The 241,165-nt window shown below is 40.7% G+C and overlaps 4 protein-coding genes across 11 annotated transcripts; all 4 read right to left on the bottom strand.

Annotated features, from left to right (window-relative positions):
- Positions 1–1,654: 1,654 nt before the first annotated feature.
- Positions 1,655–24,452, bottom strand: soul4 (heme-binding protein soul4). 2 transcript variants are annotated; one of them, XM_052122133.1, is made up of 6 exons: positions 19,741–19,856; positions 7,413–7,616; positions 7,195–7,280; positions 6,707–6,848; positions 5,459–5,642; positions 1,655–4,600 (listed from the first exon to the last, which is right to left on the bottom strand). In XM_052122133.1, exons 2-6 carry the CDS (start codon positions 7,570–7,572, stop codon positions 4,426–4,428), a joined length of 747 nt encoding a protein of 248 aa, XP_051978093.1. In that variant the 5' UTR covers positions 7,573–7,616; positions 19,741–19,856; the 3' UTR covers positions 1,655–4,425. The 2 variants fall into 2 exon arrangements, with proteins under 2 accessions (XP_051978093.1, XP_051978091.1); XM_052122131.1 differs by lacking the exon at positions 19,741–19,856 and adding an exon at positions 24,403–24,452 and having other exon boundaries at positions 1,656–4,600.
- Positions 24,453–25,111: 659 nt separating this feature from the next.
- On the bottom strand, positions 25,112–63,062 carry LOC127639842 (kinesin light chain 1-like). Of its 2 annotated transcripts, XM_052122124.1 has the most exons (16): positions 62,913–63,062; positions 56,782–57,052; positions 55,199–55,429; positions 54,513–54,582; positions 52,321–52,549; positions 49,147–49,234; positions 48,043–48,144; positions 46,805–46,978; positions 46,497–46,596; positions 43,874–43,923; positions 40,830–40,897; positions 39,584–39,692; positions 38,780–38,899; positions 30,346–30,464; positions 26,997–27,057; positions 25,112–26,899 (listed from the first exon to the last, which is right to left on the bottom strand). In XM_052122124.1, the coding sequence occupies exons 2-16, from the start codon at positions 57,028–57,030 to the stop codon at positions 26,816–26,818; spliced, it is 1,854 nt and encodes a 617-aa protein (XP_051978084.1). In that variant the 5' UTR covers positions 57,031–57,052; positions 62,913–63,062; the 3' UTR covers positions 25,112–26,815. The 2 variants fall into 2 exon arrangements, with proteins under 2 accessions (XP_051978084.1, XP_051978085.1); XM_052122125.1 differs by lacking the exons at positions 25,112–26,899; positions 26,997–27,057; positions 30,346–30,464 and adding an exon at positions 33,077–33,848.
- Positions 63,063–64,122: 1,060 nt separating this feature from the next.
- Positions 64,123–158,948, bottom strand: LOC127639840 (phosphofurin acidic cluster sorting protein 2-like). 4 transcript variants are annotated; one of them, XM_052122113.1, is made up of 25 exons: positions 158,572–158,948; positions 120,749–120,836; positions 116,283–116,372; positions 115,777–115,902; positions 112,520–112,682; positions 98,017–98,108; positions 97,540–97,623; positions 96,437–96,496; positions 93,361–93,509; positions 92,303–92,396; positions 92,125–92,211; positions 90,902–91,038; positions 84,607–84,745; positions 83,102–83,206; positions 82,793–82,899; positions 82,484–82,638; positions 82,118–82,228; positions 79,584–79,686; positions 78,726–78,758; positions 72,984–73,026; positions 72,271–72,313; positions 71,986–72,127; positions 68,864–69,087; positions 68,475–68,588; positions 64,123–66,264 (listed from the first exon to the last, which is right to left on the bottom strand). In XM_052122113.1, exons 1-25 carry the CDS (start codon positions 158,793–158,795, stop codon positions 66,149–66,151), a joined length of 2,829 nt encoding a protein of 942 aa, XP_051978073.1. In that variant the 5' UTR covers positions 158,796–158,948; the 3' UTR covers positions 64,123–66,148. The 4 variants fall into 4 exon arrangements, with proteins under 4 accessions (XP_051978073.1, XP_051978074.1, XP_051978075.1 ...); XM_052122114.1 differs by having other exon boundaries at positions 84,613–84,745; XM_052122115.1 differs by lacking the exon at positions 78,726–78,758.
- Positions 158,949–163,128: 4,180 nt separating this feature from the next.
- LOC127639863 (aminoacylase-1A-like) lies at positions 163,129–187,908 on the bottom strand. 3 transcript variants are annotated; one of them, XM_052122160.1, is made up of 15 exons: positions 187,744–187,908; positions 180,010–180,153; positions 175,375–175,439; positions 175,145–175,249; positions 174,474–174,568; positions 174,255–174,331; positions 172,715–172,804; positions 172,478–172,534; positions 171,864–171,937; positions 168,842–168,891; positions 168,595–168,739; positions 167,384–167,452; positions 167,041–167,120; positions 166,885–166,945; positions 163,129–163,986 (listed from the first exon to the last, which is right to left on the bottom strand). In XM_052122160.1, exons 2-15 carry the CDS (start codon positions 180,137–180,139, stop codon positions 163,822–163,824), a joined length of 1,263 nt encoding a protein of 420 aa, XP_051978120.1. In that variant the 5' UTR covers positions 180,140–180,153; positions 187,744–187,908; the 3' UTR covers positions 163,129–163,821. The 3 variants fall into 3 exon arrangements, with proteins under 3 accessions (XP_051978120.1, XP_051978122.1, XP_051978121.1); XM_052122162.1 differs by having other exon boundaries at positions 180,010–180,164; positions 187,744–187,885; XM_052122161.1 differs by having other exon boundaries at positions 187,636–187,749.
- Positions 187,909–241,165: the final 53,257 nt, after the last annotated feature.

Raw genomic sequence — 241,165 nt, 5'->3', positions numbered from 1 at the left:
GTCTTTCGCTAAAATACAAAAATTTTCAGGCGAGGATAGCTAATGCGCATGCGCATTACCGAGTTGGTTGACGGGCGATGTCTCTCTCTAGAAAGTATTTGGCTCTGACTTCCTTTCTACATCCGTAGACAGGCACTTGGGCGTTCCAATTTATTTCATTCATTTAAACAGAAGTGGCCCATATCTGCTAAATAGTCTTTGACTCATATAGAATCACAACTTTGGAATCGCATCTTTGGAAACAACTTAGAATTCTAAGTTGTTTCCACACTTAAGTGTACTTTTGCGTCCATAGCTTTTTCTTTTTTAATTAAAAAAATGAAAAACTAAAAATGTGTTTTTTTTTCTTTATTGGTTTTTAAAACTGATGAATAGAATAAGCAGATACAAACTCGTTTCCTGTTGACCATTTTATTTGATATGTTAAGAAGACTAAACGAGATTGGGGGGAAAGGCTCGAATTTCATTTTCCTTCAGTGTTTAAAAAAATTATTTACACCTTGAATATTTGATACGGACATGTGAGCGGCACTGAAACGCCCCTTTCATCTGATTGGTCAACTTGCCCTGTCTTCTGTATCCTAATGCCTTCAGCTAGAATTTAGAGTTGGGATTGCTCTGCAAATTTGTCTCAGTTTTCAACCCCAATCCTGATCCAAATTTTGGAATGACACATCTGGAATCACAACTTTGGAATTAGAATCCTAATTTTGGAACGACACATTTGGAATCACACCTCTGGAACTGGGCTCCTCTAGAATGAAACATTGAAAATGTTTCATTCTTAATCAGCCTACCATTGAAATATGTTAGACCATGCCTTCTCATGAAGAATAATAATGCAAGCTGCTAAACTCTGATGATGAAATACTATGTCTTGATTATATCCAATGACCTACACAAATTATTGATTCTTAAAGTCTAAAAAAACCCCACACAAAATGACATTAAAGAAATCCCTCTATATATCAATTAAAATGTATTTTTGTGTTTCATGAACCCTTAAGTGCTTTTTATTATTTCAATCAATACTCAAACATATAAATATTATTTTGATTCATTAAGTGTTCTTAAATGCATTTAAGCAGCATTATGTCCAATGGTACAGATTATCCCCCTCAAATGTATGTGGTATCAAATAAAGGTCAGAGTTTAAGGTAATCCAAAAATAATCAGATTATATAACCTAAAATGTAATCAAAGAGATTACAATACTGATTGCAATTTTAGTCATGTAATTTGTAATCAATACCAGATTACAATTCAGATGTAATCTACCCACTGCTTAAGATAAATTCAAAACACTGAACGAATGAAATGCCATTAGTTCAAAAACAGACATACTGTAAATGCAGAGTTGCTGCATGCTTTAGCTTCTTTTGGCTGGCAGAAAAATCTGATATGATTTTGGTTCATTTTGTTATAATGTCAATTTTGCTTCCATTAGAGATTCTGTCTTAGCTTTCATGCTGTAATTATACAGTGAACCCCCAAAATTGTTACATTATGAAATAATGTGAATTTATTTTAATGAAATATTTTCTATCTCAGCATAATATGCAGAGACAACTGGAAGTAAGGGAGTATTCGGGAAGCCTGTTTGAATTTCTTTTTTTTTGCAATTCATTCTTCAATTTATTGCTAAATTCATCCTTTAACTTTAACCTTTATTTTTATTTCTGTAAAGCAAGCTATTCTACTTCTATGCAGATTGCTCTCAAATAAAGCATATTTTTTATTAACAGCAGTACTGTTATTTTAGAAAGCGGGAGTACGTTTAAAATGATCAACGTACTCGTGCAAATGAATACACAATTACAATCTAAACTTTTAATTTGACAAAAAACCAGAAGAAACATGTGAAACTATATTAATATCAATGCTTTCAATAGTTATGCTGTTTAAAAAAAATACTTTCCTCAGATGTTTCACAATCTTATCAGACAATATCAGGTAAAACACAACAACAAAATACATTGATAATTGTTAATGCAGTTGCGTCCAATAGACCAATATTGTAGTTATTAAATCAGATAAAATATTACTGCAAAGAGAAGTTTATCCTGATCAACTGAAGACAGGAACAAGGGCTTTTTCATCTCCCAGATAAAATCAAGTGGTCCCAATCATTTGAAAATGTCTAAATACAATTAAACGTGTAAATGCAAAATCAACAGCATACCCGTGAGAAACCATGCTGCGTTAATATTGTCCACACTGCTTTAAACTTTAATACTTTACCAAAATAATAACTTAACTGGCCCATATGATAAAAACATTTTAGTTTCTGCATTTGAGAATCTACAAAAATCTATACAGTATGAGTTACAAATGGCTTGATGGCCTATTAAATACAGCAAAAATATATTTCACAAGACTTCCAAATCACAATTTAAATGAGTAACTTTAAAATATATATCAAATATGGAGACATTTGTCCATGTTACCAACTGCAAAACATACAATGCAAAATAAAAGTATTATCGTACTCAGTATTTCTGACTTTAACAATGTGTAAGATAAATGTACTCAAAACAAAACTGCGAAAGATATTAAATCCTTGTATTCAGAGAATGTCTAGAATTAAGTTAATTTACCCCATTTGCAAATAGATTTTTCTTTTTTAGGTGTAAATCCAGATCTTAGTCTGTCAATACGCATCAGCTTTTTCATGTTTATGGCCTAATAAAATAATTAAGCCATAAACAATTATATTACTGGAGACTAATGGGGCTTTTCCATTGCACGGCACAACTTGACTCTGCTCGCTTTTTGGGGGTTTTCCACTGTGGTTAGTACCTGATACTTTTTTTTTGTACAACCTCGGTCGAGGTTCCAAGCGAGCCGAGACGATACTAAATGAGATGTAAAAATCCTGCAAACCACTGATTGGTCAGGGAGAATTGTCACTACCAGCATCACTGGATTTCCAACATGCAACATCAAACTGCTAGTTTTAAAGTTTTAGTAACAGTGATAACAGTATCATTTGTTCACGTGACTTTCAAATTGTGAAAAAATAAATGGCTGTGCGCAAAACTACACCATGGTCAATAAACGAGGTGCAGAGCGTAAACTCGTTAGCGACGAGCAAAACAAAAAAGTCTCTCAGGAAGTGTATCAGCTGTTGGCCACACACGGCTACCACCGGACCTACCAACAGTGCAGGGAAAATTTAAATAAACTTAAGTGTCTACAGAACCATCAAGGAAAAGTGGAAGTGGTTTGACCAAATGGATGCTATCTAAACCAGCGAGCAATGGGAGGGAGAGTGCCCTGGACTGGAGGATGGTTTGTTACGTTAACTCTATACTCTGCTTGACCAGCTACTGGAAAGCTTCTAAAACAACCAGGCCAATTTAACTGTGTAACATCACCATGCAACAACTGCTTTATGCAGCACAATGAGCTAGTAGCTAACAGCTAGCGGTCGTGTTATTGTTTTGGTCAGTTTATGTCATGTTTAAAATGATATCACGGCAGTAGAGGTGACACAAATATGACGATCAGCCTATAATCACACCCACGTTGAGGGGCACTAAACTGCAGTGGAAATGAAGCTCAGAAAAGTAAAACGAGTCGAGTTGAGGTGAGTCGAACCGTAAGGTACAGTGGAAAAGTGGCATGAGAGCCTTGGATGCATTTCCCCCATAAATAAAAACTATTTTCCAATTGCATAAGAAAAATTTATGTAATTCAACGAGATCTCTGGAAACAAGGCAATTTTGTTTCTCAAGCAAATATTTCTAGTTTTAAGTTCGTTTAGATATTTTAACAGAAAAACAATACAATAATCTGATAAAGAAAATGTGATTTTGTTGAAATGGCACAAATATCTGTTTTCACACTTAAATTCGAGCCATTTTCATCAACATATACTGCAAATATCATGCTATAATGGACAATGTGGGATTTGTACAGTTCAATCGTGCAAATAGTACATGGAATAATTTGACAATGCCATATTAGAAGACTATGGAAAACCCAGATATGGCATTATCTAAAAAAAAAAAGAAAAGAAAGAAAATAACAGGCAATTCAAGTAGTGTACATAGATCCCATTTAAATCAAGAATAAAACATCAACCCCACTAGCGCAAATCTTCCTTTTTTTTTTACTATCCTTGCTAAAAACATTTCCAGACCGAAGTTAATTCACTGATATTTCTTATGAAAACCTGTCAGTCCACATGTTCACTTTGATATCAACAGAAGGCTATATACAGTGTGTATTTAAATGGTATAATCTATATATATATTCTATTTCGAAATGAAGTTTCTCTATTCATTGATCAAAACAAAAGCTTTGCATAACAGTACACACACAACGATAAAAAGGATAAAGTGGGGTTTGATTGTGACTGGCCCCTCCCCTTCATTTGGAGGCATTAAGCAAACTCGTAAACAGGCGTGTTCTGAAACGTTCTTACGGGCCGCGACGAATGAACCAGATCTCATTTCGACGTTGGGGCACGCTAGGGTTCTCATAAGTGGCCACCATGTAGCGGTCGTGGTGAACATCCTCAGAGTTCCCAATAAGCTCTGAAAGGATGCTAATCTGGCGAGAAATGGTCTCCTCCGTTGTGGTTCCATAAAAAACCCTAGAAAGAAACAAAGAAGTGGTTAATTATAACCAACATTTAGAATGTGTATAGGTCTATAAATTACAGGAATAGAAAAATATTTGATTTAGGGGCCACATATGTCACCTGGAATTAATTTTCAGGTGCAATTTATCAACCTTTTTGCACATTTCCCAGTAAAACGAACCCTAGAGGAGCTACAACAAGGACTTTTAATCACTTTTGCACATATCACGAATTCAACGGCAGATTATCAGATCTTGAACACTTTCTTTTCGCCTTGTTGTTTTTATTATTGTTGTTGATATTTCTCCCCAATTTGGAATTCCCAATTCGCTCTTAAGTCCTCGTGGTGGCGTAGTGATTCACCTCAATCCGGGTGGCGGAGGCGAATCTCAGTTGCCTCCCCGTCTGAGACGTCAATCCTTGCATCTTATCTTGTGGCTTGTTGAGCGTGTTACATAGCGTGTGTGGAGGCTTCACGCTATTCTCCGAGGCATCCATGCACAACTCACCACGCACCCCATCGAGAGCGAGAACCACATTATACCGACCACAAGGAGGTTAACCCAACGTGACTCTACCCTTCCTAGTAACCGGGCCAATTTGGTTGCATAGGAAGCTTGACTGGAATCACTCAGCACGCCCTGGATTCAAACTATAACACCGTAACTCCATGTGTGATAGTCAGCGTCAATACTCGTTGAGCTACCCAGGACCCTCTCGCCATGTTCGTTTTGCAGTGCTATCATTTTAACATGTGTACATCACTGACTACATTTATAATCTAATTCAATTAATTGAAATATATTCAAATTTTTAATAATTATATGAAATCAACTACTAGGAGTCTTGACAGGTGGGGTGCTTGTATACCTGGCAATGACTCTGATGGTGTCCCAGTGGATGATGGTGATATCTGGATCGGTGGGTTCTGGTGGACTGGTTTGGAACTCAGCAGGCAGATAATATGCTGTCACCACATCCTTCATAAATTTACTGCCATCCTCTGAGATCTTAATCTCATTCACAATGGGCACAGACATGCCCAAGTACCGTCCTGCAGAAACAGAGCCAGAAAAAGGACAAAACAATCATATTGTAATTACAAAAACATTTTTAACATTTAAATGCTCACTGTTTCAAAAGTATAACCACAAGACATAAACAATGTGTGTAAACATGATTTCAGTGTGATAAAATCACTAACTAACATTTTCAGTGTAAAGTTCTAGCTAATTACCATAAATTGACTGTAAAAATGCCATTTAAACAACTTTACAGCTCAAATAATACTTGAGATTTAACAGAAGAATTCATGAAAGTGCTTTTATAAAATTATATGCTTCACATTTCTGCCTTCAAACCCTCCAAAAAGTGGCCCCATTCACTTCCATTGTAAGTGACTCAGTGTAACCTCAATTTTAGATTTTTTTGAAGGATGAACCAGTCGAAATTAATGTTTGTGGTAATCACTATTATTCCAAAAATGCTGTCGATTGAGCTTAACTTGTACTGAACCTGGAATATTCCTTTAATATGTGCTCATTTACAGAACTGCCAGTTTTCTTAAAGAGACAGTATCGGTTTTTAGCATGTGTTCATCAAATTAATGTCAATATTTATAAATAGTATAATGTATGCATTACACAATAAGCATGTAACATATGATATATACAATATAATATCAGATTAATGGAAAATAAGGATTTTTACATTTTTAATAATCTAAAATGTGACCAAAAGGATGAAAAACAAATAAAATATAATTTGTAAAATGTATTTTTATAATGTACCTAGTTAGAAGGTCCTTGTATTAACAGCATTAGCTGGGTGAGAATTTCTTTCAAATGTAAGCAAAATTTATATTATAATATGAAATACCCTCATATGAACCAATAATGAATCCAAATCTGAGTCAAATCTATAAAATCTGTATCAATACCCAGTCCTAGTGTTACGGTAATGAGAATCATCATTGATAACAACTAAAGCACTCCAGCCTAGTCCAAACCACAACAAAATGTCAAACAACTTGATTATTAATTTAACATCTAGAATTTGTAAAAACGGGTTTGACATGTCTTGCAAGCGAGCTGTAGGTATGCATGTATGTGCGTTTACCTGTTGAATTCTCTTTGCAGATGAAGCGCATGAGTTTCATGAAGCTATTAGAGATGCTTTGCTCATACAGCTCCTCGCATTTACTGATACATGCCCATTTTCCTGGAGGATACATTCGCTCCTCATACAACACCTCACCGAGCTACACAAACACACACTCATTTTTAAACTTGCAAAACGGTAACTCAAATGTAAGCTGGTTGTAATTTGTACATTCAGGGACCACAATTGAGATCGAGGAAATTTGCTGACCAAAAATATTTCGTATTGGCCATGAAACATGTATTTCATACAGTACATGTCCCACCAAAAATATATTTGTCCATATAACTGATATTATGTATAGTATTATCACAGTTTTTGTCTTTCTGTACATAAAGACCCACTGTGATTTTGTTCCTAAAATATTAATTTGAGTAGCTTAATGTGAGGTTTAATTCACCTGCACATTAGTGTTCATTTTGGACCCAGGCGTGGACTGAGTGTACCTTCTCATGTTTGGAGACCGTGACGGAGGGCACTTGTTCTCGTTCGGTGTTCCTTCTCGTCATCTCCTGAATTGGTCCACTCATCTCTTCAATGTACAACAACAAAAATCAATTCACTACTGATCTGAAATTGGCTGTTTACAGACATTGTCTGTGCATTTATTTTAGTAGTGATGTGAAACGTGCATTGAACATGGATTATGCATTTACAGGTATACCTCTTGGGACAGACACGTGATGTGTCCGTCCGACCACCTGCCAATGGGCAAAAATTCTGTCCTGCTCCTCTTCATCCATTGGCTCAGTGCTGTCGGTGATGTCATCATCCACCTGCTCATCACTCAAGCCATCAAGATCCTCAATAGAGATGAGAGCCATTGTGCCAGATGTCACCGTGACCAGCAGCAGTCAATCAAAAATCTCTTAAAGTCAACAATACAGATTTTAAAATTAAACCATAAATCATAAACTGATCATTCCTACTTATGCAGTACATTCATGTCCCCATTAAATCTTAATATATTAGTGGTAGGGCTGGTGATTTGACTCATTCATTTGGTGCCATTAATTATATGAAGAAAAAAATAAATGCAATTAATTATGCCCCCGACCCTTAAGTAAATTCCAAATAATGAACATTCCTACCATTGGAGCAATTCAAGCATGATTTACTACATTGATGTTGTCACAAATATGTGGCAGTAGGGGGCAGTCAGTGCAACTCCAGCTGTGAAGGCAACATGCCTCGTCAAACCAAGCCCATCAAAGGTGCCCTAACCCTGCCCCCATTCCTAATCCTAACCATATGTAGCCTGTAATGTTGAGTAGCCCTGCCACAAACAATTTCAGGCACCTTTTGCCATGGTGTAAACCCAACAAGAGCAGCACAGTCTTCCACAGATGATGCACTCTTGCACTCAAAAGACGGCCGGACAGAGCACAATAGAATCCATATATGTGCAGTTGAAGTCCGAAGTTTACATAAACCTTAGCCAAATACATTTAAACTTTCACAATTCCTGACATTTAAATAGCAGAAAACAGTCCCTGTCTTAGGTCAGTTAGGATCACTACTTCGTTTTAGGAATATTAAATAACAGAATATTAGTAGAGAATTAGTTATTTCAGCTTTTATCTCTTTCATCACATTCCAGTGGATTAGAAGTTTACATAAACTTTGTTATTATTTGGCAGCATTGCCTTTAAATTATTTAACTTGAGTCAAACATTTTCAGTACCCTTGTACAAGCTTCTCACAATAAATTGCTGGAATTTTGGCTCGTTCCTCCAGACAGAACTGGTGTAACTGAATCAGGTTCGTAGGCCTCCTTGCTCACACACGCTTTTTCAGTTCTGCCCACACATTTTCTATTGGACTGAGGTCAGGACTTTGTGATGGCCACTCCAATACCTTGACTTTGTTGTGCTTAAGCCATTTTGCCACAACTTTGGAGTTATGTTTGGGATCATTGTCCTTTCGGAAGTCCCATTTGCGACCGAGCTTTAACTTCCTGGCTGATGTTGAGATGATGCTTCAATGTAACCACATCATTTTCCTTCCTCATGATGGCATCTATTTTGTGAAGTGCACCAGTCCCTCCTGCAGAAAAGCACCCCCACAACATGATGCTGCCACCCCCATGCTTCACCATTGGGATGGTGTTCTTCGGCTTGCAAGCTTCACCCTTTTTCCTCCAAACATAAAGATGGTAATTATGGCAAACAGTTAATAACCATTTTTCAAAATAGTAAGATCTTTGTCCCCATGTGCACTTGCTAACTGTAGTCTGGCCTAGTTTTGGAGCAGTGACTTCTTCCTTGCGGAGTAGCCTTTCAGGTTATGTCGATATAGGACTTGTTTTACTGTGGATGATGGATGGATGGATGGATGGATGGATGGATGGATGGATGGATGGATGGATGGATGGATGGATGGATGGATGGATGGATGGATGGATGGATGGATGGATGGATGGATGGATGGATGGATGGATGGATGGATGGATAATGTAGATATACCAAACTACGTTCACCACTAGGAGACAGAATGCATCTCCTTCCTGAGCATATGATGGCTGTGTGGTCCCATGGTGTTTATACTTGCGTACTATTGTTTGTAGATGAACGTTGTACCTTAAGGCGTGTGGAAATTGCTCCCAAGTATGAACCAGTCTTGTGGATGTATTTTAAGGTCCAGTGCCTCTTTGCTTGACATCATGTGAAAATCAAAAGAAATCACCAAAGACCTCAGGAAAAAAATTGTGGACCTCCACAGGTACACTTCCAATTCAGTACACCTCCTATCAGAAGCTAATTGCCTAAAGGCGTGACATCATTTTCTGGAATTTTCCAAGCTGCTTAAAGGCACAGTTAACTTAGTGTATGTAAACTTCTGACCCACTGGAATTGTGATATAGTCAATTAAAAGTGTAACAATCTGTCTGTAAACAATTGTTGGAAAAATTACTCGTGTCATGCACAAAGTATGTCCTAAACGACTTGCCAAAACTATAGTTTGCTATGAAATGGAATGTGGTCTTAATGATTCAACCGAAGTGTATGTAAACTTCTGACTTAAACTGTACGTACAATAATAATAATAAAATAGAAATCATAGTAGTTATCATACATGGGGCAGTTAGCCCCAGTTGGAAAATGGCATAACACCCAATACATAGATGTAAAAAAGACTAAGCTTAAACGAAAAAAAAAACAAACTAAATAAACAGCCATCGTGAGCCATTAAGGCCCAAGCATACAGTACTCTATGCAAGCACATTAACTTTTTGCTACGCAAGATCGATTTCACGCATCGTTGCATTGTGAAATGTGTCAGTGCTCAATTCATAATACAATGCATTTCAGCTCACATCTGCTTTTGCGTGAAGTGTGCAAACATTTCAAGCATATAACTCCTATAACTCGCCTATAACTCATGATCAGAACAATCCAAATAAGCGAAAACTGGTCAGTTTCCTTAATAAAAAAAATAAACAACACATCTAGTGCCAGGGCAACAATCAACTGCTTAAACCAATATAATAATATTATATATATAGTAGTGATGCACCGAAATGAAAATTCTGGGCCGAAACCGAAAATTCAGGATGCATGCTTGGCCAAAAACCGAAAAATAATTTTTTTTTAATACCTATTTTAAAATAGTTTTTTTTTTTTTTTTTTTTAAATATAATTGTATTAATATTATACTTTTTAATTAACTTAATGAATTTAATTCATCCGAATTGAAAAACTACAAACACAAATCCAATAAAATGATCACACTTTTATTGAAAGTAGCACAAAAATTGGACAGAAAATATATTATAACAATATTAAATATACTATTATTTATTCAGTTCTTTAACAATCAAATTTAACAGATTGTTTTTAATTTTTTTTACCAATTATCCTATAAATGTAACGTTCTAGAAAACTCTAATGATATGCAAAACAGCAGTCAAGTAATGAACTTAGCAGCTCTAGGCTAGCGCCTTCAAATACAAAAAGTTTAAATATGCTACACAGTCATTTTAATGATAACAACAGACAGAACACAGAACGGCAGAGGGCCTCTAAACGACAGATGTAGCCTCAAGTGAAGAACAAAGTTTTGCAGGGCTAAACAAATTTTAATGTAATTGCTAAGTACAGCAAATTGGACTGCTTTCTCTTTAAGTAAAAGTGTCAGGTTTCTTTTGAAGAACGCTTTCTGGCAACTCAAGAACATGAGTATGGAGGACTAAACATGCAAAAATAATAAATAAATACATAAATAAATAAATGTAATAATAAGAAAATAAATAAAGGATAAATGTCTTGATAAAACAAATATAATTTGTTTTTAATGAAAGTTATTCCTGAATTTATTTTTGTATGATTTTTTTTTCCTTTATTTATTATTTTCTCTTTTTATTTTTATTCTTTAAAAAAAATTTATTATTTATTTATGCATTCATTTATTTTTATATTTATTTATTCCCACATGTATTTATTTCTATATTTAAATATTCCCACATGTATTTATTTTTGTATTTATTCTTACATTTCTGTCTCTTGTATGATAATGATGTGGGTGGCTCCAGCTTACCATTGGCTTATTATATGAAGCGTGTGCTCGATTACTCTTGACTTGTTTTGATGTGACACTAGGTCATAGCTATATCGCGTGTAAACTATAGCTATTTGTGGGGCTATAAACATAAGAGCTTCAGTCAAGCCAAGATTTATTGGTTATACTAAAATCACAAAATAAATGGGGAGCTGTTTCTTCAACAAATCCACAAAATGAGCAAGTTTCATAAATTATATGATTTAACCTTGTCCTTTTCTTTTTGTTTTCTGTGTATATAACTTCATATTTTGATATCTGCAAATCCCTAATATTGTTTTCTGTTGTTATGATTGTTCATTGTAAAAGATACAACCATGCTTCATTTCCCTGATCGTTTATGTATGTATATAAATCTATAGCTGACGCTTCATATCTAGAGAGTGGCGCGACATGCGAATGAAGTGGATAATCACGCATCAAATGACTGTTTCATTTAGAGTAGAGGTGCTGATTGATGTTTTAGGAGAGCTGTATACCGGTATGAATGTAGAAGCACATCCTGGATTGTTAAACTCTCTGCAAAACGTTGCCCTGCATATTCTAAATCTGGGCGAGTCAGGGTGTGTTAAGGTGGGACATCCATCTGCTTCCGATAATACTATTGAGCTCTTAACCAATGATGCACTGGAGCTCCGCAAGGACCGCCTCCCTCATTTACATGTTGCACACAGAAAAGTAAAAATAAATACACGGATAAATAAATAAATATATATGGGAATATATAAATATGGAAATAAATATATGTGGGAATAAATAAATATAAAAAATAAATTAACACATAAATAAAAAAATATGCAAAATAAATGAATAAATAATTAAAAGCTAAAAAGAATAAAAATAAATATAGAAAATAATAAAGGAATAAAGTCATACAATAATAAATTCAGGAATAAATTTAATTAAAAACTAATTATATTTGTTTTATCAAGACATTTATTCCTTTATTATTTTTGGATTATTACATTTATTCATTTATTATTTATGCAGGTTTAGTCCTCCATACATGATATGCTGCACTGAATAGTCTCTCTCTCTCTCTCTGTGCTGGTGCATACCTGCGTGCAATCCACGAAAGCAATGGAAAGCGATCTTCGTTCATGCCCCAGTAGTCAAGAGGATTGTTGCGTTTGCGTGATATGAGCGTGAAGCGATCGACTGTTCCGCAACTGCTTTCGGGTCCTTGAATAACGTATAACGTGCGAGGAAGGGCACCCGGTGGACTTTCTGGTGCCCTCCTAGGGAGTTGGTTACCTATGCAGACTGTGTAGTATATGTACAGGTTGCGGCGGTACTGCTTATTAGTATTATATAGCATTTCCACACCGCTGATATGGCCTTTGCTTGGCAGCGCCTTGATTATGATTAGATCGATCGAGAGTGAAACCTGAGCACTGAGGGGCGGGGAGGTATATATATCGGAGGCCAAAATTTCGGTGCATCCCTAAAATATAGCAAATATTACAATATATACGTTTTTTTTTTGTTTTCAGTTTTATTCATACATTTACATAATATTAAACTATTTTATATTGCATTTCTATTAAATCCAGTCCCCACCACGCAATTAAAAAATAAGAGATAATTCTGACTTCTATCTCACAATTGTGAGATACAGTGTAATCATAAAGTTTTTTTTTATGTTGCAGCATAAATTATAATGCTAAACTATAATGCTTTTAAATTATTTTTTTCACATCAACCTACATTCCATACCCCATAATGACAAAGCAACAAACAGATTTTTGATAACTTACGTAACCTCGGTTCCCTGAGAGGAGGGAACGAGTATTGTGTAAGTAGCTTACGCTATGGAAAACTCTGTTTCTCGAGAAATATTGAAGTCTTTATGTAAAACGCATTGCAGCTGCACAGCAGACAGCAATGAGCGAGGCAGCTCGGTCATTGGCTGTGCTGCAGCAACTTGCTTGAACCAATGACGGAGCGACTCTGAGCCCGCCAAGATGGGCGTGGCTTAGGGCTATATATTAGGCACCCGTCATGAGAGTTCTTTAGGTTCAATCGACTGAAGCGAACTGACCAAGCACCAGCACGGCAGCTTACGCAATACTCGGTCCCTCCTCTCAGGGAACCGAGGTTACGTTAGTAACTGAGTTGTTCCCTATCGAGAGGTCTCTCCTATTGCGTAAGTAGCTTACGCTATGGGAACACCATGCAAAACGGCGTGCGTGCTGACTTCGCTCTATATAGCCAGAGGCAGATGCCTGAGCCTTAAAGCAAAGTGATTATTCCACGAGCCGGCCAACGGCGAGCTACATAATGGGATAGTATAGAGCGCCTTCCAAGGTGGTCCATGGTGGGGTGCTCATAGTACAAACACAAGCACATATCTTATGTACTGAGTTTTTTATGTACTGATATGCATAAAAAATCCTTTAAGTCAGTCAGAGACGGACCTTGTAAGGGAGGAGATAATGCTCAGCGTATACATACTCCAGTCCATTCTACAGTCAGGCTGATAGAATGTTGGAATGCATTTTTTCTATGTACTGATATGCATAAAAAATCCTCTAAGTCGGTCAGAGACGGACCTCATAAGGGAGGAGATAATGCTCAGCATATACATACTCCAGTCCATTCTACAGTCAGGCTGATAGAACGTTGGAATGCAATGAGGGGACCTGTAGGTTATAAAACCTGATAAATGTCGAAGGCGAGGCCCAGCCCGCCGACGCACAAATATCTTCAATGGGTATCCCACTCGACCAAGCCCACGAGGAGGCCATGCTGCTCGTAGAGTGAGCTCTGACGCCTAAGGGGCATTGAAGGCCCTTGGCTTCATAAGCTAGCGCTATAGCATCCAATATCCAGCGCGATATTCTTTGCTTTGAGACTGCGAGACATTTAGTGCGGCCGCCAAAGCATACGAATAATTGTTCCGTCTGTCTGAACAGGGCAGAACGCTCCAAATATACTCTGAGCTCTGACCGGCAGAGTAAATTAGCGTCGCTTGCCTGCTGGGAACGATAGCACTGCCAGAGATATCACCTGTGCTCTGAAGGGTGTGGAGAGCACTTTAGGAATATACCCGTGCTTTGGCCTAAGGACAACTCTGCAGTCGTTAGGTCCAAATTCCAGGCAAGCAGCTTGATGACAGCGCGTACAGGTCGCCCACTCTCTTGACTGAGGCGAAGCCAGCAAGAGCGCAGTTTTGAGCGAGAGCTGTTTAAGGTGCACGGTTCGGAGAGGTTCGAACGGGCACTCTTGAGTGCGCCCAGGACCGTGGGCCAGGTCCCAGACCGAGGGGGCGAGGAGGGTTCATCCTCCTAGCCTCTTAGGAAACGAATGATTAGGTCGCTTTTCCCTAATGAACGTCCTTTATCAGGATTGTGTGACGCGCTATGGCAGCCACATAGACTTTGAGCGTGGAGGGCGTGCGGCCCGCCTCCAGCAGCTCTTGCAAAAAGGCGAGTACACTTGGTATCTCGCGACGATTTGGGGTTCAAGCTCTTGGTATCACACCAATCACTGAACACTTTCCACTTTTGGGCATATAAGCCTCGTAGAGGGTGCTCGCGCCTCAGTGATGGTTCTCAAAACTCCACTGGGGAGGTTCTCGGGAACCCGCTGAGGGGCCATGCATGGAGGGGCCACAGATCGGGCGGGATGAAGAATCATCCCGTTGGCCTGCCTGAGGAGGTCTAGCCTTAACGGAATCGGCCATGGGGCAGATTGCATTATCTGCATCAGTTCTGGAAACCACGTTTGGTTGTTCCAGAGTGGGGCTACCAGGAGCACTGCACATCTCACTTCCCTGATCCGACTGAAGACCTGAGGTAGCATCGTGATCGGGGAAAAGCATACAAGGGGCGGCTCGACCAGACTTGGGCGAAGCGTCCGCGCTCTTTGAGAAGAAAAGGGGCATTGCGCTGCTTTCCCTGGAGGTGAAGAGGTCGACCTCTGCCTCGCCAAAGTTTTGCCATAACCACTGAACTGTCAGGGGTGGAGAGACCATTCTCCTGGGAGAACCTTGTCTCTGGACAGCATGTCTGCTCCCTGGTTCAGGGCCTGGCACATGCGCTGCACTCAGCGAGCGCAGGTGTTGTTGTGACCATAAGATGAGCTCCTGGCCATAGAGTGCAGGGAGCTCGACCTGAGTCCACCCTGGCGATTTATATACTGAAACTACCAGTCATGTTGTCCGCTCGGACCAGGACGTGTTCGCTTTTCAGGTATGGAAGCAGGGCTCTGAGAGCCAAGGCGACCGCTTCATTTCCAGACAGTTTATATGTAGGCGCTTTTCGGGTTTGACCAAAAGCCGGATACAGGCCTGCCCTCGTAAAGGGCCCCCATCCTATTTTGGAGGCATCTGTCGTGATAATTTTTCTCCGCGTATTTACGCCCAGACTCACGCCGGTTTGATACCAGTTGACGGCTTTCCAGGGCGTCAGGGCTTTTATACAGCCGTGATTCGCTCTGATCAAAAAGTGGCCCGAGCGCCACGCTGCGGAGTGGGGACACGGCTCTTGAGCCAGCGCTGGAGAGGACGCATGTGCAACAATCCTAGCTGGAGTACCGCTGATGCCGAGGCCATGAGACCGAGCATTCTTTGAAATCGTTTGACGGGGCGCAGCGCTCGCTCTGAATGATGTTGCAAGGCGCCGAATAGAGAGCGCAGCTCTGATGAGAGGCGGCTGTCATCTGCACTGAGTCTAGCACTATTCCCAGAAAAGAGATATTCTGGCTGGGGATAGCACGCTTTTGCAAAATTGATTCTCAGACCCAGGCATTCTAGATGGCTGATAATCCAAGATCTGTGCGTCGTTAACTGACCCTCTGATTGTGCTATGATTAGCCAATCGTCGAGGTAATTCAGTATTCGCACTCCCGCTGTCTCAGGGGAAAGTGCCACGTCCATACATTTCGTGGAATGTACGGGGACCAATGATAGGTCGAATGGTAGTACTGTGTACTGGTATGACTGTCCTCTAAAGCTGAATCTCAGAAAAAGCGCTATTGGAATGTGAAAGTAAGCGTCTTTCAAATCCACTGATAGAAACCAATCCCCGGCGTAACTTGCGCAAGGATATGTTTGGTTGTTAACATTCTGAACGAGCTAATCATTAAAGCTTTGTTCAGATGTCTGAGATCTAGGATGGGGCGGAGGCCACCGCCCTTTTCGGACGAGAAAATAGCAGCTGTAAAAACCCGCCTCGCTCATACAGGGAGGAACAGTTTCTATAGCGCCCTTCTCTATCAGTTTGAGCACCTCCGTGCGTAGAACATGTGACACATCTTTCCTCACTTTCGTCTCGACCACCGCTGAAAAGCGGGGTGGTCTGCGAGCGAATTGAAGTGAGTAACCGTGTTTTATTATGTTCAAAACCCATTTCGAAATGTCGGGGATTTTTTCTCAGGCTTTTGCTCGCACAGATATGGGCTGAATGCTGGCTGGGGGCATGTCGCTGTGACGTATGGGCCCCACCGGCAGATTGCCTTGTGCTAACACTGAGTTTACAGCTCTCAGAGGCGCAGGTGCGCGCTGAGCAGCCGTATTGAGTGCCGAGTGCAGAGGTGCGTGTGAGAGTACAGGCATGTGCGCTATCTCCGAAATGCTTGCACCATGAGTCGGAGAAATGCTTGAAACTGTATGAACAGAGTTTTCGGGTGGGGGTGCATACATCGTAATAGGCACGCGCGCCACATTCATAAAGCTTCCCGCTTTTAGCGGGGCGTCTCTTGGCTCGCGCATCGCATCTGTGATGTTTGCGGCATGAGACAGAGAACTGTTTGAAACTGTATGGGCAGCACTTATGGGTGGGGGTGCATATACTGCAGTAGGCACGCGCACCACTTTCATAAAGTCTTCCGCTCGCGGCGGGGGTTTTTTGGCTATGCATACAGTGTGTGTAGGGGTGCATGCAGGACAGCAGGCACACGCGCTACCTTTATAGTATTTCCTGCTTTTACTGGGGAAGTGTTTATAACTGTGGGAACAGTGCTTGTGTGTAGTGGTGCATACATGACAATAGGCACACGATCTACATTTATTGGATGTCCAGCCTGAGCTTGGGAAGTATTTGGCACTGTTTGGACAGTATTGGTATGTGGGAATGCGCACTTTAGTGTGGACATGTGAACCCTTAGTGACACAGGCAGAAAATGACTCTTTTCGTGATTTCTGTGTGTCGCCGTTAAAACGGGCGCTTGATTGCAGGTGAGCGAAGTTCTGTGACTGGCCCATTGACTGCTGTACAGACATTTCCAACCGCCTGTAAGGGGACTGGGTAATGTTTTACATGTTTTAGAGAGAGTGGTCCGCCTTTGCGAGACACGTACTCTCTTTTTCTTCCTATTGCTAGGAAGACTTAAGAGGCTCCGGTTCAGCACGATCTTGGGCCGAGGACCTCGTTGCTCAGGCGGCTTTCTTCGCCAGCGAACGCGAGCGGCGCCGAGCGTCCGCTTCAGGTCTGCTCTTCGGCTTTTGGGAGACGGGAGGGGCCGCCCTGGCTCACTGCTGCTGCTGAGGCGGTCTCTGGTGAGACGAGCTGGAGCGCTTGGGCAGGAAGTGACGATAGCTTGCGTAATCCTTCCGGCCTCAGTGAAGCGCTCAGCTGAATTCTTTACCGCTGATCCGAACAGGCCGCTTGGAGCGATAGGCGCGTCAAGGAATGGCGCCTTATCCACGCCCTTCATCTCCGTTAAGCGCCAGCCACAGATGGCGCTCAAGGACAGTCAAATTAGCCATGGCCCGGCCGATGGATTGGGCGGTGGCCTTCGTGGCTCGCAGGGCTACGCCAGTGGCGCTCGCGCAGGTCCTTGAAAGCTTCAGGTTCAGGTCCAGACTCGCCCATGGTGCGGAGAAGTTTGGCCTGGTAAACTTGTAAAACCGCCATTGAATGAAGCGCTGATGCAGCTTGGCGGGCGGCGTATGCGCCGACCGGCGAGAGCTGAGGTGGATCTGCAGGGCTTCGAGGGATGAGAAGCTTTGGCTTTCCATCCGGGCGTGGAGGGTGGGCACAGATGGTTGGCCACAGCCTCCTCGAGGGGCGGAGTTCCTCGTAGCCTCTTTCTCTTGCGCCGGCCCACTGAGGAGAGCGAGGAAGAAAAAGAAGGCTTCAGGCGAGCAGAGTGTGGGGCTTTCCACGACTTTGGAGTTCGTTGTGCACTTCGGGAAGAAAGGAGGGGTCTCTGTCGAGGGCCTGCCGGCGCTCTGCAGGAACCACTCGCCCAGCCGGCTGCTGGCGGAGTTCTTCCGGAGAAGACCAGTCGAGCCCGAGGTCTTCTACGGCTTTGGACAGGATGCGGACGATCTCAGAGTCCATGCTGGTGCCCGTGCCCGTGTCCGCTGATGTCGATGTCGCGGGGTCGAAACTCGAGCCCGGCCAGTCGTCGGATGCAGCATCAATAGAGAGGCTGTCATCCTTTTCATCGTTGTCCCCTGACGCGCCGAACGAGACGAGACCCACCGCTCTGCTGGAGGGGTGCTGGTCCGTCTTCATAAAATGGACTGGCGGCGGGGAGATCTCAGGCAGCAGTGAAGCATGCGGGGACTGGGCCGGCGTGGACGTCACCGAAGTCTACGTGCTCTGGCAGCCTCTGTGAGCGGCGCTTTTCCTTGCGCAGCTCGAACGGAGGGGCGGCAGCACGGTGGAAGCAGGCTCGATTGCGGCGAAAGCGGCAAAGCGAAGCGCGCTCGGCGAGGCCCAGGGAGTCACATTCGGGCATCCGCCCTGAATGAGAGCAGCTTCTGCGTGGTCCGGTCCCAGGCAGCGAGTGCAAATGATGTGACGATCCCCATCAGGAAGAGGGCCTCTGCACGAGGCGCAGGCTGAAGGCATTTGCAACAACGCCTTGAAAAAAATTGCTCTTTTACTAATCAAAAGCGTCACAGGGGCGAGCGCTTGCAGTAAATGATATAGCGCTGCGCGCCGGATGGCGTAGCAGAAGGCTTCGAAGGCGGCTGAAGATGCCGGCGTCCTCTTAGCGGTCCTGCTGTAGGCTTTTCGACGGCGGGCGAAAGACTCCAACAATCCGGAGAATCCAGCGAAGACAAGGTCTTTGCTGAAGGAGATTAAATCTAAAGAACTCTCATGACGGGGCCCCTAATATATAGCCCTTAGCCACGCCCATCTTGGCGGGCTCTGAGCGCGCGAGCGCGAAGCACGCGCCCATTGGTCGCGCGTTCAGAGTCGCCCCCGTCATTGGTTCGAGCAAGTTGCTGCAGCACAGCCAATGACCGAGCTGCCTCGCTCATTGCTGTCTGCTGTGCCGCTGCAATGCGTTTTACATAAAGACTTCAATATTTCTCGAGATACTGAGTTTTCCCATAGCGTAAGCTACTTCCGCAATAGGAGAGACCTCTCGATAGGGAACTGAAATATCACATTGTGACGTAAGACTCTGTACTTAGTTGAAGCACCTTTGGCAGCGATTGCAGCCTTTTGGGGTATGATGCCACAAGCTTTGCACACCTGGATTTAGGGATTTTCTGCAGATCCTCTCAAACTCTGCCGGGTTGGATGGTGACCATCTGTAGACAGCCATTTTCATGTCTCTGCAGAGCATGCTCCACTGTGCTCTTGGGAACCTTCAATGCAGCCAAAAAAATTTTTTAGCCTTCTCCACATATGTGCCTCAACACAATCATGTCTCTGTGCTCTGCAGGCCATTTCTTTGGTTTTTGCTCTGATATGCATTTTCAGCTATGAGACCTTATATAGGCAGGTGTGCCTTTCCAACTCATGTCCAATCAAATAAATTTGCCACTGGTGGACTCCAATAAAAGGGAATGGGATGATCCTGAGCTAAATTTAAAGTGTCATAGCAAAGGGTCTGAATACATATGTCAATGTTATATTTCAGTTTTTTCTTTTTATTGCATTTGTAAGGTTATCACGTTTTTTTTTTTTTTTTTGCTTTGTCATTGAGGGTTATGGATTGTAGGTTTTTGTGAACAAAATAAAGCATTTTAGCATGAGCTGCAATATACCAAAATGTGAAAGAAAATGAAGGGATCTGAATGCACTGTATAAAGTCACAATTTCGAGAAATAAACTCGAAATTGCAAGATATATAGTAGCAATTGCGTGATATAAACTGGCAACTGTGTGATAAAAACTCAGAATTGCAACTACTTCTCACAATTTTGACTTTATAACTTGCAATAGCCGGATAAACTCGCAAGTGATCATTTATAAAGTTGAAATTATAAAGTCAAAACTATTTTTCTATTTCTACTTCAGAATTTGCAATATAAAATCACAGTTATGAGTTTGTCAGGCAATTGCGAGATTATTTGTTATCATTAGTTGACTTTTGTTGTGGCATTTCTCGTCATTGTGCCATGTTCTCTCGATGCGACAATCTTACAAATATATCATTAGAACAATGAAGGTAAAGAGTAAGGCAAGGCAAGTTTATTTATATAGCACATTTCATACACAATGGTAATTCAAAGTGCTTTACATAGAAGAGATTAAAATAAGAATAAAAAAATAAGAATAATTGAAACAGTTTAGAATATAAAATAAAATAAAATACAGTACAAACAGTCGGACACACAGTGGCACAGTGCTCATTCAGTAAATGCACAGCTAAACAGATGTGTTTTGAGTCTGGATTTGAATGTGACTATTGTAGGAGCACATCTGATCTCTTCTGGAAGCTGGTTCCAGCTGCGGCTGGCATAATAGCTAAAGCAGACTCTCCTTGCTTAGAGTGAACCCTTGCTATTTCTAGCTGATGTGATCCTAATGATCTGAGTGATCTGTTGGGTTTATATTCAGTGAGCATATCTGCAATATATTGAGGTCCTAGCCCATTGAGTGATTTATATACCAGTAATAATACTTTAAAATCAATCCTAAATGTAACTGGGAGCCAGTGTAAAGACCTGAGGACTGGTGTGATATGTTCATATTTTCTGGTTCTGCTCAGAATCCTGGCAGCAGCGTTCTGTATGAGCTGCAACTGTCTTATGGTCTTTTGGGAAGGCCAGTGAGGAGTCCATTACAATAATCCACCCTGCTGGTGATGAAAGCATGCACAAGTTTCTCTAGGTCTTGACTGGAAACAAAGCATCTAATTCTTGCAATATTTTTCAGATGATAGTATGCTGATTTAGTTATTGTTTTGACATGACTACTGAAACTAAGGTCTGACTCTAGAGACACACCAAGATTCCTGACTTGATTTTAGTTGTTTGACCCCTAGCGTCAAGGTATACATTCACCTTGAGAACTTAATCTTTGTTTCCAAACGCAATGACTTCAGTTTTGTCTTTGTTTAACTGAAGAACGTTTTGGCACATCCAACTGTTTACTTCATCAATGCATTGGCACAGGGAGTCAATGGGGCTGTAATCGTTAGGTGATAGGGCTAAGTAGATCTGTGTGTCGTCTGCATAGCTGTGGTAAGCAATTTGGTTCTTTCTCATTATTTGGCTCATTGGGAGCATATACAGGTTGAACAGGAGTGGCGCAAGAATTGAGCCTTGAGGGACTCTGCATGTCATGGACGTCCACTCAGATTTATGGTCTCCTATACTCACATAATAACCTCTCCCTTCTAAGTATGACTTGAACCATTTTAGGACCATCCCAGAAAGCCCCACCCAGTTTTCCAGCCTGTCAAGAAGTATGTTGTGATCGACAGTGTCAAATGCAGCACTGAGGTCGAGTAGTACCAGTACTGATAAGTTGCCTGTATCAGTATTTAAGCGAATATCGTTTATTATCTTTATGAGCGCTGTCTCTGTGCTGTGATGCGATCGGAAACCAAATTGAAAATTGTCAAAGTATCCATTTGAGTTCAATAATTTGTTCAGCTGATTGAAGACAACTTTTTCAATGATCTTGCCTATGAAAGGAAGATTTGAGATCGGTCTATAGTTGCTTAATATGGTCTTATCCAGATTGCTCTTTTTCAAGAGGGGCTTGACAACTGCAGTTTTTAGGGAGTTTGGAAAACTCCCAGAGAGAAGTGAAGAGTTTATCACTTCTAGGAGATCTGCTTCTAAACAGTTGAACACACTTTTGAAAAAAGATGTGGGAAGTGTATCAAGGGCGCAGGTTGATGTTTTAAGGTGCTGTACGGTTTCTTCCAAAATTTTGCCATCAATTTCTTTGAAATCAGACATAGTAACTGAGAGCATTTCTCTGGGAATCTGGCTTGGAGGGTTTGTCAGCCTCTCTACAGTCGCAAAAAGAGTGCGTGTGTTGTTTAAGTTGCTGTTTATAATATTCGAGAAGAAAGTCTGTCTAGCTTTGCCTAGTTCCATATTAAAAGCATGGATGCTGTCTTTGTAGATGTTATAATGGACTACAAGTTTTGTTTTCTATATAACCATGGGCATACTATACTATATGGGCATAAAACATCTGAATTAAAACAGTCAACTTTTTTGTAGCTACACAATTAGGGGTGAAAACATTTCAAAACACTTCATACATTTCCTATTAAGGAATTTTCCCACAATCGGAGCAATTCTAGCTTGAATAAATTTTTTGCCAATGTTTTTGCGAGTAGCAGTCAGCACAGGGCAGTCAGCGCAACTGTGCAGACTTATGCCTCCTATACACTGCATGACATTCAAAGATGTCGGATTGTGGTACCGTTCATATTACACAACTGTCTGTCATGTCATGGAAGTCGTAGAGTTTTCAAATTACACAAGGAATTGGCGACAGGGGTGAAAACATTTCAAAACATTTCACTATTGACGAATCTCCAACGACTCTGCCTGGACTCCAAATTATGTTTCACAACAGATTAAATGCGAGAAGTCATACGAGATAAGAAAACAAAAGCATGATCATATTTTATGCATTTCAGAATATGATATGTATGTTTTTAATCATATCTTTTATTGGTTACAATAAGAAAAAGTACCTCCAACTGAAAAATCGACCTATTTGCTGACCTGATTGTGTAAGAGAATTGTCAACTTCTCTCCAACTCTTCTCTTTCTCCACCCGGTTGTGCTACAGTTCAGATGAAACATAAAATAGTCACTGGTGCTCCTGCCAATGTTCCACTAATCTTTCCTTCATTTCTTCGGTCCAATGAGACTCTTGATACAGCAGTCATGCTAGTTGATGTTCTGTTGCAGGTGCATCAGGACTCCTCCCACTGAAACTTCCAGTGCCCCGTTTCTTGCTCTCTCATTGGCTGTAGGTCAACGCTGCAGTTGAATTCAGTCATACATATTTTACATTGCACGAATTGGAATCGCAGACACGTCCAGATATAAAAACATACACATCATATTCTGAAATGCACAACATATAATCATGCACTTGTTTTCGTATCACTTCTCGCGTGTACTCTGTAGTGAAACAACATTTGGAGTCCAGGCAGAGTCATCAGGGATTCGTCAATAGTGAAATGTTTTCACCCCTGTCGCCGATTCATCATGTCATTTGAAAACGTTACGACTTCAATGACAAGACAGACACAGTAGCACAGAGAACGGTACCACAATCCGACATCTTTGAATGTCGTGTTGAGTATAGAAGGCATTACAGGCCAAATTCGGTGCCGCGGACCAGAACAACAATATCCCGTAGGAAACACTGAGACAGTTTCACCTGTGCCAACTAGGTTTGTGTTGCGTTGACTGAGTATATACACACAGTGTGCAAGTTCACCTCCCTGAATATATGAGATCTGGTTCACTCGACCAGTATGAAGTACATTGTACATTAACATGCATGCAATGTTTTACAAACACAAACAATCCAGAACCAGGAAGCATATGAAAACATTGACCTAGATTCAATACAAACGCCAGCCACAACTGCCATTGCATGTACTAACATGTACAAAAAGCACAAATGTCAAGAATACATCAGGACTGTATTAGTCAAATCGTGGCGAGGAGCAAGCAACACAGACAGACAGACAGACTGGTGGTGGTTGCACGCGACCCCATCAATACAACCACATACAGTTATTATAATACTTTAATGGTTTCCACTTACCACTAAAAGTAAACTGAAGTAAATATTTTGCATTCAGCCGCAAATTATATCACTTACAGCCTTCGCACGCTAACATTATATCAAACCGACAGTTCGTGCGAAATAACATGAATAAATACAAAGTTTGATGAATATAAACGATGACCTACTTACCTCGCAGAGTCTCGAAGACACAACAGAAGCAGACTCAATTGGGATTTGAGTCACACTGCGCATGCTCGGAGGAGGGATCGGTCACGTGCTGCTCCACATGTTTACAAACACCATTTCACAGAGGCAGTTTTACAAGTGTCGTCAATAAAGAACTGCTTCGATTTTCTTTTAAATACTGAATGCAATTCATGACTCACTTTAAGTTAATGGTCCTTACTAGAATAGAGTATAGCCTACAAGCAGAAAGCTGCCTAAAACATATCTTCTACCTGGCAAATTAATTTAATACAAGGATGACAATGTACAGTTCCCAGCTAGCACATCTCCAAGATGTCTGTTTAAGAGGTTTTCAACTGGAAAGCATCGCTTCATAAACCCATAAACCCCTCAAAGACATCTGCAGAATGTCTTATTGACATCTCATAGAGGTTTTGGAGATGAGCAACCAATGTGGTCTTCCAGATGTAAACACACATCAAATAGACATCTGCAAACAAAGAAATTGACCTGTCCCATATGGAATTTATGAATTATTGGAGACCTACTGCAGCTCCTTCAGTGAATGAATGAGCTGAATCTTTTAATCGATCAAAAGACTAACTCAAGTAATTTGTTAAGTGATTTCACTAAACAATTGTAATGATTTTGAATCAGACAACCAAGTGTCCGAGATAGCACATATACATTTCTGAGATGTCAGTTTCAAAGTTTCAGTTTAATCTGGAAAGCACCACATTCTAATTAACATCAGGTAAACATCTTCAAACGATCAGACTTACAACCCTGATGACACACGTACATCACCCAGACTGGAAGACATATTTCTTTAGTTTGTTTGCTCATCTGCAATCTGTAAGACGTTTCCTTTCTGTTGTCTATAAGACATACTTATAGACAACATGTTTTTGCTTGTTTTGATTATTGGGGGTGGGTTACCTACCCCCATCCCCCATGGAATCTACGCCCCTGGACGCATTACAGATAAGCAAACAACCTAAAAAATATGTCTTCCAGATGTAAACACACACATCAAATAGGGGTACAGCTTTTGCGCAGCAAGTGATTTTAATTTGCCAAAAAGTTGCTCTCATATTCAGAAACAAACATATATATATTTGAGCAGTCTATGGACACTGGAGCATGAGATGATTCCTAAAAACTCTAGACAGGATCATTAGTTTTTTTCTTGAACATAAATCAAGTTCTTTTTAACAATGAAACTGGTTCTCAATCATTATACAAAAACAAATCATTGAAATCATGCACTGTGACACATGTGCATTCCATATATTCAGATTCCATATTCCAAACTGTGATGTGTAATATGCTGTAAATCTGCAATGAAAAATTACAAGAAAAAAAAAGGCTTGCACAGAGTATCTGCAGTTACAGATGAGCTATCTTGGGGGCAACTATCTATAAAATAGGTCAATTGTAACAAAATAAGTAAGCAACTGAAAAAAAAAAAAAGATTTCCCAAAGACTGGCATTAAAATGACACCTCTCTAACACTTCTCTGCTTGCTTTCTTTTGGTTTGTAGGTCATATGAGGTCAAATTTCACTGCTAAGCATGTGTCAATGGGATATTTAATACCTGAGAGAATGAGGCAGGTGTATCTCTGATCTTTCTTCTACTTAAATGGGTTAGTTTAGGTCTGTGGTGTGGGCTAGGGGGTAGAGTTAATAAAATAATTTTTGTTCAATGCATTAAATAATTAATCATATAACATAATTTACAGCTAGCTTTTGGCAGCACCCTGTGAATGTTTCACCTCAACAACACTTCCAGCTTTGGCCACTGGGGGCAGTGATTCAAATTTCACTAAGCACAGGTAGATTTTAGAAGCACTGTCGCCAAATTCACAGCGTGATTAATCTGACAGTCATCGCAACTTTAGTTCCAGCTTCAGCCACTACATTGGTTGCGTTGAATGTTTTGTGGTGTAGATTCAAAAGAACCGACTCATAAGACTCATTAATTCGGGAATCAGACTAGACGGGTCGTGCTGTGTTTCAAAAGAACTGGTTTCATAATAGTCATTCGTTCGAGAATCTCAACCCTAATGAGGACCAATGGTGTTGGAGCATTGTGTAGCACACAAGTCATAAAGACTACTTCAATGATACTTTTCGTCCAGTTGGAGTTGTATGGAGTGGAACAATGTGAACATTCTGCTCAATTTCTTCTGTGTTCCATAGAAGAAAGAAAGACGTATGTGTTTGGAACAACTTAATGGTGAAAAAATTATGACAGAATATTCATTTCTGTCTAAACTTATTAAGAAAGAGAAAAATGCATGATTTATATGAGTGAGACAGAATGCATAACTGTGTAAATCACACAAACGAAAGCTTCCAATATGTTCAACTCTGTTAAAGTTTCCACAAGGAAATGTGTTTGCTGTGTTGTTTTCATTGGTCTGTGCTCTTGTAAAGCTCCACTGTGCTTGAGCTAAGAGGTCTGCTGTTTCTCAAAGTCCTGTTTATCGCAAAATCCTGTGACGAGACAAGCAAAGCCATATTAATCAATCCTCTTTAAAACAAATTGAATTAATTCCAGAACTCATAAGTCAATTCCCCCAGATCAGCTCACCTGAAAAGAGTCGTTATCTCCATTACTGTTCAGGTATCCGAGTGATGCTGCTCGCTTCATGCTGTGAGGAATTAATAATAAACAGGTCATCACATTTGCATAAAACAACAAACCTTTATGAGCTTCAGGTCACTCAGACAGTGAGTGCTCAGTGCGCTTAAAGACCCCATAAAATCTAAAGTTTTGGATTTTGTGGCTTTTAGGCCATGACTGTTAGCACTGTGGTCAGCTACATGCTAGTGCTAAAGCTGACAAAACCAACTTTAAACAGATATACACATAAATTCTACAGTCTTCAGGGGAAAAAATCACATCTAACGTGTTTGTGCACCTTAGAGGACAGGGAGGAAATGTATTTTCTGAATTAAAAAAGTTTTGTGATACTTTGCAATAGTTTAGTGTTCCCACACAATAAATGAACTATGGTTTACCACAGCACTACAGTATTGTAGTAAAACCATTGTAACCTCAAAATTCAGGGGTGTCGCTAGGCCTCAGTGTCATCCTGGGCTTAGCTCACAGGTCATATTATAATATAAAAATAAAAGAATCCTTCCTTCCATGACTTAAAAATGACCTGCCTACCTGTCGAATAAGAATTATATTAAGCAACACTGACACAGGTTCAGAACTTTATAAACGCAACTCAATAAACGGATCAAATAAGTTTGAATTTACATTGTGGAGAATCAAAGCGAGAATTACAAGTTGTCGGCTCATTGTTCATAGTGCAGAAATGAACGCTAACAATAAAATCAAAGTAATTTAACAATTTAAACGTGCAATTGTCATTTAAAGTAAAAATAACGAGTCAAAGAATTGTGAGTTTAAAGTCGTAACATTTTGAGAATAAATCGATAGAAAAGTGATGTGGTGGACAACAGCAAAGTGGAGCGTCTGGGTCTTTACATACATCATCACTATCCAGGGAGATAACTTGGCTATGGGAAGTTTTTGCAAGCTCTCTATTCATGAATGAGCTGTGCATTAGTACATGAGTTTTCAACATGTGGGCGCCTGTCAAGGGAGGCGTGAGATATAGGCTCACATTCAAGTGAAGTGAAAAATAATTGAAACTGCATATCAGGATCTTGTATGAGGTAACATCCCCTCAGATACAGTATTGTTTAGAGAGGAAAGCCCAACAACAACAACACCGAGCGGGACTGTTTGAACCTGTATGGTTCTTACACTTCCTACATAACCGCTGCAATGTCCAAATGCTAATAACTCTGTGATGATGTGGCAAAAGTCCAAGTTTTTTTCTAAAGCTAAATCCTATCATAAAGTATGATTTAACTACATCCTCCGCATCTATCTCTTGCATTAACAAAGCTGCTGGTTTAGTGTCTGTTCTATCATTATGATACTTTATTGACACAATACACTACTTTATTCTCACAATGCTAAGACGTTATTCTGATCATTTTGAATTTATTCTCAAAATATTACAACTTTATAATAGAAATCTTAAAAAAATGAAAATTCATTGCCTGGTCCAGGGCATGCTGAGTGACTCCAGCCAGGTCTCCTAAGCAACCAAAGTGGCTTGGTTGCTAGGGAGGGTAAAGTCACATAGGGCAACCTCTTTGAGGCTATAATATGGTTCTCGCTCTCAGTGGGGCGGGTGGTGAGTTGTGCGTGGATGCCACGGAGAATAGCATGAAGCCTCCACATGTGCTATGTCTCCACGGTAACATTAACATAAAGCCTTACTTTCTCTTTTTTCTCATCACAAAAAACATTCGGAGCTATTAACAAAAGATCCAGGGCTTCACCCTTATCAGCCAGGGTCTAGCTACACCACTAGTTCAAAGACGTGCAGCTAGAAAAATCAGGCTGCAAGAGTTTAATGCTTGCGTACGCTGCTGATGACGAAATTTGCATCACATGTCCTGTATGTGGACGCTCAGCATTCATGTCTGACCGAAGTATACTTTGGGCTTTAGTGAAACCACAGTAGTACAGTAAAATTCAAAGTATGGCAATTAATATAACAGTTTTGTGTTTACTATGGTTTTACTACAAATGCCATTCGGCTATTATTATAGCAGTAAAACCATGGTTAAGTCTTTAATTTAGTTATATATAAGTTATATGTTAAGTTTGATCATAGCATCTGTAGTAAAACCATGGTAATCACAAACATTGTTACTACAGTCATGGTAGAAATAATATTACTATAGTACAACTATAGTTACTATATGGATACTACAGTATTACAGTATTAAAACCAAGGTTAACTGTATCCAAACCATGTTATTCACCAAAAAATGTCTAAGTTACTCTCATAAACTTGGTTACCTGAAAGCAGGGAAAGAAACATGTATCAGAAGCTGATGCTTTGGGAGCACCTGATGAATATATAGGCTTTAAAAAGCTTGACTTTGTAAATGCTTTAATATAGAGCACTGTAACGCAGCCAAGTCTCCATCATTTTATAATAAATCACTGGTGTGTTTCTGGCTTTTTTTATAGTTAATAGTCCCTCATAATGCAGCAAACATTCTCTAAATATAGTTTTAAAATTATCAGCCGATTAATCGGTTATCGCCCTTGTCCACCACCTTAGTTATCATATAAGCAAAATCCACTATTGGTCGACCTCAAGTATACAGCGCTCGTTCTGAACAGGCAAACCACTTAGTACAGAGAAAAAAAGAGGCATGCAAGGCTTGAGCCTGCAACAACCCCTCCAAAAATCGCCACACTCTATATTCCATTCCAAGCGTCTCAAGCCAATCCAAATGCCATGATGGTATAGGGTTTCAAGTTGCTCCCATAGTGACAGCTTCTGACGCAGGGTTGAAGTTACCTTCTTGAAAGGTAACAATGGTTACTACAGTCATGGTTTCTACTACATAACTATATTAAATCCATGGTTAATTTATTGTAAGGGGAACCAACATAATCGCAAGGGAATGTAAAACTTATTTTGAGGGAATGCAATTTACTATTTCATAAAATAAATGCCCTCCTTTTACCTTAAGGGATTACGTTTGTGTGTGTGTGTGTGTGTGTGTGTGTGTGTGTGTGAGCGTGTATTTATCACTTTGTGGGGACCAAATGTCCCCATATGGATAGTAAAACCCGAAATTTTTGACCTTGTGGGGACATTTTGTCGGTCCCCATGAGGAAAACAGCTTATAAATCATACTAAATTATGTTTTTTGAAAATGTAAAAATGCAGAATGTTTTCTGTGAGGTTTAGGTTTAGGGGTAGGGTTAGGTTTAGGGGATAGAATATAAAGTTTGTACAGTATAAAAACCATTATGTCTATGGAAAGTCCCCATAAAACATGGAAACACAACATGTGTGTGTGTGTGTGTGTGTGTGTGTGTGTCTCACTTGGTGTTGCAAGGTTCTGGTGGCATCGTTCCTTGGATTTTCTTCACCAGCAACTCACTGCTTCTGCGCAGAACTTCCCTGAGTTTTCCAAAAGAGCCGCTTCTCCTGAGAGTTCCATCCTGAACACAAACACACCCTGCATTAAAACGGAAGTATCATGGGCTAAACTGCTGTTGTACAGTATGTTGTACGGAAACTATTGGTTGTCCAATACGGGGTTTTCAACAGCAGGGTGGCCGATATTGAATATAATGCTGATATACGATACCAGTCAAAAGTTTGGACCCACTTGACTGAATTTACATACTTTACACAAGCATGCGAACACAGACCCATGAACCTAGATAACGCATTACCAATGTACGTTCCGGTTGAAAATACTAAAAGCCAATGCATTCTCACACAAGTCTTACAAAGACGCTTTCAGCCACTCAAGCACAATTTCGTGCATTGTTGCGCACAAACGTGTCAAACAGCAATTCATAACGCAATTCCAAGTTGCATTCTCAATGTAGCCACAAGGGGCACTATGAGGACATTAGCTTGAACTGTCTGCTTCTACAGTGAGTTGTCTCTTTTAACGGTTTGTAAGCAATTTTGCTGAGAAATCAAATTAAAGTCAAAATATTAATAGCAAATTCCCTGAATAATTACACATCTGGTTTTATGGCACACATTTTTGAAGGCAATTTTATCATCCCCTTGAATACTGAGGTTTGTTACTGCCAACGTTGAGAATGTAACACATTGATTCTTGACGGGCAGAACATGACTTACATACAAAAGTCATCTTTATTTTGAAAATCAAAACGTTCATAACAATAAAAATACTGGAAAAGTTCAATTAAAGGAAATGTGTATACTCAGGGCATTTCATATTCTAAAATGATGAAAATAGTAATAATAAAGAATGAGTAGGTGTGTCCAAACATTTGACTAGTGGTGCATATAATCATTTAATGTCAGCAAATGAGGCGTACATAAAATTGCATGAAAACCTTTTACACAATACTTACAGTTCTCACAATCTAACAGTTGAAAAATGTAAAATAAAGCAATAAGCCTCTTTTGGCATATAATAAAATGGCAACAACGGCGTAAGTGAGGTGACTAATAATCAGAATAAACAATTCTTCTTCAAAGTAATACAGTTAAATATTTTATTATTCTACTAATTATTCTAACCAATATGGAAGAATAATCATAACAAAAGTTCAAAGACAAAAAGTACATTGAATTAATGCTTGAACTGTCTGGGGCTGCAACATAACATGCAATTTAATATTCATCAAAATGCTATCTTTTAAATTCACCCTCATGTCATTTGATAATCATATGGAACAATACAGGAGATTAAGGACAAACAGACTCAGTCCGCAAAAAGATGCAACGATAAATGACAGAATAAAAAGTAAATGTTAGAATGGGTGAACAATCACTTTAAACAACGCTTGTGCCAAAGAGCACCTTATATCAAAACACAATAACTTGAGTACTGCAGTGTCGCTGTGTGCCAGTAGAGGGCAGTATGTGATTGCAGACACATCACGTCATGCTCCACTCTTCGGGTGCGTACAAGATTGATTCATTGTTTATCTGCTGAACAAATATGCCAAGTTCCCTTTACTTTACTGTCATGCATGAGATGTTTACTAAGGTAACTAGCAAAATCTAAAGCAAATCCAATACATTATATTAGATCCATCTATCAGTTACATCAGTTTTCCAGTTGAACCATGTAAAAAATAAAAAGTTAATAACTGGTAGTGTTATTGTTGTTATTGTACAACAAATTATTGACAACTGGGTATTTATGAACAAAAACAATATTTGCTAAATTAAAGGAAATGAAAGGTGTCATGTGTTAATAATCTCTTAATTGCACAGATTTCATCTGAACGTATTTTAATTTAAATAGTGCGGTAATATATTTGATATAATATTCTCGTGCTTTGTGTTCACTGTTGAAACTCCAACAAAACTACATCTGGTAAGAAACCTCATTACATTTTTACACTGAAACCTGAATCAAAAGATTCTCTTGTACCATATAATACCATATGCCATTTTGACAATTTGAGATATTTAGTGCAAAACGGCACTCTGTTAAACACAATGACCACTACAGTGGACAATAGCACTAGCGTTTCAATAGAAATCCTTTTTATTTGAAATTTACTGTGCGTTATCACATAGAGAATCAATGGGTTCATCCAAAAGCTGGAAATGTTGTTTTTAGAGGCTTTATACAGAGTTAGGATGAAAATAAGGTGCATTTCAAACTGTTCTGAGACCAGTGCAGACAGACAGCAGACTGGAGGTTAAGTCATTCACTAAATAGGGAGCAAGGGCGCATCCTATAGCTTTCATATGCAGTGCAAGTGCATTCACTTCTAAAATCCGACCAAAAGTTCAGTTTCATGTTGCAGATGATGTTTGGATCACTCAACATGTTTGGCAGACATGGGACAATGATCATCAGTTCATAGATTCACAATTTATGATGTTAAATTTAATTTGAACATGGTTGGCAGTGATTGGATGATGAAGGCCATTACTTGTATCAGAATTATGTATGCTAATTTCTGATTGGTAAAAAGCTTCAGCACTGGCTATCACTTGTTTGTTTGACAGTGCATTTTGTTACAAAAGTAGAAATAAAAACATTGCAACATTAAAGTCAAAGAATTTTTTATTTGTATAGTTTTTTCTTTGTTCTTTTCCCAATACACCCAATACACATTGATCCAAAGCAGCTTTATAGAAAATCAGCTGTAATGTCTGTAACGTCTCAAAATCATGAATGGCCAATACTCCTGGACACATAATAAACATTTTGACCAAAAACAAATCTGACAATTTAGTCCCGCTGTTTTAATAGATTAATATATCAATAAAATAAAAATAATTCTTATTATTGTAATTCAAAATAAAATCTTATTTAAATGATAAAGAATGTTTAAAACATGGTATCACGGAAGAAAGAAAACATCGGGGTTTGGAACGAGACGAGGGCAGCGGATTACAGGTTACTGACGTTCATCAGTCATTTCTGTTGCATAAATAAATATGGAATAAGTCACCAAATTTATTCATTGATGTTCCCTAAAATAGTGTTGGATAGGAGGCTAGCTAAAATATGAGTTGTGATGAAAATACGTTGAATACTCGCTAGGTTTGCATATTGCAGATCATTTATGTTATCTTTGATCTGTGACTATACTTTTATGATTTCAGTATATACACAATTTATACAGTGAATATGTAGACAAACACAGATAATGCAGCGGACAAGAAGGAATGAGAAAACGAGTACAGCGAGTCCATCGAAGAATCATAAACAAGACAGATATACAGGAAATGTAAGATGATATCCCATCATTAAAGCTCCTTCTCTCTCCTCATTCCACACAGCAGAGGAATCTACACAGCATCCATTCGATCAGACATAATTTGATTTGTTGTAGAAGCAGAGAGAAGTGGAAGATGACGAAAGCTTAAGCCTAATGCAGAGAGATAGATAGAGAGAGAGAGAGAGAGAGAGAGAGAGAGAGACAGAAAGAAAGACAGAGAGAGACAGGACACAAAAGCACAAATGAGACAGCCACATCAAGTGCAAATCAATGAAATGCTTCACAAGTAAAGCCACAGCGTCTGTCGATAAAGGCATATGAAGATAATCAGATTTAATAGTATCTTGAAGAGGAGTGAGCTAGCAATACAATAATGCAATAAGGTGTGCTACAGTGATTTTACCACTGTGAAGGGGTGCTCTTAGGTATGACACAAAGCACAGTACCGAAAAACGTTATAAGTCTGATATAGTTTGAATACTTTGTACAGATATGAGACAGATGGAAAGACAGATAGATAATGGATGGATGGACAGACGGACAGACAGATGGATGGACGACGGACAGACAGATGATGGAGACAGATAGAGGATGGACGGTTCAACGGATGGTCGGATGGATGGCTGGGCGACGGACAGACGGACAGATGATGGATGGATGGACAGACAGATGATGGATGGACAGACGGACAGACAGATGATGGATGGACAGACAGATAGATGATGGATGGACAGACAGATGATGGATGGATGGACAGACAGATAGATGATGGATGGACAGACAGGATGGACAGACAGATGATGGATGGACAGACGGACAGACAGATGATGGATGGACAGACAAAGAGACAGATGGATGGACGGACAGACGGACGGACAGACAGATAGAGGATGGATGGTTGAATGGATGGTCAGATGGATGGACGGACAGAAGGACAGACAGACAGACAGAGGATGGATGGATGAATGAATGGATGGATGGACGGACAGACAAACAAACAGACAGATGATGGATGGATGGACAGACAAACAGACAGACAGACGATGGATGGATAGACAGATGGATAGACTGATCAAGGGACTGAGAGACAGACAATGGATTGATAGATTGACTAGCGGATGGACGGACAGCCAGACAGACAGACAGACAGATGATGAATAGATGGATGGATGGACAGAGGGACAGACAAAAAGACAGATGATGAATAGATGGATGGACGGACAGACAGACAGACAGACAGAGGACGGACGGACAAACAGACAGAAGATGGATGGACAGACAGAGAGACGATAGATGGATGGATAGATAAATGGACAGACGGATAGACAGACAGAGGGATGGAGAGACAGACAAACAGATGGATGGACAGACAGACAGAAAAAGGATGGATGGATGGACAAACAAATAGAGACAAACAGATAGAGACAGACAGATAGAGACAGACAGATGTACAGAAAGAGGATGGATGGATGGAACGAAGGACAGATGATGGATGGATGGACAGATGGAAGGACAGACAGATGATGGATGGACAAACAGATGGAAGGACAGACAGACAGATTATGGTTGGATGGATGATTGGTGAGGTTAATTTGAAAGATGCCATCTACACTTGATGCAATCTTTGCACTGTGTCCTGTTCTATATCTGACAAGGCACATGTGCTTAGCCCTACAGCTGATTTTCTGTGCACCTCATCTTTTTAGAGCATTTGCTTCTACAAGCTGTCTGTCTATTCTATTCTATGATATTGTTGCTAATACTGCATATATATTTGATTATGAACAGAGTTATTTAAAGGGCACCTATTATGGAATTTTGAAAATTGACCTTTCATGTAGTGTGTAACATAGATTTAAGTGAACAAAAACATCCTGCAAAGTTTTATATATGAAAGTTCACCGAAAGTTATTTTCTCTCAAAAGTAGGAGTCGACTCTGAGTCAATTTAATGAATCGTATTTCCAGTGAGTCATTTTCCTTTTCGTTGTGACGTCAAGACGAAAAGTTATCAAATTGGCCGCGCCCACTCATTGCGCGCGCAGACACCAGGGAAAACTTGAAAACATCATGTCGACAACAAGACGCTGTGTTCTGAAGTGCATATCAAAAGCGACCTTTTTTTCACTGCCCAGGGACGAGCATGTGAAGAATCAGTGGCTAGAGTTTATATTTACAACTATATCACACAAGTATAGCCCGAACCTTGTGCTGTGTTTGCATCATTTTAATGATGATTGCTTTACGAATATGAATGCTTTCAAGTGTGGATTCGTGAGCCGGTTGATACTGAAGGAAGGTTCAGTACCAAGTTTATTTGGATCAGCTTCCTCCTCCTCCGAATCACAACCTGTAAGTATTATTAATAATTGTTGCTTTTATGTGTTTTTTAGCATGCTTAATAAGTATTTGTGTGTGTTGTGTACGTTACGCTCAGCGCAGCTTCTAGGTCTCCAATGTCAGTTTTTTTGGAAATATGTGAAATGTTTGTCGATGTTATTGGAGTTGTCATAAAGAATAGAGCAATAACTTGTAGTAATGCAGTGCTTTACCAATATGTTTATGCGTTGGGCTAACGCAAACAATAACTGATTGGGTGTTTACCACCGAACTTTGGGCTATGATCGCTAACATAAATCAACTCAAATTCCTTCTCTGATTTTGATTGTTTTACTACAAAGCGGTGATGGGCGTTCCGTTTCCGACAATCTCTGCACAGAGTATACCAATCACAACTGACTGGGTCATCTGACCAATCACCGCAGATTAGCGTCACGCAAAGGAGGGGTTTGGAAAAATGAGTCGTTGAACGAATCATTTGGGAGTCGGTGAGCAAATCAGGTAAACATAAATGCATATTATAAGACAACAAAAGTGTTTTTTGTCATTGCATGCATGTAAAACTGTTGTTGGGGACTCCCAAAACAATATTAGGAACATTTTAAATGCCATAATAGGTGCCCTTTAAATAAATATAACGAGTAAAATGAATGGCAAAAAGAGTCAAAAGTAAAATCATTTAATTTCAGACTGACAACATAATAAAGTGGCTGCATTCTCTTTGCATCATGTCAGCATCCAGTGTAGACAGCATCATTGATTATAAAGCAAGCGATTTGCTTTTTATGTGACACAACACTTGTGTCCGGTGTTGATAGGGAAACCATAAGTCTGATCACTTATGCTATGTTCAGACGGTCAGTCCAAATCAGATTTTTGTGCATCAGATCAGAATCCAATCTTCATGATTGACTGTCCGCACTGTGTATCACAGCTGATCAGATCCGATTTGTGTGTCCCTATGTGCATTGCTATAGCAATGATGTTGCATCAGTATGCAAAAAAACAACAACATGGAGTGAAATGGAATAGAGATTTTAGCTTAAAACATGGCAATCTGAATCTGTTTGGTGATGTCATGTTTTACCACATTGTATGGGCCAATCTGCATAATGAGACAGATGTTTAAATCACACGGTTAAGAAGTAATAACAGGTTGACTGAAGAGCTTTGCAGTCATTGCTAATTATAGCACTGCACTGATGTTTTTAGTGTGTCAGTGATGGAGTTTTTTTGTGGGACTGCTGCTGTTGAATCAGATACCACTAATGTTACTCAGGATATGACATCAACAGTAGCACTATGACCCTTTTGGCCAACTGAACAGGCTGCAATGCAACACTGACTACCACAGCCCCTCTCTCTCTCTCTCTCTCTCTCTCTCTCTCTCTCTCTGTCTCTCTCTCTCTCGCTCTCTCTCTGTCTGTTTTTCATTCTGTGACTCTCACAAACAGCAAACACAGCATCATTACTTCACCCATGGCTGCAGTTCAGTGGGGATTTCTTTAAGACTGCAAGGGAAGCTCAGCTTCCCCTATAATGTCAAAAAATAAATGGTCAAATATGTACTATTGTGTAAACAATTTATTGACTAAAAATGCGTTAGAACACGTTCATCTCGAAGACGAGTTCGTTCAGAATCAGCTACATTACATATAGCAGGTCGGCTGACTCGATTTACTTCTCATACATTCCCGTAGTGTCAGTGCATTTCCCTGTTGAAGCCGAGCGTCCATCGACTTCAATGGGGCTGCTATGAACAGTTTTTTTCAGTGCTCCGAAAATAGACGGTCATTGGATAAATGCTGCGATTATGTCCCGCCCACAGACGCTCAGCGTCTCTGGGGGTGAATGAGGAGTGGGCTGGCCCGGACTTCGGGCTTCCGCGTGATGATTGGAGGATCTGTCGAAAGACTGCATCTCCTTTTGATTGACAGCGAATCTGTACTATAGAAGTCACTGAAGCTATTACTCAGTCCATCGGATTTCTCAAGTGTAGTCGAAAGACAAACTGCTGCAACCTATTTCTTTATATTTGTTTGGCTGAAATTGCTAGTCAATTTGCATAATAAATTTCACACAATTATACACCACATTCCTTGTTTCAGTTTTACCAAGTTTAATATATTTTGTTTTAGAGCGTTCGCTCGTTCGCTCGTTCGTTCGTTCATTCATTCATACAGTAGGCTAGGCTAGCGTCGTACGGGTGAAACTGCGCACGATGGCAGACGGTGCTAATATTGTCGACCTGATTTTGGCGAAGCCATTTGAAAGTCTTCCTTACGAGGAAAAAATTAGAATTAAACAGCAGGGCAGATCAGCACCTAAGATTGATTTAGTGCAAAAAATAGGGTAAATAAGTTTATAATGTAGGCCAAAAATGAGCTTCCCCTCTTTGAAAGACCAGCAGCCGCCACTGCTGCAGTTAGCTGCAGTCTAAATGCTGATAATCGTATAGTTTATGTAAAAAAAAAAAAGGATAATCTGTGAATTTATTCAGCTTTTTTCAAATAATACATTTATAAGTAAGATTTACAAACCTTTCTGCCAGCTTTCCCAGCATTTACTGGTTTTGAGTGTTCTCACTGGAGCTGCAAGGGTGTTGTGTGTATTAAGAAAGTAAACTGGGTCAAATCTGATTTTATGCTGACTTTAGGCTTATGATGCAGTTATTGGTATTGTGATGTGTGTTCTGTGCAGGTAATGTGTAGTTTCAGTGTGATAGTTTGGAGATCGACTCACCCCATTCCACTCCACACTGCCTTCATCTCTGGTGTCGCTGCCGCAGTCGTACTTCACACTGGACAAGGATGCAGTGCTCCTCCGCCTTTCTCCATCTCTCTGGGGGTCCATTGACCCTCCCTGACACAAGTGTAATATTTTTTACATACATAAATCAGTGTATGATGGTTATATAAGTATTGAATAAAAGGGTGACAATAATTGTGCCACACATATATTTGACAAAATTATTCGTTTTTAATAAAATTGTGTTGTGTTTGCAATTGTTGATATCCATTAGAGGATATATTTTTGTGAATATTTCAAATATTTTTGGCCACCACTATATATATATATATAAAATATATTTATTATTAACAAAAATAATCTATCATGATAATTAGCTAGTTTAATATACATCAAATTAAATTTTTTTATTTATTGTTATAATTATTATCATTTATTATATTATCATTTATACTATTTCATATAAAAAGTAATTCGATTTTTAAAATACATTTTAGATATTACATTTTCATGTTGATATTTATTGCACAGAATATCACAGAAATCAGGGTTTAAAACTGTATTTAGACAGACTCATATTTTGGTAACGTCATTTGGTAATGATCGTAAAATAAAACCCCTTGTATAATATTAAGTTTGAGCTGCAGATCTTGATGATCAACATTTTCTGAAGGTTAAGCAGCTCTATTTACTGACCATTTGGTGAAAAACAACCAAAAATGTACAAGAGTTTCAGGCCCTATTTTGTACCCTACTTGTGGAAAGTGCTGTGTATGACAGTTATAGATGTTATCAGACCTGTCTGCGAGATCTCATGGCACACTCCTCTAGAGTCTCGGCTGCCTCCAGTTTCCCCTGCTTACGGTACAGAGCGGCCAGATTCTTCAGTGTGCTGTTTACTGTGGGACTGTATAAACACACACATACAGATTCACTCTGATACGAGTCAGAATCCAACGGATTTCACATTCACACTAAATTTGCATTTCCTGGAGGCAATACCAGTCCTTGCAAGGCAGCAAAGAATAGTGTTTACATTTAAGGAAAGCTTAGGTTTTGGGTTTCTTTTCTGCATAAATGAAATACTGCATCAGAGCCGCTTTCCATTTTTATGACACAAGAATCAACAGATAATATAAGAATGTCTTAAAACTATAAAAACAGTTCAATAGATCCATGAGGGAAAGACCAAATCACAATCACACCTACAATTGCAAAATGAAATTAAGGACCTTATTACACGTTTGGTTGCAGTTTCCCATTGAAATATCCAGAGGGGGCACCAAAAGCGAGTGAAATGCTGTCATAATCAGACAAGGTTTTTAAGATGAATATTAGATGGAGGTTTTAATGATTAAACGTTTCTCCCTAACCTTAACCTTTAACCTAATCCTAACCAATAGTGTCCAAAAATCAAACGAGAGGTAGAAGCGAAACAGACATCTTTGCCCTTAACCAACTCCTAAACCCAACCGATAGTGTCCAAAAACAAAACCAGAAATTAAAAGCAAAGTTTCTGAAGCAACCACATCATCTCTTGCCGCCTCTATGACACTTTCGTCTCACGTGTCAGCTTGTTTGCGTGACTGGTCTCGAATTGTGGTCTGCCAAGTCCAAACTCCATCACTCCATCAGGTGAGCTACTGCGGAAGCTAATCACACTGGAATAAGTGTGTAAATGTAGGTGAGTCTGTAATACAAGCGTTAAAATGTATCCTTTATTAAATGATGCGTTATAGTAAAAGTGTTTCGATATCACAGCATAGCAGTGTGTGAGTAATAGTGTGAAAAATAAGTGTTTATAAAATCATCATCAGCCGTTGTACCTGTCATTTTTGTGAATAAAATCAACAACAGTTGTTGTACATTTCTACAGGAAACTGCGGCAAAACATAGTAATCCCCATGTAAAATTGGTTTGCAAAAAGTAGTAATGTTAACTTTGAGACTATGGTGAAATAAATAATTGGTGGGTATTTCTTATGATATATATATTTTCTTTTGCATAATAAAGACAGTAATAACGCTCAGGTTTTTTTTCTCACCTGTTCACCTTGCAGGCTTTATACCAGCCGCCATATTCTCCATAATGATTGCCCTCAGACATCTTTGCCTGAGAGAGTGTGAGACAGACAGACAGATAGTGACAGTGAAGAGAGAACACCAGGGGACAAAATACTCTCTGCTGTCAATTATTCAGACAGTTTGCATTAATGACCACAGAAGAAATTGAGTTTGCTGTAAAAACATCTATTAGCCTCTAAAATAGGCATCTACAGGTCACATGACTGTTTCTCTCTCTCTCACACACACACAACATGCATGTTGGACTCTCCATAGACATAATTATTTTATACTGCACAAACTATAGTTCCCCTTCTGTCACTCTCTCGACGTTGTGTGGAAGGAAGTGACACAAGGGGTCTTCTCGGACGCAGAATCATACCTCTGAACCTGAGAAAAGGCCAATGTCAAGTTGGCAGACAGAATTTGCATGCGGGATTGAGAACGACCCGGCTGGCATTGTGTGATAATCACCCCCTCCTGCCGTCAGACTTTCAACCTTTGGACAGACCTCTGTTTTCTGCGGGCCAGAGTCACCCTGCAGCAGGTGTCCAGAAGTGTCGTGGTAACCACAGACGCCTCTCGACCGGGTTGGGGCACCGGGATGCCGGAAGCGTTGGCACATCAATTGCCTAGAATTGTTGGCTGTAATTCTTGCCCTATGGAGGTTTCTTCCACTAATCTGAGGCAAGCACGTTCTGATCCGTTCAGACAGCACCGCAACAGTAGCGTACATAAATCACCAAGGTGGAGTGCGCTCTCATCCTTTGCAGTCAGCCGCGACTCAAGTCGCTGCTCGCCACTCACATCCCTGTCAACGGCGGACGCGCTGTTGCGGCAGGTTTCGCCCAGCGGAGAGTGGAGGCTCCACCCCCAGGTGGTCCAGCTCATTTGGGACCGATTCGGCAAGGCACAGGTAGACCTCTTTGCCTCCAAAGACAACTCCCACTGCCCGCTCTGGTATTCCCTGACGGGAGCCCCCCTCGGGACAGACGCGATGGCACACAGCTGGCCCCAGGGCTGCGCAAGTACGCATTTCCTCCAGTGAGCCTTCTTGCATCGGTGCTGTGCAAGATCAGAGGAGGACGAGGAACAGGTCATCTTGGTGGCCCCCTACTGGCCCACCCGCACCTGGTTCGCGGATCTCATGCACCTCGCGACAGGCCCTCCCTGGAAAATTCCCATGAGGTAGGACCTTCTTTCTCAGGGACGGGGCACCCTCTGGCATCCGCACCCAGATCTCTGGAACCTTCACGTCTGGCCCCTGGACGGGATGCGGAAGATCTAGTGGATCTACCACCTACTGTCGTAGACACGATCAACCAAGCCAGAGCTCCCTCAACCAGACAACTTTATGCCCTGAAGTGGCGATTGTTCGCGAACTGGTGCTCTTCCCGAGCCAAAGACCCACAGAGATGCGCAGTTCGGTCAGTGCTTCTATTCCTGCAGGAGAGGATGGAGGGGAGGCTGTCCCCCTCCACCTTGAAGGTGTATGTAGCTGCTATCGCAGCCCACCACGACACAGTAGATTCCTTGGTAAGCACGACTTGATTATAAGGTTCCTGAAAGACGCCCAGAGACTGAATCCTCCCCGGCCTAGCCTGTTCCCCTCTTGGGATCTCTCAGTGGTCCTCTCGGGCCTTCAGAGACCCCTGTTTGAGCCGCTTGAATCAGTCGAGCTCAAGGCCCTCTCCTTGAAGACGGCCCTCCTGATCGCGTTAGCCTCAATCAAAAGGGTTGGAGACCTGCAAGCATTCTGTCAGCGACACCTGCCTGGAGTTCGGCCCGGCACTTTCTCATGTTATCCTGAGACCCCGACCGGGCTATGTGCCCAAGATTCCTACGACCCCTTTCAGGGACCAGGTTGTGAACCTAAAAGCGCTGCTGTGGGAGGAGGCAGACCCAGCCCTTTCGTTGCTCTGTACTGGGGTCGGGCTCCACAGGCATTGTTCCCTCTTCAGGCTAACTCCCCGTGATGTATTTTTCACGGTACGGTCCCCTCTCGGCGGACCCGCATTTCCCTCAGGCAGCCCGCTGCCTCGGCCCCGTGCTTGTAGAGTTCCCCCCTTCACTAGGCTGGACCTACCACCGTGCCATATCCCACGTCTGGCTTCACAACCCTCGTGGTGTATTTGCCACACATCTCCTCCCCCTGGACTGGGCAGGGTGTGGCCTCCACAGGGTCTTCCCCTCCTGAAAGAATAGGACATTCGCGGACCGGACAGTTACCTCTGGTCTCGCTTCAGCGCCTGTCAGTTCTGAAGACGCCTCCATAGGCCTCTTCCTCAGTCTCTAAGCCGCCACCTGCCGGGTGAGCGGAGCAGGACAAGTGCTTCGAGTCTTCTCTCAGCACCCTAGTCTCAGAGCACCTGCCGCCTCTGACAGGCTCTCCTACTCCCTCCGGGGAACGACCGCCTTCCCCGACTTATGTTGGGCCACAGCCGCTTTACGTCCTATGTGAGAGACATTGTGAGAGAGAAGGCCGCGGCTGCTGGGCTTGCTCCCATGCTAGCATGGAACACCTTTTTCCCCCCCAGGGGGGCGGGAAAACCTAAGGTGGTATGCAAAACTCTTTGAGGGGGTGTTAGCCTGCTTTGCAACTGTTTCGACAGTCACGTAACACGGTCAGTGCGTGGCGTTTTTATATGGACCCCTTGTGTCACGAGACGTTGTGTCCCTCCTGCCACAGCACTAGACCTAGCACCATAAATGGCCGTGCTTAATGTTCGGCTCCTCAGTGCAATATCCTGACTGGCATTCGCTGCCCCGCTTCCCTTTATACCCGTATGTCCGGGGCGGGGCATGCAAATTCTGTCTGTCAACTTGACATTGGCCTTTTCTCAGGTTCAGAGGTACGATTCGGCATCCGAGAAGACCCCTTGTGTCACTTCCTTCGACACAACATCTCGTTCCTTCCCTCGGGGAATGGAGGTTACAACAGTATCCAGACTATCCCCTAACCCTCACAAAACATTTTTTTTTTCCATTTTCAAAAACACACACACACACACAGTGACAAACCTACTTTGCTCTCTTCTCTCTCTTCAGCGTGCATCCAGATGGGTTTATTCTCGGCTGTAGACACACACACACACACACACACACTTCTGTTTAGACTTGTCTTGATTTACTGATGAATGAATCAGCACTAAAGTCATTTAGAAACACAGTTCTGCTTGTTTTGGTAGTGATCTCTTTTAAACATCAAATCTGAATCTTTGACATTTTGTTTAAGTATGTTTTAAAAAAATGTTTTTAGTTTCTCTCCAATTTGGAATGTCCAATTCCCAATTTTCTCTCACAAGTCCTCATGGTGGCATAGTGACTCATTCCGAGTGGAGGAGGATGAATCTGGTCACCGCGTCTGAGACCGTCAACCCGCGCATCTTATCACGTGGCTCATTGAGCGCGTTACCACGGAGACATAGGCTGTGGAGGCCCATGCCATCCACCGTGGCATCCACGCACGACTCACTACATGCCCCACCGAGAGCAGGGCACATAATAGCGATCATGAAGAGATTACCCTATGTGTCTCTACTCTCCCTAAGAACCGGGCCAATTTGGTTGCTTAGGAGACCTAAGAGGAGTCACTCAGCATGCCCTGGATTCCTACTCGTGAACTCCAGTGGTGGTATTCACGTCAGCGTCTTGACCACTGAGCTACCCAGGACCTATGACTAGTAACTATGGGATTGCCAATATGAAACTATTTTGATTCACTTTTGTCAAATTTTTATAATTTTTGTTGTAAATCAATGTACATCATGTTCATAAGCTCACAAAATAAAGGCAGCATGAAAGGGTGAATCTCACAAAAAGAACCCGTCTTGAGTCATATTTCATTTCAAAAGGAACAAATAAATAAATTATACTTCTACAGAAAGAAAAGTCATTATTTCCAACATATGACAATTAACACCCTCCACCACCACCAAGTGTCAGTACTCTATAATGTAAACTATCATGCAGGAAAATCTCATTTTATTACTGTAATAGAAAAAATTATTTCATTAAATGTTAAAGTACATTTGTAAGTATGCATCATGCTAGTATCATACAGATTAGATTTTGGAGTGAATATAGTACAAATAATAAAAATAATAAAACAAAAATAAAGAGGAAAAACAATCAATCTCATGTTGATTTATTGAAATGAATTGTGCAAAAATAATTTACAAAATCATTATTTAAATCATAAAAAATCAGTCTGATCCAAAGAGATATATAAATTTTGAAAAAAAAGAAAAAAATGATAATATGGCAACATATTTGATGTAGAAAAGGAAATGAAACCACAAATGACGGGTAACATATTAAAATAACAGAATCTTTTGAGGTGTAAAATAAAACAGTGAGAGTTATAGAACAAATAAAAAAAGCACAGATACAAACCATCTGTTCATGTGTTCATCTGCATTCACATTCATCCTGCTTGCCACATACAAGCAGCTCACTATCCTCATTCTGTATCCATATTTGAAAGACAACATGTGTCATCTTCAAAGCAGAAGTACATAAAACGTATATACATACTGTATATGGCTAGATCAATAATTGTAACATTAACACTTTACAATAAGAATGTATTTGTTGACATCAGTTTCCGCAAAAGTTAACATGAATGAATAATGAACAATACTTTTACAGCATTTATTAATATTGGTTAATGTTTGGTTAATTTCTACATATACTAATACATTTCTACATTAAAGGTTGTATTTGTTGAATGTTAACATCCGTTAATGCAATAGTTATCTAAACAAAGAATAAACAATTCCTTTACATTTATCATTTTGGGTAATGTTCATTTCTACATATACTATATATATATATATATATATATATATATATATATATATATATATATATATATATATATATATGCGTGTGTTTATATATATTTATGTGTGTGTGTGTGTGAATATATATAAAATAAAATAAGTTTGTTATATGTTAACATCAGTTAACATGACTGAACAATGAACAATACCTTAACAGCATTAATTAATCTTGGTTAAGGTAAATCTTGTCATATATTTATGTATTTTTTATATTTAAAGTTGTATATGTTTAATCTTAACATCCTTTAATGCAATAGTGAACATGAACGAACAATGAATAATACCTGTATAGCATTTATTAATCTTCGTTAATGTTAATTTCTAAATTTACTAATAAATTATTTACATTAAAAGTTGTATAAATAACAATGAACCATAGTTTTATAAATTAACATCAACCAATTTTAATAAATGCTATAAAAAAATGAAATCATTGTTAATTCATGATATGTAATGCATTAACTAATGTTATCGAATACAACCTTATTAGTGTTACCGTAACATTTAGTATTTTCTTGTAATTGAGAATTAATCCTATATTTTCATTGTTACTTAAAAGATGTTTTACTGCTTGTGATTTTATTGTTGATGTCTATGTTTGCTCCATGGCCGACACTGTTTGGTTGTGAACCAGAGGTCAGGTGTGCAGAGGAGGTCATCATATCTAAGGTTAGGGATCGGCTGGTGAGGTCACAATAGTTCGGTTTTGCAACATCGCAGAGTGAGAAAAAAAATGTTTTGTAAAAATGCCGCATGCAGTCTGTCAGCTAACTGTAAAGTGGCATAATCAAGAAACGATCGTACCATCAACAGATCCAAACTCTTTCTCATGGGCTCGTGTCAAGATCTCTTTGTACAGGATCTCTGCTTCCTTGTATTTGCCCTGTTTCAGATAGCACGACGCCTGCAGGAAGACAAATACAAATAAAAAAAACATTTGATGTATTATATGATATTCTATATAGACTGTAGTAACTATTTCAATTAAGTATTTCAATTGAAGTACTTGACATAAATGGATGACACGCTGTGTTTTATGGTACATGTCCTCATAAAGCTAAATAATACCCCTGAATATCATTCCCAAAATAATTTATTGAATATAAATTCACCAGGTTGTTCTTGGTCTTTGCGACGTTGGGGTCGTCTGGTCCGAGTCTTTTCTCATAGATATCTAGAGCTCTGCAGTAATAATACTCCACCTCCTCGTACTTCCCCTGATTCTGACACAGCAGCGCCAGATTATTCAGCTGCTTTGCCACATCTGGATGCTCCCGCCCCAAGACCTGAGCATTGAGGGCAAGACAGGTGAGAAGTTATTAAGTGAAGTGATGGTTATTAAGTTCAAAAGCAAGAGCACGTCTTCATCTTGTGCTGTCATTAGTGTCGCGCAAGCTTGTGTGCTGTTTGTTCTCTGTACAGCTGGAGTTTAATTTACTGCCCCCTGCTGAAAACAATTAGAGCTCTAATTAGTAACTGTATATGGAAGAACATGGCTTTGTAATCAGATTGCATCCAACACTGGCTAAACTTCATCTAAAACTACTTTTAACAGCATTTTAAAATTGTATTTTAATAACTGAGACTCCGTTTCCACCTGGTATTAAGATACGTCTTGGGCGATCCGATCACATGTGGTCAGGTGAGACACATCGCGGTTTACACCTGGTCATTTAAATGCATCTTCGGTGACCACTTGTGATCGGATTTGGAGGGGAGGGTCTCTGATATCATGATAACATACATCAATCACTGTGTCAGCGTGTTCCTGCATGATAATAAACCACGCAAAAGACATAAAAGATAGAGAGAGTGCCCAAAAAATACAAAATTTTTAGGAGAGTAAAAGTTGTGCCTAGTTACAAAATCTAAAACATACTTACATACACACATATATATATATATATATATATATAAATATATATTTATTTATATTGACTTTTTCTCCCCAATTTGGACCTAGTGCGTGTGGAGGCTTCACACTATTCTCCGCAGCATCCACACACAACTCACCACGCGTCCCACCAAGAGCGAGAACCACTTTATAGTGACCACGAGGAGATTACCCCATGTGACTCTGTCTTCCCTAGCAACCAGTCCAATTTGGTTGCTTAGGAGACCTGACAGGAGTCACTCAGCACACCCTGGATTCAAACTCATGACTCCAGGGGTGGTAGTCAGCGCCAATACTCGCTGAGATACACAGATCCCCCACACAAATAAATATATACAAAAATGTTAAATGTCTGTGTCCTTTGCTCAACTACCCATTAACTAATAGAAGCCAATATGCTGAATATAATGTAGCTTGCAAATGTTTATTTTAGGGTGAGTTTTTATGATCCAGTACCGTCTCTCTGATCTCCAGTGCTCTCTTACACAGCGGTTCTGCTTCTTTGTATTTTCCTCTTTTTCCATACAGCACTGCCAGGTTGTTGAGGGTGGCTGCCACCTGCATAATTCAGGAAATATGGATGTGTATAATTATAGTGCACTGCAGACAGAAGAGTAACCAGAGAAATGCTGTGCTCATGTGGACTGTAGTCTCATGAGAATCAAACAACACGTTCACGGACTGTGCACTGATCATCTTAAAGGGATAGTTCACCCAAAAAGGAAAACTCTCTCATCATTTACTCACCCTCATGCCATCCCAGATGAGTATGACATTCTTCTACAGAACACAAATGAAGATTTTTAGAAAAATATCTCAGCCCTGTTGGTCCATACAATGCACGTGAATGGTGATCAGACCTTTGTAACTCCAAAAATCACAAAGGAAACATAAAAGTAATCCATAAGACTCCATAAGACATAAGACTGGTTTAATCAATATCTTCAGAAGCAATATGATAGGTGTGGGTGAGGAACAGATCCATATTTAAGTCCTTTTTTTCTACTATATATTCTCCTCCCTGCTTAGACTATCTCCACTTTAACTTTCACTTTCTTCTTCTTGTGTTTTTTGTGATTTGCATTCTTCGTGCATATTGCCCCCTACTGGGAAGGGAGAAACATTTCTAGCAAAAAAGGAATTAAATATTGTTTTGTTTCTCACCCACACCTATCATATCACTTCAGAAGATATAGATTTAAACGCTGGAGTCAGATGGATTACTTTTATGTTTCCTTCATGTGGTTTTTGGACCTTCAAAGGTCTGATCATCATTCACTTGCATTGTATGGACCTACAGAAGTAAAACGTTCCTCTAAAAATCGTTGTGTTCTGCAGAAGAATGAAAGTCACACAAATATGAGATGTCATGATGGTGAGTAAATGATGAGAGAATAAACATTTTTGGGTGAACTATCCCTTTAATGGTCAAATAAGAAGGTTATTTTATGTTGCCAGTAAAATCATCACAGATATATCAATATGTCGACCAGCCTTACTCTCCAGAGGTTTATCATGTTTCTAAAGGAAAGCAGACAAGAGTGGTTTTGTGTTACTTACAGCTGGGTGATCATGGCCCAGGGTCTTTTCTCTGATTGCCAGGGCATCATTAAGGAGATGAGCCGCTTCCTTGTATTTATTCTGGTCCCTGAAAGAAAGGAACATCGCAAAAGTCTTATTTCAGTCTGGGTAATTTTAGTGGGTCTCCCGCAACAATCTCCATGTAATATGCTATACTCTCTTAGATTAAACATGCAATTATTCCACATCAAATGACAGAGAATTTGTTTTCCACTCCTTGAATCAACACACATGTCAGTGTCTTGTGGCATAAACAGGGCTGGTTGCATCAACAAACTTTGTTTAAAAATGTGTCTGACTAGCTAAAGACGCTATAGAAAGTCTGTTGCATAAAACAAGCTCACTTCATTAGGAAGACAGTCTAATTTGCATTGCGGGAAAAGACATTAGATGCGTCCCAAACCGCACACTATTTTACGTCATTTTGAAGTGTAAGTAGTGCGAGTAGTATGTTTACACTGAAAATGCAACAAAAAGAAGTGTACTATGAGTACCCGTATGATGCACTTTTTCAAATATCAAATCAGAGTGTGGAAAGTTGGACACTTCATGCACTCAGAGCTCGCAACTTGCCGTACTTAGCTGAAGGGGCGGAGTTACTGGCAGCAATGGTGATCTGGCAAAACAATTGTAAATAATGGAGAATATGACTAGCGAAACTTCTGTGAAGACAGCACCTTACAAAAGTGAGTTAAACACTTTACCATCATACAATGCTGTGTGCATATATATATATTATTGAGATATAAGTGTTGAACTGAGGGTGAATAGCATGCTAAAGCTAGCGGCAACAGAATTCTTGGGTTTGAAATGTAACTCCCGTCCGCTGTTAAACGGCGAACGATTCCATGTAGTAAAATAAGTTATGTGATCCAGTTGGGATGATACTACACTTTGGAAATTCATAAATTACATGGCTGAGGGCATTAAGTACATTAAGTGCATAGTGTGTCATTTAGGACACAGCTACTGAACAGCTTTACAAAATGGCCGACAGGGTGCTTAAAGGTGCAGTATGTAAGGTTCAGAAACCTTTGTTATTAATGACACCTGTGGCTGTTAAGTGAACTGCAGCCAGCTGTTGCTCATGCTCGTGCACACACTCCATAGGGATGCGAGTGAGCATCGATCAAAACAATGACGTAACGTACAAAGATGCTGAACCAGACGGGATTCAGTAGATAAATGTTTTTTGTTTTTTTTTGGCTTACTCTGTGTTTGTGTAGGAGTCGGTGGGAGCCGGACGTTTGCTAGATTCCATCTCTAAGATAATGTTACCTAGTGTTGTATTTTGTTGTCACTGTTGAATAGTGGAAGAGAAGCTATTACTGTCTGAGGCAAAGCTCTCGGGAGCACGCATAAACATCACATCCTTTGAATTTTCCTGGCAAAAGCGACTCGCTCCCTTCACATAAAAATGAGTCTACAGGCTACCTAGGAAGTCTGGGAAGGGCTCATTCTTTAAGTTGTGTTACAAGCCATTCACATATTGGCAAAAAAAGGGCGAATATTACATGAACATTTTTACATATAGCACCTTTAACATAGTTTCCTTGCTGAATATATTTAGAAGAACGCAATGCTTCAAAATCAATTGTAATGAACAAATGTAGTGATTTTAACCAAAATTTCAATAAACATAAAATAAAAACAAATTTAAGGAATTGTGTTACTATCGTAGAAGTTTCCTACAAAGTCTCAACTGAAGCCCACACTAGCTCATCACCAACGTCAGCGAGATATTTAGGATGTTAAATATCTGGACGTGTCTGCGATTCCAAATCGTGCAACGTGAAATATGTTTTGACTGAATTCAACTGCAGCGTTGACCTACAGCCAATGAGAGAGCAAGAAACGGGGCACGGGAAGTTTCAGTGGGAGGAGTCCTGATGCACCTGCAACAGAACATCAACTAGCATGACTGCTGTATCAAGAGTCTCACTGGACTGAAGAAATGAAGGAAAGATTAGTGGAACATTGGCAGGAGCACCAGTGACTATTTGACGTTTCATCTGAACTGTAGCACAACCGGGTGGAGAAAGAGAAGAGTTGGAGAGAAATTGACAATTCTCTTGCACAGTCAGGTCAGCAAATAGGTCGATTTTTCAGTTGGAGGTACTTTTTCTTATTGTAACCAATAAACTATATGATTAAAAATATACACATCATATTCTGAAATGCATAAAATATGATCATGCTTTTGTTTTCGTATCTTGTACCAATTATCGCGTTAAATCTGTTGTGAAACGTAATTTGGAGTCCGAATTGGAGATTCGTCAATAGTGAAAAGTTTTGAAAACCTTACGACTTCCATGACATGACAGACAGTTGTGTAATATGAACGGTACCACAATCCGACGTCTTTGAATGTCATGCAGTGTATAGGAGGCATAAGTCTGCACAGTTGCGCTGACTGCCCTGTGCTGACTGCTACTCGCAAAAACATTGGCAAAAAATTTATTCAAGCTAGAATTGCTCCGATGGTGGGAAAATTCCTTAATAGGAAATGTATGCTCAGTCAGGGGGCATGATTATTTATTTTTTATAAATAATTTTTGTACAATTATTACCTTTGCATTAAATCATCTGTAACAAGTGTAGAAATGAGGTTCTAATTGCTGCTTTTTTAATATGAACTCAAAGTAATTATAGGCATTATATACACAAAGACTAACAAGGTGAACGAGACACAGCTGGAAAACAATCAGGGAGGGAACCAGAAAAAAAAAAAAAAAAGACAAGAACACAAAACAACATTTTAAACTTAAAGTCCCAAACTTCCTAGCGACCTCTAGTGGCCGCTACGGGAATGTTCCATATATGTTACAGCATTAAATCTACAGTCCTAAAGTACATTTGATGACCAGGCTCAGACAGATCAGTTCTGTGCAGATTTTCTGGGAAACGGCACAATCATGTAAAATGTAATTAACCATGATAAAATGTGTTCAATGTAGCCGACAGTACTACACTGTAATTGGTAGCTAAAAGCATTGTCAAATTTGCCAAAATATTTCAGAAATAAACACAAAAAGGACAGAAGATGTGTAAGATTTTGCAAATGATGGCCGTTCCAATTAAGTTGAAACCTGCAGAGCTTTCTGCCGAGTACACATATGCAAACACAGACAGTGCTTTTTCACAGACACACACCTGTAGACCAGGGCCAGGATGTTGAGCATGGTAGCTACATCCGGATGGTCGTGTCCGGAGGTTTTCTCCAGATCCTCCAGTGCCTGTTTGCACAGCGGCACGGCCACCTCGTAGCGGCCCTGAGACGCATACTGGATCACCAGGTTGTGGAGCGTTCGCAGGCGGGCGGGGATCTCGTACCCGCCCTGCTGAGCGGCCGCAACTGCAGCGCTGTTGTGCTGGTGCGGGCCTGAAGGAGGCGACACAGAAACATTGTAAGGGTGGAAAACATGGATAGCATGGTGTATCTAATGGAGTCAGATTAAAAAAATAGGGTACACTTTGGTATCACATACATTTTTATAAAGCATTAAAGCTATTAGAATATTTTCTAACATCAAATGAACCTGGCATGAAAAGTAGTTTCACACCAAATGTACTGGATTACAATTTGTAATTAGTAACTAATTTTAAAACCAAAAATGTAATATTAGAAATGTCCCACATTTTGTGTTCAACCTTAGTCCCTACTGAGGGATGGACAACAGTTTATTTTAATAGTTTTTTTTTAATTTGATATATTTTTGCTTTATATATTAAATATGATATATATAAATGATGTACATAATTTCAGGGGTTTTATGTTTATTGCTAGAAAATAACTAAACCATTTTCAAAACGTGCTCCACATTTTGCAAAAAGTGTTGAAGAAAATATTATGTATCAAATACCAGCATGTAAACTAGGGATGGGCATTTTGGTCATTTCTACTGGAGTACTCGAGGGGCAATGACATGTACATAACTGTATATATAATAACATGTCTGACAAATGTTTTTGGCTGCTGCATTGTGTCTTGTTGTCCCAGTTTATCGTCTTTTCATATTTATAGGCTGTTATAAAATAATCTGTAACAAAATGTACAAAATGTTGCATAATCAAAATATAATGCATCATATTTTGTCATTGTGTGAAGATTCACTGCCAAAATCAATGAAAGAATGTGCAAAACGTGCATCTGTCCGTTCTTCCTTCAGGTTACCGTAGTAAACTTAGTAAGCGCGCACCAGTTTTTTTTGTGAAAAAGTGTGATGCTTGCAAGCAGAAGAACACCATCCCAACCATGAAGCATGGGGGTGGCAGCATCATGTTGTGGGGGTGCTTTGCTGCAGGAGAGACTGGTGCATTTCACAAAATAGATGGCAAACATGAGGAAGGAAAATGATGTGGATATATTGAAGCAACATCTCAAGACATCAGCCAGGAAGTTAAAGCTTGGTCGCAAATGGGACTTTCAAATGGACAATGACCCCAAACATAACTCCAAAGCTGTGGCAAAATGGCTTAAGCACAACAAAGTCAAGGTATTGGAGTGGCCATCTCAAAGTCCTGACCGCAATCTGATTTGTGGGCAGAACTGAAAAAGCATGTGCGAGCAATGCTGATTGCTGATTGAGCAAACCTGACTCACTTACACCAGTTCTGTCTAGAGGAACGAGCCAAAATTCCAGCAATTTTATTGTGAGAAGGGTACCGAAAATTTTGACCCAAGTTAAACAATTTAAAGGCAATGCTACCAAATACTAACAAAGTGTATGTAAACTTCTGAACCACTGGAATGTGATGAAAGAGATAAAAGCTGAAATAAATCATTCTCTACTAATATTCTGACATTTCTCATTCTTAAAATAAAGTAGTGATCCTAACTGATCTAAGACAGGGAATGTTTTCTATGATTAAATGTCAGGAATTGTGAAAGTTTAAATGTATTTGGCTAAGCTGTATGTAAACTTCTGACTTCAACTGTACCTCTTTCAAAGGCTCCCACCCTTTTTGACCAATTTGCAAACGAATCATTTAGACTGATTTGTCTGTTTCGACTAATGAATTGAAAAGGACTGTAAATAACGACTCACTGAGAATATCTGACATCGCTATGACTTGCAAAATGTTTTACTCAACACATGAGCAATAGATAGATCATAAAATATTTTAGAGCTGTTAAAAACTCGAAAAATAAATATTCACTATCCAAATTTTGAAAAGACTTTTGAAATTTTATTAATTCTATGACTTTCACAAGTTCTGTAATACACACTTTTAAAATGTCCTGATATTTTCAGTTTTCCATGACCACGTGAACCTTGCTCTTTTCACTTACATAAAAATGAAAATTAAGAGTTAATATCAACTGAATTAAGATGAAGAATTACCCTGGTAGTCTTCATCATTGGGAAACAGATCATCCAGAGAATCTTTTGGAGTTTCTCCATTTTTTTCTTCCTAAATCAAAACGAAAGAATATTTCCATAATTACATTTTGTATAGTTTTTTAATAATAATAATTAATATTTCACAGCAGTTGAAAACCATGTTAATTTCAGTCTTTAAATGTTAATGGCTCCAGTCATTCAGGAAATAACTACTGTACGTAAAAACAGCCCTTCATGAAAAATGGTCTGAGCCAAAAGAGAGCAAATTCTGTCAGCCAGGGAATATAAAAATAATTCATCACAAAGTAAAGTTCAGCAAAGTCTCCTCTATAACATCTCCATCCAGCCAATCACAATCATCTGTCACAAATTTTGAGGAATGGACCCAAACACAGAGAGGCATTACAACTGAAAAACTCATGATGAAGAACCGAAAACTCTGTAAACAAAACAAATAAGAAAATTGACAGACGGAAAGTAATGGAACCAACTAACAGGGTAACACACACTAAACGATCTGGCACAGGACTGAACATGAGAGGTACAGGACTGAAGATATAACCAGTAACCAGGAAGGCAGGTGCAACTAATGAACTAATTAAGGTATCGAACCATTCAAAATATTTGGTTTCTCATTATCTTTTATTGTACCACTATACTGCGCAACCCTAACATACGGGACTCACCACTGGCGAGACGCCATCGTCATATTTCTTAAGCTGGTTCATGAACTCCAGATGTTTCTTCTCCTCTTCCAGCTGTGCGACGTTCTGCTCACTCTTCTGCAGTTTCTGCTGCGTATTTGCCAGCTCATCTCGCAGCCACTGGTTCTCCTGACACAGCCGTCGTACCTGAGCACGCAACTTCTGTTTCTCAGACTCCACCGCATTCAGGTGGTTGGACAGAGCCATCATCACCTGAATCAACATATGTTAAACACATTATCAGTATTAAATATGATGTGTGTCATTTTATCAATGTTTAAATACTTTCTCTTATCCCAGATAAATATGCAATCAATTGTAAGTAAGCCAATAGTAGGTTCAAACACTGTGGCTCTGCAGAGCTTTCAAAATATTGCCCTGTTAGTTTGAATGTACATTATTGCAAATAGTAATTTATGCAAACAGCACATTAAATAAGTAACTTGAACAAGTTGTTTCGTGCTATTCTTTCCAGACCAACCAAATGGTGTCATTTATCGGGGGACCCTACATTAAAGAGATTAAACACAAAAGTGTGAATATCGGTCAAATATATTTGCTAGACTGACTCATCCTGTTGAATGCATGTGTTGAAATAACGTTGTTGGGGGCTTTTCTTACAGACCCAACCAAATTGTGTCATTTTTATCTGTAGACCTGGGCTTATATTTTCCAGGGCTGCATTTCCTAAAATCTTTGCAAGCTTTAGTCGATCGTAGAGTCCATTGGCGCCAGTAGTTTCGATGATCTACTTAGGCTTACGATGCTGTTGGAAAACGCAGCTCTGAACGATATATTTCCTGCTGAATGCACATGTTCAAATAGTGTTGTTGGGTGCTCTTTTTTAAAGACCCATCAAATGGTGGCATTTATTATATCATTAGACACTATAATAAAGAGATTAAGTTAAAAAGTGTGAATATCAGTAACAATTTCGGTCAGACCGACAAGCTTCCTGTTGAACACACATTTTGTAATGGTGTTGTTGGGTGCTATTCTTTTTTCTTTTTATCTCCTTTTCTCCCCAATACTCCCACTGCTTAGTAGGTCCTCGTGGTAGCGTGGTTACTCACCTCAATCTGGGTGGCAGAGGACAAGTCTCAGTTGCCTCCGCTTCTGAGACCGTCAATCCGCGCATCTTATCATGTTGCTCATTGTGCATGACACCACAGAGACTCGCAGCATGTGGAGGCTCATGCTACTCTCCGCGATCCACACACAACTCACCACACACCCCATTGAGAGCGAGAACCACTAATCACGACAATGAGAAAGTTACCCCACATGACTCTACCCTCCCTAGCAACTGGGCCAATTTGGTTGCTTAGGAGACCTGGCTGGAGTCACTCAGCACACCCTGGATTCGAACTCGCAACTACAGGGGTGTAGTCAGCATCAATACTCGCTGAGCTATCCAGGCCCCTGGGTTCTATTCTTTACAGACCTATCAAATGGTGCCATTTATCAGTAGACACGTAGATAATAAAAGATTAAGTAGAAAAGTGTGAATATCTGTAAAAGTATTGTTCAAACTGATTATCGGCCTATTTCTACTTTAAACTCACCTGTGCCTCGCCCAGCCCCAGCTCAATCATCTCCACAGACTTGCGGAGGAGGTTGGACTTTTCATGAACTGAGCTGGCCTCCTCATCCTTCTTCAAACACTGAATGGTTTCCACCAGACTTTGCAAGATGGAGTTGTGCTCACTCTTCAGAGCTTCCAGACCCTGAATGACAAGTTTAGTGCTGGAGATGATCTCCTCCTGTGTAAGCTTCTCTAGTCTCTCACCATGAGGGTACACCATGGTGGACATGCTCTGCTTGAGCTCAGGAAGCCTGTGGAGATAAGGTGTAAAGCTGTGGACATCTAAAGTCTGTGGTAAGAGTTGAAGTTTTTGAGCCTGTCAACAGCTTGACCAGTTCACCAATACACTGCTTTTCCAGCATTATTGTGTACTAAAAACGAAATGAGTGCCGCTGAAACGAGAGAGTACTTTCTGTCAAACACTTAATTGGAGCTTTACCCAAAAATAGCCACTTTAAGCTCTGACATCTGGTCTAAATAATCAGGCTGTAAAGCTTAGCAGCAAGTCTTTCCTGAGATTGTCGGCCTTATAGTACTGCTATTATACCCCCTTATTCAGCCTCTCGTAGACAGTCAAAAATAACAGTAAAAATAATTTAATCTAAGATCAGTCCATACCCGCTCTAGATCAACAACAAGGCAATAGCTGTAATTATCAGTTCTGTCCAATAATAGCTAACCAAACAACTGTAATAATGCATTACCTCCAACAATGACCAATCGCAAGAGGGATAAAAGTCTATTTTGAATAATGAATAATGTTCTTTAATTCAGCAGTCTGATGAAATTACAGAACACATTCATGCCATTGGTCAGTTGTTCATATCTACTATATTATGAAAGTCAATGAAAATAATTTACTGTAAGTTAAACCTTGCTCTTCTAATCTTCTTGTAATGAGTAACCATGTAAGAACAACTAAGATGGGTCACAGTTATGAAAAAGGATCAAAGTAAGACATTTTAATTATGCCTGTTGGTTTACTTGTAGTAAAATTGAATTAAGACATTTACATGAAAAATCTATATTTCATATTATAAATCTCAACATCATACCTAATGATTCTGTATCAATATTCTAAATCCAAGAGTCTATATTTGTAATACATTTTTTCACATTACCTTTGAGGGGGAAAAGTGATTGAGCACCACTCAAATTATAAACACATTAGATCAATAATGGATTGGGAACAAAAAGATATTTAACGATTCCTCTAAACAATTTCAGTTCCTCGTTTCCATTAATAAGTCTTTTAGTATTTTTGAGAAATAAACATCTAAAATAAAAAAAAAAATGCAATTCGTATTGATTTACTGCCCTCAGCAACCAAATGTTGAGATCATTTCAGATTTTAACAGACCGGATTCTTACAAAATTGCACGATTGATTTGCTTAGAAATTGGACTACACTGGTCGCACTGTGTGTTTCAGGCTGCTGATTCAATAGTGGTGTTGAACAGAACTTCATTCAACTCATCAGAAGAATACACGTTCAAGGACTGTTAACGACCATTAATCAAAAGTCTATTTTGATAAATGTTTTAATAGAACCGATTCTGAATTAGCCCTTTTTCACCGACATGGTTCGGGGGCGGGTTCCTGGGCCGGTGAAAATTCTCGAGCTGTTCTGCGCGTTTCCACTGCAGAAAAGGCTGTTCTGGGCGGAAATACTGTTTTTGCACCAGCCCCAAATGCTTGAAGGTCTCTACCTGGTAACGATACATTATGTTGCCCTACACCCCCTGATGTAATCGGTTTCCTGGGTAAAGTGCTAAGCTAAACAACAATATCCACAAAAATGTCAGACATCAACAGTGTTGAGGAAACAAGCATTGTACTTGCGATATGGTCTTCTGCGGAGATTCAAGATAAAATAAAAAGATTGCAAAGAGGGAAAAATGGTTTACTACGTGGAGATATGGCAAGGAATGATGCATGCTGGCTTCAATCTGATGATTAACCGGGGGGGGGTTATTAAAGAGTAGAGACCATAAGAAGGACCTAAGCAAAAGTGGCAGTGGACAGAGCAATGGTTGCTTTGACACCAACCAACCAGCTAACCAGGGCATTGAATTCAGTCAGTCACGCTCGAGACAAACAGAATCGCCGGAGTCCTCTGTCTTGGTAAGTTATTATATTAATCAACTTTGTTAGCATTCTTTACAATCTTCTCAACTTATTTTGTGCATTGTTTTGTTCAGCAAGGAAAAAATGCACTCCCTGCTGGCCTCCCTAATACCTGTTGCAGCAGCAACCTTAGTTTTCCTCAGGAGGTCTCCCATCCAGGTACTGACCAGGCTCAACCCTACTTAGCTTCAGTGGGCAATGAGTCTTGAGCTACATGGTGATATGGCTGCTGGCTTGATGCACATCTTGTATTCCTGGTAAATTCAATAGGACTACAAGGACTACAACTTTCGTCTGATGAATTACACATCATTCGTCAAGCAAATTAAACTGTTTAGATGCTGTATGACTGTGAGTAATTTAAGTTGAAGTCCATTAAAATATTGTTAATCACAGACCTTTTCACTCACAAACCAACCATTTTCTCAACAAAGTGTACGAAGAACCTTACGTTGCTAACATCATGTCTACATGGCCAAAAGCAACACAGTAGGTTCAGTTAAATTATACTGCCCAGTGTCATTCGACTGTTACTAGAACTAATATTTCAAACCATGCTTTAGTTCCTTTATTGGTTGGATGCTGAAACCTGATACAAAGGCAAATAATACACAAGTAGCAAGATCAGTAAGACCAGTTCACTGTAAGCTTCTATAAGTTCCATTCATGTAATGTTTAAAGCACTTTTTTTAAATGCCATGAGAAGCTTTTTGTTAGTAATAAAGAATGGAATACATTTTCTTCCTCTTTGAACTTTTATTTTAAAATAATTATCCTACACAAATGCATGTGACATAAATTAGAATTAGGTTGAAAGTGAGTAATCAGATTTTATTACCCCAAAATTTAATCTATGAGATTAAATTACTGATTGCACTTTTTGTTATGTAATTTGCAATTATTACTTGATTTCAATTCCGCCCAAAACTGGCAACAGATATGATGTGGAACACCTGTTCATTACTGTATATATCATTGCACAGCATCCATAGAGGTCAACTGCTAACCTTAGTTAACATGTCAAGGAGTAAATAACTGCAGAGTTAGAGATATGCAGATATATCTACCAAACATTTGTGAATTGAACTACCCCCCAAAACAAAAAAAAGGATTTAAACTTCAATGTGAAACTTGTTTGTGCTACAGACCTGAATGATGCCTCAAATAATGTGGGTTATTGATGAGTGCTCTGTTACTTTTCTAATTGATTGTGTGTATGATTTTCCTGGTAGATGAAAAAATATTTCAAAGAAATCCCACTGACTTCAATTGAAGGAGGGACTCAAGCCATATCCAGAAACCAGAATATCATAGACTTGGAAGTGGGCTCTTTAGACTTGGGCCAGCAAGCATCCACCTGGAAAACACTTTAACAACCACTCAGAATACCCTAGCAACCACCCAGAACACCCTAGCAACCACACAGTACACCCTTGTAATTAAAGATAACAACCTTGTAACCACCAATAATCCCGTAGTAACCACCCGGAGCACCCAAGCAAACACGATAACATCCTAAACCACCAAGAACACCCTAGCAACCACCAGCATCATGAAAATGACTTTTGGATGGGTGTGTTGTTCGTCCAAGTAACGCAATCCGCTTTTTTTTTTCTTTTTTACATTAATATGACAGTTGACACACGGCACATATAGAGTGCTATTGAAGCTGTGCTTCCACTGTCGTGCCAAAGGAGGGCGTGCTAGTGTGTGCCAAGGCAAGTTGCCAAGTGTCCCAGGCTGTCACTTAATGGGCCACTGTGGGCTTAATCATGCCTCCTCTGGGCTTATTCGGGGCCAACGCCAATGGCCTTTGGCCCGCCGATTATCCATGGGCCAAAGAAGGCCAACTGGGGATTGAGGCATGGCCAATGTCAAAGCAAGACAATGTTAAGCTGCACAATGGACAAAGCGGTGTCCAAAGGAAGAAAGTTTCCATGGTTCGACATCATGGCATGTGTGCTGTTAGTGGAGAGACCACACGGGACACCATTGCAGTTAAAATCGGTGAGTTGTCAACATTAAATGATCTTGCTATCTAGCTAACATTTCCATACAGTGTAAACTTGATATTCTAGATAAATAGATAACATGTGTGTTTGTTTTGGCTTGTGAAATAGGCGGGGTGTGTGATGTTTGCACCAGGGTGGCATATTAAAGGTGGGTTTTAGGTCAACGCTGCAGGGCTTCTGGCCAGATGGTGGGAATGCAGAGCAATTTTGGTCTCGCGGCTCGAGGTTCGAGGCTACTGACCCCAGCGGACCAGTTTATGGCCCTGTATTGCACTGTTCCAATATTGGAAAAGCAGCTATTAGGGGTCTATGGCAGTTACCTGTACCATTCAAGTCAATGGTGTAAAAGATCGCTGGGAGTTTATGGGAGCTTCATGAGGGCTACAAAGTGCAACAGTGTCTGCCCACCTTTCAGGTGTCTTGGTTCCGGAAGTATTTTTCCCATTAATTTCTTCCCTAGGGATTTCATATAATCGATGGAAAAATATAATACCATTGACTAAGTTGTTGATTATAAGTATAGAAACAATATATTTAAAAATGTATTGCTAAATAATCAGATATATTCAAATATATAAGTGGTTTGAGAGTGTAAGAATGCAGACTCGATTGCATCATTAACAGTGCATCATGGGCGGTCGCTGCAGGGCTCTTTTGGTGCACTTTGTTCAACATGATTTGCTGATTTGTGGATTATTTCTCTTCAGGATCATGTGTATGTCTTCACCAGAAATCCCACTATTAAATATTATTAAAAAAACAATCAAGTTGTAATAGTCTAACGAGGACTGATGGTTTCAACAGAAGAATAAACCATCGATTAACATCCTCTGAGCTCACGGAAGGTCCTCTGAGCTCACGGGAGCTCATGTAAAATCAGGAATGGGATTTTTACTTCCAGGACCCAACTGGTCAGCTTTATTTGCATTGGAATATCCATTTGATTGCCTATTGGACACTGGGATCAATTCATGTATTTTTGTCCCGCTTGGAATCCTGGCTTCTCTATATGATGATCATTCGAGCTCTCTAATGGTGGGACTTCACAACAAATGGCTAAAAATTTAAACAGTGATTTACCGACAGCGTAAAAAATTTAAAACCACACCCGTCGAGCTTAGTTCATTATCTTTTTCATTATCTAGAGGTTACTCTAATCTAGACTGGATATTGACATGCATTGTTTGCTAAAGTGAGGAGTAGCTGGATCTCTGGTCCTCTTCCTCCTCATCAATAATAAATGCAGCATGTCAATACGGATGTTAGATCAAACACAGGTCTAAACGACTATGAAATGAAATACATTTATATTTCTTAAACTCTATATCAAAATCTTCAAACAGAACAAATGAAGATACTTCTGCAAAATGATGGCCTGTTAAAAAAAAAAGAGCATTGGTTGAAGAGCATTAATTACACACAGGCAACTGAAACACGTGCTCGTATGATGATATAATAGACATATGTATGTGTATAGGGTGTTGTCAGAGACAGTAGACATTACTCATCACTACTGTAATATTCTACTGAGTGCTTACATGTACAGTGCCATTCAAAAGTCCACAATGAAAATATGGGAATCAAAATCTAATTGAGACCTGGTATAAGGTTATAAGTGTGTTTCTAGGGGTGTTGCTCTGATGAGTCTACATCTGGTCTCTGCTCCATATCTGTCGATTCATAATTCACCAACACTGAGTTTATAACACTGCCATAAAAACACAAGCTTATTTCTGCCAAGTCATCACACAACACACACCAGATATATTCACGAGACAGCAACAGACAAAAATATGATCATGACAAATCTGTTTACATTCCCTTTCACTTAAACCTACTGTTCATAAATGCATTATAAATACATTATACATAAGGTTATAAGACACCGTCGGCTCATAAACACAACCTACGTGCAGTTTAGTCATGATCTTTATTGCGAAGACACCATGCTCATTAACATAATATAACATACCTGTTACGATCAGAAATCCGACCACAGCAATGATGTACGGTACCGTATTAAATCAAGCCCAAAATTAAAGGAAATACATGACATTTTCAGAACAGCACCAGTAGAGGCCAACGTCACCGAGAACTGGACCAGTCCTGCGCACTTACTGCGGTTGCACCACACAAATCCTACTATGGTGAGGATTTAGCTCATGAATATGAATTACGTGACGTAACCCAGAAGGCCTAATTGATTGGCTCTAAGGTTGTTCATGGGCGTTACGTTTGCATACGGACGGCATTAAGCAGACCAGGGAACTTGGGGCCGTTCAATCACACCGAACATGTTCTAGCTCTTAAACAAAAAGCTAGAAGCAGCGCCACGAAACGAATACAATAGAAGTATCTCGAGACGCTTTTTCGAAAGTTGAAGTTATTTTAAAGAGAGAGAGAGAGCGAGAGAGAGAGAGAGAGGAAAAAAGTAAAATATGGTTCTCAAGCTAGTATTACAACTATTTCATTAATATCTTTCGGGAATATGTCATTTACGTCGAAAAACAGTCCGGGAGGTTGCAAGAACGAGTTCGGTGTCGTGGTAATGAATATTAATTACATACTATTCTCACTAAGCCTTACTGATTGGCTGACAGGCAGAAAGTGGTCGGCACTTTGAGAAATGGCCGGTAGGCAGTTGGCGAATCAACGAATAATACTATGGGAAAGACTTGGCTCATCAATTTTTATTATGCTTTGTGACTAGACACCTCATTAATATTCATAATCTATGCATTTGTGGTGGTAAATTCATTATAATTTACTTAAGGTAAATGTCTGAGCTCATTCCCATAGTCTGAGTATGAAGATAGAATTATGCCAGTTTTATGTTTTTATATGTAGACCAATTCAATTTATTTGAGAAAATAAAGACATTTGTTTGTGTGTGTGTGTGTGTGTGTGTGTGTGTACAGACATGGCACATATTACGCTTCTTCTAATGGCCTTTAAAGCCTCCCACTTACTTTTAATTATTTATTTGTTTGTTGTATCCGAAATTAATAGATAGGAAGGTATTCAAATGTACGTAAACAGAATATAACTAGCATAATAAAATGCTCTTATTGTATCTGATGTGTCATGAGCTCATGTGCCACCTTGACTTTAGTACCATCTGCTGGCAGAACAGTTTACTGCTGCAAACAACACAAAAGTATTTTTATTTTTATTATTTGTCATTTATTTGCACAATTCTCCAATTAGTCTAATACTGAAAAGAAAAAGGATTTGTCAGGGCACTCAATGAGCCCATTGACATCTTTATCTTCATGAAAACCTTGTTTGCAAAGTAAGTTTATAAAAGAGATCAACTCCTTTAAAAAGAGAGCTAGAAAAACAAACATTACTACTAAATGTACAAAAAGAAAAAAATAACAACGCAGTCATGGTTAAAATCATTTTAGTATTTGTTTGACAATTAAAACCAGTATAAAGATATGAAATGGCAGTATATGTTTATGTACACACGTTACAGAGCATCGAAGAAGAAAAGCTTTCCTCAAGTGGTTCATTTAGAGTCAATACTGTCAAACTTAGAAAGAAGGTTGGTACAAATGTCAGCATTTCTATTTAGAACAGACAGGTCAAATATTAGTTTAATTTAGAGAATAAAACATCTGACATTGCCCTAGAAGTAGTGCTTAAAAACAACCCGAAATGTTAAAAAAAAACTCAGCAGCCCAACTCAATCTAAGACCCCCCCAAATCACAAAATCAGTACAAAAAAAACAAGAGTTATGCCATATAATAAAAAGAATAGTAACAGTTCTGCTCATGACAGAACTACGTTTCCAGAAATATAACTATATTTCATTTTTCACTTGCCTTAAATGAACAGTTCACCCAAAAATAAAAAGTCTGTCATCATGTAGTAAATAATATGGGTTTGGAATGACATGAGGTTGAGTAAATGATGACAGAATTTTTATATTTGTGTGAAACCACCCCTTGTAACAGCAAATTCACCTTCCAAAATGAATACGGAAGACCTCAAACTGTCTTAAGTAACCAAACTCTTTCATTCATACAAACACAATCAAACACAGAAATAAACCACAGACAGAGCAACTATTTGATCTCCCTCCCTCACTTTTTATACAGGTGATATTTGTAAAGAAAACAGAATGAGATCCAACACCAAAATAGCTCAAAGATGGAAAGGATGTCCTGTTGTCATCCTAACAATCTTTTCTTTTTTCTGCTATAAGCCCTTAATGGCTGGCAGTAACTGCACCCTGTCTCCATCACACACACACAGCATTCCAATATCTCTTGGAAAACTTGTAACGTCACCATAAGAGATTCCGAGATAGGTAAAAGTGGTAGAAGAGTAAAAATAGAAATGATCTGGTTGTATCCCCACACAGAACGGCTAAAACTATTTAAAGGGCTTTTAAAAGCGTATATTACTTTCAAATGAATATAAATTGGTTGTCACTTCCCTTTAGAATGAACCCAGATAAGCTGCAGTTTTCATACAACATCCAAAGCACCTCACTATAGTACAAATGTGCTTTCCTACCCAATACAACTTTGAAATTCATCCAGGTAGTGGCACTAGTCAGAAAAAACGATCTTTTCTTAACCTAAAAAGTGTGCATGTTGCTAAAAATGAAATGATGTGCCCTTTAAAATTCACAGCTACCCTAAAATCTTTCAACAACTCAAATGTTCCTTAATTCCTCCCACTTACATTTAACCCCTTCCATCTGTGCATTAACCTGCCGCCCAACTCGGAAATATTTACATATCACTCACAGGGCATCATCAAACAACACCTCCCACACAAACAGACAAAGCTTTTGAATACAAATTCAATTGAACTCCCTTAATAAATCCCACTTAGAATATTGTACATAGAACAAATATCGACACAGAAAATTTCACAGAAATAATAACGAACTATAACCCAACAAAGTGCAAACCCAAGCTGCCGTATGAGCCTGAACATTTCCTACAACAACATGTACTGTTTATCTTAAAATAAAAGACAATGCTTGTTTCAAACACGTCATTGATTCTTTCACTGTCAGAGTGACAAAAATGACTAGTGACATAACTAACAACATATCTGTCATCGACACAGACTTCCACATTGACCATTTCCACAGGAAAATCCATTTGTCTGTTTAATCCCCCTTGTTTCTCAGGCAGTCATCCACTTTCTGTGAGGTCTGAGCCAGAGAAGGTTCCGGAATTGGTAGGTTACAGGGGCTTGCTGTAGCCGAAAATTCCCACAGGAAAGTGCTTGACGTGTGTCGGCCACTGTGCAGCCAGCTGGAAAAATTTTACGTCGTGCCACTCTACACCATCAATGGACACTGCAGAGGGAAAATACAACATAAACAACAGCTTTTTGAAATAAAACTAAATAATCAACTTCTAATATTAAATATGATTTTATCTCATAAATCTCTTTGGAAATGTTTGCATGGCTATTTAAAAAAAGATCTTGACATGTTCCAACCCAACTTCCTGTTTCAATAGAAAACATGTCAACACTGCCAAGATAAAATAGTTTGTCAAACCATTTCATGGGGTCTTCAAATTTGGGCACTGACGAAATGACCAAAGGGTGGCAGTAGAGTACAATGACCAAACTCATTTAGGCTCCCTGTGCACTGTAATTTATAATTGAGTGTTTATCACTGATCATGGTGTGCTGTTGTATGTACGTGATGGTGTTTACCCTTGATCATGGTGTGCAGATGTTTATGGAGTTGAACCTTCAGCATGGTGAGCTGTTGTATGTACGTGATGGTGTTTACCCTTGAGCATGGTGTGCAGATGTTTATGGAGTTGATCCTTCAGCATGGTGAGCTGTTGTATGTACGTGATGGTGTTTACCCTTGAGCATGGTGTGCAGATGTTTATGGAGTTGAACCTTCAGCATGGTGAGCTGTTGTATGTACGTGAGGGTGTTTACCCTTGAGCATGGTGTGCAGATGTTTATGGAGTTGAACCTTCAGCATGGTGAGCTGTTGTATGTATGTGATGTGTTTACCCTTGAGCATAGTGTACTGGTGTTTATCCTTGAGCATAATGTGCTGACGTTTGTGTTGTTTACCCTTGAGCATGGTGTGCTGGTGTTTGTGTGTAATGGTGTTTACCACTGAGCATGGCGTGGTGCTGTTTGTGTGTGATGGTGTGATATTGTTTATCCTTGAGCATGGTGTGCTGGTGTTAGTGTTTGATGGTGTTTACACTTGCATGGTGTGCTTGTGTTTGTGTGTGATGGTGTTTACCCTTGCATGTTGTGTTGTGTACATGTTTGATGGTGTTTACACTTGAGCATGTTATACTGGTGTTTGTATGATAGTGTTTACCCTTGAACCTGGTAAGCTAGTGTGTGATGGTGTTAGGGCGTGATGTTGTTTACCCTTGAGCATGGTGTGCTTGTGTTTGTATGATAGTGTTTACCCTTGAGCCTGGTGTGCTGGTGTTTGTGTGATGGTGTTTACCCTTGAGCATGGTGTGCTGATGTTTGTAGTGTTTACCCTCAGCATGGTGTGCTGGTGTTTGTGTGTGCAGGTGTTTATCCTTGGGCATAGTGTGCTGGTGTTTGTGTGCCACTCCTGAGCATGGCGTGGTGCTGTTTGTGTGTGATGATGTGATAGTGTTTATCCTTGAGCATGGTGTGCTGGTGTTTTGTTTGATGGTGTTTACCCTTGAACATGGTGTGCTGTGTTAGTGTGTGATGGTGTTTACCCTTACATGGTGTGCTTGTGTTTGTGTGTGATGGTGTTTACACTTGAGCATGGTGTCCTTGGTGTATATGTTTGATGGTGTTTACACTTGAGCATGGTATACTGGTGTTTGTATGATAGTGTTTACCCTTGAGCCTGGTAAGCTAGTGTTTGTGTGTGTGATGGTGTTAGGACGTGATGGTGTTTACCCTTGAGCATGGTGTGCTGGTGTTTGTGTGTGCAGTTGTTTAATCTTGAGCATAGTGTGATGGTGTTTACCCTTGAGCATGGTGTGCTGATGTTTGTGGTGTTGACCCTCAGCATGGTGTGCTGGTGTTTGTGTGTGCAGGTGTTTACCCTTGAGCATAGTGTGCTGGTGTTTGTAGTGTATACCCTCAGCATGGTGTGCTGATGTTTATGGAGTTGAACCTTCAGCATGGTGTGCTGGTGTTTGTGTAAGATAGTGTATACACTTCAGCATGGTGTGCTAGTGTTTGATGGTGTTTACCCTCAGCATGTAGTGCTGATATATGTGGTGTTTACCCTTGAGCATGGTGTGCTGGTGTTTGTGTGTGATGGTGTTTACCATTGAGCATACTGTGCTGGTATTTATGTGTGCTGCTGTTTGTGTATATGATGGTGTTTACCATTGAACATGGTGTGCTGGTATTTGTGTATGTGTCGTGATGTTTACCCTTGAGCATGGTGTGCTGGTGTTTGTGTGTGATGGTGTTTACCATTGAGCATACTGTGCTGGTATTTATGTGTGCTCCTGTTTGTGTATATGATGGTGTTTACCATTGAACATGGTGTGCTGGTATTTGTGTGTGTGTCATGATGTTTACCCTTGAGCATGGTGTGCTGGTGCTTGGCCGTGCAAATGAGTCGGCTGATGCTGTCGATCACCTGACTTTTAGAATCCACATCCTTTTCTTTTGGCTTTTTACTCAGGAAAATCACTGCGAAGAAAGAAACTAAAGTTAAGACAGCAATAACAACACAAGACTCAAACCAGCTACAGGAGCTGACTTACACCCCTCTCCTGAAGTTGTATGCCCATTTCCTACTACATGTATTGTAGTTCTCTTGTGTGAAGCCAGCATGACATCACACAAAACAAACAGCATGTGTCCCCCAATTTGTCACCCTATAAGCTACTGGGATTCACAACATCAGTGCACTGTTTCCCAAAGCAATAAGCGATTCAAAATGACAACAGCTGCGTGTGTGTCACCTTTCTTGTTCTTCTCCTTCATGACAACAGTCATAGCCATGCCTGGAGGAGGGGCTGCTTCTCCCCCACTGGGAATTCTGGACACCTGCATGGAGCGGAAGTTACTCTTCAGGGTATTTTTAATGCCAACATCTCTCTTCTCGCTCTCTTTTTTCTTCTCTGAGCCCTGAAGAGTCCAGTAATCTACCTGGAGACCCATCACCTCACCACCTGTACCTGGAGAACTACACACAAACACGTTTACTAAACTAAATAAAAGATTGACAGACAATACCAAATTGTACCTGTATCATGATTCATCTTAATGTTTTGGGTTTCTGAAATCGAAATGAGTCATTTTTTTCCAGTTCAGTTAAATATATAAATAAAAGTTTTAACTGGGAAGGTATTTTTGAATCCTGAAAATCATAATATGTTTTCAAAATACAATAAACTGCTTATCTGAGAACACAGCAATTTTGATTATTCGTTATATGACCCCTTTACAGAGCCCCTTAGAGGACATAGTTTTGCGTTTCCTTGCAATAATTTGGTGTACCCACACAAAGATTTTGTGTTCCCTCGCAAATAGTTTTGTTCCCTTGCAATACGTTTATATTCCCATGGAATCAGGGTTTGAAATGACACCCGCCGACCAACCAAATATTATTCAAACAAAATGTTCAATCAAATGTGTGCAGTTACAGTCTCCAGTTACGTTTATCAGTTTTTGTGGGGCAGGGGATTTTGGCAAGTGACCTAGGAACACTACTAGCCACAGTGGCCAGTGAGCCAAAAAATTCATTTCAAACCATGCACGCAATGTGTTTTCAGTTTCCTCGCAATACCGTTATCCATTCCTCAGGAAAATGTAACGATTGTATTTGTAGTAAAATCACAGTAACCACACACTTTACCATGGTTTAACTACAGTAACTATACAGGTCCTTCTCAAAAAATTAGCATATTGTGATAAAGTTCATTATTTTCCATAATGTAATGATAAAAATTAAACTTTCATATATTTTAGATTCATTGCACACCAACTGAAATATTTCAGGTCTTTTATTGTTATAATACTGATGATTTTGGCATACAGCTCATGAAAACCCAAAATTCCTATCTCCAAAAATTTGCATATCATTAAAAGGGTCTCTAAACGAGCTATTAACCTAATCATCTGAATCAACTAATTAACTCTAAACACCTGCAAAAGATTCCTGAGGCTTTTAAAAACTCCCAGCCTGATTCATTACTCAAAACCGCAATCATGGGTAAGACTGCCGACCTGACTGCTGTCCAGAAGGCCATCATTGACACCCTCAAGCAAGAGGGTAAGACACAGAAAGAAATTTCTGAACAAATAGGCTGTTCCCAGAGTGCTGTATTAAGGCACCTCAGTGGGAAGTCTGTGGGAAGGAAAAAGTGTGGCAAAAAACACTGCACAATGAGAAGAGGTGACCGGACCCTGAGGAAGATTGTGGAGAAGGACCGATTCCAGACCTTGGGGGACCTGCGGAAGCAGTGGACTGAGTCTGGAGTAGAAACATCCCGCATTCCCAGGTCAAGCCACTTTGAACCAGAAACAGCTGCAGAAGCGCCTGACCTGGGCTACAGAGAAGCAGCACTGGACTGTTGCTCAGTGGTCCAAAGTACTTTATTCGGATGAAAGCAAATTTTGCATGTCATTCGGAAATCAAGGTGCCAGAGTCTGGAGGAAGACTGGGGAGAAGGAAATGCCAAAATGCCTGAAGTCCAGTGTCAAGTACCCACAGTCAGTGATGGTCTGGGGTGCCATGTCAGCTGCTGGTGTTGGTACACTGTGTTTTATCAAGGGCAGGGTCAATGCAGCTAGCTATCAGGAGATTTTGGAGCACTTCATGCTTCCATCTGCTGAAAAGCTTTATGGAGATGAAGATTTCATTTTTCAGCACGACCTGGCACCTGCTCACAGTGCCAAAACCACTGGTAAATGGTTTACTGACCATGGTATTACTGTGCTCAATTGGCCTGCCAACTCTCCTGACCTGAACCCCATAGAGAATCTGTGGGATATTGTGAAGAGAAAGTTGAGAGACGCAAGACCCAACACTCTGGATGAGCTTAAGGCTGCTATCGAAGCATCCTGGGCCTCCATAACACCTCAGCAGTGCCACAGGCTGATTGCCTCCATGCCACGCCGCATTGAAGCAGTCATTTCTGCAAAAGGATTCCCGACCAAGTATTGAGTGCATAACTGAACATAATTATTTGAAGGTTGACTTTTTTTGTATTAAAAACACTTCTTTTATTGGTCGGATGAAATATGCTAATTTTATGAGATAGGAATTTGGGGTTTTCATGAGCTATATGCCAAAATCATCAGTATTAAAACAATAAAAGACCTGAAATATTTCAGTTGGTGTGCAATGAGTCTAAAATATACGAAAGTTTAATTTTTATCATTACATTATGGAAAATAATGAACTTTATCACAATATGCAAATTTTTTGAGAAGGACCTGTATATAAATATGGCATTTATAGTAAAACCATAACCACTAAATTTAACATGCTTTACTACAGTCACCATATTTTAGCAATGATGTTCGTAGCAAACCATGGTAATAAAAATCACAACCATTATGCCAAAAAACAAACAAACGAAAAAAGCAATACTATAGTAAAACCATGGTTACTTTGTGTTATAAGTTTGTTTTCTAAAACCACGGTTTCCACCAAAAAAACCCCCAAAAAACCTGCCCTAATGAAGATTAACCATGGTGTTCCTATTGTTAAACTAACCACGCTTTTCTGGCATAATGATTACGTTTTTTATTGCCATAGTTGCTAATAGCTGGTTCCTATTTCAGAAATGTACACCAGAAAAAAAATGTCCTCCCTATCCACTAAGGGGCTCCATACCCAAAGTTTAAAACCTTTATTTTCCTGTAATGTTTGTGTGCAAGGAGTGTAGAACATAATTTGTTTCCTGGGATGCATCAGGATGCATTTGCGTTTACACGACAGATGAAAGGTGGTCACATTGCGGCCCTGACAACATTATTTCACATGAGCACGACCTTTGTCAATGTGTGTGTGTGAGAGAGAGAGAGAGAGAGAGAGAGAGAGAGAGAGAGAGAGAGAGAGAGAGAGTGTGTGTACCCTGCTCCAGAGAGACTGGCAGAAACAGAAGGAGATGATGGAGGAGTGGCGGTCATGTCTTTGCCGTATGACATTCCCGTCTGTGCTGGAGGTGAAGAGAGCATGTTGACACTGCCCACCATTACTGCATCATCAGAGTCCACTGACAGACGGCACACACACACACACACACACACACACACACACACACACACACACACACACACACACACACCAGTGTTAATCCACTGCTGTTATTGTCATTCTTGTGTATAACGTATGTGTTTGTGTAAATTAAAATCCTACCTGATGTTGACAAGTTGTGCTCCACGATTCCCACTTTCACCAACTGTAGGAAGACACATGAATGAATATCTGCAAACTAAAATCCTTCACATGATCAACAGAAACAGAACTTTGCTCATGAAAGCTCCAAATAAATGTTTTGACTTTGCGAGACGCTCTCAATGAATGGACAAAAAAAGGTCATGAAACTCTTCAAAAATGATCAGTTAGAATATTTAAATATTTGTTCTTTTTCAACAAATGGTCACTAAAAGGAGGTGATAAACTGTTATTGTCAACCTCGGGAGGTCAAACTAAGATCTGTTTTATTTTACATTTATCTCATACACTGCAAAAATCCTTTTGTCCTATCGAGTACTCTCTTGTCTTGTTTAAATATCTAAACGTTCTTAAAACAAGAAAAATAACTACAAAATAAAATCGATTTGTCAGTGGGGTAAAGAAAAAAAAAATCAATTCAAAGGGAAAACAAGTTTATTTTTCTTACCCCGCATTGGCATTTTCTCTTTTTTAAAGCATAAACCCAACAAATTGTGTTTTTATTTTGTACCAATAAACAAGATTTTTTTTTTACAATGGATAACACGACTGCAAGTAATACACTGCTTGTGTATCGACTGTCTGCAAGAATTGCAAATGTATCCTAACAGATGCTAGTTGCTAACTAGTTTGGAACCAAATGTTATTTTGTAGTTGATGAACTTATTTCTCACCCCAATGAATGGCACAAACTTCTGACACGAGTCTTCGTCAGGGCTGTCAGTGTCAAACAGAAGGGAAAAATTAGCTCACAGTTCATTTGACAAGTGTAACGTTAAAGGAATATTCCGGATTCAATTGAAAGCACTTGTAGCATAATGTTTATTACCACAGAAAATTATTTTGACATGATTTGACGTTTATTTTTATAACTTTTTTTATAAGTGTTTTTTGGCGTAGTGACTCATCAATCCGGGTGGCAGAGGACAGATATCAGTTGCCACCATGTTTGAGACCATCAATCCGTGCATCTTATCGCGTGCCTTGTTGAGCGGGTTACCGCGGAGAACAGCGTGAAGCCTCCACACGCGCTAGGTCTCTGTGCATCCACGCAGAGCACGAACCACATTATAGCGACCAGGAGGAGGTTACCCCATGTGACTCTACCCTCCCTAGCAACCGGGCCAATTTAGTTGTTTAGGAGACCTGGCTGGAGTCACTCAGCACACCCTGGATTCAAACTCGTGAACTCCAGGTGTGATAGTCAGCGTCAATATTCGCTGAGTCCCCTTTATCCCTCATTTATTTAAAAAAAAGCAAAAATCTGGGTAATATCGATGTACTTGCAACAGAAGTGAATGTGGCTAATCAGTAAACGTTAAAATACACACTGTTTCAAAATCAGAGTCACAAAACGTAAACAATATGCATGTTAACATTATTTTAGCGCAATAAAATCACTTACAGGTTTTACCCGCATTGTGTCGTCATGGCAAGTAATACTGGATTTAAATTGACCCTGATAAGGTCAGATAAGCGATTTTATCACACTAAAATCAATGAAATGTTTTACATCTTGTGGCTATTTTTTTTTTTAAAATGTACAAAATGGCCCCCATTCACTTCCACTGTAACTTACTGTAACTTTTGTGTAACGGGGACTATATATATTTTTTTTTGGTAATCAACAATATGCCGTTGATTGATCTTAAATTATATTTAACCAGGAATATTCCTTTAATCTGTCAGTGAGGGCGGGATGGTCTGTGAGATGTGTGTGAGGTCATCAGGGTGTGTGTGGGGGGTGAGCGTGGGGTCGGGCTGAGAATGGGAGGTGTCAGATCTAATAGTGTGACACATGGTGGCGCTCTCTAGTGCAGTGAGAGCGTAGTGAGTGTGAGGGCTCATGCCATGAGAGGATGCTGGGATAGCTTCTTACATCCTCCACCAATCAGGGGCGGTGTAAGGCCGCAGACACTGTGGAGCCGTTTAAGCTTTGTTAATATTCTTCTGTTATACATTATAATCTTTAAATCTGTTGTAGCACTTCCCAAACAACATCTACAATTGACAGAAATCTAGAACTCCTTTACCAGACTCAGGAAATAACAGGGACTTTCAAAATTCTGAAAATAATCAAAAGATTGTTGCTGACAAAAGCAGAGCTGGTGCAAATGTAGTGTAACGGAAGCATAAGCAGACTTTTGACTAGCTACATAAAGTCTGGTACACGTTGTGGCTTATTCAGGCCAAGAACCGCCCACTTAGACCCTGATTACACCTGGTACTAAGATGCGTTTTGGGTGATCTGATCGAAAGTGGACAGACGAAACCCATCACCATTTAAACCCTGTCGTAAAATATATCTCTTGACCACTTGTGCTTAGATTTCGAGGGGAGGATCTCTGATGACATTCATCACTCACTACACCACGTTTCTCCCAACTGTACTAGCGCCTTTCACATTTTCTCATCAGATGGTTATTTCCATCTGAAAAGTAAAGCTCAATTGGCCCTTTGCTAAGCTCCCCCCCGGCTACTATTGCTCGCTCGAACAATCCTTGCAGAACTTCAGTAAAAAAAAAATGCTATTATTTATGCTACTCTCCTTAAGATGAATCACTTTTGTTGTAAGTCGCTTTGGATAAATGTGTCTACTAAATGAATAAATAGGAATGAATGGGAGATTGCCGTGAACGGTGCGGTTTGTGGCTAAATATTCTCATAAACATAATTGACAATATTCATTAATGGACTGAAATGAAGAGTGACATTGCCAAGCATATTTATCAGATTTATGACATACTATGACATATTAATGAAACTTGAGGCAAATGATCATCAAGGTCACTTGAAAAGAGAAAAGCATCATTTGATGGTGATAACACACCTGATATCATTAATGTAAGTGAACAGAACTGCTTATAACGTCTCATTTAACACTCACTTCACATTTACTATGACTGGAATCAAAACATAAATGAATTAACGTTCAGTTAAGAGCAAATAAAGGTGTCGGTCGTTGCACGTGTTCATTTGGGAAAGAGGAACAGTTTAAGATGACACAGTTTAATCCACATGCTCGTCTCCAGATTTATTAAAGAACAAAATACAAATCACTGTGTGTGTATCCTCTCTAGGTACCTCGTGCCACTATTATAAGGGACCAAGCAACAAAGTTTTTTTTAAACATTTTGTGGATAATTTCTTTAAAACTCCTCTTAAAACGACTCAAACACATTACTCCCGTAGACTCTCGTTGAAAAAAGCAAACTCTTATCAGAGAAATGACGCACGGCAACAATTGCTAGGATAGGATTGGTCAGAAACGCTTTTAAGGTGGGGCTTAGCGAAGGGTCGATTTACAGCATTTGTGGCATAATGTTGACTACTACAAAAAATATTTTCGTACCTCCTTTTCTTTAAATAAAAGTGAAAATCTGGGTTAAAGTGAGCACATACAATGGAAGTGAATGGGGCCAATCTGTAAATGTTAAAATACCAAATACCAAAGGTGTATGCATCAAAATGAACAAAACTCTTTATAGCTTTGGAATAACTTGGTCTAATCTTGTGCTTCTTTGCACAAGTTCTTTAATTAACTATTTTTCCAAGTCTATTTTGTGCCTTTCCACCATTTTGAATGGATTCACATCCTGTTTCTCGCTATCCAAATTGGCTCATCTCCAGACCAAGCCTCAAAAACATCTTTTTTAAACATTCAGCGCCATTCTCTAGAAAAAACACCACGAATTTGCAGACAAACATGTAAAACAGCAATTGCGTCTATCTCCGCATCACTTTTGCATGTTGATGCTCAAATCAATATCATTAGTCATGATTCCATCCAAAATTTTTGCAAAAACAATGAGCAACTTAAGCAGCTTTTCAATCCCATGTGTTTAAAAGAACAAAATTGCCAGTTCTGGGGAAATTGGCATGAAACCGAAATGGAAATGGAAGTTGAAGCCACGGTGCTCTTTTCTTAAATGTAATGAATTACTTGCGGTTCAGAGCGTGCAGACAAAACGCTCTGACAAACTTCATGTTTGCTGGGGTTTAGCCGCAGATGTCTTGTGTCTGGCAGCGAAAGCATATCAGACCGTTCTGGGAAGTAACAGTAGACCATCATTCTGATGACAGGGTTTGGCCTTTCAGAGCCACATTTCAGATGCTATATGACGATATTGGTTGACAGGTTAGTCCAGTTTTGAGCAAATTATTCAGCCACATGTCCTGTTGAGGCAAATTCACATGATGTTTTTGATGTGCATCTAGGAATTTATTTGGTAAATCTTTTTCCATCTAAGTTTAGCGCATGTCTTCTTACCAAATAGAAAATGAATCCACCTCAAGCGAGCGAATATGTTTTGTATGCATATTCTGAAGACTGTATTCGCATCCTGGTGATCCCATCCAGCATTTTATTATGCAATATCCCAAAATCTACTTCGAATGAGTTTTCATAAATTACCAACAGGGGTGCTATAACCAAACTAATCTCCTCAACCTTGATTTGTGCCATTAAGAGCTCCATAATTGTTGCTGGCAGCTGTATTTCCTTGTAGTAGTCTCTATGCTGGTCTTCTATCACACCCATGGCACCAGTCTATATTTGTCCATTCCCATCTCTCTCTCTCTCTCTCTCTCTCTCTCTCTCTCTCTCTCATTTGAGGTACTTTTATTCTTTCAATATTCAGAGATTTATAATGTTTGCAAGACTGCACTGTCTTGATTTTCATCAAACATTCTCGTTAGGGTTTGTTCTAAACCCCTTACTTAAAAAAAAAATGTTTTTCCCCTTTTCTCCCCAATTTGACATGCCCGGTTCCCAATGCGCTCTAAGTCCTCGTGGTGGTGTGGTGACTCAATCCGGGTGGAGGAGGATGAATCTCAGTTGCCTTCACGTCTGAGAACGTCAACCCACGCATCTCATCACGTGGCTTGTTGAGTGCATTACCATGGAGACGTAATGTGGAGGCTTCACAGTATTCTCTGCGGCATCCATGCACAACTCACCACGCACCCCACTGAGAGTGAGCACCACATTATAGTGACCACGAGGAGGTTAACCCAACGTTACTCTAACCACCCTAGCAACTGGGCCAATTTGGTTGCTTAGGAGACTTGGCTGGTGTCACTCAGCACACCCTGGATTCAAACTTGTGACTCCAGGTGTGGTAGTCAGCGTCAATACTCACTGAGCTACCCAGGCCCCAACTTTCAATTATTAATAATTAGTTTCTGCAAGTGAATGTGAAGGTTTCCATCTATGTCTTTATATGCACATTTTGGGATATTGCAAAAAAATAGTGGATGGAAATGGCATGATGCAAACAAAAAATCTCTAATTTGCATTAAAAATGTTTACGCCCGCTTGAGGTGATTATGTTTTTTTATTCTATAAAAATCAATGCACATAAACTACCAATGAAACACATTTACCTAATATATTTCTATAGAATATAGATGCGCTCAAGGAATATCATCAACTTCATCACACATAGCATCTCAAATGTTGCCACAGTGACTTCAACTTCCATTTTTATTCTGTTTTGCGGCAATTTGCCCCAAAAGTTACGATTGTTTTCTCTCAGATGAAAACGCTACTTTCTGATATATTCCAATATTTCACGGAAATTCAATTCATAACTTCAATTAAAACATCACTACAGAGATGATGCACTACTGCTTTCATGCTCAATCTCTGATTACGTAGCTGTCATTGGTGCAGCTGTGTTTAGAAGTGTGGAGGTTTGGAAAAAGGGGGCATTTCTAATTCAGTCTGGCGGAAGTTCCAGAACGGCTAACAACATCATCGCTAACAAGTGTTTTGCTAAAGGACAGGAGATTGTTTACCGGACAACGCAAAAAAACTCTCCAGTTTACCCAGCCGCTAAATACATTGAAATTGCATTGTGCTACAATTTATTAAAATCAATGTCATTCTTTCCAGCGCAGACAAGCATCCATTATATGTTAATTAGGTTTTTATTATTCAATGGATCGCACTTTATTCACAAATGTTTGCGTAGCACAATTAAAATTGTGCCCTTGGCTTAGATCCATGAAAAGTAGGCGGTAACCTGAATTTTGTTTAATAGTAGTGTCTGTGTAGATTTTCTGTTGATCTTCTTGTTATAACCTGGCATACATCAAGAGCTAAATTAAGTGTTTTCGGTGTAAAATCGTGCATGTAAATGCACACAGAATGTTCACTGATAAACATTTGCAATGTTTAAAGCTACAAGCTTTGAGACACCAGCTCAATTACTAACCAAATCTTGTTTCCAAACCTGTTAAAACCAAACCAGACCAAACCAAACGGAAACAGTTAAAGACACAAAACACTGGATTATGAAAACACACACAGTGATCAAAATCTAGTATTGACGCAGACAGGTGTGTGAGATAAACCACATACTGAGAGCATGAGTGAATTACATTGATGTCAACCCAAACACACGGTTAGGTACCTGATGTAAAAATCAAAATACAAACTTCTCTTCCTTGAAGGCAAAAACAAAAGAAAAGGAAGAAAAACCCAAAAGTACAAAAGTTACTGCAGCATCCTCAACACACGACTACTTTTCAATGACAAAATTAAACAAGATCAAACAAACAAATGTAAGAAAACATATTATAAGGGGTTTGTTTGATTAATATTTGGACTAATTGATGATGATGATCATACCTGTAATAATTTATTGGGTAAATCTCACGAAAACATGTCAACAGGGCAACATTTGACCCCAAAAGCAAAATATTTAAATTTTATTTTGCATAAAGAAAATTACTCTTAGGATGATTTGGGATACTTCTCCCAAAATGCAAGTGACTGATTATTTTTGCATTGTATAATCTTCATAAAATAATTATCATTACCATAATGCAAAACCGTTGATTCTCATAAGATCCAAATTATTCGAATGCAGGATTTTTACAGTTAAAATACATTTTTAGAGTAAAACTAAATTATCTGCATATTTTACATGAAATACTACCATGATGCACAAAGATTTTTCTATTTAAATAATACAACTCTAACATATATTAACATAACATTTTCATATAAACAATAATATTACTATACATTTTTTTTTTTTTTTACATTGCATAAATAAGAATTTGAAGTCATGTTCTTGACAGGTTTCGTGAAATTCACTCTATTATAAAACATGGAGGAAAGCTTGAGACTTTTTAAATGTCTATAAGGCATCATTTTTCAGTCAGACGGTGAACATATACAGTACATATGTAAATTCTTGACACATGCAATCACATATGTACATCTTCAGTTATTTATTCTTACACACACAAATACAAGACAATACCTTTTCTGTTTATAGGTGAGCATGGCCTCTGAAATAGGGAACTGATGAGAGAGATTTGCTCCGGCCAGATACTGCGAGACGCGTCCGGCCACATCAATGTTATCTGTGGGCGTTTGCAAACAACATACAAATTGGGGACCAATATCAAAAATATGTTTAACATATTAATTATTCTCAAGACATGGAAATAAACAAGTTCCTCAATTTTACATCACATTCTTTTTGACAATAGCAACATTTCCACTTTGAGTTTAATGAACTTCTAAACACAAATGTAAAACTGACATAACATTATCACTCACTACCAGCGCTGGGAAAGTTAATCAACAAATTACTAATTACTAATCTGAAACTGTAATCATATTACTTCACTGATCACATTACATTTAAGTTACTTTCTAAAAGTTTGCGCTATCTGTGGGTGTATGTGCGCAAACTGTGGGTGAATTGTATGTTAATTAAGAAGCGCAAAGTGCAATTTGCAGTCTTCCTGAAAAATATGTCATTGCGCTAAGACATTTAAGAAGCAAGTATGTTTTCAGCGCAAAGTCTAAATTCGGTTCTGCGAGGGGAGGAGGGGCTCCCAACCAACTGCCAGGAATGGTTACCGCCGCCAGGGGCAGGGGACACCCCTACCATCCACCAAAAACGCAGTTGGGCATTCTGTCCACCAGGGGCCGGAGGTCTGCCTCCGATCCGTCCTTCATTTATATCAAAATTGCTTGACAGAAAATTTTAAATATAATAGGATGCAATAACCAGAGAAGAACCTCAGAATTAAATTGCACTTGACCTAGCCCATTAGTGCTTTGCATGTGCAATTTCACCAACCCAAATGTGCCTAGACTTAGTGCATGCTTTCACAAAAATATCAAAAGTTCATGGCCATGCCCATTGACTTTGCGCATTTGACGTATCGTATAGCGCTGCACTTAAGGCATAGTGCTCTTAAAATAGAGCCTGAAAAGTAATTCGATTACAGTAACTACTTTGAAATTGGGTTACACCCAACACTGCTCACTACAGCTCAAACCACCAGTGCTCAGACCAAAACACAACACTTTCTCAAGCTAAAACTACAGAAATGTGCTAAAGTTTTAGGCACTTGTGAAAAATGTGTATGACATTTATCACTTAATGTCATACAAAGTCCAGTAAACATAAACAAAGCTAAATCAATATTCAGCGTGACCACCTTTGCCTTTAAAACAGCCCCAATTCTTCTAGATACATCTGGACACAGTTTTTCTTGGTTGTTGGCAGATATGATGTTCAGGCTTCTTGGAGAATTCTCCACAGTTCTTAGATATATTCAGACTGTCTCAGCTGCTTCTGTCTCTTCATGTAATCTCAGACTGACATGATGTTCAATGGGGGTCTCTGTTGGGGTCATGACATCTGTTGCAGGGCTCCCTGTTCTTCTATTCTAATATTTTCTATTAGCAAAAGTAATGTTTGTGAGTCTAACATTTATATTTCCTATTAACACATTAAAGCTGAAGATATAAATAACCATCTTAAGACAAATACTTTTGTGAAACATCTTATGTGCTTAAGACTTTTGCACAGTACTGTGTGTATATAACGAACACAAAAAAACAAACTAATATATTACCATCCTGTAGTCTCAATTCATTCATTTATTCATTAAAGTGAATGCCAGATTTTCAATAATTGGGGTTTTATCAACCTTGGGTAACATCATGTCCCAGGTGTTGATAATTACTAACATGAACAGATTAAAACTTTTTTTATTTTTGTTATATGAAGGTCACATTAAAACTCAATTGGAAACGTTTTACTTGGCCTTCATCATTTATTTTTGGTACGTTTCAAATGCCTTTTATTTACAGATTGCATTTTAGTCTTGTTCCTGACACAGACTTTCAATATAAAATGATTACAGGTTTCATTTATAATCTTCAAATAGTAAAATAAACTTAAACCATTTAAATACTTATTGTGTGAAAATTATTTCTATAATTTTCTATAATAAATTATGACCAAAAGAGTCTGACATTTTATTTGAAAACTGTTAAAAATGGCATTTCCATCACCGTTCCAGGACAGAATTTGATGAAACACAATAGAACATTTAAGTGGTGCGAATTTTCATGACTTTCAGAAGAAATTAAATCTCCTGTGATGCATGTACAGACACTGTTGGACATGGTTAGCCGACAAATAAAATAAACTAGCGAGAGTAACGGCTCAAAATGCTTGAAGTTGAAGAAATGCCCATATGGAATAAATATTTGACACATTACTTTTGTTTCTGACAGTGTGGACACATAGAGAGTTATAGGAAAGGCAAAACACACATTTTGTGAGAAAATGAAATTAGCTGGACATTGCAAACAAACACAGGTATACGCCTCAGTCCAGTAGCCTCTAGTTTTTTCCCGTGTTAAATTATTTCTTACTGTAGTTCAATTGAGCCGGTGCATTATGAGTGAATGTGTGGATTTGTTTGTTTGTTTGTCATATTTGAAGAGCTAATATTATCAGGATGTGTGCCAGTGTGAGAATCTGACCTGAAGGGGGCACCTCTAACCTCGAAAACACATCCCTCCATCCCGCGTCCATAAAGATGTTATTGAACTTGCTGTCAAACGTTGACATGTACTTGGCCAGTGGATGACAACCTGAGCAGAAATAAAGTACATTTTGATAAGGTAAAGAAATAATAACACAATAAAATGGTTGTTTCACGTCAGACTAGGGTGCAAAATATTCAGATACAAACATAAAAGTAGTTTGAGAATGTGAGAAACAGAGTCAATTCGCTGATTCTCTGATTGGTGGATCCTTCTCTTCAGGATCACGGGTAGTGTCGTTCTTCACCAGCAATTACACTTTGAAACGTGACTTTTGATAATGTAGATTGATTTTCTTCTTACCCACAGGAATGACCAGGAAACGGATGTAGCTCAACCAATCAGGCGTTTTGTTAGCGAGCTGCTCCACGAAGCAGCGGAGGACCGTACTGAGGTAACTTTGATCGCCCGCAACGGCGACTTTAATGGTGGGCGGCGTCTGTGCATTACAGTTACAACTGCCAGACAACGACAAACACAGAATGAGAGATCCAAAACAGCATTAAAGACATGTTAGTAAGTTCTCACTAAGAAAATACACTTGGACAGATATTGGAATCATTCAATTCCACACTTATAACATTCAGTGGGCGTTTCAAAACGGAGTCTTACAATCGTTGAATCCTGGTGACGATGGTGTTGAATGCGGCCTGAACGTCTGCGGGGGAAACAGTGGACACCATGGGCTGCTTGTGCTCCTGAAGAATCTCATTCAAATACTGTGAGAGAAACAGAGTTCCCGAGTCAAACAACGGCATGAGAAGACGGACTGATGTGGCGCTAGGCAATTTATTAAAACTTAACAATATTCTTTGTCTGATTGAATGTTTCAAATCTTTAAAAAGTAACTGTATTTAAAAATCCCCATTTCAAAAAGCAAAAAGGCAACTGTCAGAATGACCCTAAAATGGAAAGACACACCTGTCCCTGCCAGTCTGTAGTATTGATGAGAATGATACTCTCTGGCAACTGTTCATCAGAGTTCAGGATCTGATTGAGCTGATCGTACACCGACTTCCTCGGCACCTGTGACCGGAAGGACGTCAGATAATGAAATGAGCACTCACAACAATCTGTCACAAAAATGTTTGGGGAACAGTTGACCCAAAAATGAAAATTCAGTCAGAATTTAATCATATACTGTAACTTATGTCGTTCCAAACCTGCATCTTCTAGAACACAAAAGGAGATGTTGTGAGACTGGTCGCTCTTGCATGCAATTACAATAATCTGAAACTGAAACGTTCAAGCTTTGAAAAGAATGCAAAAGAAGAAGACAAAAACATAACAGTAGTCCATAAAAGTTTCTGAAGCCATACAATAGCTTTGTAAGAGGAACAGACCGAAAATTAATCCGAGAACCAGATTAGTCTGATTTGTGAACTGGATCAATCGATTCACTGGAAACATCAATGAATAATGACTTATATTTCGGTCTGTTCTTCAAACAACACTATCTTGTCAGAAGACTTGGAATATAGAGCTTGAGTATGGACCACGTTTATGTAATATTATGGTGCTTTTGCATCCTTTCATTAAGTTTGAAAGCTTCAGTTCCACAGTCATTGTAATTGCATGAAAATATGCGACCACAGAATTACTCGAGTTGCACAGAAGAAGGATGCGTGTTTGGAACGACATAAGTTACAGTATATGAGTAAATTCTGACAGAATTTTCATTTTTGGGTAAACTATCCTTTTAACAATAAGAGTTTTTATTTTCGAATACTGATTATTTCTAATAAAATAAAATTTTTAAATTAATATCTTACAATTCTGACTTTAGTTCTTGCAACTGCGACTTTTTAACTCGCAATTCCGAGGTCTATTTCATAATTGTGAGGAGCAATTGTTTGTTTAAATCTCGCAATTGCAACGTCATATTTCGCAATTTCAAGATACAAACTCGTACTCGTGAGTTTATGTTTTACTCCTTTAATTGTGACTTAAGAGCTAGCAATTATGACTTTATTTCTCAGAATTGCGACTTCATAATCAGATAAAACTTTGAGAAATAAAGGCGCAATTGTGAGCTTAAATCTCACAATTGCAACTTTGTAATTTGCGGTTGCGACTTTATTTTTTGCAATTATGATATTGTACTCATTAGTTTATATATCGCAATTGTGACTTTATATCACGCAATTAGGAGCTTGTATCACGCAATTGCGACTTCATACATCATATATACAATTGTGAGAAATGAAGTAAAAATAGCAAGTTTATATCAATAAATTGTGAGCTTATGTCACCAAATGGCAACATCACTTTACACAACATTGAAGTTTATATCACACAGTATCACTCGCAACTGCAACTTTATATCTTGGAACTGCGAGTTGTGAGAAACAAAGTCAGAATTACCTCTTTTGCTTTTTTCAATCAGTGGCAGATTGCGGCTTTCATACACCAACCGACACACTTACACAAACCTGTGTTATGAGCCTAGAGTCTGGCGAAGTTTCACTCTCGATGCTGCTGGTTCGATCACTCTGAGCTTTTGAGTTCTGCCGATCCTTCATAGATGTGCTATGTGTACGACGCTGCAGTTTACTTTCTGTTTTACTTACAAGACAAAGAAAATACAGACATTAAAATGGCTGAAATGAGAAAAGCCTTTTCTGGCCAACATTAGTGATAATACAAACCTAACTGTGATTCAGATAACTGAATTTCAGAACATGGTTTCTAGGTGGCCCAAGCTGATCTTTAATTGACCCAACCTTGTTTAGGTGGTTGACCAGCTGGTGGGGACCTGGCTAAGCCATCTTAATGCCAACTTTAAGCATAATATAATACCATTTATGTACAAGAAAATAAACGAATAAAACAAAGAATAAAAAAACATTTTAGTAATTAAATAGCGAGGCCAATACGAATGAATTAATGAATGAATAAATGAATTGTGATTAGGTCTGGGATATCCATTAATCTCAAATGGCCTAAAAGGGTGAACTTTACTCCCAGAAGAACAATAATCCAAACATCAATGGTTTGCATGAACCTTCAGAATAAACCAATTCACTAGAATGATTCAGACTTTGGCTTTTCAATGTGGTACAATGAATTTGTAATGTTTAATATGTTTCATGTCATGTGGTCCCCTGGTCATGTGATTTAATATGTCCCTCCATGTTCATGTGTCTTGCTTTCATTGGTTTATTGTCTTGTTACCTTGTTATCAGTTCTGTCTTGTCACTGGTTATCATTGTCATGTTTCTTCCTTGTCCATGTATTTAAGCCTCATGTTTGCCATTATCCATTGTCAGGTATAGTTTGTTTGTGTTGGCATGCTTAGGTCAATGTTCATGCTCATGTTTAGTGTCAAGTTTGTTTGATTTCATGTTTCTGGATTTACCACATATAAAATAAATAAACGGCACTTTGGTTCTTACTCTTCTTCGTCTACCTGTAGCCAGCCAACGTTACAGAACACCTGACCAGCCTAAATTAACCCAGCAATCCAGCTTCTTCATTTTCACCAGGGGAATCGATCCCTGGAAAATTATGTGGAGGACTTCTGTGCTCTGGCCTGCCTGTTGGACTTAGGTCGCCCTCAAGGACATTTTCCGGTTGGGATTGAATGGCGGTCGCAGTCCCCTTAATCTGCCTCAGTATGTCGACCTATCCCAGCAGATAATTGGTTCAATTTTCACTGTGGGGGAGGTGGATGCTGAGCCAGAGTCCCACGACATGGCCACCAAGCCAGAGTCCCACATCATGGCCACCAAGCCAGAGTCCCACATCACCGCCGCCAAGCCAGAGTCCCACGTCACGGCTGCCAAGCCAGAGTTCCTCGTCATGGTTGTTGAGCTAGCGCCATCTTTTGGCTGAATCTGCTCCATGCCATGTCACAGCAATGCCTCAGCCTGCTCCATGCCATGCCACAGCAACCCTTCAGCCTGCTCCATGCCATGTCACAGCCGCGCCTGAACCTGCTCCATGCCATGTCACAGCCGCGCCTGAACCTGCTCCAAGCCATGTCACAGCCGCGCCTGAGCCTGCTCCATGCCATGTCACAGCCACGCCTGAGCCTGCTCCATGCCATGTCACAGCCACGCCTCAGTCTGCTCCATGCCATGTCAAAGTCGCGCCTCAGTCTGCTCCATGCCATGTCACAGCCGCGCCTGAGCCTGCTCCATGGCATGTCACAGCCGCGCATGAGCCTACTCCATGCCGTGTCACTGCCGCGCCTGAGCCTGCTCCATGCCATGTCATAGCCGCACCTGAGCCTGCTCCATGCCATGTCACAGCCACGCCTCGTCCATTGCAGAGCCATCTCTCACTGGGCTATTTGAGCTGGAATTGGTTCCTGCCCTTGTGCCCACACTTAGTTCTCCTGATCAAGCAAGGGGAACTTTCACCCTCCGAGCCCTGGACACCGTCATGGTCCTTCGATCACACAGTCCCACCGTGGCCCTATGTCTCTTCAGCTTCACCGTGGTCCTTCAGCCTATCGGCTTCTCTGGGGGTCCCACGTCCCTCCGGCTCCGCCTTGTTCAGTCGGTCACCCGGCTCCGCCTGGCCTCTCCTATCCTCCAGCTTTGCTTCATCACACCGAGCCTGTGGCTTCACCAAGGGCCCTCCTTCCCTACGACTTCACCTAGGTCCCCAGTCCCACCGGCTCCACCTCTGTCTTCCAATCCCCCATCTCCACTTCGGTCCTCCAAGCCTACGATGCTACCTCGGTCCTCTGAACCTCTGGCTCCACCATGTCCCTTCGAGCCGTAAGCTACTCTCCAGGTACCAAGTTCCCTGGTGTCACCCTTAAAGTCTCTCACGGCTCCGCCTCTCGAGCCTCTCGTGGCTCCACCTTCCACTGGCGTTGGCCTGATCCCATGCTCCATGCCCTGTCTTGCCAAGCCAAGACCACCCCCCCCCCCACAGCTCCCTACAGAACTTTTTGAATTTGTCATGTTCATGTTTGGGGCATTCATGTTTCTGGATTTACCATGTATATAAGGAATAAACTGCACATGGGTTCATACTCTTCTTTGTCTCATCATCTACCTGTAGCCAGCCAACGTTACAGTATTGTGCGTTTAAAAGCTGATTATTGTTCCTCAAGCACATCTAAGCCGACAAAACAAGCCTGATTGACAATAACAGTTAAAGATGACTGATGGCATTTTATTTACATACATGCGGCACTTCATCTTTACCTCAAAGCTGCCAAAGTGTCTCTTGTTTTCTTTCAACACATTTAAGACTTCAGCAAAAAACTTTTAAGTCCTTTTCTATGTTATTTAAGAAATGCAAGCCTTTTGAGGAACATAAATCATAAAAAAGTGTGTGTCTCAATCAGCTCCCCAGTTTAGTAGTCAGGGCACTGATCAGGCCATTTCTAGGGATGTCCCTAAAAAATCCCAGAATGCACCATAATATCCAGGGAGCATCATTGCTCACTATGTCCCCTTACTGGAAACGTTGTTATGTCTTCTGAAGTCTCTCAAGTCGTTAGAGGACGACTACAAGTGTAAATATTTGGTACCAAAGCCTTATTTTCTCTTCAAAAAGAATTACATTTCATCCATGATGTTCATGAAAGGGGAACAATCTTTTGAATAAGATCAGATCCAGGGATCCTAAAAGAACTAATTTGATGTGCTGTGACAGGACAAAATAAGATTGCTACCATTATAATCAATGAAGCTTTCAGCACTGCAAGCTAATGATGCGGTAGACATATAAACCAATAAACTTGGTTATTAAAGCGGGAGTTGCATGGACTATTTTTAATGATAATTTTGGGCCCTTTTTAAGCTTTAAAGTGAGCCTCTATCCACACTCATCAGCCAGCTCACCACCATCTGGTTAACCACCTAAACATGAAAAGGTCCCCCGCCAAAGTGGCTGGTAAGAGGGACGACGTTACCTCCCATTGCAGATTTTTACCCGCATTTGGAGGGTCAAACCCTGATTGTAAGTGCCTCGACTTTTGCTTTTTTTTTTTTATTTCTCCCATTCTCTCCCCAATTTGTAACGCCCAATTCCAAATGAGCTTTAAGTCATCATGGTTATATCACTATTAGGTGATATAAATGTAGAAATTGTAGGCTTGAAAGACAACATGAAGGACACTTGCTGTTATCATTTTAGTACAAACTCATATCAGTAGCACAGTAATACAGTAAATTGTGCATCATTATTTGTGGCATCTTTTCCCTCCTGAGCAAAAACAGTCAGATCAGTGATGCGCTGTTGCGTTCCACATTCACTAAAGGGTCTGTAAGATGCTCGCTTGGGGAACGGGTCTTAATGAGCTCATTAGACAATGCAAACACACACATAAGCTGTCTTGCAATAGCAACTAGCACAAGACATGAAAGGACTTGATGTTCTGAACAACAAGAGAAATATACAGTAACAGATACTTCTTTATCTGTGGGCCCTGTGGAGATTTAGAAATGAAACTCTCTTAACCCCTTAAACTCGGGTGCATTTTTGGGCTGCTGTTTTAAATTGATGTCTAACAGAAATCATAATTCACTTGTGATTATTTAGAATATCTTTCGAACTGTGGTATTAGGGTAACAAAATGTAGAGTATAGTCACAAATTATACAGTCACATTCCTGAGAATGAGTGCTTTCATTTGATATATGACTTGTATATTTAAGAGTTGTGTGAATGAAGGACTTTTATATTAATTTTAATATTGTTACTCCATTACCTCTAGGGGGTGCTAATTTGCTATGCGAAATTATTTCAGGCCCTATTTTTTTTATTTTATATAACATAAATGCATAAAAGATGGCATTATATGTAAAGTTCAGATTGTAAACTATCAAATGACCCCACATATGCCTGACGTATGCATCAGGGGACTTTAACGTTTTAAGCGTAAACTTTTTATCGCGATACAGCTAATTCAAGGGGACACTTTTTACACTCTCACTAGTTTATTTCAATTGTCCACAAACAGTAAATAAACATGTATCAAAGAAGAATTGTTTCACAACAGAAAAAGTCTTAAAATGAAAATTTCACACTTTTTGCATAATTTGACAGACAAATAAAATATTCCTTGATTTTTTCTGTTATCTTCACTCATCACATATATTTATCAAGCATGCTCTCCACTGACACTGTTGTCTCCTTGGTAAACAAGTACATTTGAAAACTTTACTAATGACAATATAGTTGTGGTGGAAATGACACCACAGCATAACTTGTGTATAAATTAAAAAATCATTTTAACACAATAAATATCAAAGTATCAAAAGTGTATTTCATTTATTGTAAATATTATCAGTGTTAAAAAAATTATTCATATTTTTTATATTTTATTTTTGTGTTTTTTAACACGATAATAAAACTAATCCGTGAATGGCATAAATTAATTTGACTTATTGTTTACATTATCATAGAGTTCAAAATGTAATAATTAATATTTTTATTTTTTATTTCCATGTTTGAGGATTTGAAGATTATCATCTTTTTTGATGATGTTTTTCCACATAGTTTTATATTTTAGTCAATTTCTTTGTCTTTAAATTTAGTCTATAATTTGTTAATTTTATTACTTTTCACTGTGACTAAAATGGCATATAATTACTCAACAAAACCAACATATTTTATTTGAAGATAATGTGCAAAATAATAAAAATATGTAGCAAGCTGTACCAGACTAAAATTTAACCCAATATTAAAATATTTCGAAAAATTATAAACTACCTGAAAATTAAACATGCATCAAAATATTAAAAGATGAATCTGTTTATTATGTAAGATTGACAAACATGAGAAAACGGTCCTGAAAACCTGTGCTTCTGAAATAACAGCATGTAATGTATATACAGAATGATTCGCTACTTTTAAGAAGCTACACTCTTGTGAATTCCACACAGTTTAGGATATTGGTTATGCAGATTCACGTTACACAAGTTTAAGTTCACTGTCCATTGGCTTTATTGTCTGTGAAGATGTAAGTTGTAATCTTATGTTTATGTAGTGGATACAGCTGATTACTGTCACATGTATAGGATGTTTAAGTGAGGTAATTAACCTGTAAGTTCATTGTACACATGTTCAGCTCTTGCAGCTCAAGCGAGGAAACCCCAACATACTATGACAGGATTCTTTAAATTGTATTTTTTTTATTTTTCTTTCTTTAGAAATATAAAGTAATTAAAATATAAAAAATAATATAAATAAAAACAGTGTTAAAGCATTGTTAATATCTTTTTTCTTGTCATATTTTCATCAACAATATGTTTTAATTCAAATTATTTTATAAATATATTTTATTTAATTATTTTCATGATGCGTCTTTTTTATCTTGTCTTCTGTGTTTAGGTCAGTAAATAAATTGGTGCGATTAACACTGTTTAAGACACAGCTCATACTGGGACAAAGGCAAAACAATAACAATAAATACAAAATGGCATTTGACAAGTAGCAAAAATATACTGTAAGACGAAAGCATGGTAAAAGCTTCCATATTTTTAAGTGTTATGTATAAAAATATTTTTAGTTCTTAAAACAAATCAAACTGAGACATAAAAGAGCCCATAGTTGAAGAAACACTCAAATGGGGCAAATTTGGGGCAAACTTTATTCAATGAAACAGTTATTGAGAGAGAACAGGTTTTTTTGAGGAATTTTCAGACAGAAATAATAAAAAAAAAAATTACTTTGAAAAAGAGATGAGAAAGGCAGTGGTTGAGAATAGACAAAACAGACAAAAAGGTAGGCAGGAATAGAAGGTAAAATATGTTACCTAGGCGACATGAAAGTCTGTGATTCAGTCTTGCAGAGTTTGCCCACAGTTCCCGCTAATTTCTCGGCACTCACGTCCCAATTTATGTTAGTGTCACATGTGGCCCCGCCCCCGCCCGCTTCGTCCTCCGTCGGTTCCTGTGCAGACAAATAAACATCAGGCAGGGAACATGCCATGCTAACTTCAAGAGCTCGTGTGGCCGTGAAAATCGGCAGGTTGCCATGACAACGGCCACTTAGTGACAAAGCAGAATTGCGACGTGGAGGTGTTGATGTGTTTCCAAGAGTGTGTGTGAGACACTAGATACTGTTATAAGTGATTAAGTGTGCTGACACAATGACTGTGGGCATGAATAATCTGCAATCACTGCTCAACAACAGAAAAAAACAGGACAACCCTTACAAAATAAGTATGAAGCATTTAAGTTTCTTTATGATTAACTAGACATTTCTGATGAACAGATGATGCTAGGGTATTGTGAAGAGTTAAACCAATGTATAGAAATCTCATTTTTGAGCTTTTTATGCTTCAATTTCATTTCATTCTATTCCTTTATATGCAATTCTTAATGTCTTTATGTAAAATCCAGCTCGCCTATTTCCTCCTCTCTTTCTCTTCAATCTCTAGTGCCTCAATAAGGCTGTTATTGGAATGATAGTAGTAAACACACACACACACACACACACACACACACACACACACACACACACACACACACACACACACACACACACACACACACACACACACACACACACATGTTTGGTTTCCATGTTTTATGGGGACTTTCCATAGACATAATGGTTTTTATACTGTACAAACTTTATATTCTATCCCCTAAACCTAACCCTACCCCTAAACCTAACCCTCACAGAAAACTTTCTGCATTTTTACATTTTCAAAAAACATCATTTAGTGTGATTTATAAGCTGTTTTCCTCATGGGGACCGACAAAATGTCCCCACTAGGTCAAAAATTTCGGGTTTTACTATCCTTATGGGGACATTTGGTCCCCACAAAGTGATAAATACACGCTCACACACACACACACACACACACACACACTGTCAGTCCTCACATTGAGCTAACCAGCTGGATTAGAAGCAGATGTGAACTGATGTGTGATACACAGAGAAAAGGCAGACATAACAAGAAAGACTAACAGAGAAATGGCCATTATTAATCATGTACACTAAATGTCAAATACAGATATCATCACTGACCCCAGCTGTAGAGTCCACCACTGTAGGGCCATCTGCGTATCGCCCGCCAGGTGCTCTGTTCTTATCCACTGTTAACAGATCTACACCCTTCAAAAACACACAAATACACTGCAATTACAGACTATGACCCTCAAATAATGTAGTAATCTTTTGCAAAAAAAGTTTTGCATTTACATACAGTGGAGGGCTGCTCTCTCGGTTGACTTTTCTGGCTGTGTAAACTGCAAATTTCCGTCTGCGAGCTGGAGTGAGACATTCCCTCGAAGAATGGCCTTGAGCCATTGAACATGAATGTTTAGCACATAAACATTTTTACTACAGCACAACAGTTTGGTTATATGGTCAGCTAAGCAGTTAATAGTTTATTGAATATTTTGACATGAACCGAAATGTGACCGCCATCTGACATTTGACCGACATGTAAAATTAATGCATTTGGATAGTGGCAAGTAAATCTGAAATTGGTACCACCATGAGAAAAGTGCTTAATATACAATTGTATAGAACAATATTTTCTAGAAGAATAATTGTCATTAACAATTACAACTTTTCAAATCTAATGTCTAGTTCTTCCTTAAAATCCTTCCAACCCCGACTAAAACAAATTGGGCTGGTTATTTGCAGTAATGCAGCAATGTGAACCCTAACCAAAACTAACAATTTCCTTAACCCAATACTACCACTACCATAGTCTCAAAATACAGCCAAATCTACACTAACCAAATCCTACTGCATACTCTACTCAACCCTACCACAACCATAGTCCAAATTCTACACTGCTCAACATACACTACCAACTCCACCCTAACCCTATCCCAACTCTACCATATCATACCCCTAAATCTAACCAACCTAACCCTACCACTAAATTACCCAAACTCTACCCTACCCTACCCCAAACCCAACCCAACCCAAGACTACCCTACCCCTAACTCAACACTACCCAACCCCTACCATACACCAACCCTATCCATAAATCTACCCTACCCCAAATCTACCTAACACCACCCTACCCTTAACTCAACCCTACCTCAACCCTACCATAACTCTACCCCAACCCTGTCCTCACTCTACCCTAACCTAACCCCAACTCTACCCTAACAGACCCCACCCCACCCCACCCCCAACTGAACCCTACTCATCACTCTCCTACTCAACCCTATCCATAACTTTACTCTACCCTCAACTCTACGCTACCATAACACAACCCTGCTCTAACCCTACCCCAACTCTTACTTGAGTTTGGGTTTGGGAGTGCTGAGAAGACTCTCGTTGTCCTCCATCTCTGGGCCGCTGTCACTCTGGTTATACACCTCCAAACTGTCATACAAAAGATCCAGATCTTCAACTTCCTGTGTCTGATCCACCGGGTCAGAGTCCAAAACCTGACGCAACACAACACAACTCAATACTGAAGCTTTAAGGCAATAAACCATTTTTTTTTTTACAATATGTAGAACAACCATAAAAACTTGATTTATGACATACATTATCACTTAAAACATTATTTGCTCTATTTTCAAATCATATGAATGGAAATGGTATTGTTATACATATGATTATACCAGCTTATCAGACCACACACCACAATATTAATATTATTTGTCAATATTATTTGACTTATGGGCAACACAGGCATAGGCAGTAGCTACAAGGAAAACACAAGAAATTAAAAAAAAATTTCCTTTGACGTCACAGATCAGGATAGTCGCTAGTGAAGGGCTTGGGACTGTGCACATTCTTGTGGTTCCATCAGCCAATCAGAGTTATCAGGACATAATTTTCCTGCAGCTTCAGAGTGAATTATTACACAACATTTACAACTCATGACTGACTCAAATTTATATCTGTAACTGAATACCCATTAGCAAAGATGCATGCACGTTGCGTAATTATGGGTAGTCATGTACCAGCTGAGAAACTGCCATTGAGATAAATGTAAAGCTAACAGTATGTTCAATCTGTACATGTGTTATTTTAAAACAGTTAGTGTAACATTCTCACTGAGACTAAATTAAAACAGAGGGAATTGGTTGGAAATTTTGGTTTTGGCAATAAAATGTCGGTGAATGAAAATGTATTATGTTCGTTGGGTTTGTGCAATTTTTCTCTTGCATCACATACAATTACTTCCTGCTCATGAAATTATGTTGAATTAGAGCCAGAGCATTTTTTTTAGATAATGATTAATGAAGCATTGGCTCATCCAACACGTTACATTTCCACATATCTGAAGGTAATTTATTACTGATTATCATCTCAATTTTACTGGAAAGCTGTGATTAAGCTGCCGATGGTGTTTGGAAAGAGCGACCTCCACAAGTTTGCCATCTTTTCACATTCCAGTCATAAGTGTACATCACAGGGGTTTTGACATTATGCTACAGATTTAAGACACACCAAAAGTGTGGTATACTGGTTAAGGCAGGTTTATGCTCGTTTGGTGCTGGTGAATTACAAAAACTGCGGATCAACGAGCATGGTGTCTTTGGTAAAGCTACTTGACCAAGAGTCTTGCTGGTTCAGCTTGTTAAGAAGCCTGATAGGGACATAATCTCATCGTCTTCATCACCATCATTCCTGTGACCTCGCTGGTCATTGGGGAGGAACGATGGATGCTGCAGATGATATTATCCTCTACTTGCATCTGTCGGAGAATGTTGCCAGAAACTCTGGCATGTCCACTGAAGTCCATTACTTGATGCTGTCCACCCAAGTTTTTCTTGGTCTTCCATGTCTTCGACTCCCCTCCAATGTTCCTTGAAAAATAGTCTTTGGAAGGTTGTCATGGCGGTGACGTGGCCAAACCATGCCAGCTTTCATCTCTTCACAGTGGACAGAAGTGGTTGTTAGGAGCAACCAGAGTGTTTACTTTGTTCTTTCGGTCAATGTGAGAGATGCACAGTTTTCTCAGGTGCTTGTTCTCAAAAGCCTGGAATTTTTATTCAGTGTCTGCCAGGAGGGTTCATGTCTCACAAACATAAAGCAGGATGGAGACAATAAGGGACTTGAAGAGCTTGTATTTGGTAGAGAAGCTGATTAATTTGCTTTTCCATAAGCTCCCCAGCATCTAAAAAATAACCTAAGACAGCTGGCTGTTTGCAGGCAGGGTGACCAGCTGAAGACGAGTATGGCAAGGATGGGACCAGCAAGACCAGCTGAACACCAGGCTAGGAGCTAGATCAGCCAGATGAGCATAAATCAGCTAAGACCAGCAAAGCACTTTAGGCTGGTTTAAGATGTGGGTTTTTTTCAGCATGTTTAAATGGTATTCAGGAATAGCAATGCAATTGAAAGTGTCCTCGTCCTGAATCAGGAAGCTTCAGCACACATTTCCAGATATATCTGAATCACGTCCTGTATGGCTCGGATCATTGAATGGGGTAGCCAAGGCCAAGAGGACAAGGAGGTCAAACAGCCAACTAACAAGCTTAGACTCTTACAACAAGGCTGAACATTATAGATACAAACATGAATGACCCAGGACCATTATGTCCTCACAGAGCACAGCTACAAGCTTTGTTTTTATGAGATGTAAGAGGTTTATATCACATATTACTGCAAAAATCAATACTGTATGTCCATCTTACAGTTCAGCTACTAGAGTTAGTTTAAATGTCCCAGGGGTGTTTTTACAAAGGTTGAATTTCATGGCTGCAGTGATCTTGTGATTAAAAAAGACAGGACAACAGTGGAGGGCTTGGTAATATATCAAATATTTCCAACAAATGATGTTTTTTCTGGCGATATAAAATATAGCAAGCTTGTGTATTGCAATGATTTTAATGTGCTTTTTAATTGACCATTACGTTCTTCAAATGTGAGAGCATTAAGTTCTGAAATAGTGCTTAATTAAACTTTATTAGCATAATGGCACTAGTTGATGAGTTCGATTAATTTATGTGAATCTCTTCAAACGGTCAATTTTAATGATTCAACAGATTGCATCATCACTCAAATAACTTTCACAGATCCAATGATCACTCTTAGTATGGCTTTTTATATATTAGAATTATTATCATATTAATTAAAATGATTAAATATCACTTGTTTTTTTTTAGCAAAAACACTGTGAAAAACATGCTCCAATTATTTGTCAGTAAAAATACATTAAAGTAACTAGATTTATAATAGTATTTTACTACTTGCATCTACTTGGCTGTAATCGCTGTTTGGTTCTAATAATAGTTCCTGGTTTGCTGAAATAATGGATGGAAATAAAATCACCCTTTAAAGACATTTTGCAGAAAACTTCAGAAAACATGTAATTTCTCCTGCTGTAACTTACAAAGACATAAAAAAAATGCCTCACCTCATCAGATACTTTGAATCGTTTCAGGAGAGCAACAAACTTCTGCTTGAAATTGGGTTGCTAAAGAGGAATTAAGAGTATATGTAGGTAAAGACTTTAAGAAGTGCCATCTCAGGTACAATGTAATTAATCAGACTTCAGGGCTGCAAGTGGCCAATGGTCAATCAAGGTCAGTGTTACAAAAAGAGGTTGTAATGTATCAGATGGTAATACCATGGTACTGAATAACTGCCATACTCATGTGCCATGGTATTTACATTGACCAAAGAATGCCTTTAAATGGAATAGCTGATGGAAATTCATCAAAAGCAAACATTGTACATTTACAATTAGAAACGTATGTGTAAACTGAGTGTGTTGTAAATAAGTGTTAGGAAATGTATTTTGGTGTTGCTCTAGTGTACGCACTGATCCTGTGTTAACATTTGTGTTCCTGGTGGTGAGCTTAGCTTAAGAGGATAGAACATCACCTTCCATGACCTTCTATGAACTAGACAAAACAGAACCGAACACGAAACACCACCTTTATAACACAAAGCCCATTTGTCTCTTTCTACTGGGTAGCTGCCGGAAGTGACATGTATCAAGAAAATGTATCCATAATAAATATGATTAATGGCCAGTGCCGAGACTTTAGAGAACAGGGTGTACATGCTTATTATATATATATCATTTAATAATTGCAAATAAGAATTATACTAAATTGGTGAATTAAACAAATAACACATAACACTTATTCTATATGTGTTGACAAAAAAATATTTGAAAAAAAATATTTGAAAACTGAAAATATCTGTCTGTAGATTTTGGAACTGACACTAGGTGGAATGAACATTTCATCAGCGGATTATTTGACCTAGTCAATATACAGTATGTATATACCGTATATATATATATATACGGTATATACAGTATATAGGTCTATCACTGCAATTTACCATCTCAGCAACAGGAACAGTAACGTGATGTATACAGACTTGATTTGTATAAATGCTGTACCCCATGGCTAGGTACTGGGTCCAATTGTTTTCTACTAATGCTTCTCTCTTTGTCATTGGCCACCAAGGACGTGTGCAGGGAAAGTATACAGTATCTATGCATACCCGACTCATAGATGTGGTTCTAATCATTTTCCTACGAGATTTTTTAGGTTTCCGCTGAACATCATCATCCTCGTCATAAAGGTCCTACAACAGAGGAAGATTCATGAATTTTACGAAATTTCTAAATTCAACTACATGATATTTTGGTAGCTAAAGCCCATATTCTGTGAATTCACTAAACAGTTGCACATGGTAATTCAGTGTAAAAACCTCTTATTTACAACCCACCAGCAATCTGTTTTAACTCTGCGCTATATGCGCGGTTACAGCTGCATCCTTTACATCCTACCTATAGCACTCACAACTGACCTAGAATATGATTGCTTAATCCCTTTAGTAAAGTAAAGCAACTGTAAGCTAACACCAACCAGACCAACAACACAGACTACATTCATTCTAGTAGCAACCAGTAACAATTTTTCCTCTTTCCAAGATTCTGCAAAGTTTCATTTTTAGAACATTGCGAACATTCCCAACCTGGCCTTGAACAGCGTCATCACTGGCTTCTTGCTCTGATGAGTAACTGTCGTCATCATCTTCAGAATAGTTATCCATATCTGGAGAACGGTCTAAAAGAAAAAGAGACATTTCATGACCCTGTGATCCTTGACATTTTATGCCAGCAAATGCAGACAACAACCATGTTATCAACAGAAAAAATGAAAGCTTTAAAACAATCTTTAAAAACATATATTGTAAATGGTAAAACAATTAGATATGTCACTAAATACTGATTGGATGAGCCATTTTCAAAGCTGTTGTAAAATGCAGAAATATGGGAATAATTATGGATATACAATAATACTGGAATACAGTTATTTGTCAAACATTTGGCAAATATAAATTTCTGCCACTGCTGGCAAACAGTTATTTGGCGAACCATTGGAAAATATTCATATCTACCACTATTGGCAAACATTTCTTTCACCAACCTTTGGCAAATATTAATATCTGTCATTTTTAGCAAACAGTTTTTTAAAAACCTTTGGGAAATACTAATATATGCCACTACTGGCAACCAATTATTTTGGCAAAACTTTGAAAAATATGAATATCTATTACTATTGCCAAACAGTTTCTACACCAACCTATGGCGAATATTAATATCTGCCACTACTCAACTCAACTCAATTTTATTTATAGAGCACTTTGAAAAACCACACTGGGTACCAAAGTGCTGTACATGGAGTTACAAACAAATTTATAAAATCAAATGCATACAGCTTAAGAATGCAACAAGCATTTAAAACCAATAAAACAGGATATGATCAAACTGACCTAGTACAATTTATAACGCAATTAATTAAAAGCTAGGGAAAATAAATATGTTTTTAAGGCCCCCTGGAAAGAGAATAGAGACGGAGATGATTTTATGACCAATGGAAGCTCATTCCAAAGTCTAGGGGCTGCCACCGCAAAAGCTCTTTCACCTTGAGTTTTTAGGCGAGATCGAGGAACTGACAGACACAGCTGATCACCAGAGCGGAGACACCTTGAAGGTTGATGCAAACTTATTAAAGCAGAGATGTACTCTGGTGCTAGACCATGAAGAGCCTTAAACACATACATCAACACTTTGTACTTGATTCTGTATTGGATCGGTAACCAATGTAGTGAAATCAATACTGGGGTAATATGCTCTCGTTTCCTTGTTCCAGTTAAAAGCCTAGCTGCTGAATTCTGGACCAGCTGCAGGCGAGAGAGAGCGGCCTGACTCATACCCAGATATAAAGCATTACAATAGTCCAATAGAGTAGACACAAAGGCATGCACAACCTTCTCCAAATCATCAAAATAAAGGATGGGCTTCAACCTTGCTATAGATCTAAAATTGATTTTTTTTTTTTTTAACAACAGCATTTATTTGTCGATCAAACCTGAGCTCAGAGTCAAAAATAACACCCAGGTTTTTTACATGGGGAAGTTTTTTCCCTGGAAGCAGTGACACATTGCTATCTAAATTTAACTCACATCCCCTTTGACCAGAAACAATAAACTCTGACATATCCTCACTTATTTGGAGAAAGTTGTTTGCAGCCAACACTTCAAATCGGCCATGCAATTATGCAGAGACTCAAAAGAGGGGTGCTTCCTACTAGGAAAGTAAAGTTTAGAGTCATCAGCATACAAATGGTAGTGTATGCCATGCTTATCAAAGATCTTTCCTTACGGAAGCATGTAGAGGGAGAATAAAACGGGTCCCAAAATGGAGCCCTGAGGGACCCCACATGTCAAAGGAACAACTGATGAAGAACAGTTCTCTAAACAGAATGAAATTGTTCTACCCTTCCGATATGAAGAGACCCAATCTAAGGTTAACCCCTGAAGACCAACCTGGTCTCTTAGGCGATCGATACGAATGTCATGATCGACGTATCGAAAGCAGCACTGAGATCCAGCAGCAGAAGACCAACAGGACTACCAGAATCCAAGCCTAATAAAATATCATGTAAAACTCTCAACAGAGCTGACTCTGTGCTATGACCAGTTCTGAAGCCTGACTGAAATGTATTGAGCAAATTACTGCTAGCTAAAAAAACATTTAATTGTGCAAGCAATTTTGATATAGAGAGTCGGCTGTGTCGGCTGTGGCTCAGTTGGTAGAGCGGGTTGGCCACTAATCGCAGGGTTGGTGGTTCAAATCAGCGGCCCACACGACTCCACATGCCGAAGTGTCCTTGGGCAAGACATTGAACCCCAAGTTGCTCCCAATGGCAGGCTAGCACCTTACATGCAGCTCTGCTGCCATTGGTGTATGAATGTGTGTATGAATGGGTGAATGTGTCACAGTGTAAAGCGCTTTGAATACCGTTAAGGTTAAAAAGGCGCTATATAAGTGCAGACCATTTACCATATAGGTCGAAAGCTGTTCATATCAGAAGAAATAAAGGTTTGCTTTCTTAAGAAGAGGCTGAATAACAGCATGCTTGAAGCAGCTGGGAACAATACCAGTGGTATGGCTACTGTTTACAATCGATAACACGCTTGGACCAATTGAGTCCACCACCTCTTTAAACAAAGCGGATGGAATAACATCACATGTAGAACCAGTAGGCTTCACATGTGCAATTATATGTTTGAGTTGAGACAGGGACAAATGAACAAAACAGGTCAACAGATTTTGTGGAACTGTATAGGTAACAGGATCATTACTAGCAGGTAAGATCCGTGAGCGTATACCAGCAATTTTAACAGTAAAAAATTGGAAAAACTGCTCACATGTGTACACTACTGGTAAACAGTTCTTTGGAAAACCTTTGGGAAATATTAATATCTGCCACTACTGGTAGAAAGTATTCAACAAACCACTGGCAAACAGTTCTTTAGCGAACCTTTTGAAAATATTAATATCTGACACTATTGCAAACAGTTCTTTGGAAAACCTTTGGGAAGTATTAATATCTGCCATTATTGCAAACAGTTATTTTGTCATCTTTTGGCAAATATTAATATCTGCCACTACTAGTAAAAAATTATTTGATGAACCTTTGGCAAATATTAATGCCGGTATGAACACCCCATACCATGAAAAAAGCATTGTAACACACACCTTCCCATGGCTTATTGCAAGAATTTACATTGTTCTTTAGTATTTTATTGCTTTCCATTGAGAACACTTAAGATGCTGAAGCCAATTCCTCTTGTAATGTAGTACAGTATCGATCACTCTCTGCTGGCATGTGGTCTGAGAAAGGATGAACAGGGGAATGTTTGGACAGACACTATGTTCCTGTCACGAACCCCGCTCCCTCGCTCCGCCCCCTCGAGCTCCCACGCTCGTTCCGCCCCCTCGAGCTCGCACGCTCTTTTTGCTCGCTCAAGCCCTCACGCCCACTTTGCTCCTACTCGCTCACATGCTCGTAGGCTATCTCCCTTCCTCGAGTTTCTCACGCGTTTTCAATCCCCCAGAACATTATGACCACCTGCACTCGCGTCATCTGCACTCCTGCACATTAGTTTCACCTGCACTCGTCTCATCACCTGTCATGGTTTACACCTGCACTCGCCCCTATATATATCACTACACTTTCGTCTCACGGTTGTTGGTTATTGTATTTAGTTTCCCGAGTCTTTGCCCCCCGCTAGTCTCGTCTAGTTTTGACCTCCTCTCGTTCACCTCTTAGCTTGCCAGCTCCCTTTGTTCCCCTATCTTTTGCTCCCACTAGTCTCGTCATTTTCCTCTTGAGTCCCCGGCTTTCGAGCTCCCCTTGTTCCCCTGTCTTTTGCTCCCTCTAGTCCTGTCTCGCTGATTCTGATTAACCCGGCTTTGACCCCCTATGCTCTCGTTGACCACTCTCTCCTGGATTTGCCCCTTTACCCTATCTTGATTCCCCGGCTTCGATTTAACGCTCACCCTGACCATTCTTCACTGGATTTGCCCTGTTTTTGTACTATTGCCTGCTTTGTTGGAATAAAGCAGTTCTCTTACGAGAGGTTCTCTCGTATTGCGTAAGCTAGCTTACGCTACGGGAAAGATTAATCTTTTCTGAGATATTGAAGCCAAAAAATTATCCTTAATTTTGTATCATTTGTCAACGCAGTGCAGCAACTGCAGACCTTGAGCGGGCTAGCTAGCGAGCTCATTGGTTGCTCTGCGGCAACTGCTGCAGCCTATAGACGAACTTGGGTGAACTCGCGTCCAATGAGAGGCGTCTGCGCGCTTACTGCATCAAAGCCCGCCAAAATGGGCGTGGCTAGAGTGCATATAAGCATAGTTCGTAGGCTGGAACCCTGATTTTCATCTCTTCAGCGAAGCTCTTCGCATCTCTGAGCTGTTCGAGGGGCATCTAGCAAGCTTGGACAGCGCTCGAAGAAGCCAGCCGTCTTCGCCACCTTCAGCCATCCTGCGAGCTACGCCATCCGGCGACGTATCCTTTTTTAGAGAAAGCTAAGTTCCTCAGCGAACTTCACAAAATGAGTATCGAGCGTCTTTTTAAAGATGCCTCGCACTTCCTGCGGCTCATGCCGCGCTCCTCTCAGCACCGGAGACCGCCACCTCACCTGCGCTCTCTGCCTGGGACGGGAACATGCAGAGCTTGCCCTCGCTGACGGCGGATGCGAACTCTGCGAGGAGCTTCCGATGTCGACCCTGCGGGCTCGACTCGAAGCATGCAAAACCGAAGCCGCCGCGCCGCCTTTCGTTTCGCCGCGCAATAAGAAGCGCCGCTCCCAAAGGCTGCCGGAACCGGTGTTAGAAGCGACTGCCTCGCCGGAGCCTCTCCCTCGAGTCTCGCTTTCACCCTCCCGCCCCCGGGACAGCGCAGTTGCCGCCGAGCGGCCGCACAGCTGCCATCTGGGATGACGAGGCGGAGGATAAGGGTTGCTGTTCCATCATGGCTTCGGACAGCGAGGAGTGGTCAGGCTCCCAAGCCTCCTCCTCGGCCCAGGAATCCAGAGGATTCGGTAGCAGCACACCTTTGCCTGCCCTCCGCGAGATGGCGGTCTAAACCGGTGCTCCCGTCTAGGCCTGCAGAACTACTTCCGCCTGTGTTGGCCGCACCTATGCCGCCGCCGGCCAAGCCACATCTGCTCTGCATTCCATGGCCGTCTTACAGATCCTCCAAGCGGACCTGCTTCGAGAATGGGATGAGAAAGGCGGACACCCAGAGGCTGTTTCAGATCTAAGGAGCGCGACGGACAACACGCCGCTCTCTCCGTCCGGTCTCTTCGGTTCCGCGGTGAGTGGCATTGTTGACCGTTTCACGGAAGTCCAGAAAGCCACCCAAGCCATGAATCTCTTCCTGCCTCGTCGCGCTAGCTCCTCTGCAGGCCGCCCACGTGACCAGCCTCCTGCACGAGCCTCTTCACAGTGCCCAGCTCAGCAAAGCCAGACTTTTCAGCGTCGACAGGGCGGCCGCCCTAGGTCGCGCTCAGACAGCCGCCACAGACCGCCGCCCCCCCCGCGGGCCTCAGCCTAAGATTGCGTTGAAACCTGAGCAACCAAAGTCCTCCTAGCTTTGTTGAGAAAAGGACGGCTCAGTCCCGCCGCAGCCGGACAGCCGTCAAAGCTTCGCCCTCTGTCAGTCCCCTTCTCTCAGGCTACTGCAGTGGTGGATTCAGCAGCCAACAAGCCGGTGATACTGCCCGCTTGCCTGCACTCAAACGCCGTTTTCAGGGCGACCCAAAGAAATCTTGTAAAGAGCAAACATGCCTTATGTGTAGAAAATGTGCCCACAATCCAGTGTTCACCCCTACACACAAGCATTACACTTCCCGTGTTCCTATCAGAGCCCACTCACATAAAGCAGACACAGCCCGCTCGAGTGTTAGAGTCAATAAACGCGCTCACGAATACGTGCCCGTGCCCCTTCTCTGGCCGCTCTGTCACACGACCAGCCTTGTGTAGAAAATGTGCCCACAATCCAGTGTTCACCTCTACACACAAGCATTACACTTCCCGTGTCCCGATCAGAGCCCACTCACATAAAGCGGACACAGCCCGCTCGAGTGTTAGAGTCAATAAACGCGCTCACGAATACGTGCCCGTGCCCATTCTCTGCCCGCTCTGTCACACGGCCAGCAAACACTTCTCTGTATGTAAGTACCGTGCCCGTGACTATGCTCGCGCATCACTTAACAGATGTGACTCTTTCCCCATTCACCTCAATCGGGAAGTCACTCACAGAACAGCCTGTCCCTGCTGTCTGCGAGCAGTCATGCATAAGCACAGTAAGCGCGCTCACACATTCTGTTCAGCAAGCTGTGTGCGGCAATCAGGGCGATTTGGCCATTCACCCTCTAGCGTTACGCTTCAAAGCATGGGAAGCTATCCCAGGATATCCAAATGGGTGTTAAGCACAATAAAACAGGGCTATTTGCTACAGTTCGATCGCCGCCCTCCCCGCTTCAGAGCGTGGCTCGAAACTATTGTGAACACGGAAGCAGCCTGCATGCTTCGTTCAGAAATAGCAAACCTTCTGTGCAAAAGGGCCAAAGAGAAAGTGCCTTCGCTGAGTGAGTCGGGGTTTTACAGCCATTATTTTCTTGTTCCCAAGAAAGACGGCGGCCTCAGACCAATATTAGATCTCAGGGTTTTGAACAAGGTGCTTGCAAAAAGACCGTTCAAAATGCTTACAATCAGGAAACTCCTCGCGCATACGCGCCAGGGGACTGGTTTATCTCTCTCGATCTGAAAGATGCCTATTTTCAGATTCAGATAAATCCCGTCACAGGCCATTCTTGAGATTCAGCCTGACGGCCAGGTTTATCAATACACCGTCCTTCCGTTCGGCCTGTCTTTAGCACCCGTACTTTCACGAAGTGCATGGATGTGGCGCTCGCACCCCTGCGGAGTCAGGGCTTGCGAATTCTGAACTATTTGGACGACTGGCTGATTATGGCACAGTCACATACGGAGCTTCTGTCTCACAGAACAGTTCTCCTCAGCCATCTGAACAGTTTGGGTCTTGCAGTCAATTGGACCAAGAGCTCACTACAGCCCAGTCAGGCAATTTCCTTCCTTGGAATAGAACTAGACTCCGTGGCAATGACGGCTCGCTTATCTTCAGCGACTAGCCGCGTCCTATCAGATGAACAGCCTCACGCCTCTGAAAAAATTTCAGAGAGTGCTAGGTTACATGGCCTCAGCCGCAGCAGTACTTCAGCTGGGTTTACTGCGCATGCGCCCGCTTCAGCATCTTGCCGGGCTTGGGCCACAGGCCGCCAGCCGATCAAGGTGACTCAGACCTGTAATTCGGCTCTGCAGCCCTGGACAGTGGCCGAATGGTATCAGCGGGGAGTGACGATGGGAGCTGTATGTCGCCGAAAAGTCATCTCGACAGAAGCGTCCAACACGGGTTGGGGCGCGGTCTATATATACCTTTATTTAACCAGAAGAAAACTCGTTGAGATTAAAAATCTCTTTTCCAAGAGTGTCCTGGCCAAGACAGGCAGCAGCACAAATAACAAAGTTGCAGACATAAAAAAAAAAAAAAAAAACACATAACATATAGCATAAACATAAAACATAGAAGCAAGGATCATCCAAATAATTAATCATAACAACTACAGCCAGTATGTGTAGCCTCTATATCATTTAAAAGTAAGTTAAAAGCAGCCAGTGAAACTGGTTCCTGAAGATTTAAGACATTTTGCAGTTGATTCCATGCGCTGGGGGCGCATACATAAACGACCCTTTTCCCATTACAGTCTGGACATGAGGGACGGACAACAACAATAAGTCCTCAGAACGAAGACAATATCGTCCTGTGCCTTTCTTTTTAATATAAGATTGAAGGTATGGGGGAAGCAGACCAAGAATACCTTTATAAATAAGAATATGCCAGTGATTATGCCTACGGGTGGACAATGCTGACCAACCAACATGATCATACAGAGAGCAATGATGGGTAAGTGCTCTAAAGTTTGTGATGAACCTAAGGGCTCCATGGTAAACAGTATCCAACAATTTCAAGCATTGAATGGATGCATGCATGTATATAACATCACCATAGTCCAGCACTGACATGAAAGTGGCAGCAACAAGCCTTCTTTTTGCCTCAAAGGAGAAACATGACTTGTTTCTAAAATAAAAACCCAGTCTTAGCTTCAGTTTTTTCACCAACTGCTGGATGTGAGGTTTAAAGAGAGAGAATCATCAATTAGAATACCAAGGTATTTGTATTGGGATACAGTCTCAATCTCGAAGCCCTGAGAAGTCAGTAATGGATGGAAGGTTTTGTAGCTTAGATTTCGCATTAGAAAACAACATAAGTTTAGTTTTGTCGTCATTCAAAACAAGTTTTAAGTCAAACAAGGTAAATTGTACAGTATCAAAAGCAAGTTGTAGCTGACAAAGAGCTTGGTTTGGAGTGGCAGCAGAGCAGTATATCACAGTATCATCGGCATAGAAATGAAAATTTGCGTTGGAGACATTTCGATCAAGAATGTTGATGTATAAAATAAATAGGAGTGGTCCCAGCACTGACCCCTGGGGCACACCCTTGGATATACTAAGAGTGCTGGAGGTGAGACCATCTACTTGTACGCTTTGTGTTCTACCTGATAGATAATTTTCAAACCAGCAAACTGTTTGTTCTGACAACCCGACACTGAAAAGTCTTTGTTTTAGTATTTGGTGATCCACAGTATCAAATGCTTTAGATAGATCAATAAAAAGAGCTGCACAATGTTGTTTTTTATCTAAAGAGTCAATGAAATCATTTACTACTTTTAGTGCTGCTGTAGTTGTGCTGTCTTTTACGAAAACCTGATTGAGAGTTAGACAAAATATTGTTAGTAGCTAGAAACTCTTTCAATTGTTCGTTTACCAGAGTTTCCATAACCTTAGCCAGGACGGACAATTTCGAGATGGGTCTGTAGTTGTTTAAATCTGTTGGGCCTCCCCCTTTTAACAGAGGAATAACAAATGCAGATTTCCATAAAAGAGGAATTTCGTTCATGTCCAGAGAGAGATTAAAAAGATAAGTCAGAGGCGGTGCAATAAAATCTGATGCTAATTGTAGAAAGTAAGGCTCTAAGTTATCAGGACCAGGTGATTTTCTAGTGTCTAAAAGTGTAAGGGCTTTATGCACTTCTGAAACTAAAAATGGCTTAAAACTAAAGGAGTTACTAACTGGATTATGTCCATGAGTAAGACCTTTAGGGTGATTCTGATGCGAAGTGTTGAGGGAGTCAAACAATGAACCAGAGGCAATAAAATGCTCATTAAAACAGCCAAGAATTTCAGCCTTATCAGATATTTTACGTGAGTCCTTAAGAATACATGGTGGCAGCTCAATGCCAAATTTATTTCCAGCCAGTGATTTAATCGTCTTCCAAAATTTTAAGGGGTTATTTAGATTGTTTGAAGATTCTATTAGATAATGGTCTGCTTTAGCTTTTCTAATAGCAACTGTGCACAAATTGCGCAGTCTCCTGAACAGTAGCCAATCTGAGTCCAGGCCCGTTTTCCTGGCTTTTGCCCAGGCTTTATTGCGCTCGTGAAGAGAGTTGGCTAAGTCTACAGTGAACCATGCATTTTTACGGCCTTTTACTCTATATTTTTTGAGGGGTGCATGCTTGTCAACAATTTCTTTAAAACCATCATGAAAAACTCTCCAAGCATTTTCAACATCAGCAAAAAGATACATTTTATCCCAATCAAAATAAAATAGGTCATAGAAAAACCCTTGTTCCGTAAAATATTTCATGTCACGCTTAATGATGATATGTGGCTTGGTTTTGGGAATTTTGGTGTTTCTGACTGTAGCAACAACACAGTGGTCACTAATGTCGTTTGCAAACACCGAAGCTGCTGAGTATCTACAAGGAACATTGGTTATAATAAGATCAATTAACAATGATTTTTCTGGACATTTCAGATTAGGTCCAGTAGGGCTATCGACGAGCTGAAAGAGGTTTAGCGAGTCACAGTAAGCTTTAAAATCATCAGCTACTGGATGTAACCAGTTCCAATTTAGATCTCCAATGACTACAATCTCATTATAATTCAGACCTGATAAAAGCTGCATTAAAGAAGGCAGAGCATCCTTGACAGCTGAGGGTGTCCTATAGCAGCCAACTACTGTAATGTGACGAGTCCTAGAGACCTCAAGATCAAGAGCTAAGAATTCAAATTGCTTACTCACTGATTTGGATACAAGCACATTTACACTAAACTTACTTTTGATATATACTGCGACACCCCCACCCTTTTTGGGACGATCAGTCCTATATACAGTATAATCATCAATGCCGATATCCTTATTCAGAACAGATTTGTTTAGCCAAGTTTCTGACATAACAATTACATCAGCATCAGTTGAGAGTGCCCAAATACGAGTCATATCCATCTTTGCGAGCAAGCTGCGTATGTTCAAGTGAATAAAACCAAGACCAGCCCTAGATTTAACATCATCAGGGGTATTAAAACTTATAACAGAGTCTGGGCCTGGATTGGGTTGCACATTTCCTGAAATCAACAGCAACAGAACAATTAAACACCTCAACTTAATAGGTTTAAGTGATTGATTAGAGGATTCTTCCTAGAATGTAATTCTAGTACAAAGCTGCGAAGGCAGCTTTCAGAAAAAATTAAATTATCTTGTAAGGCCATTACACTGATAAGACAGGCCAAGTCCACAGCGTCAGAGAAGAACAGAGGCAGGAGTAGTGATTTAGTGTCCGACGCACCAACTGATGTGCACGTCCCCCAGCATATTGTGGCAGTATTTAAAAGACCTGCATAGGAGTAGTTGGTCCTGTGAAGGCTTCCACACATTTCGCTCAAGGTTAGCAAACACAATACAAAAAAGGGCAGCGCCATTTCGCGTTCCGTTTCTAGTCGATGCCTTAGTGATCCAGTCCAGGTTTTTCTAACCTCCTGAGACAGATGATATTGCGTCATGTCACATGTAAACAGGAAGTCAACCCAATGAAGCAGTGCTGTGAAGAAAGTGATTCAAAATCAGAACCAGTCGGGGTTTAAAACAATAGGCATACAATTTCAAGCACAAGTCCTAAAGGCAAGAAAAAAGCACTTCACTTTGTCGTGAGACGTTTAGACTCATAAGACTCAAACGGCGTGTCTGCGATCTGGCTCCGTTGATAGGATACAAGTTCCTCCCTAACCGGGCGATCCAAGTCATCCAACACGGCAGAGAGTAAGTTACAATTCAGTTGGATCCAAGTTCAATGTATGATGGACTGGTTCCTTTATACACCATTGATTATGAATAAATGATGATTACAGAAGATGCCCAGTGTATGTTAGTCCCAGCACAGATTACTGTAAACCACCTGCAATGTTCGTCTGTCAGATTAACTATCGATTTACAGTTTAGAGACAGTGACCTAGAGACAGCACTATTGAGAGACAATGACATTGATTACAAATCACACAGACAGAGCTGAAGACGAGTGGAGACATGCTGCCATCTTGGTTTGAGTGATAAAACAGAGATATGGTCTGCGAGGGCTCTCCGGTTTTTTTGGCCTATGGTCAGTTCAGGAAAAGCTCCTTCACATAAATTGTCTGGAAATGATAGCGGTCGAGTACGGTCATTCAGGGTCACCACGTCCTGGTCCGTTCGGACAACAGATCTGTGGTATCCTACATAAACCGTCAGGGCAGTGTCAGATCCAGGAACCTCTTCCATCTGACGAAACGCATACTGAGTTGGTCCCAGTGCCACCTGCGCTCGCTAAGGGCGACGGACGTGCCAGGCCACCTGAACGACGGCCCAGACAGACTGTCCAGAGACAATATTCCCCCAGGGGAATGGTCCCTACACGCTCAAACAGTCCAGAAGTTATGGCGCATATTCGGCAGAGCAGAGATAGACCTCTTTGCGTCAGAAGAGAACTCTCACTGCCCAATATTTTTCTCGAGCGAGGACGCAGCTGGCCCAGGACTGGCCCAACCGCCCGCTTTACGCCTTCCCTCCCGTCTCGCTATTGCCACAGGTAATGCAGAGGATCAGGAAACGCGTCACTCGGTGCTCCTCATAGCCCGCGTTGGGAGAATCAGACATGGTTCCCGGAGCTTACGCAGCTGTCACTGACAGCGCCGTGGCCCATCCCAGTGAGAGCAGATCTCCTCTCTCAAGCTCGCGGCACGATCTGGCATCCCCACCCAGAGCGCTGGGCGCTGCATGCGTGGGTGATCAACGACTACCCGTCGCTCTGCCAGAAGGGGTAATAAACACCATCATACACACTAGAGCCACTTCCACGAGAAGACTCTATGCATCAAAATGGTCTGTGTTTTCAAAATGGTGCATCGACAGAGACCTGGACCCACGGACATGTGGGGTGTCGTCGCTGCTCGTGTTTTTACAAAGAGCTGCTGGATAAGGGCAGATCCCCATCCACGCTCAAAGTGTATGTGGCAGCCGTCGCGGCGTTCGCTGAACCCCTGCACGGCCTGTCACAGGGAAAAAAAGAGCTGGTCATCCCCTTCCTCAGGGGAGCTAGAAGGATGAACCCCCCGCACCCCCCGCGCCCCCCATCGGTTCCTATCTGGGATCTTTCTATAGTTCTCGAAACTATGAAAGCCCCCTTTCGAACCGCTTCAATCTGTGGATTTGAAATACCTTTCACTCAAAACCGTTTTCTGACTGCCCTGTCATCAGTCAAGCGTGTGGGAGACCTTCACGGCTGTCTGTCAGTGCTGCGTGTCTTGAGTTTGGACCAAGTGACTCCAAGGTCATTTTAAAGCCTAGACACGGCTATGTTCCCAAGGTGATCGGTACTCCTTTCAGAGCACAGGTCATTTCCCTATCGGCACTGCCAGCATCCGATAGCGACGCGACGCCAATCTCCTTTGCCCAGTCAGAGCACTGAGATTGTATACTGCGCGCTCCGCCTCTTTCAGGCGCTCTGAGCAGCTTTTCGTTTAGTTCGAGGGCGCACCAAAGGTCTCGCCGCCTCGAAACAGACACTGTCTAGATGGATAGTGGGCGCTATTGCTGCCGCATACTGCGTCAAAAGACCTGCCATGCCCGTTGGGCATTAGGGCTCACTCCACTAGAGGCATGGCCTCATCGTGAGCATGGTCCAGCGGGATTTCCATTCACGACATATGTGTGGCAGCGGGCTGGGCTTCCCCTCCACCTTTGTCAGATTTTATAATCTGGAAGTGCCCGCCCTGCAGGCAAAACTACTAGCGGTTTAATACGCTACAGCTCCCCTGGTGAGCTGCACTGATGGGACTCATTCCACACAGACCGGCACCGCCGCTCTGTCGTTCCCTTCCCACAATGTGCTTATGTATTACACACACACTGGCCCGCACTCTTGCCGGCCAAATATTATTTCCCCACTCACAAGGGCTCCCGGGTCCCCTCACCCCGGGGCTCATGTAGTGGATGCTTGGCAGCGCGCGGCGTTGACAATGGGTTCCCGTGAGCGTAAGCTAGCTTGCATATCTGAGAGAACCTCTCATAAGAGAACGAATCGGTTACCTAACGTAACCTCGGTTCTCTCTAGACGAGGAACGAGTATTGCGTAGCCGGCGTGCTTCGCGCCACGGCGACTTTCGCTTCATTCAATGAAAACCAGGGTTCCAGCCTCACGGACTACGCTTATATGCACTCTAGTCACGCCCATTTTGGCGGGCTTTGATGCAGTAGCGCGGACGCCTCTCATTGGACACGAGTTCAGCCCAAGTTCGATCTATAGGCTGCAGCAGTTGCCGCAGAGCAACCAATGAGCTCGCTAGCTAGCCTGCTCAAGGTCTGCAGTTGCTGCACTGCGTTGACAAATGATACAAAATTAAGGATAATTTTTTGGCTTCAATATCTCAGAAAAGATGAATCTTTCCCGTAGCGTAAGCTAGCTTACGCAATACTCGTTCCCTCGTCTAGAGAGAACCGAGGTTACGTTAGGTAACCGATTAGTTTTCTCCAACATTGTGACTGTCTCGTCTTGTGTTTGTGTGTGCGGGTTACAGTTCCCGAGGGGAACTCTTTATTGCTGTTTAATGCAACTGCCCATTAGGATCTGATAGTTAATGTAATAACTGTACAAAAAACCACTCACTGATTACGTTCTCATTATGTGTTTGCTATAGTTTTTAGGTAAGTGAACACAATAAAATCATACTATAATAATGGCGGACATGTTCAAAACATTTTTTGTTGCCAAGAATTTAAGGTATGTGCCTTACAGGAGTTGACATCAAAAACAAACCTACCCTGAGAAAAAACTAGCACCTGCCTCCCCTGTATATTTATTTTTTTACTATGTTTTTTTCAGATTTCCTTAATTAGTATTTTTGTATGGTTTTTCAGTAAAAAAGAGAAAAATATATTTACAGCAAAAATAATATACCTGAGCAGCAAAATATATGAAGACTTGTTTTCAGAGAATATATCTTGAATCAAGTCTTTTTTTCTAATCCCATTGGAAAATATATTTATTTTTTGTTCTCCAAGGTACTTTAAACAATGTCCAAAATACCATAATCATACCAAGTTATATATTCCCTTTAAAGTCTCATTCTAGTCTTTATAATGCTTTGATACAATCTGGGAGTCACCTGAAGCTTTGGCCTTTGTCTCTGGCTGTCCGCTGCCGTCTTCAGGATCAATAGGTTGACTGGACAGTGAATACACGCTTAGTTCTGCAGCACGCACTGATGCTTCCTTCACATTACTATGGAGACCTAGAATCTGACCTCCATCAGTCGGGTGCTGCATCACCTTTAAACATAAAACACAAAAATAAATGACAAACAGACAAAAGTGTCTGGCCTTCCTGTTCATGTTGTGCAGTTTCAACTACGTCTATGTACTACGTCTCTGATCTCAAGGCTTTTTCGCTCTACGTCAAGGTTGCATTCAATTACCCATAATCAACTGGGGCAATTGGGACTCTTGGGGCTTGAGTCTCTATTGAATATGGTGATGGTGAAGAGGAAATTGAAACTTGAGGGGGCGAAACTGTCATGATTAATTGCAGCCATTTTCTGAAAGTTCAGGAAGCTTCAAAGTTGAATAAAAAGTACCAGTAGGCCTACGCTCATGTGAAGGCAAGTGCACATACTGTACATAAAATACACACATTCTCCTAAATGTTTGACCTTTTCAAGAACATTAGATAAATTAGTCAGGGTCGAGTGAGGCACTATTCTAACGATTATTAACTTTGAGTGGGCCCCAAATGGAGACGATTTTGCAAATGCAAAAGAGAAAGGTTAACATTCATTCCTTTCCTCTGAAAGAATATCCACTATATTATTCTGAAAACTCAATCATGTTTGAGCTCTGATAAGTCATTGAATACTTTCTAACCTCTTGCAAAAATTATTTGCAGCAAATATGCAGTTGTGGAAAATCCATGCCAAAAATAAATAAATAAAATAAAAAATAAAAACTGTTTGCCACAAATATCACAAATGTTTGCAGCATTTCACTGGTAGTGGTGAACTTGCTGAGTCTAGTCAAGAATGTTTTTTGTTAGACAAACAGTTCTTCAATGAGCTTCCTGCAAATCTCATGCATCTCAAACATTTTGGCAAACCTTTGGAAAATATAAAAAATACGCCACTGCTGGCAACAGTTCTTTGGCGAACCATTGGCAAATATTCAGTGAATTTCCACCACTGGCAAAACGTTATTTAGCAAACCTTTGGCAAATATCAAGTAAATATCTGCAACTATTGGCAAACAGTTCTTTGGCGAACCTTTGGCAAATAAACAATTAATATCTGACACTATTAGAAAACAGTTCTTTGGCGAACCTTTGGCAAATAAACAATTAACATCTGACACTATTGGCAAACAGTTCTTTGGCGAACCTTTGGCAAATAAACAATTAATATCTGACACTATTAGAAAACAGTTCTTTGGCGAACCTTTTGCAAATAAACAATTAATATCTGACACTATTAGAAAACAGTTCTTTGGCGAACCTTTGGCAAATAAACAATTAATATCTGACACTATTAGAAAACAGTTCTTTAGCAAACCTTTGGCAAATAAGAAGTAAATATTTGCCACAATTGGCAAACATTTCTATGGTGAACTATTGACAAATATCTACCACATGCAAACAGTTCTTTGGCGAACCTTTGGCAAATAAACAATTAATATCTGACACTATTGGCAAACAGTTCTTTGGCGAACCTTTGGCAAATAAACAATTAATATCTGACACTATTAGAAAACAGTTCTTTGGCAAACCTTTGGCAAATAAACAATTAATATCTGACACTATTAGAAAACAGTTCTTTGGCGAACCTTTGGCAAATAAACAATTAATATCTGACACTATTGGCAAACAGTTCTTTGGCGAACCTTTGGCAAATAAACAATTAATATCTGACACTATTAGAAAACAGTTCTTTGGCGAACCTTTGGCAAATAAACAATTAATATCTGACACTATTAGAAAACAGTTCTTTGGCGAACCTTTGGCAAATAAACAATTAATATCTGACACTATTTGCAAACATTTCTTTGGCGAACCTTTGGCAAATAAGAAGTAAATATTTGCCACAATTGGCAAACATTTCTATGGTGAACCATTGACAAATATCTACCACAGGCAAACAGTTCTTTGGCGAACCTTTGGCAAATAAACAATTAATATCTGACACTATTGGCAAACAGTTCTTTGGCGAACCTTTGGCAAATAAACAATTAATATCTGACACAATTGTCAAACATTTCTATGGTGAACCATTGACAGATATCTACCACAGGCAAACAGTTCTTTAGCAAACCTTTGGCAAATAAACAGTAAATATCTGACACTATTGGAAAACAGTTCTTTGGCAAATCTTTGGCAAATAAACCATTAATATCTGACACTATTGCCAAACAGTTCTTTGGCAAACCTTTGGCAAATAAACAATTAATATCTGACACTATTAGAAAACAGTTCTTTGGCGAACCTTTGGCAAATAAGCAGTAAATATTTGCCACAATTGGCAAACATTTCTATGGTGAACCATTGACAGATGTCTACCACAGGCAAACAGTTCTTTAGCAAACCTTTGGCAAATATATAATATTATTAGACATCAGTCTGGTTTTAAAAAAGGAAACTGAACAGAGATTTCCCTCTTGTTAGTAACTGTAACCCTGCGACTGGCGTGAGCTAACTCCAAATCATCTGTCCTCATCCTCCTTGACCTGTCTACTGCTTTCGACACAGTGAACCACCAGATCCTCCTGTCTACCCTCTCCAACCTAGAAATCACAGAACTGTGTTTGGATGGTTGAAGTCATACATAACAGGCAGATCCTTCAAGGAATGTATCTTGTGCGCAACCTTCTATACTACTCCAGCTACACTGAGAACAGTATTGTTGACTGTCGTATGACAAATTGCTAGCTAATTTCCTAATTTGCAAGTCACTTTGGACAAAAGTGTCAACTAAATAACTAAATATATATGTAAAATGTTACCATCTTTGATTTTGAATGGGAATGACAACGAGGCTGTGAGGGAAAGTCTCTTCAAAGGCACGAAAGGTGCGTAAAGGTGTTTAAAGCTGTGTAAAGCTCCTAGATCACATCTGATTTTCCACAAAAATTTGTCTGGAGTTCTTTGTATACTGAATGCTCTTGGACATAATTTATCAATGTTTTGTCCGTGGAACTATCCAAAAACACTTTAGACTGCGGTACAGCCCATTGAAGAGACTGTAAGTCAATCTCTCACAGCCTTGTTGTCATTCCCATCAAAGATGACGCTAATGTGAATAAGGTCTATGGCCTGTCTGAAAGAGGTCTGACGGATCCGGACAATGGTTTGATCGAAGTGAGTATGTGATTGAAATTCTTTTACCTCAGCCATATTAATGACGCCAACAGCCAGCGTCTTGTAGCCCAGAATCGTTCTGTTTTTATAGCGTTTCCTCCTCTGAAGCATGATCTGCAGCCGGTTGGCATCTCTTTTCAGGAAGTGTGGGTACTACAGTGAGAGAGTAAGACATTACATTATTTCAGCGTACTGTTCCTTGAGAACAATTTTCCTTGAGATTTAGAAGAAACATAGGAAAAGTGAAAATGACATTTGATTCTTGATAAGAAGAAGGTTCTTTGCTGGTCCAACTGTGAGGAACCTTTATTTCTAAGAGTGTATATCCAGATGTACATTTGTATAACTGGTCTATTGTATAAAAGTTGTCTATACATCTTGTATGCTATATTCCAAGTCTTCTAGAGTCAAATGATGAATGCTTTGTGTGAGGAAACAAAAGTCATATGGGTTAAAAACAAAATGAGGATGAGTAAATATTTTTACTATGTAAAATAATCCTTAAATAGGTCCAGACCACATCACTGACCCACCTGTAGAGAGAAGGTGAGCTCAAGGTCTGTTTCCATGAGGCCGCTGGGTGGAAGCATGTATTCATTAGACCTCAGGATGCGCTTTGAGCCCTGACAACATGAACAGACAACAGTGTTTTATCTCATCTTGTCTCTTAGAAACACACATTAATTACAAATCACCACAGATAACTTCTCAAGCAAATCAATTTAATCTTGGCGAGACTTTAAAGCAAACATCATAAATAAGCCCACACAGTCCCAAGGCTCGGTGTAAAATAATAATCAATGTGCAATGTTATGATGTCAATGAAAACTGTCTGATAGTCATACATTGAAAAGTCGCCAGTATGGCTTGACAATTAAAAGATGAAATAAGACAGAAAATTTCTCAAGAACTCAGTTTAGTTCTTTTCCATCATCAGGGAGAACGGTTCTGAACTCAGTGAGTTACGATAACTGTAGGCCTATTTCCAATAGAACACATATTGGTATGGTTTGATCACAAACAAAATTAAGGAATGTGACTTCTCTGGTGGTGATTCCTCTTAATGATTCAGGTTGCTTAACAGTTAACTTAACAAAACTTTTAATACTTGATTTAAGTTTTTCATTCACTAAAAATAACCAACAGTAAGAGTCATTATTCAGGATTCATTTGTTCTGGAATGGGGCTACACTGATGTTTTGTACACTAGATTCAAAATAAGCAACTCATAAAAATTTGTTCGGGAATAGGATTACTTTGGTCATGCACAATGTTTCAAGCCGTAGATTCAAAAGAACCGGCTCGCAAGAGTCATTTGTTTGGGAATCGGACTAAACTGGTCGCACTGTATGTTTTGTGTCTTGAATCAAATGAACCGGCTCATAAGAGTCATTTGTTAGTGAATCGGACTACACTGGTCACACCGTATGTTTTGTGTCTTGAATCAAATGAACCGGCTCATAAGAGTCATTTGTTAGGGAATCGTACTACACTGGTCACACCGTATGTTTTGTGTCTTGAATCAAATGAACCGGCTCATAAGAGTCATTTGTTAGGGAATTGGACTACACTGGTCACACCATATATTTTGAGCCTTGAATCACAAGAACCGGCTCATAAGTGTCATTTGTTTGGGAATCGGACTACACTGGTCACACCGTATGTTTTCACCTTGAATCAAAAGAACCGGCTCATAAGAGTCATTTGTTCAGGAATCGGACTACACTGGTCACACTGTATGTTTTGTGACTTGAATCACAAGAACCGGCTCATAAGAGTAATTTGTTCAGGAATCGGACTACACTGGTCACACTGTATGTTTTGTGCCTTGAATCACAAGAACCGGCTCATAAGAGTCATTTGTTCAGGAATCGGACTATATTGTAATGCTGTATATTTTGCGCCTTGAATCACAAGAACCGGCTCATAAGAGTAATTTGTTCAGGAATCGGACTATATTGGTAATACTGTATATTTTGCGCCTTGAATCAAAAGAACTGGCTTATAAGAGTCATTTGTTTGGAAATTGGACTATACTGGTCACACTGTATGTTTCACTCTGAAGATCCAATAATGGTGTTGCAAAGCCACTGAATGGAGCACAGGGAACACAGTCTTGAGAATAGTAGGATGGTCGGTTCATATTGGCAGAAAACTGCATATTAAAGAACTGTTAATGGAACGGTAAATCATGAAAATTATTTGGTTTTGGTATTTATTATTTTAGAAATAAAATTCCTGGTTTCCAACCCTAGAAATTGGTAAGACTTAATATTATTTGTATATAAATACAGCTGAGTAAAATTTGAAAAAAATCAACAGTAAATCTGTTTATTTCTGAAAGTCAATTTCTGGATTGACACAAATCTTAAGAATCTTTAACAATTATGACAAACAAGTATTTTAAGGATATGTCCACACAAATCTTTTTTTGTGTGTTTCCAAACCTCAAACTCATCCTAACCTCATCTTGAAATATGCAGTAATGGAGAGCATTTTCAAAACATTCTGATTTTGGCTGAGAAAAAATGCCATTCTAGAGTGGATGAGAGGTGTAAACATATCAAAATCTATGTGTTTTTAAATTAAAACATATTAGTATGGACGTGGCCTAATTTTAATAGCACAACCTTAATTATGCTGATTTATGTTAATAAGATGCAATCTATGCTAATCTTTATTAGATTATATAGAAATTATTTTTAATCCCTATTACACTCAAATCCACCATTTGATCATCTTTTGAGAAATGATCGATGCAATGTCATTTAAAAATGTGAATATTTGTAAAAATGTGAGATAAAAATGCACATTCGAATGCTTAAACTGTGCATCAGAATTTTAGATGTGTGCCAAGCACTGATGATGGAGGTCTTTTTGTGTCTTGCTCTATTATCAGCATCTCACAGCATAAACAATGCATTTTAAAACCCTGTGTAAGGCCATGTCCACACTAATACATTATTGTTTGAAAATGCATTTTTTTCTCTACGCTTTAGCCTTCTGTACAGGCGTTCAATTTCGAGAAGAATGAAATATCTTGATATCCCCGTGTTCTGTTACATTCTGTTGAGCTCTGTCTAGTGTCCTGTTTGAACAGTCCTTATAGATCGCAACAGTGATCGCAAAAGTTTTTCAGGTGTCTTGGTTCCAAAAGTATTTTTCCCATTTACTGTCACCATAGGGATTTCATAAAAAACCTTAATAAAAGAGTTCTAAGCCAAGAACAAAACCAACCAGCCCCCAAGTAAATCACAACATTACAAACTGTGATTTGAACCAATAAGGTATTTGAACTTCAGAGAAAAAGACAAAAGGACTGAGACTGCATCTAAAATCTCGGCTGCATCATTCATGTGTGGCCACTGCAGAGCTCTTTTGCCGCACTTTGTTGGCTGTGATTTTCTGATTGGTGGATCAGAACCACTTCAGGATTCTATTCAAAAGCAAATTCAACTCTGCTGGTTCTTGAGTTCAAAACAAAAAGAGAAAGTGAATGAAAATGTCTCACTCCACTAACAAGTTCTGAGAAGCGGAAGAACTCTGAATGGACCATCCGGCTGGTCTTCAAAGTGTTTATTCAAGCGGACACTTCAATGAGCAAGAGCAGAGATAATGAGATATCTGTCTGTCTGTCTGTCTGTCAGTGTGTCTTCCTTTCTTTTGAAGAACATGAGTTATTTGAATAGCTAAGATGCAGCTTTAGTTGTATAGTAAATCTTTAATTTCCACCGTCTGATAAAAACCCTGTGAACCAGATAAAATCTTTTCTGATGTATCAGGAAGCTTTGATGGGTGGATGAAACCGGTGCAGTTGATGTTATCTAAAAGAATCAGGTCTAATGTTGACAGAATAACTGACAGACTCATTTAATGGTTGGAATGTAATAAGAATGTGTATGAAAAAGATGTATAAGAGATCACTTTAAACATCACTGACACACTGATAGCTCCTCTTTTACTCCAATACTAACAAAAGTATCATGGTAATATCATGTCTTTTTGAACATGTACCATGGTATTAGCATGTTTTCAGCATAGCATCATTGCAATACCATAGTATTTTGGACATGTACATGTATTTATTGTATTATCATGATTTGGGCATATTTCCATCATACTATTATAGTTCTTGTACATGTAATATGGTAATCATGTACTGTTATAAATGTACCATGGTAATACCATAGACTGGACATATATCTTTGGTAATATTATGGGTTTTTGGAGGCATATTACCATCGTAATACCATTGTTTTTGGACATGTAATATGTTAATTATGTATTTTTATATATATATGTGCCATGGAAATATCATGTTTTTGGACACATGGTAACGTATGTAAGCCATTTTTGGACATGTACAATGGTAAAACCATGGTTTCTAGACATGATTACCAAAGATGACTATATATATATATTTTTTTTTTTTTCTTTTTACATACAGTATTACCATGGTAATTTTTTAGACATATAACATGTTAATATTGTGTGTTGACATGTACCATGATATTACCATGTTTACTTATTTTTTTGCTTGTTTATGAACAATGGCAAAATCATAGTTTGGACATTCCCATAGTAATGTCATATTTCTTGGACATGCACTATAGTGGTAACATTTTATGAATTAGGGCTGGGTATTGCCAGCCACCTCACGATATGATACTGTACGCATCATGATACATATGTCACGATGCAATATATTGTGATACATCTCAATATCATTTCCTCTTTCAGAACTAAAGTGGCACGTGAGGAATGCTAAGGGCTTCAAGTGCTCTGAATTTACCCCTCAATTTTTCCCACAATGCACCGCTTCAGCCCCCCCACAGTCTTATTGCAGTCAATCCCATCTTTCCACTGAGTAAGCTGTCGTCTTGGCAACAGCTCTGTTACCACGGTGTGTTGTGTAAAGCGACACAGTAACACTCCAGCACATCTCAATCACAGCACAACACAAACACAGAACTACCATAGTAACATAGTATTGGTTTACCTGGATCTTGACAGCAATCACCACAGAACTGAGCTCACGATCCAACTCTTTCAGAACGATTAACTTCTTCAGTGTCAGACTACACAACCTGAGAGACAGACACAAAGAGAGAGACAGGGTTATTAGGTGCCATTTACAAGTCGTCTAAATCAATGGTTCAAAAAGTCCTAAAGTAAAAAACTTTGTCATATTTATTTGCTTATTGGAGTAAAATTCAAAGCTAAATAAAATAATACATTTTGTTTAACTTTTCAAAGCTGGTGTTCCCAGCATGCCCTGAGCTTTAATGATTAGTGAGCTTGCATGTTTTTACTGTTTGCAAGTGTATTTAGAACGCTTGTATTGTGGATATTATTGTTTCATTTGGTAACTTTTTTTACTGTTTTGTAAAGTCTGAAGTAAATTTTCTACTAAAATTACTCATTCATGATCGTAAATATGATCTGTTGATTGTTATCAAATATTTTGTGATCTGTGTGCGCAGCTCCGGATCTTGTTTCTAACGCCATTAAAGCAAGATGATGTTGTCTAATAGTTTGTGAAAGGCATCCGTGTGTCATGTGGTACATGACTAAGTACATCAAAAAAGCATTAAAATGCTAGAACACTTTTGAAAGCATGGCTCTAAAATATCAAACAAAGAGTGAGTCAAATTGACTTGATACAGATTATTGTAAATTAAACTTTACTGGAGAATCGATCAAGAATTATGCTACATGCAACGACCTTGGCTTACATATTATCCAATTTCTGTGAGCGTGCTAATTCTAAGTGCAATTTCCGTGCCAGCACAAAGCGTAAGTGGGTGTGGGTGGAAGTGATTGCGCTATGTGTGGGTGTGTGCGCACAAACTGTGGGTGAAGTTGTGCATAGCGCAAATCACTTTTTCCTAGGAAAGAGGTCATTCCGCTTAGACGTTTCAATACCACGTCTGTTTTCTGTGCAAAGTCTATACTTATAAGTCTATAAGTTGCTGCACTTGCAGTTTAGAGATTCCACCAGCAGGTGGCAATTAAGTTAATGTCCAATCTCTGTAAATATAGTGGAACATCAAATTATGTCCCTGATGATTAGAATTGTACTTGTAGCCAAATTCAGTTTTGTATTAAACTATCTTGCGGACGATGTCCACTTTGCTGGTCCAGGAGTGCCACCTATGGCTTAACCTGGTCAAGATGCGAGAGGCCGACAAGACACGCTTCCTGAATGGCCCCCTGCAGTTCTCGGCAGTGAAGCAGCAGACGGAGGCCATTCAACAGATCCCGCACCCCGTCTGCGCGTCACCAAGTGTGTCTCCCTGTGGCGGCTGCACCGGCTCTGCCTCGGCCCGCCCCTGTGGCCCCGCCCCGCCGTGGAGCCCCCTGCAGGAAGCAGATGCCACCTGTCTCACGGCCGCCTGCTAAAAAGCAGACTTTTAAGCGCCCCTGAGACGGGCGACCCAGGGATGAGAAAACCTGCTGTCCTGGAGCTGGTACACAGACCACTCCATCCCCAGTGGAGGGCCTGGAGGAGAATCTTTTGTTTCATCTTGTTTTGCCACACACTCAAGTAGCTACAGTACCCAAACACTCAACAAAAGAGCAGTTTCCTCATTCCCTGGGTCACATCATTCCCTGGGTGTGTATGGCCATCACCACGACCACCGTCCACCATTTCTCTTTGGCAGGTCCAGCACCACAGCAGCTGTTTTGCGGCGGTACACCTGAAGGACGCATACTTCCACTTCTCGATTCAACCTTGACACAGACCCTTCCTGCGGTTTGCATTCGAGGGTCAGGCATACCAGTACAAAGTCCTCCCCACCCCAGGGCAAGCATGTTCTTGCTCAAACAGACAACATGGCAATGGTAGAATATATCAACCACCAAGGTGGTTTACGCTCCCCTCGCATGTCACAACTCGCCTGCCATCTCCTCCTCTGGAGTCAGCAGCACCTCAAGTCGCTATGAGCCATGCGCATCTCGGGTAACCACAAGGGACATATTTCGATCTCCACTCGAAATACCCCCCTTTCTCTGGGAGGGGTGTGGTCTCTGCGGTGTCTTCCCCTTGGGAGTTACAATGTAGTGCCGTACAGAAGGCAACAGTTTAAAAAAAAGCAGTGGGCTGGGTGAGTGGGGTCCAGAGAGATTTTTCTTCACTCTGGAAGTGTGTAGTTCTTGAATGGAGGGCAGGAGGCACCCGATAATCCGCTCAGCAGTCCGAACTGTCCTTGGTAGTCTTCTGATGTCTTATTTCATAGCTGCACCAAACCAGACAGTTACTGAAGTGCAGAGGACAGACTCGTTGACGGCTAAGAAGAACTGAATCAGCAGCGCATGTGGCAGGCTGACTTCCTCAACTGGCGAAGGAAATACAACCTCTGCTGTGCCTTTTTTATTGGGCAGCTGTGGCTCAGGTGGTAGAGCGGGTCGGCTGCTACTCGCAGGTTGGCAGTTCGATACCTGGCCCACACGATTCCACATGCCGAAGTGTCCTTGTGCAAGACACTGAACCCCAAGTTGCTCCCAATGGCAGGCTAGCGCCTTGCATGGCAGCTCTGCCGCCATTGGTATATGAGTCTGTGTGTGAATGGGTGATTGGGACACAGTGTAAAGTGCTTTGGTAACCTCTAAGGTTAAAAAAAGTGCTATATAAGTGCAGACCATTTACCATTTACCATTTGTTTTTACAATGGAGTCAATGTGTGTCTCCCACTTCAGGTCCTGTGAGATGTTAGTGCCCAGGAACTTGAATGATTCAACTGCATCATTCTCAGACCGATTGTTTTGGTGTGGATCCAAGTGTGGTTGCCATATTCAATGCCTAAACGAAGTGAAACAATGGAGAGCACATGCTAGGTTCTGAAACAAACACCCCAAACAAGAGTCAAGTCAAAAAAGCAAGCCAACATTTTCATCTGTGACTGTGATTTCTTCATGTTCCAGAAACAAAGAATTAGTCTGTCACACACACACACACACACACACACACACACACACCTCTATTTCTCTGAGCTGTATGACTCATCCTCTCTGAAGGCTGGAATATCTTGCTTTTTTTTCTCAGTATTTTCGTTCTTTTCTCTCTTTGCAAAGACACAGCACACGTACAAGCTTGCGAACACACTTGCCGAACCCTACATTACACATACTTAGACACAATTTGGTTATGTTCCACAACCTAGTGAGCTCCCTTCCTAGAGAGCATTTTAAAGTGTCATAGGCATTTTCCAACATGAAGGAAGTTCCAAAATGTAGGCAGCAAAATTATAAAGTCTACTAATGTTAATGGTCCTGCTAACACTCTCTGTGATGACGAACGGGCAGGAACATTTGTGCTTAGTAAGCTCAAAACACAAGCACCCGATTGAAGCTATTCATTTCTGGCCATTGAAAGACCCTACAGCATGAAAAGGACCTGGAACGGCCCGCACATTCCATGGGAAAATCACACAAACAGAGGCTCATTCAGGATCCAGTGTCAGTCTTACATAAGACCCTGAACAGTGCTGATCTAGCATCTCTTCGACACAACATCCCAGTCAGAATCCGGCCAGTCACGCCACCATTTCACATATCCTTTAAAACTATGTCAATTAATTTCCATCCCCTGATAGAACACGTCCATCACCCAGATGTCTATTTGATGTGTGAGTTTACATCTGGAAGAATGGTAAATGGTGCCTACACGTACATTTGGAATTATCATAAATACGACTTTCCTACTCGGACGTCCCCCACGCTCAACACATTTTGGCCATGAACAACGAACACTGACGGTGAGGTTTTGGGTTGGGGTTTGGGCTAGGTGGGGATGTGTTCATAAAATATGCATTTTTTGTTGACTTTCAAAAATCATTAACAACTAAAAATGCAACTCTCTTTTGGCGCCACTCTGTGGACATTTCAAATTGTAACAGGAGCTAACACGTGTTCATACGTTCAACAGCACTTCCATCTCCAGCCACTGGGGGCAGTGGATCTAATTTTTTCAGCAGCAAAACCTTAGACCTGCTGTCACCAAATGTACCGTACATTTAGTCTGGGCACAGAGCAACATTAACTCTGCAGTGTAAAGATGCCTGTAGCGTGCAGTCTGGCTCATATATTCTGTTCTAATCTCTGATCAGAATCTTGGCATGAGAGGAAACAAGTTGCTTCCTGATGATTCTCTGACTATAAGGAGTTTAACAGAGACAGTGTTGTCCTTAGGACACAGGGCCAGACTGCACAAACTGCCTCTGCTACCTTAAAAAACAATCTCTCTCTCTCTCTCTCACACACACACACACACAGATACACATCCACATATAGCATAATACTATGAAAAGTACTTGCATATTCTCAAAGTGAAGAGGGGAAAGGGAGGATGTTGTGATGTAATTTTGACATTAACATAGACAAGCTAGGCCTACACTATCTGTAATCTGAACACACGAGTCGTTAGACACTGACTGAGAATTACAGTACCTGCCCTACAATCTGTTCAGCAAACTACAAACAAGAGGAGTGTACATATTAGATACAGTTTTGGGAAACAATAAATACAACTTTTTTCTCAATACAACTGGAAATGTGTCATTTGAAATATATATATATATATATATATATATATATATATATATATATATATATATAAATAAATGTTTTCTTTTTTTCTCTTGTGTGTACTTAAGCTTTAACCACAGGGATGTTTGTTGGGGGTCAGGGTGGGATTTGGGATTGGGAGGGGGAAAGGGAATAATGGGGGTTATTAACAATAAAAACTGTCTATTTATGTTGCGTCAACTCTGTCAGATTTTTTTAATAAACGCTGTCATAAACAATTTCATTGTCAGCTATAACTCTGAGGACCTATTTCACACTTCCTGCTTATGATGGATGCAACAGTAGGACAAACGGTCTGGTAAGGATTATATTTTTTCACATTTTAAACAATGTTGAAGTCTCTGCGGTCGCAGCTTCAATATGTGATCTCTGTCATTCCCATTATTATCATTTCTTTTACAATTGTGGAATAATTTTGACATTTTAGTTTAGGTTACAGAGGCAGCTTTGACTCAGGGAAAAAAATGGCTCCAGTATACAACACATGGTGAAGATGGAAAAATATAACATTTTGTCAACACAGAATATTCAGAATAGTGTGAAAACAGAAATAATATTATATAGAACGTTTTTTATCACTTAACTCCTTTACTGAACATTGTTCAGTGATGTTGGAAAATCGATTAATAAATAAAGCAAATACTCTTTTATTTTTTTTATTCCACAAAAGTTTTCATTTCGAGGTAGTGTTTAGTAGGTGTGGTCTGTTGTCATTATACAGTCGTTTGTGTATACAGCTTTAAAAACCTACGTCCTCATTAAGATGTGTGTGTGTGTGTGTTTTGCTCTGACTCTGATTATGAACCTAATCTCACCACACCTAAAGTTCACGCATGTGACATCACTCACAGACTGACATAATGCATGGCTGCAAACACACTCATCACTCTGTTCATCTATAACTGTTTAGTGTGATGACACAGGATGTGAATTACGCAATGATCTGCTCATGTTCACTGCGTTACAGCAGATCTAGCATGACAATATCAGCATTGTTCTTCTAGAGAAGCGGCTTTGAAATCTCCAAGGCATTAGTTTTAAAGACACCTGGCTTTTATTTATGAAATACATGCAGAACTTATTTCTAAATCGCTCATAAAACTGCTCTCGGGTGTTTCTTTAACTTCGGGCACTTTTATTTTTTATTAAAACAGATATATTAAAACAGATAACAGATGAAGGTCACATTAAAACACTCTTAGAGACTAGTTTTTTAATTTATTTTTGAAACATTTCATAGCATTCAACATTCACACCATTACTGACCTTGCTCGAAACTGTTGTTCAAGGTCATTGTCTTTTCCCAAAATGAGTGAATGCTCGTAATGAACAGTGATTTTCAGTGCAGCACAGCCCCAGGCTCTGACACTAAAGATGTCCCATTAGCAGACGAGACAACACTGATTACGACCCCAGCCAATCAATGAGCTCCATTAGAACCTGATGCTAGCATGTGCCGAATCATCAATCATCCCATTTATAGACCAATAACAACTTAAAATATGTTGTGTCATTGGAGCAAACCCCAAAACCAAAAGAAATACATATACGTATACAAATGTGAAAAAATATATAGTTCGGTGCAATGGACGAGTCAGGAGATAACGAATCAGGTTCAAGGTCAGTTCTTTAATTTGCAGTCTTTTCATACACACGACGGTAACCAACATTATAAATAAACAATGTTCATTAAATCTGGCACACTCCCAGAAGCTATGGCTGTTGTGCTTTAGGTCACTCTCCCTCCTGTCTGATGCTCTGGCATGTCTTTTAAGTCTCCCTCCACCATCACTATAATGAGAGACAGGTGTTAGAGATAAGTATGAGCCAGGTGACGAGCCTACCGCTCTCTCTCTCTCCTACAGACCGACACATGACTATGCCCCCCCTGCCACAATAGCATTAAAAAATGACGCTTATTAGGACCATTAAGATATTTTGCATAGTGAGTTAATTTTCATGATAATTCTCATCACTGCAATACATAAAAAAATGTGGATTATGGTAATGAGAATCTAAAGAGAATCATCATTGAGAATATTGAGAATAACCCACTGACTCAAGTTTAAAAGACAGTTTAGACCAAGAGAGGCTACGCAGACTGTAACTATTGCCCCAAAACGTCATGGTTACTAACGTAACCTCCATTCTCTGAAGGAGGGAACGAGATGTTGTGTCCATGTAGTGACACTAGGGGTTACTCCTGGGAGCCCCAGACATGTCTGATCTTTGAGAAAAGGCTAATGAAAATTGGCGCGGACATACGGGTATATAAGGAGCTGTAATACAACCACTCATTCAGGTTTCGCACTGAAGAGCCGAGACAAGGTCCCAACCATTTCAGCAGGGTAGTTCAGTGTTGTGGCAGGAGGGACACAACGTCTCGTTCCCTCAGTCAGGGAACGGAGGTTACGTTAGTAACCATAACTTTCCCCTTCTGTCACTCACTCGACGTTGTGTTGATGTAGTGACACTAAGGGTCCCTATTGAAAATGCCACAACTACTGAACTGTGTTACGTGGACTGGCGGTGTGAGATGGGCAGAGCTCTGTGTGACTTGTAGCCAGCGCACCAGGCCGTCAAGTAACTACCCCCAACGCACTCGAAGGCATCAAATGGTCCCTTGCACCTCGGGGACAAGTCGACTGCTCAAAAAATAAGGACCGGCTCACCCAGCCTCGGCCTCTTCTCATTTTTCTCCCCAAAAGGAACAAAATCATTCAGCTGGGGGCCATATAAAGTCCACGTCGGGGGGTTTCCCTCCAAAGAGGAGGAAGACCACACCCTGCCCGGAGAGGGGGGGCTTTAAAGTGGGAATACGTCACATGGTCTTACCGAGTCCAGTCGGAAGCACATCATGTGGAAGGGTCCCATGGTAGATCCTACCTGAAGGGGAAGGAGTTATTACAAACACAGTGACCGGGGAGAGAGAGGCCTCTGACCAAGGAAGACACGGTTTACCAACGGGGAAACCCTTTTGTGGAAAATACATCACATGGTGTTATCAACAGGATAACCGACACTGTGGAGCACCTATCCCAGTACAGGGCCTAATTGACACACGTAATGGGCCGGTGTCAAGTTTCTCAGAAAACGCACCAGCCACAGGGCTAAGGAGGATGGACATTCAGGGTCCACACTTTTGAACACGACTGAGAGAAGGAGTGCACGTCTTCACCTCAAGGGAGGGGAAAGGCGCTATACGCAAGCGGTACACCCGGCCAGCTGTCCCGAGACTTACCTGTTTGAACCTGACAACACACGGGACAAAACTGTGTAAAAATTTGAAAAAATATATGAAAATGTTCCTAGTTCGGTGCAATGGACGAGTCAGGAGATAACGAATCAGGTTCAAGGTCAGTAGTTGCATGTGTGAACAGAACGAATAACTAACATTAGGATGGAGCACAAAAACAAGCTAACACAGCAGAAAGAATTCAACATTTTTGGGTGTATGAGATGGCTAAATCACCCATATCATATCACACAAGTCATATGAGATGCGTACGAAATGTTGGAATTGTAAGAAATTGTACAAAATAGTGGAATTGAAAGAAATCATATTAGATGGAGAAATTATAAGAAATAGCGAAATCATAAGAAATCATAAGATGGCAAAATCCTGAGAGATAATGTAATCATAAGAAATCATACAAGATCGTGAAATCGTAAAAAAAAATCATAATAAGGTGAGGAGATTGTAAGATATAGTACGAGTTGGCAAAACTTTAAGTAATCGTACAAGATTGCAAAGTATTTCATGATGGCGAAATTGTTTGAAATCGTACAAAACAGCAAAATCATACAAAATTGTATGAGATGGCGAAATCTGCAAAATCGTAACAAAATAGTACGAGATGGCAAAAATGTCAATAAATCATACAGGATGGCTGTATGATAATGAAATTGTAAGAAAGAATGGCAAAATCATAAGAAATTGTATGGGATGGTGAAATTGCACAAGTTGGCTAAAAAAAAAAAGCATAATTTTAATCATTAAAATTAAGTGAACCGAGGAAAGAGAGTAAAGTGATTCTTCCTAAGTTCCTAATGCCTAACCCAAACCAAAAATAAGAAAATCACTTCCTAAAATTTTAGTTCACTGCAAATTTGCCACTAACTTGCCATAAAATTCACCACAGATAATTTTCACACGCAAATAAGCTTTGCAGAAAATTGTCAATTGCTGCCAAAGGTTTGATGGAGGCTCACCATGAACGGCGAAGAGCTGCAAACTTCTGGCAAACATTTGTGGCGACTCACGAGCTCATTTGCATGAGAAAATAACGAGCGGTAAATTTGCACAAGTTTGGGGCTAGTTTTGATTTTTTGTAAGGGTGGGGTTTGGAACATTCAAGGGAAGCGTATTGCAGGCTATTGGGATGCATCTGTCGGTTTAAGAATTGGTTTAAGAATGTGCATGTAAATGCAGTTCAGTGGCTTAATTTAAATTGTGCCGCACTGTATAAACGCACTAAGCACATGGTTAATTTGTTTTGTGGGTTGTTAGTGAATAGGACACAGGTTTTAGCACTGAAATACCACCCAAAAATCTAACATAAACAGGAAATAACGTGCACTTGCTTGTATGTGCAACGCAACACTCTTTGTTCATGGGAAAATTAACAAACCCTACCAGTAAATACAACACACTGCACATTATGTGTCATCACAAATTAAAGTTTCCAAATATAAATCACTGTCCTATTAACACTCAAGACATTGTGTGTCTTCACAATACATGAACTTTGCGCAATCACTTTGCAATATAAAATGTTTAATGTCTAATGTGAACTGTCTACCATTACTTTGAACATTGTTTTAAATAAAAAATTAATTATGTTATTATTTCATACATTTTTAAATCACTTAATCATCGATGATAATATCATGATATAAAATTGTGCATATATCTCCCACCCCTAATGCACTTTTTATGTTTGCATAATGCAGATTTTGCAATCTTTCCTTGTTTCACGACTTGCGAGAGTTGGCAATAGGCCTGTTGTGATTATTAAATAATCATCTGATCGCTGTTATTTCATCTAACCTTGTAATTTGAGATCCACGATTATTCTGCACTTCAAATTCCAATCACAATTTAGTGTCTAAATAAGGGAATTTTAAGTGAATATACAAATGCCATGAAAGTAAACAATTTTGTACAGAAATATTTTATAAGTTATGGACCAAGACAAAAGTTGACCAAAAAGAGAGTTATAATATAGAGTCAAATATTTTGATATCTAAAATATATTTTAAGTAATTCACAAGTTTATAAAGCTTTAAATGTAATCATATATCCCTATTTTATTATATGAAATTAAATATGAATAACACACATAATGTACACCTTGACAATTATCATGAATGCCATAAAACAGTCAATTAATCCTCATAATCGCAATTATTTGTTTCATGATTACTTATGAATTTCATAATGATTATTAATTTCATAATCGTGACAACCCAAGTTGGCAAGGTAGATTCATTTCAGTGAATCCATTTCAAATTTCAATTGATTCACAAAATCAGTAAACACAGTAAAAATAGATTCACATAAATATAGATATGCTGTTTATCTCTATGTATTGCTTTTACAAATGTGCATATAATTGAAAATGATTACATATTCTTAATCAAAGTTAAAAATAACTTTGATTATTTTAACTAGCGTTTGACTTCCATTAAACAGTTTGAATCTACCAGGCTACAATGGTGGTTTGGTTGGAATGGTTCATCTGATGAAAAAAAGAAAGAAAAAATAACATATTTCAGAGCAAATGCATCGTAAATATCAGTCAAAAGACTGAAAAATGGAGCGATCAGATTTTGAGCCCAAAACGTCACGATTACTGTTGTAACCGAACGAGACGTTGTGTCGAATGTAGTGACACAAGGGGTCCAATTTAAAAACGACATGCACTAGACCGTATTACGTGAACTGCGGACACGGGTGCAAGCAAGCTACTGCATGCTAGAAGCGGCTGTATCGGCATATAAAGACCTTTGGTTCCCAGCACCCCTAAGGGGGGAACAGGTGACATGACAATCATGGGAGCAAGACGGCCAGCTGCAGCATTTTCTCTCTCTATGTCTTAACACTATGAAATGCGTTGGGGAAGGCGATCTTTTCCGTTCCTATTCTTTCAGGGGGAAAAGACTCTGCAGGGACCCCATCCTGCCCAGACTGGGGGGAGATAACATGTGGCCAATACGCCATATTTGTTGTCAAGCCACACGTGGAAGTGGCGCGGTGGTGGGTCCTAGCTGGTGAGGGAGGAGCTCAACAAACACAGCGACTGGAGGCAGAGGGACTGCCCAAGGGAGACGAGGGTCCGCCGACAGGGGGACTGTACCACGGAAAATACATCACATGGAGTTGCCTGAAGAAGGAATTAGGCCTGTAGAGCCCTACCCCAGTAGAAAGCACTTGGGGCTTGTAGTGGGTCCGGGAAGTGAGAGCTTAGTGGCTAACCTGGGAGAGAGAGCGCACTAGATCACTTTGGTGAAGGGCACTAGATACAAGCATAACAACCGGTTTTACCGAGTTCTACCGGCTCAGACCTGACAAAACACGGGACAAGACCGACTTAACCCTGAGATGTAGAATCTCACAAAGGTATTGGGTGTTGCCCAGCCCACTGCTCTGCAGATGTCTGCTAGGGAGGTGCCGTTGGCCAGTGCCCACGAGGATGCCACACTTCTCATAGAGTGTGCTCGAACCCACAAGGGGCGGGTACGGCCTGGGTCTGGTAGGCCAGGGAGATAGCATCAACGACCCAATGATCTGTTTGGAGACAGCGTTCTCTTTCCGCCGTCCCCTGAAGCAGACAAAGAGCTGCTTAGAACATCTAAAGCTCTGCATTTGTTCCAAATAGATATGGAAAGCACGTACTGGACACAGCAACGAAAAGGCTGGGTCTGCCTCCTCCCGGGGCAGCATTCCAGGTTCATGACCTGGTCCTTGAAGGGGGTTGTAGGAACCTTGGGCACGCAGCCCGGTCGTGGTCTTAGGATCACGTGAGAATCTGCCGGACCGAACTCCAGGCAAGTGTCGCTGACAGAGAACGCTTGCAGGTCCCCAAACCTCTTGATGGAAGCTAGCGTTATCAGGAGGGCCATCTTCAAGGAGAGGGCCATGAGCTCAACTGAGTCAAGTGGCTTGAAGGGGGGGTCTCTGAAGGACCGAGAGGACCACTGAGAGATCCCAGGAGGGGAACAGGCTTGGCCGAGGAGGATTCAGCCTCCGGGCACCTCTAAGGAATCTAATAATCAAGTTGTGCTTACCTGTCCCTAGTCCTTACGAGGGGGAGCAAGACTCGCCATGCTCAGTTTCTGAGCCTTCCTCCTAGCAGAGTCGGGGCGGGACTGGGTGGCCCCTGACTGCGGCGACGAAAAAACTGTCCCAAAGGCTTCCTCGTGACTTTTCGCCTCCTGGAATCTGGAGGTAACTGTATTAATGGCGTCTCCAAAGAGACCAGAAGGCGAAACCGGGGCATCGAGTAAGAAAACTTATCCCAGTCCTTATCCCTGATGCCTGAAAGGTTAAGCCATAAATGCCTCTCCATGCTGACTAAAGCAGACATAGTCCGGCCAATAGCATGGGCTGTCTGCTTGGTCGCACGGAGAGATAGATCTGTGGCCCGACGAAGTTCAGAGAAGGCTTCTTCGTCAAGCTTTGCACCCGCACTCAGGTCTTTCAGTAGGTCAGCCTTTAACACAGCCATGGTGTGCAGCCCAGCACCAGCCTGACCTGCCGCTTGATAAGCCCTCCCTACTAGCACGGAGGTAGTCCTGCATGGCTTAGTGGGGAGAGCGGGTTTTTTTCAATGATGATGCCGAACCCGGTGAGAGATAACCCGCGAGTGTCTCTTCGACCGGCGGCATCATTGAATACCCTCATGCCTCAGCACCCACGATAGTCGAATATAACGACGTCGAGGGCACGTGAATCTCATCATGGAGGTCATCAAAGAAGGGAAGGGACTGATGAGGCGTTCCCTTCCCTTGGCCACCAGACAGAAATCTGTCCTCTAATTTGGAGGTTTTCTTGATCGCGTGGCCAGTCTAACTGAAGTCTGGCCACCGCACGAGTAACCACATCGAGTAATTCCTGAGAAGATTTCAGTCAGGGTTGGAGTGCTCAGATGTGGGTAACTGGAAGTCCACAGACCAAAGAGAATCACGGTCCCCCTCATGAACTGAAGAACGCGCTTCAAGATCACGGGAAGGACCAGCCGTATCTGGGGAGAGAGCGAGCGAAAGGGACGGACCTGTCTCTCGCTCCTCAACCAGATCCATACGAGAGTCCCACGAATGAAGTGTGGGTCCCGGCTCTCGGAAGTAAGCAAGGCGAGCGCGAAGCATTTTGACCGAAAATAGGTTGCAATGCGCGCACCCACCCTGCCCCAACACAAGAGCAGCATGCTCTTCACCCAAACAAACAAAGCAAAACTGATGTGTGTCCCTCTCAGCCATAGAGTGTAAACAGAGGAACACGCATCGTTTGCCTTGACTCTTCGTCATTTTTCTCTCCTATTTTTTTTTTGTTTTTCAGGGCAAAGAGAGAAGAAAAGAAAGTTCTGCGCACTTCCTAACAATTTCTAACTCCTATCAAAGGGAAGAAAGCTTTGACAGGCTTGTGAGACACACACACACACAGAATGGGCTCTAAAAAAAACGGATCTGACGACACGCTGGTGGTTATAGCCTGGCCACAGGTGCATCCAATGATCTCACCAGCCGAGGCTATAAATTCCGTTCAATGTTCATTGACGTGTTACACACATCTTCACAGCTGGTCACAATGTAGGTTTGTTCCCAAAGCGCTTTTCTCAGCGCAGCATCCTAGTGAAGCTTTTTGTAAAGGGAACTAAACATTTTCTGTTTACGACACAACACACCCGAGACGTTTGACGCAGGTGTAAATTGACGGGCTCTTAAACAAGCACTCATAATAAATCTCCCAACTGATTGACAAATTCACTTGTGAAATGGATTGCTGTGAACTGTATGCCAATTATTGACTTATGATCAATAATATGGTAGTAAACAATACATTTGTCACGAATTGCAGACAACGAAGGCAGACGAAGGTTGAGGATCCAAATGCAGCTTTCTTTATTATAAACAAAACAAAAAGGAAAACCCTCAATGGGGAAATAAACATGAACAGAGAACTAGGGCAGGGAACACAGACCAGGCTAACTAAATTAACAAATATTCAACGAAAGACAAGGACTGAACCAAGAACCGGGGTATAAATACATGAACAAGGGACAAAGGGGCCAATGAACAAACAGAACTCAAAACAAGATAACGAGAAGACAAACAGAAGCAAATGGCAAACTATTGAGGACAGGTGAAAACAATGACAGAAAACACGAACGCTAACAAGAAGCCTGTGGAGCTACAAAAGGGACAAAAGTGAAAACTATGGAATAACAAAAAGGACAAAAATGGAAAACAAAGGGGCAATGGTAAAACAAGACAAGGTCATACATAACAACGTTATATTCCAAAGCCGCTTTTTTGTATTGTCTTATCAATGATTAACTCTTCTGCTACAAGAATGTAATGCATTTTAATTATCTGAATATTTTATATATATATATATATATATATATATATATATATATATATATATATATATATATATATAAAATTGTTCAATATTTAAAGGTAACTATGTATAATTATATATTGATATAAATATGTATAATCTTTATATATTGAACTATTGTTATATGAGGGGCTTTCTCAGTAAATATTTGTAAATGCGATTAATCGCGATTAATTAATCGGGACACCATGTAATTAATTCGATTAAAAATTGTAATCGATTGACAGCCCTAATTGTAATATATTGTAGATGACTGTGAGAGTATACATTTTGTTTCTCTTATGTGTGTGTGTGAGCACAGAAATTTCAAAATAAGAGTCCCCAGTGTATTGCGGGCTTGTTCATAGTTAAAAGTTCTGTGTTATGCACCAACTTTTCTGGTTATTATTGGGATTTTGGTTGCACAATCATTTTATTAATTTTTTACTTTTGTTGCCTCAATGTCTGCATCCGTCACAATGAGCAAAGTGTTTTATTTTTTTATATTCAATGAATCGATTTTAAAAACTATCGGCTGATTAATTGGTTATCAGCTTTTTCCAAAAGCTCAGCCGATCTCTACTAGAAATCACTTAGAACATCAAAGCATAATGGCAATGTGTTTTGGAGAGATTTGTGAGTTTTTAGCTGGTGTAAACTAGTATAAGACCAGCTTAGGCTGTTTTTTTCTGCATTGGAGTACATAATCTTCTAGTAGATACAAAACCTTAAAGAAAGTTTAGAGCAATTTTAGAGTTTTTAGCTGGTATAAGTAAGCTAATTTAATACCATTTTACACCAGCTAAAACCAGCTTAATCTGGTTTAAGTTTATTATTATTATTTATTTTAATTTATTTTTTGCATTGGAGTACAGTTTATTCTTCTTTTCAATGCTAAAACTAACAGATTTAAACTATTAAAGTGATGTTAATTATTGTGTGTTAATAAACAGATGAACTAAATAAAACTGGTATGGATGGAAGAGTCACAGGAAGTGGCTGCATGGAGCTCTTTCCCGAACAGGAAATGCTTCTCATGGAAAGTGAAATACCTCTCCCACACACACACACACACACACACACACACACACACACACACAAAGTAAGTCAATGATGATAGCACATGTTAAAAATATTCATTAAGAACACATATAAAACAGAATGACCAGAATCACAAGGTTTTATTCATTATACACACCATCTGTATCTTATGGAATTACGTATTTAGTCAAGAACTATCAACGTTATTATAACAAGAGTAGTGAGCATCACTGCTATTCTTATTACTGATGAGACCCTAGTTTTAAGTGTTTTCATGGTAAATGAATGTCTCTGAAATAGACTGATGTCTTAGTTTTGACTGTACTGTAAATGATCAATGTTAAGTTCAGGACATTCACGCTCACTGCACTGATAATTAGTCGTCTGAGCTCTCAGCAATGCCCTGTGGTGTAAAGGGTAATTTTCCACTTGAGGAGGAGTGTGGTAGAGAAACCTGTGCTGTCCTAAAAGAGAGTGACATTGAAGGAGAGAGAGATGAAAGTAATTTCTTCCTAAAGGAAATATCTCTTTTGTCACTCCAGCTAGAATTAGCGATGTCTACATCGACTAGTCTTGAACGACTAATCGGCCTCAAGGAAACCCTGTATAATTAGGCTGTTTTCAGGCTAACCTGACCCCAATCAGAAAAAAACGCGGTCACATAACTGTACATTAACCATTCGAACGCATCAGAACGCAGCCTTAAACTTTTATGGATGTCTTTACACTTGAGTATTCTTTAAATATGTGTGTGCTTGTAACTTATTTTCCTGCAGAGAGGGCTTTTTCTAGTGCAGGATAATTGCCTCAGGTGAGTCAATACCCATCTTTCACTGGACCATGTTGAGATTAGGGCTGAAATGATTAGTTGACCTTATTGACAATGTCGGCAATAAAATAATGTCAGCAAAAATTACAAATAGTCGTTTGATCTCTTTTAGCGCAACATGGGATCATTTGAAATGCTAATGATGATGCAGGAGAGCAGCACTTCACATGCTTAATTGAGGAGAAGAAGAAAGATCAGCTCACAGTCCAGACGCACTCCAACATTTCCAAACAGATTAAGGTGAAGAAGATTGCAAAGTATGAGGGAATTCTAAAACAAACATGTCATATGTTGCTCCTCAAGTAAATGTTTCTTGTTTTAAGGATTTTTAGATCATTTTCAATGGAGCACAAGACAAAAACACTTGATAACAATAGGATTTTTTGCAGTCAATTTTTAAACATATTAAAAATTGATCTGCACCTTTTCTTTTTTTTTTTCCCGGTTGAGTGAACGCTGTGCGTGTGTGTCTGCCGCTGCTCACCGGGTATCTCTCCTTCTTTGCTATCGCTGGATTCCTTCTCTGTGTCATTCTCACCTGAAATCTAGTGGATTACCGCATCTCCTCCTCCTGGTGTCTGCCGAATTTTACTGCTCTGTCGCTGGAGTATTGTTGCTTTGCTGCTGTTGTATCAATCCGTGGATTAATGCTACAAACTTGCTCTTCCAGTTCTGTTTGCCACTGCCCGGCACGCCTGCTCTTCCCCTGCATGAGCTCTCTTCCTCGCTTCCCTCACATGATTGCTACAGTGGTGAGTGTGTTTCTACCTGCTTGCCTCGTTGTTGTCCCCAGTCTGTACAGTGGTTGGCGTACTAAACTGCACTTATTACATTGCGGACTGGGTTGTGTTGTGAGCCTGGTTGGCTAACTTGTAGCATTTGCGTGGTGTCGCTGTGTCGCTAGTGGTAACTTTACTGTTTGATGTCATGTTTCCCGTTGGCAGCTGGATTAAAGTCCTCACAGCTTGCCGTATACTGTGCTTGTGTGTTTTTTGTAACCTGGCAATGGACCCAGTTTACAACCCTGCTGCTCTCAAACTTTTTCGCTGTTACACCCCCCTCGACCAGACGCTGTATAAACTCTGCTGCTCGCTTGGAATTATTCGTCGTCCACGTTATGTTCATCGCTCCAAAAAACAATCGACTTTCATCTATGGGCATGATGCTCAAATCCCAACTGTTTACACGTCTGATCGCTGTCGACGATACCAGTCAAAGAACAGGGGAATTAACTTTGACAACCTTCGTCGTCCTAGGCTGCAGCCTCCTGTCTCGTCATCATGTCAGAACTTTAACATTGGCCACCTAAATGCGCTCAATCACAAACAAAACGGCTCTAATAAACGATATCATCGTGGATAAAAAATGTGACTTGTTTTGTCTCTCAGAGACCTGGCAACAACCCAGTGACTGCATTAATTTAAACATGCTGACCCCCCTGGCTACTGCTACTTATCCAAACCCAGATCTGTAGGGAGAGGGGGTGGGTTGGCTGTAGTGCACCGCTCAGATCTAACTGTCAAAGAACTTAGGCCATTTGAAGTGACATCTTTTGAATATATTGCTGTGAAGGTTGTTTCTACCCTACCCCTTCTACTATTGCTAATTTACCGCCCCCCTAAACCATCTGTAAATTTTCTGTCTGAATTGAATGAACTTCTCACTGTTATTTCATCTCTTTGTTCTGCTATGATTATGTTAGGGGATTTTAACATTCATGTGGATACTAATTGCTCTTACACCTCTGAGTTTAACTCTGTATTGAACTGTTTTAGTTTGACACAGCACGTTGACTTCCCTACTCACACTCATGGCCACATTTTGGATCTGCTTTGCTCTTCTGGTCTAAATGACATCTCTGTCTCTGGTTCCATCTCTGGTGTCTCCGACCATAAGCTCATTGAATGCCGTTTTCATATGAACACTCCTCCTCCCTCTTCAGAGAAAACAGCTATTACATGTCGTAACATCGGGTCAATAGACCACAGCATGTTTGCTGCCTCTATACAGGCCTCGCCACTGTTTGGCCTTGACGAGCTCTCGATCCATGGATGACATGGTTGATATGTACAATGGCACCCTGACCAGCCTGCTTGATAGCCTAGCCCCGGCTAGGACTAGGCTTGTACCAGCAAACCATACATGCCCCTGGTTCACCCCTGAGCTCAGGAAACTTAAGGCTGCTGGCCGCCGTCTTGAACGGCTATATAAGAAAACTGGCCTTACAATTCACTCCATGCTTTACACTGAACATACTCAGACATATAAGGATGCCCTCAATGCTGCCCGCTCAAACTATTACTCATCAGCTCATAACCTCCTCCATATCCAGGCCTAAAACCTTGTTCAGGACCTTGGACAAACTCCTCAAACCCCCTGTCACTGCCTGTCCTAAGACCCCTGAGCAGTGTCAGGCCTTCTTACACTTCTTTGATGACAAAATTAGCAACATTTATCACTGCTTCAACCCCAATGCTATCTCTCTCTCTTCTTCTTCTCCACCTTCTCTGGGCCCTCAGCTTTCCCATTTCACTGCTATAGACTCCCCCACTATCACTGACATTATAAATAAGTCCAACTCCTCATCGTGTCAGCTTGACCCTGCCCCCACCCTTCTACTTAAAGCTTGCATCACATCATTATCTGAACCCATTGCATTGATTGTAAACACCTGCCTCAACTCTGGTGTTGTGCCTGCTGCCCTCAAGAATGCTGCAGTCACACCCATTCTCAAAAAACCGGACTGCGACCCAACATCTTTATTAAACTACCGTCCTATCTCCAACATCACCTTCCTGGCCAAGGTATTAGAAAGAGTGGTGGCCTCACAACTACACACCTTTCTTAATCACTATGACCTGTATGAGCCTTTTCAATCTGGCTTCCGTTCATGTCACAGTACAGAGACTGCCCTTCTACGCATAGTTAACGATCTTCTCTTGTCCGCTGACTCTGGTTCACTTAACATTCTCATCCTCCTTGACCTTAGTGCTGCTTTCGATACTATCAACCACAATGTTCTAATCGCCCGTCTGTCTGCTATTGGTGTTTCTGGCACAGCCCTGAATTGGTTCCAGTCATACCTCTCCAACAGAACGCAGTTTGTAACACTTGGTTCACATCACTCTTCCAAGTCCCCTGTCACCCGTGGTGTTCCCCAGGGTTCTGTACTGGGGCCCCTCCTCTTTCTTGTTTACATCCTCCCTATTGGCCCGATTATACGCAGCCACGGTCTAAACTTCCACTGTTATGCAGATGATATCCAACTCTACTTTACCATTCCTTCTCCATCTGATCCACCACCATGTTCCCTCACTGACTGCCTCTCTGATTTAAAATTATGGATGCAAAACAACTTTCTCAAATTCAATACAGATAAAACCGAAATTCTGCTGATTGGCCCTAAAAGCATCCTCTCCAAATCTCACAGTCTCACTCTCAACATTGATGGTTCACCTATCCACCCTACTCCTGTTGTTAAAAACCTTGGCATTTTGCTTGACTCCACCCTTAGCTTTGATCCTCATATAAAATCACTCACTAAGACTGCCTTCTTTCACCTCCGTAACATTGCTCGCCTCCAACCCTTTCTCTCTGCTAGTGATGCACAGATTTTGGTAAACTCCTTCATTATGTCCCGTCTTGACTACTGCAACGACTTTTCCTTGGTCTCCTGTTAAATCACTTAAAAGGCTACAATATATTCAAAACTTCGGCAGCCAGGCTGCTCACCCGTACCAGACGATCAGCACACATCACACCCATTCTCCACCAACTCCACTGGTTACCAGTTCCGTTCCGGATCAAATACAAAGTACTACTAATCACCTTCAAAGCCCTCCACAACCTTGCTCCCCCCTACATCCGCGACCTCCTGACCCCGTACACTCTTTCACGCTCACTGAGATCCTCTGACCAAAATCTCTTGGCTATCCCTCGGTCCAGACTTTCAACCCTGGGTGGCAGGTCCTTCAGTGCATTGGCCCCCAAACTCTGGAACAGCATCCCACAACCTCTTTGTGACTGTGCTTCTCTTCCTTTCTTTAAAGCACATCTCAAAACCTTTCTGTTTAATGATCATTTCTCCACAACAAACTCATAGCATCATACAGATAACATGTCTTTGTTGAATTGTTTTGGTTTGTTTGCAGTTGTGTTTCATTGCCTTTCCACTATGTAAAGCGACCTTGGGTTTGTGAAAGGCGCTATATAAAATAAACTTATTATTATTATTATATTATATTAAGCAATAAAAATCCAAGTATTTTCATTGCAATTCAGTGAATGTCATTTAAAGGTATTTTTTAAAGTTGATTTTGTCCTCTATTATTACCTCCATTATTACAACCTTTTTAGTCAGGGCACAAGCTGAATAATCGGTAAAGAGCAAATGATTAATCGTTGAATAATCATTCTAATAATCGTTAGATTAATTGATTATCAAAATAATCCTTAGTTGCAGCCCTAGTTTTTTTATTTTTATTTAACCAGAAGAGCTCTCTGAGATTAAAAATCTCTTTCACAGGAGTGTCCTGGCCAAAATGTGCAGCAGTACAATCAGTTCCATTACAGATAAACATCACACAGACAGACTAAAAACACTTAAAAGCAATTGCATAATGTTAGATCAGCTTCTATTCGCCGGATAACTGATTTAAAACGTTCTAGAGTCAGCAGATTTTCTAATTTTAATTTAGATTGGAAAAGATTCCAATCAAACGGCGCTGCGTACATAAAAGACTTCTTACCTAACTCAGTTCGAGTAAAAGGAACAGAAAGAGTATAGAAGTTTTGCGAACAAAGAGAATAATTATTGATAATTTTCTGCTGCATAAAACAACAGAGATAGGAACGTTAATTTTGTTAATAAAACATTTATGCTTTTGAGTATAGCCTAGAAACGGACTATTTTAGACTAGGTATGCCATTTTATTTACCCTGCAGATCAACAAGGCTATTTTTAACGACAGACTAAAAAGATTATTTAGGAGCCATTAGCTCCTGAACTGAAACATTAAGGAGCCCAATGGCTGTTTTTAGTCATAAAATCACAGATTTGCTCAATTTAGACTGCTGTTCAGAAGCAAGATACAAGAAAAGGAAGACAACAGATAGTTAATCAGAGGTTTAATAAACAGTATGTATAGTTGAGAAGATAAGTTTGTATTCCCTTATGTCTCATAAATGTTCACACCTTTTTCATAATTTATACAAATATAAGAGATAAGATTTTTTCAGATCAGATATTTACATAAAGTATAGTATGCATATAGTAGTGTGTTGTCTTCTTGAGCATCAATGCATATTTGCAACTTGTGTACTAGTTGTGGTTAAGTCCCTCAATTGTCATAAGTGTCAAAAGTTTTATATATATAATAAAAATAAAAAATTATATTGCCTTAGTCTTTCTTTACTGTTACAGGATGGCCCCAACACAGAGACTACAAGAATGCAAATTGAATGAAATTCCAGATGCAGTTTATTGTGCAACTCCAATCCCAAACAATAATTACCAGGAGAAAATAAAAGTGGTACACAATATGGGACAAATAATTATAAAGAAGCCCGAAATATAAATTGGACTCTTATTTTGAAATGTATGCGCACTCAGTTGTGAGGTCACTGATGGCTGATTTGCTGAGAAAGTGAATCTGATTCAAACTGCTAACCTGAGCTCCTGAGTTCAAACCCTCAGTTCTTTTCAGTCATTTGGTCACGGCTCTCTCGCGCTGGGTTTGTTGTTGCGTGCAGTGCAGTGAGTTCGTCAGAAACAGAACGGGTGAAAAGCGGCTCGAGACACAATGATGATGCGCGCTCTAAAGATGTTTTCAATAACTCACAAGACGATATCTGACGAAAAAGCATACGAACGCACAAAACCAGACTAGATTTAAAATTATAGTTGCAATAAATAATTTTTGGTCGCATTAGTGACCATTTTAGTCGCAGTCTGGAGCCCTGTTTTAAGGATCCTCCAAGTCTCATACAGGGAAAACACCATCATGAGCATCACGCACTCTGTTTGCGCTCAGCATCCACCCTTGCTGTTTTCATCCACGGAATTTCAGCATGAGAAGTTATGTGCCACCGCGCCTTTTAATCTCAGTTCGAAGAAATGTTGCATTCTGCTGCACACCAAAGGTCAAGCTTGGTGAACTCTCACCTATAACATTTGAATGGCAAGAACACTTGTTCCCATAGATCAAATTGTCTTACGTGGCCTCCTAACCAGACACAAGAAACCTAAGTGTGTTAAACTGCCCTCTTTTAATCCCTTAAATGGCGTAAGCAAAATGACTTTCAAGTTTACAAGACGCTTCAGAACGCCGCTTTCTTCAAAAAACCTGGAATAAACCATTTTCTTAAGTGCATGTAAACGGGTATGTATAAGACGTCCCAAACAGAAATGTTTGCAGTGATGTGTTTGGATTGTCAACACTCACACATGAGCATGCACATGTATGTATTCCCTCATGCATACACATTGAACATCAAAAGGTGGAAGAAGTTAGACAGTCAGTTCAGTCTAACTTTATGCGCCACAATCTCTGCTGCTTCATGCATGCAAACGTCAAAGCTTAACACTCAACAAATGCACAAACACACACAGTTCTCATCGCCTCCTGAAAACCACTGTCCCTCCATGTATAAAAGCATCTGGTTGCTCATAACTTGCATACCATAAGTAACTTTACTCCTCCCAAAGGAAACCAGTGTGTATGGTCTGCAAGTGTCAAAGTGCATATATTTTATAAGAAGTGTCTCTATTCGTCAAAATGAAATCGCAATGAAATCACGCAAATTAAATCAAACGTTCTACATTGCATTCTGATATCGACACTCATCCTCAGCAAAAGAAGAGAGCACCATTTTCTCCCATCAGAGCTCATTTAACTCTTTGATTTTGGTAATGTAATGCTGCCGACTAAATAAAAAGCAGCACTTAACAGCTGTTGTATTTTTCATTGCAATCACTGACACAATTTAAGATGAATCCTGTTATCATTTTAAATGAGCCACATGGAGCAAAAATATATTTGTATTTCATTGTTTTGATAATCGATTAATCGTTGATTATTTCTTAGATTAATTGGTTAAAAAGCTGAATTTAATCATGTATTTTGTTAAAATGAATTTATATATAAAAAACATAATTAATTGTATGCTTACGTTATAAAATAGAGCCCAGCAACAGGTCAACATAGTGGAAAAATGTTTACATTTCAGGGAGTACAGAGGGAAAAATCGCATACTGTATACTTTAAACTATACCAATTTATACAAACTAATGTAAAATATCAACTGTCTCTAGCATCTGCATTGGGGGAATCCCAGAGTTTTATGTAAGAGGGAAACCCCACTACTTACTGGCATAATTAATTAATACTTAGTTTCCTTTATCTGTTTTTGAGAGCACCTGGGAGCACAAACAGTATAAATAAGAGTCCCCGGTGTATATCGGACTTGTTTATAATTAAAAGTCCCACATAATGTATCAAGTAATTCTGGTTATTATTTTATTTAAAAATGTTTTCTTTAATTTTCTCCCCAATTTGGAATGCTTAATTCCCAATGCGCACTAAGTCCTCATGGTGGCGTAGTGACTCACCTCAATCCGGGTGGTCTTATCTTATCTTATCACGTTGCTTGTTAAGCGTTACTGCAGAGACATAGCGCGTGTGGAGGCTTCACGCTATTCTCCACGGCATCCACACACAACTCAACACGCACCCCACTGAGAGCGAACCACAATATAGTGACCACAAGATGGTTAACCCAAACTGACTCTACCCACCCTAGCAACCCGGCCAATTGGTTGCTTAGGAAGCCTGACTGGAGTCACTCAGCACACCTTGGATTCGAACTTGAGACTCCAGTCAGCGTCTTTACAACCTGCCCAGGAACAGAAGATGAAAATTAGACATTGTCTAATTCTGACTCATTTACACAAGTGAGATGTTTGATTAATGTGTATTGTCCCTAACAAATAGAACCTAACGAAGAAAAGAAAGACAGCTGATCGTTGATCGTTTGAAAATAAATAAATAGTTAAAAATGAAATGAAAAATGAAATTGAATGAAGTTTTTTTCATTTCATTTTTAACTATTTATTTATTTTCAAAACGATCAACGATCAGCTGTCTTTCTTTTCTTCGGCTTTTATCTTATTTCTGAACAACCAACTAAAAGCAGGTATTTGGCTCCTAAATGTTTCATTTTATGAGCCGATAGCTCTGCATTTTTTTTGTTTGTCTCCCTGCACGTCACACATATCAGTCTGATCTATAATTAAAAGACATTAATTATTATCAGTTAGTTGTCGGAACACTAGTTATATCAGCATATTGCGCATGAACAGTAGATTGGATTTATTCCCAGTTTGCTGTGACACATTTATGTGACAAAGTGTAAATAAAGTGACTAGGTGTAAATACCCCCTTTGATTTGTACCACCTTTTAAGTTTTTCCACATAATTTGAGCAGATCTGTATGATTATACTTGAGACACAATGGAATGCAAGGTATAAATGCAATCCAGCTAAAGTATCTCTAGAGACACAATCCGGATATAAGTTAATGTAAAGGGGACCAGACTGACATCACACATCCAGGTAATTTTCAGAAACAAATGCTATTTAACTTTGTTTTTCAGATCCAGGGCAGAATATGCAAGGAAGAAAATGCATCAGAGACATGGTACACCACAAAGTATTTTCACTTTCTCACATCTCAAGAGCATACTGACATGCCAATACAAAACATCTGTGATACGCACAGTGAAACCAGATGACAGTACCCTCTACTCGCCCCAAAAATTCAACATTTACATTTTAAATCAACACCCAAGTTTTAACACAAAAGAAGACTCTTTAAAGAATCATCACACAACTGATTTTTGGGGGACCTGTCCCTCTAACCAGATTTACACCAACTGTTTTTGCCAATTAAAAGCATTAGTTTTCCAACAGGAAGTGAAACTTTCATTGCAAGACTCCCATAAGCCAGTCTGGCATTGATTAGAGAATTCACCACCATCCAGTGACTCCTGCTCTATAGTGGTCTGAGCTCAGCGAGGGCAAGAGAACTGCAAAACAACACAGCCGGGGATTCTGAAATTCATTAAAATGCCTCCTCCTGAGCCAACAGACACTAAAAATGACCTCAGAAAGAACGTGCTGTGAAAAAGACGTCAATTCGTCCAACAGCCAACTTCTGAAACTGATGGCTCAAATTGAAAGTCAATTCAGCCATCTGCTGATATTCCAGATCACACAGAATCCTCCACCTATCCCATCCTAATCACCTCCACACATTTACCAATGTTCTGAGGCAGGGGACATGGCCACCCACAGAATTTGATTGACCATCTAGGTGCACCCCAAAATACTAAACCATGAATGGTCATTTTCTAAGTCGGAGGCAGGACTACAATAAAACCAGGTAGAACCTCGTTAGTTTAAACTGAAGCAGGAAGCAGTGTCAAGAAAGGACAGTTAATTGAGGGGACTTAGGAAAACGTTTGGTTACGTATGTAACCTCCGTTCCCCGAGGGAGGGAACGACACGTTGTGTTGGAGAAGCGACACTAGGGGTCTCTCTTGAGCGCCGATATCCACCTCTGATCTATGAAAAAAGGCCAATGAGAGTTGGCAGCCAGTATTTGCATGTCCCGCCCCCGGACATACGGGTATTTAAGCGGCGCAAATACGGGAGTTCATTCAGGATTTTTCTGAGGAGCCGGAAATTGTCCGGCCACAACAGTGGCTCGGTTCAGCGACATGGCGGAGGAAAGACACAACGTGTCGTTCCCTCCCTCGGGGAACGGAGGTTACATACGTAACCAAACGTTCCCCTTCTGTCGCTCTCTCCAAGTTGTGTCGGAGAAGCGACACTAGGGGACCCATTCCAATCTTGCCATGTGCTGAACCGTGTACGTGGACTGCCGATACAGAGGCGGGCAGGGATTCATCCAGTGCCGCGCATCATCTGTACCTGGCTGCACGTACCCTTCCCACAATGCCCCATACGAACATCGGGATCCTTCTAGTTACCCTGAGAGGGGAACAAGGCGATGTTTGCCAACATGGGAACGGGCCAGCCTGGCTGGGCCTCTTTTCTCTCTATGTTTCTCGCATAGAGCAATCACGGCCGGGGCCCTTACACGCATATAGGGAAGGGGTCTTACCCCAGACCCTGCGGAGACCACACCTGCCCTTTTTCTTGGGGAGGAAAAGTGGTAGACACGTCACACGGCCGTCTTAGGACTCGTGTGGAAAGTATGGTGCGGTGGTAGATCCAGCCTCGAAGGGGGAGTTGCTACAGCACGGCGACCGGGGCAGCTGTAACTGCCTAAGGGAGACACGGGGTCCGCTTCGTAAGGGGACAGAACCGTGGAATTACACACAGGGGAGTCCGAGCAGGAGGCCTTACCTGTGGAGCACCTATACCAGTACAGGGTAGCCATCAGGGTACCCGCAGTGGCTTGGGTCGGCGAGTTCCTCCGCTGAACCGCTGGACCCGGAGGGCTGGGGAGGAAGCGACCAGGGTCCCGACTCGAGTGGGGCGCCCTGGGAAAAAAGGCGCACTACTTAACCTTGACCTCAGGAAAAGGGCGCAGGGCGCAAGCGATCCACCCGGCCGGTCAGTCTACGTGTTACCGAGTTCTACAGACTCGGACCTGAGAAAACACGAGACGCAACCGACTCAACGCGGAGGTTGTAAAATCTCGCGAAGGTGTTGGGTGTTGCCCAACCCGCGACTCTACAGATGTCTGCTAGGGAGGTGCCCTTGGCCAGTGCCCACGAGGACGCAACACCCCTTGTTGAGTGAGATCGGACCCGCAAGGGTAGGGGCACGGCCTGGGTGTGAAAAGCCAGTGTGATGGCGTCAACAACCCAGTGGGCGAGCCTCTGTTTGGAGACGGCATTCCCTTTCTGCCGTCCCCCAAAGCAGACAAAGAGCTGCTCAGAGCGTCTGGTGCTCTGTGTGCGGTCCAGGTAAATGCGCAAGGCGCGCACTGGACATAGCAACGAAAGGGCTGGGTCTGCCTCCTCCCGGGCAGCGCGCTTGCAGGTTCACTACCTGATCTCGGAATGGTGTGGTAGGAACCTTGGGCACATAGCCCGGTCGTGGCCTTAGGATCACAGACGTATCCGCCGGACCGAACTCCAGGCAAGTGTCGCTGACAGAGAACACTTGCAGGTCCCCGACCCTCTTGATAGAGGCGAGCGCGATCGGCAGGGCCGTCTTAAGAGAGAGGGCCCTGAGTCCAATTGATTCAAAGGGCTCGAAGGGGGGTCTCTGGAGTCCTGCCAAGACTACCGAGAGATCCCAGGAGGGAACTAGGCCTGGCCGGGAGGGATTCAACCTCCGGGCGCCTCTCAGGAACCTGAGGATCAGGTCGTGCTTACCCAAAGACTTGCCGTCTACAGGATCGTGGTGGGCGGCAATGGCGGCAACATACACCTTGAGGGTGGACGGGGACAGCCTCCTGTCCAGCCTCTCCTGTAGGAACAGGAGCACTGACTTGATCGCGCATCTCTGCGGGTCTTCGTTTCGGGAAGAACACCAATCTGCGAACGAGCGCCACTTTAGGGCGTAAAGGTTCCTGGTAGAGGGGGCTCTGGCTTGGTTGACTGTATTCACAACGGTCGCCGGTAAGCCGGCTAGCTCTTCCGCATCCCGTCCAGGGACCAGACGTGGAGGTTCCAGAGGTCTGGGCGCGGGTGCCAGAGCGTGCCCCGTCCCTGAGAGAGGAGGTCCTTTCTCAGGGGAATTTGCCAGGGAGGAGCTGTCGCGAGAAGTCTGAGTTCCGAGAACCAAGTCCGAGTGGGCCAGTAGGGGGCCACTAATGTGACTTGCTCCTCGTCCTCCCTGACCTTGCACAGCACCGGTGCAAGAAGGCTCACTGGGGAAAATGCGTATTTGCGCAGCCCCGAGGGCCAGCTATGTGCCAACGCGTCTGTCCCGAGGGGAGCCTCTGTTAGGGCGTACCAGAGCGGGCAGTGGGAGGTTTCCTGGGAGGCAAACAGGTCTACCTGGGCCTTGCCAAACCGTTCCCAAATCAGCTGGACCGACTGGGGGTGAAGCCTCCACTCCCCGCCGGGCAGGCGTTGTCGTGATAGCGCGTCCGCTACAACGTTGAGCTTGCCAGGGATGTGAGTGGCACGCAGCGACTTGAGTCGCTGCTGGCTCCATAGGAGGAGACGTACGCCGCCTTGGCGATTTATGTACGCCACCACCGTGGTGCTGTCCGTTCTCACAAGGATGTGTTTGTCCCGAACTAACGGGAGGAACTTCCTGAGAGCAAGAAGGACGGTCAGCAACTCCAGGCAGTTGATGTGCCAACACAGCGGGGCCCCTTTCCAACGGCCCGCTGCTGCGTGCCCGCTGCACACGGCACCCCACCCGGCCTGGGAGGCGTCGGTTGTGACCACAACGCGTCGGGACACCTGCTGCAGGGGCACTCCTGCCCGTAAAAAGCAGAGGTCTGTCCAGGGTCGGAGTGTTTTGAGGCAGGCGGGGGTGATCCTTACCCAATGCGTGCCATGGTGCCATGCTTGTCTAGGGACTCGAGTCTGGTGCCAGTGCTGGAGTGGTCTCATATGCATCAACCCCAGCGGCGCGACCACCGCGGAGGACGCCATATGCCCCAGGAGCCTCTGGAAAAGTTTTAGAGGGACCACTGTGCCTGGCTTGAAGGAAGCGAGGCAGTCCAGCACCGACTGAGCACGCTCGCTCGTGAGACGTTCTGTCATCGAGACTGAGTCTAACTCCAACCTGAGAAAAGAGATGCTCTGAACCGGAGTGAGCTTGCTCTTTTCCCAGTTGACCTGAAGCCCCAAGCGGCTGAGGTGCCGGAGCACCTGGTCTCTGTGTGTGCATAGTAACTCTCGAAAGTGTGCTAGGATGAGCCAGTCGTCGAGGTAGTTGAGAATGCGAATGCCGGCTACTCGTAGCGGGGCAAGGGCCGCCTCTGCGACCTTCGTGAAGACGCGAGGGGGACAGAGACAGGCCGAAGGGGAGGACTTTGTACTGAAACGCATGGCCGTCGAACGCGAACCGTAAGAAGGGTCGGTGTCGCGGCAGAATTGAGACGTGGAAGTACGCATCCTTCAGGTCTACCGCTGCGAACCAATCTAGATGAACACCAGCCAGAATATTTCTCTGCGTGAGCATTTTGAACGGGAGTTTTAACAAGGCCCGATTGAAAACTCGCAGGTCCAGGATTGGTCGTAAGCCGCCGCCTTTCTTGGGTACAATGAAGTAAGGGCTGTAGAAACCCTTCCTCATTTCGGCTGGAGGGACGGGCTCTACCGCGCCCTTGGCTAAGAGGGTTGCGATTTCCGTGCGCAGGGAACCGGCATGCTCGCCGTGTACTGCGGAAAAGCGGACGCCCCTGAAGGGGGGCGGGAGCCGGGCAAACTGAATTGCGTAACCGAGTCGAATGGTCCGGTGCAGCCAGCGTGACGCGTTGGGAAGCGAAAACCACGCTTCCCAGCTCTGCGCTAGGGGCACCAAAGGGACGAGTATTTTGGACGTACCCGGCGGGGCCTCGCAGCGGGGCGGAACAGGTAATGCAGCGCCGGGCGGCTTCGTTTCGGCCTGAGGTGCTGAGAATAGACTCAAAGCACTTACCTTGCTCCGCGCGCCCGGCAGGGTTCGTGACTGAGGAGGAGGTCTGATGTTGGCGTCCTCTGGACTCGTCTGAACCGGCCGGCCAGGGGACAGTCGTGGGCAGGCGGAAGGCGGGATCGCCGCGTCCGGTGTACCGGGACTGTCGTAATCTGAAAGCAGATTGCCGTGAGAACGGCATTTGCGGGCCAGGTAACCCAGAGGCAAAGGAAATAGCTCTTTTATTGAGAATGTGGGTACCACAGCCCCCGTCAGGGGGTGTGGCAAATGAAAAAACAAAGGATTCTCCTCCCGGCCCTCCACCGGGGGACGGAGCGGTCTTACCACCTCCGGAGCTAACGTCTTCGGCTCTGGGTCGACTGTCTCAGGAACGCTTGGGAGCCTTCCGGGTCCTAGAGGGGGTTCGTGAGACAGGGGGCGTACGCCGCCTGCGGGGTGCTCGACGCTGGGGCTGAGAGCTGGGCCCAGGTTGGGGCGGAGCAGGAGCTGGTTTCTTCGCCGCAGGGGGGCACCCTCGGCGAGCAGACGGGGCAGGGCCCGTAGCGACAGGTGTGCGGCGGGGCATGATGTGAGAGATGGCCTCCGTCTGCTTCTTCACCGCAGAGAACTGTTGGGCGAAGCCCTCGACGGTGTCGCCGAAAAGGCCAATCTGGGAGACAGGTGCGTCTAGGAAGCGGTTCTTGTCGGCCTCACGCATCTCGACCAGATTGAGCCAGAGATGGCGTTCCTGGACCACTAGGGTGGCCATCGCCTGTCCGAGTGCCTGCGCTGTGGCCTTCGTCGCTCTCAGGGCGAGGTCGGTCGCTGAGCGCAGTTCCTGCAGCACGGAGGCAGCGCGTCCAGCCGCACTGTAGGCCTTCGCGTTGAGCGAGGATGTTGTCCTACAGGGCTTGGATGGGAGTACGGGGCGGCCACGCCAGGAGGTAGGGCTACCAGGGCATAGATGGTACGCAACTGCCCTATCGACCTGGGGAATCGCCCCGTATCCGTGGCGCTCTCCGCCGTAGAGGGTGGTGAGAGTGGAGCGGGTGGCACCTAGACGAGCGGAGAGCGGGGCTCTTCACGTAGACGTCAGCTCGTCATGCACCTCCGGGAAAAACGGGACCGGGGGGATGCGTGGCCGCGAACGGCACGCTGCCCCCAGGAACCAGTCATCCAACCGTGAAGGCTGTGGGGAGGATGGAGGGTTCCAATCCAACCCCACGCTCACGGCGGCCGGAAAGCATGTCAGACATCTGAGCGTCGGCCTCAGCCTGGGCCTGCTGGCCCGAAGGCGGCAGTCCAGGGGAGTCCTTGGCATCAGACATCACACTCTCCGATGCAGTGGCGAGCTCATCTGCTTCGGGCTCGGGAGGATAGACAGCCGGGCCGTGAGGCGAGCCGCTATCGCCGCGAGCGTAGACGGGGACCAGCGAGCGTGTCGGGGAACGGGAGGTTCGCGAAACTGCACCCGCTGCCGCCCCCAAATCGCCCCAGCGCCAACCGCATCGTCCTCAATCCCGTGGGAAGAAGGAGCAATGCGGGGTGCAGCTGGGGTGGCTTGCTCTCTGTTGAAAGCAAGCTGCGACCGCAACGTGGTCATGGTCATGTTCTCGCAGTGAGAACATGAGCCATCCACAAACGCCACCTCAGTGTGATCGCGGCCCAAACACACGAGACAGCGCCTGTGGCCGTCTGAAGTGGAGAGCACTCTACCGCATCCAGGAACAACACAGGGGCGGAAGGGCATCTTGAAAAAGACGCGTCCTGAAAAGGACACTCAACGCCGCTGTGTTTTGCTCTTTTAGAGAAATTCACTCTTTTAAGGGAAATAACTCTTTTAATACACAGTATGTGTGTGTGTGTCGAAGCGCTCAGGGGCAACAATGCACGCCGTGCAAAGTAGGAGAAAGCCGCTGTTGTGCGCCATCAAATCCAACAGCATGCAGATCGTCAGAGGAAACAGGAACGTAATAGTGGTGTGTAACTCGCAGCAAACTGCAGACAGACCATCGGCTCAGAAGAAATTTTCTGAATGAACTCCCGTATTTGCGCAGCTTAAATACCCGTGTGTCCGGGGGTGGGACATGCAAATACTGGCTGCCAACTCTCATTGGCCTTTTTTCATAGATCAGAGGTGGATATCGGCGCTCAAGAGAGACCCCTAGTGTCGCAACGTGGAGAGAGCGACAGAAGGGGAACACTTCCTATAGTCATCCAAAATAAAATAAGGCTTGAATGCGAGACTGTAACACTGAAGTCCACTCGTGAAGCGGGCTTAATGAAATCAGGTGAGGGACCACTTCACTAAAAACAATGGTATGATTCACTGCAAAAACCATACAAGCACCATGGATCATCCATCCTTTTACCAGTGCTTGAAGTGAACAGGCCAGTACTCTCTTCTATCCCTTTTTTGCCCAGTCAAGACAAAAACTGTAGCTAATGCTGTAATCTTACTATGGCCAAGAACCATTCTTTCAGATATGAAATGTCTGACTGACATGTTAAACCATTCATTTATGATAACATGGACAGACAACAATATCGCAAATGTCAAAATATTGAGTTTTAGCTCACTTTATGCCAACCTTAAATGAGTGTGTGCCCCACATAGGTCACCTCAGTCAAGCCACGTTCACACCACCAGCGGCATCGCACAACAATATTCCATTTATTTTCAACGAGAGCAGAGCGACTTCCATTGACACGAGTCGTAGTGACCGTTGGCGACAGAGATCGCCGTGGTGAGCGACAAGACCGAGTTGAAATTTTTTTCACTTTATGCAAATGACGAGCAACAATCGAGAGCGACAAACCAATGACAGTGAAGACAGAGAAGCTCAGGTCATCCGTCTCCAGGCAGTGAATGTGATACTGGAGTCAAGTGTGATTTCACTCTACTATCATTTGTCTGTAACCACATACACTGATATAGCCTAATACAAATGATGCGTGGAAATTTGGCTCATGCAACTGAAATGCTTCTGTTGTGTTTGAAAACAACTGTTCAGTCGCAGGAGCAGGCTCTTCAGATCTTGTCATGAGACCGATGATCTTCTTCTCACACTAAGACCATCAAATTAAACATAGAAATGAGAAAATCCATCGAATTTTAGATAAAAATGCACATAGGATTTGAATTTTAGATGTGTACAAAGCACTGAAAATGACTTAGATGGAGGTCTGTAGCTGTTGCGTCTTGCTCTCTAATCTGTGTCTTTCAGCATAAGCACTGCGTTTTAAAGGTGTGAGGAAAAGAGTTCGATTTCGGAAAGCACGTCTTGGGACGAGTCCATGTTACTCCATGAATCGCACCCTAATTCTTTATATTACAATTAAGAAAATGTTACTTAATTCGAGAAATATTCCCTGAAAACAAGTCTTAATACAGTATCTTATGCTGTTTTGCATCTCAAGGGAATTTATAAGTTTAAGAGTGTTAGGATATTTTATGTTGAAAGATTATTTTTGAGTGGAGGCCTTTTAGTTTTTGCTATGGTTTCAAAATTGGTAACGAGAATCATAAAATGTCACCAGTATTTGTGACAAATTTTATAGCCGTGCCAACCATGTTTTAATTATTTAATAAAGAAGATGAGCTCTAAACTGTGTAGCAAAATTTCTGAGGGATTCTTGGGCAATGGAAACCAATGGCTTTACACAGCAAAAAGTGGCAACCTGCGATTGTTGCCTTAAAGAGATATTTCTACCTGATCTACATTTACATTTACATTTATGCATTTGGCAGACGCTTTTATACAAAGCGACTTACAGAGCACTTATTACACTTTACCTGGAGTTAAGTGCCTTTCTCAAGGACACAATGGTGGTGGCTGTGGGGCTCGAACCAGCGACCTTCTGATTAACAGTTATATGCTTTAGCCCACTACGCCACCACCACTAATGATCTACCATTAAGATTAGTTTTGGTGGTGTAACCTTATGTATTCAGGCTGATTTGGTGATATTACATAATTGAATAAAACCAGTTAAGTGAGATGTTACCGCTTGAAGCACATTTTTACGGTTAACTTTTTTTTCAGTGTTCACTGTAAAAAAAACAAAATAATTGTCAGGTCACCTAAAATACAGTATGTTCTTCATGTGGTAACGTCTAAATCAACTGTTTTTTCTTCTTTTTCCAAGTCAAAAACATTATTTAATTTGACTAAATTAATCTGACAAATTAGGTTACACCAATGAAAGTCATTTTTATGGGAAATATCAAGCAGAAAAAGATCCTTGAGGAAACAATTGCTGTATTAGGTTTCAATTATGTACAGTATTTCCATCGCATGGAACTCTGGGAAAGAACTCAAAGTGCAACATCATGCACCCCGTCAACATCAGCTGGCGTTTCATCAGAAATAATGACCCTACACTGACTCCCACACCAATTAAGATCCAATGAACAAGCATGAATAATTGACAGGCTATTGGCTGGATAAACTGATTGGAGCCACATGTTTAAGTACTGCAGGGTGATCTATGGGTTTGCACTCATTTGTCTGGACAAAGAGGATGGAACAGAGGAAGACATGACATATAAATCATTGTAAGTGGACTATCATAATTTATCCACATATGAAGTCCCTCAAAATGGACATCGCAAACTATTTCAATATGGATCACTGTGCTATACATACTGTATGTCTCTTTTCAATACATTGCAATATCATAATTGGATCCCAACTGAAACTGCTGCTAATGTGAAAGAGAGGCCCATCATGTATGCATGAAAGAGCAATACTGCACGATCAATTTGAATCTCTCTTGCGTGGTTCACTTTTGTTCCAGTACGGAGCCTTTGACCGACTTGGACAATTTATTTATTTTGCTTGGCATTTACAACGGCCATCGGCCATCCTGCTCTCTAGATATTGGTATCGGCCATTGAAAAATGAGTTATTATTAAAACAGTACATTAAATAAGTTCATTTCCCTGTGAACACCATTGTTTTACTGAACGCATTGTTAAAGACCCACCAAATGGTGACATTTTCCTGTAGTGCCGATATTCTAGAAGTAGTAACGTGTGATATTGGTAAATCACTTAAATGTCAAGTTTTGCCAACAGTGCATTCAATGCATTACTTTCCCTGTGAATACCATTGGTTTGTTGAACGCACAGTTAAAGACCCCCCTAATGGTGGCATTTATCTGTAGTGCCTATTTCATACAACCAAAAATCAATTAAGTAGAAAGTGTGAATATCGGCAAAACGAATTATCACATATATTTCAGAGTTTGCGCTTATTTAGATGACCAGCTTCTTCATTAATTAAACTGTGGGAAATTATATGAATACACACACATAAATAAATGAAAAAATACTGATGCAAAATTGGGAGAAAAGAAACTGTGATACATTGATACCTGATTGTATCAGACCTAACAGGGATCTGGTTATGAGTCACTTCCGTACCATTCAATGAAAAAGAACAAATAGAACTAGAAATAGAATAGAAAGAGTGAACAGCATTGGCATTTCAGTGAAAATCACATTTGCCCTTTCTTTGAGATGACTTGAGGGTGGACAGCTGCATCAGATCTTAAGCTCTGAACCATGAAAGTACAGGGACTTGAGGGACACCCTGATTCTCCATGCAGGAAGCAGACCTGCTCCTCTAACTGAAGCCAGTGAGACACATCTGGGCCGTGCTGATTAATCTCATCCCATGAGTCCCTGCTGCTCCCTCTGAAGCTGAATGTGTCCGAACAGTTTGGAGCAATTAGCATCCAGGTTTTAACTTGTTGACTTAAAGTTCCCTATAGAGCGCAACTTTTTCGTGAAGAAATTAACAACAATCCCATGAAGCATTGGGAATCATTTAATCAAATAAAAACATAAAAATTTCTCATTTAAAAGTTTTACATAAAGGGTTAGTTCACCCACAAATTAACATTATCGCATAATATACTATCTCTCAAGCCATCCTAGGTGTATATGACTTTCTTCTTTCAGCCAAACACAATCAGAGTTATATTAAAAAATATCCTGACTCTTCCAAGCTTTATAATGGGAGTGAATGGTACCTTAGATTTTGAAGCCCAAAAAAGCACATCCATCAATCAAAAAAGTAAACCATACGGCTTCAGGGGGTTAATAAAGGCCTTCTGAAGTGAAGCGATGTGTTTTTGTAAGAAAATATCCATATATATAACTTTATAAACTATAATCACTGGTTTAATCACCCTTAAAAACGTCTGATACATGTGCGCTCAGTAATTTTTCCCAATTAAAAAAGTTTTACTCCTAAAGAAATGTTTAGTAATTTTAAAATCATAAGCACTTCACATGAGATGAGGACTCTAGTCATATCAGTAACCTTATAAAAGCTGTTTTATTCTACATGGGGAAAGGACGCCCTCATGGTAGCTGCCATTTAAGAATCACACGACCAGCTAAATAATACTCTCTTAATCTCAGTAATTGTCTTGTTATTGGACACTTTCCCTCTTGGATTAAATGAATCATGGCTGATTGTGAATAGTGAATTTCTACAATGACATCTGTAACTGAAAACTATTGATTTTGATGATGCTGCTTCCACACCACTAGGTGTCACTGTATGTCCAAGATGACACAAACAAAAAGCTACAAAGTGCACCATTAAAATAAATATAATGCAGATTAGGGTTTGGGTCATTAGAAAAAAAATCAACGCGTGTAACGCTGGAACTCACTGAGCAAAGACAAAAGCCAATAATATATTGATTAGTCTTGTAAACATTTAGATGAAGAGTTTTCTTACAAACAAGGAGAGAACTTTAAAAGTCACAGTACAAAATCCTTAACGAAACCCAGTCTGATCTCATGAATATTATATGACAATAACAACACATTTGCAAAATGAAATTACGTGCGTCATTACAGGTTTCGCTGCAGTTTCCCAGTGAAATGTCCAGCTGGGGGCGCCAAAAGCAAGTTAAATGGTGTTGTAATCAAACAAGGTTTTAAGGGGAATATTAGATGGGTGTTTTAATGTGTAAAACATACCTCCCTAACATAAACCTTTAACCTAATCCTAAACAATAGTGTCCTAAAATCAAATGAGAGGTAGAAACTCAACAGACATCTTTACCCTTAACCAACGCCTAAACCCAACCGATAGTGTCCAAAAACAAAACGAGAAATTAAAAGCAAAGTTTCTAAAGCAAACACGTCATCTCGTGGTGCTTCTATGACACTTTCATCTCACGTGTCAGCTTGTGTGCTTGACTGTCTCTTGGCTTGGCTGTCTTCTGAGTCCATACTCCTTCACTATATTAGTTGAGGGTACCATGTAGAAGATGCAAAACTGTTTGGTACTACTACAAAGTAATACAGCATTTATTACAGCTAATTAGACTTCTGCAATGCTATACATCTGACTCACAGCTTTTAATTGTGAAGGACATTCTTAAAAGCCTGAATCAGCTTGTTGATGCAAACAAATGATGTTCACAGCCACCACAACAAGCTCAATCTGTATTGATTTGACTGTAATGAATACAAAAGAACTTTTGCGAACCCCAATTGCTCCTTAATGAGAAACCATCCACAACACTCATTATGAAACCAAAACAAGGTTTTTCATTAAATATATGCAAGGATCCACTTAAATAAAATGAATGCACTATAATGAGACACAATTATGCAGTAATAGCATGTAATAGAACACAATTGTTATTAAAATGAGTTGCTCATGCTTTCTTATGCAAAGATCAACTAAATTAAGCATCATGAAAATGTAGTGTTTTATAATGAGACCCAAAACACAAGCACTTAATAATGGTGTGTGTGTGTGTGTGTGTGTGTGTGTGTGTGCATAAAACATTATATGTCCATTTATGCACTCTGTTTTGTTGTGAACTGTCGCCACAAGTCCATGTTGTATGCACAGTAAATCATGAAAACAAACAAATGCATCAGTATTTGATACTGAGTCCTTTAGTGCACGTTTCTATGTGTTCCCATGCCTTCCTATATACACAGGCATGTATTGTGTTTTGACCTGCGTAAGCAAACATGCATACAAGTTAAGGAATGTTGCATGCACCGAAAAACAGACAAATAAAATAAATGCATGTGTGTTGATGAAATACTGATGCTTGTTTTCATACACACACACACATGAACAATTGCATTGGATTTGACGTACCTCGGAACACAGCTCGGAGATGAACGGTCTATTTCCCACGTTGCAAACAGATTCATGGGCACGGGCATGATTAGACCCGAACCCGCAGAACCCGAGCCCAAACCCGCAGCTCCGGCTATGGCTGGTCCTCCGGGCGCCGCTGGAGCGGGTACGGGAGCGGGCGCACCGATAATCGGGTTCATGAAGGCGGCCCGGACCCCTCCTCTCTCCACAGCCGCGGCCATCGCCGAACAGACAGTCAAGCTGGCCTGGGATGGTTCTGGACTCTGCTGTTCAGGCACACAGTCCGGACGGCTTTCTGTTCTAGCTCATCTCTCACAGACACAGATTTGTGATGGTCAGAGGCGGAGCGTCGCTCCAAACGACAATGTGGAGCAGATGCGTTCTACGGTACGGCCGAGAGTGGGCGCTAAATTGCAGGTCTCGTTTCCAGTTCAGTAGGCCACTCGCGAACGAGTCGTTGTTTTGAGTCGGTTCTTTAGAATGAGTTGGTCAAACCGATTCGCGACCCTTTTATGAAAAACTAGGCTATTGTTAGAATCAGTTCTTTAACTGCACTTTTACAGTATGTGTCAAGTTGCGTACTGATTTTATTTTTGTCAAACGAACATTAAATGTGGACTTGTAATTTTTTTGTTTTGTTTTGTTTTGTTTTGTTTTGTTTATGTCGTCTTGGACACCTAGCGGCCTGGATTCAGACGCAATACATTTCAGTTTCTGATGCTGTTGTAGAAATGTACTATTCACAGAGAGTCATGATTAATTTAGTCCAACAGTAAAAGTGCCCAATAACAGGACAGTAACTGAGATTAAGTAAGAAGTGTCCCGGTGGTCGTCATGTGATCCTAACGTGGCAGCCCAAATGAGGGGACCCTCTCCATGTAGAAGAAAACAGCTTTTATAACTGAAGTCTTCATCTAATTACATGTGGAAAAAATACTGAGTGCACCTTTAAATCTGTCCTCTTTGTATCACGTGACGCATCTTATACTGTGAAAATCCATCTTAAAAGAATGTGGTGTAACCATTGAGTTATATAGATCAGTGGGTGTAACCATCTGGAGGCCATAAAGTAAAATCTAATGAAGTAATTTGGATTAATATTTTATTATTATTATTATTTAATTATGTTGACCTCTTTAGACCCTCATGACTGTCTGTGAATAAAAAAATATTAGATATTTTGATGATTTTATGAAAAGGCACTGTTTGTTCACATCAAATGGAGTTACCTCAAGAACTTTTGGATATTTATGACTTAATATTCACAATATTTGTAAAATAAATAAATAAATTAAAAACCGTGAAAATATGTTTGAAAACAAAATGTCACACCACTTGACATTTTGACAATTAATCAATTAATTTCATGAAAGCAACATGGACACAAAGATTTGATTTCTACAAACTTCACGCATGTGTTTTAAGCTAGATTTTTAAAAGCTTTCTAATATTTATCTAATTAAAATACTTAATTTTCAAATTTTTATATATATTTTTATATATATATATATATATATATATATATATATATTTAAGGTAATGTGCAAAAGTTTTAGGCACTTGTGAAAAATGTTGCAGAGTGAGGATGTCTTCAAAATAATGAGATTAGTTAGTTTTCATTTATAAATTAACAGCATCCAAAGTCCAGTACATCTAAAAAAGCTAAATGAATATCTTTGCTTTTAAAACAGCCCCAATTCTTCTAGATACAACTGGACACAGTTTTTCTTGGTTGTTGGCAGATATGATGTTCAGGCTTCTTGGAGAATTCTCCACAGTTCTTAGATATATTCAGACTGTCTCAGCTGCTTCTGTCTCTTCATGTAATCTCAGACTGACATGATGTTCAATGGGGGCTTTGTGGGGGTCATGACATCTGTTGCAGGGCTTCCTGTTCTTCTATTCTAATCCTTTCTATTAGCAAAAGTAATGTTTGTGAATCTAACATTTATATTTCCTATTGACACACTAAAGCTGAAGATATAAATAACCATCTTAAGACAAATACTTCTGTGAAACATTGTATGTGCCTTTCACAGAGACTTTCACAGAGTAATGTATGTATATATATTATTTTTTCATGAACGCAACACATCACAAAAATGTAATTTCTACTTTTAAGCTACATTTTTAAAAAGATTACATTTTAAACTTGAAAAAAAGATTAAACTTTATTTGTCATTGACCAATAAACAAGGAGTAAAATCAACAGAAACAGTTTCTGTGTGTTTATTCAACTTCCGGTAATTTGTGCTAGGGGTTGACGAGAAAACATTTAATCGACGCAGACATTTTGAGCATAGTAGGATTCGTAAATTCTTTGAGGGGTCAGTGACATTGCTGTGATTAAAAATCTGAGAATTTTTTTCCTTTAAAAAAAAGTCCCTAAAATGTTGCTGTCAATCTAAAAAGTAAAGTACGTCTTCATCTCTCATCGTAGCATTACTGATCTACTGCGGACAATTTCATCCTGTGGCGCCATCTGGAGGCTGAATTAGGACATACACAGAATGAAACATTTTAAATAATTGTTTGAAAACTGATGATGTGAATGAAGAGCATTGACATTTTGTAGAATTTCAGTTTTAACAATCAAACTTGGCATGTTTACTTATTTAAATTGTATTTGGTGTTAAACCCTCAACAAATAAAATAAAAAAAATGTCCTTAACCTTCAACGTTTCTCATAAACTCACGTCGTCTCACTCTCAACCGCTTTAATTTTCAGCAAACCTAACATGTGTGCATGATAAATGGAATAATTTGTCCCTGAACAAAATCAAAAGTAACAGTCAGTATCTTCATGGACTGCACCAGATTTGCCAGTTCTTGCTGTGAGATGTTACTCCACTCTTCCACCAAGACATTTCTGGGGGGAATGGCCCTAGCCCTCACCTTCCGATCCAACAGGTCCCAGACATGCTCAATGGGATTGAGATCTGGGCTCTTCTCTGGCCGTAGCAGAACACTGACATTCCTGTCTTGCAGGATATCACGCACAGATCGAGCAGTATGACTGGTGGCTTTGTCATGCTGGAGGATCTTGTCAGGTAAAAGGACCTGCCTTACAACAGGCCTACAAACCCTCAGTCCAGCCTCTCTCAGACTATTGCAGACAGTCTGAACATTGATGGAGGGATTGTGCGTTCCTGGTGTAACTTGGGCAGTTGTTGTTGCTGTCCTGTACCTGTCCCGCAGGTGTGATAGGGATGTACCGATCCTGTGCAGGTGTTGTTATACGTGGTCTGCCACTGTGAGGACGATCAGCTGTCCTTTCTGTCTCCCTGTAGCATTGTCTTATGTCGAGTTTACACTACATGATTTTAGGCCAAATTTTCACTTGCCGAAAACAAAAGCCTGAAATCATAGGCAAATCAGAGCTCACTCCCGTGAACGACGATCGCAATGTATGAATTATCATAGACGTGATCTGAGTGCTGGGTAATAATAATAATGGGATAATAATAATAATAATAATGAGTGTTTAATGCTTATTTATTTAAAAATACTAGGTTTTTACAAAATTCCAAATAAATAAAATAATACATAAAGGTTAAATGCAACATGAATGCATTAATTAATCAAAATATAGTCCTCTGCAGATAAAAATAGATAAAATAATATTAATAATAAACAAATCTTTGAATATTCTGAACCAGGCAGAAAATGTTTTTGGATTACAAAAAATAATAGCAAATGGTTCTTTTCACAAAATACCAAATAAAATAAAACAAATATATATCTATAACAATTTAGTGGTCAGCAGCATAAAATAATTCACACAAAAGAAATCTAAATTAACAAGGGCTCAAGGCAAAAATGCCACTGCCCGAGAGTGTCAAAATTGTCCTTGAAATGTAAAATGCAAGAATTTCTCAATTTCTAAATTGTATTTCTTAAAATTCTATTCTAAACTCAGAATATCATATAAAATAATGTAATGTTCATTTAAATTCATAGGCAACATTGATATTTAAGTCACTATTAGAATTGATATTATAATATTTAAGTGCCTATTGGGATTTAAAGTGTAATACATGTAATTCCGCGTTTAACCTGTAGGAGTCTGCCTAAGTCTGTGCTTACGATGCTCTTTGCGCAGTACGATTACTCCACAGCACTCGTTAATCTACGAGCATTTCAAGTACTACTTAAATTACGATGGCTTTGGGAAGCGGGCTGCAAAACGAATATAAATCGTAAAGATGGAAGAAAGGATTAGGGTGGAGGGCAGAGTTAGGGCACCTTCTGCCTGCCAGGAACAAACAGAGGCACCTTTTCACAAGGGGCACAATCTATTTAGCTTCAATGAACACGTGTCAGACTGCCCCTGCTTACAGAGACTCATTGAAACATGAAGGTGAAAATCCCTTAATATGGTCTAGGGGCATGATATTTTTTATATTATTAATTGCACTGAATTAACGCATTAAATTGACAGCCTTAAATTATACTATAAATATGCTAAAAATGCATAGGAATTTATTAAATCAATAATATACAACTTTAAGGTACTTAAAATAAGAGACTTCAGACAGCTTTTATATATGGTCATTTTATTTAATTAGATAGGCAACTTATTACCAGTCAACTGCTTAGATTTTGATTCATATCTTCCAAAAACATCACTTTGAATGCTTGCTTGAACTAAACTGAAAAAATTATATATATATATATATATATATATATATATATATATATATATATATATATATATGAATATGGTTTGTGTTTGACCAATCTAAATTAAGCAATTTTATTGCGTACAAGACGTGTGACGTCCTATGAAATGAAATCATGAAATTTGATGCACAATACAATGACTTATCTGCAAACACATTTTCAGTATACAGTATAACTAGTTTGCATTAAAACAATTTGTATTAAAATACATAATGCATCTAAGGCAGACAGATATACAGTTTAGTCAAGTCTCGGAAATCATCTAAATTATACATTTAATAAAAAATAATCTGAAGTGATTAAAACAACTATGTTTATATAACTTTGTGACAATTAAGACTTTAAAAGCATCTCTAGGACATTGTGAAGACATTATTGAAAAAAAAAGCAACTCCTGAGTTTATTAAAGCAAACGCAACATGATCTTCCTTTCACGGGGTCTGCCCAGTCTTTGGTGTTATGGCGGATACATTATTTGATATGTGCGAAATCAGCACCATACTTAGAATCGCAAGGAAAGCAGCTGTGTGAGAGATTGATTAAAAGAGAGAAGGAGTGATGCATCTACACTTCTCCGCTTAGAGGTGGTACGCTGGCGAGGGCAGCCACAAGTCTCTCGTACACTTGGATGCCCTTCAGGAACACCTGCTCGTTCAGGTACTCATTGTGATCATGAAGCAGGATGGGGGTGCAGTTTATAGGAGAGAAACCAATGGCAGGAAGACCCACCTACAACAACAGAGATATACACACGTCACATCACATTCACCAGAAAGGCATGTTAATTAATAGGAGCTCATCTATGGAGAAATATAACAAACAAAATAACTAATTAATACATTTACTAAATAATTAATAAAAATACAATGAAATGTGAGCATAAATGGATTTAAATGAAAATGACATAAAATGCAATATGAAAAATGTCTTGAAATGTAATATATACAATTTTCTCAGCTGTATGTTGATATAATTAATCATGAAATGTTGCAATCAATAAATAAAAATACAATGAAATGAGATGAACTGTACTCAAACAGGCTAAATTAATCAATTATAAATTGAAGGCTGCACAGTTGTACGGGGTCTTCGTTGCCATCTAATGCGCTTCATAATGTGCCACACATTCTCAATTGGAGATGGTCAGGACTGCAGGCAGGCCAATCTAGCACCTGCACTCTCTGCTTACACAGACATGCACTTGTAATCCGGGCAGTATTTGGTTTGAATTTGTCTTGATAGAAAATGCAGGGCTGTCCCTGGAAAAGATGGTGCTGGATGGCAGTATATGTTGCTCCAAAATTTTTATATATCTGTCTGGATTAATGGTGCCCTCACAGATATGTGAGTCACCCATGACATGGGCACTGACACACCCCTGACCCATACAGACACTGGCTTTTGGACCTGATGCTGATAAAAGCTTGTATGGTCCTTTTCCATTCCATTTGAAATATGTCCACTGTTCTATTTTCCATCTCAGTTGAGAATGAGTCCAGAGAACTTCTGGACAGTGTTGATGTATGGCTTTTCCTTTACATAGTAAACTTAACTGCATTATCTGTGGAATGCAGCGGTGAATGGTGTTGACTGACAAAGGTTTGCCAAAGTATTCCCAAGCCCATGTGATGATGTACATGACAGCCACATTATGGTTAAGATAGTGATGTCTGAGAGGTCGGAGATCATGCTAATTCGGAACTAGTTTTCCAACAGGACAACACCAAACCACATACTGCCCGGATTACAAGTTCATGGCTGTGTAAGCAGAGAGTGTGGGTACTAGATTGGCCTGCCTGCAGTCCTGCTCTGTCTCCAATTGAGAATGTGTGGCACATCACCAATCACCAATCACCAAAATCACCATTTCCTCTATAAATATATGGGCAACTTAACTTTTGGGATTCAATATTAAATATGTGTAGAATTTCTGTTATGTATGATTCAAAATTGGAGACTAATCGTATACACACTGCAAAAAATTATATTTTTGTCTTGTTTTCCTGTAAAATTATCAAAACATTCTTAAAACGTGATTTATTTATTGTCAAGCAATATGGGATAAGATAATATGACCTGTTTTAAGACAAATCTGACAAAATATTTGAACTTTAGACTTAAAAGCAAAATAAACTTGTTTTCCCTTTGAATTAAGTTTATTTTAATGTTTATAAAGTTTATTAAGAATGTTTACATTATTTTACAGGAAAACAAGACAAAAATACTTGTCTTGAAAATTATTTTTTGCAGTGTATATATACACTGGCGGCCAAAAGTTTGAAATAATTTACAGATTTTGCTCTTATAGAAAGAAATTGGTACTTTTATTTACCAAAGTGTCATTCAACTGATCACAATGTATAGTCAGGACATTAATAATGTTAAAAATTACTATTACAATTTGAAAAAATAAAGAAATGTTCAGAACTTCTTAAACTACTGTCAGCAATGACATCTTTGCAGATTGTTGGCATTCAATTGGTCAGTTTGTTCAGATAATCAGGTGACATTTCACCCCTTCACTTCCTGTAGCACTTGCCATAGATGTGTCTGTCTTGTCGGGCACTTCTCACACACCTTACAGTCTAGCTGACCCCACAAAAGCTCAATGGCAAACCTTTTCGTCTTGGGTTTCTGTTACAAAAGTGTCTTTTTCTTTGCAATTCTTCCCATAAGGCCTCCTGAGTGTTCTCTTTACTGTTGTACATGAAACTGGTGTTGAGCGGGTAGAATTCAATGAAGCTGTCAGCTGAGGACATGTGAGGTGTCTATTTCTCAAACTAGAGACTCTGATGTACTTATCCTCTTGTTTAGTTGTACATCTGGTCTTCCACATCTCTTTCTGTTCTTGTTAGAGACAGTTGTCCTTTGTCTTTGAAGACTGTAGTGTACACCATTGTATGACATCTTCAGTTTTTTTTTTTTTTTGGCAATTTCAAGCATTGTATAGCCTTCATTCCTCAAAACAATGATTGATTGATGAGTTTCTAGAGAAAGTTGTTTCTTTTTTTGCAATTTTTGACCTAATAGTGACCTTAAGACATGCCAGTCTATTGCATACTCTGGCAACTCAAAAACAAACACAAAGACAAAGTTAAGCTTCATTTAATGAGCCAAATATCTTTCAACTGTGTTTGATATAATGACAAGTGATTTTCTAGTATCAAATGATCTGTTTAGCATGATTACTCAAGGATAAGGCGTTGGAGTGATGCTGCTGTCTAGATTTGATCAAAAATGACTTTTTCCAAATAGTGATGGTGCTGTTTTTTACATCAGTAATGTCCTGACTGTACTTTGTGAGCAGTTGAATGCCACTTTATTTCACCAAAGTAATATTTTCCATCCGAAACAGCAAACAACTTTACATTATTCCAAACATTTGGCCACCAGTGTATACATATTTATCTGTGGCTGCACATATACATGTTTTTACATTATCTATATACATAATGTATATACACACACACACACACAGTCAAACACGCATGTAAAAATGCATACATAGAAAAGAATACGACACTGCACAACATTCATATATTTGAAGTATTTTCAGTTTCAGTAGATTCTCTTTTAAATGTTGAGCTAGGCTGTTTGCTCTTTCATACAGAAGTGAAATTCACTCACTTCCCTGATGAAGCGACTGTCGGTTGCGGCAGGGAAGATTTCCTTGTTCAGAGTCATATCCCTGTTACACAGACAAAGTCACATATCTGCTCAAGAACAACTGAAAATATGGGCTCACAAAATCCCAGAAACATGTATTGCTGTACATTTCCTTACATGGCTTTGCAGGTAGAGCTGAAGGCGTGCCACCAGGGGTCGCTCTCATCTGTGGATGTCAAATTCTGATCCATGTGTTTCTTAGGAGCAGCAAAAAACCACAAATTTGAAATCAAGCCATGTGTTTCATTATGTTGGTTTGTCAAACTTGGGACAGATGTTATGGATTTTATATCTGTATTCATCTGTGCCCATTTAGAATTGTTACGTGTATAATACTTTGGGTAATGTTAGAGGTAAAGCAACTAATTTAGCCTCATGGCACATACATAAAAAACAGACAAATGGACAAGACAGTAAGAACAATACTTTATGTTGTTTGTAGATGTCAATTGAAACTAACCTGTGCAAACTGATACGTCACATCATCACCAGCTTCTTTACACCAAGCTTTTATCTGCTCTTCAAACTCCTACAGAATGACATATTACACAAATCTCTTACAATTCCAGCATCGGTGCATCCACAAGGTTGTTTTACGTCAAAGTTTGGTTCTCTTGGTTGTTGTGAAAACTAACTTCCAAACTCAGGCAGATATTTTACTAGACTCCCAGTATGATTCACTGTCTACCCTTGCTGAAGTGATAGTTGGGGTCGCATTTCCAATTTAATATTTCATTCTGACCTGGCACCGACGTGAATCGTGAATGCGGCAGGAAATAAAAGAGCCAGTCCTCAGAGTGTGAGAGAGAGAGAGAGAGCCCAGCTGACAAGCTGTTTGTGTGTGTTGGCCGATGCTGAAGATTTAAGTTATATGAAGCTATATCGTTGAGCATTGAAACTAACTAACTTATTTTGTCAATAAATGTGACATGCCTGATTTGGAATCGCCATCTCCTGCTTCCTCATTCATTTGAACTTGTTACACTGGTGCAGAATCCCAGGAAGGAGGAAGAATGCACTGTCCACTAGGAAGCGGAGGAACCGCTGCCGTCAGCCATATATATAATATATATGAAATATAATAATTCAGATAATTAAAATACATTATTGTGGCAGACTAGTAAAGTATTGATTCAAGAATAAGTGTTGATTGTTACAAGAAGCTCGAACAGTTTGTTGCCTGTATAGCTGCACTTACTGCCCCCTGCAGACTGGGACCCACAAAACATGAAGGCGGTGTGTTAAGCTTAAACTGCTCCGATGGTAGGAATATTCCTTATTACGGTCCAGGGGGCATGATTAATTGCAATGATTTCTTTAACACATAATTTTTTATATAAATAATCCCACTGAATTAACAAGTTAAATCGACAGCCCTAGAAATACAGCTGCTCATGTAAGGGGCCGTTCACACAGGATGCGTTACTTCTTTAAAACTGCAAGACAGAGCCTAATGAGAGTCACATTTTTATAAGTTTAACTTCTTACTCGACGTGGTGTCTAAAAAATGTGGCACTTAATGGCACAAAATGCTGAAAAAACAGTGTGGATTTATGACAGTCAAAAACATCCATCTAAGGTATGTTTACAAGGAAATATCAATGAAAAACACTGCTCAGTAGGATGCGTGACATTTCCCTCGTGAACCACCCTTTAAATCCAGATACACACCTGTAGGTTGACAGTGGGCGGGATTCTCAAATCAAAGCTCACATCCATTTCTGCTGGAATGACATTGTAAGCCACACCTCCTTTCACCATTGTCATGTTAACAGTGGTGACATCACCAAGTGTAAAACATTCACTGGTGTTCATCCTGAAAAAAAAAAAAAAACACAGATGGGTGTCTGTTTTCTGTTGAACAGCATTCCTTCAAGCATCTGTTTAAAAGTGAACTTCTGAATAAAGCAGGACTCACCGAAGTTTTTCTTTCTCTCTGAACTCCAGGAATGAGTTTATAACTCGTCGCTGTGAACGCAACACAGACACATCACAAACAGAAGAACTGGGTACTTGACAATGAACATGAATTATGTTTTGCTTTCAACAAGACTTTATTTATTTTATGTTTTTAGATGCTGTAAGTGGTCAACAGTTTTTCAACACTAATCAATTTCATTATTAATCAGCTTTTTTGTTATCACTAGTTCTTTTAAATAGTTCTACTGTGTGTCAAATACATTTATAAAAGCAGAAATGTGTCATGTTGTCTCTCAAGTAATATGAACACATAAAAACTAGTTTGTGACACTTTTCTCTTCATTTTAAAAATCTGTCAAGAAAATGTTTCTTCAATGTGAGTCCCACTTTCGATCCATGACAGAAAATCCAGCCATCATGGACTCAAGGTATAGATCCCGTCCGCTCCACAATTGCCCAGCAGGGAGAACTACTGGAACGACATTCTGAGCTACTTGCGGGTTTACATGAGGCTTGTAGAACCATTGTTTCCCAGCTCTCCACCTTCGTCTCTCCTCTCCCACTTCAATACCCAGCATCACTCCTACTACCAGCATAGCAGCTGAATCCCTCCTGGCACCTGTCAAAGAACATTGCCTCAATACTCCTGCACCATTTTCAGGAGAACCAGAGGGGTGTTGTGCTTTCATTTCCCAATGATCCCTGGTGTTTTCCCTTCAATCTTCCTTGTTTCCTTCGGAGGAAATCTTCATCTTGTCATCTTGCACCTGGCGGGGCAGGCATGGGACTGGGGAACGGCTGCCTGGGAGAACCATCTGCCTTGCTGTGAATCGTTCAAGAAGTTCTCTTCAGAGTTGACCAAGGTATTTGATCATGATGCTCATGGGAAGGAGGCGGCTCGGCATCCGACCGAACTTCAGCAGGGTGGTGGGCCGTGTCAGAGTACTCCAAATTACGGACACTGGCAGCCTCCAGTGGATGGAACGAGAAGGCTCAGTGGGATATTTTCTTCGGAGGTCTGTCTGAGGCTGTGAAGAATGCAATCTTCTTCAATCTAGAGCTGCCCGACAACCTCAGTGATCTCATCAGCTTGGCCATAAGAGTGGACAACCGTCTGACACACCGCCGAGATCTTCGCTCCTCTTCCCTACATCCTGTCCATGATCCCTCACCTTAACTTTCTGCAGGTATGGAGTCAGAGCCCATTCAGCTTAGACACACCCCAATACCACAGCGAGAGAGGGAGTGGCGACACTGCCTCAGGTTGTGTGCTTACTGTGGAAAAGTGAGCACCACCAAGTCTAGCTCATCTCCTATGCTCCACACCTCTCTGCCTGCCATCATCATATGAGGCCAGACTTCCTGATCGGTGACAGCGCTCATTGATTTAGGGGTGGACGGTAACCTGTTGGATGTGCAGCTTCCTGACCGGTGGGGAATTACTGTGGTTCCTGTTGAGCCACCCATCAGCATCTGCTCGATCAGCGGTTCCTCTCTGGGGCAGATTACTCAAGCCATGGTCCTGGTAAATTTGAGGATTTTAGGCAACCACGAGGAGGAGATTGTGTTTTATCTGCTACAGATTGCTTCTAATCCTATCGTTTTGGGTCATCCGTTGCTGATAAAGCAAAATCCACACATTAACTGGGCTGGTAATGTTGTTACGGGGGTCTTTTTGTTCTCATTGCTTGTATTCCGCACTGTCTCCTGTCTCTCCCTCTGCCTTTGTGTTTCAGGGGGAGGAGGTAGATCTGTCAGGGTCCCGACAGTGTATCATGATATTAGGGCGGGCCACTTCCCAGCCTCCGCACCGCCCATACGACTGCACTATTAATCTCCTCCCTGGCGCTTCTCTTCGCGGAAGACTCTATTCTCTTTCCGTACCTGAGCGAGAGTCTATGGAGAGATACATCAATGAGTCGCTGGCAAGCGGCCTCATCCGCCCGTCCTCGTCCCTGTCTGGGGCGGAATTATTCTTTGTGAGCAAGAAATATGGGTCTTTGCGACCCTGCATCAATTATCGGGGGCTGAATGACATCATCATTCAGAACAGGTTGCCTCTGATGTCTTCAGCCTTCCGAGTTGTTCGAGGGGTGAACGAGTTCACAAATTTGGATCTTTGCAATGCTTACCATTTTGTGAGGATCAGGATAGGGTATCCTCTACTTATCAGCAGACAGCATTCAATACACCCACTGGGTTTTGTGAGTATTTGGTGATGCCTTTTGGACTTACCAATGCGCCTGCCTTCTTCTAGGCACTGTAGAACTGTAGGGATCCCGGGCCATTCGGCTGCACCCAACTGATGTGTGTGTGTGTGTGTGTTCCGCTGACGCTCGGCATTTCGCCATGTGAGTTTGTTTTGTGTGTGAGTTTGACAGTTGTCACATGATGATGCACATGTATTGCCTCTTCCTTGTGTTACCTTATGGGAGTTTTTTATTTTTGTTCTTCAATAAACTGTATTACTTACATCTGAGTCCTGCTTCCGATCCATGACATTTCTATTTTATATAAATACTTTCAACAACTAAAATTTAAAAAATTCATGTTGGACTAATGAGAATATCATAACGACCATCTTTTTTGTGTTGCGATAATAAGAATTGAGTGGTAAAATCTTGTGTAACTGTCATTTAAAATAACAAAAACTTAAATAAATAAAAAATGTATTACTTTTCTATTTACAAAATATAATTTCGTATTTGTTAATAAGACCAAGAGCCTAATGTATAAAAGTTAGCATATATTTCATACTAAAAGTGTGTGTACTCCAGTCCAAATTGTATATCTACAATATTTTCTATCCACATTTGACCAGAAATTGCTAAAATATTAAAATAGATAGCTTCAGGTTTATAGACAAAATCTGCATTCTTTGCTGTCCAGCCAAATTATGAAATATTAGAGAAAAAACGAGCAGCCTTTTTCTTTTAGAACAGTAAAATGACACATCATTTCAACTCCCCAACTACAGATTACAGTATGTTTAATCTAGTTTTTATTGTGAACACACTCACTAGTTTCTCTGCTGCGGTGTTCTCCACAAATCTTGAGCCATGACCTGGATTTCCTGGACAGCGAACTGTGATCCCTACAGGACAAAACAGTAGTACACTTTCATTGTACGTAATAAATTAAAAAGGCAATGTAAGTGAAGGGTGACTGAGGCTGTACTTCTGCCTAAAATTTCCTTGAGAGTTCCATGGAAAGAAGTTTCAGTATATCGGTTTGGAAAAACACGAGGGTGAGTAAAAATGTGCTCATCATTTACTCATTCTTATGCCGTCTCAAACTATTATGACTTTCATTCCTCTGCAGAACACAAGGGAAGATTTTGGATAGATGTGGATACATCCATACAATGCAAGTCAAAAGGTTCCACACTTCCAAGCTCCAAAAAGGACATAAAGGCAGCATGAAGGTATATATGACTTGAATGGTTTAATTCACGTCTTCTGAAGCGATTCAGTTGTTTTGGGTAAAAACAGAACAAAAAGTAACTTCTTTTTCACTATAAATCTTGTCATCAACAGTCTCCTAGGCACGATCATGACCTTGCACTTGACGCATGCGCCGGAAGTGTAATTTAATATGCATTGTAAACATGACTACTAGGATTATCGATACTTACACCAGGGGTTTTTCTCTCCATAGAAGACAGTAAAGGCATTGGTGGGGTTCGCCAAACCTACATGAAGAAATAAATTAGGAAAAAGTCTCATTATTGTTGGTGCTTATTTGTTTAAAATTGATAGCATCATTTATTTGCATGTGCTGTCTGCCTTGTTTTAGCATTCGATTCAATAAACGAATTAGGTTTGCAAAACAGGTAATGCCATAAACATATCGATTCTACAGGTTTGATTACCTTCATCAAGGGCAAAACCGATGTTGAGCTTCTGAAATTCAGGGTGCTTCACAAATGTTTCCATTCCTTTTTGACCACCGACCTCCTCATCTGTAAAGAGTATAAAAAGGCAAATTTTGGGGAAAATAGCTTTTAATGCAGCACTGCAAAACTGACTAGTTTGTGTGGTTGTACAAAAAGCACCAACGGACTTAGTCAGGGTAGACAACATAATTTAATTAGACAAAGGAAAGTGAGGATGTGAGGAACAGTCTGAATTCATTGACAGAGTGATCAGAGTTAATCACTGTGTATCTTGGGGATGATCGTTCAGCCAATGAAACATTAATAATAAGTCCACCCAAAATATTTCCAGTATAATATGGGTTGTGAAAATAAGCCATGTCATCAGAACTTAAAATCAGAAAATAAAAAATTATGACGGGACTTTTTGACATTCCAATCCTCTATTGGTAAGAAGTCTTCTCATCATCTGAATTCGTAGGCGAGTTCATCATGCTTGAACTTTCGTACATAGCGCAATGCAAATATACCATTCTTGCGTAAATTGTTGCATTCAATTTAAATTCAATGAAGTCAATTTAAAAATGGATTTATGAATGGATCTGTCCGACTGAACTCATTTTTGTGTAAATCGATCGCAAAATTAACACTTAAGTAAATTCTCCATTTTCTTTAATCTATTTACCGTTGCAAGAATAACTATGGACAATTCGACAACAAATAACTTTTTCTGCTTGAGTTAAAAAAACATTCTGAAAATTGCTGCATTCAGTTCACTGCGACAACGCACATAATGTTCTTAAGAACACAAGCAGAACAAATGGTTATTCGAACAAATTACACAAATTCATTTAGCTTGTGTTACATTAATGAGGCCTATTAAATTGAGTTACATTTTTGTGTAAATTGATCACAAAACCACCTATGTAAATTGTGAGTGACCATTTACATAAAAAATAGATTAATTAATAATGTAAAGTTTTTTTTTCTACTTGCGTTCTTACATTCAATCGCATTCAATTCAATGCGACAATGTACCTAACACTGTTTTTGCAGCTGATTTACACAGAAATATGTTCTGCTTTTGTTATATTAATGACACCTATTAAATTGAGTTAAATATTTGTGTATATTTTTTTACAAAAGTACTTACGTAAATTGTGAGCGACCATTTACGTAAGCACTGATTAACAAATGACTTAAAATATTTTTTTTTGCTTGTTTTAAAGAAAAGTAAATTGTCGCATTCAATTCAATATGACAATGTACAAAACAAAGATTATAAAAACACAAGCAGAAAGGTTTTACGAAAAATTGTTGGATGACAGTTCAAATTAGAACCGATTAATGAGTAACTTACCCAATAATTTTTTCTGTTTTTGTTAAAAAATCTACATAATTATTTTATGAACACAACAGAACAAATTTCTATGAACGATTTACACACAACATTTTATCTAATTTTTGTCAAAAGTAGAAGGAATTTCTATGACGTCTACTCTGACTAAAGTCCATAAGCATGATTGTGAGTTCTGACCTGGGACAAACGTTAAATTAATAGTGCGCGGAAACCTCTTCCCAGCTGCCTTCAGTCTCCGAATCGCTTCAATGTACCTGCAGGGACCAAATGTCAGCAAAGATGAGCAAGAATTAGATTTCTAATATAGAAAATGTATAATCAGAAAAAGTTACATTTGTAACTTGAATCAGTTTCAGATTCAAACATGAGTCAAGTGATAATTGGTTTCAAACTCACTGTATTGTCACACATTTCATATCCTGAGTTCCTCTAGCATAGATGTTGCCATCGGAGTCTTTAACAGCAGCGAACGGATCATATTTCCAGTGTTCCTGAAGAAGACAGAAACACAGCACAAGTTTTGTTTCATTCAGAAGTAAACTGAGAATGCTTTAAATTCCAATTCACTTCCTGTATTTGAGCGGAGGCGGAAAACAGGATGCAGAATTGTAATTTGTATTTACAAAAGTAGAAAATCATATAACTGCTGTAATAATACGTTTACAATTTCAGTATGAATCATCCATAGACGTTATCATGCACACAACATTCAGGGTTTTGCCAGCAACATTAGATGATATTAATCAATGTTTAAAAAGTCACATTAGAAATGTGTATTTCATTTATACTGTATATCTTAAATATGAAAATAGAAATAAATTATATTTAATAAATTAACTGAACCAAGGTGGGAAAACACAAATTTCTCAGAATGCTCAAATTTACTCCAAAGTCTTCCAAATGGAGCCAGGAAACATAAAGCAGCTTACAAGTTTGAATTATTTATGATTTGTGACTGTTTAATTTTTTTGAATAGTAATTCAAAATCCTGTGGACAATTCAATTGAAATCCACACTTCAATTCTGAATTTTGCCCAACCCTGTTTGATTGGTAGAGTAAAGGATACCTCGTACACTGGAACCACATCAGTGTGTGAGTTGAGCACAATGGACCTCAGCTCTGGCCTGGTGCCGACCCACGACATGATGGCAACAACTCGACCGGGACACACCTGAGAGGAGTTGGTATGAGAGGTGTTCATCATTCATATAGTTATTTTTGTGTCTTTAACACTGTCATTTACACATTTTAACTGGTTTGGACACTGAGACAATTAATAGACCCTAAAATCTTTACCTCCACTTTCTTGATGGGTAAACCCAGCTCCTCTGCAATCTGGTCCAGGAATCTTAAAGCAGCATCTGATTCATTGAATGAATTAAGTAGAAACAATAATATAAATGTTAATAAGAAACAACATGCTATTAGTTGTTACATCATATTTGTTTTACAAGTTGAATTAACTGATCCATTTGTGTATATCAAAAAACAAAGTTCACTTTTGGACCGTCAAAGTGCTGGCACCCATTTCCTTGCATTATAAGGACCTGACAGAGCTCGATCTTCTTCTAAAAATCTTAATTTGTGTTCTGCTGAAGAAAGACAGTCAAACACATCTGGGATGGCATCAGGGTAAGGGAATAATGAGGGAACTTTCATTTTTGTGTGAACTATCCCTTTAAGTAAATCCAAAACATAATTTTATTTCAGTGTAGTAAAATGCAAACTGGTAGAGATTCTGCTATACTCTTTACACTGCAGCAGACGTTTTGTGTAGTTATCAGTGGTGAGGACTTCTTTACGTTATTTACATGTGAAACAATGAAACTTTGAGTAATGCAAAAATACAGAGCGAGACAGAAACTAGAACTGAAGGGCTGATAAATGAAGCAACATTCAGTTGCTTTAAGTTGTTGAATTGTCGCGTTTATCTCAAACAGTCATTACATATGATCATTAGGGGGCCAAGCAGCAAAGCTTACAATTTCTATTTATTCGGAAAACCAAATTTTTCAAACTCGTCCTAGGCTGTTTGCCCGATTCTCACAAAACTTATATATCATCTACAGACTCTCCTGACATAAATTTATCACAAGAATTTTGATACGTCGAATCTTTCTAAAGATATAAGCAAATATGCTTTGCATGGCTTATATGACTAAATAGCCTTCGTCTTGTGAGCGCAATTTTCAAATTTGTAAAGAGAACACTCGTAACAAGCCAAGTTTTATACATTTTTGACGCTTTAACTTAAGAAAATCCTATTTTTGCAGAAGTGCTCAAAGCAGGTGAAATGGCATATCAAATTATCTGTCCACAGCATCCACAGGATCTTTTCTGTCAAATTTGATTATTTTGGTAATCTCGCCATATGTGCCCCCGACAATAGTTTTTTTTTATTATTATATATATTATTATATTTCCAACAAAAATGACTGTTAATAATATACCTCAAAATTATAAGATTTTTGTCATACCCCCCTCCACTACCATGGTACTTTGATATATACACAGTGTTTTTCCTGGATCTTTGGTATTGGCCAACGTACACGTTCATCGCGATGCACTTTATTATTTTTATTTTTTCATAATTGCAATTAATATTTAAGATTTGTTGTTACATTTCATGTTTGTAATGAATATAATTTATTTTTGTTTATCTGAGCATCTAGAACCTTCTAGAATTTTTTTGTACTTCAAGGTGCAGTGGTAAACTGAACTAACTTAACCTAAATATAATATTCATGAGTAAACCACTTTACTGATTTGGGACTGTGCTTAAAAATTGGTTTAGTACTTCATAACAGATATAGTTTTTCTTTTATCAGACTCTTAATAATTTAGGAATCCAAACCTATATTTCCTAATATCAAACATTATTAGAACAGGAAATATATTACACATGACTTTCTTCATAATTTCTATTCTACATTGTAGCCTACTTCCCCTTGTGTTTACCATAGTGAAGACCATGGATTGCTCCTCGGTTGTTAGTTAGGTAATCTTTCTTAAAAAATAAACGGTTTATTTGTTATGAAAAAATAATAGCCTAAACACATTTAAAATGTAACTTTAAAACAACTACCACAGTTGTAATGAAAAAATCTATTAAAGTTTACAGGGATAAATGTTAGTAAGGGTGTTGTCGATGTGAAAAGTCTTGTAATTGATGCTGGTGCAGGTGTTTTCTCTTTCCCTTGTCAGTGCTGTTCAGAATATCATTGCTGTAGCCGTGTCAAATGGTTGAATTGCTCCATAGCGCTTTAAAATAGTCAATTACAATTCAAATGAGTCACATGAGGTTTGTTTTGCGCCGTGATATTGAGGGAAGGCCAGCATGTGATTCTAGGTGATTCTAGGTGTGCTATTTTGTCCCCAGAGCTCACATTAGTCTAGTGACTACAACAATTGTAGTGACTTTTGTAGTCTGCTTTAGTGACATTCTTCCACATCTGGCGACACAAAAGAACATCAGGTCTAATCAGTTCTAGCCCCCCCACATGCCATCAGCAGTTGGATTTATGTGCATAAGGATGTTCTATAAATCGAATGACTAACAAACTTTCATGTTGTTGGCATTTGTTGTGACAATCTCAACCTCATTTCAAGTGCATGCTCTCGGTTTAGAGAAGAAAAGTCAGCCTACAGCATTAGAGGGGCATTGAGAAATGATCAAGCAGGGCGAGAGAGAAAGAGAGAGATAATTGATATGAACCCTGATCTATAATAAAGTATACAGATAAGTGATATCAACAGATGACGTGTCACTGTCAAAAAGCAATAAACACTGATGTTTCAGCATCACAACAGATATGTTCAAAAATAAGATATATTACATATTATCTCCAAAACAGCTTCAAGTGAGGCATTATCAGGCTGTGGCGAGGCAGGGCCGGGTTGTGATTCTGCACACCCGGCACCTAATCAGGCTAAGCAAGCCCCTGACAGCGATAAGGGCCGACCGGAGATGGCAGTGCAACAGAAAGAGTGTTAAGGACAGCTGTCTGACACCTGTGTGTCTTTTTAGTTATGTTCATTATTAAATTATCAATTATATTGTCAAGCCAGTTCTTTCCTCCTTTCCCTTTTACAAGTGCTGAAACCCAGGAAGAGGAGGGATGCGCCGTAGCAGAGTCCTCGCCACTACCATCCACCCCAAAGGAGCAGCCACGGCCATTCGCCAAGGGACGGAGGAGCCCGGCCGCCTGAGAGCAGAGGAACGGCCGCCGATCGCGAGGGGAGGAGGGGCTCCTGGCCGACCGCCGGAAATGGGAGGACCGCTGCCAGGGGAGACCCCTTCCATCCACCGGAATGCGGCGGGGCGTTCTGTCCGCCAGGGGCAGGAGGACTGCCTCTAATTTTCCCGAAGAGGCACGGTTGTCGTCTGCTAGAGGGTGGAGGAGTAGCCGAGGACCAAGCTACGGCGTATTGGACAACCGGAGAGTAAATGTATTTATTTTTTCCTTCCCTCTCTCTCTCTCTCTTCCGCTGCCGCTCCACGTTGGCCTTTTCCCTCTCTTTTTAAATATTAGTTTTTAATTTGGGACATCGCCACTACAGTGTGTACGTTTTTTGGTTTCCCTCCCCTTGTCCCCTCCCTCATCCAGGTAGACGGGGGAGGGGTACGTCATACCGGGGGCTCCCTGGCCTGAGATAACGAGGGAGGAATGTGGCAGGGCGGGGACGGGTCATGATTCCGCACACCCGGCCCAGGCATAAGGGCCGACAGGAGAAGGCAGTGCAACAGAGAGAGTGTTACGGACAGCTGTCCGACATCTGTGTGTGTGTTTGTCTTTTTGGTTATGTTCATTATTAATTGATAATTTATATTGTCAAGCCGGTTCTCTCCTCCTCCTTTCCCTTTTACCTTGTTACATAGGCATATAGATCAATTAAATAATTAATAAAAAAAACATTCCCAACACGACACCACTGCCTACCCCTGGTTGCTAATGCTAGGATAGTTTTGGACTTTGTCATTGTTCAATAATATAGTTGAATTACAAAACAAAATAAGTAAAAACTAATAATAATTAAAAGTTCAATTAGTGATAGCTAAATGATTAGTTAAATCCGAATGATTAAATTATTAGTTTAATTTAAAAACAAACAAACATATGGTTCTACACCTTTAAAGAATTGGCGTAGTTCTTTACGGCAATTCATTTACACATGTAAATTTGATATCTTACATAATAAATTACATCGTCACGTGCTTTAGCTACATTTAGCGACATGCCGGCGAGCCTTTGGTGACGTCCCATGAGAAATAGTTATCAACACTGATTAGGATAGAGAAGAACACGTCATTTGCACAAGAGATTCTCAGCGGTTCGTGCGACACGCGAGTGATACCAGTCTTCAATCACCCTGTGCACATCAACGTACATGAGAAGCATATTTAGTTCTAATTTATCTTGCTTTCTGCGCTTTATGTTATAAAATTTGCTTCGGCGGCCAGCAATTTCGCTTCGCCCGATGCCTAAATGTAGGTATAATATAGTAACATGATTCAATGAGACCAGGTTGCAAAAATTGGTAATACCATTTGTACTTAAATACAATACCACCATTACTTATCAAATAAGAAATGACTGTAGAGTCTGAATGACCCGTTTTCAGATGTGAAAGTGTTCCTCTAGTTTATGTTGAGCTCAGCTTCTTAATCTATAATGATTACCCTCCTCCAGGTTTATAGTCTTAAATCAGTGATTTAACACAACGACTAACAGCTGGACTTTGCTGTCAAGTAGATCATTGAAAGTCAGTCCACACTGTCAGGACTTTGTGACACATGTCAAACCTGGTTAGCTGCCTTGCTAGACAGCAGTTTTAGACATCACATGTGCATTGGATCCCTGGGCAAAGGTTAATCCTAGTTAAGCTAAACTTCCTTCTTGTTTCAGGACATGTTGAATGTCTCTCTGGTACCGTAGTCCGGTTCTGGGTGGACGGTCTTGAGTCGTAGGTATTCTCTGAACAGAGTCACTGAAGGGTCTTCTTTCCCAGTGCTGTCCTGGACAACTCCTCCTCCACTTGGTCCATCTTTATCAGGCAACATCTCAAATCGCTGTCCTGCAGGAAGACTTTATTATATTATTGACAAATACAGATCATATTACTCTCATTCATTCATTCATTCATTCACTCTCACACACACACACACACACACACACACACACACACACACACACACACACATGTTGTGTTTCCATGTTTTATGGGGACTTTCCATAGACATAATGGTTTTTATACTGTACAAACTTTATATTCTATCCCCTAAACCTAACCCTACCCCTAAACCTAACCCTCACAGAAAACTTTCTGCATTTTTACATTTTCAAAAAACATAATTTAGTATGATTTATAAGCTGTTTTCCTCATGGGGACCGACAAAATGTCCCCACAAGGTCAAAAATTTCGGGTTTTACTATCCTTATGGGGACATTTGGTACCCACAAAGTGATAAATACACGCCACACACACACACACACACACACACACAAACACACACTCTCACACACACACAAACACAAATATGTGTTCAAAATCAATGAAAAAAAAAACAAAGTTACATTTTGAATAAAGAAAATGTATAATTTCTTTCTTTTTTTTTTGCATTGTTGTTGTAGATGTTATCATTCTTAATATTAATATCATTCTTGCATTTCGGGTGATTCTCACAAAACCTGTCAAGAAAAGGTCCTGGTCCTATTTTACTTCAAAATCAAAAGAAACAAATGAGAATTTATATTTTGCATATTGAAATTAAAAGATTTTTCTTATTTACCCAATTCTCATAACAGCAATGGGAAAAAAAATCATCTTATATAAATCATTTGCATTTATACATTAGCAGTACTTAATTGGTACTGGCTTTCATTTTTACTGATTTTTACTGAAAAAGTAAATTGTACAAAAGCATAATTTTTACTTTAATAAAGTAAAAAAATATATGTGTTACGGTAATGAGAATCATCATTGCAAACAATGGGAATAGTAAAAGTAAAATGCATTTCATTAATAAGAATTTTTCCCATCTGATTTCCTGTTTCTACTCTTAACATTTCCTTTAATACTAATTAAAATAATATATAAAAATGAATAGAAATGTTGATTTCATCATGGTAAATGTCGGGGTGTGCAGAGAAGCGTTTGAGCCGGAGGCGGGGCATGTCGATCTCACTCGTTCCTGCGGTTCGGCATCGCTTGTGTGTACAAGGCAACTCTTAATGGCCCTAAAAATGGGCCATTAAGAGTGAACATTTCTTATAGTAATAAATATAATTTCTTGTGGTTGATTTTGGGGAGAAATATGACCTAGGACCTCATGTATACAACTTGCCATAGACTTAATACTAAAAATCGTGTACACAAAATCTGACTTTTGTGCACAAATGTTTTCAGATTTATAAAACTGTAAGTACGCCAGAACCTGTGCAAACTTCATTTAGAAAACCCAATTAGCGGAATATTTTGCGTACTTGCACGTGATTTATAGCCCACCCCAGAATAACCATATATTGAACGTACAACGCCTGTTTTTATATGCATAACCTCATCTGCTTATAAATACCATATTGCCATCCAGACATGTGATACCACCGCTTTTAACTGTACAAAAAAACTATAGAAGATAATACACACACTGAAGCCTACAAGTTGCAAGTAAATAAATGTTGTTGTTAAAAATAATTTCTTAATATTTGTCTTGTTTTAGTGAAAAATATCGAAACATTCATTAAACAAGATTAGTTTACATAAGACTTGTTTGCAGAGAATATATCTTATATAATTAAAGTGTCTTATTCTCACAACATTGGGACATTATTTTTTTATTGTATTAAGCATAAAACCTCACTGTGACAGGGTGGAGGGCGGGGCTGGGTCGTGATGCTGCACACCCGGTCCCTTATCAGGCTAATTAAGCCTCTGAGAGGGATAAAGTCCGACTGCGAAAGGTGGTGTGATGAGAGAGATTGTTTACGGTCATGTGTGTGTTTGTGTCTTTTGGTTTATTTCTATATTAAAACTATTATTTATATTGTCAAGCCAGTTCTCGCCGCCTCCTTTCCATTAATCCCTTTACACTCACATATGCAATTTTGATTATCATGTAATTTAAAAAAAAAAATTGTAGAATATTTTTATAGATCCTTTTTAAATCCCACTTTTCTCCCCTATTCGGAATACCCAATTCCCACTACTTAGTAGGTCCTCGTGGTGGTGCGGTTACTCTATTGAGACATCTTATCAAGTGACTTGTTTTGCATGACATGCAGAGACTCACAGCATGTGGAGGCTCATGCAACTCTCCACGATTCAGAGCGAGAACCATTAACCACGACCAAGAGGAAGTTACCCCATGTGACTCTACCCTCCCTAGCAACCAGGCCAATTTGTTTGCTTAGGAGACCTGGCTGGATTCACTCAGCACACCCTGGATTTGAACTCGTGACTCCAGGTGTGATAGTCAGCGTCAATACTCGCTGAGATACCCAGGCCCCTATTTTTATAGATTCTTAAAAGTTAGATTCTTTTTTTTTGCGGTGTAAAACATATCTGACATTGTCAGAACACAGCCTTTTAAAAATAAATAAATAAATACAATGTGTAAGCGTATCTTTTTGTACGTTATTTTTCATAATGTTTTTCAGGACCACAAACGGGGTTGTCACTGTGTTTTATAATCCTCACTGTCATTAAAAGCATTACTTCTGATTTGAGTGCTCAACTACTTACTTTTACATTCTCAATGTGTGTTACTATATAAAAAGTGAGTTTATAATCAGTCCATCCAGTTTATTACTTGTCCAGTTGAGAGTCGCCAATGCACAGTCAAGAGTGTGCGGATGGTGCACGCATATTTCACCAAGTTTTTTTTTTTTTTTTTTTAAATCCCAAAGTGTGCTTGGAAAATGGCAATGCCCATTTTGTGTATATGCAAGGTTTACTCAACAGGCCCTTGTACATATAGATATGCACCAAACGTTCTCACACCTTAACAGAACATTCAGATATTCTTTCCAATGTACACTTTATCAAAACCCCCCCAAATAAATGTAGCTTGTGTCGTGAGATATACTTTGGGTATCCTTCACTTTTCTGCATTCCGGATTGCTTCACACCCGTTCGACCGCATTGCATTTCAAAGTAAACTCCTCTGACCTCGAGCGAATGTGAACGTGTTTGACGGCATGTGCAATATGCTTTGTGATCCTCTTTTAGTACAATCAACTCCGTCAATGCGCACAGACAAGGATGGTTCACGGGACGAGAAAACCTGGGCCATGCGTGGACTGTGCTGATGATGAAATTTGCGCCAAACATACTGTGCGCGGAGCTATCAGCAACACAGACAACTGAAGTATACTTTGGCATTTAAGGTAGGAGTTTTCAAACTGGGGTCCAGGGACCCCCAAGGGGTAACAAGGGGGTGATAGGAGGCCGGAATTTTTTTTTAGAGGAAAAATGTGGATATTATTTGATGTTATTAACATTTAATTCTGAAATAATTCGTTATATCACGATTATTTTATTGAATTGTCCACTAGAGTAAGAAATAAAAACAGACATAAATTGGCATATCATTTTATTTATTCTGAAATAAATCTTATTTGTGAGAAATAAGGGTTATAATTCACTATTCTCTTCAAAACTGCTTCAAAACAAAATGTATTGTTTTATTGTATGCTACCATGCACTACATTGTGATAGCACATGTAGTGCTATCGCAATGCGGACTACCCTGCACCTTCGCGGGACAAACGCTAGGAAAGAGAGAGAGTCTATATATGAAGACGCACTGCATGATTGGTTTGATATATTCTTTTATATTAACAGTTATTGCTTGGGGTTCTGAAAGATTTAAACACATCGTTAATTATCAAGACTAAGAGACATCAGGGGGTCTGGGTATCTCAGCGAGTATTGACAATGACTACCACCCCTGGAGTCGTGAGTTTGAATCCAGGGCATCCTGAGTGACTCCAGTCAGGTCTCCTAAGCAACCAAATTGGCCGGTTGCGAGGGTGGGTAGAGTCACATGGGGTAACCTCCTCGTGGTCGCTATAATGTGGTTCGTTCTCGGTGGGGCGTGTGGTGAGTCGTGCGTGGATGCCGCGGAGAATAGCGTGAGTCTCCACACATGCTATGTCTCCACGGTAACACACTCAACAAGCCACGTGATGCGTAGGCAAAGGGGAAGGAAAAAAAGACTAAGAGATATCACAAAGAGCCCATCTGTGTATAGGAGCATAGGGTACAACAGGGCTTTTTTTTTTTTTTTTTTTACTGAATATTGATGGAGCAACATAATTTGTGTGAAAACAATTATAACGGAAGGTTGATTCAATGAAAATTCAGTTTTTTAAGGTGGTGAGGTTCCCTCATTTGGGTTTAAAGTGATACCGTGTAGAAAGAGGGGAATAGTTATAGAGCACAATGTGTCAACTAATACAAAATACTTTGAGACAGCAAGATGCTTTTCTGAGTGACAAATTAAGATGATGCTCACTCAAAATAACTACTTCAGCAAAACGTCAAGCATTTCCTGTTAATTTCAAACACATTTGGCATTTTATTACATCTCAAGTATTCTATAAACAAACTGTTCTCCAATATGATTGGATGAGTCCACTTTGAACATTTTTCATAACAAATCTATTCCCCCCTTAAAAAAACAACAAAGTGTTTATAGGGGGCTTTTTACCCCAATTACTATCCTTACAATTATTGGACAGTTATTGAAAAATGTTTGATTTAATAACCTTAAACAAAACTGATAAATAAGTATTTTGTCTCAAAAGAAATGTGTCAATTTCAGGGATTTTCATGAGCTACATAAATTTGCAACATTTAAAGAAATTATAAAAATTTGATCAAATGACCTCAAATTTAACCTCTAGACACCACACACAAAGATCTCATGGATCAGGAACATTTTGCAGTGTACAGTGTCAAACAGGTGTTTAGGAAAGTCCTGTGGTAGTTTTTGTTACTAGTCAGTGCTTTGGAAGAAAATAAAATCGATGGAGCCTTCAGCCCCGTTGTACCCCACTGTAAATACTAATAGTAATCTCAAATTGTAAAACAAATTGATTACTCAACTTAAGCTTAAATTTGCCCTATTCTTACTAGTTTTAATTAAGTTTCAATTACTCTCTAAATCCTAAAGTTGTCATTAATAAAAAACATATAAGTGGCCCTATAAACAGTACTTGAAATGTCATATTTTGGAATCGTAACTCAAATATTTACATTCTTTAAACTTTGGCTTTGAGTATTACAAACTCAAAATGATTAAGTACAAAATTGCAGCTGTGTGGAACACCCATAAGCCCTTGCTCTACAATAATTTATGCATATTTGGTCCAAACAAGGGAATTGCATAGAAAAATACTTTTTTAATTTTTTTTTTAATGTATTTAAAAAAGTATATAGTGATATTTCTTATCACTATTGTTGTTATATTGTTTTAGCTGGTTAATAATTTAGATTTTTGTGAAGTCATCATAAGGGTGATTAATGTTGCTTCTGGTGAACATGTTACATTTTAGCCATTCTTTTTTATGGCTAACCTAGAGTCCAGAGATAATTTCCTTTACACAGTATAAGACAAGTTATAACCCAATTTAAATAATTAAATCAAAACAACAATTCTTTATTCACAGATGAGTTATGTTTACATATAACTAGTCAACGTTACTTAAAAAAATTAAGTTTAGTTGACTTGAACCAAATAAGTACATTGACTGATTTTTCAAGGCAATCGGTTTGCATGCTTTTTCTAAGTAAGGTCAGCTAAATAGATTTTACAGTGTAATCATCAGTTGTTAAGAAAAGTCCGGTGGTAGTTTTTGATGCTATTTAGTGTTTTGATAGAAAATCAAATAAAATGTTCTTTTTACCCCGAGGGCACTTCATGATAAAAAGAGATGCTCCAACAAAGAGCAACACTGCTTATCTACATCCTGGGTGCATCCTACAGTGCCTGGCAGGGCTGTGCAATTAATCAAATTTTGAATGCAATTTCGATTTCGGCTCCTAACGATCACAAAACAATGTAAATGGGGAAAAAAACTATTATTTTGCACATAACGTTTTGCAAGTAAACTCTTATTTTGTCTTGTGCTCTGAATGACACGTGCCCTTTCGCCCCTGCCGAAAGCTAAACTCACTCAGCCAATAGTCAGCGAGGTCCTGTTTGTGGTATCTGGTGGCATTTAAAAATCAGCGCGATTGAAGATGATGGCGGAGGGTACTTCGCCGCCACTACTACTGACCTATGGTCTAGCTGAAGCATGGAGCCATATATTAGCCTCACTATACATTTCATTGATGCGGATTTCAATTTCAACATGAAATGTCAACAAATGCCATTTATTCCCGAAGACCACATGGGTCAAAACATCGCTCATATTCTAAAGGAAGCTGTGGCTGCATGGGGTTTAAAGGAGGAAAAGCTAATCAACATCACCACTGAAAATGCCTCAAACATAAAGATGGCAATAAATGCAACATCTTTCCAAAAGATTTCAATATTGACCAAAATAATCGTGACTATGTTTGTTTCCATAATCGAGCAGCCCTAGTGCCTGGAGAGCTTGGAGTCACTGCAAAAGTTTATTTTAGGTGAATAGAGGTGTGCAACATGTATGCCTACTTTATGACATCCCCCAGGGTTTTCTTCTGCAACAGTTTATTAAAGAAATCTGATGCCTGTCAGACAACACACCAAAGAATCAGCAGCACATGCCATACAAATATTGTTCTTTAATTTGTCCACCACATCTCACAAATAAACATGTGGATTATGCATAATAACAGAAAAATAATTTGACTGTTCAATGCGTTTAATTTGAACACAAGCAATGTTTTAAATAATGAGGATGAATAGAGATGCAACTTCTCTAAGTTTATCATGCTGAAAGTAACTACACGTTAACACAGCATGCTTAAATATTAAATTCATCCCTTTAAAAGCACCACAGCCAAAAATAATCAACTCACTAGTTTGTTGTTGAGGACTTGTGGAACATTCTGTCCCATTTGTAGGACGCGTACCTTTATGTGACTTCTGTATTACATCCAATCGTCTTCAGCCAGTTATTAAAATGCTCCCAAATAGATGGATTAAGTCCCTTTTAATGGTTATGAGACTGGTAGATCGAATGCCTTTCTTATATTTTTCAGTTAATATGCAGTTTCACGTTCAGTCCGTAACCATAACAACAGCCAGTAACCACCAGCCAGGCATAAATGCGAGAGCTTCACGTTTAGGCTTACAACGAAAAACTCCTTTATATTATTAATTTATATATTACGTATATAGCGTTTTTGCCACGTGCAAATAAATCATTTCTTGTCTTAAATTAACCGTGCCATCTTTAATTGCGGTAAATGACGACATCCCCAAACACCCCCAGTGATTTTAGTCGAGTTACAGTAGCTATAGTTATAACAACGTCAATGTGTGAAATGTCAAATGCCCCCCTAAGCGATTCATCCTGGTGCCGACACTGACAGTTGCTCTTCTTGCTTGACACATTCACTCACCTGCTTCGGTTCGAGCTCTCTGAATATTTGTCTCCTAAACCAGTGAAGAATCGCTATGCAAAGCTTGTCTTCCTCTGTACTAGTGACAAATGGTGATTTATAACTTACCTTCGCTCCTCAGTTTAACTCGGCCGGTCAGTTTTTCTGCTCGATCATGGTCGTAGAATTAGAAGCGAGTGGAATGGCGATGAGCACAAGAGAGCAGTCCAGCGATTGGCGGGATTACAGCCTGTAGAGAGCTTTTTTGGATTTACATACAATGTCCGCGTTTAACGGGCTACTAGCTTGTTACGACAGTAAGTTACCGTTTGCGTATACCATAAAAATGAATTGGGAGAGCCGTAAACTGACCACTGTCTGTCGCAAATCTATCTGCGGCTTCTCTTATAAAGCAGGAATTGTATCGTAGTAAACTCCACACATAGTTAATTCCAAAATAACTGTTTAGTGTATAACATGTTGAAGATTTACTGACAGGCGGTACATTTACTAAGTGATGATCTGTTTCCTCACAAAAGCAGTTTATTCGGCACACTAAAGCACTTTCTCCATAGACATCCATAAAAAAATGGCCTCTTGTCTCTTTTTTTTTTTTTGGCCTCTTGTTTCCTCGCCAGTGCACAGCCAAGAGTGTCAGTGGGACCGCCGTGTTATGCTATTCAATGCTAAGTGTTTAGAATCACTGTAGAAGGTCTCTGGTTTCAGTGGTCTGGGTTCTGGAAGTATTTTTTCCCATTCGTTTTTTCCCTAGGCTTTTTATAAAATCCTTCATTAAAGAGTTCTAAGCCATGAACCAAACCAACCTGGTCTGAGGTTAATTGCAATGTTACACACGTTGATTTTAAGGACAAACAAAAGTATTTGAGATGCTACAGTAGCTGGGAGAACACTTTTGAAACAGAGAGAGCAGCAAATCGTCTTTGAAGATATGATAGACGGTTAAAGGGATAGTTCACTCAAAAATTGAAATTCTGTCATCATTTACTCGCCCTCATGCCATCCCAGATGTGTATGGCTTTCTTTCTTCTGCAGAACACAAATTAAGATTTTTAGAAGAACAGCTCTGTAGGTCCATACAATACAAGTGAATGGTGATCTTTGAATCTCCTAAAAATCACATAAAGGAAACACTGAAGACTCCATTGGTTAAAGGAATACTTCGAGTTCAAGTTAAGCTCAATTGACAGCATTTGTGGCATAATATTGATAAAAAAAATACAATGGAAGTGAATGGGGCCACTAATCACTAGACACAAGAGATAAACAATATGCATGTAAACATGATTTTAGTCTGATAAAATTGCCTACAAACCTTTTCTGTGTAAAGTTATATCCAATTTTACAACTTTGTTGCCATGATGATGTTGTCAATTAACCATAAAACCCTAAAATTACTGTAAATTACAATATAAACAACTTTACAGCTCAAATAATAAACTAATTTTAAAAGAAGAATTAATGTAAGTGTTTTTATACAATTATAAGCTTCACATTTATGCCTTTAAACTTTAAAATAAGTGTCTCACTGTAATCTCTCTCGTTTTGCTTCTTTCTTTCTTTCTTTTTTTAAAGAAATGGAGGGACGAAATACATTTTTGTGGTGATCAACCTTATGCTATACATGCTGTCAATTAAATGTAACTTGTATTGAACCCAGAATATTCCTTTAAATCCAGATCTTTAGAATCTATATAAAAGGTGTGGGGGAGAAACAGATACAAATTTAAGTCTAAATCTCCACTTTCTGTTTAGTTTCACCTTAACTGAAAGTTAAAGTGGAGATTTAGAGTAAAAAATGACTTCAATTTTGATCTGTTTCTCACCCTCACCTATTATACAGCTTCTGAAGATATGGATTTATTCACAGAGTCATATGGATTATTTATATGGAAATGGACATGTTTCCTCCGTGTGATTTTTGGAGCTACAAAGGTCTGATCACCATTCACCTGCATTATATAGCCTATAGAGCAGAGATATTTTTTCAAAAAAGTCATACACATCTGGGATGGCATGAGAGTGAATAAATGATGAGAGAATTTAAATTTTTGGGTGAACTATCACTTTAAGAAAGTCAATCTAATATAAAGTATTGAAAAAGGCACTCACATGGTATCAATTAAAAAGCCTTAATTTAAAAGGCTACAACATCTAAAACACATATAATGGCCAACGCATTTCAGTTAAGAAAGCCTTCATCAATGTACTGATGAAGTAAATAAAGTAATTCTAGATGACAAGATCAAGAAAAAACAAAAACAGTGGCTGGACCAGAGATTCAAGGAGGTACTGAAGAGTTGGGGGAGGATGAGGGCAAGGTGGAGGTAGGATGGACACAAGTAGAGGGAGAGGTAATAAAGCATGAAAAGGAACAAAAAAAAATGATGTTGGAGCGGTTGAAGAAGCCGATTGCTCTACTGTCTACATCAGAGGTTTTCAATTGGTGAGGCGTGCCTCCCATGGGGGGCACCAGAGAGCCCCAGGGGAGGCGCAGCGTGGGGGAAAAAAAATAAAGTGCGTGTTATGCATATGCGTGAAGAAAAATTGATCTCTTTGTAGTGACTGAGTTTCCCCATCTCTCTCGAAAGGCTATGAAAGTCCTCATCCCCTTCACCTCCACTTACTTATGTGAGTACGGGTTTTCCGCTTTGACCCTGCTTAAAAGCAAATACTGGTCAATGCTGCAGGTGGAGGACGATTTACGTTTATTCCTTTCTAGTGTGCAGCCCCGCATCTATCACCTGTGTGCATCAAAAAGTCAGACTCATTGTTCCCACTGATGTAGGGGGCGATGAAAATGAAGAGGCAAAATCGGGAATCAGATTTTTTTATTAATTTATTTTTTGCTTAACATAGGCCTATATGGAAGTGATTTTTACGCATTTTATACTGTGACAAAACAGCACTGTCCATCTTGCTGATGTCTGATGTTTTCAAAGTTGAATTGGCTCAAGTCAGTGTTTCCCAAACACCGTGCCGCGTGCCTTGAAAGATTGTCAGGTGTGCCGTGGAAAATGATCAAATTCCACAAAATAAATAAATGCATGAAAATAATAATAATAATAATTTCAGGGATCTAAACTCCTCACAAATTTAGACACCGCATTGAACAACTGGGCTGGACCAATCGCTGTGGGATTCCTCTATTACCCCCATATCAAGCATTGCATCCAATTATTCCTGAACAATTTTCTTTTTGTGTTCGGGCAAGCGATAGGGATGGCTACGTACCACCAATCCTGGTTCCGTCTCGATGTGGTGCTGGATGAGGTTTGTACGACCCGGTAGAGGGGAGAACACGTCTGCAAATTCTTGTTGCACCCTGCAAGCTGATACGGTGAGAGGTGGTCTCCGCAAGTGACTGGAGTGTTATGATAAGGTTTTGTATTCACCTCTGTCCCGAGCTCCACCCTCTCTGGAACTACCGAAGCTAACGTCACAGGGATCTCCTCCCTCCATAATTTCAGGAGGTTGAGGTGATATAGTTGACGTGCATGGGTTGGGGAAGGGGGCTGCGGTTGTCCAGGGTCACGGCCGAGGCTCTCTCCTGGCCGAGGAGGCTCAGGATTGCATGCCGGTCCTCTGCTTAAGCCTGCAGGATCTCAAAGAACCGGCGATCCTGGTCTTGTCGCAGCTCAAGCACTTCTCTGAGTCTTCAGCTTCACAACAAGTACTTTGTCAACATAAAGTTATCTGAGTCTTCAGCTTCACAATAACATAAAACACTCAATAAGACACACCAGTCACTGGCCACTTGTGTCGTTCTCTCTCTCTCGTCTGGCGGTGGCGTGAACATTTACCCACATGGCTAAAACTCAGGCTGGTTTATGGTTCAAGAGGTTATACAAGTGTGAGAAGGGATAGTATAGAGGGCAGTGGTGGTGGTTGTGCAGTGCTGGGTAGTAATGGATTACATTTAATCAGGATTACGTAATCAGGTGAAGATGGAGAGGTCTACTGCAGCATTTAACCACTGGATCTATAGAAATAATTTCAGTTTAAGAATGAAATTACACCAATGGTGTGCAGCTAACACATTGGATTTAATTGCCTCAAATGATCTAGTGGATGCCATTTCTAAGGGTCCTGCTCACAGGGTACACAACAGTTAAACTGCAAAATGTGCAGCAATATGGAACAAAGTCCATCGCTCTACTGTTGCTGCTGATGTAGTAGAGTCCACTGCATGAAACTTGGCATAAAACTTGACACAATTGTTCCTTGTGGGAATCGGTGGAACTCTGCTCTTTTTAAAACATTCTGCTCTTTTAAAATATTTTTGCAGTTCAAAAGATAAAATCTTGCACCACAGCTTTGGAAGAGGTGATGGACCATCAGTAAGGATTAAAAGTGTTTCAGTGTTTAGATGAAAGCTTTGACCTAGCAACTTTGCTGCTGATTTTATGGCTTTTGATGTTTGCAATGTTGCTATTGTTTAATGCACTTAAAATTAACTTGATTTATCAGTGTTTTGAATTATAAACTTTGACCATGCACTGTCATTGCTGTTAGATTTAATGTTTATTTCATTCATGTAATGAATGAGTCTGCCCACAGCACTACCAGAGGGCACAATTGACTCCATTTACAGCACTACCAATGGGCACAAATGAGACCACAGCACCACCAGAGGGCACAAATGTGTCCGCTGCAGCAACACAGGGCACAAATGAGCCCACTGTACCAACAGAGGGCAAAAATGAGTCTGCTGCACCAACAGAGGGCACAAATGAGCCCACCACATGACCAGAGGACACAAATAACAGCATCATCTAAGGGCACAAATGAGCCCACTGTACCATCAGAGGACACAAATGAGTCAGCCCACAGCACCACCAGAGGGCACAAATGAGCCTACAGCACCACCAGAGGGCACAAATGAGCCCACAGTACCATCAGAGGGCACAAATGAGTCCGCCCACAGCCCTACCATTGGGCAAATATGAGCCCACAGCACCACAAGAGGGCACAAATGAGTCCACAGTACCACCAGAGGGCACAAATGAGTCCACCCACAGCACTACCACTGGCCAAAAATTAGCCCACAGCAAGCTTTGTGATAGAAATGCATTTCCACAGGAACCACATAGAAACCATTTTGCAACATAAAAAATAAATACTATTAGCACCAAGACATTGTCTATTAAGCACATCTACAAATTCTAAATGTTCCTAAGCTTCACATATAGAACCGGCAATCTGGACTAAACGTCACCACCTTACGTAGGCCAATTTCTTTTTATTTTGTTAATTGTACACATGGATGGAAAATGCACGCATATCCCATGTTATTCTGCTAATAAAGTCCTATAGGCCCATCACCTTTGTAACATCTGGAATAAGTCATTTGAAAGGAAACACATTGCGCACCTGTGTGCCCCATCCACAATCAGCTCACGTGGATACCGCACACTTGAGAGTGATTAAGACAGAGGGAGAAAAGAGCGTGTTCTTTTCAAAAAATGGCAAAAACGAAAAGAGCGTGTTCTGTGGGAAAACTGCAGACACTAAATGATATTCTGATAACAGCTGCAATGAACACTTATCATTACATTCAAAATAACTAATTCCAGTGCCGGATTGCCAGTCAAAGCATACACAGATGAAATAGAATCTCCTAGACAAGAACTGCAGATGTCTCATCTGGATTATACACATACCCGAGCAGTGGCGAAACTTTCATCAAAATGTTGGGGGGGGGACAATAAACATAACAATTCTCAAGAGCAATTTTTGAAGGGGAAACCAAGGTTTTTTTTGTTGTTGCCCCATTTGCATTTGTATCATTTTATTTCTTAAACAATTATTTTAAGAATATATCATTATATTATTTACGTTACACATATTTTCATAATATTTTAGGGGGGGACAACCCTCCGATTTCCGCCTATGTACCCGAGGATATTTCAAAAAGTGGTGAGGACATGTCTCATCAATCTCAATAACTTATCAATCCATAACTGACGTCGATGTATCTAATAATCGTTCAGTAAATACTTGAAAACAACTGAGAAATTCTTTTTTTACCATATATTTGTTCATGTGGTCAATATTGTTGAAGAAATAATCTCATCAACCTGCGAGAGCGCAAACACTGTACACGCGCTGCAATAGTAGGTAGGCAATTGGTCGATGTTGTGATTGGCTGCTGCAAACAATCACGGGATTGGTCGCTGCTGTAATCAATCACACTACGGGTCTGTAGTCATTTGTGTATTCGGTGAGAGTTTAGGCAGTTTTACATGAATTAACCCAGTGGTGTAGTGGTGCCTGGAGAAGTGGGTATACTCTTAATTTATGCCCCCCATTTTTTTTAAAGCAGCCCAGCAAAGGATGAACGCCCTGTGTTATAAACAGTGACACGTAAGACTAGTCTTGCATATTTAGTTCACCCCAAAATGGGCCAAATAGTATTTGCACACTGTCACTTAACTTCTGCTGCTTGACTTCACATAGTAAGGATCATTATGAAATTAATATTAGCCACAGAAGAGGTGCAGATTTTGCAATCAATACTGGCCCAAAGACTTTAGGAAGAGACAACCACAACTACTCTTCAAATTTGCTGGATTGACACTACCCGACCCACATTTTTCACTCAGAGCAAGAGTCTGCGGTGTTCACTGATCTCTCACAGGGCCTCATTTAACAAGACACCATGTTTATATAGAAAACCATTTTCTCAATGAATAAATACTACCTACTGTAGCTTTAACAATTTCATACTCTAACCATTCTAGAAAGCAGGGTACAAACTAGTGATGTCAGTTTCAGATTTTAATCTTATTATATTCACACAATACAATGTAAAAAATGTCAGTAATTTTAACAGTATAATACTGTAAAAATGCTACAGAAATAAAATGTTAATTGATTAACAAATATTAACTGTAAAATATACAGTAAAATTATTTAATATATTTTAAAAGTCAATACAGTAGTTTTTACAATAAAATGATGTGAAAAATGTAATTATTTAAATGTAAAAAGTAAGATTTTCCTGTATAATTAATGGTAAAAAGAACAAGAGAGTACATGTACTTTTTTTACAGTAAATTATTGTTAAAATTACAGTAAAAAGCAGTAATCGGGCGTTCCCACAATTCCCTGCGTGACCCATTACATTTAATTAAAATTTTTTGGGAATAGTTATGTTTCATCATATTTTTAATATCAGTTACGTACACTGGGGTGTTCTGTGTTATATTTGATGTAATTTAGTTAATGTTTACTGCATTATTTAAATCTCATATGTGTTACCATGATGGTGTTTAGTGTTTGTGTGAGTGATACTGAGCACTGTCTCTTTAATGTTTAATGTTCATTGCTCTTGGAAGAGCCACTACTGATGTCATCATGTGCCTTTCTGTAGTTACTATGTGATTAACAAATACCTTATAATGTAAACAACACAGTTTTACAGTTTAAGAAGGCATGTTTATGAATTTTATTTACTGTAAATTTAACAGAATTAATTTTATTTTTTTACAGTGCCAGCATGTAAATTACAACCATTTTAAACTGTAAAATGTACAAGTTGTTCTGTTAAGTGGTTTACATTTAACTGTATTTTGTACATAATTATTCTGGCAACCACAGCTGCCAGATTATTTTGGTAAAAACAACAGGATTTTTTTTTACAGTGTATAGTATATTGTAATTTTTATTTTATTTTGCTTTATAATTTTAATCACATTGTATCTTTTTACAAATGTACAAATTTCACAATCTATCAATTTTTATGATTTCATGAAATTGCATTTTTACTAATGAGACAAGCTGTTGTCACTGTTTGAAATTGCATGACAATTAATTATCAAACAAATAATTGCGATTATGATTATTAATTGCCTGTTTTAGGTGTTTCACGAATATGATGATTAATTACCATACAAACTCACTATGACCCAGCCAACCTGTATAGCTATTATATTATATTATATTAAATTATATTGTATTGTGCAATAGTAAAATATTTCTGCCTTAAATTCTTCACTTTCACACATTATTTTAAGGCTCTCTGGTTAACTCACAAGCCCTTCTTTCTCATGAAGGAAGACTTTGAGATTCTGTTTCTTGCGTTTGATCATCTCCACAGAAATAGAGCAGGGCATCTCTGTCTCACTGCTGCCCTGCGTGAATAAACCCCATTTGCATTACATGGCCGTTCATTGAACCTGGAGTCCTTTGCGATCATAAAATTAATAAGTTTATACCTTGTTTATTTTTCACGGGAGATAGGCTAAAGTCTCTGTAGACGGCGTGTACATCAGAACGCTTGAGAAGTGATTCATCTTCATAACTGAATGACACAAGTACTTTTTCCCGCGCTCATCAGACAGCATGCAGGTAAAGACGAGGCTGAATCCAGCTTCTGTTTGTATTCAGTAAAAGGGACTCGGTGTTCGAAACAACACAACTCTATCACTGTCGAGTGAAATATGAATTTCATTATTGAGGGTGCGGCATCATTTTATTATGCCTCACTTTACTTGTTGCCAGTGGCTAATAACAGACGTTTTTTGGTCGCACAGTGAGTAATTTATTCGCAATATTTTGGGCTGAGTTAACGTTACTTACCTCAAAGATTTGTCGTCGTCCTCAACCAAATAACGGACGGAATACTCCAGTGCATATAGGCCTACAGTATCTGCGAGTGCGTGAGTGTGTCTACAGCAACGGGTGAGGAACTGACTGGCGCGCGAGAGAGAGCGCAAAATACAGCCTTTTATTTGATGTTATTGTGAGACTGAGAAGTGCAAAAATATTTTAGATGTGAAGTGTAAAAATGTGTTCGGTTCATTATGAGACCGTGGTGGAACAACTTAGACTAGTCAATTAATGGGAAACACTGCGACTGGATTTGCTACTCGTGTGCTGGACTGTCATGTTTTTGGCTAATGCACGACACTACTGAATGATGCGCATCAGAGGGGATTTACAAGTGGGTATTCGCAATGCAGACTTATTAAGAAGTGGGTATATGCCATATAGCCTACCTGCGTATTCCCTGCACTACCTCCCTGAATCAACCCATATGCAATGTCAACATAAACTATAATATATTATATTACATTTGGATATTTATGTTGGTGTGGCAGATGGGGTGGCAATGCTTTTACTTAGGGTGGCATTTGCCACCCTATGCCACACCGTTAGATCCGCACCTGTTTAGTTTTATCACAGAGACTCGATATCGAATCGATATCAAGTGCAAAATAATTCATAGGTAGACCTATCATCATTGTGTGGGCTCTTTTTATTTTTGTTTCGTCTACATAATTTCTGATGTTATTACTTAATATCATAACTAGGGTGTGATATGTGAAAACACAAGTAGAGAGTACAGTACAGAATCGAGACTGCAGACTAAAGAAATGCTTCCATCCTTGCCTTTTATTTCATCTAGTCCATCCTACATTGAAACGGTAATTTAAGCTAGATTTACAGTATTTGTGTCCACATAAATTGTATCATCTTTGGAAAAACAATTAATAAAACATAACAATTATTTGGGTGAAAATCACAGGTGGCCTGACTACAGACAGCTTCCCAACAGGTTTCACAGTCCAAACTTTCATGAGGTCCGTTAACTCTGCCCCTAAACTGTGAATCCCTGTTTGATTCACCCTGATTTTCCCTGTTACATTTCATGCTAATCTTTCCAACCAGTCTCTCCACCAATACATCAATGTTTTCCAATGGGAAATTTGGATCCTCCATCTGAGCTTCAGCACACCTCCTGCATTTCCGTCACACTTTAACGGTTCCACTTGTAGGACTGTTTGCAGTGTTCAGGTAGAAGTGAACACCACCTGCACTCTTTTCGACATCCAAGATCTTTTACAAAGGGAACATCTGAACCTACCAGGGGTGGAAAGAGTACTGAAAAATCATACTCAAGTAGAAGTACTGTTACTTCCCAAAAAATATGTGAGTAGAGTAAAAGTAGCTGTCCTAAAAACTACTCAAGTAAGAGTAAAAGAGTAGCTCATTTAAAAGTACTCATGAGTAGTGTGTATGGAGTACCAAGTTGCAAAACCTATGCCCCATTATAATGAACACTGTGCCAACTTTGAAAATACATCACTTATCTATGATAAACACTACATGAATCTGATTCCAAAAAATAAAAGGGAGACATGATAACAGAAATAAAAAGATAAAAAGTTATTTTCAATACACTGATCACCATTTTAAATCGTAATGTATGAAACAATTACATTAATATCAGTTTATGTGTAGGGTCTAAATTTACCTTAATGCCAAGAGCGTTATTGATGTGTGTAAACAAGTTCAAACAATGCAAGGAATGCAAAAAAAAAAGCTAAATAAGCAGGATCACTTGCCACGTCATGTCCTGCACAATACAGGAGGTAGAGCAGGCATGGCAAAATTTTTTATTTTTTTTGGTACAGGGGCTACATTGCGCTTAAAAATGAAAAATTCATCCAAAAATGAAAATGATCTCATCATTTACTCACCCTCATGCCATCCTTGATGCGTGTGACTTTCTTTCTTCTGCAAAACACAAATTAAGATATTTGTAGAAGAATATCTCAGCTCTTTTGCTCCATACAATGAAAGTGAATCGGTGCTAAAATATTAAAACTACACAAATCACATAAATCAGCATAAAAGTAGTCTAATCCATGTGCCTCCAGTGATTTAACCCATGTATTCAGAAGCGATATGACAAACAGATCAATATTGAATTCCTTTTTTACTATTAATTCTACTCCTGCTCAGTCAATCTCTGTGTTTTTTGTGATTCACATTCTTCTTGCATATCGCCACCTACTGGGCAGAGAGCAGAATTTCTAGCAAAAATGTATTTAAATATTGATCTGTTTCTCAACCACACTTTTCATATAAATTCGGAAGTCATGGATTAAACCACTGGAGTTGTATGTATTACTTTTATGCTGCTTTTATGTGCTTTTTGGAGCATCAACATTTTGGAACCCCTTCACTTACATTGAATGGACATACAGTTCTGATATATTCTTAATTTGTGTTCTGAAGAAAGAAAGTCATAGACAGATGGAAAGAGGGTGAGTAAATGATGATAGCATTTTCATTTTTATGTGAATTATTTCTTTAAGCAGCACATTAGGGCCACATTGTTCTCCTTTTGAGCTACAATGTTCCACATTGATTTAGTTCTTGTATCTTTTAAGACCAGACATAGTTGTGTTCTCATTCTAATGCATGATGCACAATTTTCTGAAGTTTGTGACTGCTGGAATATTCTGCTGAAGTATTGATCTGCAAATGTTGATACTTTTCTATCTTTATAAAGGCAAAGCATAATTATAAAATATTTGACTATTTCTACATTCCTGGTAATTTATTATACCAATTAACACTCTACATCAGGGGTCAGTATTATAAAAAAATTAACAATATTATAAAAAAATATTATTATTAAAAATGTCATTGTTTTATTCAGTTTTCAATTCAGTTACATTTACAATTCAAGTCCAACATTTTGATGCAAATATGCTTTTTGTACCACTGTTTAAATTCACTTAAGACATAAACGACTGCGTTTACATTAAATCCTCTTCAAGACGGGCATTGGCGGAATTATAAAGTGTATTTGTTCATTTAGGCACATCTTATAGGACTTTTCATTTAGGTGCATTAGCGCTCAAACATTAGCCGCCTGTCAGTCAAACAGTGCGCAGTGACAGAAGTCAGGAAATAAAAAGTATATCCAAAAATCTAGATCAACCAACCAGTGATGCTCTTGCTATCGTGATTGATTTTATGAACACTGCTGTTCTAGATTGAAAATATAGGCTAAATATAGAAAACTACTCAAAAGTTTGATCGAGGACATCTCTATTTTTTCTGATAAACATCAAGATCATTTTATCACCCAGCCCTATTGATAAAATTTTATTAATCTCTCACTACAGCCCAATAATCTCAGTGATAGACAGAATTACAGGTTCTGTTATAGACACACAGAATCTAGTAAGCAGAAATATGAAATCTACCTCGATATGTTTCTTCAAATTAGAGGCAGGATTAATGCTGATATCTGGCTTGAGCAAGTTAAACTAACATGACACGATCAAGCAATTGACCTTTTTCACTGCGAAAAGCCCTTCCAGGTGCGGCCGGTTATGGTCAGGTGTTGAAATGTGCTTGAGGAATTCTTTACAGTTGGCGCTGATTTACAGCTGTCATTAAATTTGTTTTACATATGATTTGTTTTGAGGGGAGTTACAACACTCTCCCTAGCCAATCATGTTGATAGATATAAATAAAATCAGGACAGGGAAGTAGCGAACACAGACGGTGGGAAAATATCGCAGTAAAAGTACCGTTAAACCACATAAAATGTACTCAAGCAAAAGTATAACATTTTCAAACTACTTACCGTAATTTCCGGACTATTGAGCGCACCTGAATATAAGCCTCACCCACTGATTTTTAAATAAAATATTATTTTGAACATAAATAAGCCGCACCTGTCTATAAGCCGCAGGTGCCTACCGGTACATTGAAACAAATTAACTTTACTCAGGCTTTAACGAAACACGGCTTGTAACAAAAATAAATAGGCTTTAACGAAACACGGTGTGGCAGCGGGGGCGTGGTCAAGCGCCCGTCCGGGAGAGAAAAGCGGTAAGGGCGCTTACACCTGAGCTAAATTAGGTCTAACACCGGTGTCTAATTTCAGTAAGCATGGGGAGAGCGGCATAAAAAGGCAGCAGCCACAGAGCTGAGAGAGAGAGAGAGAGTGACACACGTCAGTCTAGTGTTGGCGCATAGAAGATTTGAGAAACTTTATAAAATTGATTGTAAACATTGCTGTGGCCATTAAAAGCCTTACCTGGAACGTCAAGTGCCCTGCTGAAAACTGTCACACTGGTGCCCGCGTGACAGTTTTCCCAAGAAGGACACGTGAAGCAGGGCACTTGAAATTAGACACCGGTGTTAGACATAATTTAGCGCAGGTGTAAGCGCCCTTACAGCTTTTCTCTCCCGGACGGGCGCTTGACCACTCCCCCGCTGCCACACACGGCTTGTAATAAAACATTTGCAGGAAACAGTAGCCTACCATGAAAGTCATTGGTCACTATCTTCCTCGTCCTGTGCACTGAAACCACTGAAGTCATCTCCTTCGGTGTCGGAGTTGAATAGCAGATTTAGTTGTCTTTTTGCACTGAGTCAATTCCTCACGCTGCTGTTTCCAGCGTCTTATCATCGACTCATTAAGACCAAGCTCCCGTGCAGCAGCTCTATTTCCTTTTCAACAGCCAGATCAATCGCCTTCAACTTGAAAGCTGCATCATATGCGTTTCTCCATGTCTTTGCCATGGTGAGGGTGACAAAATTACTACCGTAATCAGAATGATGGGAAGTTTGAGCGCGCTCGATTTAATCTAAACAGTAAACAAAAAAAGTTGTTTTGACCTTAACCCGTTCGGCAATTTCATTGGTCTAATGAAAGCTTAACGCCGCCAAAAAACTGAGCACTTCACAGAATGTTTTTTTTTTTTTTTTGTAATAAAATTTGAAAGCGGGAAAAATCCATATATTAGCCGCGTCATTGTATAAGCCGCGAGGTTCAAAGCGTGGGAAAAAAGTTGCGGCTTATAGTCCGGAAATTACGGTAAAAAAGTACAATTCTTGGTTAATTAAAAAGTTAATTACAGTAATGTGAGTATTTGTAATTTGTTACTTTACACCCCTGGAACCTACAAATAAAGATGCATAGTTTTTGTCTTTTCATACATATTTCGCAACACAACTTTGGAATGTCACCTGCATAGCATCAACAAGTCCTTTATTAAGTACAGTAAATGTTATATCACCCCCTTGTGGTCTCCCAAAGCCATTATATGCCAGACTACATTCAATAGAAGGCAAACTGACAGTAAATTGGAAAGCAGACAAATTATGCTTCTAATTTAAATGTCTACTAATGTTAATATATCAAAAACTTAGTGAGAAAATAACTTGTTGATCAGTAATAAATGTATCAATATTTTAAGACATTCCTAAAAGAGATATTTATAATTGGGCCAATTTGTGCCATTCATCTCAATAACAAAAAAGGCCAGAATTACCTAAATTCACATTACTCTATAACCAATTACACAGAATCTCACAAAGATTGCATTAGTTATAAGTTAGTCTCTGTTCTCATGATAATAAATGTCATTTGAAAGAACTGTTTACTCTTCTAGATATTTGTGTTGTGTTCAGAACAGAAATACAAATAATAATTGTGTTATTGCAATTATATTATGTTAAACACATCCAAATGAATGAATAAATGCAATAATATAATTGACACTTAAAAAATTCCCAATGAGAATATGTTTTAGTGCAAGTCCATTGTTGTGCAGAGTTGTCATATGGCAATGTTTATATTTTTCTCAATGTTCTGTAATGTAAGATAAAATTGATCAACAACATCTTAATAAAAGGGTTAGTTCACCCAAAAATGAAAATGATCCATAATATACTCACCCTCAAGCCATCCTGGTTGTATATGACTTTCTTCATTCTTCTCGGTGTACGGTAACGGCCGTCCACAAACCAGTGATTATAGTATATAAAGTTATATATATAGATATTTTCTTACAAAAACGCATCGCTTCGATTCAGAAGGCCTTTATTAACCCCCTGGAGCCGTATGGATTACTTTTTTGAGGGATGGATGTGCTTTTTTGGGCATCAAAATCTAAGGTACCATTCACTCCCATTATAAAGCTTGGAAGAGCCAGGATATTTTTTAATATAACTCCGATTGTGTTTGGCTGAAAGAAGAAAGTCATATGGCTTGAGGGTGAGTAAATCATGGGATATTTTTCATTTTTGGGTGAACTAACCCTTTAATGTTACATTCAGCATGTAGCCACGATGAGTACAGTTCATGAATAATTAGTAACAGAACATCGATCCGCCTCGAGTTCAATAAATGCTTAACCAGCACTTTTGCGGTTTTCTTCATGATTCAATGGAAAACATTTCACTATAAACTGAAAGAAAGTGAAACTTGCATGTGGCCAAATAGGTCGTCCCACAGCTTTTAATAGGCCATATCGCATCGCTCATTAGGTATTCTGCCTGTGTGGGCAGTGGAAATTCTGAAGTGTTCAACATAAGCAAGTTCTAGAGTCATACTTCACAAAGCGTTTGCATATTTTGCGGTCTGGAATGTTAGGTTTAGATGCTTGCTGAAATTCTCGAGAGAAAGAAGCCTTTATCTCCAGCTCTGGGTGTAAGATACGCAGTATTTCTACATCAACACTCCTACTCTAACTGCCATCACATGCAACCACATCTGCTGTAATCTTGGTGGCCGTGCTCAGGTGAAGCTTCAAACAGAAGTCGACACAAGAACACACACGCGTGCACACGGACACACTGCGGTATCAGGATTCTGATCTGTATCAGCAATAAGTTACACCATTATATGTCACTGTATGCACATTTGTTTAGACTGCTTTTTTATTTAACTTTGTTACTATACATTCATGTAACATAAATTATTCAAGTACTATCTCAAGCCTCCTGTATGTACATACTGAGTTCAATTAACATAGAAAATCTACATAACAACAAACTGAATGCTGTCACTTATATTTTAGGATTAATAGTGTTAGAATACACAGAAGCATTTAGTAGCACTTAGGAAAAACATAGAAAGACATTAACATACTCAAACATTTATATATATATATATATATATATATATATATATATATATATATATATTTCTTGAAGAAAGTAAGAGTGGTGCTTGCCAGTGCAAAATTCGCCTGTATGATATTCTGGTCTCTAGATGGCTCGGGCCTCTCCTTCAATTTAAATCTATAAGATTTACCATTTAATTATACAATAGGAAAATCATAAGCCAACCTTAACAAGCATCGCTAATATAGAGGATTTTTAGATTTAGCCGAATACTAGTTGTACATGATTCACAAAACAGTAAATCCATGTTAGAATTTTTGATAACAAGTTCCAATAATGTTCCCTTTGTTAAGGGTTTATAAAATCATTCATTATTGATGAATAACTCATTTACAAATGCATTATAAATAATTGATGCTATTAGTACAACATGAATAAAAATTACTACTTTTATGCAATACTTGCCAAATAGTAAGCCACGAACAAAGGGAATATTAATACTTTCCATTAATGTTCCCTTTCTTAAGGGTTATATAAAGTCATTCATTAATGATTAATAACTCATTTACGAATGCTTTATAAATCATTGATGTTATTAGTACAACATGAATAAAAAGGGTGTCTTTCATACAATACTTGCCGAATAGTAAGCCATTTTACTTGCCAAATTGTAAGCCATTAACAAAGGGAATATTAACTCTTTCCATTAATGTTCCCTTTCTTAAGGGTTATATAAAGTCATTCATTAATGATTAATAACTCATTTACAAATGCATTATAAATAATTGATGCTGTCATAACAACATGAATAAAGATTACTACTTTTATGCAATACTTGCTGAATAGTAAGCCATTTTACTTGCCAAATAGTAATCCATGAACAAAGGGAACATTAATAATTTCCATTAATGTTCCCTTTGTTAAGAATTTTATAAAGTCATTAATTAATGATTAATAACTCATTTACGAATGCATTATAAATCATTGATGCTATTAGTACAACATGAATAAAAAGGGTGACTTTCATGCAGTACTTGCAAAACAGTAAGCCATTTTACTCACATGTTACAAGTGGTTAATAAATAGACATATTAAACACTTATATCAATCAAACACTAAAAAATACACTATTTTATGTTTATGTCATAAAGTTATGACATCACTTTGTGTATATCACTGTAATGTCTAGACTCTCTTGTTTTATCATGTTCCTTGTCATGTTGATGTCAAAAGAATGGTGCTACTCCAAGTGCTGTCCCAACCTACCTAGTCCTAGTTAAATAGTCATCTGCAAAAATACTTTTCAGGTCTTCATGCTCATTCACAGCATATCATATAAAAAGGCCTGATGACCGTACTAAACTTTTTATCCATAGGTTTCTAAAGTTTTCAACTCCTTAATAAATGTGTCATATGTTTCCATTTGCATTAAGGTACATTTTCATAGGTTACTAATGTCGAACGAGTGCTATTAAGCATTTATAACATATGAGGTATAATGTCTCGTTATTTGTCAAGTTTTGCATGAAAGTCACCGTATTTAATTCATGTTGTTATTACTGTATATCAATGATTTAAAATGCATTTGTAAATTAATTATTAGTCATTAATAACTGCCTTTATAAACCTTTTACAAAGGGAACATTAATGTAAATTTGAATCAAAGTTTTGCTCTGAGAATGTTAAACTTAATGTTGTTATCATATCTTATTCTGACATTTAAGACATTACAAGATCATGTATTATTGCTGTATTAATTACAGGTAAATTCATGCGCTATTATTGTGAAAATCAGCCGCTTAAACAAGTAATTGTACACATCTCTACAGAAAGCCACATCTTTTGAAGGATCACTTGTGTCTGTAGCACAAATGGTGTGCAACGAGTTTTGCACAGATGTATATAATACGTAGGGTTTTTAAAAACCCTGAAACCTACATTTGTCTTGCAAGCACCACTAATAAAGCAACTACAGAGCAATATTCAAGTACCGTGGGTTTCTTCATGGGGGCTTCTGTGGTTAGCACCTCGCTAAGTGTTACATGTTTATAGTCATTTTGAGCTAGTTGACAGTGATGCATTTACATGCGCACCAATAAGCTGATACCAAAAATTCCACTTAAACAAAACATCCGACTATGCAAGGAAACCGTGGTCACATGAGATTTAAAATAATCTGATTACTCTCTGCTTTTGATGTCAAAACATAAACAACAACATGCTTTTCTTGTGCTAGTAAGAATGCCGGTAAGTGTGTTTACTGTACATGCAGAGTGAAATCGGGTAATGGGCAAAAATCTATGTGTGATGAAACAGTTTACATGACTTCACATATGTTGGTTTATTAAGCATAACTGGTGTAAGATTGTGCATGTAAACACAATCAGTGTGAATGTGGCAGTTTGAGAAGAAACAATGGTATGAGAATTATTTACTAACTGTACTAAATGAGATGAGCTGAATAATTACTACTACGACAGAATGACTAAACATTACTCCCACAGTAGTTTACAATGGCCCCCAAAGTATTAAGACACTTAAGCTATATGGCTGTCACTGTATTTTGTATTTAGATTTATCAAACATAGGGTTGCAACACAATCACACAGGAGGTCGGCATGTTGTTTCCAGTTCTTCTGATAACCAAGGATTGAGCGCGATTCAAAGGTTGCATTTTTCCCTCTAACATTATATTTTTACTCCACGGATGGTTAGGTTTAGGTCTGGGGTTTGGGTTGGGGTGTTTAGTTTATAAAATATGCATTCATTTTCACTGTATTAGTGCCTGTACAGCTTAAAACAATGTGCTTCACAACTTGCTCTTGGGGCCCGTCTGTGGACATTTCACCGGGAAAATGGAGCTCACATTTGGCTATTCGCCCAACAAAAATGATCACTTTGGCCACTGGGGGCAATGTTTCACATTTTGGAACGCACAGGCCAATTTTAGCTTTTAGGGCTAGATAACTCAAAAAGGAAAATTCTCTTATAATTTACTCACCCTCATGCCATCCCAGATGTGTATGACTTTCTTTCTTATGCAGAACACAAATTATGATTTCTAGAAGAATATCTCAGCTCTGTAGGTCCATACAATGCACGTGAATGGGTGCCAAAACGTTTACGCTCCAAAAAGCACATAAAAGCATCATACATGTAATCCATTCAACTCCAGTGGTTTAATCCAGATTTTCAGAAGTGATATGAAACAGACCAATATTTAAGTCCTTTTATGCTTGAAATTCTTCTCCCTGCCCAGTAGGGGGCGATACACATGAAGAATGCAAATCACCTAAAACAAAAGAAGAATGTAACAGTGATCTGTTTCTCACCCACACCTGTCATATTGCTTATGAAGATACAGATTGAACCACTGGAGTCTAATGGATTACTTCTATACAGACTTATGTGATATTTGGACTTATGTAATATTCTTCTTAAAATCTTCATTTGTGTTCTGCTGGAGAAAGAACTTCATACACATCTGGGATAGCATGAGGGTGAGGAAATGATGAGAGAATTTTAATGGGTCAACTATTCCATTAAGAAAAGACAACCTACTTTTTCCGATTTCACTGTGAGACCAGTCTGACTATTTCATCATGCAAATATGGGATTCTTGAGCATATTAAGTGCTACATTATGGGATGGGGGTGACCATCAAGCATTTCGCCATCCATTTTACCATTTACAACCTAACAAACTTGCTTTTCTGCTTGTGCTCGCTTTCTCTTAAAAAAATGTCACAGATATATTTTTTTATATAATACAATGACATTTATATATTGTTAAGTGTGGCTTAAGTTTCCAAATACATTTTGGGGCCACTGTACATTAGGTATACATGAGGAAATTAGAAAACATAAAGTTAAAAAACAAAATGTTATGATGTTTTTGTTCTCAATGCGTGGTATGTTTATGGTTTCATGCCTTTGACTATCTAATGGCAGCTACTTGCTGTACATCTCTCATCCTCCCACTTGGTGTCTGTTTTTGCTGAGGGAAAATGATAGCAGCATATTCCACTCCATCCTGGCCCTTTGATGTCAACTCTGCAGATTTTACTCTGTCATGTCTTTGAGGTCTGTTGTGAAAGTCTAACTCTCCATACTGCACACAGCTGACAGACAGAGTACTGGGTCTTCCACAATCGCCCTGCAAACAGACCAGTACATGAAGAAGATAAGCTGAAGTCAACAAAGCTGAAATATAATAAATGTGAAAATCAGTGGTTATTTCTCAGGGGCAGCAAAGCCTTCTCTGCTGGCCTAACATGCCAAATAAATAAATATTTTTCATCCTTTCATACTCAATCACCTTTTTGCTTATGTATTTTTAATCGCTTTCCACTCTTAATTAATCCACAAACAAATCTTGAAAAACGAAAAGTTTATCCAGTCAGAATGTATTCCTTGATACTTACAAGCGAAGTGAGACAACTGTTTCACAAATCACATGACCGAAGCAGCGTGTGTTTGAGCTCCACCTTGTCAGGCCTTCAGAATTCCCACAGAATCCCTCAACAGTGCAAATGAATGAGCAACTAAAATCAGATTGTCAGATTCATCAGCCAATCAGATTGATTTATTTGTTCTTGGTGGGTGTGATCTTTAGGATATAAATGACGTAATTGGAAAGCGAAGAGCGCGAGATCTTGCTGACGTGTCGAGTGTCATCACTGCCTCATTGCCATTGAGAAAGAGATCCTAATGGATTTAAAAACACGAGATGTTCTGCATGACCGTGTGATTGCTTCATATATTAAACAGGAAAAGAGGACTGATTTTCACTTCAAGTAAATTGGTAAGTGCTTTTTGCGTTGTTATAGCAACATCAGGCGTTCTCTAAGTGTAAATTAGGCTGCTGGAGCATTCAGTGTCGGATCAAGTTTTGATAAGTAGTGCTGCGTTCCATTCAACATGGAAAGTCGGATTTTACAACTTCCTACTAGGAAAAGTGCAATGGATGCATCTTGAAGTCAGAATTAGTACTTGTAGGCTCGTGCAGAAATTTTCAACTCTGATTTCGCCGAGATGCAGGGGCATGATGTCACACAAACATGTCTACACTCTTACAGATAAACATTCACTATTAAGTAATATTGATGAATGAGTTTGTTTCCACATTACATGATATTAAAGCTTGTTTAACAAGCGCCTGCAGAAACAGGTGTATAAAACATCATAATCTCTTTTGATAATCGTACACCTGAAGCACAAATGTTAGCGCTACAGTATTGTTTATCAATTGGGTTGCTAGGAGACATCTCTAATGAGAGTCAAACCGCTGCTAAGCTAACGGGAGCGTTGCAGTTCCGAATATCTGGGAACGGAATACATTTATGGTCGGAGATATCAAGTAGGAATATCCCACATCCAACTTGAATGGAACACATGACCGTGTACCCTAACGGAATGTATTACAAGCAACATTTAAATTGCATGACGCAAATATTACTAGATATATTAATTAAGTGTCATTTCCAGTTCTGGCTTTAGTGCGTGGACGTGTTTTTAAAATGTCAGTTGGTATTATTAGTTAGCTGCGACATAATGTATGACGCCCAAAGACATAGGGTGTCTTATTCATTGTGAAACTGTGTTTTCTTAATAGCATGAATCACACCGAAGGCCTAGACTTTTAATGCACGGCCCGCCACTTGTGAACATGCTATTGAGGTGTTAAGTGAGATAAAGAGGTTGGAAACATACTTGTTGTGATGAGCTGTTGTTCTGAGCCGGAAGATTATCTGCAGCAAAGAAACCTTTTATCTCACATATAATCACAGAATCACATGAAGGGTTATGGGTTAAGGACAGAAGTCTATATGCTTACATGAATGCATACATATATATAAACTATTATGTATTACCTGATTTTCTTGGGCAGGGTCTATGGAACCAGCACAGCAAACCCACAAAGAGACATATACTACATATGATGAGTGATGCAGTCAAGAAAAAAAAAAAAGGGATTTTTTCTGAAGTCTCTGGTTGTGAAGAATCAGTCCCTGTAGTTTCATGCACAGATGAGGGCAAACTATCTGAAAGAAAAATCACTTACTTTAAATCTTGTTACAAATACATTTCAACAGGCTTCATCACAATTGAAATGTAAATGTTGACACAAGTTCAATAAAATAGCAAAAGGACATAATATTAAACATGATTGGGAAAAGTCATTAAGAAGTATGCACACTGATAACGCAGTTTATTTACACATTCTGTCTCTTTTAAATTAAATTCAGTTTACTGTCTGCTTTCCGGGGGCGTTAATAGCATAACGTTAGTTGTGCAAAGCAAATTTTGTGAGTTTTGTGGATAAAGCACAATCTATATTAAACCTCATTTACATAAGCAGTAGAAGTCGTGTTTCAGTGGAGAAGCTATAGTACTTTAAAACTGAAGCTTCCCAAGCTACAAGCTACTCAAACTTAAAATAGTTCAAATACAGTCAAGCTACTCTTCGCGTGATATGAGGGCAAAGCGATCATCTGTGTTCCGCCACTGCTTTCGGGTAACGTGTAATGTGCAAGTAAGGGCAGCTGGTGGACTTTCTGGTGCCCTCCTAAGGTAAGATGGTGCCCCACTAGGGAGTTGGTGCCCTACGCAAACTGCGTAATCTGCTTATAGGGAGCGGCCGTACTGTATGTGAATCACTTAAGCTTCTAGCCGGACTGTGATGCCCCTCACTGACTGTTGCCTGCATCGTCTTGGTCAAAGGATGAAATACACTCTCTTAAAATTGAAGACAAAGGCAAGAAATGAATGCCAACTAAAGCCATCATCAGCCAAATAACAAAGGACAATGCATCTACATGCACTTCCACAGTTAATTAAAGATGGACTTCAAAGACATTTAGTCACTAATCTTAAATTTCATACAAAATCGATATTTAAACACTGACCCTTAACACTTACATAGTTTCATCATTTTAAACCATGACTTGCACTATACATAAGTAATATTGGCATTATATTCATGATGTTTAGTCAGAGGGGAACTCCACAGTGAGTCTGGTTTCTCCCAAGGATATTTTTCTCCATTAATCAACATTTGCATATGGAGTTTTGTGTTCCTTGACACAGTCACATTCGGCTTGCTTACAGGGGCATAAAAACGAATAATGTTTATATCTACTGTACGTTTTATATATATTTATATATGTATTTTTTAAGACATAATCTACAATCTTCTGTTACAGCATAATTTTCTGTAAAGCTGCTTTGAAACAACGTGTGTTGTGAAAATCGCTATACAAATAAAAATGACTTGACTTAATTAGTTCCTTTACATAAATCGTGCGGGGGAAAAAAAAGTTCTCTTACGAGAGGTTCTCTCGTATTGAGTAAGCTAGCTTACGCTACGGAAAGATTCATCTCTTCTGAGATATTGAAGCCAAAAAATTATCCTTAATTTTTGTATCCATTGTCAACGCAGTGCGGCAGCTGCAGACCTTGAGCGGGCTAGCTAGCGAGCTCATAGGTTGCTCTGTGGCAACTGCTGCAGCCTATAGATCGAGCTTGGGCTTAACTCGCATCCAATGAGAGGCGCCCACGCTCACTGCATCAAAGCCCGCCAAAATGGGCGTGACTAGAGTGCATATAAGCGTAGTTCGTAGGCTGGAACCCTGATTTTCATCTCTTCAGCGAAGCTCTTCGCGATCGCTGACCTGGAAGCCGCTCGCCGTTCGAGGGGCATCAAGCAAGCGTGGACAGCGCTAGAAGAAGCCGGCCGCCTCCTTCAGCCATCCTGCGAAGCTACGCCATCCGACGACGTATCCTTTTATTCAGCAAGCTAGTTCTCACGTAACTATTCACAAAAGAGTACGAGCGTCTATTTCAAGATGCCTCGCCCACTTGCGCCTCATGTCGCGCTCTTCTCAGCACAGGAGACCGCCACATCATCTGGCGCTCTCTGCCTGGGACTGGGGCATGCAGAGCTCGCCTCACTGAGGGTGGATGCGATTTCTGCGAGGAGTTACCGATGTCGACCCCGCGGGCTCGACTCGAGCCGTCAAAGCAGAAACCGCCGCGCCGCTTTACCTTCAGCCAGCGAGGAAGAAGCGCCGCCACAAAGGCTGCCGGAAACTGTGGTTGAAGCGACTGCCTCGCCGGAGCCTCTCCTCGAAAGCATCGCTCACCCTCCCCGCCTCCGGACGCCGCGAGTTGCCGCCGAGCGGCCGCGACTGCTGCCATCTCGGATGACGAGGCGGAGGATAAGGGCCGCTGTTCCATCATGGCTTCGACAGCGAGGAGTGGTCAGGCTCCCAAGCCTCCTCCTCGCCCAGGAATCCAGCAGGACCCGCGCCGAGTCGAAGGGAGTTAACACGCTCCTCACACAGGCCGCCGACCGCCTCGGGCTCGAGTGGTCACCGCCCCTGAGCAGGCACCCAACAGACTCGACGGCTGCTTTCTTCAAAGCCATCGCCGCTCTACACCCGCGCCCGGCCGCCCCTTCCTGCCGGAATTACATACGGAGCTTGCAAAGTCGTGGAAAGCTCCTTTTTCAGCCAGGACCCGTTCCCACGTCTCCACCTCTCTCGTGTCGGTGGACGGCGCCACTGAGAGAGGCTACTCCTCCATCCCCCCGGTCGAGGACTCAGTAGCAGCACACCTTTTTCCGCCCTCCGCGAGATGCCGTTCCAAGCCTGTGCTCCTGTCTAAGGCCTGCAGAGCGACTTCCGCCTATGTTGGCCGCGCCTATTCCGCCGCCGGCCAAGCCGCATCTGCTCTGCACTCAATGGCCGTTTTACAGATCCTACAAGCAGACCTTCTTCGGGAGTGGGATGAGAAAGGCAGGCACCCAGAGGCTGTTACTGATCTACTGGCGCGACAGACCTCGCCCTTCAGGCTACCAAAGCTGCAGCCCAAGCTCTAGGGAAGTGCATGGCCTCGCTGACTGTGACCGAGAGACACTTATGGCTAACACTAGCCGACATGGGAGAAGCAGAGCGCTCCACGTTCCTCAACGCACCGCTCTCTCCGACCGGTCTCTTCGGCTCCGCGGTGAGTGGCATTGTTGACCGCTTCTCAGAAGTCCAGAAAGCCACCCAAGCCATGAACCGCTTCCTGCCGCGTCGCGCTTAGCTCCTCTGCAGGCCGCTCACGTGATCAGCCTCCTGCACGAGCCTCTTCACAGCGCCCAGTTCAACAAACTCAGACTTCTCAGCGCCGACAGGGCGTCGCCTCGATCAGGCTCAGACAGCCGCCGCGAGACCGCCGCCTCGCTGGCCTCGATTTAAGGTAACGCTGAAACCAGAGCAACCGAAGTCTTCCTAACTTTGTTGAACAAACGACGGCTCAGTCCCGCCGCGCCGGACCACCGCCAAAGCTTTGCCCCTGTCAGTCCCCTTCTCTCAGGCTACTACAGTGGTGAATTTAGCAGCCAACAAGCCGGTGACACTGCCCGCTTGCCTGCACTCAAACGCCGCTTTCACGGTGACCCAAATAAATCTTTTAAAGAGCAAACATGTCTTATGTGTAGAAAAAGTGCCCACAACCCAGTGTTCGCCTCTACACACAAGCATAACACATCCCGTGCCCCTATCAGAGCACGCTCTCATAAAGCTGTTACTGAACCGCTCGAACGGCCAGAGTCAATGAAGGCGCTCACAAATGCGCTAGGCGCCCATTCTCTGCCCGCTCTGTCACACCGACCAGCCCTATGTGTAGAAAATGTGCCCACAATCCAGTGTTCACTTCTGCACACAAGCACTGCATGTCTCGTGGTCCCCACCAGAGCACGCCACATAAAGCGGTTACTGAACCGCCGAACGGCCAGAGTCAATGAAGGCGCCCACAAATGCGCGCGCGCTACCATTCTCTGCCCGCTCTGTTACACGGCCAGCAACCATTCCTCTGTGTGTAAGTCCCGTGCCCATGACTATGCTTACGCGATCACGTAACAGATGTGACTCTTTCCCCATTCATTCCAATCGGAAGTCACTCACAAAACAGCCTGTTCATGCTGTCTGCGAGCAATCATGCATGAACACACTAAACGCGCCACACATTTTGTTCAGCTCTGTGTGCGGCAATCAGAGCTGAATTGGCCATTCACCCTCTAGTGTTACGCTTCAAAGCGTGGGAAGCTATTCCAGGGATATCCAAGTGGGTGTTAAGCACAATACAACAGGGCTATTTGCTACAGTTCGATCGCCGCCCCTCGCTTCAGAGCTGCTCGAAACCACTGTGAACACGGAAGCAGCGTGCATGAAATAGCAAGCCTTCTGTGCAAAAGGGCCATAGAAAAGTGCCACCCTCTCTGAGCTGAGTCGGGCTTTACAGCCATTATTTTCTTGTTCCCAAGAAAGACGGCGGCCTCAGACCCATATTAGATCTCAGGGTTTTGAACAAGGTGCTTGCAAAAAGACCGCTCAAAATGCTTACAATCAGGAAACTCCTCGCGCATGTGCGCCAGGGGACTGGTTTATTTCTCTCGATCTGAAAGATGCATACTTTCAGATTCAGATAAATCCCCATCACAGGCCATTCTTGAGATTCGCCTCGACGGCCAGGTTTATCAATACACCGTCCTTCCGCTCGGCCTGTCCTTAGCACCTCGTACTTTCACGAGCGCATGGATGCGGCGCCGCACTCCTCGCGGAGTCAGGGTTTGCGAATTCTGAACTATTTGGACGACTGGCTGATTATGGCTCAGTCACATATGGAGCTTCTGTCTCACAGAGCAGTTCTCCTCAGCCATCTGAACAGTTTGGGTCTTGCAGTCAATTGGACCAAGAGCTCACTACAGCCCAGTCAGACCATTTCCTTCCTGGGAATAGAACTAGACTCCGTGGCAATGACGGCTCGCTTATCTACACAGCGCGACGCCGTGTTCAGCGACTAGTCGCATCTTTTCAGATGAACAGCCTCACGCCTCTGAAGAAATTCCAGAGAGTGCTAGGTTACATGGCCTCAGCCGCAGCAGTACTTCAGCTGGGTTTACTGCACATGCGCCCGCTTCAGCATTGGCTACACACCAGCGTCTCGCCGGACTTGGGCCACAGGCCGCCAGCCCATCAAGGTGACTCAGACCTGTATATCAGCTCTGCAGCCCTGGACAGTGGCCGAATGGTATCAGCGGGAGTGACAATGGGAGCTGTATCTCGCCGAAAGTCATCTCGACAGACGCCGCCCAACACGGGTTGGGGCGCGTCTCGCGAGGGCTCTCCGGTTTTCGGCCTATGGTCAGTTCAGGAAAAGCTCCTTCACATAAATTGTCTGGAAATGATAGCGGTCGAGCACGCCGCGGCGCTTTCTCCCGGTCATTCAGGGTCACCACGCCCTGGTCCGCTCGGACAACAGATCTGTGGTATCCTACCTAAACCGTCAGGGCGGTGTCAGATCCAGGAACCTCTTCCATCTGACAAAACGCATACTGAGTTGGCCCCAGTGCCACCTGCGCCGCTGAGGGCGACGCGACGTGCCAGGCCACCTGAACGACGGCCCGGACAGACTGTCCAGAGACAATATTCCCCAGGGAATGGTCCCTGCACGCTCAAACAGTCCAGACGCTATGGCACCTATTCGGCAGAGCAGAGATAGACCTCTTTAGCGCCCAAAGAGAACTCTCACTGCCCAATATTTTTCTCGAAATGCGAGGACGCCGCTGGCCCAGGACTGGCCCAGACGCCCGCTTTACGCCTTCCCTCCTGTCTCGCTATTGCCACAGGTAATGCAGAGGATCAGGAAACGCGCCACTCGGTGCTCCTCATAGCCCCGCTGGGAGAATCAGACATGGTTCCCGGAGCTTACGCAGCTGTCACTGACAGCCGCGGCCCATCCCAGTGAGAGCAGATCTCCTCTCTCAAGCTCAGCGGCACAATCTGGCATCCCCACCCAGAGCGCTGGGCGCTGCATGCGTGGTGATCAACGACTACCCGTCGCTCTGCCAGAAGGAGTAATAAACACCATCATACACGCTAGAGCCCCTTCCACGAGAAGACTCTATGCGCCAAAATGGTCTGTGTTCTCAAAATGGTGCACCGACAGAGACCTGGACCCGCTGGACATGTGGGGTGTCGCCGCTGCTCAGTATTTCTACAAGAGCTGCTGGATAAGGGCAGATCCCCATCCACGCTCAAAGTGTATGTGGCGGCCGCTGCGGCGCTCGCTGAACCCCTGCACGGCCAGTCATGGGGTAAAACGAGCTGGTCATCCGCTTCCTCAGGGGAGCTAGAAGGATGAACCCCCGCGCTCCATCGGTTCCTATCTGGGATCTTTCTATAGTTCTCGAAACTATGAAAGCCCCCTTTCGAACCACTTCAATCCGTGGATTTGAAATACCTTTCACTCAAAACCGCTTTTCTGACTGCCCTGTCATCAGTCAAACGTGTGGGAGTCTGTCAGCGCTGCGTGTCTTGAGTTTGGACCAAGTGACTCCAAGGTCATTTTAAAGCCTAGACACGGCTATGTTCCCAAGGTGATCGGTACTCCTTTCAGAGCACAGGTCATTTCCTATCGGCGCTGCCAGCACCGATAGCGAACGCGACGCCAATCTCCTTTGCCCGGTCAGAGCACTGAGATTGTATACTGCGCGCTCCGCTGCTTTCAGACGCCCGAGCAGCTGTTTCGCTTCGAGGGCGCACCAAAGGTCTCGCCGCCGAAACAGACACTATCTAGATGGATAGTGGACGCTATTGCTGCTGCATACGCGCACAAAGACCTGCCATGCCCATTGGGCATTAGGGCTCACTCCACTAGAGGCATGGCATCCTCGTGGGCATGGTCCAGCGGGATTTCCATTCACGACATATGTGTGGCAGCGGGATGGACTTCCCTCCACCTTTGTCAGATTTTACAATATGGAAGTGCCCGCTCTGCAGGCAAAACTACTAGCGGTTTAATCACGCTACAGCTCCCCTGGTGAGCTGCACTGATGGGACACATTCCACACAGACCGCACCGCGCTCTGTCGCTCCCTTCCCACTATGTGCTTATGTATTACACAATCAATGACCCGCATTCTTGCCGGCCAAATATTATTTCCCCACTCATAAGGGCTCCCCGGTCCCCCTTAATTCCCTGGGGCTCATACAGTGGATGCTTGGTGCGCACGGCGTTGACAATGGGTTCCCGTGAGCGTAAGCTAGCTTACGCAATACGAGAGAACCTCTCGTAAGAGAACGTATCGGTTACCTAACGTAACCTCGGTTCTCTCTAGATGAGGGAACGAGTATTGCGTAGCCGGCCGTGCTTCGCGCCACGAGCGACTTTTCGCTTCAGTCAATGAAAACCAGGGTTCCAGCCTACGAACTACGCTTATATGCACTCTAGTCACGCCCATTTTGGCAGGCTTTGATGCAGTGAGCGCGCGGACGCCTCTCATTGGATGCGAGTTCCCCAAGCTCGTCTATAGGCTGCAGCAGTTGCCACAGAGCAAACTATGAGCTCGCTAGCTAGCCCGCTCAAGGTCTGCAGCTGCCGCACTGCGTTGACAATGGATACAAAAATTAAGGAAAATTTTTTGGCTTCAATATCTCAGAAAAGATGAATCTTTCCCGTAGCGTAAGCTAGCTTACGCAATACTCGTTCCCTGATCTAGAGAGAACCGAGGTTACGTTAGGTAACCGATACGTTCTCAGCACCAAGTATAAGGGTTGTTTTACATGAAATGTACGAAAGAACTGATTCTCTTACATGGATACATGAGAGAGAGAGTATGGTTTGGGTCAGCACGCTTGATTACTCCCTCGACTCCACTGTTGCGTTAAAGGTGCACTCAGTAATTTTTACACATTAAAAAAATATATTTTAAATATTCAAAATGAATTGTAATTTTGAAACATATGTATACAGTCATGATCACCCACATGAGATGAGGACTCATTAGTTTACTTTAACTAATGTTAAAGTAAAACAGCATTTAGCTAATGCTGTTTTATTCTACATGGGGTGGGGGTCCCATCATGGGGGCAGCCATTTTAGAATCACATGACCAGCTGAATACTACTCGCTTAATCTCAGTAACCGTCTTATTGGACACTTTCACTCTTGGATTTAATTAATCATGGCTGATTGTGAATAGTGAATTTCTACATTGGGATCTGTAACTGAAAACTGCTGATTTTAAATGATGCTGCATCCACACCACTAGGTGTCACTGTAAGTCCAAGAGGACATGAACAAACAGTTACTGAGTGCACCTTTAATAACACAATGTGACAAAAGTAGCTTTGGAAACAATTTACAATAAGGTTCCATTTGTTAATATTAGTTAGCAACATTAGTTAACATGAACTAACAATGAACAATAGTTAATTAATAATAATTTATGAATCTTAATACATATTAAAAATCAAAAGTTGTATCTGTTAACATTAGTTATGGACTATGAACTAACAACAAACAAACAATTGTATTTTTTTTAACTAACATTAACAAACAGAACCTTTTTGTAAAGTGTTACCGTAGCATTTTGTGATGCTACATTGCTACTCGTTGGAAAATGTAGCTCGTAACTGGAAAAGCTACACTATTGTGAAATTAGTATCACTACTATCACGCTGCTGAAAAATGCAGTTACTTATTGTTGCCTGCTTAAGTCACATACTTATAACTAACTACCCTCCAACACTGCTTGTTTGAGCTGGAAAAAATTACAATGACTAAATTTAAAATATTTTTGATGCAAAGCTATTTTAGCACATTTAGCACTTAGTTAAAGTGGATTAAAGGTGGATATACAACATGCTCACACAGGGAATTGGCATGTTGTTTCTGAGTTCCAGTACTCTGGGATGCGACTGGAAGAGTGTTGCGTCAGCAGCGCTGTGTGGGAGGCCCAAGTTCAGATCAGCGTTAAAAACAGGAAGTAATCGCGTTTGCATGGTCAGTGACGATCATGATTCAGAGTTGCATTTTTCCCTCTATCATTAAATTTTTACTCCACTGGGCCGGGTTGCACCAGCTTTCCGTAAGATCTCATTTAAGTTAGGACATAAAGTTCACACTAAGGGCTTAGTAACTACTAGCTAGTTTGTCACTAAGTCGGTACTTAATTTGATTGCACCACCAGTTCTGAAGGCAAGACTTAACTAGTATGTCGTAAACTCTCCGTGAAGTAATGCGTAGTCGCATAGTATGAAGTTTACCTGTATTGATCCAATAAACAGCCCAAATTTGTACATAGAAGTGTTAAAAAGCCGTGAATTTCAGTTTTATCTTGCTACAATTGATATTCAAACCTTGTCTGCTCGTGTAACTGTCAGCTGTAATAAATTATATCCCCATTAAACTACGATACGTAATAAAAGTAGATTTAATAAATAGTATATTAGCCTATGTAAATAACATAATTCAGGATCTGTGTCTAAAATGAATAAGGGCAATAAATAAATAATAATACTACAGGCTGGAAAAATGTATATTTATTCATTTTAATATCATATACATTTTGTATGTGACGAAATTTGACACACCTCTTGCACCATTAGATTACTAAGAAGCAACTTATTTTTTACATAATGTTCTCTCTCGTAAATGTAATGAGTGTAATTATCAACATCATCACATGTCTAAAGGATTATAGTCTGTCATGCAAAACATGAGCTCATTGATGTCATTAAATGAATCATATTTGTTTATTCCAACTGTTTCTCCTGGTCAGGGTCTTCCGTAAATATTTAGTTTATTCGTAGGGTTCAACCTAAGTTTAATGGCGCAACACTCAAATGTTCAGTAGTGCGTAGATTGTGACTTAGTGCCCATTTACGCTACAACTAGGCTAAGTTGTAACTTTCGTATGGCTGGTGCAACCGGCCCCAGATATTTAGGTTTAGGTTTGGGTTGGGGGGTTCAGATTAAAAAACATACATTCCTCTTCACTGTATTACAGCTGAAAACAACTCGCTTTTAGCACACCTCCATGGACAATACAAATGGCCAACAACACTTACCGCTTTGGCCATTGGGGGCAGTGTTTTGAATTTCGATAAGCACAGACCAATTTTAACTAAAGAAAAGTCAACCTTCTGTTTCCAATTCCACTGAGAGATCAGTCTGGGTGATGCACAGAGATACCGTTCATAAAAGTGATGCAACTGCTTAATGAATTTGCCCCATTGTTATTTAAGTATTTAACAGAACAATCAATTTACAATGTCATAGTGTAATAGAAAACCTACCTTTTGTTTTATTGAAAATGTTGACTTTAAGATACATTTTATTGCTTAAAATAAGAGGCTTTTCGCCTTCGTTATGCAACACGGCATGATACAATCCCGTATCTTCTAGCGTGAGATTTGTAATGCACAGTGTAACGTTATTATTTGCAACATCCACAATATTGAACTCAATTGTTCCCGAACCGGCAGAGTTAGCCCCAATAATGTGACATTTTCCAATCTTGACTTCCTTTTTGTGCAGACATATTTGTCCCTTGGGAAGACTGCTTTCACCAAGATCCAGAAAAGTGAATGTAACGTTGACATTTCCTCCAGCTGTGCCATTGACTTGATTACATTCCACTGAAAGAAAAATCACACTGTCACTTTAAGAGAGCAATACACCATTTAATGTAAATAATGACATAATTAAAAGCCATGAGTGCAAACTGAAGCACTGGTAATGGTGAAACCTTTTGCATCCAGTGTTATATCAACATGATATGTTGTAGAATTATTAGAGGCAAATCTGAAACTCATCAAAGTAGGAGCTGTTGTTTTGCACATTTGTGTGATAAGTCACATTTTCCATAAGTCAAAGGAAATTCTACGTTTTAATTTAATTGAAATGTTCTTCTTGTATGTAACCTTTTATATGTAACCTTTTATTAAAATGACATTTAAGCATACAGTGGCCCTTAATAATGTTTTGAATTTCATTGAATCAGATAGCAAAGTAGTGTCATCTGCAACCTCAGAATTAACTTCACTTTGCTAACTAGCTTCAACTTATTTTGACAGGCTGACAATGCCCAAATACTTTTTGTCTTCACTATTATTTATAGTTTTATCATTTCCAACCTAACAAATTCTAATATTCAAATATTACTGAACTAAATTTTAAAATAAACTTTCTTTAAAATAAACAATACTCGCTTTCATACATTGTTATATAATGCAATAAGGATTTACTTTAAAATAAATCTGCAGTTTATTATTATTATTATTATTATAATTTTTGCCTTAATGTTAGAACAGCTTTTGCAAAAATGGAATGAAAGTTCCATAAAGATCACCAGGTCAAAATGAGTCAAATTGAAGACAAAAATCTAAATTATGATGTTGTTTACTCACCTTTAAGAATGCAGTAAAAAATGAATGAAAAGAGGATGAGTTTCTTCTTGAGGTTACACTTCATGCTGCACACGTAAGAGAGCAAATGGAGACAGGCATCCACCAGAGATGCAAACGCCTTCCTGTCTCTGCACTTTGCACTAATGTACTCCTTTATGAAGAAACCTCTTACTTTCACTGGAGGCACAGACAGGAACTGTGTCATCACATTGACTTATAGCAGCATGGTAGGCTTTCTGTTCTGTATTTTTACTTCCTTTTGTTAACTTTCAGATTATCATCTCTCGAAACTAACAAAAATAGACGATGCCATTAAAAGAAAAAAAAAGTAAAGAAAAGAAAAATAGAGAAATCTAGAAAAAAAGGAGCAACAATGATTCTGTATTTTCTAAAGAGGCCTATCTGCATACTGTTGTGATCCTGGTTTCACTGTAATATGAGGGGGATCTTACTCATGTGCTCATTCCCTCACACATTGTCACCACAAGACCACCAGCAGACCACCTTGAGTTTCACAAGCCCACAAAGGAAGTACAGTTTCAGAGAACAGACTACTCGGTGGCATATTTAGATACTGGTTCTCCAAGAACAAAAGATCTGCTCTTGGTACTTTCATTGGCATTGGTTAAAGAAATAAAAAAATCTTAAAGTTGAATTTTAAAATAATGCAAAATAATGTTTTTCAAAAATGCTCATATTTCTGACATCTCTTGTGTAAACGAGTAAACACAATAAAACCACACCGTCAACTACCGGTATCCTGAAGGTAACTGGAAGGTGGAACTGTGTTCTCAGGACTAGAGAATTTGGTAACACATTACAATAGGGTTTCATTAGTTAGCATTACTTAACAACATTAGTTAACAGGAACTACCAATGAACAATAGTTTAACACAGGATGGGCAACTTTGAAGGGGGTGAGGGCCAACATCTTTTCTCCATTCTACCAAGGGGCCGGATTACAAATCCACACTCTAACAATGTTCACCCCTTTACTCAAATTATTTATTTACAAATTCATGTTCAATTGACAAGCAATATACTACCGTGCATCATAGAACATTCTCTCTGTTCGCAACACTTTATAACAATCAGTCAGGCATCTCAATTGCGCATTTCTTCTTATAACACATTTTTCGTTTTTCACAAGCACGAGCGAAACAGCATTAGATGTCTTTGGTGATTCCCGCACTGTCACGTATTTCGTAAAAGCTTTTAATGCCTTTGACCCTTGTATTTTATTTACCCTTTACATCTGTGAGGAGGGCAGCTCTGGTGTATGTATCTCTCATACTGTATGCCTCTTTGATCACTTGATCAATGGTGTATTTGCAAATCAAATTGTAATCTTTAATGACAGATTTCCTATCCAGGCAAACAAAAGACACGGGTTCCACCTGTGTACATTAACAATAACACGCACTATGACACTATTTTGCAATTTTGCTAAATTGACTTAAATGATAAATAAGTGTAAGATTCTTCTGGTCAATAGATGTAATAACATCATAAACTGAATGCAATCTTTACATAATCGCTTTTTCAAAGAAATAAAATCCTCAGTCTTGTCCGACGGGCCGTATTCAACGATACAGAGGGCCGTATATGGCCCGCGGGCCACCAGTTGCCCATCCCTGCTTTAACAGCATTTATTAATCTTGGTCAATTTTATTTCACCATATACCAAATACAAATACTGTACTCTAGGCTGAGTTTCAAAACTCAGTCAGCTGTCTACTTACATTAGATTTTACAGTTTTAGTGACTCTAAACTGTATTATAAATGTATTTAGACCATATATGTGTTCCTGTCATATATGTTTTTCCCTGTCCTAGGTTCAAGGCAGGGCTGACAAAGTAGTGTATTAGAGATATCATGAGAGAGCAGCTGTCTGGAGTGCAGTGTAATCCAGACGAGGTTCCCACACTGTCAAGATATCTAGCAGACTTGACTAAAAACAAACTGAAAGGTAAGAGACGAGATATGAGTCTGCATATAAAGGGGATTCAAAATACAATTTAAACTGGAAATAAACTGACAGTTTTAGGATTTTGAACCTTCATGAAGCCATGTTCGACCATCAAAATAATGAAATATATGCAAGATAAATAATAAATTCTCCACCATTAAGTATGCAATACAACAGACTGATTGTATCTGCTAATAATTGTATATGCAAGGAATTTAGCTCAAAAAGGGAATTATACCTAATTCAGGGAATATTGAAAGAATTAATGTTGACGTCTGTTCAGCCTGCTGTCATGATCCTGCTACTTTAGTCTTAGTTTATTTTGTTGCGGTGGGAACATAGCAGTCTCCTCTGTCCATTGGTTATGTTTGTACATGCCTTGTGTGTTGTGAGAGCACATGGATGTGTTTGATTCTTCATCGCCATGTGCACTTGTGTCTGTTTGATCTTGTATGTTTGCACATGACTTTGTGTTCCCGCAGCAGTGCATCTGACCTTCCAGAAGAGGAGGAGGAGAAGGGTTCCTGCTTCTCAGTCGCTGCCAGTGCTCCCGGCCACGGAGGCCATTCCCTAGTTGCTGCCAGTGCTAACCGCCACAGAGGCCATTTCCCCATCGCTGCTAGTGCTCCTAACCACAGATGATGTCAACAAACCTGTCCTGTTTCCTGTGGTTGTTGACGAGCCTGTCTAGTTCCCTGTGGTCATCAAATCTGTCCAGTTCCCTGTGACTGTCAACAAGCCTGTCCAGTTCCCTGTGACTGTCAATGATCCTATCCAGCCCCCGGTGACCATCAACAAGACTGTCCTGTTGCCTCTGGCCTTGGACTATCCTGTCCAGTCCCCAGCGGTCGTCAGCCAGCCTTTTGTCAGTCCAGTGACCAGCACTCATTAGACACCAGCTACCATTCTGTTGCTCAGCCCAGTAACCAGCAACCATCGGACACCAGACACCAGTCTGTTGCTCAGCCCAATAACCAGCACCCATCAGACACCAGCCACCAGTCTGTTATTCAGCCCAGTAACCAGCACCCGCCTGACCTCACTCCTGTCCTGGAGCTGCCTGACCTTGCTCTTCTCCTGGAGTCTCCTCCCTGGTTTCCTGATCCCACTCCTTCCCTCAAGCTCTCTCCTGTGTCAGTACCTTCCCGCCAGCCACTGATTCAGTCCCTATCATCTTGATGCCGGTATCTGCCAAGCCTAGCCAAGTCAAGTCACCACACCAAGTCAAGTCGCCACGCCAAGTCATCACGCTGAGTCAGGCCACCACACCAAGTCAAGCCGCCATGGCCAGTCAAGTCATCACTGCCATGCCTGTTTCTTCTGTTTATTGTTCATATAATTAATCACATAAGTAATGATTGATGACGTTGAATTATTGAAAAATAATGCACACCCCAAGGTTGTTTCATACATTCATACTCACCATACTTTTCGTTAAACTACACAGATTTTTAGCATCACATCACTATACTTGTATGTCGCTTTTCAGTTCCTAAACTGTTGTATTGATTAAGGTACGGGGGTTAGTTGACTTCAATGTTCTGCAAGTGTCTATGTGGGTACATATGTATGTGTGTGAGTGTGGGTTAAAGCGAGATGGAGTCTGCAAAGGTGCTTTCCACTGACATTTAAGTAAATTTTGAATAATATTAAGATTGTTTGTCAAAGTATCCAATTTACTTAGCCAGAGTCTTTCTTTTTTGTTATTTTGCTATGGTAGCATGTATGGCTCTTTAAATTAATTTGGCAAAGCGATATGGAACTGTTATGCGGTCAAGACCTGGATAGCTGTGCATTTACTCGAACATAATTGCACACCTCTAAACATCTGTCAACCAATCAGAATAAAGGATTCAACAGTGTTGTGGCATAAACTAAATTAACATGTTAAATCAACAGACGTAATCTAAAGTGAAGTTAGTTCTGAGAAAAAAACAATATAAGGCATTTGTTTAGTGGTGATCCTGGAGTTGTTTTTCACGTTTCTGAGGTTTTTTCCTGAACTTTGTAGGACATGCTATCAGAGGACTATCTGCCTGACAGTGGTATGATGTTATGAAACCAATATTGCAGGGCAACTGAAACCTACAGTTGAATTTATTGGTGGGTCTGACTCCATTAATCTTCAGCCATCCGTCCATCTTCTATAGCTGCTTGTCCTATGTAGGGTTGCGGGTCTTGGGCCAAAGTCAGGGAACACCCTGGAACACAGGGAGAACATGCAAGAAAAAGGAAGGCCACACAGAAAGGCCCTGGGTGAGACAGGACTCAAACCAGGGACCTTCTTGCTGTGAGGTGACAGTCCTACCCACGGAGACACCGTGCCACCTGCAGATACAAATAATAATAATAATATATATCACAATAGGTCTCTCCAAGGCTTTAGCAAAATGATGACTCTCTATGAATTCAATAAATGACCCCCAAATCATCTGAAAATCTGAATATTTCCCTTTTGTTACAAAAGTGAGTTTTTCCATAGCCAGAGAAAGTAACAAACCATCAAGCCAACATTGAACTTAAGGTCTACGGTATAAAGACACTTCCAGAACTTGGCTGGTGTATGTCTTAATTGCAGTAAAGAAAAAGTATTAACTTTCTTAACTGTCTTATGCAGGTCGCAGTCTACCATGTAGAGTCCAAAAATACACAGCTTAGGACACATTTGTAGCCTAACATTGAAGGCAGTGGACAAAATACTCATTAATTCCCTCCAAAAATCTTGTACAATAGGGCAAGCCCATTGACAGTGAAAAAGAGGGCCTTTATATATCTCACATTAAATACACAAATCAGTTATATTGGCATTGAAATTATGTCATAAACAAGGTGTGATTTTCATCCTCATTATCGTCCATTCATCGTCCATGATTTGTATGTTCACACAAGCTTGTCTTTTATCGTGTGAAGACTTCTGAGATCCTGCAACAGTAATTTGATTTAATTGGGAAATCAGTCCTCCTCCATTATTATATTTTAAAGCAGTTGTTCCAGAGTACTAAGTTTAGGTTGGAGGATAGAGTTGTGTAGGATTGTGTTTTAAATATAAAGCTTCTAATCTGTAAATACTTATATAATATTTTTGCTTTAGGCCTTCAAAAGACAAAAGGTTCTCATTTCTGTATAAATCCGCTATTTTGCTAACCCCTTTATAAGCCCAACTCTTAAAGCCCATATCTTTAGCACCTGGCCTAAAGAGGCAGTTTGCCCATATAGGAGAAAACTGGGATCATTTTTGAGTTTCACGTAGAATAAAATTTTGTTCCTCATGCCACACTACTAGAGTATTTCTTACAAAAGGGTTAGTTGTGGATTTTTTAAGACTGTCAGGTTTTGTGGCATATAGACTAAATATATCTTCAACGGTAACAGAGAGGTGTTACTGTTCTCAATTCTCAGCCAAGGGAAGGGCGGTTAGGTTGAAAACCAAAAACAGGCTGTCCAGAGCTGTGCTGTCCAGTACCATAGGAGGTTGGGGACTTTTAACCCACCTCTATCATAAGGCAGAAATAGCATGGTTAAACGAAGCCTTGAGCATCTATTATTCCAAATAAATTTATGAAACAACTTTTTAATTCTGGTAAAGAAATTTGTTGGATGTTCTAGTGGAATGGATTGAAAGAGGTAGACGAACTTGAGAAGTATATTAATTCTAAGAATGTTAATACGGCCAATCACAGCAGTCCATCTGTTAATATATTTTACTACTGAAGATATCAAATGGTTATAATTAGTGGAAACCAATTTTTCTATATCTGGTGTAATTTTAAAACCAAGATATGTAAAGTAATCTTGAAGATTTCTAAACCTAGTGATGTGGATTTAACCTTTCAGACTGCTCAAGTAAGGATAGAAGATTTGGACTCATTAATTTTATAGCCTGAAAAAGTACTGTATGCTCTTATTAGGTCCATTAAATTAGGAATGGACTTTTTAATTTGGAGAAAAAAAGAGCAATATCATCTGCATCCAATCCAATTTGATTCTCAAAGTCATTAATGGTAATGCCTGCTATACTTTCACTGTCTCTGATTGCTATAGCTAAAAGACATATAGCTAAAACAAACAGTAACAGTGACAACGGGCAGCCTTGTCTTGTGCCTCTAGAGAGATGGAAAGGTTGAGAAAACAAATTATTAATTAGTACCGAAGCCATGGGATTTCTGTATAATATTTGTATCCAATTACAAAAATAGCTACCAAACCTGAAATGCTGCAAGACTTCAAAAAGATAACTGTGTTCAATTCTATCAAATGCTTTTTCTGCATCTAGAGAAATAGCTGTAGCATTAGGGAAATCCTTTTTTACATGAATGATCAAGGCGAATATTGTGAAAACCTTACCGCCCTTTCACAAAGCCTGTTTGATCAGAGGCAACTAGAGAGGATAGTTATATTTCAAGCCTTCTTGCAAGTAATTTTGCAATAATTTTTGTATCTGAATTAACCCCTTCAGACCCTGCATCCATTGTAATGGACATCACATGTTTTTTTGGTGTAAACCAATAAAAACTTATGCTTTTATAAAGTGAATAATGCCTGGTCACTGATTAGTCCCTGATCAACCAATCACAATGAAAACATGATCCCTAACTTAATCTGAGAGAGCTTCAGGCATCATAATAGACAGGTGTAGGGCTCTAAGTTTAGGAGTGGGTTTGGTTATTAGCAATTATTAATAATTATCATAGATAATTCTCAATTCTTAAAATAAACAGAACACTGATTAGAATCAGTTTTAGTTTTTTAATCCTTTAAAACAACAATCATCAAAGAAAACCATCAATTATCAAATTGAATAGAATATTAATTATTATCAAAGATAATCATTAATTATTAAAATTAATGGAACACTGATTAGAATTAACACTAGCTTATTGATCCTTCAAATTCAACATTCATCAAAGATAATTGTCGATTATCAAAAATCAATAGAATATTAATAAGGATTAATATTGCCGGGGCACCATCCTGGAATAAGGGATTAATAACCAGTCAGTATAACAGCCTCAATAGTAGATTGTTCTCTTAGGAAAATCGGCATCCGGAGAACATTAATATCCAAAAGGAAACATGCCAGCCATTGACACAGCTGTATGCGAAACAAACCAAAACACTTCTCAAAGTTTCTTGCTGCAGTAATATCAATTAATAATCAACACAATGCAGTCAATAAACTTCAACTTACAACTACAAACTAAACAGGGACATGATTTGATATGGTAACCAAAATAAGCCTATAACACATGAGAGGAAGGTATGTGTGTGTGTGTGTGTGTGTGTGTGTGTGTGTGTGTGTGTGTGTGTGTGTGTGTGTGTGTGAGCGTGTATTTATCACTTTATGGGGACCAAATGTCCCCATAAGGATAGTAAAACCCGAAATGTTTGACCTTGTGGGGACATTTTGTCGGTCCCCATGAGGAAAACAGCTTATAAATCATCCTAAATTATGTTTTTTGAAAATGTAAAAATGCAGAAAGTTTTCTGTGAGGGTTAGGTTTAGGGGTAGGGTTAGGTTTAGGGGATAGAATATAAAGTTTGTACAGTATAAAAACCATTATGTCTATGGAAAGTCCCCATAAAACATGGAAACACAACATGTGTGTGTGTGTGTGTGTGTGTGTGTGTGTGTGTGTGTGTGTGTGAGAAAGGAGTGACGTGCACAAAATGGTGAATGTGACTCTCGTGGAGAGTACGTCACGTGAGATTTCTGGCCAGAGAATATGGCCGCAAATATGTGCGGAGAGAATCCGGTTAATGGCGTCTGCCCGTTTACCGCATGTCTCTGCTTTTACGATAACTTGGGGACAAAGCTGAGCTTTATCAACAAGTTATCTACTAGCCAAATGTTTGTGTGTGTGGTTAGTATGACAGAGAGAGAGAGAGAGAATAAAGTGGCGGCACAGAAGGAGGTTTAGCGATCGTGGGAGAGAAGGCAGCTGTTAGTTTATCACCCAGAGACGCGGTCTTTGATTCGTTAACGGATAAACTCAGTGTGCCGGTCTCATCCGCGATGGTGTAAATACACATCAGTCCAACATGGTTGGATTACAACAGTACAAAATCTCATTCGTGATAACAGTACGATACATTAATACCTTGAGTATTATTAGCAACAATGAGCGAACTCGGTGGTCCGTAAACTGTAAGCAATAACCTTGATACACAAGAATAACACACTATAATATTCTATCTCTGCCCAGACGTAACCTCTTACTTGGCTCGCGTGAGGACGCAGGTAGAATGTGTGTTCATACGTCCTTTAACTCCGACTCGGTTCCTCGAGTCTTGGGTGATGACTGGAGGCTGTTTCCTCGCTCTGTCGGCAGGCGGTACAGCTGCTGATTCTCGGCAGGCTGGTTGAGAAATCAGTGACATCGACTTGTTTGAAGAGGGAAGAGAAATCTTCTTCACTTCTGCAGGCATACGGATGAAGATGCGGATTGCTCTGCAGTCTCTTTCGGATCCGTTAAAGTGTTTGGTGGAACACAGAGTAATCTCAACTCGTCCTGTGAGATAGAGATTGTATGGCCACAGATTCAAGTCATACGTTACTTTCTTGTGCAACAAGACTACACCTGAGAGTAGCGAAGAGCTGCATCCACGCATGGCAAGCAAGGTATTTCTACTCCCGATGACATCATGGCTGAGGGTCGTTCTGTTGAGAGCCTCATCCATTTTTACCTTTAAAAACTAATTCATCTTCATGGTAGCCTCATCAACTTGCACCTGTTATAATCTTAATAGTATCATGTGATACTATTCAAAGTTAATTTGAAGATCTTTCAGAGTTGTAGAACACAGGATTTTTGTAAAGTTTCATGTCCATCCCAATGGACATCAGGTCTTGAAAGATATCAGCAGGAACCTCATGACTTAGTATCAGTGTGTCAGGTGGTGAAATATGTGCAAACATTTCAGAACTAAAAATGTGCTACAATTTGACAAATAATAATGTTTTTATAATGTCTAAAAATACTGCGTATCTAATGCATAACTTGTGATAATATCGTTTGGTTACATATGTAACCTCCGTTCCCTGAGGGAGGGAACGACACGTTGTGTCGGAGAAGCGACACTAGGGGTCTCTCTTGAGCGCCGATATTCACCTCTGACCTATTGAAAAGGGCCAATGAGAGTTGGCAGTCAGTATTTGCATACCCGCCCCGCGATACGGGTATTTAAGCGGGACAAATCACGGAAGTTTAGTCAGGATTTTTCTGAGGAGCCGAAATGGTCCGGCCACAACAGTGGCTCGGTTCAGCGACATGGCGGAGGAAAGACACAACGTGTCGTTCCCTCCCTCGGGGAACGGAGGTTACATACGTAACCAAACGTTCCCCTTCTGTCGCTCTGTCCACGTTGTGTCGGAGAAGCGACACTAGGGGACCCATTCCAATCTTGCCATGTGCTGAACCGTGTACGTGAACTGCCGATACAGAGGCAGGCAGGGATTCATCCAGTGCCGCACATCGTCTGTACCTGGCTGCACGTACCCTTCCCCAATGCCCCATACGAACATCGGGATCCTTCTAGTTACCCTGAGAGGGGAACAAGGTGATGTTTGCCAACATGGGAACGAGCCAGCCTGGCTGGGCCTCTTTTCTCTCTATGTTTCTCACATAGAGCAATCACGGCCGGGGCCCTTACACGCATATAGGGAAGGGGGTCTTACCCAGACCCTGCGGAGACCACACCTGCCCTTTTTCTTGGGGAGGAAAAGTGGTAGACACGTCACACGGCCGTTTTAGGGCTCTTGTGGAAAGTATGGTGCGGTGGTAGATCCAGCCTCGCAAGGGGGGAGTTGCTACAGCACAGCGACCGGGGCAGCTGTAACTGCCTAAGGGAGACACGGGGGTCCGCTCGTAAGGGGACAGAACCGTGGAATTACACACAGGGGGAGTCCGAGCAGGAGGCCTTTACCTGTGGAGCACCTATACCAGTACAGGGTAGCCATCAGGGTACCCGCAGTGGCTTGGGTCTGCAAGTTCCTCCGCTGTACCGCAGACCCGGAGGGCTGGGGAGGAATCGACCAGGGTCCCGACTCGGAGTGGGGCACCCTGGGAAAAAAGGCGCACTACTTAACCTTGACGTCAGGAAAAGGGCGCTGGGCGCAAGCGATCCACCCGGCCGGTCAGTCTACGTGTTACCGAGTTCTACGGGCTCGGACCTGACAAAACACGAGACGCAACCGACTCAACGCGGAGGTTGTAAAACCTCGCAAAGGTGTTGGGTGTTGCCCAACCCGCAGCTCTACAGATGTCTGCTAGGGAGGTGCCCTTGGCCAGTGGCCACGAGGACGCAACACCCCTTGTTGAGTGAGCTCGGACCCGCAAGGGTAGGGGCACGGCCTGGGTGTGATAAGCCAGTGTGATGGCGTCAACAACCCAGTGGGAGAGCCTCTGTTTTGGAGACGGCATTCCCTTTCTGCCGTCCCCCAAAGCAGACAAAGAGCTGCTCAGAGCGTCTGGTGCTCTGTGTGCGGTCCATGTAAATGCGCACTGGACATAGCAACGAAAGGGCTGGGTCTGCCTCCTCCCGGGGCAGCGCTTGCAGGTTCACTACCTGATCTCGGAATGGTGTGGTAGGAACCTTGGGCACATAGCCCGGTCACGGTCTTAGGATCACAGACGTATCCGCCGGACCGAACTTCAGGCAAGTGTCGCTGACAGAGAAAGCTTGCAGGTCCCCGACCCTCTTGATAAAGGCGAGCGTGATCAGCGGGGCCGTCTTAAGAGAGAGGGCCCTGAGTCCAATTGATTCAAGCGGCTCGAAGGGAGGTCTCTGGAGTCCTGCCAAGACTACCGAGAGATCCCAGGAGGGAACTAGGCCTGGCCGGGAGGGATTCAACCTCCGGGCGCCTCTCAGGAACCTGAGGATCAGGTCGTGCTTACCCAAAGACTTGCCGTCTACAGGGTCGTGGTGGGTGGCAATGGCGGCAACATACACCTTGAGGGCGGACGGGGACAGCCTCCTGTCCAGCCTCTCCTGTAGGAACAGGAGCACTAACTTGATCTCTGCGGGTCTTCAGTTCGGGAAGAACACCAATCTGAGAACAAGCGCCACTTTAGGGCATAAAGGTGCCTGGTAGAGGGGGCTCTGGCTTGGTTGATTGTATTCACAACGGTCGCCGGTAAGCCGGCTAGCTCTTCCGCGATCCCGGCCCAGGGACCAGACGTGGAGGTTCCAGAGGTCTGGGCGCTGGTGCCAGAGCATGCCCCGGCCCCTGAGAGAGGAGGTCCTTTCTCAGGGGAATTCGCCAGGGAGGAGCTGTCGCGAGAAGCCTGAGTTCCGAGAACCAAGTCCGAGTGGGCCAGTAGGGGGCCACTAGCGTGACTTGCTCCTCGTCCTCCCTGACCTTGCACAGCACCGGTGCAAGAAGGCTCACTGGGGGAAATGCGTACTTGCGCAGCGCGTCTGTCCTGAGAGGAGCCTCTGTTAGGGCGTAGCAGAGTGGGCAGTGGGAGGTTTCCTGGGAGGCGAACAGGTCTACCTGGGCCTTGCCAAACCGTTCCCAAATCAGCTCGACCGACTGGGGGTGAAGCCTCCACTCCCCGCCGGGCAGGCGTTGTCGTGATAGCGCGTCCGCTACGACGCTGAGCTTGCCGGGATGTGAGTGGCACGCAGCTTAATTGAGTTGCTGCTGGCTCCATAGGAGGAGACGGCAGGCGAAGTTGTGACATGTGGCGGAGCTGCACGCCTTGGCGATTTATGTACGCCACCACCGTGGTGCTGTCCGATCTCACGAGGACGTGTTTGTCCCAAACTAACGGGAGGAACTTCCTGAGAGCAAGAAGGACGGTCAGCAACTCCAGGCAGTTGATGTGCCAATGCAGCGGGGCCCCTTTCCAACGGCCTGCTGCTGCGTGCCCGCTGCACACGGCACCCCACCCGGACCGGGAGGCGTCGGTTGTGACCACAACGCGTCGGGACACCTGCTGCAGGGGCACTCCTGCCTGTAAAAAGCAGAGGTCTGTCCAGGGTCGGAGTGTTTTGAGGCAGGCGGGGGTGATCCTTACCCGATGCGTGCCGTGGTGCCATGCTTGTCTCGGGACTCGAGTCTGGAGCCAGTGCTGGAGTGGTCTCATATGCATCAACCCCAGCGGCGCGACCGCCGTGGAGGACGCCATATGCCTCAGGAGCCTCTAGAAAAGTTTTAGAGGGACCACTGTGCCTGGCTTGAAGGAAGCGAGGCAATCCAGCACCGACTGAGCACGCTCGCTCGTGAGACATGCTGTCATTGAGACTGAGTCTAACTCCAACCCGAGAAAAGAGATGCTCTGAACCGGAGTGAGCTTGCTCTTTTCCCAGTTGACCTGAAACCCCAAGCGGCTGAGGTGCCGGAGCACCTGGTCTCTGTGTGTGCATAGTAACTCTCGAGAGTGTGCTAAGATAAGCCAGTCGTCGAGGTAGTTGAGAATGCAGATGCCGGCTACTCGTAGCGGGCAAGAGCCGCCTCGCGACCTTTGTGAAGACGCGAGGGACAGAGACAGCCCGAAGGGGAGGACTTTGTACTGAAACGCCTGGCCGTCGAACGCGAACCGTGAAGAAGGGTCGGTGTCGTGGCAGAATTGAGACGTGGAAGTACGCGTCCTTCAGGTCTACCGCTGGAACCAATCTAGATGCTGAACGCCAGCCAGAATATTTCTCTGAGTGAGCATTTTGAACGGGAGTTTTAACAAGGCCCGATTGAAAACTCGCGAGGTCCAGGATTGGTCGTAAGCCGCCTTTCTTGGGTACAATGAAGTAAGGGCTGTAGAAACCCTTCCTCATTTCGGTTGGAGGGACGGGCTCTACCGCGCCCTTGGCTAAGAGGGTCGCGATTTCCGTGCGCAGGGAACTGGCATGCTCGCCGTGTACTGCGGAAAAGCGGACGCCCCTGAAGGGGGGCGGGAGCCGGGCAAACTGGGCAGTCGTAGGCAGGCGGAAGGGGGGATCGCCGCGTCCGGTGTACCGGGACTGTCGTAATCTGAAAGCAGATTGCCGTGAGAACGGTATTTGCGGGCCAGGTGACCCAGAGGCAAAGGAAATAGCTCTTTTATTGAGAATGTGGGTACCACAGCCCCCGTCAGGGTGTGTTGCAAATGGACAAACAAAGGATTCTCCTCCCGGCCCTCCACCGGGGGACGGAGCGGTCTTACCACCTCCGGAGCTAACGTCTTGGGCTCTGGGTTGGCTGTCTCAGGAACGCTTGGGAGCCTTCCGGGTCCTAGAGGGGGTTCGTGAGACAGGGGGTGTGCGCCGCCTGCAGGGTGCTCGACGCTGGGGCTGAGAGCTGGGTCCGGGTTGAGGCGGAGCAGGAGCTGGTTTCTTCAAGAGGGGACGCCTCGGCGGGCAGACGGGCAGGGCCCGTGAGCAGCAGGTCTGGCGGCGGGCATGATATGGGAGATGGCCTCCGTCTGCTTCTTCACCGCGGAGAACTGTTGGGCGAAGTCCTCGACGGTGTCGCCGAAAAGGCCAATCTGGGAGACAGGTGCATCCAGGAAGCAGTTCTTGTCGGCCTCACACATCTCGACCAGATTGAGCCAAAGATGGCGTTCCTGGACCACTAGGGTGGCCATCGTCTGTCCGAGTGCCTGCGCTGTGGCCTTCATCGCTCTCAGGGCGAGGTCGGTCGCTGAGCGCAGTTCCTGCAGCACATCAGGATCAGGTCCACCCCCGTGCATGCTTCTGAGAGCTTTGGCCTGGTGGAGCGGGGCTCTCCACGTAGACGTCAGCTCATCATGCACCTCCGGGAAAAACGGAACCGGGGGGCGCGCTGCCCCCAGGAACCAATCATCCAACCGTGAAGGCTGTGGGGAGGACGGAGGGTTCCAATACAACCCCACGCTCACGGCGGCCCGGGAAAGCATGTCGGACATCTGAGCGTTGGCCTCAGCCTGGGCCTGCTGGCCCGAAGGCGGCAGTCCAGGGGAGTCCTCGGCATCAGACACCGCGACTCTCTGATGCAGCGGCAAGCTCATCTGCTTCGGGCTCGGAGGATAGACAGCCAGGCCGTGAGGCGAAGCCGCTATCGCCGCGGCGTGGACGGGACCAGCGAGCGTGTCGGGAACGGGAGGTTCGCGGGGGCTACCCGCGAAACTGCACCCGCTGCCGCCTCAATCGCCTCCAGCGCCAACCGCATCGCCCTCAATCCCGTGGGAAGAAGGAGCAATGCGGGTGCAGCTGGGGTGGCTTGCTTTCTGTTGAAAGCAAGCCGCGACCGCAACGTGGTCATGGTCATGTTCTCGCAGTGAGAACATGAACCATCCACAAACGCCGCCGGTGTGATCGCGCCCAAACACACGAGACAGCGCCTGTGGCCGCCTGAAGCAGAGAGGCTTCTACTGCATCCAGGAACGACACAGGGGCGGAAGGGCACCTTGAAAAAGACGCATCCTCAAAAGGACGTTCAACGCCGCTGTGTTTGCTCTTTTAGAGAAATTACTCTTTTAGGGAAATTACTCTTTAAGTACACAGTGTGTGTGTGTGTGTCTGCGCTGTCGAAGCGCTCAGGGGCAACAATGCACGCCGTGCAATGAGAAGAGAAAGCCGCTGTTGTGCGTCGTCAAGATCCAACAGCATGCAGATCGTCAGAGGAAACGGGAACGTTTTAATGGCGTGTAACTCGCAGCAAACTGCAGACAGACCATCGGCTCCGAAGAAATTTTCTGACTAAACTTCCGTATTTGCCCCGCTTAAATACCCGTATGCGGGGGCGGGGTACGCAAATACTGACTGCCAACTCTCATTGGCCCTTTTCAATAGGTCAGAGGTGAATATCGGCGCTCAAGAGAGACCCCTAGTGTCGCTTCTCCGACACAACGTGGAGAGAGCGACAGAAGGGGAACTAGAAATTAAGTTTACTACAACATTGGCCTATATAGAAATAGGCCTGAATGAGTCACACTTTATAGATGGCTTCCCTGATTTTAAAACTGAGAGCCTTCCGCAGCAAGGGAAGTAGTTGACCAGTTTCAATGGATTCTTCAAACATATCTAGTAGCGGGGACAGTAACTTGTCCTTGAAATGTTTATATATGTTGATAGGGTTGCTATCCAGGCCAGAGGCTTTCCCTGATTTCATTTGAAGGATGGCACCTGGGCACCAGAAACTCCAACGGATGCCTTTACTGGCACTTTATACATTATTCAAGGACCCGGTAGCAGTCCCGGAACACAGATGATCGCCTCGCACTCAGACTTTAACTTTGCGCTCACACCGCACCTTGCAACTTTCGTACAGTGCCTCGCAGTGCAAGACAGGTGTTCAAATGCCAGCTGTCTTGCTACTGCAATCATGCTACAAAGTTCCAAGCTCTTTCTGTGCTTTGTGGGCATGTTCATTCTACTGCTGCGCTACACTTATAAAATGCTGACAAGTGACAAGTGATAAAAGTCAATATAATAAACTTCTAGGTCACTCATCATGTATAAATGACAAAAAAAAAAAAAAAAAAACTAGTGGTATTCTAATTTTGAAAACAAATTGACTTTCATTTTTAAAAATGTATATGACTCTCTTTTATCCATGCTCATAAATTCTGTTGCCTGTGGTGGATAATTGACAAAGCACTCTTCTAAAGTCATCATTCTTATATCAAATCTTGCCAGTAGATGCTTCTTCATGAAGAGGATTTACAAATAAATTTTGTTCCTGAATAGATTATTTTGAATATTATTAGTGTCAAGTACCGTTATATTCTTCCTCTAGTTCCTAGTGCTCTGGAGCAGATAACAGAAGCAAAATCATCACAAAACTGGCTTTACACTGTACCTGCAGTTTCATTAATTTTAATTAATCTGTATATACTGTATATTATTCACCCTGGCACCAACTGAAATTAATTGGGCCTCACACAAGACAAATTATGTGGTGATTTTTTATCACACTTCACTAAAGGTGTATGTGTGTGTGATTATTAATATCAGATGGCCACCGTTTCTACTTAACAGTAAATTAATGATCCAAATGGACTATTCAATCAATTCAAATTCTGTAAATTGGAGGGAGTTGGTCATCTGTGTAATCTTCGGCAGATGAAGATGATGTGCCTCAAGGGGTCCTTGAGGCATGGTCTGGCAAGACAGGCCGTGGGGTGTTGCCTCGCAAAACAGGGTGTGAAGCATTAGACCAGGGCAGAGCCAGTGAAAGGTGGAGCCTTGAGAGGCTCGAGGGGTGGAGGCAGAGCCAGGTGACTGACAGACCAAGGAGGAGCTGGATGGACGAAGAATTCCAGTACAGCTGATAGGCTGGAGGACCGGGGTGGAGCCAAGGGAATGTACGTAGAGCCGAGGTGATGTCGAGGGATCGAAGGACTCCAAGGCGGAGTCCAGGGCTCAGAAGGTCTAGGCAGAGTCGGAGGGTCGGAAATCTAGGATGTCACAGGGGGCACACCGATGGTCGAGCCGGTGACTTGGGGGGAACCGGCTGATCAGGAGAACTCAGAGTGGGCACACAGAGCCTGGGGTGCAGAAGCCTTTCTGGCAACGCAGGCTCTGGGATGGACAAGGCTGGCAACGCAGGCTCTGGGATGGACGAGGCTGGCAATTCTGTCTCTGGGACGGATGAGACTTCCAGCTCGTTGGCCATGGCAGGCGTGGCTGTTGGCTCGTTGGCCATTGCAGGCGTGGGCGTTGGCTCTTTATGAGTACTCCCAGAAGCAAACATCTCTAAAACTCGAGAGAGTGACAGAAGGGGAACGTCTTGGTTACTGTTGTAACCTCCGTTCCCGTAGGGAAGGAACGAGATGTTGTGTCCCTCCTGCCACGGTACTAGCACTGTTAATGGCCGTGCTTCATCTTTCGGCTCCTCAGTGCAAAATCCTGACTGGCATTCGCAGCCCCGCTTCCCTTTATACCCGTATATCCGGGGCGGGGCATGCAAATTCTGTCAGCCAACTTGACACTGGCCTTTTCTCTGGTTTAGAGGTACGATTCGCCGTCCGAGAAGACACATTGTGTCACTTCCTTCGACACAACTTCTTGTTCCTTCCTTCAGCTTTTCCCACATAATAAATTAATGCTGCTTTGAGAGGTCTTGAAGAATTTTTATGGTCCTTCTAACGTCTTAGGGCAAACCTTAGGATGGGGGTTTGATTGGATGCTAAGAAACCACTCATGGACCAATGAGTCTTTTCCAAGGTCCTTCCTGCCTTATGGGGGGTGTCTGTCCGAGCTGCTTAGCTGATGGCTGTGCTTGACTTTCATTTGTGTTGTTCCTACCATGGTCCAATCAAAATGGAGCCACTCTTCTTTGCCTTGACAATTAGGGAGGGGCTCTGCCATAAACTGGTTCATGGAATATCATCTGGTCCAATTGTTCACCACATATAATATATATATATATATATATATATATATATATATATATATATATATATATATATATATATATATATATATATATATATATATATATATATATATATATATATATATATATATATATTGTACTGCCCCAATTTCATTGTTCTTTGAGTCTTAGTGAATGGGCTCCTCTAGTGACATCAAATCATGTTAGTAACAAGAAAGTGAATTCAGTGATGAGCACATTTTGTTAGTGGCACATTCTGTAAGTTTCATCTCTTTTATATAACAATTAATGACATATATTTAGGAGTATTGATGAAGATGATTATATATAAATTTACAATTAGTTCGTCAATGTGTTTGCCATGCATGTCAGCCACGTTCTTTCCCTTTTAATGTACATTACAGCACATACGTATGCCTGTATTAGTAATTTACTTGAGAATTGCTGTATTGCACTAATATTTACACAAGGAAAAAATGCTTAAGTGTGCAACAAAGTACAAACAAATTTGGGCATGTTTGGCAGAACTATTTACATTTGTTTATTACAGTTTTTCTCAGTCGCTTTGGTACATTTCTCGAATCATCCTCAACATTTGCAAAACAGTAAGTGCATTTCTCAAAACAATTTGTACAAATAGCAAAACACCATGGATTACCTGCAAAAGCCAGTCTCTTGCTCAAAATCCTTAGTTCATCTCTCAAAAGTAAATATCTGTGTCAATGAACATGTCAGTGCCATCAGAATGACAAGTCCTTGTGTCATTGTGTACGGAAAAGACAGTCAAATTGCTTATTCATGTTTTCAATATAACAGTGTACTCTGGAGGGATGTTCTGATGTAAACTATGGCTAAAGTTTTGATGACAATTATTGTAAATTGTAGGTTACATCTTAGTGTATGCGGGAGTTTGATTGCAAGAGACTGGACAAGATTCACATTTACGCTTTTACTGTTTGTACTGTAATTTGTTGACAGAACATGTCATTGCAATACAGAAAGGAAAAGACTGTAGGAATTACAGTGCAGTCTACCTACACTTACTGACGTTCCTGTCTGTTGGTCCACAAATTCTCATCCACATCACAATGAATATCTTCTCTTGCCATGCAGCGTGTAAAGAATCTTTTAGAGTGTCTTATCAGCCTCTGCAGACATCTGCTGTGATGTCATCACACGCTGCATCCATGGCAGCCAGAAGGGTCATCTGTGTATGTGGCTGGCGATCATATGCTTTCCATCTCCATGCTGAGAAAAATTCCTCAATGGGGAGTAGGGTGAGAGGAACTCCATCAGCATCCTGTTGTGGGCCGCAAACCATTGCCTGATTATGTTGGAGTGATGGAAACTGACATTGTCCCAAACTATCACGTACTTTGGCAGGTCATCTCCAATCTGACCTCTCTTGTTCAGGGATGAGAATCATTCTCAGAGATAGCAGCACACTATTCTCAGAGACAGCAGCACCCATGGTTATGTTCCCGCCCCATTGGCCTGGCACATCAACTGTAGCTCTGTGGCCAATGATATTTCGACCAGGCCTTCTGCGTTTCGTTAGGTTGAAGCCAGCCTCATCCATGTAGATGAAGCTGTGCGGTGGTTCACTTGCTTCCAGTTCCATTATACGCTATATCCAGAAGACACAAAATGAGTTTTATGAATTACGTGCATTTTCATTTTGGGCAAGATACAGTTACATCAAATGTATACAGCACATATTGCATCTTCTTTTCTACAGCCATAGCAAATGTGTAAAGGTCACACTTACTGTATATCACTATATAATGTTATACTGTTTACTGTGAGGTACAGTTGCTGCATGCTCATACATGTTTTAGCTGTACATACTTCACTCTTTCACCATTTCTTTCAAATGGAACAGTGTACAGCTGTGTCTTTTCAGCACCCTGTCAATGGTTGAGATGCTGACTGTTAGGATGTTTTCAAAGATGTTGTTGTCCTCTATAATGGCACTCTTTACAGTTTTTCTCAATCGATTTGGTACATTTCTCCAAACTCAGGTAACTGCTCTCAAAACAGTTAACACAGCAAACTAAACACACTCTTATGTTGGCGAAACAGTTAAGTATTCACTGCACAATGAAACACAGCATTTTATTCTAGTAATGCATTTATTAAAATTCAATATTAACACCAAAACTAAAAGCGTGTTCTCTGTTGATTTGATAACAAATTCATCTGAAGATACACAAAGAAATAAATGCAAATACATGTTTTTCATTAAGTTCTTTAATGATGAGTCCAGGTGTATTACAATGAGAAAAAAAAACTGCATTCATTGAATCAATTAATTTATTGATCATGCCTCTCAATTACATCTGGCCAGAGAATTACATCAACATCAGAGCAAATGTTTTCACGAGTCATGCATCGTGGGAAAAAAACGCCTTGAATGCTGTATCCATCCTTGACATGCTTGTGCCCCAATATCTCCACAGGCCTCTTCCATCACTTGAAGACTTACTTGGTTGTAAGGGTTGCGGTCATGTACTTTCCATCTCCAAGAGGAGAAGAATTCCTCAATTGGATTCAGGAAAGGAGAATATGGTGGAAGGAACACCATCCTGAAACGTGGGTGATTCTCAAACCACTCTCGCACTAGTGCTGAATGGTGGAATTGGACATTGTCCCAAACAACTACAAAATTCCGCACCATTTGCTCCTGATCACCCTGTGGAAAGAGGATTTCATTGAGGAGATTTAAAAAAATGTAGGAGCCTTGCTGTGTTGTATGGTCCCAAGACAGCATTGTGTGCCACAACACCAGTTGTAGAAATTGTGGCACAGAGAGTGATGTTGCCTCCTCGTTGTCCAGGGACATTGACTGTAGCACGACGGCCGATCACATTTCTCCCTCTTCTCCTTTTTTTTGTGAAGATTGAAGCCTGCTTCATCAATATACAGGTACTCATAATGAGTTGCACTGCTATCCAACTCCAAGATTCTCTAGAGTAAAAAGAACACAAGGTACAATACAGTAAGTTAGTGTTTTACAGTAATGGCATTGATTGCAGTCAATACTACTGTGGAACTGTTGCTGAAGTTTGAGTTCACACTTTGACGCAGCAGTATACATAGATATGCCTAAATCTTTTCACTTACAGTAGCATGGAATAGTTTGACACATACTTAAAATTCAGAAAAAATATATCTTTGTTTTGACAATAAAAGTGCAGTAATTGGGTTGCACATACTTGAACAAACTGGAATCGCAACTCCTTCACTCTAACGGAGTTCCTCTCAAAGGGCACTTTGTATACTTGCTTCATTCGGATTGAATTTCTCCTTAGAACACGATCAATTGTGGAGAGACTGCATTGGTGGATATTGTGGAACAGT

The sequence above is a fragment of the Xyrauchen texanus genome, chromosome 48 (genome assembly GCF_025860055.1).
Source record: "Xyrauchen texanus isolate HMW12.3.18 chromosome 48, RBS_HiC_50CHRs, whole genome shotgun sequence".
Classification (NCBI taxonomy): Eukaryota; Metazoa; Chordata; class Actinopteri; order Cypriniformes; family Catostomidae; genus Xyrauchen; species Xyrauchen texanus.
The sequence above is the reverse complement of the archived record's forward strand: the minus strand, read 5'-3'. Positions and strand labels throughout refer to the sequence as shown.

Bases quoted from the DNA above. Each gene is read 5' to 3' on its own strand.
- LOC127639840 (XM_052122113.1), bottom strand. From the start codon at position 158,795: ATGGCCGCGGCTGTGGAGAGAGGAGGGGTCCGGGCCGCCTTCATGAAC. The intron at 84,746-90,901 runs GTAACATATTTT...TTGTCTTGTAAG, and splicing joins CAGACTTTCATGTCGCCTAG to TAAAACAGAAAGTAAACTGC. The intron at 79,687-82,117 runs GTCAGATTCTCA...AAACGCCCACAG, and splicing joins GTTAGAGGTGCCCCCTTCAG to ATAACATTGATGTGGCCGGA.
- soul4 (XM_052122131.1), bottom strand. From the start codon at position 7,572: ATGGCTCTCATCTCTATTGAGGATCTTGATGGCTTGAGTGATGAGCAG. The intron at 6,849-7,194 runs GTACACTCAGTC...GTGTTTGTGTAG, and splicing joins CGGTCTCCAAACATGAGAAG to CTCGGTGAGGTGTTGTATGA. The intron at 5,643-6,706 runs GTAAACGCACAT...CTGTTTCTGCAG, and splicing joins CTGCAAAGAGAATTCAACAG to GACGGTACTTGGGCATGTCT.
- LOC127639863 (XM_052122160.1), bottom strand. From the start codon at position 180,139: ATGTTGCCTGATAAAGATGGACCAAGTGGAGGAGGAGTTGTCCAGGAC. The intron at 167,453-168,594 runs GTGTGTATCTGG...GTCATTCTGTAG, and splicing joins CGCCCACTGTCAACCTACAG to GAGTTTGAAGAGCAGATAAA. The intron at 163,987-166,884 runs GTGAGTGAATTT...CTGTTGTTGTAG, and splicing joins ACAGTCGCTTCATCAGGGAA to GTGGGTCTTCCTGCCATTGG.
- LOC127639842 (XM_052122124.1), bottom strand. From the start codon at position 57,030: ATGTCCACCATGGTGTACCCTCATGGTGAGAGACTAGAGAAGCTTACA. The intron at 52,550-54,512 runs GTAATTCTTCAT...CGCCTCCTTCAG, and splicing joins CAATGATGAAGACTACCAGG to GCCCGCACCAGCACAACAGC. The intron at 40,898-43,873 runs GTAGGTTTGTCA...ACACTCTCTCAG, and splicing joins AAGAGAGAGAAGAGAGCAAA to GCAAAGATGTCTGAGGGCAA.